Source organism: Oenanthe melanoleuca, chromosome 1A (assembly GCF_029582105.1).
Source record: "Oenanthe melanoleuca isolate GR-GAL-2019-014 chromosome 1A, OMel1.0, whole genome shotgun sequence".
NCBI lineage: Eukaryota > Metazoa > Chordata > Aves > Passeriformes > Muscicapidae > Oenanthe > Oenanthe melanoleuca.
The window spans coordinates 23,945,179-24,168,117 of NC_079334.1; the positions used below are offsets into that span (position 1 = coordinate 23,945,179).

Genomic DNA, 222,939 nt, shown 5'->3' on the forward strand with positions numbered 1-222,939 from the left:
CATCCTGGGGAATTTTGAACACGACTATTGGCTAAAACCCTGATAATCTTTTTTTTTCCATAAGAGATGCATTTAAGTCCATCCAGGAAAACTCATTCTACCTTCCTAAAGTGTGAGATCAATGGACACCTTTGGAAATACTGGTGTAATTAAATCCCTGTTTTGGAAGCCAGACAGACAAAAGCATCTTGGTTCAGTTTCTGCCGTTGATTTGCCCTGTGACACTGAGATATGACACTGCTCAGTTAATAATAATTTCATTTGTTTATATTTTTCCTAAACTTCTTGAGTTGAAGATGCCCTGGTTGTGATTTGTGCATATTCCAATTGTTTCATTTAGTACCAGAATACAGTAATTTTTTAACAGCTTTCCTGTCTACAAATTTGTACATGAAGCCCACAAATTCATGTATGTAGTGGGAAATGCAGACAGCAATATAAAACTTGTTTTGCAAACCAGCTGGTTGCTGTTGGAACACACTTTCTCTGAGACCTGGATCAAAAAAGAATGCATTTTAAGATTCTAACTTTTTTCTGTTTTCTATGGCTTTAATTAGGCTGGCAGAAATAATTTCCTATTCCACTGTGACTGTAATCCTGTATGACTCTTCTGCTTAAGGGTTCTGAAGTTGCCAGGAGAACAGCATTTGACCGGCCAGGGTACAGAGCTGTGCTTTCTCATAGCTGTCTGGAAAATATCGAATATCTGTTTTAAATATTAGTATTTTGCAAGGAAAAGAGCATGATGTATCCCAGCACTAACTTTCCCACATGAACCCAACATGAAGAAGATGGAAAAAGGCTAATACTTCTACCATATACATTTCTGGGAACATGGACAGCAGAGAGTGGATGTTCTGTCATTTTCCTGGTTTTACGATTTTATTTGCACTCAGATACCATAACAATAAATGTAACTACATTTTTCCAAACATTAGATATTTAAATTATATAGGTGATTTATATGTTCATTCTTGAATGGAAGGTATCATAACTAAGCAATGATGAAAATTTGTTTTCAGTAAAGCTGTTATTTAATAAACAGTTCTTCTATTTAAACATTTCAAGCAAATACTTGAGACTAGCTTCCAGTTAAAGTCTTCTTGTTTTGCTGTTTACTCAGTGCTTTATATATTAGAAGGAATGACACAGTGCTTTAAAAATATTTTTTCTAAGTATAATCTGAAGTGTATATAAATGTAAGGAGTCTGTCTTGGCTCAAAGTGGATGAACACACTAATTTAGTTTAAGAAAACATTTCAGTTTGAGAATGGAATAACATTTGCCTTTCTGTATCCATGTGAATAAACAAAGGAATATTACATGGAATGTCTTGTGGCAGGTCAAATAAAAATCCAGAATGGAATTTGGGTGCAGAAATCAAAAATTCTAAGTCTAGAGGCATTATGGATTATCTGCTTACCAGGTAAGCATATATTTGTCTCTCCATTGTACTTTAATTCTTTTGCTGTTTACTGTCTTGGATTCCAGATACTGTGAATGTTAACATTGACACAGTAATTTTGATAATTATTTCATGCTTGGTCTGTTCAATATGTAGAGACTAAACTCCACTGTATTTCATTCTGCAGAGAGGCTTATTATGTTAGGAAGTTGGGCTGGTTTTGCATGAAAAGTCACCTGAGGAGGAGAGCACGAGGAGCACAGCCACACATAGAGAGGATTTTTCTCTGAGAACTTCCTCTGTGAGTTGCTGAGACCAATTGGAAGGTTATTTAATAATTGACAGCCTGGGAAACCAATTAAAAAGTTACTTCGTCTCCATGAACCACATCGGTAGAAGTGAAACTCTCTCTTTTGACTTCCGGCTTCTGAAGGTAAGGCTGGCCCGGCCCGGCCTGGCCGAGCAGGGGTGGGGGAGCCGCCGAGGCCCCCCCCGTTTTCAACCAGGGGCCCTGATGGCCAGGGAAAAGGGGAACCTTTGCTAGGATCCTAGTTTCCCCCAGCGTGGCCATAGCTCAGCTGGGGCCCTGCTACCGGCTCGGAGCAGCCGTGGGGAGGCGAAGCCCCCCAACTGCCCACGCAGCTTGGGAGAAATGCAGCCCGGCTCTGTTCCAGCCGAGTCTCCCCCATGCAGCCTGAGTGGCCTGAAAAATCCTGGCACGGCTCCCTTCACCCTCTGTGTGCAATTTTGACCCTTCCAATGCTCGGATAAGACTGCAGATCTCCTGACCTCCCTTGAATGAGAGGAATAGAGCAGAAAGTATAATAAAATTAGTGAAGTAAGAGCCAGGTTTCCAGATGGTTAGAGATTGAAGAGATGCCATTAATAGGTTGGCTGAAAAACCTTTTTTGTAAGCTATAGGGTGGACTGGACTACACTAAAATTCCTTTAAATTGTGGAGAAAGCGTGGGGGGGTTGAAGTGTTTGAGAAAAAAGATCCTTTGCCCCGAGGGAATGGGGGTCTCTGTTCTGGAGACTGGAAAAATGAACAGAGACATTTGATGGAAAAAGAGATAAAGAGAACTTTTGTCTTTGAACAGCTTGTCTTTAAAAGTAATACCCCATGAGTTTTTTTGACACGACCCATAACACAGCTCTGGAAAGACTGTGAAGATGGGAGGAGTTCTATGATTTGCAGATATTCCTGGGCGAATGCAAATTGTGAAAGTGAAGAAACCCCCTATGGCTAAAACAATTTCCCTCTAGAGTGAACTGAAATGATTATTTAAGTGGAAAACTGAGGTACTCTCTGTATGTTGTTGTTAAGAAATATGGGAGGTGGTGGGGGGGATGGGAGGGAGTGATCTGGAAATCTTATTCCAAATTTCTTATTTTCTCTGTGTTATTAATAAATTTCTTCTGTATGCCCTTTTAAGTTTTAGGCCTGCCTTGTTTTTGCTCCTAAATCCTATCTCAAAGAGAAATTGAGTATATAAAATTGGCCAACCTAAATCAAACCAAGACAGAAGTTTTAGACTTTGTGTGAAATGGAGGCTGATTTAAGAACCTTGTGAAGCTTGGTAACAGCTATTGCTTTTTCAAAAGAATATAGAAGGAAGAGGCTCTGCCCCACTTTTCTATAAAGCCTGAGTAGATAGTGAACCTTCCCCCAAATCAGAATACAAAGTTGTAAGAATTCCTCAGCATGATGGGCAATCAAACTAGAGCTTCCATCTGTTAGGACTGTGGCCTAGCTACCAGACTTTGGCTGCATAGTTTAATAAGATATATTAACTATGCTTTTGAAGTAGTACCACTGTACAGAAAAGAAAAAGTGCTCCACTGAAATAGTGACAGAGTAGATCTATCTGCGTGGCCCTGCAGTCCCAAGGCCTACATTGGCCAGATATTGGGTAAACTTACAGTTTTACAGATGAGGGCTGGTTATCCAAAGAACCCTTAACTCAGGCTACAATCATGCTCTTTCTTGTTCTCCCTGACTGACCTTGTGACTTTTCAGTTCTTGAAATAGTGGCAAAGCAAAATGGTGGAAAAATGCGCTCTACCTTCATGATTTTGGCATTTGCTGGGAAAATCAAAGCTTCCTTCAATCAGAACTTGAACCTGTATATTCCATTTTGTAGACAGTTTTAAGGGCATAAAGGAGAAGGGGAGAAAACAATAAAAGAAAAACATATTCTAAAAGGAAAGAATAAGTTGTTCTTTAAAAGAACTGGGATAGAAGGAGCCTCTGTTTCCCAACAGGCAGAGAGACTTTCTATCAAGTATGAGTGATTCAGCTAAGCTAGGAAACAGCTGTCGGCTGACTATAATTTCTTTTTGTTCAGCATGCTTCATGTCTTGGATTCTGTTCTGAATTATGGGACTGCTCCATGAACTCTATGGGCCTTAAGTCTGCTAGCATAGAAAGTAAACGTGTAACTTCTAGGTGTCTAAGTCAATTATTACATATAACTCAGAAACTATATACTTGAAAAAGGGAGCTAATTCTTTATTTGATCGCTGGTTTTCAGTCCCAGTCACAACATCAGTAGTTACAACCTGGAGAAGGTTTCTTCATTAAATCTCTAATTATTAAAGTTCCTGCACATTAAATCTCTGATACAGGTAAATTCACTTTGGCAAAAACCCTTCTCAAACACCTACTCCAAATGTATTATCAATTATAAGAAATTAAATGTATGGTATCAGAAAAATACTAAGTAAAGCCAGAGATGCACTTCTTGTTCTTTGTAAAGCTTCTTGTATAGTAAATTCCCATAAATGTTTCATTCATTGGTGAACAAGGAGCTTCTGGCAAAATTCAGACATAAAAAGGGGGTTTATAGAAGGTGGAATCAGGGATGGTTAACCTGAGATAAATATTGAGCCACTGTTTGGCATGTGAAGATATGTCTGTGAAAGCCAAAGTCCACTTGCAGTTGAACCTGAGAAATTATGTCAAAAGCAGCAAGATAAAGTTCCTAAGTACACAAGTACCAAAAGCAAGTTCTTTTTCTTTGTTTCCCTCTCTTCCCTGATTTTGGGACTTCAATGGGAATAATTTTGGCAAGTTTCTGTCCTTTTCACTGCACCTCATTTCGTCTCAGTCCATTTGGTTGTAGTCATTCCGTTTCCAAATTTTCCATTTTTTTCAATTGCAATTTATTGCATCATATCTCCTCTCCAGAGTGTTTGTTACACTTTGATTTCAAGGTTTCAATGAGGATCAATTGGGCTTTGGTCCATTTCCCTGCACCTCTGGTGATCTCAGTAATTTTTATTGTTTTCAAATTGTTTCAGAATTTTCTGTCTCTTTTTTTATCATTTAGTTCCTTCAATTTCTTCTCCTGTCTCTTTGTTTACCTTTTTCCCCTGATTTTGGGAAATGAGGTGCAGTGTAAGGAGCAAAACTTGCCAAAATTATACTCATTGAAAACGATACTCCTTGAAATCCTGAAATCAGGAAACAACATGAATATACAGGAGGAGAAATGGATGAAATGAAATGCTAAAAAGAAAAGAAAAAAATGAAGTGACTGTAGTCAAATGTAATGAGATGACATGATGTACTCTGCTTTGCATGCCTTTTGGGGTTGCAACATGCCTGAAGGTCTCGGTTTTGTGTTTTTCACAAGCCTAACCTGAAGCATAAGCCTAAAACTAAATGGTTGTTCCTGAGAGGGCAGCACTCAGCTGGCTGCTAGCTCCATTTCCCACTTACATAATGCTTGTAATAGAGCTGTTTACTCAGTTGTGATAAAGAATCCACAAATACTGGTGCAAAGGGCATTAATGAGTACTGATACTAACTAATTCTTACAAAGATATAGGTTGCCAATGATCTCAAATAGAGATTGAAATAGATAAAGAGCTAATCTGAAGACTCTTTTGTTCCAGGAAGTGTCTAGCTATGATCTTTTTCTTCTGGCAGAGGGAGTTTTTAACAGGAAGCATTTTGCTTCTGTTTCCATGCCTTGGAAGGATAGTCAGGGGTGCTGTTTTTTCATAGTTAGGTTGTCAATTCAGTTGTTTATGAATTTAAAAAAAAAATCTGGCTAAAAAGAGAACTACATTTTTCTCCTGTGCTTATGGCTCTCAGGAGCAGGCAGAATAACCTTGAGTGATTCAGTCTCCTCATAGGAAAGTCAGATTTCAGGTTTCAGCAATGATTCTCTGTCTTTTCACTCAAACTCCTCTTCTCCAACAGGCTTGGAGTTAGCCTGTTTCTGATGGCTGTTGAACATTCCTGGCTTCCCAGGAAAGAATTCAGAGCAGCATGTGTTCAGCACATCTCAGAAAGAGGAAACAGAGAGAGGCATTACTTCTGAAGTGCACTTGCTGTTACCATTTTCTTACAGTCAATAATGTAAAAGTGACTGTTCACATCACCTTCCTGCTGGCTTGGTGGCTCTGATTGCTCCAATGAGAAGAGTAAAAATATTCGTGTTTTGGGAAAGTGGCACATTATCTACTTCGCTGTTAAAGCATGTGCTCAGTGGTGCCACAGTGTGCAGGCTGTTAGCTCCTGCCTCATTCAAGTTACACACACATTTTCAGTACTGTGCTGTCACTCAGCTCAGGACCCCTCCTGTCCCCTCATGCTGCCACGTTTGCATGGCTGGTTTGCGTAGGATAACTTGTGTCCGGTGGCCTGTCCCTGTGTGACACCGTGTGACAAGGTGTGCAGACATGTGCCTCTCAAACACTGTTTTTTGTGTGTTTGCCTTAGGCCAGGGCTGGCAGATGCAGCAGGTTCTACAGAAACATCAGAGCCATGCTGTGCCAGTCTCTCCAGAGGAAAGGTAGCAGGTATCTAAGACTAAACTGCAGGGGAACTAAAGCACAGGACATCAAACAGGAGTAACCACCTGAGCAAACCGAGATCTCACTTTTGCCCACCTGGGCTCAGACTGCCAATGCAAGAGGGACAACCCACCTTTCGTGGCAAAGGGCAGCAAAAGCCTTGCAGGCAGAAGTGACACTGCAATTTTTCCATAGTTTAAAAAGACCTTGAACTCAGATTCAGTGCACTTTGATGAATTTGGACGTTTGCTGTTCCTAATTAGTAATCTTGCACAGCCCCATGGTCAGGCATTCCATGTGGCTGAGCACATGACTCCAGGGCAGTGGGAGGTCCCTGTGGAGCTTTTAGGGACAGAAATTAATGATAAGACAAAGTAGTGACTGGTAGAGAAATCCAAGGGGAGGAGAAAAGCAGTGGGAAAGACAACATGGACAGCAGACCGTCACTGGCAAAGGCCAGTGTGGGAAGAGGATGGGGCTGCGGCTGACAGGGCACAAATTGACAATTGCTTTGTCAAGCAAGCCATGATCTCCCAAATTCTGCCCTTTGCCCTGCAGTCCATGAAGGCAGAAGATGATGAGCAGAAGAACTTAAAACAATTCTGTTAAGACTTTAACACCAAAAAATAAACTGTAACCTCAAAAATAAAATGTGCATATGTCCCAGCACCTTTTATCCAGATGATACGAATGCACTAAAATGAAAATACTCAAACATACAATTTAGATGATCTAAACCCTCTGTTAATCATTTCTGAGAGAATAGTATGCTTGCTAGCACACAGCATTTATTATTTTCCTATTTTCATAAATAATGCAGCGTCAAGCTCTCATTAACAATTTTTCATGGTTTTATCTGCACTTTTTCTGTCAGGATAAACAATGACTTGAATACAAGTTAGCATTTAGAAGTTTTTCTCAGTGTGCTGGAAATAGAAGATTGCTGTGTGTTACTATGACAGTGAAATGGGGGTTGTTTATATTTGATTTTTGTGTGATGCTCCCAATGATAGTTTATGCTTCACAAATCCGAATGTGCATTGGAACTCAGAATGTGTATTTTATATTTTTGTAGGAATAGAAAACTCTCAAATAACTTTTGATTTGAAATATTGGCACAGTTGTGCTCACAGATGAATTAATAACAGTGGGAGCATATGGAGTGAAATAGAAATTAGAAATTATGGAAGTGCATGCTAGGCCTTATTACTGGGCTTTCAGTTTGTCAGCTACCTTTGGAGCTCCATACCAAATGATCTCTAGGTTACTTTTATCAGTAGTACTTGCTACACTGTCATAGCAACCACATATAACAAACTTATCTTTTTATGGTCACTTGTAATTGTGTTTTTGTGTCAACAAAAATACTCACACTCTTTTACTCAGGAGGTATCCCTAGAGGAGGTATCCACAAGTAGAAGGGAGGATCAAAGGTGGTGGCTGCAAGGGAAACTGAAAAGGAAAGTATTTTTGTGATTTTTGAGCTGACCAAAAGACTGGATGGATGCTGAAAGACATCACCGTGCCATTCAGCTGGTGAGTGGCAGGGAAGTGCCCTGGGGGGTGTTGGGGTCTGCTCCTTTCCTTCTGATGACAAAACAGCAAGCTCCTTGCCATAACCAGCTTCTCCACCTGCACAGAAGCAGTAGCTTTTTAAACCTGCTGAAACCCAGGTTGCCTGGGAATGGCTGTGTGGCCTGGCACCTGCAGCTCAGAAAGAGGTGTCCCTGAGCACCAGTAACATGCAAGGCTGAGCTAGCCATGAAAAATAAATGCTTTCGAGGTAACAACACTTTAAAACTTTATGTTGGGTTGCTTAAAAAGCCACAAAACCCTGAAAATTTTCAAAGCCATGCTGCAGATGGAGATGACAAACCTTAGTTCTCCTATGGACTGAACACAGGCACTACATATGTGAGGAGTTAAATCTTTTCTGCAGCTCCTTTGTCATTTGTGTTATTCCAGGATAAAACATATTGGCTCATATCCAGAAAGAGTGAAAGGCCTAGTAAAAATCCTCAATTCCTTTATTTACTTAATTACACTTTAGTGCCTATTTCAAAATCAAAAGTTTTTTGATTTGTGTTCACTTTGTTTTGACTTAAGGCCTAATACCTGGGATAACCTTTGCACTCAGAATTAAAAATCAGCAACTATTTCTAATGCTATCTGTTCTCAAGTCTTTTGATAGCAAAGGGCACCTCCTGTGCTGACAGCTTTGTGGCAGATGGATCCTGCCACCTGCATGCACCTATGGAAACAGAATCCACATGGGTTCCTACAAGCACACCTTGCTGCTTGTGCTGCTGGAAGGAACAGCAGTAGAGGGAAAAGCTGCCGCCCCAGCCAAGCTGACTTCCATGGTCTCTGCTGTGTGAGAGTTGCCACTGATCTCGCTGTGTTCTGGCTGGCTGCTCTGGGAAAATGGCTTCAGGCAGACCCTCAGGTCAGAGGGGACACTCAGCACAGGAATTTTCAGCTGGACCACAACGGGAATGGAAAGGCTGCAGATCACACAATAAGCCACATAACAACAAAATTTGCCATTGAAAAGCATTCAGAGTGCAAGTGCATCCACACCTCTCGTTTGTTGCTGAGAGCTGATGAGAACAAGCCTCAAGCCCTCTCTCGCCACAGGGGCGGCAGGCAGGCAGCAGCACTGCCATCCCTGCCAGAAAGGCAGGCTGTAAAAACCTCCTCTGAGAGAGAAACTTCTGCCTCATCTGCTCTGACTCTGCCCTGCAGATTACAAGGGATGGTTTCTCATAAGCCACAAAATCAGGAGGTGCACGCAAAAGCTTCCGTGAAACCCCGCTATGCTTTCCCATGAGAGCTGGAGGAGGCAGCGGCTCAGCGAGAGCAGAGTAAGGGCTTTGTGCCATCCTCGGCCTCTGGCCGGTCCCCAGCTCCTCACCCGCTGTCCCCAGGGAAGGGTTTTGCTGGAGTACGACTTTAGAACCTTAAGGTGGCAGCAGCAGACAGCCCTCAAGGCCGTCCCCAGCTCTGGGATGCCGGCAAGGACAGAACCACCGCGGGTTGCGAGGCGGCAGCGATTGAGGAGCGGGCAGAGGAGGGTGCGAAAAGCTCGGGGCTGTAAGAAGGAAAGGATTTCATTCCTGCTTCCCTCAAGCAGGCTGGGCTTGGCTGCAGTCAGGATGACGACGTCTGGCCTTCCCCTGAACGTCAGGTTTGCAGGACAGTAGGGAAAAAACAAGCAGGGAACTTGCAGGGAACTGCAGTTAGAAGTAAAGCTTTGATGACTCCAATCTTTGAGGCTCTGGTAGCTCTTTCCCAAAGGCTTCCGAATGCAGGCAGTGATCTTAGCTCCCCTGTCCTCCGTGCTGTGGAGGGAGGGATTCAGGCACAGCTCCCTGCAGCAACTGGATCTAGAATAAACCCTGCTGCTGCCCCCGTTCCCCAAGCTTCTCTGAACAGTTGCACCAAAGCCCTGCAGGTGTGCTGGATTTTGGGATTAAAACCACTCCTAAATATTTACAGGGATTCATGCAGTCTGACTGTCCTAACCTGTCATACCACCATGAACTGCTGATTTTATAGGCAAGGTGGAGTCAGATTCTTCTCCAAATGGCACAGTGACAGGGCAAGAGGCAAGCCACAAGCTGCAACAATCAGAACTGTGACTAGATACAAAGAAGAATTGCTGCTCCAAGAGGACAGCTCAGCACAGGAACAGGAGCCCAGAGATGGTGATGGAGTCTCCACCCTGAAGGTTTTCAAAACTTGACTATCCAAAGACTTGACCAGGCTGGTATAGTTCTGAGGATGACCTTCACAAAGCCATCAGGTTGGACCAGAGACCTTGAGAGGTGCCTTCCAGTCTGTTCTAAAACAGGATTTCTGGAGAGCTTTAAAACATGAATGTGGATGACAAGTAAAAATTTAATGTGTGTCCTTTTGTAATAGTCATGGCTGCTGGATGGGCTTCCTGATCACAGACACAGTTTGAATTCTTATTTAATTTTTTAATCTAGAGCAGGTATACCTTTGCAAACACCACAGAAAATTTCTTCCGTTTTAGAAAAGAAAGAAACAAAATTTTAAGAGTCTGAAATAAATGTTCTGATTCTGTAAAAGAACAAGAAAGAAGAAAGAAAGAGAGAGAGGCAGAATTTCAGGACTTCAGACCTTCCTGGATGATGAGGACATGTGATAGGCCAAAAATCCAACTGGAGAAGTTGGTGAAGTGTAACAGCACTGCAATAACCTGATCCCAAGGCAGTAACCTCTGCATGAGCCTGGAGGTACTGGGGCTTTCTGTGCTGCCTGAGGGACAGGAACCAGCTACAGACACCCTTGATCCCATGTCAGGGTGAGAGGGAGGGCTCCTGCTTGGGCTACAACTCCAAAATAGAACCCTTGAGTTACACCACGACAAATCACGACAAACAGATTGAGTTGTCTGTGAGGAATGCAATACATGTAAGCATCTGTAAGCAATGTGAAAGATGGAGAAATGCAATGACAGTTGTACAGATACCCACAGTCAGTGGAAATGAGAATGGAATTGTCTCCATTGTCCATGCCTGCTATGAACCCTCGTGGGCTCTTGGAATCAGAGTGTGCCACAAGGCTTTTCAGAATGATGGAGACAGTTGTCTGCTCTGGCAATTGCAAGAGGCTGCAGCAGAAATCAAGCTCAACACTTGCTGTCAGTTGAGGCAGAAGGGAAAACAAAGTGAAAATACAGGAGTTGCTGTGTTGTGTGGCTATGAGCAGCTCATTTCAAGGATGAGCACTTCGGAAGCTGTGGCCTGAAGGTGCAAAGCCTGCTTACTCCATGGAAAGGGTATTCTTTTTGTTTCATGCACACTGCCTGTTTGCCAGAGAGAGGCACAATGCCTTGTGGGACACTTTGAATTGTGCCATTTTAGTTGCTGAAGTGCCCCCTGTACTTGTGAGTTTAGCTGTGGTTTTTAGTACTCCCACCCAAGGTCATACAAGCTGGTCAATGAACATTTTTTCTCTCCTATTGGAGATTATGTATTGGAAATTATATATTTCCAGACATATGTACAGGCTTACAAAAAGGTAAGGACTTACGTTCTTAAAAACTACAAATTGGTATATCCTTAATGCACATAGTGAAGAAAAAAGTAGGCCAAAAAAAGGCTGTGGCTCCTTTGTAAAGGGTTGTGGCTAGCAGATGTGAAAAGGCTGCTCAGGCAAGCTCTTGACTTGTTTTTCCTCTTGCATTGTAAGGAACAAGAAGTTCCACCAGGCCCTGCATTGCACACTTAGCTGCAGAGTGGGAAAGGTTGTTTAGGTTTTTGATCAGCTACTCCAAAAGTCCAAGTAACTCCAATAAATACTAAAAATAAAGGGTGAATCTCATTCTCTCTCTTGGCAAAAATGGTAAATACAGATTGCACAGACTTCTGGTGTCTATCTCAAGCAGCTCTTTCAAAGAGGTCAGTTGAAACCCTAGAAAATGAACATCAGCTGTTGTGTTCCAGTTTCTGTGGCATGTCACTGACTGGAGTAGAAAACCAAGATGAGGAATTTATGAAGAGGGACCAATCAACCCTGGTGACCTGGCCAGTATTCCCCCTTGAAGCACAACAAAGACTATCCCCTATTTGGAGCAACCATTTGGATAAAAAAAGAGTTTTCTATGTTAAAGAGTGTATTTCAGGGCCTGTTGCTGTGTAGTCTAATAAATGGCACAGAATGGATTTGGTATGGTACATAGCTGGACTTCTAAAATTCACACATGCAGCTTCCACAGAAAAGGTCATCAGCAATAGCCACCTCCACCAGTGAGGCCCTCAAGCGCCTTTCCAGTGGTCTCAGGGCTCTTCTCATGGCACAGCATTCCCTAGAAGGAACCTCAGGAAAAAACCTTCCCTGGCTTCTACTGACCTGTTATTTCTCCATGATTCTTTCACATGCCTGGGCCACTTGTAAAAGGTTTTCTCACCTCTCCTTATTTTCCAAGAGGAACTTTGGATCATAAAACTGCTGTGCTCAGCTCAGAGGTGAATCCATCCAACAAGTGGTGGGCAGTGGTTGAGGCCAATGGGCCGTGCCCCAAAGCAGAATTTCTCCCAGTTACTGGCAGTCTTACAGTCATTGTTGCTGATTAGTAGTGCTCCTAATAAGAATTTGCTAAGTCCATCTTCCACATTTGCCATAAGGAATGTTTACACTTCTGCTGTAACAGCGTCTTTTCCAAGTCTTTTTTGTTCCTGTGGCAACATGATGCCGCTGGTTTTAGTAAAAATGAGTGGTGCAGCTGGAGTCAGCCATAAGGACTGTAACCCTCGATGTCCTCCTCTTTAAGGCTGCAAATGCCCACTTCCATCTCACAGCTCTGGAAACTGCTTCTTCTCCTGGCACATTTTCCTTTCATGTAAAGCCAAGAATTCCCACTTGGAGCAGAATCAAACACAACCCTGGAAATCTATTAGATGCTACAAAACTGGGCCATTCTGTATGGTCTCTGCTTTTGGTTGCTGTAAGTCTCCATCAGCAACATTACAGAAGTTGGCTTATTTTCCTGCAGAATGCAGCTCTTTGACTGGGCACTTGTATTTTTGCCATCTGTCACTTGTACAGATAGTGATTCCTTCTCAGAAGTTTCAGCCACAGCAGGACACCAGGTGAACAGAGAGACTGCAACATCCACTTTATACAGTGGCCTCCTCACCTTGGTTTCCAAAGCAGCAAAATACTGCAAAACCTAGGAGCATTACATTAAGTTGGTCCTTGTTCTGCTTACAACACAGTGCTTTCTTTGAAATCCATTGCCATCTGCCAATTCTGAATTTCACAGTACAACACTAAACAGCAATTTGTCCCCTTTTCTGTATTTCTTTTCACTACAAAGGCAAACTGTGAGATCTGTCTTACGTGCAAGTTATTTCAACTCCAAGGTGATGAAAAGTGCACAAGAAGTAAATATTGTTATGACTCATAATCCAGGTTGTTGTAATTCCAACAGCCTTCAAAGTGATGTCCTCAAAATAATCTACAATTTTTAAGTATCTAGTAATTCCATTTATCTTCTGGGAGGGAACCCAGTTCAGGTGAGCAAGAACTTGGGTGAAAGTCCAATTAAGTTTTTGTCATAGAAATGCCCTTAAGTGTACAGACTTTCATTTTATAAAACCATGGGAAGTGGTGACATTTCTTTGATGAACTGGCTTCAGGTCAGATGACTCTAGCTATACAATGCAAATTTATCCTTACACCACTGTTTTTATTTTTAGTGTAAACACCTCCCAGCTCCTTCCCCAGCAATTTCTCTGCCATTCTTTGCTGCTCAACACTAAAAGATGTGGCACTGAAAATAAGCAATTTCAATAAAAGTCAGAAAACCATTGCCATGCTGGATCTCAAAGCCAGGAGAGATACAGCACCAACCTCCAAACTCATTGTGCACTCCAAGTTTGGCTGTCAGCTACAACCCAAAAGCCCCTGAAACAATAGAGGTGGTGTTTGCAGGTAACCTGGCCATGCTCACGTTCAGTAGCACATGCAAACAGGTTTTTTATCATGCAGAGGAGAAAATGTCAGTCTGAATCCTGAACCTCAGCTAGAGGGGAACATTTCTTTCACAGGGGATTTGCTATGAGCTAGAAGACTTTTTCAAATTATTTGGATGGGAGTTAAATCTCTCTGGAGCTGCTATGAAGTATAAGCATTTCTAAAGCTGGCCAGGTAAGGTCAAAACCTTGAAATCACAGTGTTAAAACTGAGTAAAGCAATAAATTGCAAGAAACCTCTGGGGAATGAAGAGAGAAGAGAAGCAATCTCAGCTCTTGGTACTGCCCTGTGGAAGGAGCCAGCAAACAAGCAATGCTTTTCTTCCAGTTCAAGCTAAACACACCAAACAGGAAAACACACTAAATAGGAGGTGGGATCTACTTAAGAAATTAAATCCTACAAAAAGATTCTGTAAGGAGCACCCTCTTCACTTCCCAGCTGGATGACAGCATAAATCCTTCGGATTCCATCAGACAGAGCAAACAATCAATCACATGTAGGGACAATGACAGCAACTATTTCACTGACCTTTGCACTCTACAGAAAAACTTCATTCTCCTCAAAGCTTTCCATAGTAATCTCTGGCTGAATAGCACAGGTCAGGTGAGGAGCTCATGGTGCATGGTATTGGTACAGAGCCAATTTTTCAGTGATGTACATTAGCCAAACTCTCTTTGGCCTGTAGAAATGCCAGGAGAAAGCACCAGTGTTACCAGTCTCCCAGAATTTTCTAGTAATTACTTATGTCCTCTACCTTTATTGACTAAATTCTCTGACTCATAATATACTGCCAGAGTTCTATTTTAAAAAAACCCAAAACAAACAAAAAACTAAAATCAAACAAAAAACTTGTTTGTTGGAAATATTTCACAACCAGGCAAGAATTTCATCCTGTTTCACAACAGGGATTTCTAACCCAAAGCTAAGATTGCAATTACTCTTTCAGCATCTCATAGCAGTCAGTAAAATCACATCTTTGTGTTTTCTGGATCTGTAACTGAACCTGGATTACCTGTACTCTCTTCTTTTTCACGTAACTTTTAATAATTAAAAAAAATTCCAGAGCAATGGTGAATTATTCATTCTCAACCATCTAGATACCCTGTTCCACTTCCAAAAGTGTGGTATTTTTCCACTTAATTTTCTTCATGTTGAGCTAGAGGACTGCTTCTTTGAGTCATTCTGGTAAGTCAGGGACTAGATCAGACAAAACAATGCTGTGTCCCTCTACCAAGTATTTCTGTCATGTCCAGGACACCCACTGCGCCCATGACAGCACAGGTAATTCCTGATGTAACAACTCAGTTAATAGGCATGATAATTTATAAAGTTTATATCCAAGCCAACCCCCAAATGCTCTCCCTTTAACTTTTATTTAACTTTTTATTTAACTTTTATTAAGGTATTATCTTTCCTAATATACATTTTAATGTACATTGCTGCACATTAAATAGTCAAAATTCCAGAGCTGTCATTCAACTGCCCGTATCTCAACAAACTTTTGGTTTTTTAAATGCATGTCCCACCAAAAATATATTTCTTTAGCTTGCCATTATCTGGATTCCATGAACTAGATGTCCACCATTCTTTAGCAGATACTGTACCCTGAACCAATGAATGTTTTTAATTTCAATATTATTAAACACCATCAGTTTGTCTCGTTCTAAGCAATTCAAAATGTTCAAGTATGGCATAACTGCAAGTGAAATTCCCTCTCATACCTCTGTGGCACAGATTAATGAGGCTGGCCACTGCCTTCTGCAGCAGCAGCTGAGATGGCTTTCCCCTGTGCTGCATGATCCACAGTGGTCTATGCCTTGATTTCCAAGCATGGATTTCACATGCAATAAATACATGTGACAAATTTATTGATGGGCAGCTCCTGGTATCCAGATCTGCTCTGTACACATCCCAGGGTCTCCACCAGCTCCTGCAGGACTCCCTTTATCCTTCTCATATCAACAAACATCCTTTGCATGTTGAATCCATTCCATATTCTTGGTGGAAAAACATCATTTTCTTCGACCCTGTGCAGCAGCACTGACTCACTCCGGTTAGCCTGGAAACGCTGCTAAGCCATCACATTCAATTCCCACACATTGGTATAAGTCTCTTTCAAGAGATCCCAGTGGGAGTCAGCACAGAGAAACACTTTGAAAATGAGCTGCCTTATCCAAGCTCTCCTTAGTTTATTCCTCATCCAAACAGGTAATTCCCAATCAGGTGCCAGGCCTTGCACTCTCATCTCTACACAATCTCTTTTAAGGTTTTAAAGCTTTGCTGCACACCATTTCTGCTCCACAAATCTTAAATTAGCCAAGACTTCCAAACCTTTTCTTTCTTTCCAGTTGGGGGTATCCACGATGTCAAGCTGTTAATTGCTTTTGCAGGATGGAGCAGGTAAATGTTTTGTACATCAGCTTTCGAAATCCACTCAGCATTTTTTTTCTCAGCCAAAAGAAATTTTTATTTCCAAGAGGATTTTATGACTCTTGTGGATCATTTCCAAGTTCTCCCAGGAAGCCGTTACACATTGTTTAAATTCCTCCTGGCTGTGTTTTAGAACCATGACAGCTCTGGTTTCTGTAAAAACTTGACCACCGAGCACAATCTCGCTCTACTGGAGAGCATCCCTCACCTCTGATCACAGCACTGGTGGGGTTAAGCCACAGCTGAGTCAAAGGATTTTAAGACTTCCCACTGAGAAATATTCATATGGAGTTGACTATGGTACCATTTCTTTATTTGCTCTGCACAACTCCCACTACTTTCCAACCATGGTGCATGAGGAAATATTTAATCTCCATACTTGCCACAAGCTCCCACATGGCAAACCTCCAAGGCTCCCTCCCAGCTACCCAAAAACCTTCTGCCTCTCCTGTGACACCACCCTGAAGAGCCAAAGTGAAAGTGTCAAATTCAGCAGTTCCAGGACATATTGTTCTGCTGTCACAGTGCTACATAGAGAGTGAGTTGACTCTTCACCAACCAATGCAGTGACAGGAGCTCTTGTTTTTTTTTTTTTTGTTTTTTTTTTTTTTTTTTTTTTTTTTTGTTTTTTTTTTTTTTTTTTTTTTTTTGTTGAATAGGTAGAATAGAACAGACACTATGAAAAAAAAAAACAATTTTTATTCAGTTGAAAAGAAGTCATTTACTCAATCACATTAACTATGCTAAAAATGACTTTTTTCTGACTACACCAGTAGTTAAATATTTTCAGCACCAATTCATGACACATTAGTGACATTTATCACAACAGGTCTATTTCTTAATGTAAAGGACATACTAACTTCAGTAGCTGCTACTGGGAAAGGAGAAAGCAGAAGGCTGCCCTTTCTTTCCAAATAATTATGAGTGAGAGTAGCAACTTCTAGAAATAAATAACTGCCAAATTATCTCCCAAATCTTTAAATCGATCTTTTAAAAATAGAGTTAAAATAGATATCTTAATATGAGCTATCATAGATTTTATTTTTATGTGCTGAATACTCCAAAATGTGAGTAGTTGAGCAAGCATCCAGTACATAACTTTTAAAATAGTTCTTCCCTCCCCACAATACCAACCCCATTTTTTCATCCATGTCATGCTGGTCAGATCCCTATCTCTAGTGGCTTCCCAGTAAACACCACGCTGTTCGATATCACCAGGATATGCTACCATCCCGTGAGTGAAAGAATTCAGTGACTGGGTGAAACACCACCAACTCACACCAACAGAAAATCCATCCAGTCATTGGCTTGTTAATTCTGAACATCAAACAAATCCTAAGCTTTAGTTTTTCAAAGCCTTTGTGGTCTTCCTCTTGCTGGGCCAGTTCAGAAGGTCATCACTGAAGGCAGAACCGATGAAGGCAAAGAAACCAAAAAGCAGCAGATAGTACTGTCTCTGTCCTTTTAAACAAATCAAGTTCGCACAAAACAAAAGGAGACAAGGTTAAAATGAAGTTTATTAGTTTTTTTGGTTTTTTTAAGCTTTTTTTATATAAAACTGTTTGTGAAACAGCTATTTTTATTCCCATGGCAGAGTGACCCCTGAAAGATGCACTAACCCCTTTCTTAAGGCCTTAACAAGGAAAAAAAAGTATTTGTTTTTTTTGTTCCTAAAACCCAAATGTTTTTAAATTGCATAATTTACCAAAAAAAAAAAAAAAAAAAAAAGAAAAAAAAAGGAAAAAAAAGGAAAAATAGAAAAGAAAATAATGACCCCGAATAACCATATAGTGTAGGCTGTTACACTAACATTCTCTCTTCCTTCCTTAGGAAAAGCAAAAACATAAAATAAAAAGAAGGGCCAAGTGGATTTACCCCAATCAGTTTGAAGATACATTGACTCCACCAACATTCAGACTTCCTCTCGTTCCCCAACCTGGCAGGTAATGCATGTCTTTCTCTCACCTGCCTTCCAAACTGAAGGCAGCTCCTTGGAATGATCTGGGGGTCACGTTGTTGCCACCCAGGGCAGATACTCCCTTCCCCTGGGTGGTACAGATGGTCCCACACCAATGAGGTGTATGGGACCTAGCAAGCAGCAGCCATCTCTTACTTCATGAGTCTCACGACCCAAGAGTCTGCAGATGTAATTCAAGCTTACATTGTTAATAGTGTTTCTCAAAAATGGAAACCTCCCTACCCCCCAGGCACAACTATTGACACCAAATTACCTGCAACCATCCAAGCCTTCCTCCCACACCCTACAAACAAGTTGTCAGTATTTAATTTGCCTTTTCAAAATTGAATTTCATCAGACGTTGGGAGGAAGAAAGCAAGAGGAACAGAGACAAGTCCTGTTAGGAGTACTTCCAGTTTTGCTATTCTTTCCCACAAAATGTTAGGCTCCACATGCCTTGTTTTAATCTTGGATTTAATATTTACTTTAGCTATAGGTTTCTTTTTTAATTTATATGGGGTTTTTAAAATTTTAATCAAAAGCATCAAAAGGGATATAGCGCATCTTTCATTAAAACAAAGTCTTTCAAGACTAAAAAATAGATCTTTATATATATATATATTTATCCCTCCCTCTTTAATTCCCCCCACCTGTTTCCTTTTTCCCCCTCCCCTCCCCACTGTCACTATGGAGATTGTGTCCATGGAAACAGCTGGTTCAGACTCCTTGGTCAGATTCTGTGATGTCATCAGTCTTGAGTGTGATGTAAGAATTTATGAAGGAAGTGCTGGCATTGGCAGGCACGTCGAGAGGGGGCATGGCTGCACAGTGGGAGAGATTCCATTCAGTCACGAATGTCCACCGCTTTTTATCTCAACAGCCTAACCTGAAAAACAAAGTCAAAATCATATTGGAATGGTTCCTTCCCTCCATTTGCAAACAGGCCCCTCAGGCTTTGGAAAAATCCACTCAGCAATCTACCACAGCAGCAACACCAAGAGCTCTTCAGCTTTGTGGACTAAAAAAAGATATACACAATGGCGAGTAGTTCATAAAAGCTAATCCATGTGATGAAAAGTCTTAGTTTAACAACCAGCAAAAAATAAATTAAACATGCCCAGTTCTGAAGAAGGTCTGGGATGACAGGATGATCTGTGCCGCAATGGCACAGCACTCTTACAGAACCTCCACCTGCAGCAGCCAGGCAGGAGCTCGCTCACCTCATGTCTGCTCCTCACATGGACTGTGAGAATGGGAAATAGAGGAGCCAAGCATGTCCCAACATGGTGACAGCTCCTGGGACACCATCAGGGACTGCACCCAAATGTTTCCCTAGGGATCACGCTGCTGCCATCCAATGGTGGTTTCCAGTGTGAATATGTAGCAGATAGTGAAACTAGTATCAAAATTACAGGAATCCAGGAAACAAACCTGGGAAATGGCCAGATTTCACCAACTAAAGGTAAAGCTGCTTGTGGTTTAACTAATTTAAGGGCAGGTGATATTTCTTTCTGCTGCCTTTTTGATCTAATTTTCATATTATGGAGACAGTTCATGGAAGGACTAAGCTTGTGGTGTCTTTCAAGACACATGTGGAAACGTCCAAGTGCTTGGTATATGTTCTCCCTGTCCAGAAATTCCTGAGGTGAGAACACCTCAGGAATTTGCTAAGTTGGTGGAGGTTCAGTTCAAAAGAGACACAAAGTTAAAATTTAATTTCTCTAAGTTACGGCTCTCATTCTTAATCTGCACAGAGAGAAAGCAAAGATTGAAATAATGTATTCCTTTCTTCCCTTTTCCCATAACACAAGTGAGCCTAACAGCAAGTTATTTATTTAGTGAAGTTGCCTACTTTGATATGACTTAGATAAATCCCTTCCTACCAGCTAGTGAGCTTGGGAAAAGGAAAAAAAACTTGCAGCAAAAGTGATGCATATGGAAAGCAGTTAACGGAATTAGAGGTGTGCCTGGGAGCAAAGTAACACCCCTGTTCGCTCATAGCTGGCAATTAAACTGCAGGAACCCTAACTAAGCGTGATGCAGGAGTCAATGCTGCTCTCATCATCAGCACACCAATTAGATTACATCCCAGCAAGCCTAAGTCTTGGCTGCAAACATCCCCCATCCAGGGGTGCCAGGCTGAGAGTGAGTAAAGAGTCAGGAAAGAACATCGCAAAAACAGACGGGCAACGTCGCAGAGCACCAGCTGAAGAGGGAAGGGGGAGGTTCCTAGAGAGTTCAGGCAGATGCCCTTTGTGGTTTCATTACTGCACAACTGCGAGCCCTCGCTGAAGGAGTGTCAAGGCCGTGTTGCTGTCTCTGGCTCCTGTACAACTGCAGCTTGCCCATGCCTGGAATTGGTCCAGAGTATTAGGCACTGGCTCAGGGAAGAAACAGGCTCAACAGAGAGAAAGAGTCCTGCCTCGTTCCTGGACAAGATCCAGAGCACCAGACTCGCTCTCACAGTCACTCTCCAGATCTGGACTTGATCCAAATGTTCTAGAGGCAACTGGCTCAGGGAGAGAGAAGCAACAAAGACAGAATACACTGACTTGCCTGGATGTTATCCAACGTGTAAAATTTTTCTTAACTTGCTAGGCCTGGGAGTGAACCATGACTAAAACAGCCCAATAATCTCACAGTTGAGTGTCCACTGCATCTTACACTAAGGCTAGCAGAAGTGCAGTTCCAGTACTACCTGGACTGCTACACAATTCCCCTAAAGCTCTTTAATTACCATAGTAATACAACAATTTTTTTTTTTTTTTGCTATAATTGGATCTTTTAGATTTGCATGGCTTTAATTTTGGAATGCAAGATCAGGTTGGAATTGGAGAACCTAATTTTTAAGACATTCTGAACATTGAAAGGAGGTGGCTAAATAGGACCTTCTGGTAAGAACTATGGGAGGCAAAAGTGGATTTGGAAAGAAATGATGCCTTAGAGAGCTCTCTAGAGCATACAGTGAATACAGTACACAGATTCCACAGCCTGCAAGGTCTTAAGTCAAGATATTCGTATGACGTATAAAAAAATAGAACTAGCACTGGAAAATAATGCAGGGGAAAAAAAGGTGTAAAGGTCTCTGGGACACAGTAATGTTCACCAGTACCTCAAAGGAATGGCCCAAAAATCACCAGACTTCCCTAGTGTTAAACAGCCAGAAGAGGCACCTTGGCTGTGGGACACTTGTTGTGCTTTAATGTTACAAATTACATTGCCTGTTACACTTTAAGGAAAAGAGAAAAGCTTAAAGGAATCCCAGTGACCTTTATCATGGAAGGAGAAAGCTACTCAAACACTGAATACTGTTAAATACTGTGTACATGGTAACTGTTAAAACAACACTCCAAAGCCAAGAATGAATGCTATTAAAAATGAAAAGTTACAGAAAATAGCAGAGCTAAACTAAGTCAGCAGTCAGTCTACAAAAAGTGTTTATATGGGACACTACCTGTTTTCTACTGCTGCACCAAAACCCCACAAATCTTACAATTCATCTCTCACACTTCACCAATACACCACTGGAAGTACTTTACAATTACTTTATTTGAAAAACAGGAAAGATTTTAAGTTAGGAGAGATGCCTGGGAAGCAAGGGAATGGCAATAAGGAAAGGGGATTACCATCAGCAGTTCCAAGGACTGACCTGAAAGAACAACTTCCCCTGCATGATTGCAAGAAAAAGACAGAGAAGCAAATAGCTTGAGTAAGAAGTGCAACTGAGTAGTGAAATGAAGGCAAGGGACCTTCTTGGGCTGCAGTTTCATGGAAAGGGTGCTGACGAGTATTAATTTGAAACCAAACACTTATTTCATTTTAATCCACCCTGTTGCCTTTGAACTGCAATGCACTTGCAATTGAATAAGAAATCCCAAGCTCATCCCATTCCCTGGGTGCTAGCTCCCACCTCAGTGCTACTCCCTCCTTGTGCCAGTGTATTTTTCCAGCCACACAGTGAATCAGTTTAGGAAAATGACCCAGCTCTGGTGCTAACACAGCAAAAAGCTGTTTCAGACAAACTGAATTCCCCACCAAGTTCACACCTGGCTGTAAGAAAGTGCAGTGAGGAACTTGGGGCACTTTACGAAGTTATGGAATTGTGACCACTTCTGCATACAGTTCTACTTTCTATGCCCCATGTCTGTTTTTAAAATACAGGAAAAAGCTGGGCTAGAAGAAACACAGTGGCCTCCTGCTAAGACTAATTTACTCATCACTGGATCCATCTGCATTTCTAGAAAATGGGAATCCTAGATTACAATAATCCTGAACTCATCAATATTATTTGTTCCTTACATATAGAATTTAAGATACTTTGATGACTTTATTTATACAGAAGTTTACTATTAACTACTCTGAGACTCACAGAAAAAAACCTTCAAATCCTTGAGGACAAGGTGATACAAAAGGAGATTTCTGCCACTGGTTTAGCTGAGAGGAATCAGGCAGTTGTAACAGCTAACAAGCTTTGCCTTTCACTGTTTAACAGAAGGAACTGCTGCAGAAATACAAAAAACTGAATAGGATGGTAGCAGAGGAAAAAAATATTACAGATTTTCCGAACATACACAAAAGCACCTTGATTTCTCACAGAAATGGGGAAGGCACTGGATGTAAGGCAGCAAGTGGAACTGGAAGCTCTCCCCCACTCACCTGTGCTTGCTTTTATATCCATTCCCAGGAGTACACTTCCCCCCTCACCCCCGCTCCGACTGCTCTGTGCTGAGGCTGCCTTTCACCATCTTGTTCTGCAAGGAGGGAAGAGAGCAAGGAAGGAGGGGCTGACGAACCAGCAAGCCAACAGAGGAGGAAAAAGAAAACGAGGGAGAAACAGAAGACAGGGGTAGGGAAAGGAAACATACAGAAAGTGAGAGGGAGAAAGAGAGAGAGAGAAAGTCAGTATTGGAGCCAGAAATAGACTTTTCAGATAGAGTTTTCCTAAGACAAAAGTAGATAATTCCACAAAAGTAGAGTCTGAGATATAAAAGCCTGGTTAATTTTAAGAAACACAGAATTTAACACAAAAAGGTAGAACAAGCATCACTTTAAAATTGCCCAAACAGATGGCTTAAGACAATCTAAGATGGCTGAGCCACCAAAAGGTGAGGCATCCCATCCTCTTCATAGCCTCTCCATGGCTCAGCATCCTCATCAGGTCTGTTGCAACCTCACTTGCTGTGATGCAGACAAAGCCAGTTGGATCTGTGAGAGGAACCCTTCAAAAAATGATAGTTTTCAGACAGCATTTTCCCTGTGATAAAAGCTGGTATTTTGCATAAGTAGCACATTCAGGACATGGATGGTTGAAGCATCAATCCTGACAGAAGGAAATGGAAAATCTCACTGGGGAGCACAGGGAAAGGCAGGACCAGTCCCTCTGGACTTAGCTTGCTTATGCCTTAAGTGTCAAGCACACTTAATGAGGCAAGAAGCACCTTTGCTCTCCAGGAGCCGCTTAGTGAGATGAAGTGTATTTACTGGTGTGAGGCACAGACTGCCAAAGGGTAAGAGGCCCTGTACTGGGGGACTTAATGCTGAGATTTATAAAGTTAGCTCTTCCACCCATTAGCTACAGAACAGCAGAGTGAGCTATGAGACAGCTACTAATTTGCTAATAGTGCTAAGCTGGTGTTACCTAAAAGCATCGCTTTCAACAGACTAATTGAAAGTCTTTCTTCCTCTCAATTGCCCATACTCATATCATGCAAAAAAATTGATGCAATTTGTTCTCCAGTCATTCTAGAGCAATGGTTTTCAGTCTTTCTGTTCCTGCATTGTCACTGACTGGAATTCCACTTTCCAGCCACTACAATGGAAGAAGCAGAGTGAGCTTATATTCTGCCCTGCAGGACTGGGAACAAACCAGTAATGACTTGTGAAACATTCAGTAAGGGCAGATAAAGAAAGCAAAAAAAAACTCTACTTGGTTTCAAACAAATTATTTGTGTTTTTACTAAGCAAAAGTCAACAAACTCTAGTATCAAAGTGAGGCTGCTGGTGTAGAATTTCTGTTTTTGACACAATGAAGAAAGTAATCTGCAGTGGAATAGTTCTGAATATAATTCAAAATATTATTGCCTCATGAAGTACCATTACAAATTTAATCGGTAGTTGTCCCCCTCCCATCCTGCAAGATTACTTTAGAAATCCATGTGCCTTCTCAGAATTTTCTCTGGAAAGCTGGATTCTTTGCCTGAATCTAAACCAGTTCTTTCATGGTTTGAGCACCATCACTGCAAAGCACTCACATCCAGCAGAAGTGATCCAAACCATCTATGTAACACTATATTTCCCTGGAATAGCACAGGCAACAGGCAGCAAAAATAAAACAGCCTTCAAATACACAACCCTCTGTCATGGTTTAACCCCAGCTGGCAACTAAGTACCAGGAAAAAAGTAACTATCCCTTCTAAAACCAGGACATGCTCCAATTATCTTTAGTCAAGTACCCAAAGTTGAGCAGAGAGTGGCTCTTAGGGAGTTACTTCACACAGTATGGGGAGCTCAACCTTCCTAGTTTTGTTTGGCAAGATCTGCAGGTTCTTGTAGCATTAATGTACTAATTTAAGCTTGCTGTACACTGTCAATGTTATTCCAGTTGTGCAGAATAATTTATTTTCTTTTATATAATGAAAAGTAGGCCAATTCTGGATAAGAGCCTGAATGTTCACTGAATCTTCCATCGCATTTTAAATACATGTGTATAAATACATTGCTTTGTGGTAGAACATCCAGAAAGGAACATGAGGCTAATTCTTGTATGTTTACAAAAGACAGATTAAGAATAATCTGTGAAAACAAAAGACCACCAGATGTCAGTATAATTCTAGGCAGCGATCTGCAGACAAGAACTAGATGGAGACTAATCCCTGCTAGAAAGCAACACAATTCTTCCCCATTATCATTTCCTTTTCATCCAAACTCTTGCCCAATTCCTGTTGTATTCAACTGGCAACAAGAACAGTTGTTTTTCTGGATACTTTCTGACTATTTAAAACTGGAAGACTGGTATCCACAACCTCCCAGGGATGTATCCTCCCTGGAGGGCTGGGAGGGGTGTTCCCAGCACTGTATCCCATTACTTATGGTTAAAAGAAAGTATGTATGGTCTACCTTGTGTCCTCTTCCCACACAGACAGCTCTTTTCACCACTGTGTTTGTAGGCCCCGGGGACAATTATTAAGGATGCCCAGACCCTGGGCAGAAGCAGCATAGGGGTCTTCTGACAAACCAAAGATGTACAGAACAACCCCAAGATCCACTGAAAGCTGAATTGTTGGACTCAGTCCAGTTACTACTGGTAAACAAGAACAAGATGTTTCCAAAAACCAGGAGAACTTTTTCATAAAGTTATTTTTGTTCTTGCATCCTCAGAAAATCCAAGGAGAAAACCTGACAGTTCAATGCAACATTCAATCAGGAATAGTGAGCAAATACTGATTCTATCACAGAATGCAGGAAATGAAGCTGAGCTTTCTGAAGAGTCATCAAGGATCTAAAGAAGCACTGAGCAGATGGAACAAAAATTTTATCTTCTTAAACTTCTTCTTCTATTCTTCTTGAGTTGATGTTGCCCCCAGAATACACCACAAGCATATATCAGAGAATAACTGAACTAAAAGCATCTCTGACCACAGACATTATTCAGGTAATAAAATTACTAGTCCAAATTTAGAAACCAGAAGAGGGCAGCAAAAAACCCAGGTCTAATCCAGGAGAGGATTCTTACCTTGTGCTTGGGGCACCTCACTGAGAAATTCTCTTCGTTTAGTAAACAATCTAAAGGAGGAGAAGACAGCAATATATTATTTTTTTAATGAAAACCAACTTGAATAATACATCACATGTGTTAATCTTGCCTCACGGGTACACATTTTTCATTCAAAGATCTCTTACAGGAATACTTTGTTTTTAGCAGGTTCATTCCTTCCACCCCCAAAGTTTAAGCAAACAAAATAACTGAACACCCCAAGTGACAATGTTGCTTGGATTACTATGCAACCCCAGTTTTCCCAATGATCTGTATGCAGTAAGAATAACAACAGCAAGTCTGCAAATCCTGTATCCCAGCTCCCTTCAGCCTATTCCAGCTTTAGCACAAGATGGACACATTCATCCAATCTGAACAGATAATCCCTGCATTTCATAGCACAAATGCTGCCTTTCACCCTCACCCCAAGGCCTCGCCAGCATCAGGGGGAGAAAGGGTGTGTGTCTGTAGGTATGGGTTTACACAGTCTATTTGCAATCCCTGATCCTGGTAGTAAGTTTACACTATGACACTGGCAGTCTGGTCACTCATGCTGCTCTGAGATCTGCTTCCAAAAATCATATATGTGAAGCTTTTATGATCTAAAAAATGGTTTAGTTAATTATTTAAACCTATCACATGAAGTGAGGCACCTATGTGGAACTACTTATTTAGGAACAAATGAAGCAATACTGCCATTTGAAGGACACTTATTTAGCAGCACTGCCGGAGTACAGATTGCTTCTCCTCGCATTCCCCCTCCCAGACTATGCCTCTAAGTGATGGAAATCAGCAGCTCCCAAACTTCAGGAAAAAGCAGCATCCCTCTCAGAGCACTCATCTGCCTCCCCGTGGCACCCTCAAGTGCAGGGTCACCTCTCAACCTGCCCAAATGCCTGGCACTGCTCTGTTCCAATCGCCTCTGGCATCAGAGGCTGACCCAAGGCTGTCACCTCACGAGCAGGACCAAGCACCCATCTCCACCTCAGCACGAGCAATCAATGCTGCCCTGGAGAACTCACAGCAAGGTGCTTGAGTTCCTGCCTGCTCCAACACACCCCAAGAGCTCACAAGTAGAGAAGTGCAATGGTAACTAAGATGTGCTAATTCAAAACGCTCTTAAGTATGTAGCATAACTAGTGCTACCTGCTGTTCCAATCTGCTGGAAGAGTTTAGCAGACAGCAGGAGACTGGAACTAAAGCTTGAGGGAAAAGCTTTCTAGATACCCAAGCTTTGGCAGAGCATCCCTCTGTTACGGAATGCTTAATGTTTCAACATGAATGCCTCTGGCCTGAATCAAAGGGAAACAGCACGCAAGAGGCTAAGTTACTTGAGAGATTTTAGCAAAGGGGAGTAAAACCCTTAATCCTGCCACAGATAATTTCAAATGCAGCATTAGCAAATTGCAGGAAATAAGTAAAATGTCTTCTCATTACAAGGGCAGGAATCATACATTTAGACTACAGCATGAATTATCACTGCATAATACAGCAATCATCAAAAATATACAGAGCAATCATCAAAAACATACACAGTATGTTAGAACAGAATGGAGTTTTCTTCTTTGTTGGAAACCCAACATCGGTAATGAATGCAGTTCTTTAGCTAGTACATCAGAAAGGAAGATTGTCCAAGGATCAGGAAGAAGTGCCAGAAACCTTGTACTTAATGCCTGATCTGTGTATGGAGCTCGATTTCTTCCTAAAGTCAGCATTTTTGTTGCAAATACTAATACAGATCCAATTAACAGCATTTTTTTGGTTTCTGTTAAAGGACTACTATGAAAAATGTCATCAGCACACTGTAGAAAATCAGCTGAATACCAATAAGGCAGAAATTGTTCATCATTACAAAGCTGGCCTGGATTTTGGTTAGCAGTTCCAAGTATTTTATATAACAGATTACAATTTGTCATGAAGTCAGCAGACACAGAGCTATGATCAGCTCATTGTGGCAGAAAGGGAAAAGAACTGAGACTTGTCCTTGTTTCCACAGATTTTTCTCCATAAAGTAGTCAGGGAAAACCTAAAACACTTTTAATAGAAGCGATTATTCTTCTGTAAGCTTCATACTTTTGTCTCACCCTCTGTGTTCTGCCTGTTACTCATCTTTAATGATACTCGCGAAGACACAGGATTTCTGTTCTCTGAAAATTCATTTTATTTTGCTGTTAATCTTTTCCAATTTACAGTCAAAAATCTTCTGTAAGTGGAACTACCTGCAATATATGTTGTAGGGACAAGCATGCTGCAACCATCAGGATTTCCAGGTGGGGAGGAACAAGCAGAGGGAGAGGATATAAAATTTCAGAAAACAAAGATCCTGTTTCCATGGAGACATCCCTAGGACTAAGTTATCTTGAGACATCAGAGGCTCTTCATAAATTTGGACAGATGAAAGCCAAACACAGACAATGTTAACCACAGTCATTTCCATGCAAAAAATTACTTAAGTGGCACTACTGATCTTGATTTTTATGTAAATGGACAAGAAATGTTCAGCTCTCTTACACCCTATATTGCCAAAGACTATTTTCTATGAAAGGAAATTAAAATACAGCCTGAATTAGGCTATATAAAAGCATCCATATGTACAAACTGGCAACTTAGGGAGCCTTGCACAGCACTCAGCAACAGTGGGGCAAAGCCTGGCTGCTCACCCAGGTGGGCTTGGACACCAACCATTGATGCAGAAGCCAGAGCCCAGGTCCCACCCCAGGGCTGCCTTCATTGCTGCAAGGATGTTTGACATATTCCAGCCTCCAGCCTTTCTCAAAAATGTACTGCCTTTCAGTAGGCACAATAACTGACAGGGACGAACTTCTAACCCACACTGACACAAAGGCAGAAATGCTTCAGCTCACACTGCAACTGCTTCAGAACAGAACACAGGTACTTCACCTCAACCAAGGCATGGCCATTTCCAGGAATTCAGACAAACCAAATGTGTATGACTCATCACACCTAAAAACCACTCTAGCAAGTGTTTTCTGTTTGGCTTTATTTCTTTGAGATACAAAACTAGTCATACATATTCCAAAAGCCTGAAAGCCCTTGTAAATGTTAACACAAACTTCTGAGGATTCAGAACAGATCTGTGACAGATCCTAAACAAAGCAAGGTGGCACCATCCTTCAAAGCAGGGTGGTTGACTTCAAAATGGAACTACCACTGAGCTCAAGGAAGCTGAGAAGCACCTGTACAGTTTCATTACAGAAAGACAGTAGAACTGCAAAACCAATAAAAAGGGTTTACAGGCAGACAGCAGGCTGAGCAAAGGGAAAATAATGTTGATTTGTTTCTCAAGGAAGCCTACATTTTCTGCTTGGGCATAAATGAATATCAGGTCTTATGCCTTACAGCTTGCTTATTTCTTTTACACAGATTTATTGGAAGAGTGTCTATAGATTAAGACAGCTTGATTACAGCCACAGATAAAACCAACTGTAAACAAGGTCTTTTACTGTCACACCATCAGGCTGAAATTTTGAATGCTGAGAATCTACCTCAAGCTGGGGCTCTTTTATTTGTTTTGGTTGAAAACTTCAGCTGAAACAGCCCAACGATTTCCTTAAAACTCTTTCTTGGAAAAAAGTTATTCTGCCCATATTAAACATCCCAGGATTTTTTCTCTGAAAAGCTCTGATTTTCAGTGGGACCTGGATTTTAGCTAAGGCATGTCCTTGCCAGCTACCACAAAACCAGCAAATAGAACTCCTTGAAATGCAATATGGGGAATTTCATGTGCGCATCCTCAGAAGAGGCTTATTAGATTTTAGTAGCTAGGTCTGTTGGAGTCAGTGAGTTGGGGGGTCTCTCTGATTTCTCTTTTAAAAATTCCACTGAATATAATTGTGTTTGGGGGGTGATCAGGCCCTTCCTGCAAATGAGCCTCTGCCCTCAGATTCAGGCACCAGACCCAAAAGCAGTTAAGCTATCAGGGGACATTTCTAAGACTCAAGTAAAAGAAGAAAATGACCATTTCAAAAATGCAAAATGGGAAGCATTAGTCCAGCAGGCAGAAGTGAACACAGTACTAAGAAAGGCAATCAAGATACAGAAAGAATGGAGGCTAGCAGGAAGGACACCAGTCAGGAACAGGGAATTAAGGATGAATGCCAGCAGAAGGCTAAGACAAAGAACTGACTGGAACAAGGCATAGAAAGGTGAAACATAGAAAGGTGAAAATATAAAGGACAATATACAAGAACAAACTAGGACTAGCGGGGTGAGGTGTGACAAGGAGCTGAGTTAGGAGAAACAAATGGCAGTCACAAGTCCAGAGAGGAAAAAAAAAAACTACAAACAAGAAAGGAGAAGAGGAAGTGAAGTAAGAGCAGAAAGGAGGAAGCCAGAGTGAGAGCTAGAAAACTGGACAAAGCAAAAGTCAGAAAGAATTAGGAGGAATTGGGTCTTACAAAAAGACTGGAGTAAGAAATTTGTAAAGAGAAGCCTGAGACCAGCTAGATAAAAAGCTTGTGGTATGAGAAGCCAGAGAGGAAAGCATATCAGATATATACATGAAAAGAAGAAACAGATAGGAAAATGTATTAAAAAAATGCACCAATGAAGCCTTTTGTTCTCACTAAACCATACTGTTCCTAGAGTGAAACCAGAGACTCACCAGTTTTACCAACTCCTCCGCTATTTTTTAAATATGTTTGTGAAACTCACAGTCCAAGTATCCCATCTCCATACAGCTCTTGCAATTTATTACTGCTGTATTACTCAAAGGAGGGAAATTAGCTTGGAATTGTGCACTCCGACAGATGGCCACATGACAACATGATGTCTCATAACAAAATTAAAAGAAAATGAAGTAAGCGTAGCCTTGGAACTTGAACACAAAAAGCTACTCTAAAAAAAATCTCACAGGTTGCAAAGTCAAGACAAAAGTGAAAAAAAGCCAAATTTAATCTAACCCAGGTCTACATATGATAGTGCAGAAAGGTTCCATTTTAAATGGACTGAATAGTATGATTATATACTGGTTTTTGTACACGATGCTGCCTCTTCCATGCATGACACAGAACTGTTCATGGGAATCAGTCACGATTGTTCAGTATATTTCTCATTCTGGAGGATCCTACATTTGCTGAAGTGGAGTAGAGTTAATGGGTGGAGTAGAGTTAATATATCTGAAGAAAAAGGACATTATCTGAATTTTGATATCTGAATTTAGAACCCAGAAAATGCTACATACTGTACCTTGTAAAACATGAATTTAAATTAAGCCCTCAAATTATTGGGAACATTCACTATAATTTATTTTTGTTTTTTCATGGTATTGAAAATGGCAGGTCACAAGCCAGAAACAAACACATACTAAACAGAACATGAATGTGAATCTGATAGGTGATCGTGTGTCTCAAACACACCGTACAAAACCAGGTTTATTAATGTTCATGAAACTCTCAGGCATAACAGAGATGAACATCATAGGAAACTTCCCAGTTCTACATTCAGAACTGAGAAGGAATCATCTGCAGTATGACACACCTCTAGCAAGGAGAACACATGTTTATGAATGAGTACCCTTCCATCCTACAGGCTGAGGCAGGGCCTTATGAAATAATCTTTCTTTCAAGTGAAGTCAAGTATTCTCTCTACTAGTGGTACTGTGGTATTCCACTGCAATATTAATTTTATAATAACATTCCTACTAGAATAAAATACAGATCTCCAATAGGGTGGGACTTCACAGTGAGAAGTGCAATGCAGTCATCCAGAAATGAGCATTCCTACTTCAAATACTCTAACATTTGGAAAACAGCATAAAATGAGTGGTGAACAAGTGGTTTACTGTGCAATTGGAATAACAAACAGGAAGCTTGCAACTATTTTCCAGTCTAGAGTTGTAATCTTGAATCCTTTCCTGCTTGTTATCAGATGAAGTTTTGTATGACAAGAGAAGTGAGTTACAAGAGAAAAAGTGGGGTATTATTTACTCTGAGGTTGGATTTTTTTACCCAAGAACTAAAGTTTACCTCCATGAAAAATTGCCATTATTGCACAAAACCCACCAAACTCACCAGCCCAGGCTCATAGCTGGAAATAGTATCCAAACAATTAGCTTGTCTAGTGATGAAAATTGGACCTATTCAAGAGAATGGCTGAACTGCTTCTTATGAGGGAGAAGGAAGGTTGTGCTGCAAATGGTACTGATGATTCTACAAACACAAACACTTGAAATCACTACTAGGACCACCTACGGGAGTGTAACCCTGAAAGAAGAAACCCCTTGCTGCTTACTTACATCCTTTTAACAAAAGGTTTGTATTTTTGGCAAGGGAAGAGTGATCAGTTCTTACACTGCAGCCAAATTTCAGTCATGTAGCTGCACTCCCCCAAACCAGGCTTTTTCTGCTCTTTCAGGCAGATTCCTTTTCATTACAAGCTCCATCTTGTCCCAACGTGTTACTGAACGCTGTTTATCTCATGCCGTTTCTCACCATTTTTTTTTACTTTATCTTCACAGTAGGAGAAAAACTGAGAGGAAGTAATTTGTAAAGTACCTCAGAATTATTTAGTGTCGTATGATTTGAGCAATTATGGAATACAGTTGTCATTTGCTCCTACCTGCATCGATGGCACATGGGTAATGGTATCGGAAGGAGCAGCCTTTGTTGTAGCAGCCTAAGGTGGCTCCTGGTTCCTGGCAATGGGAACATTTCTGAAAGGGAAACCAAAAACAGTAATGAAGATTGCAGCCATTTTTCTGAATACCTGTATTTTCCTGGGAATTTTACCAACCACATTCCAGCACAATTTTTTTGACAAATCACATTAAATTCTATCTTTCTACACCATACAAATAAAGGCTTTTCAAACAGGTAACAACATCAGCGCTTTCTAATTATGAATTTTTCAGCTGTGCTAACCAGGCAAGAGATACAAATGAATAGCCATTCAGAAAGAATTTGAAATAACTCTCAAATCTGTTTTACTGACACGTCTTTCAGTACCTGACAATGACATCACTATTAAAATAGGAGGAAAAATAATGTTTTTGAATCTACAACAGCTTTAAAAGGAGATTTAGCATAACAAATAATGATTTAGAAGACATCACCATAAAAGTAATTTGGTTATATCATTCTCATTATCACTAGCAGATGAAGATCATGGTCAAGTTGAATATTTTTTTCATAGGTGATCAAAAAGGGTTTATTTTTGGAGCAGGAGAAGATGCCATCATGGGAAAACACCTCATCCCCACAGAAATGGCACATGTCCAAAAGGAGCACTTGCAGTTGAAAAATGATGCCCATACAATTATTGTCAAAGTAGCTCAGACTCATCTGATGACCATGTTCAATTTTCATTAGTTAAATCCTATTAGCTCAACTAGTCAATGATGTATTTGACCATAATATCAGACAATTGTGAAAGAAAAAAAAAAGAATGTCTCACCTGTTTACTTCATCCTGAATGACTTAATAAATTACCTAAGGAAGTAATTCTAGAGCACATCTCATTCAGCCAGCCATTTTATTTCTTGAATGTATATGCTAAGTGATTTTTGTTAACTAATCTGATTCTGGTGGAAGCTGATTTTTGACATTTGTCCCTTAAAAAAATACATAGCCATACCTGGTAAAACTCACCAAATGCTAGGAGACTGCTACTATTTAAAAATTAAAAGTGAATTAGCTACTGGCAGAAAATGAAGAGAGGAGCTACCGTTCCTACTAAAACTACTAAGTTTTGACTCATACTTTAAAAAGACAGGATTTTTTTTTATTCTACTAAATACAACCAACACCATAATAAGGCCTTGTACAATTGGTAGAATTCACCTTGAATTCAGGCTGTGAGAAGTTGCCTTTGGTCCCTGCCTGCACACAGATGTAAAATCACTGCTGGTACTGGAAAAGCCGGTGTCAAACTCCACTGCTCTGCTGCTGCTACCAGCGAGCTCCAGCTGTACTGCACACAAACAGCTGTGCTCAATCCAGCAGCACACCTGGCACCGGACACGAGCACGGCTTTCCCAACATACAGGGATGCTCCTTTGCCAACATGGCCACATCCCCTGGACCACACTCTTCCATCCCTGATCAGCACACACTGCAGTGGAGATCAGCACAACAGATGTGGCCAAAGCTAACAGCCACAGCAAAGTTCCTCACTCTGCAGAGTAAACAGGGGGTTGATTACAGTATTTCCAGATACTCTGAGAATATCTGACAGGTATTTCTCTTCCTTCTATTCTTCTGTGCTATGCAGAGATTACTATAGTTTGTATTTAAATGCCTCAATGAAGATGAAAGCAGAACTAGCTCCAACCATAAACCAGGGGGCCCTTTTCAAATCAAAGCAGCTGAAACTAAAAGAAAAGCTTGTGAGATGTCAGTTCTTGTGACATCTACAACTGCAGTTTTGAGTAACACCTTCTCTTTAAGGGTATGCCAAAGCATCCTGAGCCTGATCTTCAGTGCCTCCTACTAAATCCTGTCTATCGTCTAAGCACAACAAACTACTGCAGTATTTATGATGCAAGGGAAGTGTCCCTGAGGCCTAGAAAGTGGCACACAAGCAGCTTATTATTGCCTGTCAAAACATGAATGCAAGTTTCCAAAGATTAAAAAAAACGGCTAAATCAATATTGAAATGCACATGAAAATATATGGACCACTAGCCAAACTGCAATGTAATTCACTCTCTCATGGGAATAAAACCAAACTTCATCCACAGAAAATGTCTCTTCCTGGCTCTGAAGTCAACTCTAGAAGGATATTATGTACTGGCAATAGTCCCAGATTCACCTATGCCAAGTACTCACAAAGTGCAGCTTGAGGAGTTCTGAAACAGAGCTCTGTACCTGTGTACTTTATTCTTGCTTTTAGATGTGACAGACTGGGATTAATTATTATAACAGGACAGAACCCAAATTGACTATTCTTTTTGAATGCAGATAAGAATTTCTAGTCTTGTTCCTCAGAGGCTTCTGCCCTCCTCACTCTATCTCATCTTTTACGTACCATCACACTGTTGCAACAGAAGGTCATTCTCCCTTGGAACAGTATGTCCTGTGCAGAGCAGTCAATAAGACCATGAGAACTACAGCAGCAGAGATTGAACTGCAGCTGTATAAAATATTTCTTAACACTAAAAAGGCATGTCTTAAAAGAGTATGCTGTGTGATAGAACAGAAAACAAGACCCCTAGCAAAATTTTTATACTTTTCCCAAAGTTAATTTATTTCTTTAATTTTTTCTTTGCTGCATCTAGCATGGTTCACGTTGCTATTCTGAAAATCACATTCTGAAACATGACAGGCATTTTTACAAATTTTCAGCTGCAAATGGGTAAGGAATGCTTTAAAATAGTTTGTGATTTTAGAACTGATTAGACAGTAAAACTGGGTAGTTAAGATGCCAGTGCATGTGCATCAAGCCTTCACTGCCCCTTTTTTTCAGTCTGGCAGACCAACCAGATTTTACCAAGGTTACCTATGCTACGCCCACAACAGCAATTCCCCAGTGGATGACTATGCCACTGACGGCTCAAGGCAGAGATCATCTGCTGCTGCTGGCTCCCCTGCTGCTGAACAAGTCTCCATTCTGGCAGATGCTTCTGCTTTTCACAAGCCACTGACAGTCTAATGGCCCCATTTCTTCTACCTCCTGGGACCTCCAACCATCTGCTTCTTTCAGGGGAAGCTGAGGGAACCACATACACAATAACTTCTCTTTTTTTTTGAGTTCTTCCTTCTTGACACACCTGAGTGACTGAACAAAGCAGATGCCCTACAAAGCTGCATGGTTCTAAAACAACTTAGGAGTCTATCACCTTATCTTCGAAAGACTTTCATCATGTAGTGCCACATGGTTTCCAAATACACCCAGGTGTTCCCATGAGAACAAATGTAAGTGCTTAAAAGATTTCTGGACAGTCTCAGTCCTCTTTTGCAAGACTGTACCTTAAAAGGTAAAAAGATGCCCTGTTCCTGCTGGTACTTTCTGTGGCTTTGGTTACAACCCTCATCTCCTGTATTTATGCTTCAAAACAAAAATACGTACACTCCAACCAGGAAACATTCTAACACCAAAATAAAATCACAAGATTTCTTAAAAGGAAATGTGTGAACTCAGCATAATGACAACTGATTGTTCTCTTGGTCCATGAGCAAATTTTCACCCAAACTCCACCATCCTGCAGCCATTCACCAGCAGATGGTAGCAGCCTGCTTGTCACTTGTAAAGGAATTATAGCATTCTTAGCCAGGGAAACAGCACTCCAGCTCTCATGGGAAGAGAAATTCCTTTTGCTCAGTAAGCAGCCTGCTTAACCTCCCCTGCTTGAAAGAGCTGAAGGCTGGTACTTGGAGTGTGCTCCCAATGGGAGGTGCCAATGGACAGTAATCATTACCAGGCATCTAATCAACTCTTGACTTAAATTAAAAAGAAAGGAAAGGAAAAAAAAAAAAAAAAAAAAAAAAAAAAAAAAAAAAAAGAGACCACACAGCAAAGACTGATTCATAGGCCCTATCTCCACAATTCATCTCTGGCCACAAGGCACATACATCTTACTTGCAATAGGCTGGAGAGACTGAAAAGTGCCATTTAAAAGAGACACTCCATCCTATGAACTAAATTATCAATAGTATTAAAGCCAGATACATTGTCTCTACCTCTCCACACTATTAGCAACCCATTTCTTCCTTGCTACAGCTCATCATTCTGTGTCTACCAAAATGAAGTAACAGCCAACCTGGAAGTGTGAAGAGCTGGGGGACAGTTACCACAGCAGCAGCAGAACTGCTCTGATTCATTTAAAATGCTACAGCACCTACCAGTTATATATCTTTTGCTTTATGCTTGGCTTTTTTCCCCTTGCAACCTGCATTCTTTCACTCTTCTGAGACCATACTGCTAAATGTAATAAATAAGAGCTTGTTTTTGAGTACCTTTTTTTGCTTCCCTCAGATTTGTACCCAACTCCACCTAAGTGCTCTATCATAAAGATGTCCTGAGCTACCTTCCTTCCTCTTCCTGAAAAAGCACAAAGCTCTTAGCCTTTTGAAAACCAGTGCTCCAAGTTGCTCAAGCAAAGCACTCACCTGGCTCACTTTGGCTCTGCACTGACAGAGATAATATCTTTGTCCCTAGACAAAGTACTCCTTAATAATGGACTCCTACAGTGGACACAGTTTCACTGGTGGGAAGATGGAAGCTGCTGAATAGCCCTTCCAAAATATTCTGGGCAGGAGCAGGAACAGCTGCTTAGAAGCAGAAATTAATTGCTTCTAACACTAATGTAAGGTGTTTCCAGATGACTCCTCCGCTATGTTCCTTGCTGAACAATTACCAAACCATTTTACACAAGGACATTCATAACAGACATAACAGGATCATATTTTCTGTAATCAAAGCATCTTTTCTTGATGAGCAGTTATATACCCTATACTCAGGCCTCTTGACTTCCCCTTTTCCAATGACCAGTTTTTCCTTTGGTCTGTTTTTCTTGTTCCTTGTTTTGCTTTCTAGGCATCTCCTTGTTTTGTCCCTTCTCACATACAAGTGTCAAGAATGCATAAAAGGAATAAAACCAAAAGCAACGACTAAAGGTTACTAACAAAGCAAAGCAAAGCAAGGAAAAAGTGAAATATATTTGGCATTAATTATACAGGTACAAGTCTTTGCTTTACATGTTATATGAATTTTTCATATTCTCTCCTTTCCCTGTTTAAATTATAAGCTTTTAGGAAACAATTGCTCCTATATAATTGCACTGCACAAATGCAGATGTAAGTTAATGAGGACTTCAGAGTCAGCTGCAGTATTAGGAAGGAGGGCCCTCTGACTATTTCTGATTAAGCACTTGGCAGGCTCAGCAGAGACTTGGATTTAATATCCAGGCGAAAGGGCAACAGAAACAGCAGGCAGCCGCATTCTCTTTCCTGGAAAGTGAGATACAGAGAGACAACTTATTCCAAAAAGCTACAAGAAAAAAAAAGGAAAAATAAATAAGTGTGTGTGTGTATGTGTATACAGATATATACTGCTTACTACAGGAGAAAGAAATGTGATTTTGGAAGACTTCGGCATAAAGGGACCAAGATCAAAAAAGCAAGGTAAGAAGACACTTTCCTAAAAGAGGAGAGGAAAACAGTAGTTCCACTCTGATGTGCAGATACTGGTTAATGAAAAAATTGTTTGTGTGACTGGGGCTAGAGATAACAACCAGTACTGAAGGACACAGAACTATTAGTTTACATTTCCTGACAAACAATTTTAAGTTATCAAAAAAACCCAGGCACAGAATATCAGTAAAATGAACCCCACAATTAAAAAGATAAAAATCTTTAAATTTTTAATCTTTGCTACTCCTGTAGCAAGCAAATCCAATAAATAATAAGGATAATAGTTTGGAAGTAAAACTGTACATTTGTCTTCAATTCAAGAAACTGAGGACAAATTTAGATTCCAAGATTTCAGCAAACAGACAAATCAATGATCTGGAAGATGCTATTCTAATAAAGCTGCATTACGAAACATAATAAAAAGTTAGAACTGCAGTGCTGTATAGGCTGTGAAGCACAAGGGAAGCTGCAGCTCAAAATGGATGGCATAGAAAAAAAAAACTGCAAGAAATCCAAGAGCTGGAAAATGTCTGAAAAATGGAAAATCCTATTCAATACACAAAAAATATGTATTGAATGATTATTATAATGATTATGCTACAACAGAAGCACTTTAAGAGCAGAGCATTTTATTACCCTCCACTAGAAGGAAAAATAGAAAGCAACAAGAACAGAAATAAATATTTAGTTTTAACAAAGAATGGTTTGCCAGGAATAATTTTAAGGTCCTATGGAGACACTTAAGCTATTCAACTGCACTTACAGAGATTCACAAAAACGGGGGTGAACAATAAGATATGAAAACTTGTGACGTTTGTAAAATTATCCAGGGTAGCCAGACCTCAAACTGATAGTTAAAAGCTGCAAAGCCATCTCAGAACTGTGGATAACTGTATGATAAACTGGAGATTAAAATTATTATTGTTAAGTGCAAAGGGATGTGAAAATATTTTCACCTATGCACATACATGATGACAGATTCTAAATTAGCTTTTACTACTCATAGGAAGGTATTAGTAGTCATCTTAGATAGAAACATCATGCAATCCCTGCAAGCACAAAAAAAGAACAGCCAAAACATAAGCAGTTATTAAGGAAAGAAATCCATAAAGAAACTTGAATGTTCATGATGTCTCTTTGTTACTCCTGTAGTAGACTGACATCGTAATATTGTGTGTGGTTCTGATCACCCTCTTAAGAAAGGAGTACAACTGATCAGAAACAAAAATGGACAGACCACAGAGATAACTAGGAATGCAAAGAACTTGTATATAAGAGAAGTCTAAGTATTTTGGAAAAGAGGGAACTGAAGGGGGATTGAAACCTACAAAATCCAATATGCTGTAGGTTTAAATGTAACATAAACCGGCTTTTTTCACTCAAGTAACTAGAAGTCATTGCAAAAGAATGCTGCACTGGCAAAAAGATAAGCAAGTTCAAAAACAGATTAGATAAGTTCATCAGGGATATGTATGCCTCTGCCTGGTGAACACAGGTATACCAAAGCTACAACTCTAAAGCTGTGGTTGCTGAAAGGAGGGACAAAATATGCAAGTACCATTTTGCACATGCCTAGTTTACTAGAAATCTCTGAATATGTGCAGTGAAGTAAATACATGGCCATTGCTGGAGACAGGACACCACAACAAAAGGTACTTTTGCACCTGTCTGGAAAGGTAGCTCTTGTGAAGACCAAAAGAGATGTGATGGTGAAATTCCACAATGAGCAACAAAAGAACCCCCATGATTATCAAAAAGAACACAGGCACCAAATAAATACTGTTTGGTTACAAGTTTTTAAGACTGTTCAGTTTTACCTCCCTAACAGGAAGGTTGAGGTAAATTGTAACACTATATAAAAGACTGAAATTCAACCTAAGTGATAAATTCATGCTCTTCATTCACTTGATGGAGCAATCAAAGGCTTAAATGTGCATGAATACACGAGACTGCTGAAGAGCCAAGTAAGACTTGAATGGGGATGGACCCTTCCCACCTCTTCCACACAAAGGGAGGAGAAAAAACCCAAATGAAATAAAGACCCAGTGTAACTGAACCAGAATAGAGGTTAGGTCCCACAAGAGTCTAAAACAGATTCAGCAAAATTAACAAACCTGGTAATTTTAAATGGTGCTGCAAAAGCACATTTAATTTCAATTAAACAGGCTAAGTACATATCTGTGTAGCCATTTCATATTTTAAAAGGAATATTAAAATACTACATAGACTACCAAGTCCAAGAAGCCAAGAAATTTGTAAATCTTGTTTCCTTTGATGCAAAGAGCCACCCTGAATGAGAGAAACATTTCAGAAAACCACTTGTAAGTATAGGGACTTGAATTTGCCAAAGTATGCAAGTCTAGAAGATAAAATTATACAGTTTATGTTATCTTGACTATTCATTTGGGGAATTAAACATACAACAATAAGTGCAATTTAGTTACAAAAAGGTTTGAAAGATAGAAAAGCAGACTTAAAAAGAGGAAAAAGATATTCAAATTTTCAAGCAGTGATTATGTGATAAGGACACACAGAGTTGTGGGAATAGCACAGTCAGCAAGAGAGCATTTACTCCAGTTGGATTTTCTACCAGTACTAGATTTATTTCCCAGCCATCATGGATATTGATTACAGGAAATATTCAAATATATACTGAATTTCTATTTAGTGCAAGACCTACCAAGTACAGTATAAAACAACAGCATGCGATTACCTTAAAAGAAAGCAACACCTCCATCATAACCAAAGAAATTTTGGATAAATTAATTACCAAAGCAATAGCTTTGAATATCAATGTCTGGTGCGATATAAAAAACCTAACATAAACAAGAAAATGCAATAAACTCGAGGCTTTCAAAAGGCGAACTGCACAACAGAACTAGCTTTTTTTCTAATGAAAGAGAAAAAGAGATGATGCTGAGCATTAACTAAAAGGCTTAAAACAAAAAATAAAAAAGACTGGTTCGTTAAAGACACAATCACTATGTTAAAAGGAACAGTAGATACAACAGAAATAAAATCTTTATAAAGACCTAAAAATAAGGAAATACTTTTGATAAAAGCAAACAGTAAATGGAAAATATTTTAATAAGATACTACATATCTATGCAACCTGACAGAAAAAAGGGCACAGCACAAACCCACCCCTGACAATGACTCAAGACTAGTAACACTGGACAGAAATACACCATTTGTCATTACTTGTAATAATCCGTGCAAGCCTTCATCATAAACAGTGCCCCACTGTGCAAGACACTTCAGTAAAAGAGAACAAAGCGTTGGTGGATGCAAAGGGATGAAATAGGAATGGTGAGACTGAGCCAGCAGCGTTGGGCAGAGTCCATCTCAGCAGCAGGCTAAGCATATCCAATTATTCAGCACAAATCCCAGACAAGAAGGGCTTTGAAGAAATGCATGAAGAAAAACAAAGGTAAATGTGCAGGGTTTTGAAAGTGAAGCACTTAATTTAGGAAATTATAAAATTAGCTAGGGTGTACTGATTGGAAGTAAATCTTAAAGAAACTGAAAGAAGAAAAAGCAGCAGGATAAAATAATAAAATAATAAAAAGATAAAATAATGATGAGTACCTTATGTTTGAAGTGTAAGAAAATAGGAGGTGGGCAGATGAATGTGAAAGAAGCAGGAATGTGAAAATGACCATTTAGAACAACAGTGACAGTATTCCATCCAAATTGCACTAGGAATAACAGTTCTTAAATTGAGGTCTAAAGAATCACTCCTGCACAGTCAAAACAGATTTCACTACAAGGATAGGTGAAAAAAGTACAATGTTTATCTTACTGGAAAATAAATAACTTGTCTGTAGAAAAACAGTAGTGCAGAAAACTACCACTCAATACCATCAAAGAAAGAAGACAGCTCCCCCAGAAAACAGTGACTGGCAGCAGAGCTCCAATAAGGAGTAATAAAGCCCACCAGTATTCTTGAGGTCACTGGTGGCTGTTGCTACCACTGAGGAAAAGCAGCAGCAGATGAATCCAAGAGAAGAGGTAAAGGTACAATGCTTGCAGAAAGAAAAATGCCTGCAAGTTGGTAGATCTTTCCTGAGTGATAAGCTGCCAAATAACATATCAGTATTATAAATAAAAAAAAAAAAAAATTACAATCTTATGAACCACAGCAATAAATCATCAATCACAGTTGAGGGAAAGTAGACAATCAGCACACAATGTCCTTGGACACAGAAGGTGCTCTATGTAAAGTAATATTCACCAAAAATTTGAATGGCTTTAGAGAGGAATACGTTATTTCATTATTCAGTAAGGATCAGGAAAAACGCCCCCTACAAACCATAATAACATACGTGCTGCTTAAGCTGCCTATTGCAGTAATAGGTACTGTTTATGAATTCTAAATTGAATTTATAAAAGAACATGTAGTGTCTGTAGGCTTGTCACAGACACGACACAGGTAAACATGGTATGAGCTAGGAGCAGTTTAGAAGAGGCAGAAAATACAAATAGCAGCAGTCCAAGCCCGGATGGCATTCCAAGTGGATATTAAACAGCAGCTAAGGTAGTGCCAGTAGTTTCTTCAGAGGACAGACAGAGAAGAACTTCCTCTATCTAAGGATTAGATAGGGCTCCCCTGAGATCTGAAGAGAAAGGACTAATGAAGATCTTCTGTGCTCAGAACACTGCTGAATCATGGTAAAGGCAATAATATGCAAGCCACACCTTCAGTTTTACAAATCTTGATCAATCTATGCTATGAAAAAAGGCCTAGGATGAGCCATAGATTACTAGAAATAAATCACTGGACACAGAGAGAAATTTCAATCTTTTTTTCACCTGAGGTAGAAATCAAAGGATAGAAGCATTTTTGTTTTGTTTTTCTTTTATTTTACATAAACACATACTCTCTTCTTACTTATTCCTTCACCTTCTGAAAGCTCTAGCCCAAAAGCAGAAGAGTAAGTCAACATTAAAGTCTCCTTTGTTAAGACAGATTAAAAATAGACAATTCTTCTTTTGGAATTACCCTTGTAGCTATTTGTCCAGGAAAGTGAATTTATTGGTAGCTATTCATAACTCCTGTTTCCCAGGAACTGCCTCTGAAAGTTTCTGCTTAGAAGAGTGGTACCATGTGGCTTCACTAAAATCCTTATACCTCCCAATGATAAACACTTCAAAAGAAGAAAAATTAAATTTAAGTAGGACTTAAGGACTTAAGACTGCATAAAAAGCCTTGCAAAAGAGTTTTATGTACTTATAGTGCGAGCATTAGAATTTTCTAAACAATTTCCTACAGTTAACATTAAAAAAAATAATAATGTTGGTTTTTCTGGAAAGCATCAGATATGAACTGTGTCAACTCTGAAATTTTGGTGATTAAATTTAACTTGGAGAGTTACTGCTCAAGAAAAATCTTGACAATTAAATATAACAACGAATTTACATATGGGATGATTACATTGCTATTAGTATTTTCAGCATTTTAACTTTTTACAAGAAAACAGAAATGTAACCGCAAATGAACACATTACAAAACATTTTATTATATTTTTGGACTCTAAATGTTACATGAACAAACTCTCAATTGATTCTCCTGATATTACATCTAAACCATGAAGCCTTGTATCACCTCCCTAATCTTCCAATTTAATTGAGAACAACTGACAACTTAAACACACAAAGTACTTTCAAAGCACCCTACAAATTTGTCTTAATGGTCACAAAATAATTGGTGTTAAAGTCTACTTTACAGAATCATTAGATGACTTGTCAAATGCCATGCAGGCAACTTCTGGCAGCACAGGTAGGAAGTCAGAAAAGTTCACAGCTCTCAAGTACAGAAGCTCAAGTACATGAACTTGCTTTTCCCTCCCATCCTCACCCACCTTTTTTACTTTCCTTTTAAGCTTCACATTGAGCAGCAGTATCCTTCAGTGAAAGTCCCCATTTCAGAGATTCATGCCAGGATGTTCTCCTCCTCCTTCCCCTCCCCTAGCAGTAAGTCTTTTATGAATCTGGTCAGTCGCCTTTAATCATCAATAACTTCCTGAAACTTACCAAGTGTGAGTTCTCAGTAAGAATGAAGGACTTGGAAGCACAAGAAAAGCTGCAATTAACAGCAGTCTAGTGCAAAGTAACAACAAAACCATGTTGTGAAATGAGTAACCATGAGAAAAAGAAACATAACTGAGTTAAGTCTCCTAGTTCTAAGCAAAAATAAAAAAAAAATATGCAAGAAGCTAGAGGAGAGAAAATCACTAGTAAATGAAGACAGAACAACCAGTTTTTAACATCAACATTTAGTATTTTCTCAACCAGAAGGAAAACTTATGACCCAGACAACAAAGCTGGCTGAGATAAGACCTGACTGTTCTTATGCTACAATAGTTGTGCAGCCAGACCTCAGGAGGGATTATGCAATTTATTTTTACCACCAGTAGCTCAGGTGGTGACAAACAGTGCAGCTGCAACACCTAGAGGTTTGGGAAGGGTCTGCCACCCAGCACTGTCTTGTGCCTTGGGCCAGAATTTCAGACCAGGTCCTACTCAGGTATTTCTTATCCTATGGCAAGTCTGAAGACAACTTCAGATCTATACCACTGAAGTCCCACACTGAGCACAGTCAGAATTTCTCAGAAGAAACTGTAGCTACCTGAGACCTTTCAACTGGAAGGAAACGTCTGTTTTAGGCTACACCAGCTGGCAAATTAGGCCAGGGGAGGGGAGAGAACATCCAGTCCCTAGTGCTTCTGCATCATGGGATCATCATAATAAAGAAAAATCCCTATCTTCTTCTAAGTGTAGACAATGAGATGGATGTACTTGACATCAGTAATAAATATATACATTTGAGAACCACCCTAGATAAACTTTAAACTGGTTTTTGTTTGGGTTTTTTTTTGTTGTTTTTTCTTTTTAAGTTTACTACTTTGCATAATTAGTAATACAATTTTGGAAGAACTTTCCATCTGAAGTCATGATCTTGACTGGGACCCCCACTTCCAAATAATTTTAAGACCTGAGTTTGTTCTTGCACAGCCTGCAGCCCCCTCCTATGCCTAGCATTTCTCTGTAGCAGTATTAACACTGAAAGCCAAGAAAGCTAGTCCAGCCAAAAATTATCCTGGTTAAAATGGAAATGGGATGAGGGAGGGATTTGCTGGCTAGATCAGCTATCTAATTCGGTTCAGTCACAGAGCACTACTGCTAGCAGAAGGGGAGGTGTGGACAAGAAGAATGGCTTCTAAAAACCCTAATTTAGCCTGGATGAAATTACCACCATATTTCATCTTCACAACAGATTCCTCAGTGAAGGAGAAATGGTTTACATGGAGCACTCTTCACTCTTTTCTACCTCTACCAGCAAAGAAGCCTTGACCTTTTGCTACACTCCTACCTCCCCCTGCCCTCATCCATTTCACTTCCCCCAGCCCTTGCCCTGCACTCATCTTTCTTCTAATTTATCCCACAGTGGCACAAAGCAATCAAGGGCTGCTACCAAAGTAAAAAAGGGAATTTCACCAACTCAGAGAGGAATTCTGAAAAAGGATTCCTTTTAGTCGTGGCAAGGAGAGAGACAAGTCTATGAAAAGCAATATTACTGTGAGAGCAACTCAGGAATTCAAAAGGCCTTTTTGAGATGATGATTGTTTTTATTAACTCCCTACACATGGGCTAATCCACAGCCAGTCTCTGTGCCTAATGTGCAGGCTGTGCTCTTCTGGACATTTGCTCCATTTCCCACTCCCATCCACCCTCCTGGGCTTAATGCTGTGGTAGGAACAAGCTGAGGAGGTCAACTAACCTCAATTCTTATTCCCATATCCTAAACAGCTCTGTGCCCACATCTCCAGCTGCAGACCTTCTCCCTCAACATGGCTCTAGCCACTTATGCTTGCCCATAGCTTTAGCAATACAAGGCTGCTGTTAAATGCTAATTGCTTACTAATGAAAACTAATCATCACGCAATTAAACTTTAATCACTAAGCAGCTGGCTGGGATCCAATCCATAACAATGAAGGCTCATTAATAACTTTTTGCCAAAGTGCTCTATCCATGAGGACTATCCTATACACAGAGTCCAGCTAAGTGTATGAAATTGTTTGAAAAGTATTTTCTCTGCTGACAAACTAGCCAGAACACAAGAGGGTAAGAGCAGCACAGCATAAATTAGCTAAGAAGGATGGATTTAAGATTCAGGGAACCCAAACTACTTTTCTGGCTCATTCCATAACCGCAGGCACAATGCGCTGCACAGAAAGAACTTCTTTTCTCCAGCTCTTGTCTCTGCAGAGTAACATTCTTTAAGGCAAAAAACTAGTTATAATTTTGCTGTAGTTTCTAAAATTATTACATGAATACTCATCATACTTCAGTTTTATTTTTACTCATCCTTCTAAATCTAGGGAAATTAATCTAACCTCTTTCAGAACATATTTCTCTAATTAAAAAATATATTGAGGTTATATAACTAGGTTTATAATGGACAGATGAAATTCTACTTCTGAAAAGGAAAAAGTTTAAAACCCGCTTTCTACAAAGCCACAAAGATGATGAGAGGGCATGAGCACCTCTGCTAGGAAGACAGAGAGAGCTGAGGTTCAGCCTGGAGATAAGGCTTCAGGGAGACTTTACAGACCCAATACCTAAAGGGGCTTATAAAAATGATGGAGAGCAACTTTCAGCATGGCCAGACAGTGATAGAACAATGCGGAGTGGTTTTAAACTAAGAGAAGAGGTTTAAATTAGGTATTAGGAGACAATTCTTTGCTGTGAGGGTGAAGCACTGGAATGCTGTACAGAGAAGCTGTGGATGCCCCACACCCCTGGAAGTCTTCAAGGCCAGGTTGGACATGGCTTTGAGCAGCCTGATCTAATGGAAGGTGTTCCTGCTAGGTCTCTTCCAGCCAAAATCATTCTGTGAATTAATGATTTTAAAGTAATTTCATACCACCATCAGTAATTGTCCCAGTTTTGCCTGCAAAATTCCTATCCCAATCTGGCTACTGCATAAAGCCTTATGTGTAGGTAACTTTTTATGAACTTGCATATGAACTTTTTATGAACAAGCATTCCCATGCTTGGGGAGCTTTTCTTTATTATGAATGGCAGAACATTAGCATAATTGAAGCACTATTCTTGCTTATTCAGTCATCAAAAAATTCAACATAATGCCTATTTTAAAAATAAAATGGAAAAATTATGGATTTTTTATTTAAAAAGGTCTTACAAAAGATAGAACACCATTCTAATAATCCATTAAATATTATATAAAAGAAAGTAATGAATTCTTACCTTCAGAAATTGACCTCTATTCAAACTGTGTAAGACAGATGAAAGTTGAAAAAAGAAATCATTTTTTCCAAAAAAATCAGGAAAAATACTTTGAAGTCTGCATTTTTGCTCAATTGTAATCAAATACACACCATTTTAAATACAGAGGCATGGAGCAGAATATACTTATTTGCTAGTACTTTTCTTCTAACAAAGCTAAAGGAATACAGCTGAAGTGACAACCATATGGAATTAGTCTAAGTTTAAAAAATCAGTTCATTTTAAGTTAACGAAACAAAACACCAACAACACAACAACCCTCTTCCAAAGTTTTGGGGAATCTTAAAAAGCTTTTTACCAGCACAGCTTAAAAAGATTCAAGCTAAAATGACACATAAATGGACTGCATTCACTCACTATTGAAAATTTAGTAAGAGTTTGGCACCCCTATGGTAACAGGCAATTGAAATCTTACAAAAAAAAGACTGTGTAAGCTTGTGGGTAAGCCAGACAAAAAGCTCTAAAGCTTTGTGTAGAAATCTCCTGCACAGAGAAGGCCCCATTCACATTTGGAAGAGCTTCCTCAAAATTAAGTTACTTAAATGCATTTTTAAATTAAAACTGTACACAGATTATGAGGATCCCTGATGCTTTACAGAAAGGCAACTGTGGAATGAGCAAGCTGCTTTTTGCATACAAGTTTCCAGTGCTCTTGGCTACAACTAATGTAAGTGGGTAAACATCCTATTCTTTCCCAACACTCCATTGTCAGTAAATCTATTTTCCACTTTCCTCACTCCGCATGCAAGACAAACAGTAAAATATAAAACCACATGCAAGTACAGACATAATGCCTGTACTTTGGGTAAACTAATGACAAAGAAGTCTGCTAGTAAAGAAGCACATAAAGTACTTCCCTTCATCTTCTCTCTTCCCCATTACAAAGGAGTCGATACTGGAGTCTTTCCTCTTACCAGCATCATCCTTATGCTTGAGACCACAACTAAAATGTGCTAAAATGTGCTTCCTATCACCTGCAGTCCATAATCACCAATAGGCTGCACCAAATTCACCTCACTTCTACTCACAACAAAGCTAAAGAAAATCAAATTAATTTCACAAATGTAATTACTGGCTTCTAATAACTTAAGATATTTAAACATTTGCATTCTGTACATTTGGATTCTATCTGCTCAGCTCTTTAGCATTTGAGGCTTGTGGTACCAATGCACAGAGGTGCTGTGTGCTATCTAGTGCTGCTGCAGTAGTGATTCACACTTCTAGGTCCCCAAGAGAGGAAGGCAGTGACCTGAGAAAGAACACGGGCTCCTCCCAGGCTCTCCTCCCTGTGGAGGAACACTCTCACAGACCAGGAGTCATGACAGCACAGAGTTTCAGTAGCACAGCAGATGGCAATGCTTTTCTGAGAAAACCAAATCTGAAGTTCATAACTCAGCTGTCTTTCAAAATTTCTCCTCCATCCGAAATTTCATGCCTTCTTATTTTTGTAACACTGCAGAAGAGTATTAAAGATGCTGCCATTTCCTGAGGAATGAAAACGAGTATTACACTGGAGTGTGCACATTTCCAGCTCAGACAACTATGTATCTGGGCACAGTCTGTCAATGAAAACCAGGAATTCAGCCACTTTAAGGATAACTGTAGAAAGTGGCCCAAGGTTCTGTGGCAATCCTCATGTGAGGAGCTAAAGCATACTAAAAGCTGTTTCCAGAGATAAAACAAGCAAACAATTTTTTCAATACACCCCTTTTCCAACCACTGCTGGCAGTGATTTTAAATCTGCCACTGTTTCCCCACAGTGAAAAATTAAAAAGCTCAAGTGTCAGTTCTTCCTATTCTTGAAATGTGTGCCTACTTATACAGATCTAGGTGTAGAAACACAACTGTTCCTTCCTGTGTGTTGTCAGGCATGTCTTTTTTGAAGCAGCAGATTATAATTGCATTTGAACCCTGATCTAATACAGAACTTCACTTGAGCATTTCTTTGGTTTTGTGCTTTGGTTTGCAGGGGGAGGGCAAGGGTGGGTTTGGGGTTGGGAGAGAAAAAAATTTACTAGGCTCTGCATGTTTTTCTTCTCTATGAAGAAAGATGATGAATAAAAGGTTAACATTCTTCTCCCAACAGTATAAAATAGTATAGACCTAAAACCCCTTCAAGTGCTGGTGGCACCTGGGCACAATTTTATGTTACAGCTAATTGATCTAATGGTTATCATTACCAGTGGAAAGGACACTCCCTCTCAGATGCAGCAAATGTGGTTCAGAGGGTAAGCAGAGTCAGATGGCTGATCTGCCATAAAGATCCCTTACCCCAAGCTACTCTTCTGATGGATTAGCTGGCTAAAAGTCAACCCACTGTGCAAATGTGCAGGTGGTAGATCTAGCACAAGTGAAACAGTGGAAGCTTGCAAAGAGGATAAAGTAGGATCACTCCTCAGCAACTCCCTCCTGGTCTGGCTTAGGGATAAGAGAGCCCACCTGTGCCAAATGAGACACTCAGAATGAACTGACAGCTTTATACTTGTTTGGTACTACAGTACTCAGGTTTCTAGGGCTAGAAACTGTTTTGTTTTGCCAAAGGTAGCTAACCTTCCACAATTTTCCCAGTTCATACCAATTCCCTGGCTTAGCCACTTGATTGGCTATGCAGCCAGGAACCTTTTATAAGCAATTACTTACAGAGCGTGGGAGCTTTTTTGTTAGGCTTTGATTTCCCAAATTTGAGAATATAAATAGCTTAAATCCTAGTGATCCCTCCAGGCACCTTTCATTACACAATTTACAGCTAGGGTCCAGAATAGTAGAGGTAAACAAAAGAAAATGATTTTATGAAAGCATCAGAGTAAATAAAGTATTATAGAAAGGGAATTTCCTCCAAATAAGATACTGTGGAAGGTCAACTACCACAACTTACCTGTGCAAAACCAGGAGCTGTTCTCTGTGAAATATGGGTAACATGCAAACTTACCTCTAACACTACAATTAACAAAGACACTCAACATGAGGCACAAGGCTGCCACTGCCCAATACTGATGAAAAATTCAAATATCTACTATCAAGCTAAAGAGAAAGAGACTTCAGGCATTTAGGTTCTAAACTCTCATCACTATAGTCTATTAGACCTTCAAAATAGGCTTGTTAACAGTCTTAAAGCAGGTAGATTTACCCACTTTGGGTAAACAGCAGGCTTTGAAAGAGAATCCATGGAGAGCTGGACAGACAAAATTTCACACTGGTGAGAGAAAAACACAGAATCTTCTTCTGCTATACTGTAGATTATGGGCAGGTTTCACTCTTCACCATTTGTTACTCTAAAGTTCACCTGACTACAAGCCAAGATGATCTTTTCAATAATGAGCAACAAAGGAAACAGGTTCCAAGGACTTCTTTCCATGTATAAGGATTAAAAGATTTCTCAAGCTGGGAGAGATGCAGAGACTGATGAGAAAAGCATTATATTTTTTGACTTTTTAAAAGAGATCTTTAAAAGGGGGATAAACAAGCTTTCCTTTCACAGAACACTCTCAGCAGGAATACAAGCTACATTTCCTTCATCAAGGTCAATTCTGATAAGAGCAGGGGTAGAAGAAGAAGAACAATAAAAACAAACAAAAACCCCATCCCACTCAGAAGTAATATATGTGCTAGGCAAGAGCCTCTGTCTTGGGAAAAAAAAAAACATGTCTTATAAAAAAGCCCTGTAAGAAACAGCATACCATCTCCTAGTGAACAGCTTTTTAGAAAACAATAGCTTGAACTATCTTGGATTCAACTTAACACAAAGAATGTTCTCTGCATTGTTCTTCTCTTCATTTACAGCTTCATATATTTAATACTGAGAATAAAGACCATCAATACTTCTGAACATTAAAACTGCTGACAACTACCAAAGTGACTCCATAATTCTTCCAGTTTCAAAGGTAACCAATACCTCATCTTCCATGGAAATGAACTCATTAATAGAAAAATGGTGAAAAAATAGACAAGACAGGAAACTTTCTGGCCAGTATTTGAAAGAAAACATTTTATAAGCAACAGGATCACCTAGCACTAAGGAGATGGCATTTTTCCAGTTTAAGACTTCATCAGCATTGAAACAAAAGAAGTCTAATTTTAAGAAGGCCACTTAGCACTGTTAGTATGCACCAACAGTTTATGAGAGAGACATACTCCTTGGCAGCTAGGTTCATCTCTTGGGGTATCTAATCTGAGTCTCAAAATAAGGAGAAGAACTAAGTCATTCTGCATCTGAGGCAGCCTAATTATTGGATCACATTCTCAGAACCAAAAAGAATAGCAGAGTGACCAGAGTAAAAGGAACACCTTTTTGCCTTCAAGAAAGGCAGATTCTAGCACTTTGGAAAACATCTGGATTGCTGCTTAGCAGATAACACATACCATTTTCAGCCCAGAGTGAAAACAGGCTTTAAAGAAAGCTCAAAGCTCAGGAGAGTCACTTCACAGTTTGATAAACCTTTTTAAGATAACACCTTCTCAGGAATTCTTCTAGAGCATCTGGTACAATTTGAACTTTGAGCACCTTCCCATACATAAAAATCTTTTCTTGAGATTGACTATGGGGCAGTTGTCAAAAAAACTGCAATAAGACAGACATTTATTCATATAAGAAACAATTTAGCAAGATAAATTATATTCTGATTCTGGAAAGCATGTGAGAAACAGGTGTTCAGGGGAAAAAAAAATCTATAATGAGCTTTCATGTGATGAAAAATAGGTGAGCTTGTGTGAAAAGAAGAAACACAGGACGGGTTACTTATATCACAACCTCTACATCAATGGCCTTTGACTAGAGGTTTAATTTTCCTATTTCTATACTAAAGTGTTGCACAAACAACAGCAACTGAGGCAGATGTCTAAAGGAAATATTTCAACTCACTTAATAGCATGGATTCAGTTTAAATTGGTGCATATTTACCCTGCTGGTACCACAGTTTATGTAATTTTTAGTTATGGGAGTATTTAATTTGCACAGAATGAGTTACATACATGAATTATTCACTTCCAGGATCATGACACTTCATATACCATATGCTAATGTCCTTCCTTACCCATAGACACTCCTATGTGCCTGTGCACACATCTCCCTACTTGCTCCTGGTAGGAAGCAGCTATTTGATTTGCACATATGCTTTTCCATGACAGCAACACTAACTAGCGGCATGTCAGTGGAAAAAGGAGAAAACGCACTTGCAAAGCACAGAGGAGGTAAAGAGAAAGCATATGCAACAAGCATAGGAAATCAGCTGTGTGAGCCAGAAGGCTTTCCTCAGGCAGCAGGGCAGCAGAGTTGAGCTCAACAGAGCCTTTCCACTGCCTGGAGATGGCTTCTGGCAGGCACACCTCTGAATACCCCATGGCCATCTTAGTGCTGCACATAACCCTCTGTGAGCTGGAGGGATGAGGATACACTGCTTCCAGAGGAGAACCCACCACAACAGCTTGCTACAATAGGAAAAGAAAAATGCTAGAAGAAAATCTTTTCCATTATTTGTCACAGGGATGATAAATGGATTACTCTTACGGATGTTACACAGAAGAGCCCAGCATCGTGTTAGGATACTGTGTTTGTATGAGACACAATACAGAGCTTTAAACTCTTGATTTGGGAGGGGGACAGTATTAGGCTTGTCCCTGGTAAGCTGTGGGATGAGATGCAAACGTTAGGAGGGACAGAGTGCTAGTGAAGGCACACTGCCCTTGCTGTGAAATGTGCTAGCCACACTGGGGCACACTTGGAGTCTTTACAGAGGTGAGCCAGAGACTTGTGAGGTAACAGAAGCCGACAGGGATACAAGCAGGGAAATAACTCAAAGGAATTAGGGGATGTTCTGTGGGAAACAGAAAGGTGGAAACTTCCATAGATACTGAAGGGTTTGATTTGCAGCCTTGGAAGAAGATTGAATTGATGTAAAAATAAAAGTACACAGACAATAAGCAGAAAAATTATAGGCTTATGTTTCTATAGCTGTAAATAATAATATGCCTTAGGTAAGAAAGAAACTGTATTAGATGAGATGTAAAGAGTTTTATAGTGTATTAGTATAATAGTATAGGGTGAACTAAGAGTGTGCTATAATAGAAGCATATGTGTATACATGTAACAGTAATCCATTGGACAAAAGCAATGCAGCAGAATTAAGCAAAGCTGATAGGTTAGAAAAACAAAACATACTTCGCAGCAACTTTCTATTGGATCAAAATGTTATATATTGCCTTGTAACAAAGAAACTCATGGCCACTTTGGCTGTGGCAGACTTCTTGCTTCTCTATATCTTAGGACCTCCAGGCTGATGTATTCTGAAACATTAAATCATCCTTAGCACCATAGCAGTCCCATCGCTTCATTTAAAGTGAGGATAATAGTGTTCCTCTAGGAAGGTGATGCAGCCAACAGCCTGGCCAAGGTGCCTTTATACCAATGCACGGGCAACAACCAGGAGTTGGAATCCACCATGCTGATGGAAAGTTATGATCCTGTTGCCATTATTGGCAATTATTGGAGGGGTTGCCCTCTACATCAAGAGGTACCTGGAGTGTGAAGAGCTGTCCCTGAAGAACAGCCATGAGCAGGTTCCAAGACTGGGTAAAAATCAGACACTGAGACATCAAAAGGAACCTTGTGGCTGGGGTCTGCTACAGCTGCCTGACCAAGGAGAGCCTATTGACAAAGCCTTCTTGCCCCAGTTCAGGAGGCATCGTGCTCACACACTCCAGTCATGTTGGAAGGATTTCAGCCACCTTCATGTGCACTGGGGAAGTACTAAGGCAAACTGCAGGCAATCCAGGAGACTCCTGCAATGCATGGAGGAGAGCTTCTTGACAGCCTGACCAGAGGGAACCGATAGTGGATCTGGTGACTGCCCGTGTAAGTGAACTAATTTGGGATGTCAAGATGGGAGGCAACCTGGGTTGGAACAATCGTACATTGGTGGATTTTGCAGTCCTGAGGGATGTGGATCAGGTAAGGAGCAAAGTTAGGCCCCTGAACTTCAGGAAAGCAAACTTCCAGCTCTTCAAGGAGATAGTCAATAGGGTACCCTGGGAGACTGCCCTCAGAGACACAGGAGCAGAACTGAGCTAGCAGATTTTTACAGAACAGAGTTCAAGAGCTAGCAATTCCCAGGAGCAAGAAACTGAGCAAGGAAGGCAAAAGACTGGATGGCTGAGTAGGGAACTCCTGGTCAAACTAAAGGGAAGGAAACGAAGATCAGAGTCCCAATGGGCATCAGTGAGCAGTGATGTCCCCCAGGGCTATGTACTGGGACCAGTGTTAACATCTTCATTAACGACACCGACAAAGGGATCAAGTGCACCCTCACCAAGCTTGCAGATAACACCAAGCTGAGTGGTGCTCTTCACTCACCTGAAGGATGGGATGCCAGCCAGAGAGATCTGAACAGACTCTAAAGTGGGCACATGGAAATCTCATGAGGCTTAACAAGACCAAGTACAGGGTGCTGCACCTGGTTGGGGCAACCCCTATATCAACACAAGCTGAGGGTTGAAGGGATCAAAACCAGTCCTGCTGAGAAGGATTTGAGAGTGCAGGTGGACAAGAGGCTGGACATGATCCAGCAATGTGCACTGAGCCCAGAATATCAGTTGTGTCCTGGGCTGCATCCAAAGCAGCGTGACCAGCAGGGTGAGGGAGGGGATTTTCCCCCTCTGCTCTGGTGAGACCCCACCTGCAGTGCTGCATCCAGCTCTGCACAAAAAGGATAAAGGCCTGTTGGAGCAAGTCCAGAGGAGGCCACCAAAATGATTAAAGGGATGGAGCACCTCTCCTTACAAGGAAAGGCTGACAAATTGGGATTGTTCACTCTGGAAAAAAGAAAGCTTCAGAGTGATTTAATTGTGGCCTTCTGGTACCTGAAGTGAACCTACAAGAGAGAGGCTATTTACAAGAACATGCAGTGACAGGATAAGGGTGAATGGTTTCAAACTGAGACTAGGTTTAGCTTAGTAAAGAATTTCTTCCTGATCCCTGTGAGGGCAGTGAGGCACTGGAACAAGTTATCCAGAGCAGTTGTGGACAGCCCATCCCTTGAAGTGTTCAAGGCCAGATTGGACAGAGTTTTAAGCAGCCTGGTCTGGTGGGAGGTATCCCTACCCACATAAAGGGTTTGATCTTTAAAGGTCACCTCCAATTCAAGTTATTCTATGATTCTATAACAAAATCAAATGTACACAAGAGAACGGTCCCTGATTCTGAAAGTTCAGTCTTATAAGAAGATTTAAAACGGACCTAGACAGAACAGTGGAGAGAACTGAAAGACTATATATTACTGATCATATACAAAAAGTAAGCAGTATTTCTTGCAACCTTAAACAGGAGGATTAGGAAGAAATAATTTTAAAATCAAATGAGATCATGAATCTGAGTGACTTGAAAACCAGAATGAAATGACAGACAATGGATTAAGGATGACATAGATTAAAAGCCATGTTTTAAAGTGAGATTTTGAAAACTCACTATGAATTAAAGAACAAATTTTAAATTTGAAGAATATGAATCTGGAGAAAAAAGGAAGCTCTACAAGACTCTGGAAGAAAGTGATTGAGTTACCAAAAGCTACTCAAAAGCATGGTATTCCAGGATAAACGGAAGAAAAGCAAAAGCAAACTTCAATGAGCTCCACAGAAAAAGTATGAAGTAATGAACAACAGCCTCTGAAGAATATAATGGAAAGCAAGGAGGGAATCAAAAGACACAGGCAGAAAACAAAGGTGGAGCAACACCTCAAAAGCAGCACATCTGATAGTGACAATGTAGTAAACAGAAAAATGGAAAATTAGGCACTGGATCTGAACCTTAACTGAGAAAAGATCACTTTAAACATTGAATACAATAGCAGTAGAGTGCAACTGAAGCCACAGTAGAGGACAAGAGCCCCAGACAATGCACTCAACTTTGAGATGGAAAAAGGAAAAGGAAATTAAGAGATAGTTGCAAAGGCAAGAGAGGCCACAAGCATACTGTACACCTTAAAAAAAAGAAAAAGTAACACTTATTTCTACTGGCATTATGAGAGAAAAGACACAGGAGTTGAGCAACTGATAGAGGGAAAGAGGTAAAGAACACAAAGTTCAAGAGATATAAGGAGATATTTTTCTAAGGGCAGATGAAATGGTTAAGAATAGGCAAATAATGTTTTACTTGTAAGGAGGAGATGGTTGTAAGTGGAAGAAAGTGATAAAGAATAAGCCAAAGAATATTCAATCAGAAAATCATAAAGATTGCATGCAGAGAAAGAACTAGATGCCAAATGATGTGCAAAACCCATATAAAAATGTAGATAAAGGGCTGCTACTATTTAACAAGTTCGATTAGAGCCTCTCAACACAACTTGTTTAAGCACAGCTTGGCTTATATGTCCTTTGCACAGGGACACCAAAAGGATCACTGAAGGATAACTCAAGTGATTCATGAGCTTCTAAAGAGGGCATTTGCTATCGGGAAAACCAGAATCCTAAGTGAAAGACATACCCTACACACAGTAAAAAGGGAAAATCAGGCTGGAGAGATCACAAATTCAAAATACTGGTGAACTACCAGACAAATGAAAGCATGGCCACATTGTGAGTAGATTCCAAACAGTGGTGGAGAACCTGAAAGAAACCTTGCAATTATAAGAGATAAGAAATTCATCAGTTGCATCAGAACAAGCACACAGGCATGGCTCGATGAAAACCAAATGAAATTAACTGACTATGTTTAATGAGAGGCTAGAAACAAGAATGCAAGCCAAATCAAGTTAGGGCAAAGAAGCATGTAATTACTGTCAAAGAACAGTTGAGTGAAAATTTAGAACAAGCCAGGAATCAAACTTGAAGAAATAAGCACACTGTATGTAAAAATATAGAGGAAAGAAGATAAAAACTGGATCCCAACACTGTTCAGAAAAGGAAGAACCTGAAGGCAACAGGAAAAAGTAGTTCTATGCCTCTTCCATGGTCTGACCCAGGACAAAGAACAATACAAAAAAAAAAAAAAAAAAAAGGGATTCAGGATACTGATGATAGCAAAGCAAGGCACATAACTGTGGTTTTAAAGCAACAGCTTCTGCCTCAAGAAATCAAAAACAGTGAGTGTGTCCATCCACAACCAGGTAGTTGTGAATGAAGATTTCCTTTGTCCCTGCTTTAATTTTACCTATTTCTTCTCACTCATTGAATACTTGCACTCTGGAGAAAGTAAGTTATCAGCATCATTTTTGAATGCTGCATTCATCAATACTAAACCCACACATTTTTCACTCAGTGCTTACAGATCTTTGTGCAATTCTTATCTATCCACCTTATTTTGTAAGGACTGCTAATTCTCCTACAGTTGTGTAATAGGTATTACAGTGCACTGGAAGGAGCCCCTGCTGAAAGCAGAGTCAACTTTGAAGACAGATCCACCCTGAGGTGTAAAACTGCTTAGGGCTTTTCCCAGAACCAAATTTTGCATCTCCAAAATGAGGGATTTCCACAGCTTTTCTGTCATTTCCCTTCCCTCAATCCAATGTCTGACTAACCTCACCGAAATTTTTTGCCTAATTGAACTGGAATTTTCTTTGCTGCAATTTGTGTCTGCTACCACTTGTCCTTTCACTAGAAAAAAAATATCAAACATGGCTGTTTAAGACATGAGAGAAGAACAAGGAAAAATAGTATTCCAAATGACATATGTTTGCTAATGAAAGAAAATAATTTTGTATAGCAAGGTTAGGTACTCACCATCTCTCTTGCAATCTCCACAGCTTCCTGCAGCCCATAGAGCCTGCCACAGACCAGGTAGATCCCATTGGCCCAGAGAATACAACCCTCATGGACCCAAAATTCATTGCTGTCAAGAGGTAGTTCAGGAATTTGTAACTCCAGCTCAGTGCCACCTTCTGAAGTGGGCATAGATGGTTTTGAGTCCAAAGGAGTCTTTTCACCACCACTGCCACCATCAGTGGTTGCTTTTTTACAAGAAGCTCCCCTTGAAAGTGACCGAGAGGCTCCGCTACAGTCCTCAGAGCGGTGCCGCCTCTTAAAGCGGGGATGAGCAGCCAGGCTTCTTTGCTCCTTCTGTTGTTGCTGTTCCTCCTCCTCTTCAGTATCTGTCTTGGAACCATTAGAAGCACTTTTGTGCCGTACCTTGACCTTGCTCTGCATTTCTGTGGCCCTCTTTGGAGGTGGATTCTTGGGCAAGGTAGCTGCATAATCCTGGGGGTAGAAAGGACCAAAGAGGTCACCCATGTTACGATAGCTGGCCCATTTGCCACACAGGCAGCAAACCAGATGCCCCAAGACAGAAGACTCCGTTACTACAGGGCCTTGCAGCATGAAAGTTGAGGTGGGCAGCACTTTGCTCTCCGCATTGCTAGGAGGGGGTGTTGAAGACCTCTGTCCTTTCCGACCCCTCACCAATTTGTTCTGCTCCTCTTCCTCCGCATTTATGATTGTGCACACAGCGCCTAATTCACACTTGTTTACCACATGAATATAAGGGAAAAAGGACTTATTCTTGGAGTCAGTTTTATCTACAGACTGGGTAGCATATTTAAGCTTGATCTCTGGTTCTTGAGGCTCCACGATTGGAGCAGCCCTTCTAGGCTTCCGCTTCCGTGGCTGTGCTGCAGGTTTTCGCCTCTCCCTCCTCTGCCTCTTGGGCTTTGGCTCACCAGCACCCACCCCTTCTGCAGGCTGTGATGGTGCTGGGGGGGGAGGTGGGGGCACAGGCAGCTGCTGCTGTTGCTGCTGCTGCTTCTTCTGCTTGTTCACACTCCCAATTGGCCTCCCTTTTTTCTTTCCAGAGGGGAAATATCCCTTTGGAGGGAAACCATCTGGCTTGGGTGAAATGTTTGTCACATCTCCATCTTTTTCCTCAGACTTTGGATTTGGTTCAGAAATGAACGCACTGGAAGGGGAAATTGTTTTTGAGTCGGAAAAGGTCAGAGTTCCAGCTCCACTTACAGAGCCATCAGACCTTCCCTGACCACCTGACTTCTGAGAAGGTGGTGGTGCTGCACTGGATCCTGCTCCTTCTTTGCCGATACTGGCGGTTTCAGGGACCTCTTTTTTGTTTTTATCATCCTCGCTGCTTTGCCACTCTTCTGAAGATCTTGGAACAGTTTTTTCACCAGTTGTATCTTGGCTTGCTGGCCCCACTTGATCTGACATCTCTCCTTTTCTCTTCTCAGCCTCTGGTCCATGTCCAGCCACATTTCCTCCTTCAGGTCCACTCTTGAGAGACAGGATGTCATCAAGAGTGACAGTATCTGGACCAGTTTCAGCACTGTTGGTAGAAACACTTCTCCTAATATTGGGAGATGTAATTTTTTGAACGATAGCTTCCAGTTTTAATCCTCGCCCCTTTCTTGGGGGCAATATTTTGGTCTTTGCCGGGCTTGTGAGGGAAACAGCAGGACAATTCCTATTATCAGGACTTGGCAGGTCCTTGAAGGAATCTCCCTTTGCAACCAACTTGCCAGTGTCTTGGCTTTGAGATGAATGGGCATAGGAGTTGTATGTTTTATCAGCTCCTTCTTTTGCTGAAGTCATCAGTCGCCCTTTATCTTCACTGCCACTGCTCTTCATATCATGTGGCTGTCTTTTGGTAGGGATAGGAGAGATGAAAGAACGGACCCTCCTCCTCATGATTAATGGGTTTTGAGGAGACTGGTCTTCCTGGCCAGGGAGCCTAAGCATAGCATTACTAGGCTTGGGCAAATCTGTAGATTCCTCTCGTCGATGCCCATCGCTTTCTTGAGGGCAGAATCTTTTTTGGTTGGCTGCTCCAAGAGGGCCACTGCTTTTGGCAGGAGAAGTTTGCCGAGAGAGGTCCCAGCCAGATTCATGATGCTGCAACTTCTGGTTGCTGTGTTTCAGTTCGGTGCATTTGCTCTGAGTACTGTCACTCCCCATGACACAGCGCCCAGCTTCCTGACTTCCAGTATCATGGTAAGAGCTACCTTGAAGGTACATCATTCCATCCTTGTCATTTTTTAAGGGACTCCTTACTCTTTCCAGAAACTGCTGTTGTCTTGGGCTCTTCCTTGCTCCTTCCTGCCTGTGCTGAGCTGCAGCAATCACACCCTGAGCAGCGCTGCTTGCCCAATCTTTGTACTCTTCTTGCTGTTGCTGGTATATCTGTCTCTTGTAATGATACTGGGAATTCAGACTCTGGCTGGGGTCACCAAAAGCATGAGGCCTAGCATTTGTGTGATATGCTGAAGCCAGAGATGGGCCTTCCGAATTCTGAGGGTAGACAGAATGCAAGGAACCCCTGCTAACTCTTTCAGATAGTGTCATGTGTGGGTTCATGTGATGCAGATCTGCCCCTGGGCCTCTGCTTCTGCCTGGTGACATTTTAAGCTTATCAGCAAGATCCTGATATTGAGAGGGTGATTTACCCCTTCCAGTTCTGCCAGGTCCCCGTCTCATCTGTGTTGATCTGCTGTCCTGCTGGGGCATGTAGTCTGGAGCAGCATCGGAGACTGCAGCTCCAGGGCTGGCATTGCCTCGAAAAGATTCATGCTTGATGCCAGCGGGATGACAATGGTCTCCTGTTTTTTTATTATTGAGACTAGCTGAGCTCTTTGCCTGTTCAAAATCTTCCTCCTTTATTTGCCCACTGTGAGCTTTCATCTTCGTTTCCATGGATACTAAACCACCAGGGAGTATTACTGACTGGCTCAAGCCAGGGGCAAGACGTTCACTCCTTCCGCTTCTGGCCTCGGGACCCATGTGCCCCATGGGGTGAGGGCCAGGATCTCTTACAAGCTGCCTTAATGGAGATATGTCACAGATCACTGATCTCCTCTCTGAGAGTGCTCCTGCCTCATGGGCAGCAGACTGAGCCTCCACATCGAACTTTCTAGCAATAGGGTAATCAGCTAAATTTATCTGCTTCATGTCTGGAGCTGCACTGCTAGACTTCCTATCCCAGGGACCCCAGTGAGGGCCTTCCAGGAGGGACCCCATGCTTTTGTTTAAGAGGCCTCTATTGGTCAATTCATTGGTTTGACTAATTAAAACATTGGGCCTCATGGCTCCCTCCAAACTCCCAGCCATCCCAGAATGCTCCTGAGCATTCCTAGAATACCTTCTGTCTGGATGATGGTGATACCCCTGTAAAACCTCTTGTAGGAGGCTAGGAAACTTCTCATTACGGCCTTTGCGCTCACCATGCCCTGGAAAATCCCCCTTTTCTTGACCAGATGGATACTGTGGAAAGCCACCAATATTTCTTTGTATACCAGGTGCTATATTATCCTTGTAGCTGTATCTTAAACTACCAGGAGACTTGGAAGATTCTGTTCTTGCAGGAAAATTTGGCCCAACGACTGCATGACCTGACTGACTGTTCCCCTCCCCATTATGGTTAGTGTTATCACCACTTTTGCTCCCTTTACCTCCTCCTTGAGTTTCTTGCTGTGTCCCTGCATGCCCAGCTTCTTTTGCTCCACTAGTGCTAGCTGGTGCCTGAGGGGCTGTGGAAGCATCATCTTGTGCAGGTTTATCTTGTCCACCTGACTTTTCTACTCTTCCTGCCATCGCTTCCCGGGAGACAATCACCCCAACTGCCTTTTCATTCACTTTTGGAGCATTTTCCACAGCCACCACAGCTTCCTTCCCATCAGGGGAGGTCACATCTTCCCTAGCTGCAGGACTGCTGCTGAGTTTTGATGGCTCATTCTGAGAACCTTGTGCTGGTGAGGAGTTGGGTCTCTCTAAATTACCACCTTTGTAAGTGGTGTCTGAGCTGGTGCTCTGGCCACTCAGCTGTCTCACCCTTTCCCCATGATCCTCTGAACTACTGGAACAGCCACCATCCAGGGACTCTGCCATGGGAGACTTGAGTTGCTCCTCTGGCTGAGAGGAGCCTTCTGAGTTGGTGCAGCTGTCAGCCTTCTTGGAAGAGGATGATCTTTTGGAACTTTTTTTCTGAGGTGCCAAGGCATCCGAGAGCAACATGTGCTGGACTGTGTTGGGCAGATTGGCAACCTGAGAACTTAGAGCACTCAGGCTGCTCAGTCCTGGATCTGTGAGCCTTTTTTCCTGCAGTCCTTCCAGTCCAAACCCCTTGAATCCACTCGCATGAGCATTGGGGCTTGGCATCATAGATGGTGTAGGACTAAGCTGAGGCATCATCTGCAGGATTCGGTTTCTAGAACCCATGGACATGTTGCCTTGCCCACACTGGAGATTTTCTCCACCTGGCATGAGTGGAGAAGGCGTAGAGCTGCAGCTTGGAGACTGAACCACAGATGCAGCAGGAGATGGATTAGAGATTGGACTGAAGTTTTGGTGGAACTGCATCGGTGACCTTACAGGAACTTCAGTCTGGCTGTACTGTCCCACTTGACTTTGAAGAGAGAGTTTGGTGGCAGCATTTGAATACTGCATTACGTGCTGAGGTGGGTGCTGCTGTTGCTGCTGCCCCTGCTGCCCACTTTGGGGCAGCTTAGACTGCTCAAAGTTTTTCATCGATTGAGTCTGAAAGCTGTAGTTCGACTGGGTGCCATAGGCCTGTGCATTGGAGCCCACAGCATGGCCTTCGTACTGCGACCCAGAATTCACATTGTAGCTTCCGTCATAATTCTGTCCTGACTGGCCAAAACGCTGTGGGGAAGGGAAAGAGGAGGAGGAGGATGACGAAGGTGGCTGATAGTGTTGGCTGAACTGACCCACTCGTAACTGGTAGCCTGAAGCAGAGGAAGGCAGTGTGGATGGACGCTGCATTGGCTGCAAGTGTGAGGTGCTAGAAGCAGACTGGCTGGAAGCCTGGGGTAAAGGCTGATGAGATTGATAGATCTGCTGTCTCAGCTGCTGCACCTGCTGCTGCTGGCTAGAAGCCTGCTGCTGATACTGGGCACTCCCTGGAGAAAAAGGACCAGTATAATCCTGTTGATAGTGGGATACACCCCCAAGGGTCGAGTGCTGTGTTTGGAACTGGCCCACATGTCCCTCACTCCCATACTGACTCCCAAAGCTACTCCCTTGAGGGGGCCCATAGCTCTGTACTGGTCCAGAAGGCCTGCGCTGAGGCGGCTGCTGCCCTCCTGACACTGGATCTTTGTTGGCAGCCATATAGTAAAACTCTCCTGCTTCTTTTCTGAAACCTTGGTAGCTCTGATGGCCAGAGCTCTCACCAGGCATTGCTGTAGAGGCTCCTGCTGCTCCACGACGTCCACTGCCAGCACCTCCTCCAAAGCTCTGGAACATCTGGGCCTGCTGGCGGGGGCTGAACTCTTCCAGTCGGGATGAAGTGTGCACTTCCTGCGGGTAGCTCTGCTGGTTTCCGTGATAACTACTTTGCTCCCGAAAGGACTGCATGCTGTTCAGCAGCAGAGCGGTAGCTCGAAAGCCCTCCTAAACATGGGGAAAAAAAAAGAAGGAAAAAAAAGGTATAATATGTTTCCCGGTTACACCAGTACCCCACTCAATTTCCCTCTTTTAACAGCAATGAAAATTTAGTATTTCTCTTCCACTTCCTGGTACAAATGTTTAACCCCTCTTCCTGCAACCTGCCAACATTCTAGGTAATGTGGGCCCATAGCCTACTACCAGTTGGCCAGTAGTAGTTGTGCATTTCCAGCATTATTACTCCCCCATTATCATTTACTTACTGGCTGTGTTTATGTGCCCTTGAAGAGAGAAACTTCCAACAGTATTTGCAAAGCAAAGGAGAGCAATCCTCACCATTCAGCTATTCCCTATGGCTAATACTGGTAGTAATCCAAATATTTTGCTACCATGTTTAAAGATGCGACAAGAACCCTCCAACGCTTTCAAATCACACTTGGATTTACCACAGGAATGATATCCAAGTTCCATATTTCACACCAGAAAAGATCTCTATAGGCAAACACTCCAGATACAATTGACCAAAGCTCAAACCAAGATAACCCAATGAAAGAATCTATGTGAGGGTGTGGAAGAACTGGCACCAGCATACTCAATGCTCAGTTCCTGAGTAACTCCAGTGACACTCCTAGGTGAAAACCAACACACGACAACACATCACATTTTCCCCCCAGCCATCTGCTTCACTTTACAGGAAGAAAAGTTGAAACAAGTTCACTCTATTTGAGCAAGACAGTCTACAACTTCATCCCTCAGAACTTTTATATTACCTTGAATGAAATGTAACTGAAAACATTTGCCAGTCAGAATATATATTTTGGAATACCGTGTATGATCATCTATCTACATTTACATAATCAACTAATAAGTAAACAAACTCCAAGAAGGCTCTCCCCTGTATTTAAACATATTATTCAGTATGTGGAATTATGACTCACTCTCAAGGACTGGACTACAACAGCAGAATTGCTTGGGGACCCTGGCTAGTCCCTCTACAAAAGCCTGCCACATTACTAGATGCATTAAGAAAAGTACAATAATGAAACAGTATGTGCATGCACACTGCCTTTAAAATCCAAAGCCAAACAAACAAAGAAAAAAAGCAAAACCGAACAAACAAAACAAACTCCTCAAATTAACAGATGACAAAAGCATTTCATGTCTGAAACACCTTGTGGTTTTCTCTTCCTGAAAAAAAATATGGATAAAGCCACCTGGAGAGACTCCTTCCTTTAAAAGAATGTTAAGACAATGCTCACACTTTTCCAGGAAACAGAACCCCAACTTCTCAGACTGGAGACTTCCTGGAAGACTCGCCTGCATTATGTTTTCATATTTAGCCATGTTTTGTGTTTGCCACATTCAGCTGAACCCACTGAGAATTAAATTCTAGCTTTGCACTTAAAATTTGTTCAAGTAGATCACCAAACTCACAAAAAAAACCAAGGCACACAAATGAGATGCAGGCAAGATTTGACATCCTGTTCTTTTCCCATCTGCCTCCCAAGGTTATTTTTTTTATTAACATTCATGTTATCTACAGAAGACTCTAACTCTACCACCGGAGTCTTTAATCTACTATCTGTGTGTGTAGGCTACAGAACACACAGGAACAAAACCACCCCACCACACTGAATGTCTCTGCAGCCCCTCTCCCCTAATTCAAAGGCCCCTTTGTGTTGCAGCCTTGATTCATGCAGATTGATGTACATAATAATATTACTAGAATCAAAAGGGAAACTGTCAAATTGTTAATACTTCAAATTCTGTCTCTCTTTGTCTAGAAAGTCAATTTTACTACTGTTTTAATCTTATATTTTAAGTGTCATAAGAGAGATCTGCTGTTCTGCTGAACTTCCACTTTTTCAGCATTTTAAAGACTACATATATCACATGAATAACACTTCTATGAATGCCACACTGTGCCAATCTGTCCAGTTCAGGCTTATTATGGATAAGCCCCTCCTTCTTCTGAATCATTGCTTTTGATACTTAATCAGTTTGAAGCTCCAGCCCTATTGGGGTAGGACTAAAATTGGGATACCTAAGGCAACCTTCTTTTTTTTGTGTGTGTGACTTGCTGTTAAGGCAAAAAAAAATGAGGGGTGGGGGAAAAATAGGAAAAAAAAAAACATACACAGAAGAAAGTTATCAAGCTAAAGGTAAGAGAACATCTACTGCAACTGGCAGATGTTAAAAGCACCTTCTCTAGATAAGCAGTTTGGGGCTCTGCAATCAGCAAAATTCACGTGCCATGGAGACTGCATGCACGCCCTGGCTATCACGTGCTTGGCATCCATCCTCTTTTCATGAAAGTAACATTTCCATCCTCTCACAGGCTCAGTCTTCCACAGAATCTCAGACTCAATTTTTAAACATGACCTTACCAAAGCTTACTTTGCATAGTCTGGACAAGATCTCAGGAAGCCTCTTCTGCATTACATCATACAAAAACTTTAATCTCTGAATTATATTCGTTCTCTGTAATTCTACTAACAGGCTTGAAAACTGCTACAATTTTAAGCTAATGTATGTTAACAATGCTGGCAAACATTCTTAAGACATCTTCATTATTAAAAAAGAGTAATTTTAATTATATAATTAATAGAAACAGCCCAAGATGCTGTAAAATGCCCTTAAGAACAGAGATACAGTAAAGGTCAACCAAGGCACAAATTCTTATTCTCCATAATCTCATGCAATCATGTAACATTTATTTAGTCCAGAAGTTATATATGCTAACTCAAAACAGGGAGAATGTATTTTTTCTCCTTCAATTTATTATTTTTTCAATCCTGGAATTTACCCTGACAAACAAGTAAGTTTTCATCAGGACAATACTTGCTTTGAGTATCTGACAAGGAGCCTAACTTGGGTAACATAACCAGCAGAATAGCTGCCAAAAAGAAAAAAGGCATTTCATTAATAACAGGAGTACAAAAAGATAGGATGTGATCCGACCCATTACATCACTTAAGACATACAGCACATTTCCTGTCATTAATGTGCTATAAATACAGAGCTATCACAATTACTACTGCAATAGCCTTTCTTAATAGTAACAGCCCTGTAAAGTGCTTAGATATAAGTGCTGTGCTTTCAGCAAAATCAGTGAGAATAATCCCCTGGACAAGTCTTGTTAATAAAATATATTCAGACAGATAAGGTCTTCTAAGTCTACCCCCATCCACAAGAAAAAAAAAGTATCCATTTTATTAATTTGTGACTGAAAGCCTTTAAAGAAAACATTTTCAGCTGGTACATACTCCTCCTCATGCATGATCTCAAGAGGATAATGCACCCCCTGCCAAATAGAGACTACAACACAACCATATAAAACTCTGTAATTAATGGTGGTACACATACATAAAGCCCAGCAGAAGAGACAAAGTCCTGCCTCCAAACAAGTTAAACAGCCACAAATTACACACATTTAGAGCACTTTCCAACACACACAATATGCAACATCTCCGTTTATTCCAAGAGAAGGTGAGAGTCTGGCACAGCTTTCATTGCTCCAGTGTCACACCTACACTCTTGCTACACGTGCATGCAGCTCTCTCAGTAAAGCTGCATGACTTTAAAGTATTTATAGCCTGTAGCAGTAGAGCCATCTAAGCATATCCATCTAGACGCTGCAGACTACACTCACTAGGCTAAGCAGTTTCACTCTGCTCCAACACATTCATTTCTCCCCCAACAGCCCAGTAATCAAAATTTGCGTTCAACCTGGCAGGAACAAAGGAAGCACATTACAAGCTTGTGTGGCTAATAAAAGACAGCCTCACTTATGGAATCACTGCACAGAAGTCTTGAATAGGAAGAAGCAATAGGTCCTCTTGCCCAAACCTCAGACTTATTTGTGAAACATGTGAAGTTATTTCAAGCAGTGTATCAATTTACCTTCTTCATGTAAACTTATTTTTAAGCATAATGCAGATTTTCTCTCATTTAATAATTTGAAACAGCCTCATAGAGCTTTGTTAACACAGGATTTCCTCAAAATATGAAGCTACTGCATCATTGTGATCTCACTGTGCTCAAGATTATCCAATGTTAGTCAACAGCATGCAAATATCTTTCAATGTCTCCTGCACGTGTATCACAGCGCCTCTGACCAGTGCTGATTAAGAGAATTCATCAGTACTCCCACAGCAAGATTACTCTGTGAGATGATCTTCTGCAATATACCATGTTCAGCTTTCTTTTACAGCCACATAAACCTTTAAAACTCTTTTTGTCCCAGTTATCAAAGAAAATAACAGGACAGCTGCCCAGATCTCCCCACGTAACACTGATGCCAGTACAGTAATGCATCACTACAGACTGCTCACAACAAATGAACTAAAAACCCAAAATACTGTGGGGCCTAATTCTTGACTATAAGCTTATAAAGGAGCAAATGAAACCACCACCAGCTCATTCAGTAGGACATAAGTGAGGTCCTTCCGCTTCGTTAAATTTTCTTTAGATTTGGGTTGACTACCGCGATCCATCTGTGCAGAGAAGTCTCAGGCAGCAATCAAATGCAATATATCTTTAGTGCTCTGTCAAAAGCCTCTCACTTCCTAGCACGCTTATCAGGAAAGAAAATGCAGTTACAGGCAGGTGACAAACAGTAAGATAGTATTTTCCATAGGCCAAAACGTACACAAAGAATGCTATAGAGTGTCCAGGGTTCTGATTAAAATAGACTCACTTGCTAAATGCTGTGCAAGTGACAGAGATGTACATAAGTTTGCACAGCATTTCTTGCCACAACTCACACAAAATGCCAAAAATTACTATTTTTGTCCTTCCTCACTGTATCTTCTTAAACTAGCAGAGAAAACACATAACCAAAATAATCTCAAAAGCCAGAACATGAGTGTGAGCAATTCAGGAGTATCTTTTGTAAGAAATAATGCCTGTGCTTCAAATTCAGCCAGAAATAGAGGGAAAAAGGATATCCATGTACTGAGTACCATTTCCATTGTCAAGGCCAAGTTGCTAACCCTCATTTCTGCAGGTACAGAGTTATTACCTGCACACTTGATCAATGGCTGGGAATACACTGACCTTGTTTCAGTTTTGGAGGAACACTGCTGCTTTTAAGAGAAGGCAAGTCAGCCTCCAATGCCACAAGAAGATGAATTTAAAGATCAAACCTAAGACTGCATTTAACAAAGGAGCAGATTAACTTTTTTAAAAGAAATGGGAGAATAATTTATACTTGTTTTCAACATTAGGTGTGGTATAAATGTAATACAAGACAGTCAGCCCTTCAAACAGTCACCAGTTTGTCCAAGCAGTAACTACATTCACTGCTCATTTATTTCAGAAAGCTGTGTTTCTGATATTATTCACCACCACACTTTTAGAGAAAACTACAGTCATATCTGGCTCTCACCAAGCAATCATGATATATTCCATGAAACAAACCTTACTACACCACTCAAAGCTGAAACAGGATGCAGTTCATTATCACGGAGAGCACCAGACCTTATGGAAGTAGCTAAACTGAAGTATCTTGTAAAGTATATAAAAATTAAACTCAGAATACTGCATTAATGGAACCGAATTTTACAATTCTAAAGAACCAAAGCATGTCTTAGAAACAATATGTAGTGGTTACACATGCTTAATTACCTATTAATAACATATATTAGCAACACATCTTGCAAATCAGTGGTAATACTGATCTTGACAAAAAAAAAAAAAGATAACAAAAAACAAAACAAAACAAACCCCAAAACAAAAAAACAACAACAACAACAACAAAAAAAAAACAAACAAAAAAAACAAACAAAAAAAGAAAAAAAAAAAAAAAAAAAAAAAAAAAGAAAAAAAAAAAACCAAGACACCAAAACTTCATTTTGTCCTTCCTAGTGAAAACTTTTATCAAAAAATTCCTCAAATGAGAAGAGCTTGGCCAAGTGGATTGTAACTAGCTTCCATCATCTCACAGAGACACCATGCCTTCTTTACCAAAACGTCTGTACAGCTTTTCAGAAAGTCAGTATGTATGAGCTTAAATCCAAACAATTAAAGAAATGGTTCTCACAGAATGGGTGAGAAACAGATGAGCGTGGCAGAAGGAGCACAGTGAGCTTTGTCAGTTGAGAGAGGGGAATGCTCTGGAGATTACTGTGCTAGATAAAATCTATATTCAGTTATTTTTCCATGTATTTCCTTAAATGACCACAGAAAAAGCCCAACTACAGTAAGCCTGAGTTAGTGTACCTTCCTAACTCACAGGGGAGATGTGAGCAGACATATTCAGAGCATTCAACTGCTATACTAAAAGACATCATGTAAACAAATGACAACAAAAAATAATCAAATTTTGAATGTGGTTATTACTTGGGTGCTGCTTTCTTCCCTCACATCCAAAATATTTTTTAGAAAACCACTTGTATAATGTCAAATCAGAAGTACACAGACTTTTTTGCATCTGCATCCTTACTAACTGAGCAAAACTAAAAAACCATCTCCAGTTTAGCTTTGCACTTTAGGTGGAGTGTACTGTTAAATTCATATTCCTAAACATGAAGAAAGAAGAAATTTGACAAGAACAACGTCTGTTGTAAGCCAGTATTTAAGTTGTAGTACCATGAAAACATGTATTTCTAGAAATACAACTGATCAAAGTTCAGCAGGATTTTGGCTGATTTTATTATTATGCCATTGGTTTTCAGTCTCTATCAACAGCACAGATGCACCTAAATAGCTTTCAAAAATCCAACAATGTCTTGTTGAAAGTTATCCATCCAAATTCTTAACAGACACTGCTATTTTAATAAGAATCCATGCAAATCAGTCAGATTCCATTTTATGTCAAAGATTAAAACAACAATTTTGGTTTCACATATAGGGTCAGTCTTCTCTAGCCCAGTTGAAGGGGTCCAGCCTACTCTATGGTGTTAAGGCAGCCACTCACGACTGATATGGTTGAGAAAACTCAAAACTCTGTGAGGGAGAAAAGCCATTTCTGACCTGACAGATCCATTCACCGTGTCATTACACAAACATCTGTACCAACAAAATGGACACAGCAGGAACTGTTTTAAGTGGTGTGGCCACTGAAGGGCACTTGAAATCAGGAGCTCATATTTAAAAGGCTCTTCGTCTTTACACAACAGTTGAACTACCCTTCCTAACACCAAAATGAAAATAATACTGAACCTTCAGCTCACTTTTTTCCCTCCAAGCTGCAGATCAGCTGATTGCACATCCTAATCCACCTCACTAGTCCTCCAAAAATTTTGGCAATTCATCACATACCTCTTATTGCAAATTGACCTGTGTCCATACCCCCTATGATATCTGCTCTGGCAATACAGCAACCACTTGTGACCTGCCCCTCCTCAGAAATGCAAGACAGGAGGCTCAGCAAAGGCATCACAGCTCTCACTAATCCTTTACCTTTCAGTTACAAAACAATGAAAAGGAGAAGTCAGTTATTAATTGCAAGAGGAAAACAGTAAAGTGTAAGCAGTGTTGCCATGTTCTATCTGCCCAAGCTCCCACCTTCTGTGCAAAATGTATCCAGTATCTAAAACACTCAGAACTATACAGTGGGAGGAAAAAAAAAAAAAAATCCCACTATCCTAACACATTATTTTTAACTAACTTTTACAATTTTTCACACTAAGCAGTAGCCCCAACCTTGATGACAAGATGAATACTTATAAGGGTCATATTAAATAATACCTGTAATGTAACTCTCTTTTCTATTCAACATAGTCCATACAATTAATTTTTTTTTTTTTTTTTTTTACAATGTCTGGTGCAATGAGCCTGTAACTAAGACTCCTGGGAATTCCTCAAGGCAAATGAAGCAAATTGACATAAAATCTATCAGTTATGTAAAATTATTATTACAATACAGGCAATGCACTGTACACAAGAATTATATCCACTGATTAGGATAAAACCATTGTCGAAGATAATACCACCTATTTACGTTATAGGAGTAACATTAAAATCAGGTAGAAAATAACCTTGATCTAAAAAATTAAACTAACAAATTAAAGAATTACTGTTCAATTGCAGAAAAGCTGTACTCAAATTTCCAACTTCCGATCTTCTTATAGATAGTTTTTGTTCCTTTAAGGTAAGCCAAAAAAATTTAGCTTTAACACTTTTAATTTTCACTAGCCAAGGTAATCATTCTTCCTATGAATTCAGTACTTCATCCCTCTAAATCAATGGAGATTTAAGAGGAATTTGAGTATGGAAGGTCAGCAAATACTACTGCTATGGCACACTTTGAAAGAAAATACGGTCAAGGCCATATCATGCTTACTGATAAAAAAAAAATTGAGAGAAACTTTAGTTTTCCCAAACACAAGAACTGTTTGAACTCTTAAAAAAAAATTCAAAGCATTTGTAAGATTTTCACACTAGAACAACAACTTTTCTTTGCTTAACATTTCTCCTTGTCTCCTACAACCTATGTCCTCCAAATATCACTTTGCTCATTTTCCCACACTTCAGATTCCACTGCATCTGCCTCATGTTGAAGCCACAAACTGAAGCAGACCCACTCTTACAGTAAGCTTTGTCTTCCAAGACTAACAGGGAATGACTAAGACTTTAGCCCCACTTAGATGGAGACATGAGAAACAGTTCAGATTAATAAAAAATAACTTTATACATTTGAATAATTAAACGAAGAGATTACTTCACAGGTAGAACTATTTTAAGGAGGTCCTCTCCCTTCCTATCTACCCACCCCCTCCCCTGCAGGCTTTCTCTGAAATTTTCAGACTGGACCAGTTTCTTGAACCACCTCATTATGCATCCACACTGTAGCTCCAGTGGATAACATATAGACAGATGAGACAGAGATAAGGCAGCACAAAGCAGTGTTGGAGCAAACAGCTCAGAACTCCTGAGGTTTATACTTATCCTTGGCCTAAAGCACTTAAATTGGTTCACTCTCACCAGCTCCCCCCCGAGTTAAAACTTTTCAGAAGCAATCTTTCCACGTCAGATTTTTATATATATAAAGTGATTAAACTTCTAACACACCTCAGTTAAAAGTCTGAAAAATCTAGGTTTTAAACTCAAGCCACTGTAACCAACAAACTCCACACTTCCAAGTTCTGCTGTCACAGTCAAAGGCAGGAAATGTCAATAGCAGTCAGACCACACCACAGGCACAAAAATTAACTCTAATGAGCATAAACAGTCCAGAGAAATTAACAACCTACAATTAGAGATCTTCTCACAACCCGGGTTTAAATCTTTCTCCTTCCCCAGAGGATTTCTGTATCACCACAGTCATAGTGCCAGGAGTGTTGAAGCTGGAAAGCTGATGGACAAAGCTTCTACTGCATGTATTCCATGTTGTATCCTAAAGGATATATCCTTAAGGAAGTCAGCAGTTGAAAGCAAAGAGGAGGGATTAATCCAAAACCAGAGAAGAAACCAAGCCTCTGTAAATACTGATTAGTGGAGGATAACAAAGAGACTGCACTCAGAGCATAGTTTTTGGAAATGCTAGAGTTAACATTTTAAAGTAAGACAGAGGGAGCTTAGATTACTCTCAGTATCAGTCCCACCATTCTCTTAAACTTAAGTTCCTGCACTCCTGCAGTCATTCATCTGGTACACCAAGGAGAAGAGAAAAAACAAAACCATAAGACTATACTGTTTCTGTCTCTACCTATCTCCCCTTGTGAGGAAGCTAAACAAAGAAATACAATTAACATAAACCATACACAATGGATTATATTTAACCATTTCATAATGCTAATGTAGTCCTAGTGTTCCATTACAAGAAAAGGACTAGATCTCTTTTCCTAAAACTTCCCAACTTTCTATGAAAAACTGAAGTCTGGTACTTTGTTTCAGCTAGAAAGATGGCAACTAAATTACCTGCATTTTGAGAATCATTCGTGATTCAATTCTTCAAGTCCTGTTAATCAACTGAGCAAAAGGACCTTACTCCTTAGCTTATTCCAGAAAGGCAATGCACACACAGAGCCAAAATTCCATGAGTAAACAGAGACCAACAAAGTCTTTATAAACATTACAGTGGGTATATTCTGTGGATAAGCAAAATAGTTTATTTCCTAAATCCTCCTCCCTTCCACTTTCAGGAACTCCCTAATGCTGTTTCTCATTGAGCTGGGATGTGCTTTTGCTGGTGAGTATGACCCAGGTTTACTTAAGTTTTCTATTTCCACCAGCTCCAACAGGGTTTTGACTATGCTGTAGAGTATACATATAATTAACCTCTTCTCCTCCCTTTGCTATTTTTAGCAGCTCTATTATACATACACCTCCCTTCGGTTTTCCACAAATTCCACCTTCCAAACATAAAACAAGCTGTATTACTGCAAGGCAAAAAGACAAGGAAACAACCAAAATGAAGACATAACAAGTCAAATTTCTATATTCTAATTGCAGGATACTACCATCATTGAAATAAAAATGCACTCAATTGAGCAATTTGTAAGCAAGAACATATTTTTGTCTCTGATAACCAGAATATGAGATACCTAATGTATGAAAGTTGAAAGACTTTTCTAAAAGAAAGAGAAAAGAAAACACAGAGCAAAAGGAAGCAAGTCCAAAATGTGAGAATCCCTGCTCTCCAAAGTAAATATGATATTAGCTGAAGTCAGAACTGTAAAGATATACAATACCACACTGCAGTGGACCGCCAGCAAATCACCAAAACCAGTGCCCTACCACAGCTGGCTAGCTAACAGTTCTGCAGCAGAGTTCTCTTTCTATCACTCTCAGAGTAACAAGGGATGAGATGTTTCCCCTTAAAATGCAGTGATTTACATGGAAGGCAGATAAGTACAGCACAGTTCAGTTTTCTCATGCAAAATAAAAAAGCGTCACTTTGGAGCAATTCTCAATTATGCTCCTGCGACTTCCGCTCTCCCACACTACAGAAGAGAATCTGCCACTCACTCAGCAATGCCCTGCAATACAAAGACAATCTGCTACCTCCTTCTGTAACAATTTTGCCCAACACATTAAATTTACTGCCTGCTAAGTATCTGTTATGATTATACTTATCAAGACCTATCTAAAAGACCAATTTTATGTAGCAATACACACAAGGCATGGTCAGGATCAAGAACATGAGAAAATCAGATGTACAAATTTTATGCAAAAATGTTGGAGCAGAGAGAGAAGAGAAACCTCTCCACCTCCACACATGAAGTGAAATAGGGAAAACTTATAGTGAGCAAATCAACTTGCACAACATGACAGAATACTGTTGAATTCATTTTTTCCCCCAAATGCAAGATGAGAAACAAAAGGGAAAGACATGGTTTAAAGTATCATGGAATCCATTAGCTTATAAAAGACCTTTAAGATTATCAAATCCAACCCCTCTCATAGAATAGTCAAAGCTACCACAAAAATGTCCTTAACCACACTTCCAGGGATGGTGACTCCTCCACTTTGCTAGAGAACCTGTTCAAATGTTTGACTATTTCAGGTGAAAAATATTTCTTAATATCGAATCTAAACCTCCCCTGGCACAACTTGAGGCCATCGCCTCCTGTCCTATTGCTTGTTACTCGGGGGAAAGAGACTGAACTATACCTGGCTACAGCCTCCTTTCAGGCAGTGTAGAGAGCAATAAGGTCTCCCCTGAGTCTCCTTTTCTCCAGCTTAAGCCACCCCAGCTCCCCCAGTTACTCATAATATTGGTGCTCCAGAGCCTTCACCAGCTCCATTGTCCTTCTCTGGATACACTCCAGCCCTTCTATGTCCTTCTTGTAGCGAGGGGCTCAAAGCTGGACACAGGACTGAGGCATTTGTGCCTCACAAGTGTACAGGCGCTGGCCACACTATATCTGGTAGGAGCCATGTTGCCACTGGCCTTTTTGGCCACCTGGGCACACACACCCATGGGCTCATGTTCAGCTGCTGTCAATCCACTGGACTGCTTTCCAGCCACTCTGACCCCCATCTGCAGTACTGCATGGTGCTGCTGCGACTCAAGTGCAGGACCTGGCACTTGGCCTTGCTGAACCTCATACCACTGGCCCATCAACCCAGTCCAACCAGATCCCTCTGCAGAGCCTTCCTATGTTCCACCAGATCAACACTCCAGCCCAGCTTGGTGCCATCTGCAAACTGACTGAGGGTGCACTCAATCTCCTCATCCAGATCATCAATAAAGACATCAAACAGGACAGGCTCCAGCACAGAGTCCTGGGGAACAAAACTTGGGACCAGCTGCCAGCTGGATGAAACTCCATTCCTCAGCACTCTGAGACTGGCCATTCAGCCAGTTTTCCACTCAGCCGACAGGGCAATCGTGCAGGACCACAAACTGCCAGTTTCTCCAGAAGAGTGCTGGGGGAAACACTATCAAAAGCTTTTATAAAGTCCAGCTAGGCAACATCCACAGCCCTTCCCTCATGTTACCTTGTTGCAGAAGATCAGGTTGGTCAAGTAGGATTCAACTTCCCTAAATACATGCTGACTAGACCTGGTGGAACCACACATGCCACCTGATGGCACTTAAGATCTGTTCCACAAGGTTCCTGGGCACAGAGGTCAGGCTGACAGGTCTGCAGATCCTCCTTCCAGCCCTTACTGTAGATGGCAACCACATTTGCCAACTTCCAATCACCAGGGACCTCCCCAGGTAGCTGGGACTGCTGAAAGCAAGCGGCTCAGTGAACACTTCTGCCAACTCCATCAGCAGCCTGAGTGGATCCCATCTGGCCCCAAAGACTTGCATGCGTCTTAGTGGTGTAGCAGGGTCACTGATCATTTTCCCTGAGATTACAAGAGCTTCTTTCTTCTCCCTATCCTTGTCTTCCAGCTCTGGGGTCTGAATACGCAGATAACAACTGGTCTCACCATTACAGACTGAAGCAAAAATGCATTAAGCATCTCAACCCTTTCCTCATCCTCTGCCACCCCTACATCCAATAAAGGACTCTGGCCCTCCTTCTGTTGCTACTGTATGTTACAGAAACATTTTTGTTGTCTTTCATGGTAGCATCCAGATTTAGTTCTAGTTAGGTTTAGGACTTCTAATTTTCTTTCTGTGTAACCTCTCAACATCCTGGTAATCACCCTGAGTTAATGCCTCTTGTTTCAAAGGTCATTTCTTTTTATTTTCTCCCAATTTCCAGCCAAACCTCTCTGTTCAGATAGACCAGTCTTCCCTGCTGGCTTAGCTTTCAGCACATGGTGACAACCTGCTCCTGCACTTTTAAGATTTCCTTCTTAAAGAATGTCCAACCTTCCTCTGCCCTTCAGGAATGCCTTCCAAGGGACTCTGTCAACCAGGTTCCTGAACAGGCCAGAGTCTCTGCTCTCTGGAAGTCAGAGGTGGCAGTTCTGATGACTCCCCTCCTATTTCCCCAAGAAGTGAAAACTATCCTTGCATGATCACTCTGTCCAGGATGTTCTCTGACCCTCACATCATCCACCATTACTTCTCTGTTCACAAATCACAGGTACAGCAGGTGCCTTCCCTAGTTTTCCACCACATCATTTGTGTCAGGGGACATACATTCCAAGAACCTCCCAGACTGTTTCTGCCCTGATGTTTTGTATTTCCAGCAGAAAACATAATGCTAATCATGCATCATTCACTACATTTATCATGTAACCATTCATGTTAATATTTTAAAAATCACATATAGAATTTCCACTATTCTAGAATATCTACTCATAGAAAACACTGTTGAATAAATCAAATCTCATGGAAATTTAAGTGTATCTAGGCATCTCACCAAGGGTAACAGCAAACTGTAGATATTGAAGTGAAGGCTGATTAACAACATTTCATTATGGTCATGAAGGTTTATTCCTATTCTGGCAAGTATGACAGCACATATTTTTCTTTCAGCTAATAAGTTTTAGGTATGTTTTTCCCAGTCATTAGTGATGCTATACATGGACACAAGCCATTCAGTCAGCTCTGCTAATACCAAGTCTTTAGTTCAGTTAAAAGCTATTAACAAGACACTTTACAGCACCTAATTTTACAGGGAATGTGATATGAACAATACTTCAAATAAACTGTACTAAAGCTTTCAACATAGTAGCTCCCTATACAATTTCTAGCTAAGTACTGAGCTCTCATCAGAGCTCATCAGAGGGTTCTGTTTAGGATTCGCAATTTACTAGCAATTAGATGACAGAGTTCATACTAGTAAAATACTACAAAACCAAATCATCATGTTCCAGCACAGAATGCGCAATGAATTCCATACACAGTTGTTGGTATGAACACAGGTATGCTGTGTGCTTGTAATGAAAAAGTAGGGGGGAAAAAAGTAATTTTCCTAGCTTTTTCTATTTGTTGCATCACAATTCAGGTAAGAAATAATGGCCTTCCCAGATGGAGAATAGGTCAAATCTTAAGGAGCTCAACTCTCTGACAAAGAACCTGGTAACACTTTTTCCCCCTTCTCCTTTCCTCTTCCAATATCATCACAGGGTACAAACACGGTGGTAAAAGAGAAACACAAAAGGCACTGGAAAAAACATAAGCCTGTTTGCTCACAAGAGGATGCTTGCATTTTTGGCTACCATTGCTTAGCTCCATTCTTGAGGAATCACTGGTTAGAGGCAGGAAGAAAGAGGAGTCTTACTGCAAGATCACAGTTCAACTGCTTGTGCTGTTGTTCATGAAGGTAGTAAGAAGTTTAAGAGAAGGTAAAATGCAATTCTACTTTTTTTTTTTTTTTTTTTTTTTTTTTTTTTTTTTTTTTTTTGTCTTCAAAGGCAAACAGGCAGCAAAGCACAGACTCTAGAACATCCAGAGCAGATCTTATCCTCCAACAGGGCAAAACAGAATCCACTGTTGACTACATGTCAGTTTTGACTTTTGAGTCTTTGGGTCTCGCTTTTCGTTTTTGTCCTTTCCTGTTTCTAAAATTCAAGGAAACCCATGTACGTGCATAATGAAGAACATCACATACTTTTCCAAGTGACCCCAAAGAAATCCATAGGTATCTTAGTGGTAAGCAGCAGTGGAAAGGCTCAGCTGAAGCAATCAAGGAGGGGTATAGCCAGACACCAAGGTGACACATGCACCAACAGTGCTGTACATGGCTGAAGACACCTTTCATTTATCCAGTTCAGTCAAGGCTGAAGTCTAGTCAAGAACTGCCAGGAATGGGATCCAGGTAATAAGAATAATTGAGCCACCTTTTTTTTTTTTCTTTTTGTAAGTAAGAAAAGTTTGATAGGAACAAATTTGAACATCAGAATCCCACTACAGGAACAGCCTCTCCTGCACGATATCAGAGAAGTATATACCTCTGCTTACACTATGTTTGTGCTCTCTATCAGTAACACTAAATGCTTGTCTGCAATAAAGACAGTTCTACGTAGCATATCAACACTATTAGAAGTGGGTTTAAACACTAAGGACTGCCTTTATTTTTGATTTTAGAAGTCCAAAAGCTAAACCAGAAATTAAAATACTATTTTGAAAGAGATTTCACCAAAAGTGGATAATAAAAGACATCTTTTGCTAGCAAACTGCAGTTTTAATTTCTTGAATAGGAGAAGTTGATTGGTCTCAATCTAGTCTCCACCAACAAATCAGTTAGTTGGATCTTCAGAAACTGCCATTAATGATCTTCCCCGCTTCAGAGGCCAACCATGGGATTAAGCAACACAAATTCTCACACAGCCAGTTAAGGTACACTCTGAAGCCTGAGAAGCCAGCACTGCCAAAAGCGTTACTAAATCTTTGTAATTTATAAGAATTCAGGTTCCCAAAACACGAGTGCAATACTTTTCATAAGTACAAAACATAACTGAACAAGGTATAGAAAAATAAACACATGCTTTAATTAAAAAGCTATCCCACCCAAATGGAGATCTGGCATGCCCTGTGTCAAAATGCACAATATGTATAAGTCACTATAAACTCTTAAATACCCTTATCTCAAATTACAGAGAAGTCAAGGAAGCAGCATGGAATTATTCAAGTTTATTACATATTATGCCTTCACTCCAGATAGCAGCATGCCAAGATGGTAGAAGAGCAAAGGGACATGTGCACTGTAACTCTTACTCCAAGAGCGGCGTTATTGCCATTTTGCTGCATCTCACAGGTGGTTTAGTTACACGTGACCTAAAAAGGGAGAAAGGGGTATGCAATGACTCTCTTTTTAACATGGTCCTAAGAGTCCAAAGGGCTGTCTTTGCACACATTTCCACAACAGGAAGTGAGAGAAGGAAAAAACCCAAAATCCTACACATTTCACTTTGTCCTACAAATTTCATATATGTATCAATCATAGATGGAACCATTAAGAATGCTTTTATTTACACTCTGAGTATCCTTTAAAATGTAGCAAACAGGTTAGTAACAGCCTGTTTCTTAAGCTAAAGATTAAGGAAGCTTCTTCTCACAATAAAAAGAGGTCTCCTTTACAACTAATACACAAATAAGTTCTCTTTCATTTAAATAACCTTCACTTCTTATTTACACATTATAGAAACAGATTTACCCCTTTAATAAAAACTCACTTCAGGTTAATTACTTTGTTAGTAACAAAGAAAAGTAACAAGAACAAAATCAAAATTTTTGACCTCCTATCAAAGTCCCTAACAATGAAGCTGCTCCTACAGCTTTCATATAGGGAAGCATGATTAACCTGCCCCAGGCTGCAAAGGTATATGAAAGCATATGTTTTAGCAAAAATCCATGTTTCATCAACTCCACGACCACTGAAAACTGATTTATAAGTCAAAGCCCAAATTGTGTCAAAACACCCACAATTCTACTAGAAAGGATGTTAACAGACTTTAAATAGGCTGAAGAATACCAAGCCAGCAAAAAACTCCAAGAACTTCCCCCAGACATTTAAACCTAACAATACAAAGCCCAAAAGCTATCCCAAAGCTACAAGATTCAAAAGAACACAATAGGAAAGTAGTACTTTTTATATAAAAGTGCTGTCATACTTTCACTCAAATGACACAGTAACTTGCTTGTTGATTTAACCAGAATCCACAATACCAGCAATTTACAGAAATGAGGAATGACTATCCTCCTCTCCTTGTAGCATTAACAAAGTTTAAGAGACAGATGACTAAGCGAATAAATCTTTTTCCTTTTTAATAGCAATTCTCTCTGCAGTATAGTAATGCAGCTGCCCTTTCAAATGCCAATGGAACCTAATATTAAATAATACAGCTTCAAACAACTCCAAGTGAACTAACATGGAATCCTATTTAAAGATGTGGATTTAAAGGGAAAAAAACCAAAGAAACAAAAAAACCCAAAACATTTCAGCCAAATGAAAACTCAAATAACAATACTAAAAATTATTTATTACATACACTTAATCAAATGTATTTCATAGGCTATATAATACCCATCAGTAAGCCTCAAAAAACAAGCTCATTTGACAAAAGAAGTCTAGCAAATGTGTAAAAGAAACCAGCTCTCCTTGAATTGAGCTCAGCCAATGTGCTACAAACCAAATCCAAAAGCTGCTGCATCTCCATCATGCAGTCACTTCATTGTTCTATAAAATCTGAGTAGAGGTGATCCAACTGCTCCATGCACATCTATTGGTCAGGAAGCATGCTAAAAATCATACTCTCCAAAGAATTACCCATGCATGCAGCAACAGATGGCAACAAGCGACACAGACATGAATAGCTTTCAAAATGCTAACCTAAACACAGAAAGCTCTGAAACTCAATCCCCTCGCAGGTGTACCTCTTATTTTTCTTTTGTTTTCACAGGAAGACTTACAAAAAAAAAAAAAAAAAAAAAAAAAAAAGAAGGAATAGTACAGAAAACAACGCTGCAATTTAATCAAGCTGCCTGCCCTTTTAATGAAGGAAAAGACAGCATACACAAGAAAAAAAGGATTCTGGTGGAGCCAAATCTACTCAGAGAGACAGCAGTCACTTGTTGATTCACACACAAACATGCTCTTATTTTCAGGTTAATAACAGAGCCCCAGTACCATCAGGCAGCTCTGATACATAGGTAAGAACACTTACGTTACATAACTTTCCCTTATTCCTTCCCTCAAGGCAGGAAAAATAACTTCCAACTGCAGCCCTAAACACAACTTCCAGCAAGGTAAGCACCATTAAGAAAAGACAAACTGATCCTCACAGCAGCCCGAACACATTATATCCTGATTATCTCTGCAGATAAGCAACGGCTACGTTGAGCCTCCAAAAAGCAGAGAGGCACCACAAACCCCAAGCATTCCCAACACAGCCTGTCCACCTACTACAATTCCAGCACTGTGCATCCATCTTCTCCAACAGTTTTAATCGTTTATCTCTTCAACGAAAACACCAATCCCCACAAAAACTTCGCAGTTCTTGCAAAAAAAAAAACATTCTTCCGGGACAGAAAAACAGGTGGGCACCCCACCAGGCAGCACGAGGGCGTCTTCGAACACACATAAACAAACCTTTTTTTTTCTTTAAAGAAAAAAAACAAAAAGAGAGGAAAAAGAAAAGTGGGGAGGGCGAAGGTTGAACTTCCCAGAAGCCCTTTCACAAACCCCCCTGGTACGCAGCGCTCGCCCCCCACCTCACGGATGAGATCCTCACATCCCCTCCCACACGCGCAGGCGACCTCGGCTTCCCCCGCCAGGAGCTCCCACTCCCTCCCCAGGCCTCCCACACACACCGACACATCCCGGGCCAGCGCGGCAGCCCCTTACCTGAGACCTCCCCCGCCGCCGTGCCCGGCACCCTCCGCCGCGGCGGGCGGGGCGGGCGGGGCGGGGGCGGCTCAGCAGCGGGGGCGGCGGGGCCGGGGGGCGGGCGGGAGCGCGGGGGCGTCCGGCTCCATCCTCCTCCCCTCACTCACACCTCACACACACACACACACAGGAAATAACACGGGGTCACCTGACCCCCGGCAGCCAATGGCGGCGGCCGGTGGCGGAGCCAGCGCGCGCGCCAGCGGGAACGGCGGCGCGAGGCGGCGGGTCCCGGCCGGGCGAGGGAGGGAGGGGGAGCGGCGCGTGCGCGCGCGCCCCCGCGTGCGGGGACGTGCCTCCGCGAGCGCGTAAGGGAACCCCTCCCACCACCGCGCGCCCGCTTAAAGGAGCCGCGCGCCACCCCCCCCCCCCCCACCCCCCCCCCCCAGTCCCGCGCGCCCGGAGCACGTGGGCGAGGCGCGCCCGGTGCGCGTGCTGCACCAGCCCGCCCTGCGGAGGGCACCGGGACCCCCGGCGGGGCTGCGGGCCCCGCTCCGGGCAGGCACCGGGGCAGCGCACATCTCCTCTCCCCGCCAGTCAATACCGCCACCCTCACCACCCCCCCCACAAGGCATTTTAACAACCGGCTTTGCTCCGTTTGCACACTTGTCTCCGCCCGGACAGCGACGGCCGGGCCCTGGCGGGGCCGGTGCACGCCTCCGCCGGCTCGCAGCCCCGGAGCACACTCGAGGCGGCAGTCGGGCCGTGCGCCGGGGCTGGGCGGGCCCCGAATCGGAGGTGCCTCAGCGGAGGCGCGGGGATCTGAGGAAACAACATGGAGGCGGCGGTGCCCGCGCTCTCCTGCCCCGCACCGCCTGCCCGGGGCCCCTCGGGCCGTCACAAGTGGCACTGCCGGCCCTCCGAGCCCCCGCCGGCCTTGCATTTGGGAGTCCCGTGTGTCTACTGCACTTCTGTGCTTTAGAGACAATTCAGCTTTTTTCAGATTAGTCCCTAGTTTTTGGGATTGAGAGCGAGAGGGCAACTTTACTGAGCAGATATGACACTTTCAATAACTGCCCTGTTTCCTGAGCTTTGTTTCCCAGATCCTCAGCAAGCCGTATTCCAAGAGAAGGCCTCTTGCTCGGAGCTCATCCCAAAGGCAATGAACTGCTGTGAAGGACTGTGGTGTAAGCACGGCCACTTGACAATTTCCCTGATGGCTCCTCCACAGGTGACTTGCCTTTTATGAAAAATAAATACAAACCACCACATCTCATACCGTGCATTATCTGTCAAAAATAATTTGGAGGCTGGCTGAAATTCCATCCAGATAAGCCTAGAATGAAGCCCAGTAGTCTGGGGAAAACAACCAGAACAGACAATTACATGTGCTTCTTGCATTTGTCTTTCAAGTTAACAATTTGTGGGTGTTAGGGACTTCCCAGCTGCTGGTCAGGCAATTGTGCACCTGGAGCATCTAGGAAAGACTTGCCTGCTCCTCTGCTCGCTCGTTTTGGGACTCAAGAGGCACTGGCTCCTTTCTGAGACCAATCTACTGCTGTGATCTATGCCTTATCTCCTTGGATGAGAATACTGCGATGTGCTCCGCATCAGTTCCCTGGAAATTGCAGCTGGAGCACACCGGCGCTGCCTTACTGCCTGCTCTCGTAGTACTGCACACCCTGCTCTCCTCAGCACTGGCTGCCCGTTCACAAGTGGTGTTTCAGGCACACTGCTTCGCTCACAGGAGGTGGAGGTCATCGCTTCCTTCGCTGGAGAAGTGGCTCCGACAGCACATTCACCATGACAAACTGCAAGGTTGCTCTCATCAGAAACAGCCTTAATCTTGTTGACTGCCACGGTATGCTAAAAACTTGGTTAGAGCAGCATTGCCCCTGGGGATCCAGGACTATGATAAAAACTGTAACGGGGTGGGGGAACTCGATAAGATTTTTATAATTTGGTTTTCCAAATCTGTTTTCTGATTTTGAAGTGAAGCGTCAATTGAGGTCAATAATTTATGTAGATCTGTAAGGTAAGAGTGTTTAGAGCACTCTAACTTGAGCTAAACTAAAACTTACCTTAAGGTAAAGCCCTTTCGTATATATAAATACATGAGAGCACAGCTTATCTAGATAAGCTTGTTACATCAAGGTATTTTTTACCTAATGTTTAAAACAAAGTTGCAGCATAAATTGCAAAAGCTTTGTTAAAATGCTCAAAAAGGCATACAAAAATACAAGAACAGCAACCATTACCAAGTCAAATATTTCTCAAAGGACCAAAAGTAAGTGAATTCACACAGTGAAATATCTGGATCTCTAGTCTGCTGCAGAGTGGCACTTCCCATCTCCATTATGACTGCTTTATAGGCGTTACAAGGGAAATACAACAATAAAGTATTTAAAAGCTTGAAAACTATATGGCTGATTTTGAAGGATGAACTGAAGTTTTAAAAGAGCTCATGGTATAAACACAGCCAATTGTCACACAATCTTCAGCTGCTGCATTACAGTAGGCATCACTGGCAATACACAGGGTCAATATAAGTGCAGAATGTAAACAAAGTTATCAAAACTATATTAGTTAAATATCACGCAAGTAGAGACGCCATATCCTTTGCAGCTTTCCAAGTGATATATCAGGCTTCAACTTACAACCCCACTGAGCTTAATGGATAATTTAATTCTCTCTGAAACTAATTTTTGGCTGTCTGCAGACTCCAGATGAAAAACCACTGTCATTAGTACACCTTGTTCACATTGCCAAGTTTTCCTGTGTCACATTTCATTTTCTTTCCAGAAGAAAGAAATTCAACCTTCTGACTTGGCCATTCAGTGGCATCTGTCTACTTGACCACCATGGGTTACAAAAAAAAAAAAATTGTTATAAATAAAACATTAATAGGACTAATGAAGAAAGTAGCTCCATCATGCTACTAGGGCTACATTCCTACACAAATGATCAGGGTGGGAATCTAACACCAATGCAAGATTTTCTGCTTCAATGTAAGTTCCTCAGTTGCACCTATATGCTCTCACCCTTCAGTTCTGAAAGGAAGAAAAAACCCCAGAGATTTAAGGCCAAAAATAGCTACAAAAAACCCCCAAAAAACCAAAAAAACAAAAACACGAAAACCTTAAAGGATCAATTTTCCAACCAACACAACACACTAAACAGGTTTGAATGTAAATTTCCAGCAAATACATTCCATCATCCAAGAGTAAGTGCTATAAATTCAGCATATGTGCTACACCACAGTCACAAGAAAGATTGAAATCTCTGCTTTTAGTGCAAGAAAATCAGCTTGGTCATAATTGTACAGAGCCACTATGGTACTAGCACAACAGAAACTTTCCAAATCTTACCCATTTCCTCCCTGAAATCCTCCCTGCCATCTCCTAATCAAAATGCTTTTGAGGATAGAGGCAGAAATAAGGCAGGAAAATGGTCTCAAGACTTGGCACCCTCCTCTATGATGGATGGGAGATTCTGAGCAAAATAAAGTCCCTTGAGTAGCCCTTCAGGTTAGTGCCACTGCTCCCACAAGTGCTGCTGTCATAACACACATATAAGCAATGCTGCATCTTACTGCACATGAACTCTGCAATGGCTAAAGCAAACGTTTTCCCTGTTCTGCCTTAATGTAAGGCTTACCTTGCACTTATCTTTCCCCTCCCTCACAGATCCCAGCGAAAAATTGTCCTTCTGACCCCAAGAGGACTGACAAATGGAGATGGAGAGTCTCCTTCTGTCTTGGAGGTCACCACTTCTGATCTAGCTGTAATTCAGTAATTACTCAGTACGTGTGGCTCTCCAGAAGCATACATTAGCAGCTTGGAGGGGGAACAGAAGGATGACACCATTCCTGACCTCTTCCACCTCTCATCTTCACACACCCCCTGAGCTCCCTCTGCCTGGAAGGGGGGAGGACAGTAAGTGACACAGGATGAGGGATCAAGAACAAGTTTGCAGGTAACATATGCTGGAAAGGCTCCAAACACCTCAGTGTTTGTTAGAGGAAGCATGATTTCTGAATGCAGCTGATGGGGTCCTTTGAGAGATTCTTTCTTCTTTTCGAAAGGTTTTACTGCTGATGCAACACTAGGAAGGTGAAGCCTCCACAGTCAGGCACACGGATTTCTCACAGACATGGCACTCATCCTCTCAAATTTACCTTACCTAATTTACCCTTATCCTAATCTTTTCCTGTTACACAATTTCATGTCACACACAAGCTCACCACTGTACTTTTACAGCTTTCATCTAGAGGCTCTTAGATGCTATGGGAATGGACATTAGTGACTACCTTGAAGATAGATAATACAAAACATGACAGCAAGATTGGGTACCTACAGGTCATACAACCGGGGACTGAAACTTATATTCACGATGGGACAGCTACATCTTTAAGAGAGCATAAAGCAAGGGCAGCTCACCTGTTTCTCTTTCTCCAAGAAAGACATCAGCATGGCTATATTCATTAACATTTCCTGTCTCTCTTCCTACTCAGCCCCAGGACTTCCCAAACCTTCCTCCTATTTCTTTTACACTTAACTGCAGATAAAAAGTGTTACATCTGACCCTACGCAAGGGAGAAGCAGTATCAGATATCTCCTAAGGAACTGCAGCAAAGACAGGGAAGGCTCTCCTCTCATTCACTGATATTTAACTTTTCACCTTAAGACTACCAAAGGATCTGCGCTTGCTGGAAAATATTTTGGACAAGCACAGATTTTCAGCATACTGATGGTCATGTCTTGGGTGCATTACTTGAAAGCTTCCCTCCAGACACTGGGAGTGTCTCCATAAGCCATAGCATTAAGTCCTACAGCCCCTTCCTCCAACAGAACAGGATTGAAAGACTTTGGAGCACCTCAAAGGAAGGAAAATGATAAAGCAGCTGAAGGTAGGTAGCGTGAATCATAGCAGGAGAACAAATTAAAACACTGCAACGCTTCTGCCTTTTCATCTTCCCGTTACAAAGAGCTGATTCATGAAAATAAGATCTTTGTACCTAAGACCTCCTCTGCTTCTTCTGCTTCTTCCTTTTGCTTCCTGCCAAAAAGCTGCTTCTGACAGAACAGAATTAGTTGCTGTGAAAGTGATTGTGATGCTGCAGACAAAAGAATCTGAGTCCAGCAGAAAAAGCGAGAACAACAGAAGCTGAACTTTTGAGGAAAAGCCAATCACATTCCATGCAGATGCCCAGAGTAATAAAGGTGGAAATGAAAACAGAAAGCCATACAAATATGACTCTCCAGCAAGACTGTCTCCAACAAGGCAGAAAAGACCATCAATAAATCTTCATTATCTGAATTGCTAAGCATAACTAAATAAAAGTAGAAATTCAAATATTAGAACTTGTCTTTTTAAATGATCTTACATAAAACCAACTCTGCCTTGCCCGAACATGTTTTACAGAAAGGGATTTTTTTTCTCTCTTACTTCAGCTAGCCCTTTACAGAGGTTTCATTTGCTGGGGTGGCTTTTTCTGCCTACGGGGAAGTGGGAATTTCTGGGCTTAACAAGCTCAAATCCCCATAACATATAGTTCCAAATTTTAGCGGCAACTAAGATTTTGATGCTTACTTTGCTCCCTGTTGGCTTCCTCCCTGATGTATGCAATAGCAGTTGAATCTCAGCTGTGCCAACAGGAGAAGGAAAAAAGGTCCCTGAAGGAACAGCATTAGTTCTTCCAGTCACCTTGCTGCTACCCCGCTCCAGAATTGCAGGCACATCAAACAGCACATAGGAGGAGCTTGCAGCAGCAGGAGGCCAATGCAGAAAACATCAGACTGGACCAAAACCAAGAGAGTCTTCTATATTCTTCTGGTAAGAAGTCTGTAGTTATATTAGGTAGTAGAAACCTAAGGGTCCACTAAAGATAGACACTGCATGAAATCTCATTAACTTCGTGTCATAGAAATCAGCTTCTGCTTTTTTTTTGTTACATATAGTGATGTTCTCTGGTCCTGATTCAGCTGAGAGATTGGTTGATTGAAAATATTTTTAAAGTTCCACCACAGTTTGCTTATATATCTATCTCCTCTTGCTAACAAAACATGAGAGGAAAAAAACTATTTCAAACACAACCACTTTAATTACTTTGTATCTCGAGACTCATTAAAGTTTATTCAATGCTCAAACACTCTAATTCTACATCTCAAAACATATTAATGCCTTATTTTAGTGCCCTGCACTACTTTAAAGTTTTGCTCAAATCTAAATCAGGATAGGGCACATGAGAACATACAGAACTTACAACTTTAAATGCAACATACTTCACTATTTATGAACACTACTGACACATTTGGGGATGGGGAAAAGTAGTGTCTTTTCATTCACAAGTGATGAAAATGCTTTAAAAGCTATTAGGTAAAAGACACAACTGTCCTCAGTGAAGAAAATCAGTCTTTAATTTTTAAAAGCTGGACAAATCTATCTTTAGAGAGTCCAAGCCATGTAGTAAAATCTTAAGTAACTTGGCTTTGTTTCAGGATTTAAGTTGTTCTTACAGTTACCTACTTAAGTTCAGGTTCAAACTAAGAAAACCTCTGCTTACATATCATGGCTTTCATGATTCCTCTTGAAATGATTATCTTCTGCAGATGGGAATCCTGCGGGCACTCACATTTGTCCTGAGAGATGATTAGGACTGAAGGTCTCCCATTTAACTTCTGTAAATGTGCTGTGAGTAATTAGATCTAAACAAAATACTGTCAGTTCCATTAGGGCTCTGAAAATAAGGTCAGCACTTCTTAGGACAGCGGAAGCAAGAAGAGATACCTCAGCAAGCACAGCTCAGTAAGTCTCCACTGGTTTTAGCAAGTTTAGGAAATAGCCCAAATTTCCAGATAAGAAAACAGGCTATCCCAGCACTGGCACTTTCAATGAGAAACAGCAGCATTGGGCAGCAGGGGTTCTGCAGTACTCAAGGGCATCCCCTACCAACCCTGGCTGAACACAGGTTTCATCATGAGACACTGGTTACATTGGTGGAGAGAAAGCATTTCACCAGGGTGAAATTTCACATTCCTGGGGTACCTGCCCCCAGCTCAAGGATCTCTTCATCAGGGCCAAGCCTTTTCATAGCAGGGAGCATAGTGTGAGAGAGGAAATGACTACTCCAAAAGTAACAACTCTTACAGTGTGATTCATTCCACAGGCTAAAGATCAAGGTGTCAGCTTACTCCTGATATTGGTGAAAAAGGGTAGTCACCCTATTTATAATCAGCTAGCATTATCTCCTCTGGAGAAACAGTAAGTCAGCAGCTAGCCTCAGGTGATAAGTAGGGGGTTTCCCTAACAGACCTTTTCACTGGGACACAAGTTTAAAAAAAAAAAAAAAAAAAGAAAAAGAAAGTAGAAAAGGAAAGGTGAAAAGCAGCTGTCATTGCAAGAAAGGGAATATCTTAACAGAAAGGGGAGGGGGGGAATCAGTGTGGGAACTAATTAACGCTTTCAGCTCTTTCCCCTTCACCACTGCCTGGAAATTCTTTTCTGATACACACATTGCCTGCCTAGGGCTTTTTGAGAGACCCTTGCACATCCTCACTGATTACTTCCCCTACTCAGGGAGACAGACTGTCCTTTACCCTAAATGCTTTTATCCTCTTGATGAGGTCTCTTACCCAGCTGGATCCTGCTTCCTTCTCCCACTGCAATCTCTGAGCCTGAGAGAAGACACCTGGGGACCTTCCACTTTGCTTAGGAAAGAGATTTAATCCTTTCATATCCTAGCACGGGGCTGAAGTGATGCACATCTCTTCCCCGACCTGAACACCTATGGTTACAGTCCTGGGCGACGGATGTCCCCAGCTGAAGAGAAATCAAAGGAAAGGGTTTTCTCCACTGTCTTCTGGTCTTTTAAAAGCAGGTGTAGATAAAGAACTGAGGAAAGCCCCGTAGGGGACACTCCTGCCATAGCCAGACAAAATAATGAGGCTTAAAATCTCTTCTGTATCTAATCTTAGCTGACTCACATCCCCAATGTCCTCTGCCCTCAGTTTTGCAGGGTGCATTTCACTCATCGCCCCTCACCTCTCAGACTCACACGCAGCGTCCGGTCCCACTTGGTCACCCCCACTCCTGATCTCCCTAAGGCCAGAGGTCGAGGGGAAGAGGCCTCAATGGTTCCTTTGACTTAATCCTCCAAGTGGCCTGTGGGGTGATTCTAGGTTTCATTTCCCAGGCAAGCTAGGTAGTGACTCAGACAAGCCAACAGACAGTAACTCTGCACAGACAACGATTTTTATCTTCGAAGTTCTTTACAAACTTACAAATCCTTACTTCCTATCTGAGAGAAAAAAAGGAGGAAAAAAAATCCCTAAACATCACCATTGTGGTGGAACAGAGATGCAAAAATGCCTGAAAGTTCTTTCATGTTGGAGCAGAGGCAGAGGAGTCCTGTGGTGCAGCAGCGCTTTGGGTTTGAGGTTTATTTGTGGCGTTTTTGGCTTTTACACCCAAGACCTGGATTCAAATCCTGTTTCACATCACTCCAGTAGGACAGAGGCTTTTAAGCTGTGGCCAACAGGTCCCTTCCCCAAGGGCCATGGAGCCGAGTCTCTGAGAGGCAGGTGGCAGTACATGGGTGTCTTCCAAGAATCCACTTGCCTGTTCAGACTGCAAAAGCGCTGCACAATTAATTATACATCTGTGCTACAAAAGATCAGCTCTATAACTGCAGGGGGTGCTATTCATCAGCCTTGAAACATATTGGCAGAGGACAGCCAGGGTCCAGTAGTTGAAATAAAGAAATAAATAACTACAAAAGCAGGAGGTGCTCTGGGTCTTTAGGAGTGAAGTGCAGCAGCAGGACCCAAGTGACCCGGGAGTGGAGAGAAGCCCGGCCCTGCAGGCAGTAGGGACGTGGTGCTTTTCACAGGAGCTTCGGGAATGAGAGCAGCAGAGACGCCACCGGTCATCGGGGTGATCGGGGTGAGATGAGTAGGCAGAGCCGTGGCAGCAAGGAGCCTGCCTGACACCTGCCCTTTTCGCTTCTCAGCCCTCCCCTTTCATGGAGGCAACAAAACATCACATTCCCAGCAGTGAGAATCCAGTCCAAAGTGGCTTCACCAAAGGGCAAATTCAGAAGGACCCCCTTTCACATGTCCCCTCCTTTTGAAGCCCTCCTTTCCCGGAGCAGGCATTTAGCAAGTACAAATACACCACAACATTAGGCATCCTTCCACTGTCACTCTCCACTATCCTTCCTCCTCCAGACACGCACACTAACACAAAATGACGGCTTCCTCAACAGACTGAATGAGCAAAGCCCTCGCGCTGATCCTTAATTGTCTGTGCTTTACTCTCTTGCTCCAGTCATATTATATCACAAAACTCAAAGCAGCCCACCCACTGCCCCCATCTTTGTCCAAAATCTCAAGTGAACAGAAAATCTGACACAGGCAAAAAAAAAATTACCAAAGAAGGGAGGGGCAAGCTAACCCCCACTCCCCCCCCCACGCCGTTTTCCTCCTCCCTCTTTTTTTAATTTTTATTTTTTAAAAATATTTTTTAGGTTGCTGTTTGCTGGTGCACCCACATTGCTATTGTGCAGCTGTCAGTTAAAAAAACAACAACAATAACCAACCCCCCCCAAAAATGAAGATATTAAAGAAGAAATCATATCTCACAACCCTTGAGAATGTGACCCTGAGGCCTTGCCCTTCTCCCTCCTGATGCACCCACATATCACGGGGGAATGGCAGGCCCCCTCCCCATCCACCCCCGTGCTACTCTGAAAAAAAAAAAAACAAAAACACATCCAAAACCAAAACAAAATAAATTAAAAATTTTAAAAAAAATGAAATCACCAACGAGAGATACAGGGGGAAGAAAAAGGGGGGGGCGGACCCCCCCCTCCCGCATATGCACAAACCCCATAACCCATTTATGTCGGTCTCGCAGGAGCCAGACTGCAGCGCGCAGCCAGCAGCTGGGGCCTTTGCGAAGGGAGCGGGCTGGCGGCTCGCCGTGCCCAGCCCGGCTGGGGCCGCCCCGCCGCCCCGGCCCCCCGCCCGCAGCCCCCTCCCGCCGGGCGGCCGGGCGGGCTCGGCGGGGGCGGGCGACACGCGCGGGGCGCCGCAGACACACGGCCGCCACCGCCGCCAACGCCGCCGCGCGTGGTCGGCGAGAGCTGGCCTCTGCAGGGCAATTTCCCACTCTCAACTTTCAGGGAGAGGGAGAGAGAGATAAAGCCCATTTACTGTACCTTTCTGGCATCTTTCTCAGCTTTCCCTGCTGCTTCTCCCCACCCCCTTCCGATTTATCTCAGCTACTGGTTTTATAAACCGAGAGGGTGGAGGGGGGGAGGGAAGAGGAGAGGAGGGGGCTTTTTTTCTCTTCTCTCAGCCTCGTCTGCACCTTCTGCTTGAGCCCGCCGGTGAAGTCACAAGACCGAGTCTCTGACATCACACAGAGCCCACAAACGCCGGATTGTGACTTCACTGCAGGGTAGAACAGGGAGGAATAGGAGAGGGGAGGGGAAAAGGCTCTTATTCAAACACATATCTGCAGTAGTAACAAAGGGAACTCAGGAAATGGCTGGCCAAGAAAATGGCTTTTTTTTTTTTTTTTTTTTTTAAATATAAATCATACTCCCTTTTTTGTTGTGGGGTTTTTTTCGGTGGTTTTTCTTCACAAATAAACTTTGTGACTCCAGTGGAAATACCTTTTAAAAGTGGCCTGGGCAGGAGAGACAGCAAGCGCCAGTCCAGGCGCCATCCTCCAGCGCAGCACAGGCACCAGCAGCCCTTCTGGGACAGAACCACCTGCCCTGGCCCCTTTGCACCTGCCGGGACTGCAGCAGGATGAGGTGCTGGGGTGAAGATCAAGGGCTGGCAGTGGCCACAGGACAGGCTGGGAGGGGGGCATGGCAGAGGGGATTGCAGGGTAAGGATGGAAACAGGCAAATGCTGTGGGTTGTGCCTGACACACACAGGGAAGGCAGCACTGAGAGCCACAGAGCCACACAGAGGGAAGAGAACCCCGTGCCCAAGGTCTGGGAGCTGTGGGCCGGGCAGAGGTGAGACTCAGCAGTGGCCACTTGGGGCTTTTTCCCCCCAGATGAGGATCTGAAACCACTACCAAACTACAATCCGAGTGAAAGTGGTCAGACTGAAGGTAACAGAGTTGTATGTAAGGCCTAAGCAAGGCAATAGGAAAAAGAGTGGAGTTTTCAATTCCCTAGAGTGTTTTTAGGTTTTAGGTGCCCTGGGGAGGGGAAGACAGACTGAGGTAGATGAAAGAAAGGCCAGGAGACTTTGATGTACTCCCAATACAAGGCAATGCTCGGATGTTGCTCTGGGAGCAAAAGCTGATGATATAAGACTTCTGTAGTAATTTCTGAAATGAAGCCTAGAAGAAAAAAAAGGCTTATTAAGTAGCAATTGGCTTAATGTGACCTGGAAAGTTGTAAGATTTGGGGCTTTTTTTTTTTTTTTTTTTTGTTTATTCAGCTGGTATACTTTTTTTAACATCAATTTCTTAAAATTCAATACCACCTCAAACATGTCAGTAAATAAGCCCCCCCACCCCCCCCCAAAAAAATCTGTTATTTGTGTTTAAAATGGATTTTTTTTTTCACTTTTTGAAGCAAGGCAGGTCAAACACTTACACTGTGGCAATCATACCTGAAGGCCAGGAATTCAGAGGAATAAGTCAAGGGCACAGCCAAGTGAAATTAAAAATAATAAAAAAAAATTAAACTGTGCTAATTGCAGATGTTATATTTATGAAGTTATTGGAACTGCAGAGCCAAAAGGAAAGCAGCTTGTGATGCTCACAGTATGTCCACTCCTCTCTCCAGCCTCCATCCCTGCCCTCATCAAGACCTACAAAGCAATTCTCATCACCACTTCGACCTGGGAGGGAGGAGAAAACAGCACTACCATCATAACCTGCCAGTGAGGCAGGAGGGAAATCTGTATGTGGAGCAAGTGAGAAGCGAGGAGGAAGCAATCCAGATCCCTGCCATGAACCAGCTGGCAAGTACATTCCCAACTCGCTGCTGCTGAACGGTGGGAGCACCCCACGAGTGCCTGAGGTGCCCCAGAGGGCTGGCACCAGCACTGGAAACCCAAGACACTCGTCAGAAATTTTTGTACCCCAGCAGCTCTGTGTGCTTTCAGCATAAAATCCAGGCATCCAGAGAATGGTCTTCCAGGCTGGAGCTGCTCCATGGCCAAAGCCTCTGTTCCCACATCGACTCTGAAGCCCAGTGCCTTGGGGCATCATCCCAGGCCTGGCAGAGCCACAGCATTAGGGAAGATTTCCCCTGTTGTTTTACAGTGTCTCCATGCCAGTACAGCAATAAACCAGGCTGCAATGGATGGAATAAACTCTCCTGCCTCTGCTGGTGTGAGGGAGGGAAAAAGGTATGAATTGCAAGCAGGGAGGTCCCCGTCCAATCTCATATCCTTCAGCAAGTCTTGCTCCTTGTTTGGCCACAACTTTACTACCATTTTTATATCGACTCCTTTCATTTTATTATCTATTTTTTTTCCACCCTGCTGCCTGCATGAGAGGAAATCTCCATGTTTATCCCATTCCTTCTCTCTCGGGGAATCTCTCTCAACCTGCCCGTGGCAAGGAGGCAACATGGCTGCCAGCATGCAAGGTGAGGAGGTGAATGGGGGAGAAAGGGAGGCACAGGCATTTGCTGGGAAGAGGGAAAAAGAAGGGGGAAAGAGCAAGGAATCTAACACATACACACACTGACTAGCATGGGCTTGCTCCAGCTTGGCCCACGATGCAATTACCTGACTTGGAGGCTGGCCAAGCCTCCCAGGTTAAGTCCCTCTGCACTTGTGCAAAATGCTGTCAGAGCTGCTGGGACTGTGAATACTCAGGGCTCCAGCAGCATGCCTCATCCAAAAAGAAAAAAGGGGGGAAAAAAAAAAGAACAGAGACAGGGAAGGGACTGAATGGGCTTGTTTTCACACAACTGCAATTGTTTTGTTGATGCGGAAAGGTAATTAAAAAAAGTTCTGATTTCAAACGTGCCACAGAATTCCCAGAGCCCGGAGGCTGCTGCTTAGAGGCAGATTAATCACACTGAATTCTCCATCTAGATATTGCATGCACTCCAAACTCCCACCGCTAATAGCTCTAATATTCTCCTCAGCGTGTGCATGCTGCTGGTGTTATGTTCCAGGAATATTAATTCCCCAACTCGAGCTCCTTTTGCTTGCGCATGTACCCTAAAGGCTTGCTGCCGGGCACCGGGAGATTATGGAAAAGAGAAAACAGGGCTAGAGGAGAACCAGGGTGCAAAGGTACTGGCTGCAACTCCTCAAGGAAAGTCATTAATGTTCTTTGGATAAGAAAGCCGTCCAAATAAAATCTACCTGAAGGCCAAGTTCTTTAAACAAAGACAGCCAACTACACACGCACAAGATGGTTGAAATTAAAATGAGCTCCCAGTGCTGGCTTTGTGTTACCCGTTCCCACTACCCTGAGACTTGCTCAAAATCTCAGTCCTGTTAACTGTGAGCTCTGAACTAGCGGTTTCATTTGTGTCTTCTGCTGGTGTCATCCCCCAGCCCCCCTTACCCCCAAGAAAGACTTCATGCATCTAAAACTCTTCCTGCCACACACCAGTAACAGTGAAAACATAGCAGGTTACTGTAATGCAAGCATCTGAAGAGCAGGTAGCACTTTACACAGCAAGTCCCTTCTACCTCTAGCAAAACTGACAGGCCAGGGGGTTCATGGTCCAGCTCAAAGCATCCCCAAGATCCTCATTCCATACAGAAAACAAGAAAGAGGAAGGTGAAGGCTGGAGAGAAACCATATAATTTTTCTTTGCATTCAACTAAATGCCATTCCTGATAAGCAAGTCAGAGTGTGTGTGATCTATATACATGGCCAAAAGGCCAGCTGCTAAGCTTTAAAACCAATGCATGCTTGAAAAGTACATTTAAGATGCTTGTGATGTAATTTTCAAAGCTGCTAAATGCCCAATGCTTCCAGTGCTGTTCAGCGAAGACTGCAGGTACTCACCAGATTAAAACACGGTTCCCTAAAACTGGCCATACCTGGACTCTGGAAATTACCACATAGAAGAGACCTCAAAAATGGATGGTGCTGGTCATGCTTCTATTTAGTAGGATTACTTGCTTGACAAGAAGCTGTCATGGGCACGATTTTCTTTGTCAAGCAGTCAAAATATGTATCTTCATGTAATGGAAATCAGTATACTTATGTCAGCACTGGAAAATCAAAAGGGGTTTGCCCCTTTTGTTGCAGATGTCTCTGATAAGTGAACCAGTACAATACCTGAATCATAGGTTAAACTGGATGTTTAGAGCAGCCCATCAGCTGTTTTCACAGCTGAAAACACCTTAACTAGTCTCTGGACTAAAATCTTTAACACCACAGGTGTGCAGCCATAGATGGTGGCCCTCTTCATGGCAGGTCAAAATAAAAGGCATATTTTTATGGCATATTTTACAGGGGGGCTGTTGTTGCTGGCAGAGAAAAGGATAGGAACATTTTTGAAGCTTCTTCTCCTTGCTATCATGCAAGTCTACAATCATATGTGCACCTTGAACCCTCAGCCAATTCCTTAAACTTGGCTTCTGCTGCAGGGAGAGAAAGGACAGGACTCCAAATGAGGCACTGCCTGTGTAAGGCCCTTGGGGCTCAGCTCTGCTGTAGTAAGCAGAGAGAGGCATGGGCTTCCTCCACTGTGATAAACCAAGGCACTAGCATCACTCTGTGTAGCTTAGGTGCAAATCTGTGATCCTTTTTCTCTCTTTGTGCACAAAGAATGAAGCTGATAGCAAAGCTGACATCTAAATCCCCAATATTGCACATCTGAGATAACCCCAGTTGGTTTTGTTTTTCAAACTCAAATCTACGAGAAGGGAGAAAGGCAGAAGGATTTCAACCCTTGTCAAACCCTGCCACCAGCCCCCTGAGTTACAGATCTGTGAACTCTTACATGGGATGAGGGCTCTTTGCTTTTATCTCCCTGAGCAGCATGTGTCCTCAGCCCTTTGCAAACAGATGTTTTGCCCTCTGAAAGGGAATAGAGGGGAGAAAAGAGAGCATGAGCACAGGGGAAAGAGAGAGAGAGAGTGCAAGCATGAGCATGAGCAAGAATGCTGTCTGCAGATGTCAATCAGGACTTCAGTCTAGGTCTAACCTGCCAGTCCTGCAAAAGAAGGATACATGAATTTTCTAGTTGGATAGTCAGTGTCATCAAACAAGAAAATTGTGAGGTTTAGATTGTAATGCAGTCTCACATTCAATAAAAAGGCCTCGCTACATGGAGATGATGTGGGACTGAGGAGCCTACTCCTAGTACCTTAAAAATTAAAATTTCACTACAAATAACCCAAATGAAATGGTCAAAAATAGTACAGCATTTCAGACCATTTTTGTAGAGCACGGTACTATTTGGCAAGGGGAAAGTGATTGTAGGTAGAATACTGTCAGGTCTGGGGAAAGCTTTCTCTGCTTGTAAAAAAATTATACAAAGGAAATATTCTTGGGAATGAAGTCTAATGATTACATGTATATGGAGTGTCATCTCTATCTTGGCGTTTAACAGAAATCAACTCCCCCACGCCAACACCCTCCCCTCCAGCCACCCACCCTGATATTCTTCTTCACCACTTCCCACCCATTAACCCAGTACCTGCAGTGCAGTGCTCAAGTGGGACTGGCGAAGCTGCTGCCGCTGTCATCTCCTCGGAGCTGGCAGTCACCTGCCAATCTCGCCCCCACTTCCTCCTCCCTCCTGCTCCCCCCCACCCCTCGTCAGTGCAGCTTTCCCTGGGGATAGATCTCTCTCCCCCCCTCCAGCAGCCTCACAAATAACTACTGTTAACTCAGTAATATCCCCCTACACGGTTTTTTAATTACCAGCCGTCCACAGGGCACAAGACTTGCACATACAGGGAGGAACGGGCCACAGAGGCGGGCTAGCAACAGGAGAGTTTGGGCTACTGTGAACTTCAGCTGAGAGATGGCTCCCTGTGCTCCATCCACATGGCAGGGCTGGCACAGGGTGCCTGCAGCCCCCTGTGGGACACTGCCAACCTGGGTATAGGCACACACAATATGCCACTGTGCCTGGGGACAGGGGAACTCAGTCCTGCAAGGGCTGCTGTGGAAAGCTGCTCCTGCAGGACAAGGGGATGCTCTGCTACACCAGCTGAGGAAGCATCATCCAGGACAGCATTTGTTTATGCTGTATTTTAAATGGGAACCAGAAAAAGGGAGGGGGAGGGGAGAAAAGAAAGAAAAAAAAAAAAAGCAGGTGCATTTCTGTTCATGTATCTTCACCAAATACATCTCTCTTTTCACATATAAAAAGGCCTTTTTTTTTTTTTCCTTTGCAAGACAATAGCCTTATTTCACCTTTTTTTGTGTGTGAAAATTCATTGGTCTGTGGCCTGAGGCTTTTTCTTAGCCTTTTATTAAATGGACACGGCTTACTGAACTTTCAGACAACCTCTCCACCTAGTATTTGTTTGTTCACACCTATTTACACTCTCTTGATTTTTAACAGGTCTGGATAAGGCTTATTTTTTTAAACACTCGGTTAATGAAGTTTTATCTGAATAGTCATAAGCCTATTAGTGCTCAAGTTGTGCATCGAATTCCCCCTCCCCCTAGAGGTTAAACAAGACCAGAAATCCTTTTGTATTTGAAATAACACGCTGGGAAGAAAAGAAGCAAAGAAGGATAAAAAAGCCCAAGCCCCCCATTAGATCCCTTTTAAATCAAAAAGAGACACTAGAAAAGGGGCATAACGCAAGGCGCTTTCCCCCTTCCCCCCTCTTCATTCTTCTCCTCCCTCCTTTGTAGGTCACCTTTACTATGAAGACATTGATGCTTCAAGTCTTCATTTGCTTAAATAAAGGAGTGAGTTCAGCACCCCAATCAGGTAACCACTGTAGCCCAGGCAGGCAATGAACGGGAAAGGACATCCAGGGAGGGAGGCACCCTGCCTAAGGTGAGGACTGGGTCCTCACCACATGAGTGGAACTGGGGGGCCTTCCCTGGGAAACAGCAGGCACTTTTGGAAGGTGACAAGTTTGATAGCATGGCACTGAAAATGCTGGGCTCGAGTGGAAGGGGAGGAGACAGACATGCTGTGTTGCTGGCCTCTGCACCCTGGGAAGGGCTGAGGGCAGCATTCGAGGGGAAGAGCACGGCAGTGGTGGCCTAGGAGCCTTTTGGCAGCTGCCCCTCCATCCCAGCAGAGCATCCTGGCAGACGAGAGAGCCCCCGCTCCCCTGAAATAAACAGCAGCCTTCCCAATGCTTCATTAAACTAACACAGCTTCCCGCCATTGCCCCGGCAACCGACACAGGCCTCCTGTTTGCCAGCTGGGGGAATTAAAGGAAGCCTGGCAGCCAGCCCCTGGCTCCTCCAAAAGCTCCCCTTACACAGTCAGAAAGCATCCCCTGCCAGGGGAGGGGACCAGGTGGCTCCCAAGGTGCCAACTGAGATGAGGGAGTCCTGCCCACCCCCACTCTCACAAGATACAGGCCCCAGGGAGCCCAGGACCCTGCCACTGCCACCAGCGCTGCTGCTGGAAGGCAGCACAAAGCTGGAGGGCTCACCAAAATGGTCCCTGAACTGGAAAAATAATCCCTGGATGGTCCAGTAGCACAAAGGTGGACACTACTCCCCTCCACAGCATCACCTCTGTCCAAATGTGATCAGTAGTTCACATTAATTAGCAACACATTCCTCTTGCTGCCCATCCACCAGCTGAGTGAGCAAATTATATCCTCTTGTCCCTGGTTTGCATACTTTCCTCCCTGGTTTTCCTCCTCTCTCTTAAATGACATATACTGTGGAGTAAACCTTAGCATGACACCAGTCCCTTCAGCCCCTTGGTGGATGAAGGCACCACAGACCAGCAGCTGCCCCACCCTTTGCTGCTCGCCCTTAGGGAAAGCCGTTTCAGGAAAAGTTCCCAATGGAGCTGTGTTGTAGCAGCCTGTGGGCGCCCTCCTGCTCTTCTACCTGTTCTCAATATATCTGTTCAAAACAAGCAGATGGGCCCTTCAGCCAAAGCAGAGACACCCCTCCACACATCCTCAGCAAAGGAGCTCTGCCCAGATCCCAAAATCAGACCTGCTGGGCTAACATAGGTGCAACATACCAGCTGCTTCCAGCACCTTCTTCCCACCACTGTCCCAGGCCACCGAAACCACAAAGGAAACTCGGCAAATTGCTGAGGAGAGGAAAACATCTCACTTCAAAACAGCATCGAATGAAGCAGTACTATTCACTTGCTTGGGCATCCACATCTGTTTTGTCCTGTTTTCCATGACTACTGGCTGTGAGCAGAGGTCTCACAGGGAGGAGCATTAAGTATTTATTCCAGCTTTCGGTTTTGTCAGCTTCAGATGCCACCAACATGTTTCAATTCTGCTTGAAAAACTACATTGCTTCTTTTTTATTTTTAATCCAGGGATCCCAAAACAATCATACAAAGGTACCTCCAGTCTCCCCAGCAGTAGCCTAGCTTTCCATAGCTCTGCAGCACATATTTCATAACAAATTTAACTCTGTCAGTCCCACCTCTGAACAATCTATGCCCTACTCCTCTCTTATTTTGTGGTGATATTTAGCTTTGTGAAACACTACTTAGCTACATTTAGAACAATTAAGAATAAAAAAGGAGGAAAATAAAGAAATTAGTACATTCCAGATTCTGGCCACAGCTCTGCACTGCATGAGAAAGTGGCATGTGGAAAATGTGGAGCTGTTTATAAGCATTAAATACACTCTCTAGCAATCTTGCAGGGGCAAACATAAAGGTAGCAAGTCCAAGCAGCCTTACAAAAATTAGCTGAGAGATCCCACCTCAGTGACAGAAGACAGCACTGCAGTTAAAGGTGTTTGAGCAAATCTTGAGCAAAGGGAAACGGGTAGGATAATATAAACACCTTCCTTCAGTGCAAAGCTCTCAAAAAGAACTGTTACAGACTGTGAAAGGGGAGTCTTTGAGGTTAAAGGGACTGTAAATTATAGTGGGAAGAATACTGCCTTATCTTTGATGAGGGATGTAGAGAAAAGGGGACACTTTCCACTACTTGCAAGAGAAATTAAAAGGGGAAGATGTGTGTGCAGACCACTGCAGGCCATTACACTGGGGAGCCTGCTAAAAAGTTGCAGGCCTGCCAGTGGTCCTGGTTTAGCCATGTCTCCTTCTCTGGAAGTTTTTTATATTCTCAGCTTCTGGTTCTCACCTTGTATGGGGCTGTGACCTCGCAAAAAATCACATATACACACACACACACAGAGTAAAAAAGGCAGGTTCCTATTTCTTAAGCTTTTCTTTACAGCAATAAAAGTCAGATCCTGGAGATTTAAAACCAAATGCTTTCCCCAAACGTTTTCTCCAAACGAAAGCCAAATTATGTTTTTATTTGTTGGGTTTTTTTCCCCTTCAGGTATTGCTGGGGCGTGGAGGGAGAGGCGTCTGACAAGTCCTGAGGCAAAGAGAGACCTGCAACAACAGTCTGGACTGGTCTGTGCCCTGTCCCCACCTCTCCAACTGGGAAGCACTTGCAGCCTGCTGTTGCCAAACCTACTTTTATTTTTTCCGTGCTCCTCACTAATTAAACCTTCAGTCAAGGTCTGCCTCTCCTCCCACCTGGACTAGTTGAACTCCCCGCTCTCACATTTTTTTCATTCTTCTCCAGACCCAGGAGATTTGAGTTTCTCCGGTGTCCAAGCTCCCAGAGGACGGGGTGGGTAAGGAGCGGTCTCTTGGCTCAGGTCCCCTCTGGCTGCCCTGCTCTGGGGCTGGCTTTCCGAGCAGAAGAGATCGCTGTCAGCGAGCCAAAGGCGCGCAGGGCCAGGGGAGGTGCTGCTCTCCGTGTGCGCACCGCGTCCTCCTTCCTCACCGCTGCCATACATGATTAATCATCCCTGAGACACGCCTGCTGCTTCCCTCTGGCTCTCCAACAACCACAACAGCGGCGGCAGCGGCAGCTGAGAGCACAGAGACCTCCTCAGGTTGCCGGCCCCAGCCCAGCCAGCGTTTCCCAGCGGGGACCTCTGATCCTCGCACTCGTCTCTCCTGCACACGCCGGTCCTGCCTCACGGCCTCGCAATTAATCGTTCCCCTCCCCCCATTTTCAAACTCGGCTCATCTCCCACCCCTCCCCCACCCCCCCTCCATCTGTGTCTAATTGCATTTCATCTGTAGTCATTCTCTGGAAAACTCACCGGGAAGGTGTCCAGGAGACTAGCACAAGCTTAAACACGCGCCTGCCACGGGGAGCCGGGGAGCAGCCGGGCTCTGCTGGGGTGGCTCAGGGGCGCGGGGGAGCTGCTCCTCTCCCACCCAGCGCTCTGCTCCCTGCTCCCAGCCCGGGCAGGGCATGCGGGGCTGCCAGCAGCCGGACAGAGGCGGCAGGCAGCCAGGAGGGCCGGGGGAGCCCGCTGGCAGAGGTGAGGGCGCCCAGGGGCCAGCTCCTGCTCCCCTCCTTCCTCCGCTCTGCCAGGGCCAGCGTGGGGCAAAGGCAGGGCAGAGGCAAGGTCCCACCGGTACGACCTGGTCCGGCGTGACCCGGGGCTCCCCTGGCTTCTGGCTCTGCAGAACGATGTCCCCATCCCCACAAAAGGCACTCGCCATTTGCATCACCCATGGTCCTGCCTTAAGCCCGACACATCCCAGCTGTGTTCGGTATGGCATGAGCATCCCTGCTGGTCTCACAGCTCCACAGCTCCATCCCATCACCTTGTTGCTGATCCTGCATGGCCTGCTGTAAAATCCAGACAAGGGCTTGTTCACCCCAGGAAGGGAGTGATAACCTGGGCTGTGAGCGGACAGCACACTGGGCACTGCACACCAACTCATGCTGTAGCCACTCTTACTCAATGCTGCCAGAGGAAGAAGCTCAGATCTTAACTGCATATGAAAAATGCCCACACAGAAGAGTCAAGAACAGCAGGGGAGCCATAAACTCACCCCAGCCTACTGCATGCCAACTTCCTTACATCAGCAAGCTTAAGTGCCCAGTGGTTTTACACTGAAAGCAAGGGTTCCTCCTGGAGAGGTAGACCCTGAATGTGGGCTATTTAAAAGCTTTAGACCTTGGGTAGAAAATCTGGAGCCCAAGGGCTGGGCACAGACCACAAGTTCATTTTGTGTAGGCTGGAGCCACTTGACTTGACACAACACTGTTGGATAACGTGAAGCTATGGACTGATGTGTGGCTGCCCAAAAGCCCAGCTTGGCTCTCAGCAAGGGGAATACTCTCCACCTTTTCCACAAAGAGTCAGTCTTCCAGGTGTGGGAGGATAGGGAATAAAATACTAACCCATATAACACCACCCTCACTTTTGTCCATTTGCAGCCAAAACTCTGAATATAAAAATCCACAGCTCAGATTAGGGTGACAGATTTATTTCAGTAGGCCAGCAACTTAGACACAAACAAAACTTTATCCATTTGTTTTTGCCATCAGCTCTACAAGCAGATCTGCTTCTGTCCAGACTATCAAGAGAACCATGATTACATCCAGGTAAATCCCAGGCTTTTCCTTTCACTTGCCTTCCGTTGACAATGGTTACCCACCGAAATAATTTCAAGAGCTAAAACACAGAAATAAGCAACTCAGTTACCACAACTAACAAGTTACCATTTGCCAGTCACAGAAACATCGAATCAAGCAACCTCCTGATAGTTTAGGCAAACGTTTTACTACTTACTGCAATGAAGAGAGATCACTGAGTCAAACTACTATAGCCCAGATGATAATTTATAATCTTACTGTGGTAAATAAACTTGCTGGCAGTATGTTTTGCTCTGCCAGTATCACACTGAGTCAAATCTTTTGATTCCACCAAATGCTACAAGCCAAGTGCATTCCTGCAATACAATTGCAATGCAGTTTGTGGTAAAGATGCAAAAAATCCCTACATTTTTATCCTCCTAAACCCTTTCTCAACACAATTATCCTAATGAAAAATGCTGCATTGAAGCTGTTCATCTCCACAGGCCAATTCAACACAGAAATATGTAAATGTACCTTTAAATAAGCACAAAAATCATCCTGCCTTTTTCCTCATTCTTCCTGAGTATTGGACACTGAACCAAGAATCTGAGAAGTCTGGGTTTAGTTCCCAGTTTTAATGCAGACTTTCTGTACCACCTCAAACCTCACCGCACAGTTCTTTATGAAACTAAAATGGGGACAGTACTACTTTTGACACAAAGCAAGATGAAATACATGCACCAGTGCTTGTAAAAAGCTCTATACAAAAGACAAGGGTTGCATAAATAACTAAATATAAATATACACATCAGATTTACCTCTGCCCCAGAACTCTGACTCTCTAAGGAAGTCTACAGAGAAGGGTATTTCCCTGATGCTTTCCCACCTAAAGCAAATGAATACCTGTGAAAGAACAGACAGCACTCCATCTGCAGATGAATTTTACCTGCTTTCAATGCTAGTTCAGAGCCAGAACATGCTGGGAGTAAACAAAATCCATTACAAGACAACAATTTATGACAAATTAGAACAACACATGGACTGAGGACCACTGAACAGATTCTCCCATACACAGCAAGATGACAGAAACTACCATCACCCTTACAAACTCTTGCAGAGGTCAGTTGGGAGAGATAGAAACTTATCTGTTCTCCCACTGCCAGTGGCACTCTGCCCCATGTCAACACACATCCTGCACACTGGCAGAGGAAGTTTTCACTGGCATTGTCTGAACTGTTACAGTGCAATGACTGTCAACCTTGTCTCATCAGCACAGAGTTCTCCTTATCAGAGAAGGGATGCACAATAGGGAAAGAGAATTACGTACACACAAGCAGTGTTTCTCCGATGCTCAGCATAAAAATCTAATCAAAATTGTACCAGAATGGTGATGTGAAAAGCACCCTGCCAAGTCAGTAATAAATATAAAATTCATATCTTACATTTCCACAATGTATCACCTCCCATTCCGCAGTACTTTACGCATTGTTGGGACTCAGATGAACCCCCAAATCAGAACAGATTTGTATTGGAATCTAACATTTTTGTTGACTTCACATTCATTCAAATTACAGCCCTAAGCAAGAGTAGGATAACAGACACTTAAAATGGCCCCTTGAATGCGGCAGCAGCCATTTTAAATGGGGCCCAACTCCTTCCAGCCACCAGACCAATTCCCTGAAATCATCCTCCACCCACCTCTCACTCCTGAGCCCTGCAACAGGTCCTGTTTCCCCTTCCATCCACGCTGTGGCAGAGGAAAGACAAAGTGGTTACTTTAGGGTGCATAAACAGCAGTTACTCCCCAGCAGGCCTGACTGAGGATATCCTAAATCCAAACACAAACCATCTAATTTTGGAGACTGCAGCCATCAAAACCCGAGCAAGCCTCGGGTTTAAAGACAATTAACCTCTATCTTCTTGGTTCTCAACCTTCCCAAGCAATACCACTGCACAGGTATTACACATGGCATCTGCAGAGATCAAGAACTCTGCAAGAGTTGAACAATCAGCAATAGTAACAGCTTTTCCTTTTCCTGAAGACCTTGTGAACTGGGAGAAAAGTAGAGATGGCAAGGAGTGAAAAGTCACAGCCCACCTCCCTGTGCTTCATTATCTTAACACCCATCACTAAATCCTTCCTGACAGATGCATTTGCCAACTACTGTGATGGGAACACTGACCAGTGCTGTTCTTTCTTGTCCTATCAATATGGCTATATGATAAAACTGTGCTGACTTTTGGCCCAAAGTTTTACTTTCTAAAGACAGATGCATAAAAGACAGAAAGTGTTAGAAACTGTGAGGAGCACTATAAGTGCTAATAGCAGTAGGTACCTTAAGAAAGAAATGCTGATTGTAATCCTTCAAGCATACCATACATAATCACTGCATGTCTAAGCAGCAAAAGCATCTTCTAAATGCTCAGCTAAGACTAAGGTGTCTAAACAAAGACCAGGTTTTCATGACTGTTCAAAAGCCTTGAGCAGTAGGTTCTAAATTCTGATGTTGCCTCTAACAAGCCACAGATGATCTCAAACTCCTCTGTCTCATCATTGGTGGTAGCACAGCTAACTCAAGACAGCAGCAGTGGAATGCCTTGTAAGGTTTACCTTCTGTCAGTAAGGATTTGGAAATCTTCTTATTTTTCATATTCATATCTATCCACTTCTTGGGACACTGTCTACAAAACAAGTTGGAAGAAAAAAACCCTTGGAAGCCCTAATAGTATGAATGGCTTAAAGTGCATAATAGTATGAATGGCTTTCCCTCAAAGCAGGAAAAAGGATCTAGTAATACTTGGAGATACTTCCAAAAAGAATTACATTATAAAGGTAGGAGTCTTCTGTAGCTCCAAGTACATTTATCTGCATCTGCACTGATGAAATCAGGACAGTTATTTCACCTCTGGCAGCAGAAACACAGCTGCAGCACACACAGGAATCGGCTCCTGACATTAAAAAACACCCCAAACCCTTCCACAATGTCATTTAGTTTTACAACAAAACGATAAACTATGCATCATTTGTCTTCCTTTTTCTAGTATAGATAAGAGCCTAGAACAGCATCACCTAAACTGTGGTCCATAGGTCACTGCTGGCCTGTGAAGCATAATAGGCAGTCGGTGCAGTGCCCTATCTGTAAACAACACTCTGCAAGCCACAGCACCCAGTAAAACTGCCTGTCGATTGCTGCATGTCATTTTTCTCCTTATAAACTCTGCATGTTTTTATGCTTGCATGACAGATAAGCATTTACATCTACATATAAACCATCATCCAGAGTGCACCTGTTTTGACCAAGAGGAAGAGACAGCATGAGACCCTTCCTGAGAGAACCAGCCATCACACCTGAACCATCAGTGTTTGGTACCCAGAGTCCTTGCAGTGACACAGGCACAGGAGATGTAGGATGCAGTCTCCTGGAGAACACTGTTGGGACAGAACTACTTCTGTGTAAATCCATCTTTACTTCTGGAGGCAAATAGCTGCACTTGCTGCATGTGCTTATAGTATTATTAGCAGTCTCTAGAGCTGACAAGCCTCAAATTATTTTGGTTGCAACTATACCAGAAAGCTAGTATTTAACTCTGGGCTAAATGTGCTCAAAAAATCCTCATGTCAAAATAGAAGGTTGCAGAAGAGCAACAAGTCCATTATCAAGAACCAGAAATAAATTACAAACACAAAGACTAAATAGGAGATCTCCCCAAGCAATGGCCAATGAGCTGGGAAATGAACTGTCTACAAACCTCTGAGAGGCACAAACTAAAAAGAGGATCATTCAGTGCCACCTGAGTATTCAACACAACCTGACCATTGCTGCATGGGGAAAAGAGGACAAATCACCTTAACAGGAGACATATGGTCTTGTCTTCTCAGAAGAACATTGGAAATGCAATCACTTGGGACAGCTAAAACCAAATTGAATGCAAACACCAGAAAACACATGGAAGGAAGTATCACATCTACTGGATTTTGATCATGCGTGGAGCTACGTAATCAGATCAGTGGGGTGGGGGTGAGGGTGGGCGGTTTGTTGTTGCTGGCTAAAGGATATTCAATTCCACAGCTAAACTGTGACTTACTCTTTACATCCACCTTGCTTGTGTCTAACCAGGCTCCAGTGTGGGTCAGTCCCTGTCACACAGGACTGTGACACTCCTGTACCTACAGCGCAGTGAAAGAGGCTTCAGGCAGAACCTCCATTCTTGACTCTGCCAGGGTAATGAAACAACCCTGCTGAACCAGACTGGTTGTTTGTTTTACTTAAGATGTATTTACTTCAACGAGTAATTAATATTTTAAGTAGAAAATGCCTTTGTTAAAGATTCACCACATTCACCCCTTCAATTAACATTTTAAACATTCACATTCATAGATTCATTTACACCTCCCACTTGTCCTTCAGCAATGCCAGAAAAGATCAGAGTTTACATTCCTGGCATCTCAGAGATAAAAGAGAAAGAGAAAATAAAACCAAATCCTTCAGAAAACAGAAAAATCAAAACCTACATCAACCAAAAAAAAGCCCAAACCAAACAAAAACAACCAAACCAAAAGCGAACCTAAACCTACCGGGTCTTCTATCCATCTCCAGAAAGAAGAAATGGTGTCCGAGCTGTTTAGAAATCTCTCTGCAATACTGCAGCTGTGAGATGAATTAGAGGAGCAGCTTGGGCAACTGGGGCATCACCAGCCAGTGGAGAAGACCTGAGCCCCTCAACCTGGGCATGGGGCTGAAAAGTGTGGCGCTGTGGCTCTGCAGCCCAGGGTGGCCAGTGCAGAGAGGGGTGGGCTGGGGGATCTGGCCCCCTCAGCACCTGCAGGAGGGCCCAGGCACCTCTGCCGTGCCCGCAGTGAACTCCATGTACGCTGGGATGGACAGGCACCACCGGGGTGGCTGAGGTATTTGCATATGTTAATTGCAAAGTCAAGGTGCTTGTGCCTGCCACACTCACTTCTTCGGGGGGAAACAGCAAGGACAGGATTTGGATCTACCTGTGCAGTGCTGGTGACGTCACAGGCAGCTATTTCCAGCCCTGTTGCCATGGAAACCACCAGGCCTCAGCACCAGTTAGCAGTTCAATATATAATTTACTTATTCTTTTTCACCTAAGTGATTAGGACTCAAAATACAGAAGCATCTCACACACCCTCAAATCGTCTGATTGTTTCATAGGAATTTCTCAAAGGTGAAAACCAGCCTGAAATAGTGAGCTGAGGGAAAAATACAAAAAAAAAAAAATAAAAAAATACAAAAGCCTGAACAAGATTTGAAAAAACCTACAATCTTTTTCCCCATTTCTTCCCCTGCTGTCCCAACTTTCAAGGGAAACATGGCAGCTCCTGGAAGACTTCACAGTGCTGTCACCATCTGAAGGAGATGAGCCAACAGTGAAGGAGGAGATAAAAGCTTAACACAGGAACTGCCCCGTCTGGCAGGACCTTTGGTCCATCCTGCCCAGGACACCACTCTCCCCTGTGTCCTCCAATCCCACTGACAGAGCAGGGCACCTGCCCCATTCTGTGCCAGCAGTGATGGGCAGCACCAGGATACCCAGCAAGTCTCCCCTGGCTCCCATGAGTGACCATTGTGCATTAAGGAACAAGTCTCTCCTCCTCATTAATCTTAGCAGGAGTGGTTATGGGTGCTGCTAGTCAATGCAACACCTACCAGAGCCCTGGGGAAGGCAGCTGCTCCATCTCCACCTCTTCTTACAATTCAGGATTGCAGTGGTTGCCCATATTTTTCACAACTTTCTTAACTAGTGCTGCAGTCAGAGGTGAGGTGATTTCTCTGCTTTTCCACTGCCTAATTAGTCACTGCAGAAGCTTATCTGAGACCCAAGGTTACGCTTTAACATACTGTTTCATTGAGAGAAAATAGAAATATTTTTACTGGGAGAATTTTCAAGTGATCCATCTGCCTTCAGGTAGTTTCAAAGTATCAGTCTTAATGTTTCTTACTGTGCTTCATTATATTTTAAACCAGTATTTTTCAAAATGGGAAGTTTTAAACATTTATTTTGAGAAGCAGCTGCTTTGTGGCTGAATCATGCAGTCTGGCAGAACAATAGGAGCAGCAGCACTCCCCAACCTCCCTCCCTGTTTCAACCCTGCATGGGCCATCCTACTCTTATTTCCCAAAACAAGTCATCACAAACCATCCCTGCTACATCCCTTCTCCTCACCAGTCCTTCCTCACACACAGACTTGGCAGCAGGGAAAAGGGGACAACCACCACTGGGAACAACCAAACAAGGCCAAAGGCATTACTGGGCACAGTTTTAAATCAGGCACATTTCTCTCTAAACAGTAAAGGAAGACAAAAAATTCACAGACAACAAACTTTCTGTAGCTACTTTTTGCTGATGTTTTAAATGCTTTATGTGTTAGAAGCTGTCCTCTACAACACAGGACAATAATTTGAAAGCCAGCAGGACAAATTGGCAGGGACTGTGCCAAGCCATTAACAAAACAGTTTGAGGGATTATTTTCTAGGCAAAGGAGGGTGCTATCAGACACCATTATGAACTCAAAGACCAAACTTTAGGGATATTCCTACTCCAAATTATTTAATGTGATAACCTAGATGTTCAGATGCTAAAAAAACATTAAAAAAGGCCTCATTTTGCCCTAAATTTAGAAACATAAGGCTAATATCTCAAAAGTACAAATCAGATAATCTACAAAGTTAAGTGAACTGAACAAACCCTTTTCCTTATTCCATCCCTTTGCTTTCTTCCAACTCCTTGACTTAACCCACCTTTCCCCAAATCACTGCTTTCATTTGTGCTCCACTTTCTTTCCTTCTTTGATCTGCAGCATCTCTTTTCCTCTCACTTTTTCAATAATTCCTCCCATTCCTGCAGCTCAACACCAACATCCCACCAGTACCTCTCAGTCTAAACTTCCTTTTTTCTCTGTCACTGCTCCCTTTCTGCCCCTTCATGCCCTTCATCCTAATTCTGCTAGGTCACCAGGTGTGTTCCCTCTTCTCTAGTATTAAGATTCTTCTACCAATATCAACTGTTTTAAACAACCAGGAGCTACTCTGATTTCAAAGATAACAGAAATAAAAGATAAATTTACAAGTGACTGAGCAAAGGCCACATGGCAAGTCAGTAGTATTGTACAGAATAAAATGCAGAATCAAGCTGATCTGTACCTAGGCCACTTCATAGTCTGAATTGGATCATAGCACTGACCAATTGAAACAGATTTATGTCAAGTCTAAACCATAAACAGACACTGAAAAAAAAACCAAACAAAAACGTTGTTTGCCTGTACATTGAAACTGTGATTAAAAAGTTGATCAAATGTTTCTATTTTGGACAAAAACAAACAAACTAAAAAAAAAAAAAAACCCAAAAAAAAACCCCAAACCACCAAAAAGCCTCAACCCAAACAACAAAGAATGTCTTTAAAACCCTTTTGCTACAGTAATTCATTTCACACAGAGAACAAGGCAAGAAAAACATGTTGCAGTGACTTTAGCATTGGGAAAATGACTGATGCTTTGGACTGAGCTGACAGCTAACTTAAGAGTCATCACTAGGGCTAACATCTTCCTTCTCTCCACAGCCTCCGTGGTCTGGCATGTCTCAAAACTTGAAGGGAAAAAAAACCAACAAACCCTGCTGATTTCACAGGGAAGTAGCCAAAGAGCCTGTTTGGAGGATGAAGTCAACTACATATGGTTCTATTTATTTGTTTGTTTTGGGGTGGGGAGAGGGAGTCAGTGGCAAATTCTCAGCCCTAACAACCAGCTCACAATAAAAGCTTATGAAGTCAAGAGTTCCTCAAGGAAAAGAAACACTCTTAAAGTTTGTGTTTATTACATAAATGCCAACATATTTGTAAGATTCCAAAACTCGGGCAGCATCCAGCTTGAATGATTAAAGAGTATTTCTCCTTGAGGATTTGAATCCAGCCCAGATAAACTGTTATCCAAAACTGTCTTTGGCTAGCAGGTCAATACAATTCACACAAAAACCCCTCTCTGTGTACAGAGGTGACACAAAACAGGTACACACTAGGCAGGTCATGTCCTAATGCACACTTAGATCTCTGCACCACAACTCAAACCCAGCTGCATTTAAATGCATGACCAAAGCTTTCTGCATTTTCTTCTAGTGGGGGGAAGAAAAATATCTCCCTTTGAAAGAAAAATACCCCTTCTCTCTGCTTCATGAACTAGAATTGACGTAGATAAGGGCAGGGAATGAGGTAAGGTTGCTTTTTTCCTCATTTTCTGTATTATGACCAGTATGCATACATAGATTTCTACATTTAAGAATATAACCCCATACTCAACTCATATACAGCTGCATCTCATCCAAGCACTGGTCACTTGGGAAAACTTAGAAATTCAAGAATTCTGTGACTCTGATCCTACAACCATTACCAGTTGGGAGCTAACATACATTTCTTTTTTTGTTCATCCTAAAGCTTTGAATTATAATTTGCTCATTAGCCTAATAAATATCTCATCTTTGTGTGGCCCATAACAGCAGAAAGAGCAGTTATTATAGCAGCTCCCCACTGCAGCAGGGGAAGCTTGTCTGACCTCAGCATCCCTCAGCACCTTAAGCAAACATGGATCCAGTATAGCCACAATCCTCATGGAGCTTTCCTGCTAACCCAGACTCAGGAAAGCAAGAGGTGTGACTCTTCTCTCTCTGGAGTGCACAGAGGCTTTTCACCAGTCATAAGAGAAAAATCTCATCCCTAGGGGTTTTCTCCATCTGCTCTGGGTAAGAGAAAATTAACAATCTGTGGCACAGGGGCATCATGTGCTGTAAAAAAGGTTCACTAGCTCAAGTGCTTTGGTTGTGCTGAACATTTCAGTTGTGACCAACATAATTTCCTGTCATTCCACTTTTCCCAAGTTGCTTCGACATCTGTCCTGAATCTATGTGAAACTCTTGTTTATACTTGGGTAAGAAAATGAAGAGATATTAACCATTAACAGATTTTTATTTATTTTTAAAAAGCTTCTCAAAGAATATAAAAATGACCCCAAAATAACGAGTCTCATTTGGGGATTTTTTTTTGTTTCTTTTCTCTTTATTTTTCCCCCAGGTTTTTGGTTGGGTTCTTGTGTTTTTTTTTTTGGTTTTGGGTTTTTTTTTTTGTGGGTTTGGTTTTTGTTTGTTTTTTTTTTTTTTTTTTTTTTTTGGTTTTTTGTTTTTTTAAAGAAAAGAAAGCTGAGATTGTGATTTTGATTCTGTTGAAAACTCCCCTGGCCCATTCCCAAAACATATGCCTGATGAGCAGAATGATGACTCTCCCAAATGTACTAAATGGGGCAATTTTGGGACATCTTCCAAACTCTCTTTCCATCTGTCCATCTTTTGCCCAGCAATCCTTCATTTCCCCCAAATCACTAACTCCACCGCATTCTTCAGCCCTGGCATTGACATTTGTCTCTGTCCCACATTAATCCAACCACATCCCACCTCTGAGCAACACCTTTGCTCTGCTTGGAGTTGTTTCCTTTCACAGACATGACACCAGTTAAATTCTCCAGCCTACCATTCCCAAAGCCAGGTGTCTCTGGGACAGAACCCACTGCTGGTTAAAGGAAGAGGGATAATTCTATGTCACAGATCTTTGTTTTCTGCTGCAAAAACAGGCATCAATCCAAAATCCAAATCTTAGACTCCAGACTACCAATGGGCCCTGCACACAAGGGAGTGAAGTACGAATATGCACATGCCCAGGAGAGGTGGCAGAAAGACTCTCCTGCCTGCAGCAGGTGAGAGATTCCCGGGAATCGCGCTTTTTCCTTCAGCCTTCTGATTTACAGCGCAATCAATAGGTCGCTGCCCATTGCTGCCACCCCCTTTGGTTTGGGAATTGCTGGGCGGCAGCGCTCCGGTGCTATTGTGCCGCGGACAAACTGAGAAATGCCAGCGAGGCGAGTGCCCGGCTGAGTCCCGCACTCCCAGCACAGCACTACGGACCGGCAGGGCTGGAAGGTTCAAGGCATCCCGCTCCCGCCTGTCAGCAGCCCGTGCCAATGCCATTTCTTGCCCCGCAGAGGTTTTGACAGCAGAAATTATTCTTAGGTCTCTCTCCCTCTCGCACATGTATACACACACAGGCGAGCGTTCCATCGGATCACTTCTCAGCCTTCGATAGCCTTATCACACCCTCATAAAGCTGGGAAGTACTATTAAATGGGGATAACAGGAGAGGGCAACGGCAGGAAGCAGACGAGTTAGCTAAATGAGCTGAAAACAAGTTGTCAGATAACACGTCAAGACAATCCAAGTCCTTACTTCTGCTGAGGGGGCAAAGAAGCCCCTCCTGCCTCTTTTCCCTCAGCACATTTCCCTGACTAGATCTGGCTGAAAACATTCTCTTTACTTGGCTAGTTTACCACAGCATACTTGCAGCAGTAACAAGGAATGTGGGAGACAACTGGGTCCATTCCATGTGGTAACTGTGCTGATCTCTCTCTACGTCAGCCTATCACAAAGCAATGCCCTTATGAACAACCTGACACCTGCAACGCAAATGCCAATATCACTCCAACTCCGGGCCATAGATTTCAACTCCAAATGGTGAACAGCACCGAGTAAGTGCAAGCCTGCTTTCATTCAGGTTCTTCCATCTGCTTCCCTTCCCCCAGCTCAGTCGGATGGGGTTCAATCCTAATTCCTGCCTTCCTCATCAGACGCCCACAGCCAGAGCTCACAAAGGGAAGCCCTCCAGCACATCCTCTTCTGGAGGTGCAGAGAAGCTAAACAACGTCATCAGCAGAGGCAGGCTTGGGTGCAGCTTGAAGTGCAGCAAGTCGAGTCCTCATCCAGCACCTTCCCTCCAGTGGGATGGTCAATCTTCTCTCCTTTCCCTGAACTGTACATGTTTCAAATGATACTGCAACCACAGCAATGCCAGGACCACTTAATAAAAACCTGCAGCTTGAGAAACAACTATTTAGTGCATCATGTCAACAAGTACCTGGGTCATGACCAAATCCTGCCCTTTCACCTTCCAGCATCTTTTAAAGACATTTTCCAGGAACAACTTACGGTAAACCACCTTCCAAAGCCAAACAGATGTAAGAATGCCTTAATTACACTGCAGCAGGTGACACACCTTTTCAAAGCTTTAAGGAAACAAAACACAAACCAAAACAAGCTTCTCCTCCCACTCCTCACAGAACGACATGAAGGCACAGCATGATCCTGGCTGCCGGTGAGAAAGGCAGTTTCCAAAGCCACTTCCACACTGCCGTCTCTGGGTGTGACTGGGAAGCAGGACCCATTTCATAAAAGACAGCCATGAAAAACCTCTCTGCTCACCACCCTATCTCATCAGGAGCAAAAGCTTTGCTCTAGCTTGGAGGCCAGCCTTTGTGCTGGCAGGCTAGGGGATATTCTGGGCAGCTGGACAACACCACATTCCTTTCCCTGTGAAACTTGTATGAAATGCTGCGTCTTAGACAGATACTTACTAGTGTTTAAACTAACACTTTCCAAAAGAGAAAACAACCCCCCACATTTAATCAATATTCCGAACTGGCTCAAGTGCTCATATCTACAATGTAAGGAGAAGGGAAACACCAAGAGAGGCAAAGAGAGGGAAAAGGGAGTGTTCTCAGATTAAATGAGACACATGAGAGAGAAATGATAAAATGGTCAGCTAGTGCCTTCCAAAGTCACACAGCTGTACAGAAGCTTTTTGTACCAGAGAAGAGATTTTATAGCAAGTCAGAAAATAAGCTGCTGTCTCCAAAGGAGCACAAGGTATGGCGTGAAGATAAAGTAAAGGAAAAGGGAATCTCAAGCTGCTGGAGCAGCTGTAATGCTTTGACTGGAACCAGTAGATGATAAGCTATAAAACACTGTATTAGCTGGATGTATGGGGTAAGTATGAACAGAGGGATCGCACATTTTTGTCTCCAGCGCCTGCAGTTCTGGCAGGAGGCTCCCTGGATACTTGGACATGGAAGACAAGTGAAATTTCTTAGATGCAGGCACCACCCAGGAGGAGGTCTTGCCAAATTGCAGTCTCTGCAGCCACAGGACAGAAGCACATGGAGTTCCTTTGACAGTCCAGAAGACAGACTGGCCAGTATCTTAATTCAATTAGACTTTTGCAAAGATAACAAAAATATCCACAGTGGTATCTGACACAAAATCAGTTATAAACTAGTGCAGACTCTCACATTTCAAAGTGTATGAAAGCCAACGGACAGAGACATAAAGAAGCAGCTTCTCTCTTAGGGTCATTGCTCCAAATTACCCATACTGGAATTCTTCACTTCCTGAGGACACCTGGTGTCAGCTCTGACATCACAGCCAGCTCCAGTGCTCGAGACATGGTATCAGACCAAATGGGGCAGTGGGCACAACAGTGGGGCAGTGTCTCTGGCACCCTACCATGGGCATAAAGCAAACCACACAGCAACACAGGAACCATGACACCCCAAAACAATGATGATCCAGCAAGATGCCACAGTAAGAGGCTTGGAAGAACCAGTGACAGTAGACATGGTCTATCCAGCCAACACCTCACTCAATTTCATCCATCATTCACATTTATTTTATGTAACCAAAATAATGAAAAATCCAGTTCTGTAGTATTTGACACTGAAGTTTGTGCTATCCCACTGCATCAGCCTGCAACCTAGGTCTCAGATGCATAAGAATCCTATGAGAAACAGGAATAACTTGCAAATACCAGGAAAGTAGATGCCTCTCCCCAATAAGGATTAAAAATCAAGAGTTCTTTGGGGCAGAAATGTGGCCTACAACAGAAACTGTGGGGAGGGGACTAAGAAGGAGGATTGAAATATAAGGCTACCTTTAGCATAAAGCTCCTCTAGGGAAAGGCACTTCTGCTGTACAAAACTCAGCACGGCCCATCTTTACCTGAATGGCTCACCCATGGGGTCTGATCAACAAAAGTGCATATTCCACTGCTGGGGGACAGGCCAGACAGGCAAAGGCAGGTGAAACAGAGGGCCTCTGTGAGGTCTCTGTGACCTCCACTCTCCCAAGGCACAAGCTGGAAGTCATTGTTCCTAAAAGGCAATGAACAATTCGGAAGTTTGAAGAGGGGGAAGATCAGATTCTATATTTGAGATTCTGCGAACCAAAAGGCAATAAAAAGCTGGTTGAAGCCTAGCTCTGCTAAAAAACCCTATGTGCAGACATAGAAACAATGCTCATTTTACATTAGAAACCAGGAAACAAGGTGGAAGGAGAATGCAAGACAGCGCTGTGTTTCTGCATTAGGGTTTTTAAGTACACTGCAGGATTTCTGTCTCAGAGTACTCATTGAGTTACATCAGGCTGTAATGGCCTGTTGATTTTGAGAGATTATGGCAGTGCTGCTGATGCAGGGGGAGATGGAAGGAGAGAGAAGATGTGATGCATCAGCCAGCGTGCACACACATTTCAGATGATTACCCCTACACTCCTGTGCAAGAAAGACATGGTGGATTCACAGCAGAACCAGGAGCAGGACCAGACTGTGCACAGGACCCTGTCAGCAACCAGATCAGACACAGTAGGAGGATTTTTGCCCCTCTGGGGGAGCAGATGCCAAAGCCAACATTTCTGCAGGGGAGTCCCATCCAGGGCTGGCAGGACCAGAGCCACATGGGGTGGCATGGCAAGCATAATGGAGGAGGTCAGCCCTGTGCTCAAGGTGTGCAGCATGTTCTGAGATGGATTCAATCTCACTCTGCCAGGCTGACAACTTTGCTTGCCTGCCTATTTCTCTCTCCTGTATTTCACAGAAAGATGGTATCCCTTCCTTTTCCTTTCTTTGCTCCCGGGCACAAGCAATCAAGAACAAAGGATGAAAGAAAAATGCAGGGGGGGAAGCGGGGGGGGGGGGGAGTGAGGCGGGGGAGGGACATTTGAGAGTTAGGGAGCAATCTTTAGCAGAGAGAAGATAATTTAAAAAAAAAAAAAGCAAAAAGGAGATGCAGAGGCTTGGAAAAAAAACCCCTACAGTATGCAAATGAGGCAGAACAAAAATCAGAGCTGGGAAAAAAAATAAAATCACAGTAAACCAATCCATGTCTCCATAAGCTCTCTGTCTCTCAGACAAGGGGATGCCATTGGGGTGAGGGGTTCCCAAACACCCTCCACCTCCAGCTGACACCCGTGGCTCACTGCAGGTAGGCAATCTACCCTCTGGGGCATAGCAAAGGAAAAGAAGAGGGAAGAGTAAAGCAATTCTGGAGCAGTGAAAATCCTTGTTTTCTCTCTGAGGTAGGAAGCTGTGGGGCAAACAGAACCAGCCAGGTGCTTCTAACACGATGTCTGTCAAACAATCTGATTTCAAGCTTCACTGGAGGAGTCCCTCAGCAGCTGCTTTAATCTACTGCAGCACTTTTCCCCCACAGCAGGCTGCATTCCCCTTGTGCCTCCTCCACTCTTCCACCAGGACAGAGGTCCCACAGGAGCAGACATCTCCACCTCAGCTGGCAGCAGGTTGCCTCACAGACTGAACCACCTCAGGCCATGCCACAAGCTAAGGTGGATCAGGCTTGAACTGAAGCTTTCCAAAGGGCATCCATCTGCACCAGGAAAAACAGAATTTTGCTCCTGCAGTTGATATACTATTCTTGATGCAGAGCCCTCACACTGCTCATGGGTGGGCGTCAGCAAAGGTGGCTTCTTCCCTCCAGACCGTGGAGTAAATAACTCATCCATCAGCTTGTTCATTAGTGACACGGTAGCTGGTGGTGTGTTATGACACACCACAGTGTAGTTACCCTTCTACTCATCATCATTTATTTCTTCTCCTTCCAAGGTATGGCAAAACATCAGTGCAAGCTCCTCAGCTGGGAACAGTGAGAGCTGTAAAAGGGAACTAGGAAGCAGCAGGATTCCTGGCTTTTAGACAAAGTCTGGGGCTGACTCACCTGAAATACCACTTTTTAGCGCCAGGAGTGCTCTCCTTTCATGTAAACAGCAGCTCCTCTGCTCCAGCTTTCTGTTCTCCTTCCTATCCACATTTCTATTTGAACCATTATTTGTTTGTCCAGTTTTGCCTGTGAACACCTGAAGCTAGGGACTAAAGGCTATGGGTTGGTCCCAAAAATTTTTTTTTTTTTAAATCTATCAATATCAGAAACATGGTATTACTTTTACTTATTACCAAGAAGCATCACTTAATTTAGTAAATACTAATGGCCTAGAAGTACAAGTCAGAGTTGTGTTGCAAAGGCTAGTTAAAAAGCAATTTCAAGAAGCTGACAAATTCCACACCAAAGGTGTCTAAGCTCTGGTGGTACGTGTGAAAACAAAAGCTAAGACTTGCACCATATTTTATGAAGGACTGTGGCTATCAAGGTAAAGCAAACATGGGAAGCTGTGCTGATATTAAGGGCAGTCAGATATCTAAGTGGAAAACAGCAACAGAACAAAACTACAGCAGTGAAAGGACAGGGAGAAGAGAACAGTAACTTTTAGCAGAGGTCTCTGTCATGCAGATCAGAAACTCCAATCACATGCAAAGGTCACTCGCACCTCCAGAAACCAGAGTGGCTGCAGGCACTGGCTGTATTTCCCAGGAGCTCCCTTGCTCCCAAGCATGACTTCCCCACCCCAGAGACCCACAGGGAGGCAGAGAGAGAAGATGTATGATGTCTCAGCTCACATCTTAGCCAGGTCTGTGTCCCCATCAGTAAGAACTGCCACCACAACTGACACTAATTGGTTCCCTTGTCATGCTGCAGAGGTGACACAGACCACATGGGCACAGACAGGAGGCCTCCCTCTCCCTAGTCCCCTCAGGTCACTGCTAGGTACCCTGGTAGAACAGTGTGCATGCATAGCTGGTGTTGCCACGATGTGTGATGCCTGCTCAGTGAGAAAAGAGCATCACTATCTGGAGCTGTTGAGCCTGCGTCACTCACTGCAAGAAATGGGGGGGGGAAGACAACTACCAGCTTAAACCAGATTTTACTGGTAGGAGCATCACCAGAATCTAGACTCTCAGGGACTTTACAAGGGATCCTGAAACATTACCAGCTGCAGTTGCAGCCTCCATATCCTCTGTCAGCCTGGAAAAACGATAATTAGCACACGTTTGCATTAGTGCATGCATGTGTTTACATGAGCCTGCGGTGCAAACATACACAATAAACAGTACAAGGAAGAAAGAGATTGTTGTTTGAAGCTCAAAGAAGCTATTTGTAAAAAATCTGTGTGCAACTGAGAATGAAAAAAGGCAAAAAATTACTTTAATCTTTCTGTGAGGCAGAGGGGGCAGGGTATTAAGCACACACACACCCTCCAAGCAATGCCCAGGAAGAATTATGCTGCTCGTGATAAATGCACTTTTCTGGTTCTGTGAAAAATCTGACATAATGAAAGTACCTTGAATGCAATTACTGGCACTTGTTTAGCATGGCAGGGCATTGCACTGCCACTGGGCTCGCTCCTCTCTGCTCCCAATTAGCATGCCAAGTACTCCAGCCACACACATGGGCTCACGGGTCAGGGATTGGCGCGGAGGAGCGGCAAACAGCTACCTGCCCACCAATGAGGGAGCGAGCCATGTGCTGGAAAGCTCCAGCTTCCTTCATTTTACATCCTCCCATCCCTATCATACTCTTCTCCTCCACTCCTCCAGGGTCTCTGGAGGCAGTGATAAAAACCGCAAGCTCACCCCCTCCTCTCTCAGCTGGTCTCATTCACGGCTCATGGCAGACCCGGTTTCCTCTGGGGACTCACTAATGAAGACGGCCAACGTTAATCTCTTTCCCCCTCCCTGACGGGTCGATTTATAGTTCCACGGAGAGTCCTGGATTGCAGCCAGAGGGCTTGACACATTCTTCTTGTTCCAAGACGAAAGGGGAGGGGGGAAAGAGACAGGCTTGCGCACACACACACACTGAAGACACACACACACACATTTGTGATTTGGATTCAGCTGGAAAACCTGTTTACCTGTTCCAAAAAAGCAGCTGAAAGGAACAGTAGCCAACAGTACCTCTGTATATATGTGTACATTCCAAACATCTTTGTGTTTCCATAGCACCTCTTCCAGCCCGAAGACCCCAAACCACAGGGATCACTCCCTCATCACCAGGATGAAATAAAGCATCAGTTATGTGCCAGCAGCATTACTCGTGAGTCATTAGGAGAGGAAGCAAATGATAACTTCTCCAGGATAAATGGCAGCAGGAGGGAAAGGGGAAATTTTAGACAGGCAGAAAGTAATGAACTGGAATTTGGCCAGGACACTGAGGTTACTGTCCCCTCATCTTGTGAGAAGTGCAGTGGGATCTTTAACAATCGATTGATCAAGACCTCAGCTCTACCTCTCATCCGTAAGTCTCCAGTACTCCTTGCAGCTTCTTCAAGAGCAGTGCTGGTGCATGGGTTTAGCTGTGGCCAGAGAGAAACGCACCCCTCTGGTACCCCCATCTGCTTTTCTACAGCACTGCAAGGCACTGCCTGTACTGGAACTCCTCAGACCTGTCACTTCCACAACTGCACCTCCAAAGGAACTGAAGAGAAGGACTCAGGTATTTTTTACAGCTGAGCTATGAGGGAGCATCCCTCCCTTTCCCCATGTGGCAGTCTCTGCTGGAGCCTTGCTGGAGCCCCCAGCTCGGTGCTATTTGTTCAGCTCAGCTCCCCTTGCACACAGGACTGGCCCGTGCTGACAGCAGAGCTCTGCTAATAGGGTCAGTCAGTGAGCTACTGCTGCAGAGCCGCAGGGGAGCACAAAACACTGCCTTTATTCCTGTAAGACCTATACATTACGTCCTCGCCCCCGCCCCCTCGGGAACCAAGTGGTGGATTTAAAAGGAGCACTGTCAACTCATTTAGGCCCATTATTTTGCACTAGAAGAAATGGCCTTTACAAAGCTCAATGGAAGCACACTCTCATTCCATCTTTAAGTAATCTTGAAGGTTTCAATTGCAGGGCTGTAAACCACAATGCAAAAAAAGCATAGACAAATAGATCAGATCAGATATGAGACTGCCCAGACACAGAGTTTCCCTTGCCAAGCTGACTGCAGAGCAAAAATAGAAATGAACACTGCACATAATTATAGTATTTTACATTTCCACTGCACTTTCCATCCTGAATGATCCCCAAATGCACACACATGTGTATGTGTGTGCATACAGAGAAGTAGGACATTGGGAAAATTCACTTACTTGTGCAAAAAAACAAGAAATTGTAGTCCAGTGGTAACAGCTTGTACTGAACCCAAGCCTTCATTAACACAAACACACACACACAAGCTCATAGAAAATCATTATAATGTGAAACAAGGCTAAGCCAAGCCACAGCAATCTGTAGATCAGCAGCTCCAGCACTTCTGCTGCTGCTCAGCGTTTCCCCCAAAACAGAAGATTAGAAACTGATCTTTTATTAGCTCTCACCCTCTTGTTTCCCAGCGAAGCCCAAGGTGCCAATTCCACTTTGCTACCACAGGGCAGGGACAGCTCTGCAGCTGTCAATCCACAGTCTTCCCTTCTCCCACTGTCGAGTGCTCCGCAGTCTGTAAGCAGGCACATCCCCCAGCCCTGTGGGCTGGAACAGCCCCATTTTGCAGACAGCAGAACATCTGAACAGGGGAACTAAAGCCAGGGACAGTGCCCAAAGCACAGTGCTCCTCTTTCCCTCCTGACAAAAGAGCTCACACCAGGAACAAAGGTCTGTTCTCTACTTTGTGCCACCCAAGATGCCCTGAGCAAGGATGAAAAGAGCCAGGAAAGAACACTGGAAGATAAGCAGGAGCAGAGACCTGATGCTCTAGCAGAAACCTTCAACCTTCTCAGGAGGCTAAGAGGCAGGGGAGAGAAGAGCAGGCACTGGCTCACACCTCAGCCTGGGATTCTGGGTCACTCCCTTCTCCTTTCCTGCGTGTCTGTGGCAATTCAGTCTCATCTTCCACATATTAAATATCTCACAGTAGTTTTAAACTCCCATCTGAGCACACAGGCGTTTCAATGCTGGTATGTGGCCAAGCACATGAAGAATGGGGGTAGGAAGTTCAAGAGGAGACAGAGAAGGAAGCAGCTCTGAAGCACTACAAAAATGAACTAATAGGTCAGAAGCAGGGAAGGAAACAGTCTGAGGTTATGAAATGATATAACAGCTGGCCTGAGAAAGCTGAGCTGGTTTGTTTCTTTTAATGAAAAACAGGAATCACACCAACAAAACAGCTTAATCAAGTGTAGTACACAACTACTCGTTCAGGGAAGAGCCTTAGCCCTTACACTAGCATGAGGCCAATATCTGCCTTTGATCCCCCTCAGAAGAATCTGTTCACTCAGCAGCATGCTGCAGTAATGTCTAAAGCTCAGTGAATGCCTGGCCCATGCCCCTCTTGGCAGATATTCTGGGGAAGAAAGATATTTTGTCAAGGACACTGCAACAACATCCTCCTCTGTACTTAAGGAAACAGTCATGGGATTTCCATCATCCAGAGAGGACTCCATGTTTTAATAAGGTCACATCTGAAAGAGCCCCACCTAATAAGCTGCATGGAAGTCAATTTATTGACCTCAGCACATGAAGTTGTGGTTGCAGGGTGTGTAGGTAATTCATACCTGATGCTCAAGGCCATCCCCTCTGGCTAAAAATGGGAGACCAATGTGATTTCTTAAATTTAATTTAATTTAGTAATCCAGTGCTTTATTCAGGAATGCAAGGAAGAGCCTGGTTAAAACATGATTTGAATTTTGACAATATCATTTTACCAACAAATAGCTGGCTGCTCAGTTCCCTCAGCAGAAGACAGCAGGTGCTCAGCTGGCTGATTTAGCAGCAGCCACAACTGCCACCACGAGCTGCTGGGTGCAGGTCACAGGCTGCAATTCCCACTTCGCCCACACAGATTCCCAAGGAGGGGAAGGGCTGAGGAAGCGAGAGGAAAGGCAAGGGGAGAGCTTGGGTGAAGTGTTATTGAATAATGAGCAAACCTCACTGCCACTTACCTGGGACATCCTCACTGGGCTGACGGGCACCTACATCAGCTGCCCTCCCCAGCCTTGTGTGCACCCCTTCCTGCACAAGGGAATTAAACTCCTTTCACCCCTCCTTCCCCCTCAGGAAAATACATGCCCACTTTTTATATGCATGCAACACCAGCAAGATACTCCATGATCTTCTGAGACCTTCCCCAATGGCCTCATTTTATAGAAACCAGAGTCCTCAGTAAACAACTAGAAAGCAGGAAGACCATGTTGCACAACCTTGTGCCTGAAGAAAATGGAAATGCATCTCAGAAGAGGGTATGGTACAGCTAGAGGCCTGTGGCAGAGATTGTTAGAGATGACCTCACAATAATCTTTAAAATTAAAAATAGACACGTGCATGTGACTTTGTGATTTGGCTTTTGTTGCAGTTTGGCAATTGTATTTTTTAAAACATACAACATAAAAATCTCAAGACAAAAATTCTGGCCATTTCCTTTACCTCACCCGTCTTGACCATCTAGCAATGAAAGCTTTTTCTAGACTGAAATACTATGAGAATCAGTGGGCCAAGAAAATGCTATCTCCTGAACAGTGAGAAACTGAAAGATGTGTTGTTAAAAAACATTTTACTCAGCTCACAACAAATTCTGGATGGACTTCACTTGATTTTGCTGCTGTCTATACCAAGACTTGTATTTATTGAGTTGTTTTAAGCTGCAGAAAGGCAAAATTCTCTTACCTACAATTAAAGCATTAGAGCTCACAGAAACATCCATTATACCTCAGTAGCAGTTTGCTAAGGCCTCCAAAAAATTAAAACACAGAGCACACATTACTCTTTATTGCAGCCTTAGGTATATCAGGCTTGATGACAGTACCATTTTTTAAATCCATTGTGATGGGGTGAATGGGGGAGATAAACTGGTACAAGCCTAGTTTAGAAAGTATTTCCTTTGGGTGATCTGTAAAATTAATCTAGACCTAACACTAGAAAGCACACTCAAGAAGAGAAAGAAAATTCTTCCTTTTTTTTTATAAGCATACTATCAGTGGAAGAGGTTTGAGTAAAAATAATACATGAGTGTACTAGCCCACTGATTTTGTTGGCTACTCAAGCAAAGTAGGACTTCAACATCCCAGAATTTACAGGGCTGGGAGTCTGGTGGGTCCCAGGTTTGTATTTCGTGCCAATTCACATTCACTCATGCTCCTAGATAAGTGATGATGCCGTCAGCAACTTCAGCCCACCTGGAAAAGTGGGTTAAGAAAGCAGTGGACACTCATCAAAAAGCTAGGTCTTGCCTGCAGAGGGGCACACAGGAGAGGCAAGCAGAAGCACTTTAAGCAGATGGGTAAAATTACATAAAATGCCTGTATGGGCATATTTATACAGAATGCAAATGTATCCCTGATTTGCCTGCTTTACTACTAAACCCATTTTTACTAAATCAGCTGAAAGTTAATTTCAATCTAAATAAGGGTATGGTCAGATCAGCCAAGCAATTGGGTCAGGGCATACTAACAAGTTGTTGTCCTTTCAGACAGATATCAGTAACTCACCATATGTGCTTCTAGTCTTCTGCAACACAAAGAAACTTACAATATCCTCAGAGAAATCTCCCACAAACTGTTTCTGTGAGACTTAAAAATCAGAGGGGCCAGTTTGGCTGAGAGTCAGCAATCTGGTACATTGGCAGGGGCAGGCTACAAAGGATATCCCAAGAGCTGCCAGTCTAGCACTCTTTCTTGGCTCCAGAATTAAATAGACTTCAAATTCTTAATTTCCCCCCAAAAATAGAACTTTGACCCTGTAGGGATGCTGCCTGGAACACCCAGAGAAGGTGCCACCAAGAAGTGGCATATCTGCTGTGGGATGTTTTCCAGGCACACAGAAACAAGAAGCCAGGCAAGAGCTGTTGCCAATTCACACACACACACTACTCCAGGACTGGGCAGTGACTCAAGAAAATTCCTTCCTGACATCCTCCCAGCAGTGACCGCAGCCATGCACCTCCCTCAAGAGATGCTCGCGTGCCTTTATGGCTTTGACAAGAGATGCCTCACATGCACTGGCTTCCTTACTTGTGCCTGCCAAGCCACCAGGGTTCAACACTGGGTGGACAGATCTCCTGTAAGTGGACATTGAGAGATGAGCTTGTCACTGAATACATAGGAAATACAGAGCTGGCACAGTAGCTGTTTTTTGAGGAACAAGTTGCTGGCAGCAGGGAAAACCTTAGTTTGGTGTCTACCTGATTTTCAGTCCTTCCACCTGCCCTAGGGTTATATCACCTTTGACTGGGATTTTGTAAGAATGAGAACACAAGGACAGAGAGGGATGCTCTGCCAGCCCTCCTGCACCAGTGGCTGGGTGCGGACACAATCCATTGCACCTGGCCATACCAAAACCCTTCCTGCCAACATGTCACGGCACCATTCTCTCCTGGCAGCTCCATCTCATCAGCACACACCAAGTGCCAGGATTCTCGCTGTTTGCTCTCTCCCCCTCTCACCAGGGCTATGCAGCATTAATGTTTCACTGGCAGCTCTCGCTCTCCTCACAGCCCCATCAAGCACATCTCTGCTCTGACCTACCGCCCCAGGCTCCTGGCTCCTGACCCCCAGAACCCACAGCTGCCCCAGCCTGGCTGCCCCTCAATCCCAGCAGTGCTCTGCATGCCTTTGGAACAGGAAAGCAGCAAAACCCTGCATTGCCCCAGGCAGCCGGCTCAGACCACCAGCCTCATCCTGCCTGCAGCTTAACTGGCACATTAAGGCTGGCAGGGGAAAATGCCCAGCACCCGCCCTGCATCCCCGCCAGCCCCCTCCCTTTTCCAGCTTGCCACCATAGCATAAACCCTTTTGTTCCTCAAAAATATTTCTCTGCAGAAATACAGCAATTATTTCAGAAAAATCTCTCCCTCACCACTGGTAGAAATACCATAGTCTGAGACAGTAGCTCTCTTGATGATTGCAGACAGTGGAATATTCCAGAAAAAAAGGGAAGATTTGGGGAGGGGGAGGGGAGGAGGTATCTGGGATCCAATCTTTCTCTCCCTGCCAATCCCCTCCATCTCTAGCAGATTTCATTTTTATCAACAGGATTTCTGTGAAATTTCTACTCAATCCTCCCTCTCTCCCATTTCAACTCCCAGCTAAGCTCAAAGGTACACAAGTATAACGTGCTGCCACCCTTTTCTCGCAGGCTGGACAAATAAGTCCTCAGCTAGCCACATGGAAGCCATTAAAAATATATTAACATACCCAGCAGGGTCTGTCACTTTTTCTTTTCCTCCCCCCCCCTCCCCCCCTTCTTCTTAAACACAGAGAAGGGAGAAATCTTGCCACAGTAACAAGAGGTTTTCATCAAGTCTCATTACCTCAAGCACAGCCACACACCACAGCCCCCACAGAGAGCAGCCTTCAGTTCCCGCTGTCATTAAAGGAACAAAGATCTTAAACAAAAATTAAACCCTGGACAGCATGAAGTTGGGAGCACAAGAACGGATCAGGCAGGGAAGGGGAAAAGCCAAGGGGAAGAGCAGGAGCAGAGCCACCACACAGGGCTCCGCTCTCGCAGCTCGGGAGGGATGGAGCAGGTTAAATGCGTCCCACAGAGAAGGACAGAGGGAAACATTTCCAATGTTTCAAGCCAGCATCAAGGTACGCTGTATCTCCCACACTTAGTGACACAGCAACATTAACAAGGCTCAGGGTGAAACCAGACTGGTAATCATGATAAAAAAAAGCACAATGCTTTGTCTCAATCTGTGGAAAGGATGATTTTGCACACTTTGACACATGTCCATTCTTACTCCAGGGGGACCTCATCCCTTCCAAACGCTGCCGTGTCCCGTGTATCCTGGAGTGGCTGCACAGCACATCTTAACCTGCAGCAGCTGCTCTAAGCCTGAAGCAGGTGGCCGCTGGTGTTTAATAGCTCGGGAGGAGGGTTTGAAGGGTGGAGGCAACAACTCTACATTTAAACAAGGGATTTCTATACCAGGGGGGTGTTAGTCAAAGGGCTATCAAGTCAAAGTGCTCTTAAACTGTAGTTTTTGAAGTATTTCTTTGAGCAAATCGCTGGGTTAAGCAGCTTTCCTCTCCACCTTGGCTACTTTAATCCAGATCAATTCCCTGATCCAGTTCAATGTGCAGCAGCACGTTCAGCTGCGCTGGCACAGCTGAACAAGTAGCTCGGAAGCAGCCGCAGGAACTGATGAAAACAACACTCACAAAATGACACCCTTGGATTCAACAGGCATGACACTTAGTCCCAGGGGAGAAAGACGCTGCTTGGAAACCCCATGAAAACAAAAGGAAGATGGATACTTCGTACATGGTTAACAGGGAAGAGAGGAGCTGAGTCAGAGGACACAAACTAACCAAAAATCTGGTGACAATGTGGCCATGCTTTATGCACCTCTGGACAAGACAGAAGTTTTATTTCTGCCATGGGAATAGAGAAAAGCAAAAAGCTCTTCCTTGTGAAGTGGGCAGTACAGTCAGGAAAGGCAGAACTTGCAGAAGAACCAACAATGGCAAAGCACCAATGAAAGGTGGACCTCTGAGGAACAAGGGGGATAGAAACCCACAGCTGGTGAGGAGTAAGAACTGTGTAGGGATACCAGAGAAATAACTCACTGGCAGAGCAGTGAGGAGCAGAAGGGAGCCAGGACATGAACTGGAGGACACAGAGGCAGGATGAGGATATAGAGGGTCCCTGTTGGGCACAGAGGAGTGGATCAGGAAAATCAGTAAGAAAGCTACTTCACATCTCTGGTGTCACAACCATTCTGCTTGTGAACAGTTTAATGGGTCATTGTCCAAAGAGTTCATACACCCCCTGGTTCTAGAATAATTACATCCAATCTTTTAAAAGACATCACATAAGGTCTACCAAAATTATAGAAGCACATAGGAGAGTACTGACTGTACTAGAAAATAGTGTCGATTTCATAATGATATGATGCAAGTCAAAGATACATTTGCCTCTGCACCACTCTACTCATCTCACCTTGGAAAGGGAATGCAATAAAGTGAGGAGGTTCAGCAACAAATAGAAGAGACATGAAAAGTATCAAATGATTCCACAAAGTCCACACGTGCAAAACAACCATGTGCTGCAGAATGAAGTCTTCTAGTGGCTCTATACTATAGTGCATACCAGTGCATGCTGCTCTCCCCAGGAAACCTGTCCATCTGCTCACAGCCAGCCACCACAGCCTGGCCTTACTGCCACCAGCTTTGGAAGAGCCACTCCCTGAGGAGCTAGCAAGGCAGACTCCTCACCTACACCTGCCAAATTGGATACACTGCATACAGAATCTACATTGCAGAGCCTCATGGCTGGTATTTCCACAGACTCGTAGACGAACAGCTTGGCTGGGTTGCTCTTCCTTGCTGCTTCAACATAGACAGCTCAAACTATGTCATGCAAAAGAAATCCAAAAGCCCTGCTTTAAACTGATTGCAGGAATATACTGGTGTCTTACCAACACTTTTAGATTTGACAGCAACACAATTAGGTTGTGGGATAGCTGTGCTGTAACAGATTCCTTGGACTTGGCTCTATCCAAGGTAGACACACACAAATGCTGCTTCAGCATTATCTCCTTACTTGCCAGCAGCCTGGATTCCTGAAAATGGACTCAGGTGACAAGTCCATCTCGGATCACAAGTCAGGCCCTTGATGTGGGCTCCCAGATCTCAATTTCTGCAACCACCTCCAAAAGCAGCACTAAGGACAGTGGAGTGTGAGCCAAGGTACAGCTGCCTACAGCTGAAACAGGCCAACAATAAATGCCAGAGGGGAAGGAGGAGCAGGCTCTAGGCAGCACATGCAAGGAAGGCACTGGCGTTGATGCAGGCTAAGGTCATCCTATGGACCAGTAGTCTGATACCCATGGTTAAAGCCCAATTAAAGAAATGGTTACTGACAAAAAGTCTTTAGGCTGTGGAACAGGTTCCCATGGGAAGTGGAAGAATCCTCATCCCACTTCTCTATAAGGAGCAATGGGACAGGCAGTAGAGAATCAAGCCCTAAAACTGGTGAGATTGCTTGATAGGGAAAGTCTCATAAGATGTCTCCGGAGTAACACAAACTTAAGAAATTTCCTCTGCCCCTCCTGCAAAAAAATCTCCTCCCCAGTTTTGCCAACACTGTTGCTTGCAAGGCAGCACCATGGACTAGATCACTGTAGCCTGGGTCATTTCATGTGTTTGGAGGAAAGGGGCTTCTAACCCACAGCAGGTTACTAATCTATGTTACAGCACATCCCAGTCAATGGCTGCATCCCCAAAACCAATGAGATGATGGTGACACAGGACAGAAATGAGAAATGAGGAAATAAGAATTTCTTAGGCCATGCTACAGGCATCTTTATATTAACTCTGTGTGCATTAAATAATGCAAAGAAAGGCAGTGGAGCATGCAACTAGGACGGAAGGTGTTTACTAAACTATGATTGAATATGGTCAGACTTCTGTAATAAGACATGGTCTAACATACATGGAGGTTATCTTAACTTACAGCAGACAATGTCCCTGTTGATAATATATACAGTATCAAGTAAGTTTCTGATACACTAGACTGGCACTAACTTAAGTGTTTGAGGTCTGAAAGACTGCCTCAGTTTATTTAACATTTAATTTACATTTACATTTAATTGCACCCCTGATTTCCTTTTTTCTATTTTTTTAATGTGAAAAGTTCAGCTTGGTTTTGAACTGTACAGATCGATAGGAATGCTTACTTTGCCATATTTAAAGCTAGCAGATGCCCATCTCCTACTTGGTTTGGGGTTTTGTTGCAGTTGTTGTTATGGTTTTTGAGGGTTTTGGGGTTTTTTTTGTTTGGGGATGTGGAGAAAAGAGGTGTTAAGGGTTCAAAAATTAATGCTTCACAAAGTTCAAAATTAATGTCTCAACTTGTAACACACTTCCCCTCTCCCACAACACTGGCTGCAGAAGCTACCCACGGCTGACACCACTCAAGAAGCTCCACATGGTTCTGCTTCTCCTCACTTTTCCTCAGCCTAACAAACTTTGGCACTGCTCAGATTTTCCTGGTCCTGGGGAAACAGGAGACATTCCAGAAATTCCAGTTTCTCCTTCCCTTGCTTTTACAAAGTTCCCATGGTGTCATCTGTGAAAAACCTATTGTAATGGCAAAGCATGAAGGCAAACTTGTCTGAACACCATTGGCAGTGTAGTTTTTCATACTGCATTCAATATTGGTAACAATTACTTACATTGCATGAGAGTTCAAGGACTTCAGTAACATCAGGACACCTCAAGCTCAGCACAACTTACAGCAACAAATGTCTGTGCCTGACTAAGAGGCTAGCAAAGTTTTTTAAGGTAGAAAGGCTTCAAAACAGATCATCACTTTAAAACACCCAGGATTTGACAACAGTTTGTACAATTATCACAAACCATTCAAAAAAAAGCTTCCAGTACACCTAGGAAATGACCATGTACACAGTAAGTACCCTGTATGCACCATAACTCAGGCAGTGCTTTTTGCAGCTCCCTTCTACACTCAGTCATGAAGGATATAGATCATTACAGCCTCCAGCTATAGAGCTTTAGCTCAGAGAGTAGCAGCTCACACTTTTAGCTCTGGAGATCCCCAGTTCAATCTGCTGTGTGTCAGCCAAGAGGGCAGCTGTCATATAATTACAGCCACAACTTTGCATGTGAAAAAGTAGGGAGAGCGAGCAGAGATCTTATTATAGAATTCTAGTTGCAACCTGCTGAACAGCTCCCTATTTAAAGTAACTCCTTGTAAAGAGGAAGGAGAGGGGGCCAAAAAAAAAGGAAAAAGAAGAAAGAGAATCTTCCAACTCAGCTCCCCAAATTCCCTCTCTTTTGCAGAACAAACTATTGCTGCTTTGCAGTTTTTTGTTACAAATGCAGATGTACACTAGATGAAGCACACAAGTGCAAAACCAGGAGTAAGGCTCCTGGCTTATCAGTCCAAAAAAGAGAAAAAGGGAAAAAAATTCTCATTGCTTCAACTGAGGCATCTGAAGTCCAACAAGGCATCATAGTTTCTTCCTGAACTATAAACATCCCACAGTAGTCAACTTAGTTATGCAATTTAAGTATTAAAATTTAAGACCAAATCTTAAGTCTGTTACATCCTGTTTTCTTCAAGCTGTACATACAAGCTCTTAGGAAGGTTTAACAGAACAGAAAATCCATTAAAAGAGTATGTTTGAAATACAAAGGTACAAAGCATGGTGAAAATTCACTCTCACATTAAAAGTTCTTTTAGCGAGTGCAACACAAAACAACAAGACCAAGTTTCTCCTTATCCATTCCTCTTTCTGCAGATCCTTCTGCACACAGAGTTATTTTTGCACCAAACTTTCTTCCAAGCCAAGACAGTCAAAAACTAAATTTGAAACAATGTAATCCAATTTTAAAGAAACATCAGTTTTCCCACAAAACAATTCTAGAAATCTATTTCAAGCTTAAGATACAGATTCCTTGCAGAACATTCTTTTCTCCTCGACAGTTCCATCCATCCATCCATCCATCCATCCATCCATCCATCCCCCCCAGCAGTACAAAACCTGTGGGTCTCCCACTGTCTGAGGTGAATTAACCATTTTGGACCACGAGTAACAAATGGGAGCTAACTCTCCAAATTCCTGCAAACTACTTACCTGCTTGCTGAATAAGTGGACCAATCTGACTCAAACTGTTCAGTATCTGCCTGTAAAAATACAGGCTTGCTGAAATACCTCAACTAGTTCATGCATTGTACACCACTGGCCCTCCAAAGCCCCCTGAAACACACTGCCATGCTTCCAACACATTTTGAAGAAGTACCTGTTCTCCAGCCAAGCTAGAATGGGTTCAGGTAATTGCTAATGCCAAGCACAAACCTGCAAATGTAAACTCCAGAACAGAACTCAGCAACACTTTGTATTTAAACCAGTTGGGTTCTTTGGTGACATCCTCTAATCCGCTTTGCTTCCAAAGACTCATTTTCATTTGGCTCAGTCTTCTGCTTCTCCCTTCAAGCAAGACCTACTGAGGAAACACACAAACTAGCTGACCATTTCCCTCCCTTTAGAGGAGAGTAAGGGAGAGAATCAAGTGCATGAAGCCCAGTTTTGAAGAAAGCTACATGCAGCTTCAGCAGCACAGATGCATTTGGGGTTGAATATGGACATGCAGCAAAACCCTGGCTGGGCTCATCCCACAGGAGGAGCCCATAAAAATTTCACCTTCCACTCACTTCCTGCAACCAAGGAAAGTTCACAAACATCTGAGCCACACTTGTCCAACAAAAGCAGTACAATCCTCTGCAGAGAAGACTGAAATGAAACACCATTATGCTATTTTCTGGTATTACTTCTGTGAATTCAGCACTGCTAAAAGGTTCCAGACAGACATGCTCTGAAGACCCAAATACTCTGCCTACCTGGAGAACACATGCAGAGGGAAGAGCAGCAAAACTTATACATACTTTTCTCATCTCTTCCAGCCTGCCAAGGCTGAAATGAGTGACAAAGGTCCAAAATGAGGAACGCACATGAATTATTAACATTGCACTAGTAGTCTCACTGTTGCTGTAACAGACTAAAGATTTAACAGAGGCAGGCTCTGCAGGGAAATACTACTTTACTACAAAATCATTCATTCAGGAAACTTACAGAGGAGAAAAGAATCACTCTACATCACACTCTGTCAAACCCCTCAGCTTTAAGACACTTCATTTTTAAAGCAAAAGCAATTTTAACAAGAACAGGAAATTGATGTGAAGCATAAGAGGCTTCAGATTTCAAGGGAGCAACAGTGGAACAGCATTATTTTCGGACACAAATCTCAACACACAGATCTTCTCATGCCTGACCTGCAAAGTCCATCCCACTTCTGAGAGCCAGGTAAGTGTTCTGCAGCCTCTCTGCTGGAACAGCCAAGTGGCATACCAGTGAGAAGATAATAGGGAACCATGCTCTACCAATTGGAAGGGAGCCAAAAAGTCACTTCAGTTTGTTTCTTGGATTGCAACCTGTGCTTCACACCCCTGCAAGGCTCCAGATTCACATTCCCACCAAGCTTTGATTTCATTCAGGTCTCATGCAGTACCTGCTGCCACAGTAGCCACGTGATCACAGGCAGTACACACACACACAAATGCAGCTTCCTACTGACATATTCATCTCCTCTCCTCTGTTGCAAGGGGAGCAGTTTATGCAGGGATATTAGTCTGGTTTACATTAATTTCAAGAACCAGGATAAATGACGTGAACTTTGTAATTTCTGAAAAAAGTTAAATTATTTTCACCTTTCTAAGCAATGAGAATAGATTTACTTTTCATTTTAAAACACTAAATTTCCCTCCCAAAATAACTGAAGTAGTTACTGAAATGTTTTCTTTACCAAAGCCTGCAAAGCCTCAACATTATTAATAACATTTTGAATATAAAGAGGCACAACCTTGCTCCATACCAACAAAAAAAAAAAAAAAAAAAAAAAAGCAGCCATGTTTTCACACAATGAAGCAATTAATTTTTAAACTAGTACTTTCTATTAAATGTTCTCATATTTAAAAATCCAAATGGTTTCCAGTAACTCTAGACAGTGATGGGGACAAAGAAAAAGCAGACCCTACCCCCAGCTGGATGGCATTCCTCTCTTTGGGTGCAATGTGGTAACATCTGATTGACGCATCTGATCCATTCCAAAACTCCAGGCGTTGTTTTAATCATCAATGGGTAGAATCCTATTAATTTTCAGGAAAAAAAAAAACAACAGAAAAACAGAGTAGAATATGGATACAGGACACAGAGCACCTCATGTTTTTCTAGCTAGATCCACAGTAATCAACAGATTCAAGACTGAGATCATGACAGAAATTCACATATAGCAGCATAAGCCCCTTTTTGCCTTTCACCCTCCTTCTGCCATCTCAGCTCAACCCAGTGTCTCAATACAACCTGGAACATTAGTCCCATACCAAAGGAAATTAAATAGAAAGAAGGAAAGGAGTGGGAAGAGATAAACCAGGGTAAATAGGGACAGCATGAAAAGCCCATTGGCATGCAACCAAGAGCCTGCACAGGCCCTTGCTAGAGCAGAAAACAGGAGATCAGCACGTTTGAGAAGACAGCGGGAGAACAGATGTGAGAAGAAGGTTCAAGTGTCCCTGGGCTCAGGGGTAAGAAATGGCAGCAGAGCACAGCAGTGGGCCCCAGCACACACAGTGAGCTCAGCCTTCAGCAGCAGCACCAGGTGACCCACTGGCTTGGTGTCTGCTGTGATAGGCATTCTCAGTATACACACTGATATTGATATACTGATACTGATATATACTGATATATCAAACTGATATTGTATGGTACGAGCAATGTTGTGTGAACCTTCCACATCAACTAAGGCTTCCCAGTCTGCCCATAAATTTATTTGGCTATCAGCCAAAACCAGATCCACTAACTAATTTTGCTCCGAAATAAGCCTCCAAGTACAGTCTTGCAACAAACAGTCACTGCTGTTTCATTTCAGCACTGATACGAACTGCAAGCATAAGAGGTGGCACAATTCTAAAGGACTTTACCCATTCCAGAAGCTGCCAGAAGGTGAGCATCTGACCCTTCCAGCTGGCCAGTCAACACATCAGACCTGCCCACATCCCATTCAACCGAACCTGGTCTGGTACCTTCCCACTAGAAGTGGAAACCTGGCTGCATGGGCAGCAGGACATCAGGAAAATTCTCATGGTTGGGAGCCTGTTTGGGAATATGAGCTGCACAAAAGTCTTTGGACACCCTTGGCTGTTCTTTATATCTGTTCTGTATTCCCAAGTCTAAGGAGTGCTGGGTGAGAAGTAGAAAAGGCAAGAACAGGTTGATGTACTGCAAAGAGAAGGAAGCAGGAGATTGAAGATGGGACTTTACAGTAGGAAAACTGGTTGCTAGAATGTAGAGCAGAATCTGGGGGGAACAGGAGGCGGGTGGTCACAGAAAAGAGGCAGGCAAAGGCTTGCTACTACAGGGAACAAGGAAGGCTTGTAGCCCCGGGCTGATAAATCAGATATTGCTGCTAAAGTCTCACACCAGTCCCTAAAGCCTCTAGCACAGACTGGGGGGTTAAACAACAAGCAGGATCTGCCCACCCAACAGCTTCAGGTAGTCACTTAAGGTATGTCAGGTCCAGACCATTAAGTGCCCTGATGATAAGGACACAGACCTGGAATTCCACATGAGACATCACATAGAGCTCACACAATGAGAAGGATACGCTGCTTTGCCCAGCCTTGACAAGGACCACACAGCTGCAGCTCGTGCCTCCCTTAGGCTCCTCAGAGCCAGGCTGCATTCCCAGCCAGCCTGCCTTTGTAACCAACCCCCCGCCCGCCAGGAGGGCCTGAACCCTGCACCATCAGCAGTGAAAGCACAAACCTCCACCTCATGCTCTAAATAATTAAACTCTGTGGGAGCATCAACAGACTCATAAAACTCTTACACAGACCAAGCCAGTCTTTAATGGGGGTCAAAGATGAGCGCTCTATTTTTTTTTTTCTGAGTGCTTTGATGCGTGGGGAGAGTGGTGAGATGAGATCTTCATTACCCTTCTCTGGTACCTGATGAATTTTTTCCTTTCCTGGCAATCAACACCTCCTACTTCCACCCGAACCCCACACCGCTGGCAGTCATCCGGACAGTCAGAGCCAATTGGAAGGTGTGTTTGGATGACATCTGTGCCAGCTGGTCACCTGCAAGCAGGGAGGCAAGAGGCCTCACTGAGCAAAGCCAGGCTCTACCAGAGGCTCAGCCGGTGCTTATTACGAGGTTTGGGTTTCCCCAGGGCCAGTGCAGTGCTTAAAGTCATGCAAACCACAACCTCGTGTGCCGTCTCCCCTACAGCAAGGCACGGAGCAGAGCACAAGGCAGTAAAATATGTCAGGATTATTAGCTTGGGCTCAGAGCCAGAGCTGGGAGCTGCCACAAGGGTAGGGAGGCTGCCTGCAGCCCTGCAGGTCAGCAGGAAGGAAGTGGAAGTCCCCTGACAGGCAAGGAGAGGCAGCACGCAGGAAAGGCAAGCCACAGTTGAGAAAAGGTCACAGAAACACTAGTCTGACCCACCCCTTCTAGCTTTAAAATACATATATACACATACACATGTGAGCTTCTGGTTCCTGTGCTTTGTTAGGACATTTTAAGGAGAGGTCTGCTCTTCCCATTCTATCTACATTCCTCTGATCCATACCAGCTTTGGAAATGGTTTTTCAGACTTTCCATTAATGGAAAGAAGGGAAAGCAGGAAGTTTTGGAGAAAGGATCATCACAACACAAAAACACCCCAAGCAGCATGCACGGGTGTTGGATGCTCTATCAGCAGCTCCAATTCCAGCTTGCCCTAGCCTGGCCTCTGGCTGCTTTCTCTGCAGCGTTTGCTTTGTGTGGAAGAGAGGCCCCAGACTGGAAGTGGCTCCAGGATCTCTGCTACTGTGCCAAAAAAGTGACTGCAGCAAGTGATGCAGCAAGGCCAGCTTCTATTTATTAATTGCAAGTAGAACTGATAGATGCCCCTTTTTTCACGTCACTAGAAACTTCTTCCCAACAAGCCCCAATACCTGGACATTCAGAGGGAAGTTAAGGGATTCACACACAACATCAGCACTCATCTTTTCCATCATGGCAAAAGCAGCAGCTGTTATTTCCCTTATTCTTGGAAATAAGGGGGAAAATAGCTAGGACTCTTGAGCCTTGGCACATCACCCCTCTCACCCTTTGGCTACCAGAGCTCCTGTTACTATTCAGGGCAGAAGTGCTCCACAGGGCACACATTCCAGGGGGCTGAGCCATCCCACGTGGCCAGGCTCAAAATGGCAGACAGCGATGAATAGGATAATTAGAAAGTACAACAGCAACCGCAACATAAAAACAAGCAGCTTCTATTACAAGAAACAGTTCTATGGCATGGTTAGATCCATCACCCCATATGCTGGGTTGTGGTGGTGCCTCAGGAGCCTGCTGCTATTATCTGTTTGCAATCACATTTCAGCCCGTCTTTCTGCTTAATGCTCGAAAAGCAAAGCTAATCAGATTCGCTCTCTCTTTCTGCTTAATGTCTCCAGTTCCCAAGCATGCTCTGTACTGCTTCAATTGATGTTCAAGTAACACTAGCCAGGAGCATGCAGCGCAAAAGAAAATAAAATAGAATTATCTATTCATTTTAGTCCTTTTTTGCACTATTCTGCCTAAAATTTCTTCTATGCTTGATCTTTGCAAACAAAAGTCAGGAAATTCCCATTTCCCCCTCTACACCACACCCGGCTCCCATATGAGTTCCCTTCTTCAAACTGCTCCTCCAGTGGTATCTTGGCAATTAATTATAGCACAGAGCTCTCAGGCTTACCTCTTACTCTCTGGAATAGTTTTTCAAAATATTTGCTGGCTAGGAACCTCCAGATTAGGATGTCTTCTGCTGGCACTGTAATAGCCCCTCTTTGTTAATCTATCTGAAATGACCATCACATGCTCTCCTACTCCCTCCCCCTCTAGTACTATTTAATTACTACAGTCCCACATGGGAACTCCAAAGTGCTCTCAGCATTTCAGGTCTGAGGACAAACAGGACCCCAAATGCTTCTTTTTTTACTGCATTCATTCCTTTGCACTCCAAAGGGCAGCTGGAGCATTGCTGGAGTCAGCTACAATACCTGGATCTTTACTAGAGCAGCCATCACAAGAGCAGATAAGCTACCCTCAGACAGGGCAGATTGCATGAAAATTCAGCAAAATTATCCAGGAAGAGCCTGGCTTACAGAAACACCCATCACCATGAGAAGAGTAGTCACCCATTACAAGCATAATAGATTTGCCAGAAGAAGAAAAAAATAGCAACCAGAAAAAAAAAAAAAAAAAAACAAAACACAAAAAAACCCCCACCAGAAACCCAAAAACAACAAACCAGCAAGTATTTACATGAGAAGAGAAAGAGATGTAGGTGGAAGACAAATCTGCCAGGATACATATCTCTACCCAGGAGGAGTGAAAAAAAGGGAGACTGCAGAGATGAAACCCCAGACAGCCCATCAGCCCATGCATCTGTACACATTCCCCAGCTAATACCCACTACATCAATCAGAACAATGGCAGCTCCAGAGAAGACCCCGATTATCCAAGCTCCTTCACTAACATCTTCCCCAGAGGCTGCATGCATGTGCAAAGGAATGGAAAAAAACCATACCTCTCAATGAGATTACTTCCAGCATTTTCTATATTTCTCCCACTCTAACAAATGTGTCTTTTAAAAAAATATTGCAGCTGGCTTATAAATGTGTCAGTTTAAAAAAAAACCCAAACATAGCCTTGAAAACAAAGGCACTTTGTACTCACCATATCCAGTGGCATCATTATTTAATATCAATGCACTGATTCTTTGCTTTATTCACTCCATCCTTGGAACACAAACCCACTGTAACAGCCACCCAGTGTATAATCTTACCATGCAACGCTACAGAACCCCACAATAACCTTTCTTTTGCCATGTCTTCAGCTACCAATGAAAAGAATTTAGGTTTAAATGCTTCAAAAACCCAACCCAACTACAGTACAGCATGAAATGAATCTCTAATTCTCAAAGCTGGAGCGAATTCCCTCATTCCTCCCTATGACTTTCCTTATTTGAAAATGGCTGCACAAACATTTCTAATTTGTGCACCACACCAACTGCAACCTGCCCCTCCTGCCGAGCTGTACATTACAAGTACAGCTGCTGGGTCAGTCCACACATGCACAGGCTCACTGCATCCTGCTGCCTCTGGCACACTGCTCCTCACTGACATCATCTCCACCTTCATGCTGTACAAAATTCACCACACAGGCACTGCTTCTGCTCCTTTAGCCATAAGGCAATTGCTGTAGGCCAACAGATGCCTCCATCTCATCTCTAAATGCACAGTCCAACCTGCACCATGCCCCTGTAAGCAGATGCCGGGGCCCGTGTCTCGTTGGACACACACTCTCCCTGCAGCCAGCATGGGCTAATGCAGATACACCCAAACATCAGTGGCAGCTGAGGCAGAAATACCATCCCTAGCAATCAGCAGAAGCAAAGTTTGCCTTGGTCAGTTCCCATGGAGCCTGAGCTTCATCTCACTCCAGGCTTCAATCACATCCCTGGAGCATGATGGCACCATTCTACAATACCACAGCAATGTCCCATGAGGCCTTCCCAATTTCTGCTAGTGTCTGAAAACTAGGCAGTAGCACCCGGAACAGCTGCAAGCCACAGTTCAGAAAAGGAGAGACTTCCTCCTGTGTTGTGGTACCCAGCTCCAGCACGGCATACAGAAAATTCTCTGGACATTTCCTCTCCTTGTCATTTACCCCAGACCACCTGGTCCCACCAGCTCCAGGGTCCTGGTGCAAACAGCTGCCATCACCAGCTTTGGGGAAGCTCTTTTACAAACTTGGCCTACAGCTATCCCACCAGGCAGTTTTCATTTTGCCCTCTCATAAAGAATGATTACAGCTACTATTTTTTGAGCCCGTTAATAATAATTCATGAGCCAAATAATAATTATAATTCTTATGCTCACAGCAATGGGCTCTCAGGAATTAGAGTATATCTCCAATTGTAGGGGCAGTGAAACTCAACTTTTCCCTTTTCTCCCCCTTTTGAAAAAACAGCTTGGGAATGAAGTTGGCATCTGGAGGCACAGGGGTATATCTGAGGAACAGAAGAGGTGCAGGGGGGAAGGGAGGGATCTGAAAATGAAAGCTGAGGGCGAGGCTTCACATTACAACTGAACCAGGCTAATAGGTCACTGCTGCCAAAAAAAGTGTGGGGGGGGGCCATTTGCACCTTTCTTTCATTCCTTGCCTTTCACTGCTGGCAAAACAAATCTCGCCCCTCCTTAGCGGCAGCTCTGAGCCTGAACCTGGTGAACAGGTTCAGCTTTCTGTCCCAGGAGAAAACAACTCACTATTTTATGGTTTTGGGCGAGTCAGCTTTCTGAAAGCTGAACAAGTTGTATCCATAAGGCAAGGAATATGGCCACAGAGCCAGGAGCAAGGCATGATCACCCCTCTTAGGAAGAGCAAGTGGTGAGATTGAGTCAGCCACAGCAAGAAAATCCATCCTAACCCACACGGAAGTGCAGTTTCATCCAACAAGGATAGTGGTCAGCACAAAACAAGTGGCCCAGCTGAAAAGCCTGCAATAGAGGTGTATGCTAATTATCTTAAAACAGGAACTTTTACCCATTATTAAGGTGTCCATACCAGCAGCATTTATGAAGGCAGCCCTGCAGATAAAAAAACAACACTGAAACTGAGCAGACCAAAACTAGACAGAAATATAAGAGGCACTGCAGGATTTCCAATAATAATCTTCCCTATTTCTAAACAGGACTCTGTTATTATCAAACAAGATGGCTGCCTTCATCACTATGTTAAAGAAATGTCTGTTCTCATTACAAACTTAACAGTTAGTTTCAGGGTGCATTTTTCTTTTCCCATTAGTTTCTACATCATCAGATGAACAAAAATTATGCTTTTCTTTTATTAAAAAAAAAAAAAAAACCAAGCCCATATTAACTCCACTGTCTTTATTTCTCTCCACCTCCTCTGCTCAATTACTAGAAGCAATTTACAGACAATAAATGTAACTTCACAGCTGCCTGTATGAAGTATTCCCTTCATTTTATAGATTAGGTTACAGGCTATACAGAAATTAATATCAGCAAGGTCTACTTCAAAGCTGGATAAGCAAAAGGAACAGATGCACTCTTAAAGAATACAGATCATGACTGTACTCCAGTAAAATCAGTAATAAAGGATTAAGAATGTTGCCAGTTGGATACAAATTCTTTGAATGTATCTGCTTAAACAAAGTAACAAACAAAAGCGTGCTCTGAGGTTTTGCTTGGGTTTATTCAGTTATTTATTATTAGGAACAACATTATGAGATTTCAGATATGGTGCTCACAGACCAAACATACTTGCTTTCCTAGTAAACACTGCTTAACTCTTTACCTCACGGACTCAAAGAGGGTCCCTTCCCACTCGGTGCATGGCCACCAGGAATCTGCAGCTAGAAACTCTGTATATAATTGTAATCAATACAGATAAGCAAGCCAGAAGAGAGCCCCGTGTTTTCTGACATAGCCTCATGGGCTCTGGCAGGGCTAGGAGGAGCAAGAAGTCGTGGCTGTTGTTATAGTTGCCAGCTGTGACTGTGAAAAAGCAATGGGAGTAGCAACACTAAAGGGGAAAAAAAAAATCCAAAGGTGCAGTTTTGTGCAGGCACTCTTCTGATGATAACTGCTCCTTAAGGCTTAATAAAAATGCACAGCCAACTTGTCTTCTTCCACACATTATCAGAGCTCAGAAATAGCACCTGAGTCTAGTTATACAACTCAGCAGGCACAGCTTCTCCTAGGAAGCAACCACCACTGGCATGCAGGTACTCCAAAGGCTGAGTCATCTCAACAGGCCCTTCAGGGGAAAATAATCCTATTAGGAATTGGTGTATTGGTATTGAAAGCAAAAAGGAGTGTTAATTCTGGCAGTTAATTACACTTCTTCCACTCCATCCACTTTCTACCAGACCTAGCACCTGTAGGTTAGTAAATTCACCGTGCTCCTCCATCCACCACCAAGGTCCTTTCTTGACCCTAATCCCGTCTTCAGCCAGCAGCTGCCTGTCACTGCCCATGTTTCCTTATCCCTGACTAACACAAACTAGTATTTGTACAATCACAGAGCTTGAAAAACTAATTTAGGACTTAGGCCTTCATTTCTAGCCTGCATACAAATTCCTTCACCTGAGGACAGGCTACAGTACTCCCCCCTCTCCTAAACTCCTCCAAAGGGGTAGACTCAGAAAGGAACCAGTGGCTTAGGTTGAGAATTTTACTTTTGAGACTGGTAGAACCGTTGTGGAGACTGATCCACTGATATTTTTCTAATATAAGAAACATATAAAATGCCTAGAATTTGATATCTGCTTTTTAATTAAATTGAAATAAGTAAATCACAGCCTGTTGCCATGGAGAATGAACAGACACAGCCTCTTGACTCCAGGGCAGGATCAAGCAGGAGAAGCAGACAAGGCTGTGAAATTAAAAACACCTATTTTAAAGCAAATGGTCTTGATAATTAGCAAAAAATGTGGCATAGGGAAATAATATAACCATATGGCAGGAAGCAGTTTTCAAGGTGAACTACAAAGCCATTTTAAATAAATGAATAAACTGCTGGAGCTGCTGGGTCACCCACAGAATCATATATGCAGGATTAAACATGATTTGAAAAATACACCAAAAAATACCAATTAGCTCTTCTCTCACTTGCCTACCTATTGCCTGCATCTGTGTCTGTTCTTATTTTTAAGGACTTGTTTCAAGCAATTAAGGCTTGCACCTATTTGCAGCTATCAGAAAGTCACCAAATCCAGACATTTTTAAAAGCCTTGCAGGTTACCCTGAAGCTAGAACCAAGTTTATGGGACAGAAAACGTTTTATCTATTACTCACTGTCATCACACAATCCTGGTCAGATCATCAGACACTAATAATCATTCCTGAATCTGTGCATCCTTCTTATGGCTTCCATGACAAAGTGACTTTGGAGGGAATTTGCCCTCCACACACCATGTGCCCAATCCTGTGCTACACCTCTCAGGAAGCACAGCTCAGAGAGAAACAAAAAGTAACTCTGGTTTATCAGTGGGAGGCTGATAGTACATCCATGCTTGGGTGGTGGACAACAGCCTTGCACACTCCCTTTCCAGTTTGTCTGGAGCACCAGACATCAAAATATTCCACCCCTTCTAAGATACTTCTGCTCTGCTCAGATCTAAAAGGGCTGCAGCAAGGAAACTCCCTCATCACCTTTCTGAGCCCAGCCAGGGCAAATCTGAGCAAGACTGTCTAACAATTTCCAGTGAGAATGTGGCCAAAGTGCATCGAATCCCTAACAGCTTAAAATACTTGAAATAAATTGTACCTGATGACTCAGTTTCAAAAATGTGCTGTACATTCTTTTAAAGGGAAGGGACAGATGAACTAACTTTCACTTCAAACCTCCCATCCACTCTAGAGAAAAAGCCAACCTTTTCTCCTATTCCATGAAGACACAAGCTGTCAGTCACAATCATTTGGTCTTCCACAGCAATTAATAACCCACAAGAAACAAACTCTCTGGGTCTCAGATCAGACCCTTGTGACACAGCTAGTTGGTTACATTAAAAACCAGTCACACTCAGCCCTCAGCAGCACAACTTGAGCTGGCTATTGACAAATTACCTTCTGTTTTCCACCATGACCAAGAAACACCTGCAAAGTGAAGAGAGTTGGGACAGAAATCTTGGGAAAAGAAGGAGTTGTGGAAAAATGCACAATTAAAATCAGTATTCCCTGTTTTCACAGTTTTGCCCACTTTTGGAACATTTGCTGCTTTAACTGAAGTCACACTGCTTAAGATGTTTGGCTTCTATTAAAAATAAACTCCAGGTCCAAGATAGACATAAACTTGCAAATCTGGTTCACCCTGAAGGACACCAATTCCTTAAAAATGCTGGGGTGAGGGCAGCACATGTTGGCTAATTCATAGTTTCTGAACAGTCAAGGCTAACAGCAGTATCTGCCCAACTTCTTTGCTCATGCACCCCATTTCTTTCCAAATCCTGCAGTGACAGGAGCTGTGAAACACCTCAGGACACATCAGCTGCACTGGAAGGTGGCTTCCTCACTGCCCAGCACCTTCCCTGGCATGCCAACAGCTTCCTACTGCTTGAACAAGAGTCCTGCAACACCACCCAAACACAAATGGCTTTGCCAGAAACTGTTTCTGCCCTCACAGGCACCTGGCATGTAGAGGGCAGCAGGTGGCTTGTTTCTCCTCACCTCGTAGTTTATTATGTTTAATTTTGACTCGAAGAGATTTAACACAATTATAAAGGCTGGCCAAGCATCTCCCTTTGAAAAGGAACTGCATTTTCTTCTCCAACGACACAAGATCACCACGCAGAGGAAGGCTCCTTCCCAGGGACACTCCCAGCTGGACAGAGCCAGGGTTTAGGGGCGCCTTCGTTAAAACTCAAGCCACTGTCCAACTGGCATATGAAGGAAGATGCTAACCATGCCCAGGAGAGATTATTTTCATATCACAGCATACTGGGTCACAAGCCAAAAATAAAATTTAAACAACAACAACAAAAAAAACACAACAACCAAAAAATACTTAAACAACCAAAACTAAACTAAAAACCCCCACATTGATAAGCAGCATCACACTGAACCATACACACAATAGAGGCACCAAGCATCCTGCCCAGGCTGTTCACAGTTCCTCATTCCCATCACCCGTGCCAGCTCCCAGCAAACATCCCCAGGACCGCCTTCCCCCACCCACAAACTTCTGTGCCCCCGGGACCCCTTCTAGCTCCACAACCCGGGCAGGAGGCTTCTCAAGCAAGCAGGGGCTCCAGCCGCCACCTTGCTGGGGTGTTTTTCCCGGCGGGAGTTTCCAGCCCCGAGCCTGGCGGCCCGAGGAGCGCGGGGCACACGTGCGCGCCCGCCGCTGTCAACAACTCCCCGCCGCTGTCCCGGCGGGCGAGTCCCGGGGGCTGCCCGCCACCCCACCAGGAACTGCGAAAGGACGCTCGTCAGCAGGACAACGCTTTAACAAAAATAAAGAGCGCCTTAATATTATCCTGAACAGCCAGAAGAGTCACGACGTGGAGGTCCATAAAGGGGGGAGGGGAGGGAGATGGGGAAGGGGAGGGGAAGGAGGGGGGGTGGCAACGCACAAACCCCCACGGTTTTAACTCTTTGTCTGCCGTAAAAAAAATGAAATAACATGAAGGAACTGGAAGACTAACGAGACGGACAGACCCCCACGCTCGGGGGTGGGGGGAATCTTCCACAGGCGGGAAGGCGGCGGAGGGACCCGAGGGAAGGAGGGTGTGGAAAGCAAATAACACCCTCAGCACACGCCAGGGTCCCACACGCACTCGCACTCGCACTCACACACACACCCCGCTGCCGCTTACCTGAGCGGGCCGGCGGCCCTCAGGGTCCCATGGCAGCCCCGTCCCGCCCCGCCCCGCCCCGTCCCGTCCCGCGGCGGGCACAGGAGCTCCCTGTCTTTGTTGCGCGGAGGGGAAGGGGCACGGAGCGGCTCCTGTCAGCTCATGTGACGCGGCGGGCTCGCTCCCCGCCGCCCCTCCTCGCTGCTCGCCGCCCTCCGCCGGCGCTCGGCGCAGGCCCCGCAGCCGGGCGCGGGTCTCAGGCCCGACTGGCGGCTGGCGGCGGCCGGGAGGAGGAGCCGGCGGCGGGGCGGGCTCGGCGGCGGGGCTGGGCTCGCCGGGCTCCGGCAGCGGAGCGCTGCCTGCCTGCAGCGGGAGGCGCTGCCCTGCGGGCCGTGCTGCCGCTCCAGGGCCCCGCTCTGGTGACACGGAGCCCCGAGCGAGCAGGGGTTTGCTCCCCTCCTGAGGCTGGGGCCCCGATGCACAGGCCCGGGCCTGCCGCAGCTGTCAGGAAAGTAAATAAAAGAGTAATTATGTGCTTTCTAGTTGGGGCTCGCAATGGAAGAGAGGAAACCCCCTCCTTTTCTCGAGAAGAGATCTGAGAAATAGCAGTACTGGATCAGATCAGCATCCTGCCTTTGAGAGTGCTGAACAGACTAACCCTAGCACAGAAAACACGATGCTGCCCCAGAAGATTCCCCCCATGACCATGACCGTGATCCTGTGGTCAGGCATTTCCCAATAGCTGCGGTCTTCATATTTAACAGCTCCAAAAGGATATATATATATATTTTTTTAATGCATTCAGTATTTTTGGTTTTGGACCATTTGAAATTTTTGTGTCTGCTCCATCATGCAGCAAGCATCCAGCTTTCTTCTTCAGAGACCATTTAGTCATCTCCTTTTGTTTGCCAAACTCTAAGTAGGGGGCAGAGAGAGATTACCTTCCTGCAGGTCTTTATAACCCCAATATGCCATTTTTCTTCACAATCCAAGACTGAAAAACACCACCACCAAGCCAGGCCTTGTAGAGGAAACCCATGTGACATTTATATAAAAAATGCAGACAGCTCAGAAAATCTCAGATTTCCTCATCAAATGCAACCACCAATTCAATGAGCAGCTTCCCTGCCGTCTCAAGATTGCTCTTCCACAGGCATCAGCTTCCTAGACACCCCAGCTGGCATTGAAAATGGCACCCCACAAGCCAGCACATACACGAGAACCTACAGACCATCAAACTTGCTCTATAAACCAGATGCAATAAGATCAGCAGCCATTCACAACACAACAAAAGGCTGTGAGATTCAGCCAGTCCTGCAGATACTGTTACACCTGCTCCGTCCGAGAGGAATACCAGTGATCTGCTTTATACACAAAGGTCACTCATCCATAAAATAGATACAAATTTACTACACTAAGGATATGGCAGCAACAACAACAATTTTGGAAAATAATTTTTCAAGGAATCAAGGTTTATTTGGTGTTTGTCTAATGCTACCAAAATTAACGGGGACTGGCAAAGTCTCTAACCACATTAGCTTTCTGCCAATCTATTTTTCTGCTTTTTATTTTAGTCTCTGCTGTAGCATTCTCCCCTGCAACCATGTGCTCCTGCTGATGATAATATTCCACACAAAATTCACATATAAAATAATCTCTTAAACTACAGGCTCTGAAAAGATGTTTTTCCCCCATGTCTCTCCTCCTAACCTTCAGGCTCTCCCTTTTGCAACTCATTACAAATCCACAGATGCAAACATAAGAAATAGAACCAGATACCACCAGAGCATCAAATATGAAATACGTCAGTACCACTCCACAGACAGCATAATCAATGCCCTTCCTCCCATAGCAAATCTGCCAAAATTCCTTGTTCCTGCATGTACTTGTCCCAAATATCTACAGTTCATCACTGCATCCAGCCCATGAGATACCCCCACAGAAATCATGTGAATGAAACTAAATAATTGCTGTCTTACAACAAGCACATACAGTCAGCCAGCAAAGGACATTAGGAGAGTATTTGTCAGACAGCAACAACATGAACGCCTCAATCCTTACCCCAAAGGAGACCAAAACCTTCCCAAAAGCTAAAGCTTGGCATTAAAACTTATAATCCCTCAATACTAAAGCTGTGGATTTAAGGGAGATGCTGCCTGCCTAGCCTGTTACAGCCTCCCTGCTGACCTCTCCTTTGTCACCAGCACAAACAGCCCTTTTTTGCTAGAGGTCCATGAGAAAACCAGCAGCCTGTCACTCACTGCTGTTTACACCCCTTTCCACTTCATAGGTGCTCTTTTTTTTTTTTTTTTTTTCTCAAGTGGTCCAATTGATTAATATAATTAGATTAAACTAAGAGCAATTGCATCTAACCTGTAGTTAGCTTGAATATTGCTGCTTTCTGTCAGATCTGATAAAAAGACCCTGAGCCCAATAGCTTGTTTGCTTTTTCTAGCTCTATCAGCTCTATCTAATACAAGATATTACCTTTCACCACAAACCTTGCTTCCCTAGGATCTTTAGACCATCATGGCTAAAATACCATTTTAATGTCTTGCCTTAGCCGATTCTTCCATATTCTCTTATCTATGAAGTAGAATATGATAAAATGTATTCCCTTCTGTATCAGTTCTTACACTGTTTTCATAAATATAATATCCAAGTACCTTCTAGGACTGCATTAGCTGATCTGACTACCATCTGTCATAGGAAGGGTTTGGTTTTCTTTTTTTTTTTTTTCTCCCCAGGAAGAAAATTATGCATGAAGCAAAGTTTTTGTTTTGTGATGGTTTCAACCCCTTTCCTCTATTCATGTTGCTCTGTGTTTACACCATAGAAAATGAGGACAATGGCAGTTTATGTGATAGATAGACCTTATTTCCCAAGGAAGCTAATTTCAGAGTGTTGCACCACCCATAGAAACAGTCCCCCACACAAAGCAACATTTTACTATGTCATTCCCCACCAAAGAAAAGCTAATCCATATTCTTGACATTTGGGACAGAAACATCCTAAGGAAAGAAAAGCATTTTCCTTTCTCTAGAAAAAGAGTTTCAACCTGTGATCCTCAGTATGCGACGTTCAAACAGATTGTGGCAGATTATTAAAATACAGGCCAGCGCTCTATACAGCTATAAATAGGAAAATCTGGAAACCAAAAAGAGTAACGTGCCTTTTAATTGCACTGAGCCAGTTTATCATAGGACAGCTTGGAAGGGAAATGGTGGAGACAGACTATTTCATGCTGAAAAAATAGAGGGAATTTACTTATGTGCAAGGAATCACACTGCTGTTCCTCAAAGAGGAACCCTGAATGATCCCACGTGTCTACAAAGGCAGTAGGTACAACATATGAGCTACTGAAAGACAGAAACTGAGGTGAAGAGAGGAGTCATCTGTGCTCAAGCACTGAAAGCAGAAATGCCAGAAGACCCTGGGGAGACAGCAGACAGCAGATTTAATATGTTTTTGAAATGTGATATGGCAGCAAAAATCATGCAGTTAATTTAATTTGGGGTTGTAAAGGTAGAGACCTCTTCTCAGAGATACAGGCAACAGTCCCATTTTTTAATATAGCAGTGAGACTGCAGTTCGAAGACATGTTTAGTTCTGGACAACCCGGTGCTAGCTAGATGTCAACAACTTGGAGGGAAATAAAAAAGGAGAAACATAAAAAGCTGGAAGGGATTACAGCACATGTAGGTTGGCCAAATAACAACTGTGAAGAGCATCACGGGAATTGCAGATGAGAACTTCAGGGGCGCAGATGCACCAGGGAATGACAAAGACTGTTTAGGGTTGTCTGACTGAGTATAAATGGTATAAATATAAAGTAAATTAAGTAAAGGAAACATTAATCTACAAGACTGCAAGACAGCATCCCACAGGAGGCTCACATCACCTGATTCACACAAGACTATGGAACAAAGCACACAAGAAACCACTAAAGAAACCTTGAGTGCAGGAAAAGATTACAAAAGGACAATATGCCTTTAGGATCATTTAACTGTTCACTGACTGGGACACCTGCAGAGCAATAGGTCTGAGCCCAGGTGGAAATCTCCCTTCTCTACACCATTACTGGAGGCACTTGTAGACCAAAATAACCACGTAGGTAACCATAGATGAAGTCTTGTATTCAGAGGAGCTGGAGGGGAGGTCTACTGTCAGAATTTTTCCCTTTTATCACTATGATTTCCTTGAAATATCACTGGCTCACCATCTGGAAAAAACAGCAGTGATGTTTTAATACACATTCATTTGGATTACACAGACCTTTGAGTAGATGTCTTGGACAGCACTAACCTCTTCCGACATCTGTGGCAGATATGGCAGTTCATTAGAATGAAAAAAATCTTTAATATTCCATAATTAGAGGGGTGATACCGAGATAAGATGTAACATAGGAAAGCTTTCACCCATAACACCTTTACATCACAATGAAAAGGACACCTGACAGTATAATGTGTTGCTTCAAAGCAAGGGCTGATACACCCTGTTGCTGCTCAGCCCAGATGTGCCACACACTCATTGCTGGGGGGAAGAAAAATGAGGGGGGAAAAAAAAAAAAGCCCAAACAATTTTAAAAATGCTGTACCGGGAGTCTGAATGTTTGGTTTTTTTTTAATTTGGTCTACATTTTTTAACACCACCCTTTAGGGAGGCATGTGCAGTGATCATTACCAGTTCATCCATACATAAAGCACAAAAAGATGTAGTCCCCCATAAGTGTTAACCTTAAATTTTCTTTCTCTACATATAAATGTCATGATCTTCATGAAGGAAACCTTCCTGCTTATTTATGTAAATGAAAAACATGGTCTAAAACACACAAATATACAGAAAATGTGTACTAATATTTGACATAGTCTTGTAAAGAATTGCTGAAGCATATGCCAAAATTAATTCATCACCTCTCCTAGCTTATCACCAACCTGTGACTGTTCTATTTGCACTCTGCTTAATGGTCCGTCTTTCTCAGGACAACATATGTTACAAATCTCTGTAATTTCATGCTCTTACCTTGCAGACCATGCTTAAAGAAAAGGGAAAAAATAAGAAAAAAAAGCATTTTCTCCTTTCTTTTAAATATAGATCTTGTCTAAGTGCTTGGACAGGCACTGTCAGCTCTGAAAATTCAAGATTAATCAAGCAATTAAGAATTGATATCTAGTGACTTATCATGACTGGAAAAGAGAGATGCTTTGTTCATTTTAGCTCTGCAAGAACCCAAAATAACTAACCTGACTTTTATGGACAGCAAGATTTTAAATCTGTTGGGGAGAACAGTTACAATTCCTTCTATTAAACTGGTTCTTTCAGAACCCCCATCTGCATTCTGCACATTCCTTAGCAAAGGGCCTGCCTGTACAGAGGGCTATGCTGGAAGAGCTGTGTACTTCAGATTCACATCCTGCCTTTACCTGAGTAAATCTGAAAGTGTACAGAAATCCCAAGAGCAGGAGCCAAGATGAAGTTTTGCTTCCTCTCCCCCCATGTGCCAGCACAGCATCGCACTGCACTGCTTGAATAAACAGCCAACTGAGCAGGAATTACATCACTTCAAAACTTTAAACACTAAAAAGAATGGCAAGCATTTCCATTCACATAATTATCAGCATTATCACTTCACCTCACACCTCCTTCTCCAGCATCTAATTGTTGTGACGGGAGGGACTCCCCTGCCTCCCTTCCCTGGGAGGGGAGAGAGCCTTTGCAAGTCAGCTGCAGTCATTTGCTTTCCTCTTCATGAGCTCAAGAACTTCTTCAACAATCAGAAAGACTTCACAGCTTGGATGAACAACAACTCAGCACATTCCCTCTGTAAACATTTATTTGGGGAATTATGGCATAAGTATGCGGACTTTCTATGGTAATTTGGTTCTGATGAGCTTTCCTTATTGCCAAAATGGTGCATGCCTCTGTAAAAGAGAGGAGTAACTTCTTCTGCAGCTTTGCTACCTCAGCTAGGCAAATGTGAGTCTGATTGATAGCTGCATGAGAAATCAAAAATGAAAAGTAAAGTGCTGCAGAACCCAGTGCTGGTGACTCAGGAGGAAACTTTCTTTTTACCTAAACTGTAAGTAGTTCAGCGGCTCTTACTTATCGAGATACTGGCTTCTTCCTGAACAACCTGATAGAATTAAGAGCACAGAAACTTGAATTCTGTTCCAAACTTCACCTCTGATGCTCTGCAGTCTTGGAAAAGTCAGTGAGGCTCCTGAGTCTCCGTTTTTTCCCATGCATGAGGCTGAAATGATATACTGAGCCTTGCAAGAACTACTGAAACCTCTGATTTTAATAGTACATGTCAGTGCCAAAAGCACCATTACGGGCATTACAGCACTAATTCTCTCACAAGGGAGGGAAGCTCCCTGTGCCACAGGTATTTTAGATACAATTATTACCCCTGGAAGTGATCAGATATCATTGCACAAAATTGTAGGCAGATTAATCTTTCAGATGGGATAGAAACCAGAGGCCCTGACAGGTTATTAAAAGACATAACGTTTTGAAGAAGCCCATATGTTAGCTTTTTCATGTTCACCCTGTTCCAATTTGGATAATTACGTTCTAACTCCTTAAAGAAGGGTGGCTGACCTGCCTGGCCCTACCAGCTGTATATCCAAATCTTCAAGTGGCCCAGAGCGATACAACACAACCCACATAATTCAAAAGCTGAAGGAAAAGAGGAGCTCTAGGAGAGGTTCATCCACTAGTGAGAAAGATTTCCTCCTGAAACTCTCCTGCTGAAACAGTCCTTCCCTCAGAAGTAGCTTCTCCTCTGTGTCACTTCCCACAGGAACTTGCCTGGTATTGTCAGAGCACCATCACACTTTGTCCCCAGGCAGCTGCTGGTGGCAGTTCTGTGATACACAGATGCTGTGAACATTGAAGATTCACAGCTTGCAACACATTCTAGGAGTTTACAGGCCTAGTTATTAACAGTGATGGACCTAGTTACTAATAGTAATCTGCATTTCTACTTAATCATTATTAAGAAAAACATTTCATCCCTCACAGTAAGTGGAGCCTGGGTTGCCTGAGAATCAAGCAAGAGAAGACACTAAAGATTCACATTATTCTCTTCTCTTGGAGATCACTGGTGTTCTCTAAGCTGCTCCTTTTTTCTTTATAAAGTCTTAATGATAGTTCACTGTGCATTGCAAAACTTGACCACCACAGAATCCAAACACACAGAAAGAGCAGTATCAGAGCCTTCATCATTACTTTTTACGCAGTAAAGAAGTAGTACATGGTGCAAAGACTTTTTTCACCACAGACACACAGTAAATTTTCCCAAGCCCAAGATAAGATGCCATTTTCAAATGGTGAAAGAAAGTGGTAGCAATTCCAAGCACCTGCCAACATCTGGCTAATTTTGCCTTTCAGATGCTACTCTGATCCAGTGATGGTGTCAGCAGCCACTCTCCTGTGCCTCGCAGGGGCAGTCCTCTGCCAAGACACTGGTATCTGACAAAGCAATTGCTCCAGACGTCATGGATGCAAAAGAGGGGAAGCCTGTCCTGTCCCCATCTCTTCACAGGTGCTGGTGGCACCTGGGCCATGGTGCAGACTTTTGAGGAGTGTCAGAGTTACTAGCCCCAGGAGCAGAAGACAGCCATGGCTGGGGATATTCTTGCATGGCTGTAGCTGTTCAGCCCTGGGGAGTCTGTGGTCTGGGGGTTCCCAGGGAAGCTGGCGGGGGCATGTGGGCATGCAGGGGACAGGAAAGAGAGCAGAGAGGACCTAGGGCACCATCTGGTGGCTTCACTCACTGCCTTCCCTAAATCCTTGTCTCACGGGGTCATAACACTGCATGGCCAAGGGCTGAAAGAACTCCAAGTCTTTCTACGACAGCCCAGCTGGAATAAGAGACCCCTGCCCTTGGCCCAGACTCGCATGCCTGTAGGGCACTGCTGAGTAGGACAGCAGTGCAAACCAGAGCCATAGCAACCATTTTTCTTGGGTGCTGTTCAGTCAAGTACTTCCCTTGATAAAGAACCAGCCCTAGCTGGGTATGATTTGCAGTAGGGACACCCCTGAGAAGGCTAAAGAAGAGAAGACAGAAACAATGAAGGAGAACACTTTGGACATGTGTTTCACTGGCATTATCCACCACAGTAAGGTCTTATCTGCAAATAAAGGCAAAATACAGTTTGCACTGTTTCATATGACAAAACAGTATCCATGCAAGAGTTTGTCCTCTTCAGAAAGAGATCAAATCAACAAACCCCTCAAGTGCACCCTGCTTTTTGCCTTCTCAAATGAGGATTTGCTGTAAAGCATTATGAAGGAGTCCACTTAAAAGGAATAGATGATCTCAGTCTCACCAACACCCTTTGTAGCAATGCACTCTCAGGACTAAAGGCTCCTATCTGGTGAAGAGGGCAAAGGATCCTAGTCATAACACAGCACCTCCTTTAGAAGAAGGCAGGCAGTGCATTTCCATCTCATACCACTGTTTATTTTGATAACAGGTCTCCACTTCCTTGAATAGAAAAGAATAATTCCCCGCCAATAGAAAAGAGTAATTCAACATCTGGGAATCAAAGGTTCTACCACTATAACCAGGGAGCCTGGTCTGTGCATTGCAGCACCATACTGGGGGAAGCAAATGGAGCTGAGGCCCTTAGAGACACAGTTTTTAGGAGGAATTCATTCTCAGTATTCAGTTTAAAGCAAAATGTATAGGGTGAACACAATAAGCCAGTCACTGTTTCTCACATTTGTGGAGCTAGGGAAACTGATCCATAATTTCCTTTTTCAAATTTTCCCCAATTGCCTAACACTTAGAAAGGAACATGTTTCCTTTTGCTAGTAGCATTCATTTTTTTGCACCTATTCTCATGGGTCACAGCACCAGGTAAGACAAAAAGACCAAATGACAACAAAAAGACCAAATGACTGCCTTTTCCTTGAAAAAAGTCTCTGCTACAAAGTAGCTATACCAATATTATATAAATTATATTTCATAGTCTCTCCTACCTGTTCCTTCAGGCATTTCCTCATTCCACCTTGAAAAACCCCATACCATTTAAAAACATCTCTGCTCTCACCATCTTCTGCTTTATGCTTTTCTCTCACACACACGCTGTTGCTGCTGTGGCTGCCCACTGTGCATCATGCTAAAGAAGTGATTTTAGATTGTGGCTTCATAGCTTTAAACTTCCTTTTTCTCATGCAGCAGCCTTTTAGCCTTCCTCACAGGGCCAACCCGAAAGCGATTGAAATCAACACAGCAAAACCCCCATCCTGATTTTGACAAAGTTTGGCACAGAGCCCAAATCCCCACTTTTGCCAGTGTTTCTTAGAAATTTTTACTTTTTCACTTAACTGATCAGATTCTTCCAGTACTTTAGCACGGACTGTTCTAGAATAGCATTTTCCATTCCAAATACTGTTCTTTCTCTCATGTTTTATTTTAAACAGCTTCAGCTTCTTAATATATAGAATTGTTCAGGCATAAATATAAGAAACATGCTACTTAAAAAGGTAACAAAACATGAGACAAATCAATTCCCTACAAAGAGAGATCCCTGCCAGGAAATTTCCAGTAGCATCCAGTATTTTTAGCATTTATAAAATTTAAAAAACAAAACACAAAACCTAAGCATCATTATTTTGAAAGTTTTTACTTTTCATCTAATCCACCAGCATCTGCTGAATATTTTATTGCCATACTGAAACATATTTATAATTCATCTCATCATTTCTTCAAATTTTTTAGGGAAAGGAGCTGTTATATCTTTACAATCCTCTGTAAATTCTTCTGTGAACACAAATATTTCCCAGTCATATTAGTAAAATCTAAAACTTCAAAAATATTTGTAATTGTTGTGATTATTTAACGAATTATAAATGGGTCTAATAAGCCATGCTGTCCATTCATTGCCTTTTCTGAAATGAACTCCTCAGCACTGGGAAAAGAAAAAGCATTTTTCTGTGGTTAAAGAAAGTCCAAATTACATGTTTGAAATCTTTTCTAATAAAAAGAGCAAAGCAATAAGCGGATTATCTCTTTAAACATAGTATAGGAAGGTTGGAGGCCCCGGAGACATTTTCCATAGCCTCTATCTCTGATACATAGCAACATTATCTTCAGCTAGAGAGGGTCCTATGACCCTGGAGCTCAATTTTAATTTGATCTTCTTCTTTAAAGAGGTTTCTACTATTCCTCTCAAGTTATGCTGCATATTCTTATTTGGGGTTGGTTTTGTTTGGTTGTTATTTCGTTGTTGTTTTTTAATATGAGATAAAACAGCCTCAGCTTTTTGATCTGCTGGTTTGATCATGTTATACGGATATTTAATGTAACTTCTTCCATATCAGAACCAGAATATGCATCAGCACAAATGGTAGGCAAGTTCCAGCTGTCAGGGGAGAAAGAACTAGGATAGCAAATTCACTTCTAAGGCTTCCCTCCTCCTTCCTCCAGTCGTTCTAAGTTTCAGAACTGGTCTCCCTGGCCAATAATGTATGGGGGGAGTGTAAAGGAGCTTTATACTCTTTCTAGCAGCAAGCTAAAACAAAGGCAAACCTATTGGTTTTGATGGGGCAGAGGCACCATGCCTGCTCCCACAGAGGCTCCAAATCCCAAGAGATAACATCGCCCTTTGCCAAGAAGAAAAGGAAACTGTGGAGTTCCACTTGGACTTCTGCAGGCTGGAACCTGGCCCCAGACCCGCCTAGCTTATGCAGCCCCAGAAAAGGGAGTTTCCTCACGTTCCCACGTCCTTGTTCCTCTTTCTTGTTCGGGAATGGGCACTGTCACTGACACATGTTGTCGGGAAGGGATATTTTCTCTGTGTTCTTTTTCTCTGCCTTTATCTCCCTCAGTGCATCCAGTCCTCACCGTGTACTGCTGATACTGCTGAAGGGGACACATTTTCTTGGAGGCACTGATTTGAGTCGCCCGAGTGAGGTCGCAGCAAGCATCTGTGACTACTTGATGGGATTAGCAGATTATGAGAAAGTGTTTACTGTGGGGTTCCTGAGAAAGGGAAAATGGGCAGGTGGATGCTTGGATGTGGTTAAACTATGCATGAAGTCTTGACGGTCATGTCGGCAAAGCCACAAGCACAGGATCAAATGGGCGGCTGCAGGTCAGGATTGGAACATCAAGCCAGCAAGCAGGAAAGTCTCTGGATTGTCCTACCACTTGCAGAGGACTCAGAATTAAGTATTTCAGTCGTGGCAGGTGAGAGAAACCTTCACAGATTGCCCATTCCCAAGACAAGTGCTTGACAAAAGCAGCTTTTCTTTTGCATCAAACAGCTTTGCTGCAAAATAGCTTTGCTGCATCAATGCAGACTGAGCCCCGAGGGATTTTAACAGACACATTCTGTTGTTAATGAAGGGCAGTTTAGAAGGGGCCAGGGGTTCACAATTCCCTCGTGGTTGCACTCTGAAGTCACTGAGGATCTCTGCATGTATCTGCATCTCATCTGGGATGTAAGAGAGTAGCTCTGCCATACAGAAAGATGTCTGGTCCACATAGGGTCAGATATCTTCCCTGTTAGATATTCTCATACAATGTATCAGATGATTCTTCTAGAGTTTCTTGCTTCTTAGGGGTCTGCAAGAATGATGAAAAGGAGAAAAAAGAAATGGAGGAAAATTATTCAAAAGATGATGAATTAATTCTTAATAAGCAGACACTGACGTTTGTTCTGTTAGAAATGGCTATAAGTGATCTGCTGAAACAGAAGCCACTACAGTGAGAAATGCTGCTTCACCAGAGACGAACGTGACTAATCCAGCCCAAGGGATAAAGATGCCTCCTTTACTAGTCACTCTTCCCCAAAAAACCTGTCAGACAGGGAGGGGAGGGAAAATTGGACTCAGTAAGAAAATAAATCACTTTGGATTCTGTGAAGGAGGAATTCCCTGACCTCCTCAATCCTGTTTCTTCAACAGTTGAGTCTATTCCTCACGACCGTTCCTTGTGTAGACAAGGTGCTGACAGACTGATATTTTAAGTGCTGTGTGGCACAGGCCTGCTGTAAGCAAGGTTACACAGCAAGCAGCTAAAATGCCACCAACTGAACTAAGCCCTACCTACACTAGCATTTTCTCTGTTGCCACCACCAAAGGCAAACACTAGGAAAGTGTTGAGTGGAAGCACCTCCAAAGCATGCAGGATTAACCCATTGCTATCCAAGCTGGCTGATGGTCCAGAGTGACAGCATTCAAATGTTCCTTTCAGAGGCTTTCTGCCCTGCTTCCCTTTACAGCTCCTCTTCAGCTGTGCAGCATCCTGTAGCAAGGGTTGGGCTGGACCCTCTGAAGCAGAGCCAGCCACTGTTCAGCAGTCTCAGCTCCCACTTGCAGGCCAAACCCACTGACCCATAAGTCTTACTCTTAGGGAAAACACCCTCTTATATTCTGGCAAAAGCAGCTGGGGGACAAGTGTCTCAAGTGGTCACAGCCCAGGACAACTGAGGGAAGTTGATCAAGGTACTTACAACCATAGTGGATAATGCAAACTCACCAGTGCTGAGCTCATGGGATCCTGCCACTCACACTTCCCTTCCTCCACACCAGCACAATAACTGAGGGCACTTGGAGTTGTCTGCTCTCAGTTTGAGAGTTCATCCCATCCCGTCTCTGCTTCCTTCTCCTCTCTTTCTCCCATCTCTGCTATGACCTTTACCCCACCCTGGCCAAGACTGCTGGCGCCAGACACACTCACACACAAATGCTCCTCTGCTGTTGCTTTGTTGCTACTCTGTTTTAGAGACCCTCTACCCCTCCAAGCAGAAGTTGAATGGTGTGGGCCACACACAAGCAACTCAGCACAGCCCAAACAGCTCCCTGGTAGGGAAAAACCCCACACATACTTCACCTTACCATCCAGACAGAATAATTTCAGAGGGGGCAGCTGGTAAAGGTACACAGAAGAATAGACAGGATGAGAAAGAGGGACCCTATCCAAATAATTCAAAGTGCAAAACAACACAAATGCAGAGATGCTGTCTTTTCCAGTGCATCATATAAGACAAGCCTATACAGAACAACCCATCCTTCCCCTCAATAACCAAGAACCTGCCACTCCTTTTACTACCACCACCATGGTTGTGTCCCAGCAGTAACTGCAGGAGGCCATGGGACCAGGCCACATGACAAGCAGCTGTGACACAAAGGGGGATGCTTGATTTTAGACCACCTTTTCCTAAAAGGTGGGAGTTGTGAAAATGTCTCAGACACTGGAAAATACTGTCCTTTATGAAAGAGAGGGCTAGTGCAAAGAGGGAAACTCTCTCCAATAGAACATTAATTGGAGAAAGCAGCAAATTTTTCCAGGAACATTTTCTAGCATTGGAAGAGGATATATTTTTTAAGCAGATAAGAGGTCTGGAGAAGAAAAGAAAAATTAGATTCAGAAGACAGGAAGGAAACGTTCCCTGGGGTGCCTGATGCAAGTTTTGTCCATATGAAACAACTGATGCCTGCCAAACGCAGGGTAGAAGGCTGTGTGGGCCTCTGATCTGCTTCATGTGGCCCCCACAACTAATTTACACCTGCATATTCCTAGTTGCCTCTATTTTCAGTATGAGTGAATTTAGTTCCTTGTCTCTCACTCCTAATTCTCAGCCCAACAAGAAAATCCAAGTCAAAAACATACCCACACTTCCTTTTCCTAAGCACCAGAGCTGACAGCAGAGATTGTATAAGCCCGGCCTCTGCTCAAACCATCTTAGCTTCTGCTACCATGAAATGGCTCCCAGGTGCTTAATGCTGGTGAGAGGAAAGATGTGTTCAGGGTCTGTTCCTGGTGCACAGATTTCTTCAGCCCAGAGGATGTCTCAGCTGCCTAAATAATCTGGAAAGGGCAATAACAGGACCAGCACCTGCCCAGCTCTTCATGAATGCCCGTCTTGTTCAGAGGGAGCAGTGATGCCAAACCCCTCAGTGCCTTTCAGCATACGTCATACAGCAAAGCATCTGCACAAAACTGTGAATGCCAGAACTGGTGGAGCTGCAGGAGCCAGGGTTCTGCTGGAAGAGGGAAGATAGGCTACATGTGCAGCCCAGCTGGTGAGTGCATGCCACATCCCATTTTCCCTTTTTGGTGGGACTGGAGACACATTTATTGCCTGCTAGGTCATGAGATTATGTGGGGTTTCTTTCCCCAGAAGCCCAGGGCATATGGGAACTTTCCAAGAACACAGCCCTGGCCCTTACCTTCCCTGGAGCACTTTTTCCATGTGCTGGGCTGTTTGTGTTGTTCTCAAGGCTAGAATAGACATCAACTTGCCGCACATCCAGGCTCTGCACAGAGAAGACAGAAGAAAGTAGGCATCAAATAAAACACTTTGGTTTAAGATAACTAATTACTCACTGGGTTGTTCCCCATCTCATGCCCAACATTTTTTAGGAACCCCTGCCATGTCCAAAATTTTCAAGTTCCAGACCTTAACTTGGCCAAACAGAAAATCCTTTTCCCCTGAAATCCCTACAGTGCAGCTGCATAGTCTTCTTTTTTTTCAGGCTTACAGAGACAGGCTTTGATGTTACCTACCCTGTGTAAGTGGTGGAGAAGAATGCCAATGCCCCTGCCTCCCCCTGCTCCAAAACTGTCCCAGAATGCAAAGTTATGCACCAGGGGAACCACAGGTAAGAGGCAGCGCTCTGCATCACCCAAGACTGTTTAGGTGCCTGACAACCACAAGCTCTTGCTCATGATTATTCTGGGGACACAAAGGTGAGAAAACAGGAGAGGCTGGGGGTCCTGAAGCACAGAGGCTGTCAAAAATGAACACAATTTCCGTTTATTGTCTGTTGGATTTTTTTCCCAAGCCAGAACTCCCCTTTCTTCTTTGAGTGAGCAAATAATAATAAAAAAATCCATATGCTTCCCGGCCCTCAAATATTACCATGATCCCACTTAGCTACACAGAGAAACACACACACGCCCTGCATGCATATGCACCCGCTGTCCCCCAGGTAATCGTGTCACAGGAGATGCATGTCAGTTTGAGTGATATTCCAGATCTGCCTGAAGGATCAAACATAACAATCATGAGGACTTTTCCATGTGTGTTTCAAGGATGACAGCAGGTTGCCAAGGTGGCTGTTTCTCTGGCAACAGGAAGATGGGAGGAGCTCCGGCTGCAAGAGGGGCAGATGGTATTAGTGGAGAGAGCGAGGCGCCCTGTAATGCAATGAGAAGGATGAGCAAAACATGGGGGCTTCATTGGGGGCTGCCAATCACTTGAACCCTCACAATTTCATGGAGAGCTGCAAACACTCAGCATCTTTAAGGATCAGCGCTTTGAACAGGACCAGAGGATAAAGAAGCAGCATTGGAGAGTGGGCCTTGGAATAAACAGGCACTTAGATATGAGTTGGCCACAGTGCATGGGGCACCACACAGCTCTCACATTCCCACTGCTACTCTGGAAACAGTCAAATTATTTCACTTGTCTGCTTCCTGCTCCCAAAAACCTGCTTTGCCTACTCAGACATCTCCACCATTCACATGTGCACATGTGCCCACAGAAAATCCTATTTCCCCACACTCATTTTCAATTCTCTTTGTGATGCTCACAGTGAAGACCTTGTCTTGTGTGCTGAGCTCCCAGAAGCCTGGCTCCATGTCCCCTTGGCAGCCTCTTTTTCTACTCCAGTCTGAAGCCATTTGAAAGCAAGGTGTTTAACCTCCAGAAAAAATTCCCTTCCCTCCACATGCCTTCTTCCCATGCAGGCTGTTAACAATGCTGGTCCTTTTCCAGTCAGTTGGAGAGCTGGTGTCTCCAACCACCATTTGCAAGTTAATTACTTTTACTTGGTCACTGATCACCTGCTACAGTCACAGTGGAGGCACACAGGCCACTCTCCTCCCTGCTGACAGATGCCTTCCTATCCCTGAGCAGCCTCCTGTCTCCCTCACACCTGGAAAAGCTCCTGTGCTCTGGAACCTGACTGCACCTGCACTGCAGGAGTTCTGTTTGCTGCTCAAAAAAGCTTGTTTGAAGTGTAAAGCAGATGAAGCAAATCCCTCAGATTGTTATTTCCAAGCTGCTCGTTAACTAAGCAGCTAAGCTGTGGAAGTCAGAGGATATACAGGTTTGGTTCTGGACAGTGCAGTGAGGTAGAGCTACTCTAGGGCTGCAGGAGGACTGAGAGGTCAAGGAAGGCAGTATAGAGAGAACAAAGCTGGTTGCCAGCTGCCCCTTAATTACCAGGCCTTTTGCTACGTTGTATGCTTTTCACAGCATACAGCCAACCCCAGGGATCACAACGTAAATAATGGCACCTGGAAGAGCCACTGGGGAAAGTATTTGCTCCCAGGAATGTTCAGCAGGACAGCTTTGCAGAAGGTGTTAGGACCCTTCCCACACCAGGGATGAGCCTTGCTACCATGCAGGATAACACCAAGCATTTAATGAGCTGTGCCAGCCTGTTCCAACAGCATCTGTTACTTTGATGTCCAGTGCTGCTTGCTTCTGCTCCCAGCTTCAGACCTGCAAGGATACTGTGCTTCCCTGGCCTCACTTTCCTCCAGGCTCCAACCTCTTGCTTTCCCACACAGATAGCACAGCTGACATGTGCTGAACTCCTGTCCCGCCCCTGATCTCTGACCTCCTTTATCTCATCACTAGGAGTTACTTCTCACTTGTTCTTCCTTTTTTTTCCTTGCCTTAGATTACCCCAATGCTGATCACAGATTTTTTCCCTCCCAGTGAATTAAGCACTGAGTTCAACACCCACCAATAGACTTTCACAACTCACCTAGTTTCAAACACAGTTTGCAGGGCTGAGTTTACACCATGCAGAGCTCCAACAAAAACTAGCTGTGGGGCACCAGAGTTATCATTCAAAGAAAATCAGGTTTGTCAACTTTCTATTCCCTTTATCTGTCCCAAGGGCCCATCCGATGCAGGTTTCAATCCCAGAGCTCTCCCCCTCTCTCCTCCCCTGCCCATTATGCCATGCAGGGCTGTGTTTGCTGCTCTCCACATCACAGCCCTGTTCTCACCTTGTGCCTTGTCTGGAGTGGGAGTTCCTGCTTCAAGCCCCCCACCCACTGCAGCAGTTGCTCCACAGCAGAGGAAAACTCCCGTGGGCAGACTCGTACCCCCCAGTGTGCAGGAGATGGTCCCAGGCTGCTTGCAGCCCTTGCCAAAGAGGACCAAGCCACCTGTCCTGCACACAGGGCTGGCCAGGAACCCTGCACAGCTGGTGTGTGGTTAACAGGCTTCACAGGAAGGCTGCTTGGGCCAGGTCCATAGGGCTCCTGCAAGCACAGGGGCCCAGCCAGCTCCTGCGATTGCCTGTGCCTAAGGCTGGCTCTGCTGGCTTGCTATATTAGCCTTAGTGGAGCCTGAACAGAATAACATGATGAAACATGTAATTAAGATGGAGCTAAGGATGCATGACGAGGCCGACTGAGCGAGAAATGGATTTGATTTTTTTTTTGTCTCCTTGCAGAAATCATCCACTTCAGCAGGAAACTACCCATTCAGATTTTTATAAGCCTGAATTAAAAAGAAATTACTTGATACAATGAAAAGGTTTATAACCTGCAACCTCCTTTACCCAAAGCATTGCCTTTTGCCCATAATATACATATCACATACAATACATAGTACTCTCTTTTAAACTGCTACTCCAAAAATTAAAGGGCCACAAAATGGTGCCTCCCCCCCTCCTCCCCCACAGTAAGAATGAGAAGGGGCAGGCCCATCCTCTTGGAAGAATCTGCCCCCAATCAGGTCTCCTGCCTCCCTGGCAGAGCTTTGCTCCTCTCTGTAGTACATTCTCCAGAGCTTTGCTTTGTTTAGTTTAAATGATTAATGCAGCAGAGCTCACCGGTTTTCCTTGGAGAGACTTTTTCAGCCCTTATAGACCTCACAGACAGAAAGGCTTCCTAATATTCAGGCAACATCCTTCTCTACTCACTTTCATTTTATTCCTCCTCGTTGGTCCCACAGATCACAAGAGAAAAAACAACAAACCCTTCCCTTCTCAGTGGAGCAGCCATCCCATGGGAGCAAAAAGGAGAAAAAGGAATCCATTTAAAACGGAGCTGGACAGGTTGTAAATGGGATTAGGAGTCACAGTTACTTGAGGTAGCTGAGGTCTAGGCCTGACATTTCAGGGGAGCCACTTCAGTCTTACTACCTATGATACTGTGGCTACTGGGCTTGAGGAGTGGGAGCAGTTAGCACTCCTAAGTCTGGGAAATGGAAAAGGAGATCCTATACAATGAAAAGGGAAATGCTTAAAAAAGAAACTCTCTTTAATTTCTCCTTGCCCATTTCCCCCTGCTAGCTAGTGTGCCTACTCAGGACTGCAGTGGTCTGTGACACTGGCACTAGTGAAGGTGCCACAGAAGAACAAAACAGCTGGGAGTTGCTCAGGGGATCATGTCTCTGCCCCTTTCCTGAGCCATCATTCTCCAACTGGGAAGGGCATATCCTTGTGACACTCTGCCAGTACAAGGTGGGGCTGAGAGTCCCTCTTCCTGACTTTTGGAGACCCTTCTACCTCGTCGACCAGGAACCCTCCCTGGCCCCACACTTGCTGCTCTGTGCTGCTGGCAGAGGGAAAGGTGCTGCTCAGCAGGGCAGAGGGCAAGGCTTGGGCACTGGGGCGGCCATGACTGGGACTGGGGTAGAGACACACCCAGTCTTGAGAGAAGCCGAGCAGGGCAAGGTCACCAACACCAAGCTGGTATGAAGGTATTGCTTATATTTCACATCATGATACTGGCATTGTCTGTACCATGGAGGGAAAGGAAGGGCTGCACCATGATGTGGACAGAAAAGATGAAGGGTGATTCTGGTACTCACATCATAGACAGGAAGTGGTGCTGGTGGTGGGCTGGCTGAAGGGAGCCGTGTTTCCACCTTCTGTCTCAAGATATTCAGCTGGCTCCTTCTAGGGCACAACACCTGCTCAGGACAAGACACCAAATGAAACATTTGGAGAAAACCACATGTCCCCAAAGCTAAAATGAACATCAAAGTCATATCAAAGCCAGCTATTCACACACCTCCTGAATGCTTCCACAAGAAAGAGTCTGTACAATATGTGCTGGTTACTTTCCTCACTGCATGGTTAAGTGTAGAATACAGTGACTTACACTGGAGCAGTGGAAAGGAGAACTGGGCTCTGTGTGTACATATAAAGCACCTTCATCAACGAAACCTTACGCTAAAGGGTGTATTAAGTATTGAGCAACACCAAACAATGCTATAGAACATGGAATAAAGCAGGGCACTGGTCATAGTGCAGAGAGGAATTTCAGAGAGGCAAAATGCAATTATTTTTATCAGGATTTGTCAGGGAAGCTTTTCCTAATACACAGAGTCTACAGAAGAGTACCAATCATTAATGGTGACATATAGTCAGTGATAGAAGTCCAGCATGGAGTTGAAGGTAGAAGGTCCCTTCGTCTGAAATATTTCTTGTATCAGATGAGTTCTCCTTGAACACATTCCATTCACATACAGAGAAGGGTTAGCCCTGCTCAGCAAGGAAGAGAAGAGGCAGAAAAGGCAGAAGGCTTTGCTAAGTATCTCTGTTCTAATTCAGAAAGAAGTGGGATGATTATATTCACATCACATGAAAACGACAAACTGCTTTCCAGTCCATTAGTAACTAAGGAGGATGCTAAATAGCTTCTCTTAAAGATAAACATTTTTAAACCAGCAGGTCTGAGCAAGCTGTGGTGAGAAATACGGGCTGTGTTCTGCAGGAGGGCAAATGTAATGACTGCACAATCTCTTCAGACCCCAAAGAGAGGCCATAAGTCTGGGATTCACTAGCCCACCTCAAAACCCAGACATGTCAATGTGCCTCCCCTCCTCATCCCCACAGAGACTCTGCCTAGGCAAACAAGGATGAGGGCCTGTCTCCAGGGGACTCCCTTTCCTCTTACACTCCCCTCCCTCCCCTGCATCAGACTGCCTGCAAGGTAAGTCTCACGAGATTAGCTGGGCTGCCAAATGCTGCCATTCTGTTTTCAACCTCATAATCTCTGACTGAGTGTGTTGAAGCCTGATGCTCCTTGGAGTCAAAGGACTGTACATACAGCACAGCCTCCACACAAAAAAGCATGCAGAAGGTCTGCTGTCATGGTGGCAGAGAGCAGCTTCAAGGAGTTATGGGGCATATTCCACCTAGAAAACAATCCCAAATTCCATTCTAAAAGACATAAGGGTGTTTTTAAGCCAGCCTTCAGATCTCTGGAAGAATGCAGATGATGCTATTGGAACACCTGAGGGTGGCAGTACTAGAAGCAATAGGTTTCTCCCAAACAGCAGGGATTCCAATATCATGACTCCAGAGGTCTTTAACAGGGTCCATCTCACCCAGATCTTCCAGCTCTGCCTTTGGCTTTTCTTCTTCCACTCTCCAAATCCTTTCTTCCCCACTCCTTTGCTCTCAGCTTCCCAGATTCCACTTCCTTGACCAAGCTGGTTCCAACCTGGGACACTAGTCTGCTCACCCAGAGGCTCTGTCAATCCAGTCTTAAGACCATCCAAGTGCTTCCTCACTCCAGATTCCAGCCCCAGTTTACCCCGAGCCTCATTCTTCCAGCCTCACCGAATCAGTGCTGACGGAAGCTGTCCCTGGAGATTCTATAGTCCGATCCTTGTCCCTCTACCTTTTTTATTTCCTCCAGTTATTCATAATTTTCACACAGGCTTCCTTGGGAACCTTGTTCTGACCTTGTTTTAAATCAGAGCATGCTGTAGTCAAAATGATTGCCAGAATTTCTTCAATGGGCAAATCACTTACTCATTTTGTCTTTCCTGAAATCTTTTCTTCTCAGAAAAACTGAACTTAAGAAAATAAACTGGATCAGACATCCAGCATGGAAAATATCAGCATGGGGACTTCCAATTCCAAATGGAATTAATTCCTAGAATGGGTCAGGTATTGCTTTTTATTGGGTTATTACTTGCCTTTCTTTTCCACAGAAGCAGAGCTGTTGCAATGATGCTCAATACAGCAAGAAGAACAGTAAGGGTAACAAGGATTTCCCACCCATAAGAGGTATTTACGTATCCTGTATCTGTAAGAAAGAAGGCAGAAAGTTCACAGTGTGAATGGAAGTTACAACCCTGCTGTATTTTTAACCCCAGAAAGAGACTTGAGAAAACCAAAATACAAGAATATGGAATATGGTGGCAGAAATGCACACATGCTTCAAAACATACTCTGACTGAAGAGAGAGCAGAGTGCAGTTGAAGAATCACACAGAAGATGCAGGGTATAAGCAGCTCCACAGAGGGAGGTAACATAACTATGAGAGACGTGAAATTTGGTAGATAGAGGCTGGCAAAGGTCTTTCGTGATAGGAGCAGAAAGACAGATGTTGGAATACACACAGGCTACACAAACTGGGAAGGTAGGTACTGTAGGCATCCTCTGACCAGTATAGCAAAGCTACTCCATCACAGCTTCTTGCATTTACATTAACAAGTTCTTCATATCCAACAGTTCGTAATGGACATCCAGCCAGTCAGCACCATGCGCATCCTTCCCACTTTTCTTTAACATTCCTCGTACGTTGCATTAAGCTTTCCACTGCTTTCCAGTGTGCTCATTAACAGACCAACCAACTCCTTGTACCAAATGGAAAAGAGGTACATGTTGGTGAGGCCATAACCTGTTTGTGAGTCCCTAAAACTGAGCATCCTGAATCTGTACACGTGATTACAGCAAGCACCCTAATGTCTGACCTTGTCAACTGCTGAAGGACAAACCACACTGTCTCCTGAACACTGACACCTAAAAGCACCATCTGACCCAGTGCTCAGGCTCCCTGGATAGATTCTGACTCCCAGGAGGTTGTGGAAGGGCAGATATAAATTACTGCCTCTTCATGTCCCCATCTGTGCCTTAGGAACAACAGCACCGGTCACCTGTGCATTCAACCCTGATGGCAGTCAGTATTGGGCATTAAGCATTATTCACACCTGACTTCATAGCATATGCGGATACAGAAAAAGAAGAGCAAAGATCAGGTTTTCATAGCTAGATCCAGCTGATTTTTAATTTCCTGTCCTTCCTTTCTGGTTGCTCACTTACCTCTAACAAGGACAAACACTCCCTTTCCCATTTTTTCGATATCATTCCATTTGACCTTGCAGTAGTATGTGCCAGTAGAAAAGGTGTTTCCAAGTGTTGCAATAGTGTAGTTGTAAGGTAAGGTAGCAGTTTTATTCTCTTGTCCAGGAGGAATGACTACGGCTTTCGAACTACTAAAGATAGAGGTCTCCTGATCCAGTGAATTAATCCAGTAATAGCAGATGGAAAATGTGGTGTATTTCAGCATGTAAGGGAAGATGACTTCACAGGGGATGGATATTCCTTCCTTGAGCAGGGTGACCTGGATTGGAGGTTTCTGCTGTACATCGACATTTCCCTCTGTAAGGATAATAATTGTTAGCAGTCACCTGACCTCACTTTCAATGAGGAGAGGATGGCTTCCCCAAAGACAGGATTACTCTGAAAATAACCATACACTAGGAAGCACGCCTGTAGCACGCAGTGCTGGCCCTTGTCAGAAACTGAGTGATTCAGAGCACGTGCCCTGTGTGATCTGCCACATCTCTTGGGTAATTGCTGTCTGATCCACGATAGCCTGCTGCATTCACAGGCTTCCCCTTTTCCCTTGTGAGCTCCTCCATATAATGCCAGCACACAGAAAGACAGGAAATGAAGCAGGAAGTGAACTGATTTTGCAGTGGTGTATGAACGTATTTACAGCAGGTGAATAGAAAGTGACTTTCCAAGATAAATGCTAGCTGGACATCTCCTGCAACTCCCAAGGTATGAAGCCTGCTTGGGAATCTATGTGTGGCCATGTGATGGCTCTGTGACAGTGAAGGCGTTATCAGTGGGACTGTGTATTTCTGAAAAGCAAGTGAGGAAGGAAATTGCATATTCCGTATAGGGGCCAGCAACAGGGCCATGAGAAATAAGCCACAGCTTAATCACTCCAAACTTCTGCTGCTCTAAAATGGGAGCAAAGCACAAGCCTCAATATTAGCCACGGGAAACTATCTGCAGATGACTGCAGATCTTAGGTATTTACACATGACAGTATCTTAGGGAGAGATGAGAGAGCATGCCCTTCATGTGCTTCCTCCCAATACATACAAAGCAGTTTAAAGTGATCTATCACTGCAACTCAGTAGACAATGATGTCAGAAGTTAAAAGAGAGGACAAATATGATTGGGAACCACACCACGGCTCACCCCCCTGTTTTGTTTGATGAAAGGGGAAAAAAACTTAAGAGTGGGCCACAGGCTAGTAAGGAGGCTGGGGTACAGGACTTCTTTGTTTCCCAGCCAAATCTGGGTTCAATATCAGGATCAGTGTCTGGATCTATTTGTTTGTCAGCTGATATAACACCACGTATAAAGCAACTTAAGAGAAGGCTCTTTGAGAAAGGGAACTGGAAACTTACAAGTCCTCTCACAAAATGAAGGACTTTTTCAGAGACATGAAAAGAGAAGCGGGAATAAAGGGTAGAGAGAGAAAGTAGGGGATGGGCAGGCTTTTCCATTTATGCTTTTGATGGGATTCCCTGGAGTCCTGCATCTATGAACAGGCTCATAACAAGGTATTAAAGCTATCCCAGAGCACAGCCAGGCTTGCTTTTCTGTCACCATGGACTAACACTGCATCACAACAGCAGCGTCACCTCGGCACAGCAGGAGCTGGCATTGGAAAAGGCAACTCAGACTTAGCACTGCTGAATGCTGAGCACTGAGGATTTGTGGTGGGGGACAACAACCGAGAGAGGGCTCAGCTACTGCCCAGAAAGGACTGTTGGGAAGTACCACATGTTAAAGAAAATTCTCTACAGATCACATAGCCAGGGACAACAGCCTGACAGTAAGGAAGAGCTTGGGTTACAAGACCACAGAAACGTTCTTGGCTGTAAAAGCAACTGAGATACAGTACAGTCCTCAGGGACATGCTCAGTCCTGTGTACAATAGTTACAATATTATGGAAAGGTGGTAAAATCCTGCAGACACTATGGGAGTGATAATTCAAGTGGTTTATTCTGGGCCATATTTTTCAAAATCATTCATCATCCTTCTCCTCATCTCTACATAGCAGAACACACATGAATATAGTTTCTATATAAGACACAGCTAAGCACTATTGTAACAAAAGAGAGGAGAGATCCATCTTCTTGTATTATCCCAGAAGCGACTAGGTTGAAATGAACATACCAAAGAAAAAGCCAAACCATTTTATTTAGGTTATCTAACCCTTCTCCCACATTCCCCCTTTCTTGAGGATTCACTTTCTTAGCTTTGAAATGCTTAAAAGACAGAAATAGCAGCAGCATAAAAATTCCTAGAGGGGATCTCTGGAAATTAGCAAAAGATAGCAGCTGGAAATGCTCTAATATGAAAAACATGAGAGTAAACAAAAGGAATTAAAAAGAAAATATTTGTTTACCTCCACACTGAAGCGACCAAAGGAACAGAAAGATGACTTTTAGATTAGGGATCATGACGGGGGGGTCAAAGGCTGTAAGGACACAACCAGACACAAAGATCCAAAAGGCAAAGGAGATGGAGGTTTGTCAGGTATTTTCATGCCAGAGCAGCTGGTTGATGCCCTCCTGCTTGCCAAGGGACAAGCGGGATGTACACACACCGCATTTGGCAAGCAGTTCCTGGCAGATGCAAGCTCTTCTGCTTTTTGGTCAGACTCCTCCCCACACCAGGCTTGACTTCTCTGTACTACAATAATGGTGTTAGACCTATCAGCGAGTGTCCAAAGCCTAGACCACAAGCACTTTAACCCATAGAGCTTTGCTTCCTGATGACTGTAAAGTATTGCAAGCATTTAAAACAAACTTTGTCACCTTCCACCATGACATAAAAACTCGAGTGTGGGATGACCTGTTTTACCTTCAACACAGAAAACCAGTACACATGAGTAGCCAGTACAAGCAAGGGCTTTGCTGGGACCCTGACTCCACAAAATGGCCCTCCACAGCCAACTTCTCCATTGGGTCCCTTCAGAGGAAGGCACTCACATTCAGAGTGAGAACAACCAGACAGTGAATTTATCCCAAACAGCTGGGCTGTTTCAGATCCCCACCATGCTTGCTCCGAATCAGCTTCACAGTGCAGGCAAGCTTTAAGTAATCTATTGTAGGCAAATCTAAGGAGAGCCCTTTGAAGAAGAAAAACCACGTTTTGTGGGAGGCTCCTGCCGCCTATACTCAAGAAGAGTCTTTGATTTTCAATGAACGCTTGTTTTTAGCTAAGACATCTGCATTGCAACAGCTGAGCAGCATCTGACTCATAAAAACTCCCGTGGCTGAAAGGTCTTCACTTCTCTTAAGGCAGCTTCCTCCTTTCACACTTCTTGTGAGACAGTTGCACTGTCCACAAGAAAGCACTTTGCTGCAACTTCAAGGGTGCCCACTCACTTGGGGTGCTGTGCTGCAGAGACTGGTGGGGGATGGCCCTGCAGGGAAAGACCTAAAGCAGCAGATGAGCCTGTGAGCTTCATGTATTCAAAAGCACTATCAGTTGTTTTATTTCTCCAGACTTTGTAGGAATGAGGTTTACTTCAAACAACTTTTGGTTTACAGCATTTTTCCTCCTGTTCAGCCTGGGACATGACCCCAGGAGGAAGGGGTCTTGACACAGGGGGAGGCATGCAGCTGCATGATGCCCAGGGATGGCTCCAGTACCTTGCTGAGAGCCCTGACAGATGGGGAGAGGAGAAAGTGGCTTTGTGTGGCTCTGCAAGGCTGGTGCAGCAGCTGCACTCCTCCAGGGAAGGTTTAGCTCAGATTAGCCAAAACCAACTCCTCTCCCCAAGACATGCTGATGTGAGCTGCACAGGGCTGGTCTCAGCTGCAAATCACTCCTCACAGGTCTTAACACTGAGCACCAAGGACAATCAAAAGCAGTAACAAGACACTTGGGGCCCACTTGGTATTTCATATATGGAGGCACAGATCAGGCAGCTGTGGCTCTGAGGTCACAACAGTGTTCAGAAGCCTTTCTCAGGCCTGAATAGCATCTCAAGGTAGTTAGGGCAGTGGGGGAGAAGGAAGCAGAGGCTCACTACCTTCCTGTGGAAGAACTCCACAGAAAAGTGAGGGCTTCCTCGGCTCTTATATCATGCTTATCCCCATGGCAGCACACAGCTTTGTCATTTCCAGTATTGATGTATTTCTAGAGGACAGAACACACTGCTCCTGCCAGTGATGTGTTTTAACCGTTATCAGCATTTATCTGCTCCAGGAATTCAGGGTGATAAGTGGATTAAGTGTGGTAGGTTTGTAGGGCCGCCAGGTCAACATCGTCCTTCCGTCCTTTCTGTTCTCTTCCTATAAACAACCCTGTTGCCACTCAAAATGCCAAGTCCTAGAAATATCACTGTCTGGAATTTAAAAAAAAAAAGTATCTAGCATTTCAAAAGAGATCACACATAAGACTCAGCTGTGGGATTAAAGGCACAGCCAGGCCAGAAATACATTCACTGCTGGGATTTGCTATGGTAGAGCTCACTGAAAAGAAATGGCTTTGAAACGACTACCCAGCAGCTATTAACTGCGAGACAGGATGACATTCTGTTCCTTAGAGCCTAAAGGGAGCCTGAATCTTTGAATGTTAAATTCTAATTCAATTTGGTCTGGGGATTCTGAACTGAGTTTTAACCCTGGAGACATAAGTGGGAGGAACATGAGGAAAAGCTGGGGAGTTGCTATTACCAGCCAGTAGCAGGACTGAATAGATTGCCCCAAAACTTAGGTGGAACTAACCAGGATACCTGTGCCAAGGGAAATAGAAAGCTCCAAAGGAATAGTCATTGTATGACCTTCATGCATGCATTATACAGTACATTGGTGCATGTGAGCCAGTCCCTGCAGCATGATGAGGAGGGAACTGCCTGGCCAGCTGTAACCCCACCACAGCATTGACTGGCCAAGATCTGTATGGCAGTGAATGCTGACACTTCCTGGAATTAAATACAGGACTGGGGCATATCAAGCCAATTTCTGCCTGTAGCTGAAAAGTGGCTATTAATTTCACTCAAGCACTTTAAAAAGCCCACAACAGTGGCCAGCATTCCCAACAGTGAGGAAAAGCACATTGTTCTGGCGTGCACAAACAACAAGTTTGGGCAAGTGCTGCACCTACCTGTTCACAGCTGTGTCCAGTGTACACTCACAAGTCAAGGCACACACATGAACACACACGAGCCCACACATGCCCCCACAGCCAACTCCAGGGAAAGCATTAATTCAAACAAAAAGGCTGCCGCCAGCCAAGGCAAAGGCAATGCTTCAGAGACCACAACAAAGCCTCTTTATTGCTGAAGCGTTTAACACCACAACCATCCAAAAGAGAAACACCACTTGGCGCACAGAAGAGCTGCAGCAACTCAACGAGCCTGATTGCACAGAGCGTTTCAGAGCATTCCCCAGCACAGCAGCTCTGGGTTTGCTGCCTTGTCAGAGACCAGCTCGAACCCCCATAGCTGCAAGGCCAGCCAGTGGCAACATGTGTGCCTCTGAGGATTCACAATCTCTTTGACTCCTCTAACCCCAGACTCCAAGGCGCACAGTTTCCCTCTGTCTGGCAGCAGGAGCGATAGCAGAGCCAGTGTGAGCAGGGCCGTACCTCTGCCAGCATTTTTACCACTCTTGTGTGTCGAGTGCCTCTCAGCAGGGCTGGATGATGCTGAGGTAAAAGCTGCCAATGCCCTCGCTATGTTTCTACCCACTGAACAGCTCTAGGGAAGAGAATGATCAGTGACTTGATCGGGAAACAGAAAATTTAGAGGTGTTGACACCACCATGGGGAAGGTCTCTAATTCCCTTTCACCAGCAAACCAAGTCTGCCTTAGGAATCACCGACTCCTGCTTTTTCTCAGCTCACCTGCTAAAAGATTCCCAGGATCTAAGTTACCACCACAGGCCTGACGCACTCTCAGGGCTGCGCCTCAGCCTCGCGGTGCTCCTTGCGTGGCAAGCTGCGGCCAGCGGGAATTCGCCTGACGGGAGAGCTTTCCCTGCTGAGGGCGACCCCTTCCAGAAGAACATCTACGTGGCCGGCCGTGGGGCTGAGGCGAGGCCAGGGCGGAGCGGGCCACGTTAGGTCCGCCTGCTCCAGAGGGTTAAATCTCTCCCGGGCAGCCTCCCCGCCCCCTGCAAGGCCGAGCCGCGCACACCGAGCCCGGTCCGGCCGCGCCGCGGTACCGGGGCGGGCACGGACGGGCGGCGCGCCCTCGCCCACAAGATGGCGCCGCCGCCCCGGCCGCCCCCTCCCTCCTTCCCGCACCCGCCCGCCCACCCACCACGGGCCCAGGGCTCCGGGGGACCGGACGAGTCGCAACTCTGGAGAGAACGAGCACTACTAGGATCCACTTAAGGCAAAATTAAGGCTAATTAACCGTAATCAACAGCTCGAGGAACAACTTCTGCTCGGCAAGCTGCAGATACTGCAGTCGCAGTTCGCCCGTCAGGCAGGAGCAGCAGCAGACGGGGTGTGGAAAAGGGAAGTGAACCTGTCTGCCGCGGGTGTAACCCGTCCCCAGTGTGTCCTGCCCTCGTCGCCCCTCTGTGCGGCAGAGGTCCCTGTCCCCGCAGCAGCCCAGCCCGGTCACCCCCACACACCGGGCACTGCTCTCTGCAGCGGCAGCCCGGTCACTGCTGCTGAGCCCTTTGGGGGAGCAGCCCCAGCCTAGGGGCAGAGCACAGGGAGCTGCCGGCACCACTGCCTCCAGCCCTGGCACCGTCTCTGCACTCACAACCCATCCTTTCTGTGCCGAGGGTGCTCTGAAAACTCCGGCCAGTGCTAGTGAGGAGCACAGTTTTATTATGAATGACAGTTCTCAGCTTGCAGAGGCCTCTTGGAACCACGCGTGGGTGCTTCCCACCACAAGCAAAGCCCAAGTATCTATTTCATGGCACTGACCAGTGATGCTGCACTGTCAAGGTGCTGGTAATGGTGTTCAGCTTGCTGTGGTTGCCTCAGCAGGGGCAGGCTCAAAGGAGTGTCCCCACAAACAGCCACAGACACACACACCTCAACAGCCCCCATAGGAGCCCGAGTGCAGGGATCACAGGCACACAGCCCTCCCACCATCACAGGATGTGCCACTAGCCCTTCAATGCCATGACCAGGCCAGCCCAAACTTCTTCACATTAGCAGCAAAAATGCTGGGGGTGAGAGCTGGGCAGGAGCAGGGCATGCTGCCAGCAGTACTCTCCTAAAACAGGAGCCCCTGAGTCCCTGCTTGCCAGCTGCATGCCTTGAGATGTGCACATCCTGCTCTGAAACAGTCCTGAGTGCAGGGCTGTGCATCCCCCCGCTGGGGCTGAAGGGGGACAGGAAGGCAAGTCTGGCAGGTGCTGGGTCCTGTGCAGGGCACACACAGGGAGGATCATGTTGGACAAGATGGCAGCAGTTGCAAGGGAGCTGCAGGACTGGCTCCTGCCAGCAAGGGCCTCGCCAGATGGCCCTTCTGGTCTGTCTGTGCAGGAAAACTGCTTGGGCCTCAGCCCTGCTTCGAGCCAGCCAGCTGTGCCAACCCCAGCTCCCTGAAGCCTGGCAATAGTTTCTGACTGCCCCCAGGTACCCAAGCCTGCCCCACAAATCCAAGCTCCTTCCCCCTGAGCTTGTTCGAGAAGTCCCTGCACTGCCTTTCATCAAACCACCTCATTCCCTTTTTTGGTCGGTTTTGTTTTCATTTTTGTGGGGTTTTTTTTTTGGGTGGGGGCCCCTTTCTTCAGCCTGCAGGGGCTTTGCAGCTCAGGACACTGGGAAGTAGAACAGGACAGACACTGCACAGCTGCAGCGACCCTGGGAAGCAGCATGGACCCTCACAACAGATACTTAAGTGCAGTCACACCTCGCTTTAGATTGGCACAGCTTTCCTCATGCACTCCAGGCTTCTGCCAGCTCCCAGGAGGAAATCTGGGAAAGGATTAAGTAGCTAAGTATCTCATTGGCAAGTGAATATATTGTTTTTTTCTTTCTATTAATTCTTCAACTTTGCTTTGATTGTGGACTGTGGAGAATATGCAGGCTGATACAGCTGTAATAGCACACTCTCCTAGGGTGGAAAAACATAATTTTGCCAACAGGCCCTATTCTGGCTATGAAAACTAAATAAAGAATCCTGGCAAAAACATGTGCTGGAAGAAGCACATCTCTGCTAGGATTTTTGCCAATACAGAAATGTGTTTCATTCTGTTTTCCTCCCTACCCCTAAATTTCCCACCTGCTGTCTACATTCCTGGCTGACAGAACCACAGGACAAGGGTCCATAGTTTTGACCTAATGCAAGAGAAACATTGCTGGGTTTTGTTTTTCAAACCCTTACACACCACTGCTGAGCACACTGGGAGCATCCAAGGCTGCTGTAAGCCATGGGGAGACCTGGGAGGGGTTTTGTGAACCTCCCTGTGGGCCTGGAGGTTAGGCACTGAGCTTGTACCCACTCCAACCCCTCCAATGGAAGGAGGTCTCCTCTCCCTGGAGAACTGCATGATGATAGATGTGGGTCCCACAGGGATGAGAAATGCAAAAAACCCTGGAGTATAAGAGGAGGCATATCCTGTCTGCATGGAGACACAAACCTCAGTGAGAGCAAGTGCATGGAGTTGAGACTATATAGATACAATAGTGGGGTTCAGACACCCTCTTCTGTGGCTGTATCTCCACTTGCTCTTTATATATATATATGCATGTATATACATGTACCCACATTTTATACCCAGCTGCTAATACTGCTGAGGTTTCTCTAAGGCAGCCCCTCTGTGTCCCCCTACAGCCCAAGTTGCCATGCTGAGACCCTCCATACCACTCTCTCCTCCCTCTGTACACTCTGGGGAGATCCTTCCCCACCCCAGTACTGCTTCCTTTATTATCTCTGCCCAGCTGTGGTTTATAAGTTGTTTAAATCTTTTCTAGGAACAGATAAAGATCACAGTTACCCAGAATCCAAAAACAGACAGCTTGAAATGTGGTTAGACTCTGCCCTACTTTCATTGAGTTGAGAGCAAGGCTGCTCAGAGCTAAGGTGCTCAGGGGAGATGAGAAGGACTCATTTCAGCAAACCACCCTCTCCCCCCAGCCCAAGAAACAAACCTAACACACCCCCCTCCAAACCTGCTGCATCTCTTCACATCACCTCTCCTCCTGGTTTGCCCAGGACTTGCAGGTGAGCAGGGCATGGAGCCATGGAACCTGGGAGAGATGCTGTCCTGCACTGCAACACAACACAGGCACAAGCACATCCCCAAGCTGAGAGAGGTGCAAGGGATTCACTGAATCAGGATGGCAATACAGGGTGTGCTGCAGATTAAAAACAAGATGTGTTGGTAGAGTTTTTACCATCCACATGCTCACTGACAGCTTTTCCCCACAGCAAGTTGCTCCCTAAGCTGGGGAAGCTGCAGAAGTGGAAGTGCTGCCTGGGACTTCCCTCCTGTGAAAAATCCCCTCCCTGGGAAGTCCACACTGGGTTTCAGAGCTTCTGTGTGGCTGTGCCTCCAAGGTGAGCTGGCACTCTTGCACTCTCAGGCTCCTCTTTCAGCAATATTTCCAGGGATCTGCAGTGATCTAGGAAGCGATACTGCTGAATAAATGCCAGGGTTTTTTTCCTTCTCTTGAGTGGTGCCAGCCCACAGGACCAACCTGCACACAAGGATGTGTGTTTCCTGCACCCATTTTGCCTGTGGTCTGATTCTGATAACCCTGACCTTTTCTCACAAAAACTGATGGTGTTCAGAGAAGACAGGACTCAGGCAGGAGAAAATACCTTGCAGATACATACCTCCAGTACTGTGACTTTCTCCAGGAATCTTTGCTGAATGATTCCACCTGTATTCCAGGTGGAATATATGGAGCAGTACACAGACAATCCACTTGAAGACACTAATATTTAATTTCAAGGGTATTACTTAACCCTACTTGGAAGGGCTTGTATCAACGCAAGGATCAGAGCAGCACAGGGGTATTTTTGCTGGTGCTCTCATTAGAGGTACCAACAGTGAGGTGTTTCAGGAGAAGGGTTTGCTGCAGTCAAGGCCATAAAGAGATGCTGAAGAAGGTTTCATCTGAAAGATAGTATAGTCCATGATCATGATGATATTCAGTAACACCATTTATAGGGGCTGACTTGAACAGCCTTGGAAGGAAGAATGAAAAAATGCCAGCAAACACATTAGGATCTCCTGCAAGAAGTTTTTTCATCCTATTGAAAAGCTTTGTTAGAAAGAATGATGAGAATGGTAATAATAAGGCACTATAATTATACCTGATCCTTCTATAATCTCTCTCTCTGCAGAGTTCAGGAGCACTTTACTGCTATTATTGGATTTGAACAGTCCCATCTGGATAACATACGACTGATTTGTTTGCATGGCTTATTTTAGGTATCTCAGCACATACATTAGAGTTGCCTTCATATCTGGTTGATTCCCTGCACAGTCTGAAGAGCAGGAAAAGATCTGCAGCTCAAGTTCCCCACCACCCCATTCTCCCATCCCAATGCCTTGGAGAGCTCCTTACAAAAGACCAAGGATAAAAGGAACCATCAGTCCTTACTAACTCAGTGCTGCAGAATGTACAACTGTAGTACTGAAGCACTTAGAACATGGAGGCTGGATACTACCAAGAACACCTGGATTTGCACCTGTGTTATTCTAGGCTTGAGATTCCATGGATTCCCAAACAACTCAAGATGCACTGAAAGTCAAGCAGCAAGAATCTGGCAAATACCTCATGCTCTGTGATCAGAATAGCTGCTACCTGAACCTTTTAAACAAATGGATGAAGCGTGTTTTTCCAGCAGAGACAGAACCAGAGAGAGGGTGAAGGGTGCTCACATCTTTCCAGACTTAGCATTCCGTGCAGCACCATCTCAGTTACAGAGCTGGTGAGCTCTGGCCACAACTCCCATTCACCATGTTTTAAATGAGCAATCATCAGTGTCACAAACCTTGTCCCCTTGCAAGAGCTTTTGAGTGTGAAGCTGGGCACTTCCTACTTTACTTTGCCATGGCCAGGAGAAATGAGATATAACTGAAAATAACTCAGACCATACTTAAAAACCCTATATAAAAATGAGATTAAAAAAAAATAATAAAAGCACAGTACAAAAACTATGGTTCACATGACTTGGAGAGTTTTCAGTCTGAAATTCACAGCAATTTGACATTATTTTGCAGTTCAAGGAGGGAATGTCCCTTTCAGACTGAAACACCATGAAACAAGCACAAGTTGCCTCATCCTTTTGTTCCTCTCACCACTTTTCAGGGATTTTTTTTTTTCTCCTGTGAATTGAAGAAGGGTTTTCTCCTGCATACCTTACACATTCCATCTGGCTTCATTGCAAAGACAGATGAGGTTTCCAGTGTCTGCCCATCCATAAGGCTGTGGGACATCTTGTTGAGGAGTTTAAGAGGACCCATTAGCTCTGTCTAGCTTTCCCCTACTTATTTTTTGGAGTATTACATCAAGTCTCCTCACTTTCATTCTCTTAGATTCTTCAGAGCCGTCTCTGTCAATTTGTTTACTTCTAGTTTATTTTTAAAAGACAAACCCCCAATGGACAGAAGCTCTCAAGTCCCTTTTGAAAATGCTGTCTTCTGCGTAAGTGCTTTGTTTGTGATCCTCTCCAATCCTTTAGGCTATTGTTTACAAGCTGGAAGGCATCTGCACTTGGGCTAATCATGCCGAATGCCAGCAATTCCCCCAGCATGATTTGTTGCACAAGCCAGTGGGAGCAGGGTTTGTTTTGATTATGTTTAGTGTGGAAAACCCACATTTTGCTCACATCAGCCTGACAAAACAGGGAGGCCTAATCCAAAATCTTCAGAGAGGAACAATAATCTGGCCATTGATTTCAGTGGCATCTGGGACCAGCTCAAAGACTGAGAGCTCTGATGGCAAGGGTGGTATCTTGGGAAAGTAGGTAGCCCAGGAGGCAAAAATATTTAAAAGTGTATGCAATTAATTTGCTCTGGGATGGATGAACCTAGGAGCTTGCCACTGCTTTGCTCCTCAAAGCTCTGCAGCTCCTTTCTGACATGCAGTTAGTCAGGCTGGGAGCCCCCAGCTCTGCCCCAACCAGCCATCACCTCGGGCTGATGCTGGCCTCCCCCAGTACCCTCAGCTGACAATTCAGGCTCCTTCACTCATTCTAAATTATTGTGATGTTTTTATCCTTGGCCTGTGCTGATGTTTGCCTCCAGGCATCAGATGGGTGTCCCAATTTTTCTGCTTGTGAAAGCTGGGAAGAAGCGCCCGAGGGCTGCTCCCTTTGGGGCTGCTGTCACATTGCTGGGGCACTCAACTGCACTGCAGGGGTGGGTGTACAGTTCTGCCAGGTGCAGAGCCCTCTGTCTCCAGAGGCCCAGCACAGCTGTACCTCACTGAGCCACTGGCTCAGCTGGCCTGGGCTGCTGAGCCTCAGGCTGAGCCTAGGCTGGCCTGCTCCCACATTCCTGCCATACCAGAGGTCTGCCCTACAAGGCACAGAACTCAAAGCTCCACCTGGATTCCTGCCTCTCCCCTATTTCCTGACTCTCTTCCTCCAGAGGTGTTCCATCAATCACCACAAATCCCTTTTTGTATCCACACAGAGGTTAACCTTGCTGGTGGACTATGGCAGAGATTTCCACAGCTTAAGCTACTATACATCACACAAAGAAATGTTTCCTTTTGAGCCTTGAACTTGAGTATTTCATCAGACACCACCCTGAATTTTTAAGAAAACACATGGTCACCTACTCCACAGCATTTAGGCTTTACAGATCTCTGCTGCAGACCTCAGCCATCTCTTTTCTGGCTGCAGAGTCCTACTATTGAGCCAGCCCTTGCACGGGAAGCGTTTGGAAGTACTTTGCTTTGCCTGCATCAAAACCTCAGTTCCACCAGCTCCAGCTGAGATCAGAAGGCAGCAGGAGCCTGCCAAGACCCAGGCAGCTCTGCAGGAAGGCATCGGGAGTTTCAGAGCGACTCTGTCACATCTCCCTCTCCCTCTGACACCTGCTTTCTCTCTGAAGGCTGCCCTCAGCAGCCCAGCCTTTGCACCAGGGAATGGCACAGGGCAGGCAGAAAGCTCCTGTGTGTGCACTTTTAACTGTACAGATGCCAACATCTAAGGAACTGAGGCAAAACAAACTCAATCAGGCAGAGCCATCACATTCCCTTAACCAAGGTTTGTTGTAAATTAAAGGGTTTAGCACACTTAAACACTAATAACACAAATATACATTTTCAGAGGGACATAAGGGTAAGGGTCAAAACTGAGACCCAGCTGTGTGTACACAGGCTTTATTTTGAAGCTTGAGTACCTAAGAAGAGTTCATTTCCCAATCACTGAGGATGACCAAATGTTAATACATTTTTAAAGTGTTTTTGCACAAACTTGTGTTTTGGTGAATCGTGCTCCCTAACAACATACAGACCCTTATGTCAGAGGTAATCAAGTATTATTACAAGAGCTGATGGCTGTGGGGCCCCTCCTGAGCACACACATGGGTACATATGGAAGTTATTAGCAAGTTTCAGTGAAGAATTTTGGGAAATTAACCCTTAGGGCCCCAGAGCACTACCAACAGACAGCTTGTTAGGAGCAGACAAAGAGCAGTTTCCTGCTGGATGCCTGCAGCATATTGGGACTGAAATCCAGGCCCTTCACAGCATGATAGAGGAAGCCCCTCTCGCAAGCACTAAACTTTTCAACTTCTGCTGCTAGGAAGAACACTTGAAAAAAACCATCTGCAAAGCCTGTGTAAGTTTCCTCAACAAACTGAAATGAGTCAGCTGGAGAAATGTATAACATAACATATAAAAATGCAAACAATTTTCTTCTATTCCCCAAATGGTGCTCAAGAGGTTGTGAGGAAGTTTGCAATTTCTTTTTAAGTCCCCTTAGGAGCCACCAAAAGAAACATTTGGATACAGACCACCAGGAGCTACTCCTACGTGACAGAGGGGCCGGTTCAGAGGGAGGGTCATTAAAGTGAACATCTCCCACTCTAATGAAAGCAGCAGTATAGTGTTACCCCATGGAAGTAAATTCTTATGGTTTTGCTTTCTTTTTTATCAAGAGCTGAAAGAAAAAGGTTTCTCTTCCAACATCCAAGCAGAGAACGAAGGACTCTAATGCTCACCTCAGCCAATGCACTTTTTACTTTCCTGTTCTTTCTACATTGATTTCCTTTCTTGCACCAATCCTGATCTGCAGAATGACCTCTCCTTGGGAATAATGAGGATACTCACATATGATGTGCTTTCAACTTCCACAATGCTTGGCAGTAATTCACTGCTTTTCATCCACAGATCTCAAATCAATTCGCTGCAGCCCTGCATGGAATTGACTTACTTGTAAGACTGAGACAAGTGCTTGCTGTGCAATTAAAAAAAAAAAAAAAAAAAAGAAACAAAATAAAGTAGACTTTATTAAAATCCAAACAATTTCCTTCTCTCATGGTGTGATTTTCCTAAAGAGCAATCCAGGCTGCAAATAGGGCTCTTCTGCAGCCCCCAGCTATATAACCCAAGATGCTCATTTGAGGCCAAATGAGAACAGTTCACAGCCAGGTCAGAGCAATACTGTCAGAAAGCTCTTCCCTCAGCGAGGTATAACCGTGGCCAGAAAACAGAAGCATTCCTGTGCTCGGTTCTAAACATGGAAGAAATTATACTGCTCCTCCACCCCCCTGCTTTCTGAAAGGAAAGCAGGAAGGCAGCCAAGGCACCTCAGCAGACATCCTCAAGAAAGAAAAAGATCAAGGGGTGGACACGAAGCCTGGGCCAGCAGATCCAGTCCCACTCCTCCATGGCAGAGAGGCAGGGCAGCTGTGTGGCTGCAGGGGCTTTCCCCAAGAGCCCAGGAATGGTCCCAGAGGTGCCCAGAGCCACCTGAGATGCTGGCAGCAAGCAACACTACACCCACATCAGCCACCCCAGGGCACACAAACCCTGTGGAAATGAACAATCCCAGTTCCCACTTTTGCACTGGGTTGAGAGATGCAGTAGCCACAGGGCCACTGAGCTGCATCTGGTCTCCCTGCAGCTGGAAGGAGCAGGCAGCAAGGAAAAGATCACCACTTTCCTGGCACTTATCTAACTACCTAGGTTCATAAGCCAATGCCCTGAGACAGGCAGCCAGGCACCTCACCACCAGCAGAGCAACAAAGCCCTCCAGAGAATAATTCAGAGTGTCTGAGTTAGGCTCCTGTGATGAATCACAGCCTGTATCTCCCTCTGTGCTGACCATACACTTTAGTTCCTCAGATAAAATAGCTGAAGACAACAGAGCAAATTCAGTATACTCTCTTTCCCTGTTCAACTTTTTCCTTCCATACAGGTCTGAAGAGGAAAGTCAGCATGAGCAAAGCAGGCTGCCTGCCCAGCTATGGATGTTTAGCAGCATATAAAATGAATTGGCTCAAATTTTAGAGTATCTGAATTTCTTCTTTCATGTAGCTGTTTTCAATCACTTATTTTGAAGACATCATACTGACTATCCCTGAAATGAACCATGACCCTATTTAAGCCAACTCTGTTCCTCCCATTTGTAGTCATACTCACCAGTTCAAGTTCACTGATGCTGTGCCCTGTTCTAAGATCTTGAATTGCTCAGTTTTTTTCAAACACTCAGTACAAATTCCAAGGTACTAAAAAAACTTCCTAAAAATGAGGGCTGAGATTATCAGAAGTATTCTCTGTTTAGAAAATTTTCAATTAATTACACTACAAGATGAATTTAAGTTTAATCTTCCTAGCTAGGAACATTCATTTATGCTCTGCTTTTGCTCTTTATGAGAAATTCACTTGTTCAGTTTCAGTTTGATTGCCAAGCCTGGGCACTAAACTAACTGTGCTTCCAACATTACAAGGGAATGAAATTATTGCCATGTGTTCACTGACTTTTAAAAATCAATATAAAAATTTTATTAAAATTTTAGAAGTTTTATATAAAAAAATTCTTGCCTTTTCAGAGGCAAAACCAAAACATCTTCTGATGCTCGACAGATGGCAGCAGCACACTATCAGATGAGCTTAAGAAAGGGTGCAGGATCCCATCTCTTCACACCCTCCCAGGGCAGATACAACTCTCCAGACCAGGGTTATCTCTGCAGGAATGCCATGCCCTTAAATACAGCATAACCCATCTACACTCTCAAAAATCCAATTGAATAAAGCAATGCAAAAGCCAGTGAAGCTGCATGTATCGTACATGGCTGCAATGGTTTCACCTGGTGCAAACACTGGCTTCTGAAGTAAGAGGCATCACATTTGTACTGCAAGAAGTGAGATGTGCTCTTGCTTCACCACAGCTTCGTGGGTCAGCACAAGGGTCATGCCCATCAAATGTCCAAGCTGCACTGCTGTGGGACTAGACTCAGCTGCATTCCACAATGGCAGATTTGAGGCAGAAATCGGCTCAAGAACTTTGGGGTAGAAGAGAACACAGGGCTGACCTGGGAGGAGGCAACTCACCCTTTTCTGAAGCTTTTAAGTTATAAATGAAGCAAAGAGCAGGACTTGCTGGCAGTGGAAATGTCTGCTCTTCAGGTCTGGCTTTACCCCAGGCATGTGTGGGGAAAGTCACACTCACTGTGTATGTAGGAGGACACTCCTGTCACAGCCACTGGGTTCAAGCTCTGCTCCCTCTACCCTCCCCCTTCCTCTCCCGGCAGCCAGTCCAGCCTCACTGGTGTGGCACATCCCACCAGCACAGTCATAAAAGAGGCATCTCCCTTCATCTCCCATATGCATGGCATCATCTCCCAGCCCAGGACAGAGAGGGGCTGGGGCCAACGCTGCCCTCTGACCCTCCCCTTCTGTCCAGGGGTGAGAACCCCTCTTCCCTCAGACACATCCCCAAGGAGCCCCCCAGCCCCGCTCTGTCCTCCGTCACGGCACCAGCAGGGAGGCTCCGGACGCACAATTCCCGCAGCGTGGGCACTGCCCGGCGGCTCCGGCACAAGGGCTCAGAGAAGACCAGGGGAGTTCCCCCCATCTCATCAAAGTGCAAGGGGTTGTTCCGGGTCCCCGCCACCACCAGCTCCAGCAGCCGGACCACGCAGTCCGAAAACCAGTTCTTGAGGCGGAAATAGCCCTCCTGGAAAGAGATGCGGAGGCTGACGGGCCCCGCGGGCATCCGCACGCTCAGGCTGAACAAGCAGTTCCCCTGCGAGCTGTCCCGCACCAAGTAGGTGCCGACGGGCTCCCGCTGCAGCTTGGCGTGAGCCTCCCCCACGGACAAGGGGCCCCAGTAGAAGTCACTGGCCTGGAGGATATTGAGGGATCGCTCCAGCACTTCCCACTCGCAGCTGCGAAACATCCGGAAACGATCGGGCAGGCCAGGCGGCGCGGGGCTGGGGAGAACACTGCGATGCTGCCTTTGCAGACGAGAAACAGCGGTGTGTGTGTTGTGCAGATCATCTGGCCTCCCTCTGATCATCTCTCAAAGAGCCCATGAATCCTGGGAAGATGCTGCCTTTACCATGCTTCCTCCTTTGCATCCAGCCTGTGGGACAGAAGCAGAGTGAGGCAAACCCAATACCTTCTTCAGCCTGGGCAAGACACTTCCCAAGGGAGAAAGACCAGCAAGAGTATCAAAGAGGGTACCAAGGAGCTATTGCATGTCACCAACCCCCAGCTGCGGGGACAACCAAGGATATATTTGTGCAGAAAGGGCTCCAGCTGGGTCCCTACCAGCACAAGGTGGCACTTTAGAGAGCTCTGCATCCATTGGGTTTCTGTGATTCACAGCCAGTGACTTCTGCACACCCTCCAGCAGACCTCAGCATTTCAAGATTTCCCTCTGCTGGATGTTTCAGACTCTTTAGAGTGGCCTTAAGATTGGAAAGGTGAAATGACACCACAAATCAAAAGGGAAAGATTTCCTAAAGCAGGGAAAGTATAATTTACTTTGTCATTCAGTGGAAGGTAGAAAGGTTTCCACACATAAAGTCCAAGGCCTTTCTCCAACAAACAGACTGACAACAGGACTTAGCAAAAGCAGAAGACAGGTATGAGCCTTTCTCACCAAATCCCAGGAACCACTTCCTTATCCCAAGACATGCTTGTTTCACTATGTGAGGAGAAAGCAAAGGTCTCAAAAAAAGACCCCTACATCATCTTCAAGGCTGAAACTACCAGGAATGAGTTCACTTAACACTGGTACCAGACACTGCTGATGCCCTTCCAGACTCTTAACTTCTGTTTCTTCCAGAAGGACAATATCCCTGTGCCTGCAGACAGTGCTGCCCTCTCCCAGTCACCATCCTCTAATGTACTGTCATGACCCAGCTCATCTCCTGCACCCTCTGTTATCATCAGTCTTGTTTTCAGAAATGCAAATTTCTGAACCCAGTGTTACCATCAGCCATCCAAGTCACTTCAATTATATATAAAAAAAATACATATTCTAAATGTGTGTCTGTACAGGCACAAACAAAAAAACCACAGCCCTAAGCCAGAGGCTCATTCTGTGTGAGAAGCTGAGCTGTAACATACCACTTCCCCAGGCCTGACAAGTCAGTAGCTCGCCGCCAAATGCTGCCCTCGCTCCCTTGACATACTCCATTAACCCAGTCATACTCACTCACAGCACAGCCATGCTTGGAGCAGAACAGAGTGCTGGCACAGCCTGCAGCAGAGGAAGGGACACACTTCATCTCCAGCAGTCCCCTCCTACCACAGACTTGCCAGAGCATCGGGGCTAGGGGCTCCTATCAGGCAGCAGGGAATGTGCAAGGACCTGTGCTTGGCTTGCTCTGCAGGGAGAGCTTTCTGTTAAGTTTAACTCCGTGCAAGGCTCCCGTCTCAAACCCTTTGCCAGCTATTCAAGAGCCTCACATTCCTTTTGGTGATCATGCCAGCTGGGTGACCATGCACACTCTGCACCCCGGGAGAGGACAAACACCTTTCCTTCACGTGGGCACAGTAGCTAGAGCAGGCATGTGCCTTACTACAGACATCTTTTCTAGTCTAACATCTCTCTCAATACTTAACAGCAATACCAATAAAGTAGCTGCCAGGCAAGTTTCATATATGAAGCCATAAGCATCCTTTCCAAGAGCAGCCTGGGAAGCTGATCCAGCTTATAGCCCTGTGATTTGCAGTCCACAAGCTGCTAATGTCCCTGGTACTGTTCTGAATGCTGTTGATCCTGCCCTCTAGGTACTTTCATAGTAGGAGGGAAATTCCATGCTTAGAGAAAGGTGGGAGGGGTAGGAAGGAGTTAATCGAGTTGGGTTTTTTCTTTTCCATTAAAAAAAAAAAAAAAAAAAAAAAGGCAGCAGTTGAAAGCAGCTCAGACCATTCAGCAAGTCAAAATAAATCTTCGGTGAAGGTGATTTAGTGAGCAGGATGCAAACAAACACGATCACCACTACAGCAACAAGGGCCATCTATCACCACCGAAAATTCAGCACAGAAGGCACCACAAGGAGTTCCAGCATCTCTGTCCCTCTCCTTCTTCTCTCTGCTGGGGAGGAAGCTATAGGGCCATTAGCTTCTATAGAAAACAAAGATCATCCACCAGATGCCTTCAGGACTGTGGCTATAGCTTCGAAAGGAGTGATAAGGAATCCTCCTGAACAGCAACTTCTCTGTCCAAATGGAAATTTTGCCAATTTCACGGGTCAAGTTTGGAAATTTAATTCAAGCACAAAAAGAGAATCAAATCAGGCAGCTGTCTTTCATTTCCAGGCTAGTTTTAAAAATAACAACAAATATAAAATTTGCTTAAGGTTGCAGATGCTATTTGACAGAAAAAAAACCCCAAACTGGTTTGTCCCAGTTTTTAACCTTGAGTCATTCACCCCTCCTTTAAGAAAAATCCACCGCTACTAGAAATCTGACTGACTAAGAACTGAGACTGTCATAATTTCAAATTCAAAGTAAATGCAAAAATAGCACCTTGACTACTTGTTCACTTGGTTTGAAATCTACATATAGGTCAAAGCCTCAGATGGGGGGAATTTGTTTAGCTTCATTGACCCATTTCCAAGAGATAAGTGCTTGGCCTGCAGCACAGCATTAGTTACAGTAATATTAGCCCTAGAAGTGCTTCCTGATACTACCTTCAAGGTTCACTTTTAATGGGTCAACAGGTCCTAGGCATACATGGCCTCCCACACCAAGGAGGATGTGTAGACCCAGGATTAGGAGTAAACCCAGCCAGGGGTGTAATACAACACACATACATAATTAGTTCTGCTGACTTGTCACACCACAATTTGCTTTCCCTCTTCTCCCCTCCAAAAAAACCCAAAAAAACCCAACGCCCAAACAAGTTACTACCTCCCTACTGCAAGTCAGAACAATGCTTGCAGCCAAAGCAACATACCCTAAAAAGCTGCTGTCCTGCTAATTAAAGCTGGATAAGTTTCCCCAGACTTTCTGATTTACTGCAAGTTCAAGAGCTTTTCAAAATAAGTGCTCTTGACACAGGGCATTCTGCTTTCCTCCTCACTCACGACCCAGGCAAGGCAGTGAATTTTATATATGGAGACAATTCTAGTAAACCAGGGGACTGCACTCAGTGTGTGGTGTCAGCCAAGACAACCCTGCACCCTGGGGCTTGACAAATCTGGTATGTTCAACATCAGCCTTAAGTATTCAGCTATGATGCATCCTCACACTCTTCTTCCAGGACACTTGAAAATGCTTACCTCTTTGTGTTTGCCACCCATAGGGATGAGTTTCTGGATGTCAGGACTGGAAGATGTCCAAATTCAAAAGCTCTGATGCAGCATTTCCCAGTTTTTGCACAGCTTTACATAAGAGCAAATCCATCCTTTGAAAAGAAAGAGACGTCCATCAAGCAGGTGACTAAGCCCATTAGTTTGCTGTTATGTGGATCTAAAATACAGCAAATCTGGGGACAGGTTGTTTGTCTCTATCTCTTTGATCTGTGTTACTGTAGAAACACATATACAGCACTTCAGATAGCAACAGAGACAGCAGGTTATTGCTGTTACTATTATTGCTACTTACAAAGCCAGGAACTGATTAGGTCCAGGCAGCTCACAGGTGGCCCAAGGACAAATAGAAAGACCATAACGTTGCCATCCTCTTCCAGAAGCAGGAACCATAAAACCCAAATGTTAAGAGATGATGGCAACAGGAATAAACCTAAGGATTCATAACAGCAAAGTCCCAACTTGTGCTGAATACAAAACACAACATTTAGAATACCTTATTTGACACCACATAGGTATCCATTCACTGCTGAGTTATCCTAATTGTGACCCAATCCGTTCTGGCCCACACTCTTCTGCTCTGCTTCCCCAGCTCTCAAGACTTTTCTTTCTCACCTTGCAGATGGAAAAGTAAACCCATTGAACTGGTGGAGCAGCAGACCACCACGTGTGCAATCACATGTCTGTCAGTGGATCTATCAGCAAGCTGAAAAAACAATCCCAGCTTTCTGCATGCCTTTCAGAGACAGTCTCTGCACAGCTTCACTTGTACCCACCTAACATCACCCCTCTGCATCCTCCCCAGCCCAGTCTGAACTGGGCACACACTCCACAAGCTACACTGACTTTCAACTAGCAAAACTGCAGGTTGATCCCATTATTACACTTCCCCACAACCACTCCATCTGCCTTTGACATCTCCCAGATATCACCCCTGCAGTTCCCAGAGCAGTTAGATGGAGGCTGGGATAATTAGGAAAAGCTCTCCCTAAGGTATCCTGCAAGCCCTTGCAACAGCATCCCTACTCCAGGCAGCAGAGCCTGAGCAGGCTTCTCTTGTTTGCACGTCTGCATCCCACAGAAATGCACTGCCTACTGATTTGTGGCTGGGAAGCCTGTTTCAGAGGAAAGCTTGAGCAAAGGGCTGGAAGGAACCTCCCTTGTAAGAGCCAAGCATGCAGCACTGGGTTTAATGGTAGGCCAGCCTGGCTCCCAGACCGCCACTGCCTGCCACACACCAGCACTGGTTTGAGTCACACTGGCACTGCCATGGTGCAAGTCACACCAGTGCCCCTTGCCATGAGCACCATGCCACAGCCAAGGTGACCAGGACTGATCCAGAAAGGGATCACAGAGGGGGATGGCAAAGGAGGTGCACAGACAGACGTGCCAAAGAGAACAGCTGTGGTTAGAGGAGGAATGTGGCCCAGTTCAGCCAAGAGGGCCAATGTTAATCATAGCCAATTTCTCTAGCACAAAGCAGACCTAGGAGACATTGCAATTCCCTCTATTTTTTATGCCATGGCAGTTTGATATGAGACTGCCATTATGTCTGACACATGAGAGAATATGTGGGGAAAAATACTAACCACACCACACATACATATCCCAAACCAAAACTGCATTTCCCTACACAACCAGCATCCAAGGATGCAATATTTAATAAAGTAAGCTGGGGCAGCACACACCCTGTGGCAGTTCCTACTTTGCACAGTAGAGACACAGTGCAGGAAGATCCTGCATGCAGGCTCTGGGAATCAGCAGCTGGACACCTTGCAAGAAGATTTATCTTATCAAACACCTCCCAACATTTTGGGTCTGGAGAACATACTTCAAAAGCCACAAATAACTTTGCATGGATCTGATATTAATATTTGGTACTTCTTAACATATTTTTCTATGGCACGTGTTTTCTGAATTAATATGGCAGTTTGCTAATCACGGCTAAAAGGTTTTTACTCCAAGAAAACCAACAAGACAGTCTGATGTGTGTCAAATACTCTTAAAGGCAGGGAAGGCTGCAAGCACTTTGGTTTCTCCATGACGGCGTTAAGTAAAACCTAACAAAGTGGCAGTTTAAAGGAAAAACTCATTGCCTTTACTGGGCTAACTGAAGGAGCTGGAAGAAAGACATCCATTTTTAGGGTCCCCTCTTTAAACCTTGGAAATACTACACACTTTCAGAAATACTTTCAAATAAAAGAGCTTATTCCTCATCAAAATAGCCCACTGTGAAACTGCAATCCCACCATTTCAGAACAACAGAGAAGCCTCATCACTTCCCTGAACTCAGAGGCTGCTCTGCAGTAGTCACAAGGAACAATAGCTTATTCCACAGCAAGTAAAACTACCAAAACTACCTTCTGACTTCTGCCAATGACATCTTCTACTGGAGAGTGAATTATTTCTGCCTTCTCCTGTAACTACTGGGGAAACAAGAAGAAGAAAAAAAAAAAAAAAAAAAAAAAAAAAAGAAGAAAAAAGGAGAAAAAAAAAAAAAAAGGCAAATCAGGAGGAGTTCCAAAGCTGCAGCAGAGCCTATCCTGCTATGGTTTAAGCAAAGAGAGTTGTTGCTTGCCTCTGGCCAACAGCATTTTTGGTAAGTGAGGGAAGCCCAGTCGCGTTGTTGCTCCTGACCTTTGCAGTTTCACAGCGAGCAGCCATTCCTGTGAATGTCAGTACACAAAACCTCAGCCCTGCGCTTGGCCAGGGAACACAGAGCCTGTGCTGCTTCCTTGCTCTCCCTCCCCACACACCAGCTCAGGAAGCAGCCCCTGGAAAGGTGGTTGGAGCTTTCCCCAGTTTGGGGGCAGAAACAAGGAAACGAGGAGAGAACACAAGGAGGAAGAAGAAAGAAGCCAAGATAACAGCAGTACCTCATGTCTCCCTGCTTGAAATGCTCTGACCCCTCTCCCTGCTGAGAGAAGGATCAGTGGGAAGGGGGTAGTGATGCCCAGGGCTGACTCCAACCCATCACAGCTCCTCGGCATTACCAGCTCCCCCCACCCCTAGACCACCCGCACAGGTACATTTCCTCTGCCTTTCCCTACTAAATTGACTTTGTTCCAGAGCCCTGTTTGAGGAAATGAGTAAATCCTGAGACACAAAAGCCATCAGTGGTCCCTGTGACAACCATGGCTTTTTATCAAAATCATCACATTGAGCCGGAAAGGAATTCAAAGATGCAGCTAACTCTGAGAAATGAGCAGAGTCTGCAGCCAAAACTGCAAGTATCCTTACCAGAACTGTGCTGCAAGAGGAGTCCCAGATGATTAACCAACACGAGCACAGGGGGACAAGAGAAACACCCTGCCTTGACTCTTCAGAAGGACCAGCTTCAAAAGATGTGAGAGGCCATTATGCAGCACCAGTTACTGTGCCTTCAGAGGAAAGGGCAAGGGTCAGAGAGCACAGACACACCACAACATTAAATTTTATAGTGGGGGATTTCCAACACACAAAATAAAGAAGCTAGTCCTGAGAGTCAAAAGTAAAACAAATTTAAAAAAAAATAAAATTAAGCTATGAAAGGTTATTTAGGAACTCTTAAGTGACAGAGCATGCAGACCTCCCACAAATGGTGGCACAGAGATGCTGCCTGGCTAAGAGGAAAGGCTTGGGGGACAACACAGGTCACAGCTTGCAATGGCTTCTGCTGTCGATCAGAGACATCAAACATACACACTAGAAAACCACAGTCCCTATTCAAATCTCTCTAGGACCTCAATAATCCTTCAGAAGATGAAAAAATAATCCTGGAGGAGCCAATACAAAGAAATAGAAATTATTAACAGTAGGGAACAAATTTATATGTCAAACTGAGGCAGTAGGTGGCCAAGATAAACGAAACAAAACCCAGAAAACATATGGCATTTTCAGTTTATCAAAACCAGAAAACCTCAGGGGGAATCATTTAGTTGAGTGGGATACCAACTAGTGGGGACAGGGACACTGCAGAAAAGTTACACAAACAAGCAGGTATTATTTTTTCCTTGCAGGGGATGTTGAGTAGATTTCCCAGTGTTTAATGCTGATTAACCTGAAAGGAAAAAAGAGGCTGCTCTATCAGAAGAAACGGATGGGGGAAAGCAACATTAAAGCAGAAAGCCAGTTGGGCATAGTGGACTATACCCAGAGATTTTGAATTGGAAATGGATGGTTGAGATACAAAGAGAGGTGTTCTCTCAACCAAATCAGCTGCACTAGCAACTGCCAGAGGGCTGCAAGTATTGGAAGGAACGTTTTTGACACGTGCCTGCTAAAGCAGGAACAGCACAAGGATATCTGGTGTGGGAGAAAGCCAACCTCCAGGCAGAGCTCCCCACCAGGCAGATGGCACCTGAAGAAGCAACAGATGACAAAACATTTTGTGCTTCCCAAAAGCAAGTCAAGAAGTTAGACATGGTACATGAGCTAAAGAGCCAGCAGCACACCAGGACCTGGACAGCAGATGGGCAGAAGACACAAAAACACAGGGTGAATGTGAGGTGGAAGAGGAGTGGAGGAAACCAAGGCATTTCATTTCATCCCCTGCACATCAGGTCACCTTCTGCCACCCTCCCATCCACTGCATCTTCCTCCTTGTTCGACTCAGCCCACTTTGCAGAGCATCCCACCTCACTCCTCAACAGGCTGCTGGGTACAAGCAGCCCAAAGGCTCCCCCATCTCTTACACAAGCCCTGCCCCCTTGACTGTTAAATGCTGACCCAGGTCTTTTCCTAGAATTGTCTCTCCCTGTCTTCAAGCTGTCATTACCCACAACACCTCAAACCCCTGAGGCCTAACCTTGCCCCCCAGCAGGCAGCTCACAGACTCATGTTGCTTAAATCTAGGCAGCCAACTCAAAATATAGTGAGCCCTCTCCATTGCCTTCCCAGGGTAAATAGTGACAAAATCACTTCACTCTCTGCAGGACAGAGAAGTCAGAGGTCATTCAAAATTCATCAGCAGGAAAGCAGAAGGTCAGGCAAGACTGTGTCCTGACACATGCAAATGCACACAGGCTTGTAGGAAAACCAGCTGGGTCTGTATTTTCAAGAGCAATAAATTAAGTGGCGCAGCTGACCAATGAGCCGAGTAACAGTGATGAGGGCTCATTAAAGAAAGCTCCAGCTCCGAATGCAAAAGCAGTCATTTAAAAACCAAGAAGCAAGCAGGAGTGGGAAAGTGCAAAATGGATGGGTGGGAACATAACAGTAATTGTCACCACCACCTGAGAGAATGTAGTCAGTTCTAGTCACCTGAAATAAAAGCACACAGAGCTGAAACAAAGAGGCTAAGCCTAAAGATGGGTAATAAGAAGCAACATGTAACTGTACAGAGAGAGACTGGAGAAATTTCCTGCTCAGTTTAGAGAGCAGATATATATACAAGAGGATGCCTAAGAAAGATACAGTACAATCAGGACATTCTTTTTGTATTCTTTCAGAAAACCAGATGAGAGGAAGTTCAAAGGTGACCAAGACTGAAAAGTAACTAATTTTAAAACTCATAAAAGGAAAAAAACTCTAACCATGTAGACTGGGTGGGGAAAGTGAGAGAAGTGATCTGAGGAGTCTCATTTCTCTTCTCTCACAAATGTCTTTGCTTTGTTTCTGTGCTGTACCCACCATGCCATGCTTTAGTAGACCTTAGGCAGAGGAATCCAGCAGCAAAGAGCTGGGTTTGTTAGCAACACCTTTTTAAGACACCTCTTAACCATTCAAAGCTGGCATAATAGTAAGGGGAGCCCAGCACAAAGCATAAATGCCCTTTGTGCAAAACTGAAGTAGTAAACAAGGGTATATGAAGTCAATACGAGGAATTAACTATGGACCTGCTGCAGAGTTAAAATAGCTCTGTCCATGTTTTCCTCATTCTTTAAAGCCTAAAAAGAGCAGCACACCTCTTCTTTGGATATGCTGACTTGAATATCAGCGTGCACCCTACGCAAATGGCAGATTTCAGTGTTTACTGCTAAAGCAGTAAATGTTTTGCCAGCTCCGACTTCCCTCCTTCCACACCACAAAATCACACCAGAAAACAAGGAAGAACTAAAATATGGATAAAGAACAACACTGCTGGTCTGTTAAAAAGCATAATCGAACAATTCCTGCACAATCAAATTGTGCTCATCACAACTAGTGTGCAAACTTATGCTGAACCCCCTTAGCTTCAGCAAGGCACCTTCAGCAGGATGTGCAGAAGCCCAGCTACACAGTTCAGACTAAAGATCTCTGGCATTTTCTAACTGCTAACAGCCACAGTCATTTTCTTAGCTTTAGCCTAAGTTTTCAAATAAACTTTGCTACTGAGGAAGTATGACAGTAGATCCAAACTGTTTCTGAACTGCAGAATCACATACACAAAAAATTCCCTTGTTGCACAAGTCACAATCTGAAGTCAAAATTTTTCTTCAGCATTAGCAGGGAGTAAGGGGAAGGACAAAAACCCTCTGCAAAAAAGGCAACTGAATGCTGCCAGCTTAACCCAATTTTGCCAGCCACTGCTCCAGTATAAAGCTGAAGGAGCCCATCTGCAAACTTAATAGTGGCACCCTTTGATTCTTCCCCTCAACTTTGCATGTGCTTGTGAACAAGCAGAAGCACACAAAGTGCAGGAGAAGCAGGAAGGGAGAAGGCAGAGAGAATGTGCATTATCAAAATACCTTGAGAGCGGTTCTTGGAAATGTGCAGCCTGCAAGCCTGTATCAGACACTCATTTCCTGTGAAGTGCACACAGGCCTTTTCATTTCTCCACTGAAGAGGATGAAAATAAGGGGCAGCTCTGACGTCTCCAAAGACAATACAAACCAGCATTTAACTATTCTACTAAAACTGAATTTACAATTTTACACTATTAAATACCTATTGAACAGAAGCATTGATTTCCATAAGTCTAAAAAGTAGGATTTTCTACACCTTTCACTTCTAAATCTTAATTTGAAACCTTGCACTTGGTGAGGGGCAAGGGGAAGAATTCTACTCGTCATTTTGATCGCTCACACCAAATCCTGCTACATCAAACAGCATTGCACCTTTATTTTTAAAAAAGACTGAGACTGATTTCAGCAAAATGGTGAGCTAATAAGTACCTTACTGAGGCAAAAGGATGCAGGATATGCACAAATGCAAACCAGAAGAGCAGGGTGTAATGAAGTGGACTGACAGGATAAAAGGGGTTAAGTTGCTATCATACCTGCCTGCTGCCTCTACTCACTTGTAATCAAGGATCTAATTAATGTAGCATTTAGTTGCATTATTTTAAATAAATATGCCTCCTAATGACATACACGCTTAACAGCTTTACTCTCTGAAAGATATTGTCCCTGTACGGCTCACTCAGCTCTCGCACCATCCACATTTTAAGTTACAGAGATGCACGTGCCTTCCTCTCCCATCTTGTGAGCTTTTGGCAAGCACCACTAGCTGAGGTCTGCAGTGGCCTGGAATAACAGCTCAGGAACACACCACCTCCCCACAGCTTTTATTAATCTAACCACAGTATCAACCCGACCCAAATGATGTCATATTTAAGTATTGGCACTATCTCTTTATTGTTGACCAAACCAAGGCTGGAGAAATCAAGGACAGAGAAGCTTGTGGGTGGCAAGGAGAGAGAGGGGTGGCAAGGAGCTGCAGGGAAAGACTAGGAGAAAAGAGCAAAACATTCCCAGTGGGGACAGAGAAAAAGAGAAACAAGGGAAAAAACACAGCTCTAAAGGCACATTTTCTCCTTTGTTTCTCAGCAATGCAACCGCAGTATTAGTGACAGCAATTAAGAATTTACACCACCCAACCCCAGCTCTATCCTTGCGCAAACCGACCACCAACTTCACAGAAATCCCAGCTGGACCGAGGAGGGTAAGAGGCACTGGCTGCAAGTTTGGAGTTGTCATCTGGAAACTGAATTTGGCCCTTTCTGAGCAGGCACAGTAGGGACAGAGACACATACCTGGGAAGATCTGAAGAAGCTCAGCCTCTCCTCAGTGCTCCTCTATGCCCATTATTGGGTACCCTAACACAGTTTACCTGTGCCTTCCAACACAATCTTACAGAAGACCCCTGTGCTGCCACTTAACCCCAGTACATTTCAGTAAGTGATAACCAAGCCAGGCTATTAAAGGACTTACAACATACAGAACATTAACAAGGAGCACAGAAATAACCAAGGCCCAGATCCCAGTTTAACTCAGGAAAAGATGGGAACCTGTGTGGGAGGCTGGCATCCCAGTAATCCTGCGGGTTTGTGCCCAAGCAACTTCCCCTCTGGAGGGAACAAGAATCCACACTTCAATATCTATGTTTTAAATCACATACCCAGCAGAATCATTCATGAACACAGAAACAAAGCTTGGCTTCATCTGCAGCGACTGGCCACATTTCGTCCTAACTTGATTCAACCAAGAGCAACATAATGTGATAATACAGCCTCAGTCTCACAAACTTCTGTGCATGTGCATGATTTTAAAGCACATGACCATTGCCCTGCTGTGACTGAATGGGCCATTTGACATTCACACAGCATCTGAATTGCAGTTGCAATTGTTCAGAGAAAGAAGATATGCTTGCATACCTTCTTAAGGACATAGTCAATAGAGAATGAAACATCAGGAAGTTAGTTATTTCTGATTCCACCCCATTCACAGAGTATGGTCAACATGTGACTGGGTTTTTCATTTAAATTCCGAGAGCTGCAAGGACTAGAACTAGTAAATAGCACTGTCTGGACCACATAGTCCTAAATAGCAGCTTGCTAACAATACTCTTTACCCTCAAATTTCCAGAACAATGGTCAAGCCACATCCCCCTTCTTCACCATGCAGAAGAAAAAAGTCAGGGACATTAACTTAACATTCTTCAGTTCCTCTCAGCTATCTCTGGGACTTATCCAGATCCTGTTTCCAAGCTTCTACTAAGCAAGAATTAATACACACTTAAACTGAACTTTTTAAAAAGGAAAAAAAAGAAACCTAAGAGTAGCACGAGCTGAGGTTTTACGCGGTAACCATTCCAAAATTCTCAGTAACAGCGCGTGTGTTTGTGGGAAAAAGTGAGTAGCAGATTCTGCATGGCTGTGAGCACCATGACTCAGATTGCATAAAGAAGGAGGATTTAGCGATAACCTTTGCGATGAGGCTTCTCATGGGCGCGCAGCACTGATCTTCTGAGAAACGGCAGGTGTGAGGCTGCGTTCTGACTGTGCCAGGTCTGGAGGATGGAGTTTCTCCGCCTTTCAAGGCAACCCCAAACAGGCATGCACACCCCCGAGTCACAGTCACCCAGCTTCCCTGTAACGCCTTCACTTCTGGCAGACACCTCCCTTTTCCAGCTAAGACTAAGTGCAAACACTCTGAACACCAAGTTACCAGGACCTGTGCTGCTTCCCTACAGACCCACCTAAGACATTACATAATTTACAGGTTTCACTTTAAAAGAAGCATCATCCTGTCCTAAACACCTTGACACCAGGACAGTCCCCATGGAGCCTCCCAGGCTACTCCCAGCACCTCGCCACCAGCCCAGGACAGCACATGGCTCCCTTCAAGCCTGGCGGTGAGATGCCAGCATCCCAAATCTCCCCCGACTCCTCGGGAAAAGCTCCCCAAGCCCCCAAGGAGCCAAATCAGCGGGGGCTGCACCCCCTCGCAAGCCAAGAGGGGATCAGAGCAGACAGACAGACGGACAGACAGACAGACTCCTCGCAGCCCGCCCCCCAAAAAGGCCGTTTCCAGTTAGCGCAGCACAACTTACTCTCGGCGCCTCCGGGGCCACGGGCGGGCGGCGCTGCCTGCGGTGCGGGCGAGCGCTCAGTGCCCGGCCCGGCCCCCGCCGCTCCCCGCCGCCGCCGCGCTCCGCATCCCCCCTCGGCCCCTGCGCTCACAAAGGGGCCGGTGCGCGGCTTACCGGGGGCGGCGCGGCTGCCCCGCCGGGCCCTCCTCGGCCGCGGCTTCGGCTCCGGGCAGCGGAGCGGCACAGAAGGGAGGGGAGGGGTAGGAGGGGAGGAAACCCCCCAAAATGTTTCTTTTCCGAGGAAGGAGCCACGGAGGAGGGGAAGGGGAGGGGTTTCGCTCTCCTCCACCACCCCGTCTTTCCACGGCGTGGCTCTTGCAAGGGGAAAAAAAAAAAAAAAAAAAAAAAAAAAAAAAAAAAAAAAAAAAAAAAAAGTAAAGAAGAAAGAAGTTTGGGTTTTTTAAAAAGAAAACTTGGACGGATAGCGGGGAGAGAGAGAGGAAAAGAGGGGGAAAAGGAAAGGAAAGAAAAAGATGCTGTGCAAGCCCCTCCGCCGCAGATTGGCAGAGGAACCCCACCGGGACGGCACCGCAGCATCCGCCAGCCCCGGGACCCGCCGGAGCCACGTGTCGCCCTGGGGAGGCGGCGGCCGGTCCGCGGTTCTGCCCCTCCTCCCGGCCTCCATCAGCTGCCCTGGGCGCGGGGCTGGGGCACCGCGGCTCGCAAGCACCGGGGAGGGGGCAATGTCCAGCGCAGAGGGCTCTTTACACCAGCGGAAAACAGAGAGCCTGCTCCCTCCCTACCTGGGAGCTCTCCCAGCTCCTCTCGGCCACTGCAGGAGCTCTCAGAAGTACACCGGGCACCCTGGAACCACCGTGTGTGTACCACTTCAAGAGTGTGCCCCAAAACGCACGCCGTTGCCTTGGTGGGTCTAATTAAAATACTGGAAATAATATAAAAAATTATAAATGCAGAAAAAGGTTATCCTATTAAATATAAATAGTGCACTGCATGGTGCATACTGTAAGCATATTGCTGCTCAGAGAGAACAGATGTAATAGAAGATAAATTTTGGACTTCAGTACAAACCTCACAGCTTAAAGGCCTAGCCTGTAGGGAAGCTATGATTTGATCAGGTCAGCAGAGCTCTCACTCTCCGACATACTTTCTCTAGATGCTGCGCACATTCCCTGGTGTGTGTATGCCAGGTGAATTGTCCTATTGAAAAAGCTCTATATAAACCCCAAATGCAGATGTGCTCTGGCTGCTCTATACCAGTCTAGTGATGCAAAGCAGCTGTAATTCCATCTTGAACAGCAGACTAAAAGCCTTACAGCTGCTTGGCATTGCTAGGGAGCATAAACCAGTCAGAAACACACCACTGAATCTGATCCTTAGCCTTGCCAGAAGTTCCACTGAGTGTTGAGACATTAGTTCTTGTTTTTCCTTTCAACCAAGCATGAAGATGTTGCTGACCACAGAAGAATTTCTGAACTTCCATAAGAATCTGGGCAAAGCACTTCATTCTTTTCAGAGAGGCTTCAGTGGGAGAACCTGCCGCTGGAGTTCTAAATCACAGCGGGGATGAAGTGCTCATCTGTTCCATTTTTGGTTTTTAAGTAGGCTTGTCACACTTTTCTTTGTATTTTTGGATGACAGCTTCAAAAATATCCTGTGGCTTGCTTTACAGTTGCCTAGTAGGGAGTCTGTTTCCCTCTGTGGATATTTATAACATTTATTGGTGACTTCACAGACTCTTCCAGCCACCTTGGCTTAATGTTAAATGGCCTGGTCTAATTCTACCTTTTCTTCTTCTTCTTTTTCATCTTTCCCTGTGAAAAGTTAACATCCAGCCTCACTGCTCAGAGATTGACTGTGGGTCTTGCTCATATTTCTCTCATCCACTTGAAACTGTGACCTGGCAGCAGTTACAGCTGAAGCGTATTGCAGCAATCATCTTCAGCCATAAAAGCCACTGAGCTTTGTCACAATGGCACCATTGACCACAGTTTTCCAAAGCTCAGATTTGACCCACGGGGTTCAAAATGTGTTCAGGATCAAAGTATCTCAGAGGTGGCTTCATTATACGTGAAAAACACAAGGATGCTGAAATAGCTTGTGTCCTGTGGCATGAAGGAGGAGAAGGCAACCAACCACATCATGGACAAGCACAGGCTTAGCCTACTGCTGAATTTCTTTGCTGTGAGCCTGAAACCAAGTCTGGATGTGTTTAATGTGAAAAACAAATCCTGTCTTTAGGTGAGTTTTCTTGAGGAAAAAAGAATACATGCAAATTCCCTAGAACCAAGAGACTTCCCATGCTATCATCACTGGATTGAAGGTTTCTTCCCCCAACTGCTTTCAGTGCAAGGATACCCATCTGAAAGGCTTTGTGTAATGACAGTGAGAATACAGACAGGCTGATTTGAACACCACCCACTGCTGCCTCTCTGGAGAAAGCCGAATCCATCCTAAAGACAGTTTCTGAGATGCCAAGGATGCTGATGACAGCCTGACAAGGAATAGCTACCAAGACGGTGCCAGGATTTGTTCTTAGGATTTACGAGTTTTATCCTACCCCTCATTTTTCGCCTGCCTATGGATACCTATATGCTCACTATCCTCCATACCAAAACTTTAAACCACATTAAACAAGAAAGCATTAATTGATAGAGCTGCTGACAGAATGAACCATTTCCAGAGAGTTTTGTCTGAAGTCCTACTGCTGAGAGCAATAGGTCTGAGTTCATTCTACCTTTGGATCACAGTTCTACTTTGTGGTGCTTCTCTGCTTGTTCTTCAGCAATCTCCAAGTCTTTGGTAAGGTGTTGATATCCAGCAGCCCAAGAGCCAGTAACACCCTAACAGCTTCACTCCTTCTCAGCGTGCAGATTCCTTTACAGCTTGCATAAGGTAGAAGGAGCCACAATCTGCCTATTTACTCCTATCAGTTTGGGAGGTGTGGGAAAAAGAACAGTATTTTGGGGCAGGTCATTGCAAACTACTGAATGAAGATAGTTTTCTGGGAAAGCAAAAGGCAAACATTGCCTCAGATGAAGGGAAAAGATAATATGATAAGGGAAAAGAACTGGAGATAATGAAGCACTGAAAATCTGCAGAAGAAAGGAAAAAAAAGATACCAAAAAAAAAAAGAGAACAACATGGAGGGCAGAGAGGAGGGAAGATGGGTGTACACATTAGACCTCCCAGTACTGACTTGCCCTTCAGCTTAGCAGACCTGTATATGGAAGCTCAGCTGGAGCTGGAGCACCAACTCCAAATCACAGATGACCAAATACTCAGGATCCCAGTGCCCTACTGGGCCCCCAGCCAGACCCAAGCATGCTGCTGCCCACTGGTGTGGACACTGACTTTCTGGATGAAATATTAGTAGGATATGAAACTACCCTGACAGTGTAGCTGACGAAGTGGCCCAGATATAAGCTGGGGGGTTTCTGCCAGATGGTTGGAAATGGGAAGGAAAAGGAGAGAGGAGAGCAAGGGGAAGGCTTGGGTAGCCTGGGTTGAGATGTGGTGCAGGCAGTGCATGAGATTTTGTACAGAAGGGAGGATGGAAGGATGCTTGTGGCGTGAGTAGGAAATGACTGCCACCATCTCCTGATGTGCTGCAAGTCCAACCTGCAAATAATACAAAATGTACAAGTTAGACTGCATTCAGTCTTCGGTAGTTTTTCCCTTATGACCTTTCCTCCCATTTTGAGATGGTCTCTCTCTTAACTTGCAAAAAGTCTCCTTCTAGGAGGTGCTAACAGCAAAGCATTTAGAAGGAAAAAAACCCCAACACTATAGAAAGAGAAAGCCAGGAGGACTAAACCAACACATAAAAACCCTCCAGCCCTGTTCCTCTGCTCCCCTCAGGAAAAAAACAAAACAAACCAAAATCAAACAAACAAAACCAAACGAACACCTTCAGTGGTTTAGAGCGAGCAGAGGCTGTTTTAGTTCCACTCTTATGAGAAAAATTAGCACAAGTCATGGGCCCTTTACATGAAGCGGTGGCAAGGCCCCTCCTTCCTCTAGCAGAGCAGGGCTCTTCTGAGTAACGACGGGAAACTGCTTTCCAGGAAAGCGAAGGTACAGGGGCTGCCCAGAGCGCGGCTGCGGGGAGCTGGGTGCCGCGGCTTGCGGGCTGCCAGCCCCGGCACGGAGCGGCTGCGCGTCCCGCAGGGTGCGAGGAGCGAGGGGAGCCAGAGCCAGCCGCGCACCGCGGCCGATGAGCCTTCATGCCAGTCTGCATCACCCTCTGCTTTCCCCCACGGCCGCCGCAGAACAAGAGCTCTCACTCATTGCCAGTCCTTGCCCATGGTTCACTTGAGGGAGGAAGACCCAGCAGACAGCAGCCTTCTAGGTTTTCAAACAAAGCATCAGGCTGCATAATCTGGAAGGTATTTAGGTCAGATTAAGCAGCTGCAGTCTTTTATAACTGTACAGCAAACCACTCCCTCACCTCTGAATCTTGCCTACATGTCAAACCCTGGAGCAGTACAGGACGATCTAGGACAGGGGAAACGAGGTACCAGCCTTCCACACAATTGGACTCAGCTGTGAGCTCCTTGAGGCTTTGTGGCCACATAAATCCATGACCACCCCAGTGTTGGGTAACTTCTCCCAACATTGCTGCCCAACAGACATGGAGGTGGAAGCTCAGTTAAGAATTTCATTGTATCCTTGAGGTTTATTGCCTCTTCTTATTATTATCCCACATTTTCAGGACATGTTACTGGAGGCCGAAACAGGTGGATCTTGCTAAAATCCCTTTGTTCAGAATCCTTCAGTTGGAACATGTAGCCTCAGTCCTGCCCATGCTTTCCTAGATTTGTCCCCCCTGCACTGAGGCGGGTGCTGGTGCTGAACCCCACTCACAGGACACAGGCACCAAGTTCACTCACTTCAGGCATTTCTCCAAAGCAGACAAAAACAGCCGGGAGAGGCTGTTTGCAGGGAGCAATCCAAGACAGAAACCCCATAGCAGAAAGGTCCTAAGTTATTGTTTGGGCTAGAAACAGGGGCTTCCTCAGTTGAGAAATCCAAGCCTTTAAATGAAGTAAAACAATATAAAATGCAAGGAGTATAGCTATGAACTATAATTTTGGGAGTGGTTGTAGCAAAAACATTGCAGGCTGGTACCATCTGACAGTAGTGTCTATTGCAGTAGACTAATTTCCAGACCACTCTGCTTTCCAGATGATCACAGGACAAAGAATTCTGTCACATTAATCATTGTTGTTTTGTTAAACATCCCATCTTCATTAAAAAACTGCCAATGGTTGGAAAGCTGCCAGCACCCTAAGTAAATCACTGAAGTATTTAACTCCTTTGTCCATTATCGAATGTATACTTCGTCTCCATATTGTTTTTCTTGTGCCATTGTTAGGTAATGTGACAATTGGAGGAGCAAAAATGCAATGCTACATAGGTATACCAAGGCTTTGATCATATTGGTCCTAAATGCTTCTCTCTCATAAAATGTCTTCCAACTCCTTAACAGGCCTTAAAGCTCTGCCAGGACGCCTCTCCAACTTGTTCCCTTCCTCATTGAATCAAAGCTGTCAAAACTGGGAATTCTTTCACACCAGTAATCACCTCCGTGGAATTAGCAGATACAATATAATCTCCTGCAATATAATCTCATTACACCTGTTCCGCATTCTCCGCTTATACATCGGAGAGTGGAATTAGCCTTCCTGACTGCACTCAGAGCTCACATTCAGCTGCTGCTCTGCTGTGAGTCAGTCCCCTGCCAGAGTCACTTCTTCCACAAACAGCGCTGCCAGATCCAAAGTGTTGCCCGGGTGGAGTAACTCACCACTGGACTGTTTCAAAAACCCCCCTTACATTCTTGTATCAACTTTAATATTTTGACACTTGCTATCCAGTCAATTCTCAGTCCGATTACTACAAAATGTGTTAATTTGGTATCATTCCAGTATTTTAAAAATCAAAACATAGTGTAAGACTCTATCAGTTTCCTTGCTGGAGAGCTATTATTTCAACAGCTTTTACTTTTGTCAGCCAAATCCACAACCCAAATCTATAATTTACATCTCCAGAAGTTCCCAAGCAGTTTTATAGATTCTTTTCCATAAACACATGAGACTTAATGTTAACTAGAACTTTCCTTGTTTTTAAATTATCCCAGTATGTGCTTTTTCCTTATTCTGTCTGAGGTCAATAAGGAGCTGGTAGGCCTGTAATTACAAGTGTCAGATTACTTACGGTTTTCATTATTATTTCATCTCAGCCTATAGAGAATCTACAAGATTTTCCAAGTGAAAGACATTTAAGTCTAGACAAGAGCTGGAGAGAAACTTCTCTTCTTCTCCTGTCACTTCATACATTAAAATAGATGCATGCTCTAAAGGTGGGTATGGGTTTTCTATAGATCTGGAGAGTAGCTCACCTCGCAAGTTAATCTAAACACGCCCAGGGGATGGGAACCAGCAGAGACTCCTGAATCTGTCCCAAATGTAATAGACTTTGTGATTAAGGAGGAAATGGAAAGCTGAGACTGGAAAGAGTTTATTTGTATGATAGGTGCTCATATATAATTTATATGCAATAAATGTTTCTAGCTATTTCATTAGTTGCAAATAAAGTGATACAAATGTGCACCACTTGGACCCGATGCATGGTGTGTGCCTGGGGCTGCTTCCAGCTGAATGGTGGTGGTTCATGTGGGAATGATTTAACACCCCAGCGGCCCCACTATCCAAATTATGCTGCAGGTGAATCCCTGAAGTAGACACACTCCACTTTTCCAACCACTCATTGCTTGGCTTAAAACAAAGATTTCCATTTAAACTATGATATTGGCCTCAGACTGTGGTGGGTAAAGAGCCAGCATCTCTTTGTCTCTCTCACCTTCCCACAGCTGGAGAGTTCTGGAACAACTGAGTTTAGCTCAGTTAGTTACAGCATGATGCCAATAAACAAGGAGCACAACAGGTCTGGAGCAAGGGGGAGAAACCAATTTAAACCATCACAGAATTTTTTTTTGCACTTAATATGTAAGCAACTATTTCAATCAGAAATTCACATAAATGAAATTCAAGAAGAAATTAAGGAAAACCAAAGAAAAAGTACACCACACAAGGTACCTGGATGAGTGTGTTCCTCTTGAGCAGAGCCCAGAAATAATGAGATTATATTCTACCCCAACTCTTCCCACCTGGGGAGCTCATTTAAACTTTTGAGACTTCCTGGGACCATCTCCAAGGCAAGCAAGATTTGTTGATGGAGCTAAAACCAAAGCCTGTGAGTCAGCATGTTGGAGCTGCTTGCATGATAACATACTTGCCTGTGATCGCTTTTATTTTCCTGTCTACTCTAGATTGCAGCATATGCTCACAATATGGGGCTTTATATAGAGGTGTGTCCTCTATATATCCTCTGAAAGAAATCAGTTAAGCTAGCAATATCATGCTTTTTAAAATGTGTATAGCCACACAAAAGAAATTGGGGTACAGGACTATTACTAATAAATCAACATAAATAGATCAATATGTCAGTACTTCAGTGCTTGAATCCAACCAGCTATGGGGAATTTGTCCCCTGATAGCAATCAATCTGCTGTACTTAAAGTTTCCTCACCAGATCTGCAGCTAGCACAAACTGATCAATGCTGTTCCAAGTCAGCAGAGCAGAACAGCTTTGCATGTCCCAGTGTTCACTCTTGCAGGTCTCCTGCTCCTTTGCAAGGACACAGAGGTTAAATTGCCCTTTGCTAAGCACATGGGATATCTCACAGTAACTCACAGCTCTTTATTCAGAACCAGCTTTTCTTACCACCAGTCCAGTGTAGCTCAGCCAACACGCCAACACCTTTCCAGGTAGAGTCTGCTTCTCCATGAGCAGCAATCCCACTGCAGTGGCATGTGGCACTAGAAGTAGATGCAGCAAAATGAATTCTGTGAGCCATCCAAATTCTGCTGTGCAACCTGCATAAGGCACTCTCCTTGGGGGGGGTTTCCTGGCTGTGCTAGGGGAGATGCAGTCTTGTAAGATGTTGGGCTGCTCTTCTAGAGGGGTGAATAGCATTGCTAGAGAAGGCATGAGGGACCTGGAGGTCAGCTCAACAATCTGGCTTTGGCTAATAGGGTGACAGTCCTACACAGAGCACACCCCAGTGCAATCTTCTCCACTTGGAGCTCTATCTGAAATCACCTATTCCCGATCATTTCTGTGAAGAATTTTTCCTTTCCCATCAGGTGGCTGCTGATGGAGCCTCCTACCAGAAATTATTTAGGATGCAAGTCACAGGAGTCACTAGAGAATGCATTATTCCCATCTGAGTCCCAGAATAATCTCTGTGACCCAAAGCAATGAGACTCCAGATCCTACTGGCTGCTGGAATGGGGGAGAGAGCCCAGTGTGGTGGTCTAAGACCTGTGGGTGGTGATGCATATACCACCAGGGCAAGCATTTACAGCAGGACCCCAGGACTATCCCAAACAAGGCTTGTGCCCAAAAACTGGTATTAGGTAGAGGTAAGGCCTAACAGGTAAACAAAGGTAAACAACTTGGGTAACTACCACCTACCTACAAGCTCCATCCAGAGCTTTTGCCTCATAACAAGCTCTGTGGGACCAGCTCCAGCATGTAGCTTCCAGAGGATGTTGTGGTGCAAGTTCTTGGAGGTGCACAAGCCTCAAGCACAGGTGGTAGCCAAGGCCTGGGAATAATCTGTGCTGTGCTGTGCTTTCATGGCTGGCTGGACAATGTCACCACCTTCAGTGGGCTCATTTCACTGCTCCCCAGAAGTTACTCTGGCTCATGAGTAGCCGTGGATTTTCCTGGCCATGACCTGTTGTCCCACCAACCACTGGAGTGTGTGCCAACAGCCCACATAACTTCTCATGGCACAGGGTCCTCTTCCTCAAAAGTCATGCAACAGACTGAAGAACGACAAGCCTAGCAGCAGCTATTGCATAACAATTATACTGCCGTCTGGTGGCTTCTTTAAGAGTAATCCCAGGAATTCACAGGAGGGCCCTGCCCTCTGTTAGCAGCAGCTGCTACTTGATTATTGATCATTATTATTGAGTGCATTTTACAAATCTGTTCTGCCAAGCTGTCTCTTGCTTTTCACCTTTTGTAATCAGCCACCCACCTCTGACTGTTGTAGGAGAGAAGCTGTAGAAATTACTGTGGCCTCTCTCCTGCAAGGCTCCCCAGTCCCTGTAGTCTATTTTCCTGCTCCTCCAGTATGGAGGCCTAAGATAAAACAAAGCACCGGACACTTTGCAAACCTGTAAAAATTCATGTTCTGATTTCCTTCTTAATGGCTCACATGGAGAGGAGGCTGTGAGCTACGCAGTGCTCTTGTTTCTTCTCAGTGATGGATCCCCAAGGTTATGTTTCAACTGTCGTGGTGCAGAGCTCATTTTGCCAGGATGAGTTAGAGCTAGGCAGGAGAAATAGGGGTCTAAGCTTCTGCATTGGTTCCTTTCAAGCTTTTTAGGCTGTTCTGAAAACATATTGTGTAATTTAGGAGACTGACGTGCTGAACTGAGCGTAGGGCTTTCAGTTACCAATACAAAAATTATTCCTTGAGAACATACATTCATTCTGCTTCCTTCAACTGTTCCAGCAAGGGGTCCCACTGTTCACAGTGTGATTTGACTTTGCTTCCTTTGACCACAGAGTCCTTGACTGAAGAGAAGTGGTTGTGATCTGCATTAGGCCTAGCAGACTGACTGCTGGCTGGAATGAGAGGCACCAGCAAGAAGCCATGCTTTGGTATTGGCTTCCTTGAAACTTGGTCTATGGGGACACCACCTTTTTGGGCAATTAATGAGGCAAACTGTATAGAGACCTCTCCATCTGAGAGGGGTCTGTTCCCACAGAAGAGGAGTGGAGCAGCTGAGGCAGTGCTGTCCGCTGTGTATCTGTGGCAGCTGTAGTAGAGTCAGTTCACTGTGATGGGTCACAGTATGGGAGGGTGACTCTTGTTCCTGAAGCAACACGATTTCAGCAAGCGTTAGGAGTTCAGAAGAGTCTCTCTATCAGAGAGTGACAGAAGTTCAGTGTTAGTGTCAAGCACTGGGCCTGTTTGATGTCAATACGAAGCTCCTGGGTCACAGTTAAAACACCTCACACTGTGTCACCACAGTACAGGCAGTTTCCATCATCAGTAATGTGTCATCTCGAGGTAGTCAAGGATGCAGCCATAACTCCTTGATTTCGACTCCTCAGAGATTCCCAGCACGCCCAGAAGGTTGTTCGAGCTCCAGACCGCACGGCCGTCCTGAACTTCCCGTTCCTCTCACCGAGCCCGGCGCCGGCAGAGGCGGGGCGGAGGCCGGGGCGCCCCGGGAGGCGGGCAGCGGGGCGGTGCAGCCGGCCCTGCCCTGCCCTGCCCGGCCCGGCCCCGCCGCCTCCGCTGAGCCGGCCCGGCCGCACGGAGCGGTAGGAGGGGGCCGGGGCGCCGCGGGAGGGCGGTGAGGGGAGAGGGGCCGGGCGGCGCCCCGGGGCTGCTCTCGGCGCCGGGCGGGGGTCGGTCTCCGGGCAGCCCTTCCCCGGGGCCGGGGCAGGAGCGGGAACCAGGAGCTCCAGGGCGCCCCGAGGCGAAGGCCCGGCTGTAGCGGCGCCTCCTGCCCGCCCAGGGAGGCCTCACCCGGGCCGGGGGTGCCCCAGGGCCGGAGCCCCGCTGGGCCCAGGCAGGACTGCCTGGGGAGGGAGGGCCGTCAGGCTCTGCCAGGAGCCCGGGCCCTCAGGATAGGGCAGGTCCATGGTCACACCATGGAAAGTCAGCCCATGGTTGTTTGTCAGGACCTGGCCCGGTGAGGGCAGCTGGGATCAGACACAGCCCCGTGATCAGCAGGCAGGGCCACGGCTCCTGGGGCGAGGGCGTTGCTGATGGAGACCGGCGCTCCTGCAGCACTGCTCCGGCTGGTCCTGGGCCGAGCTTAAACCCACTCATGGGGAGCCCCAGGCTTGGCTGATTGGGACCATCAGGGCCTTGACAGCAGCCTACCCCCTCTTTTCTCACTCCTTAGAGAGCTATGGGCTCACGAGGGACTTGCTGTAGAGTGATTTAATTGCTGTGCGGTCTCAGAGGGCTATTTAAGGGAGCAGATACGCAAGACAAATCACTTGGAAGGGGATATGACATGAGAGACTTGGGGATAGGGATAGTCAGGTTGCCCGTGGCATGGAGGTAAAAGGGAAATGTTTAAACCACCATTGGAAGGTCGCCAAAGGTTGGGTTTGCTCAGGAACTAGCATTTGAGCAAGGGTCAGTGATTGCCAGGTAGATGAGGTGGTTTGAGGTCGAGTAAGAGCCTGGCAGGTTTTAGACCCATATCCCATGCAAAGGTCCCTGGCCCTGAGGGGTGCACAGGTGGGTGGCAGCACTGACCTGCTGTGCAGCACCGAGCCAGCTGCTCTTGCAAATGTGCCAACCAATGGTGCGAAAGAGAAGCACCAAGGTAAAGGAGGGCAAGGTGGTAACAGTCTAATGCTGGAGGCAGCATCCTTATTCCCCAAACTGTCTTTTTGGTCCAGGACAGGTGCCTGGCTGACTGCAGCTAGCTGGGGGAATTCTGCATGGTTCCCTCTTGCCAGATCTCCTGTGCTTTCTGGTCGGGTTGCAGCTGCTGCAGAGACTGAGAGAAGGCTTTCTCCTCCTGCGTAGGGAAAGCTTATTTCTTCCTAGGAGCATAGCTAGTACGTGCTGGGAGGAGGATTCCCCAAACAGGCAGGCAGGAATGGCAGCTTGGGATGTTGAATGGGGAGCTATAAATCAGCAAGCTGCTAATTAAGACCACAGGAGATTGGCGAGTTACTAAAGACCTGTATTACTCTTTTCAGACTCTAGACCATTAACAAGACCCCTGGGACCTACTCCAAGTACGTGACTCTCCAAGGACATCACCCTGTTTTGGTCATGTTCTCAGAGTTGAAGTTCTCTGTGCCCTGGGGACATGTGGCAGCCAAGGCCTGGGGACCCTCGGAGGGACACCCTGTGCTGTGTTTGCATGGCTGGCTGGACAATGCCAACACCTTTGACAAGCTCATTCCACTGCTCCCCAGAGGTAGGTCTGGCTCCTCAGGATGGCTTGTGCTGTGTGGCGGGCTGCACATCTGATACTCTTTCCTTTTCAGGTTGTTATTATGTTGCAATGGATTTTTCTGGCCATGGTTTGTCCTCCCACCGACCTGCAGGCTGCCCCTACCATTTCCTAGATTATGTGACCGATGTGCGCCGTGTGGCAGCAGGTGGGTAGTTGAAGGAACCTTGTTGAAGGGTGCTTGTGCAGAGGGTGCTGTATTGGTCCTGCTCTCTCCAACAAGCAAGCAGCATTTTCTGCCAGGAGAGGAATCAGTTACCCCTGCTTCTCACTTTGTTTTTAGCCAGTGCTTTGTGACTGAATAAGCATTCCTCTTCCTCACTGTTTTGGGAAAGGAAACACTGTTTTTGGAAAAGGAAGAAACTGTAAGCCCTGTTTATGTAGTGTTTCTATACTAAGAAAGCAGTAGTGGTGAAGTGGTGGATGCAACTAAATAATTTTGCCAGACTGGCTTTTTGTAAGCAGTGACCCCTAACCGTTGTTAGGTGTAAGTTGGAAATTTCTGGTTCTCTCTGATGGCAGTTTGCTACTTGCTTTAGTAGCATACAAAGAAATCTGAAAGTTAAAGTGTCTTGTACTCATAATACCTCTTGCTGTAACTTTCCATCTGTATACTTGGCATGTGTGGTTTTACATCCCCCATTCAGTACACAAGAGGCTCTAGAAGCTTTCAGATGTTCTAGAGGGTAAATACCATCTTTCAGTGTGGTGTATTTCAGATGGGCATCACTGATAAAGCTGTATTTTTCTATAAGCCTCCCAGAGTGCCCTAAAAATGGACTGAAGAGCCTGATGTGCTAAATGGTGCAGAAAGCTTTCACTTGGAATCATACTTCCCTCAATGCAGCAGACCTGGCTCTGTGTCCTCACATGTCTTGCAGAATGCCCTGCAGCAGGATGCTCTGTCAGGGTTTCTCTCTTCCACCAGGTGCTACCCAGTCAGGCTCCTCTACTTCTTGCCAGTCTCATGTCTAGCAGTGAATGGGACTTTGCTGGAGTTTGTTGGACATACAGAGAGAGCTTGAGAGCTGTATGACTTAACTACCATGGAAATGAGGTGGTGAATGCCCTTTTTCTTCAAAACTGGCCTACTTAGCTGCTTAGTTTCTGGGTTAAGAAGCAAATGTGGCAGTGCAAAAGCCCTCCTGGGATAAAGGGCCCATGGCAGCGGAGAAGCAGCAAGATGTTGCTGCTCTGGTTTCTAATGTAGTACTATCTGTTTTTCTCTGTTGTCATTTAGCCTTGCAGTGGAAACGGTTCACCCTGATGGGGCACAGTATGGGTAAGTGGCTCTAGTCCTTGTAAGCTGTGAGATTAATAGAAATCAGTAGATAATTAACTTCTAAGATGTGCTGCTAGGAGCTAGGTTGGAATATTCATTATAATATGCAAAGTATGAGGCTCATGCTTGATTGATTCAAAAATCTGTGCCCCATGTTTGAAATGCCTGTTTTCAAGACCCTGCAGTACAGTGGTATCTCTTGCTGTGAGCATTTCCCCCACTCACAGGAGGGAACAGTGATTGACAAAGAGCGGTGATCTACTCAGGAGAATTCACAGCAGGCCTTCCTGCCCAATCCCCACAAAGCCTGGGAACAGAAAGCCCATTTGGTGGGCTGTAAAGCTGGCTGAGGGGAACTGGACTCCAGGATTCATCCCTTGGAGCTTGGAGTATGATTTGATTTTGCCACAATTTGGAGTTTGCTTCCCAGGGCTGCTCTCATCACATCAAGGCACTTTAAACAGTAACTCCTCCTCGGCCTTTGCTGCCTGAGGGAGGTGGGAATGGCACAAGATGAGGAATACAACAGGTCAACAGCCTTGGTCTCTGCCTGCATGTTGCAGGCTGGGAGAGCTCTCCTCTGTACTGGGGTTTTGTCCCATAGTACAATGCACTTTTTTTTTTTCCTGAGGCAGCTCCTACTGTGGGGAAGGCAAATTTCTGTTACCAGGGGGTATTCTGTACATTACTGAGCACCATTTTCTCCTTTGCAGGTGGGGCTGTGGCAGGAATGGTAAGTAAAGCATCATTTCTTCATGCGGTTGTGATTTCTGTAGCTGCAACAACAAATGGGAGAGGAATGAAGGGACAGACCTGGATCTCAGGGGAGAAGAGGCCCTTCCCTGACCCTCTCCCATGCAGCAGGATAAAGGTATCACTCAGTGCTCAGCTTTTCATTCTCTTATCATTTCATCTCTCCTCAGTTCTGTTTCCTTTACCCTGAGATGGTGGACAAGCTGATACTGCTGGAAAGTCTTGGCTTTCTTCTAGCTCCAGAGGTTAGATCTCATATGTCCTTCCCTTAACTTTTTAAAATACAAAAATAGATTTTTTTTTTTTCTTTCCCTCACTTGTTCAGAGAAAGCACTGATGTGACCACTTCCTGGCAGGTCACACAAGTCCCAGGGCTCTTCCTTTTGGCAGGCACTGATCTGCTCCTTGTTGCACAGACTGAGGTCCATCCTTAGGGTGGCCCCTGAGGCACACTTGGTAGAGCTCCACATCCTCCAGTCCCTTAGCACTGGAATTTGGTTGTCTGTACCAAGCCTTTGTACAAAGGAAACTGGAACCTCTGTCCAGCCAACTGCCAGCTGAGGTTATCTTTTTGTTGGGTGACCTGGGGACAAGATTGGTGGATTTCTTTTTCTGTTCCTGGCAGTTCATAAAGCTCCTAACTTTCCATCCTTGATACTGATGCTGGAGCTTTTGCTGGCAGTAGTGGGACAGAAGCCCTAGGTCAGTGACACAAAAAGTACCAAACTTTGGAGAGTTGTGCTCAACTCAGAAGTGAGGTAGGAAGGATTAAAAAAGATGGCAAGGATAAAAAGTTAGTAAGTTCATCACAGCAGTATAAAAGTTCCCTTTCTCCCAGAAATGGGCATTTTTAATAAGATACCCATAACTGGTACCAGTTCTGAGGGATGTTGATGTGAAATTCCCTCTTCCACTCTCCAATAAGGGGTAAAATCATTCAAAAGAAACGGGTTACTCCCCTACCTCTCTGCGTTTCAGGACACTGAGGCATGGCTGAAATCAAAACGGAGGGTGATTGACAGACTACTGAGTCTGGAGGCAAAGCAGCAAACTCCCAAAGCACGGAGCCCTGAAGCAGCGTTACAGAGGTGGGGTCCCATCCATTCTCTTCATTTACTGCCTGCCCTCACCTTGATAGAGTTACAGCTGCACAAATGAGAAAGGAAAACTGTCCCTGCATTTCATCTTTCAAGTCCTCTTCTGGAATCCCAGCAAGACTTTTTGCTTCTGCAGCCAGAAGCTGCTGCTTCTTCTTGCTCCTTTCTGAAGCAGCCTGAGAGCTCGCTTTCACCTTGTCATGCCATTTTTACTTCACTTCCTCCCTTTTCCCAGCATCACAATCTCTCTGCCATGTCTCCCTCAGGCTTTTAGAAGCAAACAGCCATCTGACAGCAGAGGGTGGAGCAATTCTGCTGCAGCGAGGAGCAACTGAGACACCCGCTGGTAAAGGGCTGTGTGGTGCTGGGCCATTGCTGGGTGTGGGAAGGGACTAGTGCCAACAGCCATTGTCTTCTGCAGGGTACAGGGTGCCCTAGCTAGATTTACACAGCCTAAATGGGATCAATTAAGTCTGGAGACAGAGTTCTCCATTCCCAGCAATTGTGTTTGGTGCTCAAATCCTAGAACAGCTAAAGAAAATAAATTTTAAAAAATGAGAAATCTGAATTAATCCTATTCCTCCCATCTCAAAAAGTCTTAGGCAAACCCCAAAATTAAGTTAAAACAGAACAACTCCTGCATCTATGAAACATGAAAACCTTCTGTTTTTTCTTTCCAGGGCTGGTGTATAACAGAGACATGAGAGCCCGTACGGTAAGCACTGCTCTTCTAATGTGCCCCCTGCTACCCTGGAGTCCTGAGCTTACAGAATAGATAGAGGATACCTGCTCACTGAGCTGGGCCCTGCCTCCACCCAGCCACTTAGTTTCTGCTTCCCTAATTCCCACATGGCCTTTAAATGCCTGCTTTTAAAAGAGCCTGCATTTGATCATTGATTCAGCTTGCAGAGTCACTGGAAAATGTTACCATTTGTTTTTTAAGAAGTTCCTCTGCCACAGGGCCTCCTGGTCACATTTTCCTGCTGTTACAACTTTTCAGGCAGCAAATGGAGGGATGCTTTCTGTCAGCTTCTTTGTCAGATGACCTGAATGAAGGGGAGTGGAGCAAGTCCTTAGGTTTGGTATTTTGATAGTTTGGTGCCACTTTTGAGCAAATAGGGCCTTTTCTACCAGTGCTACTGCCAGGATATGGAACCCAGGGTAATGCTCTCTCTCCTTTTCAGTAATAGCATTTTGAAAGCTTTTCTCTATGAGATCATTCCCATATGTACTGCAGCCCAGCAGGTGATGTTGTTGGCAGCCCTGAAACACAGCTGGACAGAAGAAGCCTTTGCAGAGCCAGCTACTCCTATGTGCAGCCTGGATGCTTGTCATGTCCCAGCATGGAAGCTTCAGAGCCACAGTTACTTCCACTTTCAGAGCCACTTGTGCAGGAGGGCTTGGGGACACCCTCTGCCCCCAGCTGCTGTCCCTGACCTTTGACACTTTCCCTCTCTTTGCACCTGCAGCAGAGTCGAGAGTTCTTCACAGTGGAGCAGTGCGTGAAGCTCCTGCAGAAGATCCAGGACCGTGTTCTCATAATTATGTGAGTGAGGCACAAGCCATACCAACCTTGTGGTCTCCCTCAGTGGAACGAATGAAGGCTAGGAAGAAGTCCACACTGCCCTTTCCCCTACACCAGTCATCCAGACTTTTGGCCAGGTGGTGTAATAGTACAGCTTCACATGTGAGAAGTATTTCCCAGTTCCCACCACTGACCTGGGTTGGGCAGGCTCCTGGAGAAGGCAGAGAGCAACTGGAAATCCTCACAGCCTGTCACTCTACTTTCAGACTGGGATGCCCTTGTACAAGGCTAACTGAGGAAATGTTAGTCCTGCCCCAGCTTCCCCACCCTCTTGGCTTCACCATCCCACCTCACAACTTTCCATTCCTTGGCACTACAGCAAGAGGCCATCCTGGCAAATACATGACCCTTCACAGCACACCTACTTACTGTTCTCCTGACATGATTCTACTGCAGTCAGCAACCCAGCCTGACCCCTTCTCCAGGTCCCAAAACCTCTTGCCTGAGCAAACAGGTGAAACTATAGCAGCCTCCATCTCCTCCAGCTGCTCCTGAAGCCCCTGGTCTGACTGAGCTCCTGCAAGCTCTCTCCTGTGGCAAGCAGCTCTGGGGACATGGCCAGTGGCTTGCAGCTGTTAAGCTGTCTGCACAGCTTGTCCTGTGAGTCATCCTCTGCCTTTTCCCATCTCCTTGGAGGACAAGGTGTGCAAGGCTCTGGCTACCTTGGCTGCCGTTAAAAGATTGTTTAGAAAACAAGAGGAAGCACTAGCAATTAAAGAAAGAGGTGCAATTTTGGCTTCTCTGATCTGTTTTAGTATCGTAAGAGGTTGAGGTTATTCTTGCTTGTCCAGAAATGTAACATTATAATGAGCTCAAGTCCTCTGAGCCATAGAAATACCTTTGAGCCTGGTATGTTCCCTTGTCCCATCACCAGCATGATCTTAGCTCTGCAGCAGATCTAATGCTGACTTCTCCAGCGCAACTGCCCTGGTACCTCCCTCTCTGAGCAGGGTATAACCTGGTTAAATAAGCAGCAAAGAGAGGCAGAAGGGACCAAGTGGAGATGTAGAAACTCTAAGGAAGGAAAAAGTTAAGAGCAGAAGGTAGAAGGGGGGGCAGGGAATGATGTTCTCAGACCAGTTACAGAGCCAGCCCTAGGAGGAGAATATTTAGCCAGTCTCCACTCTGATACCACTAGGCAGTCACCCAAGGTTTTACACAGATAGTTTGATAGAAAATAGCTGCTTAGCCAAGCTGTGAGGTGCACTCTGACTACCACGTATGACCCTGTCATCTGCTGTTTACGAGCAGCCTGGAAAGAACAGTTGGTTCTGTCACTGCTTTTGCCCAGGACAGCCACAAAGACAAATGGAAGCACACTGGTACTGAGCCTCACTGTTGTTTTTCAGATCACAAGATGGACTCTTGGTACCGCACAACCTACCCAGCAGAAATCACTTTGTGAAAGCCCTGCAGGAGGCATTTGAGTCTACCCTCAAAGAGGTGAGAGCAAGCTTTATCCTTGCATCTCGATTTGCCACCAGCCTAGGAGCAGCAGCTGACCTTGGTGGACCCTCCACTCGGTGATTTGTCCTGAACAGCACAGCCCTCGCATGGGGTGAAGGTGGGGTGTATGGAATGGGGGTAGGAAGACAACTTTGTTCCTGCTGCCAAAGTCCCAAGTTAGTATTGCCCTCTGGACCCAGCTCTTCCCTGGTCCTCCCATCTCTGTCCTGCTTCACTGGCCCTGTCCTGTCCCATGAGTGTCATACATCAAGCAGTGTGTGCCTGAGGGAACACTTTCCTGGTCCACAGCTTCTTGTGTCCTTTCCCTCCAGCACATCCAGCTAGCAGAAGTGCCTGGGAGTCATTTTGTGCACCTGAACGAGCCCGAGGTGGTATCTGGGATCATCAGCAACTTCCTGACAGCACAGAACATCAGGGCCAGACTCTAGGAAGCCCTCACAGCTGCAGAAGTCCAGGATAACTGGGAGCTAACAAGCAAGCTCCAGAACTGTCACCATTCCTACCTCGTATCCAACATCAAATCATGATAATCTTTCCTATGCTTAGCTCACTGCAGGGTAGAAGCAGGTCTGCCAGGGGTTCTCTGAAAGAGAGCTGAGCAAAGTATCTCATTTGCCAAAGAGAGAAGGAATCCTTGCTCTACTTCCAGCTCTGTGAGTACAGGGATAGAGGCCCAGAGCGGCCTTCCCCTTGGCTTACTCCAACCTTGCACCCTGAAATGGAGCAGAACACAAGCAGAGGCAGCCTCTGTGACAGCAGCAGCACCACCAGCTTTGGCACTGCAAGAGAGGTGGCTCATCTTGCCTGTTCCCTGAGGATGGTGTGGACAGGCTGCTCCCAGGATTTAACCTGCTGAAAAATAAGGGAAGTGTTCTGCTTCTCTGCTTACTTCCACAAACACCTATGCTCAGAGGACCGCAGTGTCTGTGTTCCACTGTGAGAGCTACTGTTTTTTTTAAGAATCAGCTTAAATAAGAGCATATCTGTGCAGAGAAGGCCATTTTAACAAATGCTAGAGAATGTCCCTAATCCTCTAGCTGAAGCAGCTGGGAGAACTACAAAATATGGAAAAGTTGGCAGAGATGATTTCTGTTCTAAATAAAGATTAATGTTCTAATGTTAAATCTGTCTTCTTGACTCTATAGGAGAAGAAACCTCCTTTCTCTTTCAGGCTGCTCACCCAAGCAGCTAAAATGCATCTTGGGAGACAGCAATTTTTACACACTGTCTGCCTTAGGTAGGCCATATTAAGGATCTGCCTCCAAGTTAAATTGATGCAAAAAGCCCACTGAAGCAGACAGGTTTGTCATCTCTGCAAGCAACGCAAACTGTATTTGCAGTTGGTTTTTTAGGAGAGGGTAAATCCATTTTATGTCAGCTCTCTACAATTTACCATCACTTCCACCTTATATTCATAGTCACAGCTCCAGCAAGACTGCAGGTAGTAAAATAAACGTGTGAAAGCCTGGGTCTGGGTGGGTTACTTCAATCACAAACCTACCACTATGTCCAAAGCTGCACAAATGCTATAGGAGCAGTACAAAAGCATTGCCCCACACCTAAACATGCTGCTTCCATCCTTACCTGCCTTGTGTGGGCTGGGGACAGGTTAAGTGGAAACAGGGTGTGGAGTCTGGTTTCTCCTTCCAAACCAGGCTGCTCAAAGTGGCATTTGTTCTTGCAACAGTGCTGGGTATCAGGAATTTTCCATGGCCTAGATATAGCTGCAGAGCTCCATGCACACCTGGATGACTGGGCACTGCAACACTTGGCCAGGGAGGGAATCACCAAGAGAAGGGAGTAGGGCTCTGTACCAAACCACTGATCTTTCCTTGTGGCAACGGGTCAGTTAGTTTTTTCCTAAAGTCGCTTCCTTCCTCCTTCCTTCAATAAAGTGTGCAAAGGAGCACCAGGATACAAGCCATGATTTTTACCACCATGCCAGCACGCAAGAAGCTGCTTCCCACAGGAGACTGGAGGGGGTGTGGGGGGGGGGATGAGAGAAACATTCCCATATTCTGAAAACAGTAGCAGCAGTTTATTTACAGTTCTTCAACCATTCCCTGCCTCTGCAGAGGCTGTGCTAGGTCAATGCAAGTTCTCACCAAGCTTTAGGAGGTGTGTTTTTGGGTGGCAGGGAGATACAGGCTGTCACAGGATGTGCCTTAGCCCCTTGACCTGAGCACCCCAAGAAGTGGTGCCATGAGGCTGAATGACAGAAGAGCAGAAGGATACTGGTGCAAATAAAGGGAACTCTCCTCCAGCAGCAGTTGCTGGTATCTCCCATTTCAGATCCAAGGGTAGAGGCAACCCAAAGCTGCCTCAATTCCTCAAAATCCTTTGGGAAATGGAGTCAGTAGGCATCTCTCCTACCCTCTCCAGCACAGGCACTTGAGGAACAGCTCAGCACAACCTAGTACGGCCGAAACTTGCGCTGGGCTCGCATCAGTGCAATCCTCTGCTTGTCCTCCTCAAATTTCTTCCTCAACTGGGCAATGTCTAAAACGTGGAGAAAGAGAAAGCACAGGTCACATGAGAGCAGCAGATGTCCCTCTCCTGGGAGCTTCACTTCCACACACCAGAGGGGCTCAGTCCAACAGCCACAAACACACACTTCCCAGAGCAGGTTCTTTCACACCTCGGCTGAGTGCCAGGCTGGGGCTCCAGCCGTGCATCTCCAGTGGTGCTACAGCTCCCTCTTGGGGAGAAATCGGCTAATTTCCCCCTCAATGCCAGCCTTTGCGCAGACTGAATAAACACCTCTTGGAAAATCACAACCCACACACCCTCCCACAAAATATTCCAGCAATCCTTGCTAGGACAGGTGGTGGCAAGAGGCCACCCAGATGCTCGTGGGGCCAGAGTGTGAGAGACAAGAGACACGGGCAGGGGTAGGAGGAGACTTGCACACTCACGCTCTCTCTTGGTCTCGCGATGCTGCCAAGCATAGAAGTTGAGCAGCTCTTTGCGGGCCCTTTTCTGCTTCTCCTTCTCCAGCACGCGCAGGTTGGCAGCCTCTGTGCGGGGCAGGCCGGGCTTCCGGCCCTTCCTGGTCACCTTCACCCAGCCCTCCTCATCGGGAACACCCTCCTCCTTGGCTGCTTTGGCTTCTTCCTGGAAGGACAGAAGGGTGAGGCAGCCCAGTGCAGCTGCAGTCTAATGCACAGCTCCCCTACAGCCCTCCCTTAAACATAGGCAAAGTTACAGCTCCTGCTTCCACACCAGATTTAAAGGAAGACATGGGATCAGGGCCACAGGCATTCAATTCTCAGTAACACTGCATGTCAGCCACAAACCCATTTATTTGTGGATATCTATTGTAAGTCCTAGAGGAAGGGTCAGGTGTTGCAGACCAAACCTGCATGTGACTGCCCACCAGCAACTGGGAGTAAAAAACCCTCTGCCAAACACAGGGACCCTTAGCCCTTTCCACTATGGCCAGAGCACTGAGAAATCCCTCCTCTTTCCCTTTGCCCTCTGCTGGGTTCCCTCCCTAGCCTGGCCTCACCTCTGCCACCTTTTTATCATAGTCTTGCATGTAGGCATCCACCTCAGCCTTCAGCTCGTTCGGATCCACGATGGAGGCCTCATAGCTGGCGATCCACTCTGAGACAGAGAGGGCACAAGTCAGCAGTAGCTGCTGTTAGAAGCAGGCTAGTGTGGTGCTTTTGGGCAGCTCTAGAGTGAACTCTAGAGTGGGGAAGGACACACTGCTCCCATTTGTGTTCAGCTTCAGCTTCCCCCTGCCACAGCTCAAAACAACTAGGCTGCGAGTACAACAAATATGCAACAGGAAGAGTTTGCAAGTTGCCCAAGCAGAAGTGGGCTAGCTTTAAGCCCAAGGGGCACAACATTCAGGGCTGTGCCTCTGTCAAGAGGTTATATGTGAAGTGCTGTCAACTTCACAGACATCTGCTGCCTGCTGCATGAGTCTGGTCTCCATTTTGAGGACAAGATGCAGACAGTATCACTGAATCTATGCAATACTGAAAAAACGTCAGGAAAAAGGACCCTTCCAAGTGCCCCCTCTCTCCCATAGGGTCACTGGACCAGACTTCAACACCTGGTTCAATAAGTACACAAAACACTGAACATCCCCCAGCTTAGAACAAAATGGGGCACACAGGGTAGATTCAGCAAACAATGAGTATAATTCCTCCCTGGCATTAGCCCGTAGAAAGATAGCCAGAGCTGACATACTGCTAATGCCGGTTTTCACAGGGTGGCTCTCTGTTGATATTAGCAAGGGACCTTGCTGTGACAGAGCCTTGGCTGCCTGGATAGCTGCTGGTTTTCTGAACACCACATACGCTACTTGAAATCCCTAAAAGAAAAAAATAAAAACATCCAGGTGAGTCAGATATGTCAGAAAAAATGGTGATGGAACAAGTACAAATAGCTTTAAAAAAATAAAATAAAAATCAAACCACAAGTAGCAGTGAGATACCAAAAAAAAAAAAAAAAAAAAAAGACAGTGTAAACTTAAGTAAGTAATCATGTCACCCAATGCCCCATATGGTTTTCTATGCCTAATGTTCTGAACAGAACCATTCAGTACCTGCCATCTTTTCCCACGAAAGCATCAGTATTCCTCTCTTCTGCACAAGCTTTACCTTTAGAGTTTTGTGGTCGAAGAATTTGGATGCCGATTTATCTTTTTTCTCTCCTGGCCCAGGTTTGTCACAAATGTCCACAGACTGCACATGCCCGCAGCGAGAGAACAGCCTAGACAGAGAGTCCTTAACACGGAGAGTAAGAGAAAATACTAGGTACAGCAGAGTAGGAGCGATGCCTCCCTCCAGCAGCCTGCAGAGCTCTCCGGGCGCCTCTCCGGCCCCCAAGGCCCTGCCCTCGGCCCCAGCCGCCCTCACTCACCGGGCCGCAGTACGGGGGAACATTGAGAACGAAGAGCGTGCGGCGAGGCGGGTGCGCGGTGTCGGTCCCTTCCCGCACCTGGTGCTCCTTCACCAACAGGCAGTGGGGCGAGCGCTGCCGCTCCGCGAACTTCACCTCCAGAGCTGCGAGCGACGCGCCGCTCTGAGACGCCGCTGCCGCCCCAGCCCCATTCCCTGAGCTGCCCCTCACCCGCGTATGCCGCCGGCCCCACACCTCCTCTCACCCGCGTATCCCACCGGCGCCGCTCCTCATTCTGTGTATCTCGCCGGCCCCACGCCGCCCCTCACGCCTCCCTCACCCGCGTATCCCGCTGCCCCTCACCCGCGTATCCAGCCGGCGCCGCTCCCGCCGCACGCCCCGTGGCGGCCGCCATCTTCTCTGCGTGCGGCAGCGCGGGGGCTGCCGGGAGTTGTAGTTTCCCGGGAGTGGCGCGGCCCTGATAATGGCGGCTGCGGGTGAACCCGCGGCAGCCCCGGGGTTGAGTTCGTGTTTTTGTAAAAACAGTGTAAAACTCAGGCACTGTCCTTAATCTGAGAGAGGCAAGTAAATCTTAAAGAGATGTAGAAACATTCAGAGGCAATTGTTTTTAAAGATTCTTGTTAATTAAAAAAACTCAAAAAACCTTTACAGACAAACTTGTAACAGAAGACAGAACCATTTCAAAAATACTGAAGCAAGACTAATGTAGGAGGCGAAAAAATATGACATGATATGGAGAGTTGTCCCAACCAAATACCAAGTTAGTGAACATTATTGGAAGGTACATGCAAAAGCCATGAAAATATACCAAACTTGTACATTGTGGCATCATCTCAGAAATCCTCGCATTTTTGAAATAAAAGAAAATAAATCAAAACAAAAACACCGTTACAAATCAGCTACCACCTGTCCTGGTCAGCCATTTAATTTAATGCCTAAATTAATGCACATTAATTCAGAGTGCAGGCAATTAGTATTTCATATGCACGTTCGTAATTTCTACCAGACCAGAAGGAAAAAAACAAAACAAACCCCACAAAAATATAACCATGTTGCATGAGGATAAATGTAGACAGAAGGTGGTAGGTTTGACATCATGGTTAGCATGGCAATTGCAGGATGTCCAGGAGAAATTGGAGAGCCAAGGTGAACTACCTGAAAAGGACTGAGAATAACCTGATAAGAACTGGGAATAAACAGTTACTCTTGTTTCAGTGCCCAACAGAAGAAGCCATGCAATGATGCATTAAAGAGCTGACCAAGACCAGAACACCAGGGTACACCAAGACACTGCTGTAAGACAAGCCATGGAGTGGTGTTTGGACAACCACTTAATTCACTAATTTGTAAAAAATGAGAATATGCTGCCACAGATCACAGAGCTATGGAACAGAGCAGACAGTAGTTCTTCCAAGGAAGTATATCAGTGCCATCATAAACTCTCAGATAGCCTCAGCATAATGCAGAGTTTAACAGTAAGTTAAAATGCATCTTGCTTTTTGGCTTTTCAAAAGGGCATGAATCTATTAATTTAAAAAATCGAGTCTCCCCATTCTTTCAGGAGAGGCAAAAGATGCACTCACAATACATGTCTCCACATTTACACAGCCTTCTGTCTAGCTGGTAATCAAAGTATCCCACTTCACCTAGAACAGGTACTCTGATTTCAGAGCCAGTCTTGCTATAAAATTACTTTTTAAATGACTAGGCTGTCAGTAACAAAGGCTGCTTTTTTCTGTAAAAATAGAATTGGAATTA

General features: G+C 44.3%; 5 protein-coding genes and 1 long non-coding RNA gene across 14 annotated transcripts; 2 read left to right on the forward strand and 4 right to left on the reverse strand.

Annotated features, from left to right (window-relative positions):
• Positions 1-1,757: 1,757 nt before the first annotated feature.
• LOC130262328 (uncharacterized) lies at positions 1,758-18,052 on the forward strand. 2 transcript variants are annotated; one of them, XR_008842095.1, is made up of 5 exons: positions 1,758-1,838; positions 3,754-3,835; positions 7,598-7,747; positions 16,066-16,117; positions 17,978-18,052. It is a non-coding gene; the product is annotated as an uncharacterized LOC130262328 (long non-coding RNA). The 2 variants fall into 2 exon arrangements; XR_008842094.1 differs by lacking the exon at positions 16,066-16,117.
• On the reverse strand, positions 17,646-145,898 carry TCF20 (transcription factor 20). 4 transcript variants are annotated; one of them, XM_056509353.1, is made up of 6 exons: positions 145,642-145,898; positions 134,249-134,359; positions 57,960-63,584; positions 32,437-32,530; positions 25,837-25,886; positions 17,646-18,990 (listed from the first exon to the last, which is right to left on the reverse strand). In XM_056509353.1, the coding sequence occupies exons 3-6, from the start codon at positions 63,546-63,548 to the stop codon at positions 18,973-18,975; spliced, it is 5,751 nt and encodes a 1,916-aa protein (XP_056365328.1). In that variant the 5' UTR covers positions 63,549-63,584; positions 134,249-134,359; positions 145,642-145,898; the 3' UTR covers positions 17,646-18,972. The 4 variants fall into 4 exon arrangements, with proteins under 4 accessions (XP_056365328.1, XP_056365303.1, XP_056365318.1 ...); XM_056509328.1 differs by lacking the exon at positions 17,646-18,990 and adding an exon at positions 22,789-22,888; XM_056509343.1 differs by lacking the exons at positions 17,646-18,990; positions 134,249-134,359 and adding an exon at positions 22,789-22,888.
• A 9,120-nt stretch (positions 145,899-155,018) lies between these two features.
• NFAM1 (NFAT activating protein with ITAM motif 1) lies at positions 155,019-170,274 on the reverse strand. Its single transcript, XM_056482162.1, has 6 exons — positions 170,064-170,274; positions 167,671-168,009; positions 166,542-166,651; positions 164,421-164,522; positions 159,808-159,894; positions 155,019-157,198 (listed from the first exon to the last, which is right to left on the reverse strand). Exons 1-6 carry the CDS (start codon positions 170,116-170,118, stop codon positions 157,139-157,141), a joined length of 753 nt encoding a protein of 250 aa, XP_056338137.1. The 5' UTR covers positions 170,119-170,274; the 3' UTR covers positions 155,019-157,138.
• Positions 170,275-182,037: 11,763 nt separating this feature from the next.
• LOC130265375 (suppressor of cytokine signaling 1-like) lies at positions 182,038-198,448 on the reverse strand. Of its 4 annotated transcripts, none has more exons than XM_056514457.1 (3): positions 198,052-198,124; positions 188,290-188,414; positions 182,038-185,135 (listed from the first exon to the last, which is right to left on the reverse strand). In XM_056514457.1, the coding sequence occupies exon 3, from the start codon at positions 185,067-185,069 to the stop codon at positions 184,386-184,388; it is 684 nt and encodes a 227-aa protein (XP_056370432.1). In that variant the 5' UTR covers positions 185,070-185,135; positions 188,290-188,414; positions 198,052-198,124; the 3' UTR covers positions 182,038-184,385. The 4 variants fall into 4 exon arrangements, with proteins under 4 accessions (XP_056370432.1, XP_056370410.1, XP_056370418.1 ...); XM_056514435.1 differs by lacking the exon at positions 198,052-198,124 and adding an exon at positions 198,205-198,447 and having other exon boundaries at positions 182,638-185,135; XM_056514443.1 differs by lacking the exon at positions 198,052-198,124 and adding an exon at positions 191,560-191,682 and having other exon boundaries at positions 182,638-185,135.
• A 9,915-nt stretch (positions 198,449-208,363) lies between these two features.
• Positions 208,364-218,212, forward strand: SERHL2 (serine hydrolase like 2). Of its 2 annotated transcripts, XM_056481857.1 has the most exons (12): positions 208,364-208,458; positions 209,863-210,086; positions 210,157-210,270; positions 211,363-211,404; positions 212,118-212,137; positions 212,328-212,402; positions 213,136-213,245; positions 213,521-213,600; positions 213,935-213,969; positions 214,724-214,800; positions 216,189-216,282; positions 216,618-218,212. In XM_056481857.1, the coding sequence occupies exons 2-12, from the start codon at positions 209,939-209,941 to the stop codon at positions 216,732-216,734; spliced, it is 912 nt and encodes a 303-aa protein (XP_056337832.1). In that variant the 5' UTR covers positions 208,364-208,458; positions 209,863-209,938; the 3' UTR covers positions 216,735-218,212. The 2 variants fall into 2 exon arrangements, with proteins under 2 accessions (XP_056337832.1, XP_056337833.1); XM_056481858.1 differs by lacking the exon at positions 212,328-212,402.
• A 110-nt stretch (positions 218,213-218,322) lies between these two features.
• RRP7A (ribosomal RNA processing 7 homolog A) lies at positions 218,323-221,623 on the reverse strand. The gene is made up of 7 exons (XM_056481859.1): positions 221,524-221,623; positions 221,182-221,324; positions 220,920-221,045; positions 220,507-220,630; positions 219,815-219,912; positions 219,222-219,420; positions 218,323-218,805 (listed from the first exon to the last, which is right to left on the reverse strand). Exons 1-7 carry the CDS (start codon positions 221,573-221,575, stop codon positions 218,720-218,722), a joined length of 828 nt encoding a protein of 275 aa, XP_056337834.1. The 5' UTR covers positions 221,576-221,623; the 3' UTR covers positions 218,323-218,719.
• Between the last annotated feature and the right edge of the window lie 1,316 nt (positions 221,624-222,939).

Excerpts from the sequence above, each read along its gene's own strand:
- LOC130265375 (XM_056514457.1), bottom strand. The coding sequence starts at position 185,069 with ATGATCAGAGGGAGGCCAGATGATCTGCACAACACACACACCGCTGTT.
- SERHL2 (XM_056481857.1), top strand. The coding sequence starts at position 209,939 with ATGTTCTCAGAGTTGAAGTTCTCTGTGCCCTGGGGACATGTGGCAGCC. Across the intron at positions 210,087-210,156 it reads CATTCCACTGCTCCCCAGAG|GTTGTTATTATGTTGCAATG; the intron begins GTAGGTCTGGCT and ends TTTCCTTTTCAG. Across the intron at positions 216,283-216,617 it reads TTGAGTCTACCCTCAAAGAG|CACATCCAGCTAGCAGAAGT; the intron begins GTGAGAGCAAGC and ends CTTTCCCTCCAG.
- TCF20 (XM_056509343.1), bottom strand. The coding sequence starts at position 63,548 with ATGCAGTCCTTTCGGGAGCAAAGTAGTTATCACGGAAACCAGCAGAGC. Across the intron at positions 32,531-57,959 it reads TGGAGATTGCAAGAGAGATG|AAATGTTCCCATTGCCAGGA; the intron begins GTGAGTACCTAA and ends TTTCCCTTTCAG. Across the intron at positions 25,887-32,436 it reads CCCATGTGCCATCGATGCAG|ATTGTTTACTAAACGAAGAG; the intron begins GTAGGAGCAAAT and ends CTCCTCCTTTAG.
- RRP7A (XM_056481859.1), bottom strand. The coding sequence starts at position 221,575 with ATGGCGGCCGCCACGGGGCGTGCGGCGGGAGCGGCGCCGGCTGGATAC. Across the intron at positions 220,631-220,919 it reads TCGACCACAAAACTCTAAAG|GGATTTCAAGTAGCGTATGT; the intron begins GTAAAGCTTGTG and ends TTTTTCTTTTAG. Across the intron at positions 219,913-220,506 it reads TGTGAAAACCGGCATTAGCA|AGTGGATCGCCAGCTATGAG; the intron begins GTATGTCAGCTC and ends TCTCTGTCTCAG.
- NFAM1 (XM_056482162.1), bottom strand. The coding sequence starts at position 170,118 with ATGATCCCTAATCTAAAAGTCATCTTTCTGTTCCTTTGGTCGCTTCAG. Across the intron at positions 166,652-167,670 it reads AGTGTTTGTCCTTGTTAGAG|ATACAGGATACGTAAATACC; the intron begins GTAAGTGAGCAA and ends TCTTTCTTACAG. Across the intron at positions 157,199-159,807 it reads GAAAAAGTGCTCCAGGGAAG|ACCCCTAAGAAGCAAGAAAC; the intron begins GTAAGGGCCAGG and ends TCATTCTTGCAG.